General features: G+C 45.3%; 14 protein-coding genes, 1 long non-coding RNA gene and 1 other non-coding gene across 25 annotated transcripts in view; 7 read left to right on the top strand and 9 right to left on the bottom strand.

Annotated features, from left to right (window-relative positions):
• Nucleotides 1-19,706: 19,706 nt before the first annotated feature.
• On the top strand, nt 19,707-31,080 carry CWF19L1 (CWF19 like cell cycle control factor 1). Of its 2 annotated transcripts, XM_042818861.1 has the most exons (14): nt 19,707-19,740; nt 19,830-19,914; nt 20,298-20,376; nt 20,829-20,930; nt 21,655-21,869; nt 24,638-24,756; nt 25,478-25,562; nt 26,062-26,202; nt 26,283-26,394; nt 27,426-27,505; nt 28,404-28,613; nt 29,377-29,493; nt 30,668-30,765; nt 30,921-31,080. In XM_042818861.1, exons 1-14 carry the CDS (start codon nt 19,718-19,720, stop codon nt 31,063-31,065), a joined length of 1,611 nt encoding a protein of 536 aa, XP_042674795.1. In that variant the 5' UTR covers nt 19,707-19,717; the 3' UTR covers nt 31,066-31,080. The 2 variants fall into 2 exon arrangements, with proteins under 2 accessions (XP_042674795.1, XP_042674796.1); XM_042818862.1 differs by lacking the exon at nt 19,830-19,914 and having other exon boundaries at nt 19,721-19,780.
• On the top strand, nt 29,066-29,208 carry LOC122160440. Its single transcript, XR_006168823.1, has one exon. It is a non-coding gene; the product is annotated as a small nucleolar RNA SNORA12 (small nucleolar RNA).
• Nucleotides 31,081-31,131: 51 nt separating the features above from the next.
• On the top strand, nt 31,132-57,516 carry CHUK (component of inhibitor of nuclear factor kappa B kinase complex). Its single transcript, XM_042818860.1, has 21 exons — nt 31,132-31,293; nt 31,368-31,462; nt 32,149-32,263; nt 33,980-34,049; nt 36,663-36,751; nt 37,834-37,923; nt 38,145-38,269; nt 39,795-39,902; nt 41,007-41,142; nt 42,095-42,289; nt 42,592-42,694; nt 43,207-43,330; nt 44,521-44,672; nt 45,100-45,161; nt 47,689-47,798; nt 49,183-49,232; nt 49,920-50,016; nt 50,840-50,987; nt 51,547-51,683; nt 53,080-53,176; nt 57,054-57,516. Exons 1-21 carry the CDS (start codon nt 31,147-31,149, stop codon nt 57,078-57,080), a joined length of 2,277 nt encoding a protein of 758 aa, XP_042674794.1. The 5' UTR covers nt 31,132-31,146; the 3' UTR covers nt 57,081-57,516.
• Nucleotides 57,517-57,624: 108 nt separating this feature from the next.
• On the top strand, nt 57,625-74,165 carry ERLIN1 (ER lipid raft associated 1). Its single transcript, XM_042818863.1, has 12 exons — nt 57,625-57,733; nt 57,930-58,053; nt 59,233-59,314; nt 59,692-59,738; nt 65,198-65,259; nt 66,232-66,357; nt 67,500-67,573; nt 69,850-69,908; nt 70,199-70,290; nt 70,780-70,869; nt 71,147-71,226; nt 71,424-74,165. Exons 2-12 carry the CDS (start codon nt 57,941-57,943, stop codon nt 71,640-71,642), a joined length of 1,044 nt encoding a protein of 347 aa, XP_042674797.1. The 5' UTR covers nt 57,625-57,733; nt 57,930-57,940; the 3' UTR covers nt 71,643-74,165.
• Nucleotides 74,166-74,439: 274 nt separating this feature from the next.
• ADAM8 (ADAM metallopeptidase domain 8) lies at nt 74,440-86,115 on the bottom strand. The gene is made up of 23 exons (XM_042818895.1): nt 86,061-86,115; nt 85,797-85,906; nt 83,701-83,777; nt 83,502-83,580; nt 82,544-82,620; nt 82,161-82,341; nt 81,731-81,796; nt 81,572-81,640; nt 81,088-81,257; nt 80,923-81,004; nt 78,799-78,947; nt 78,370-78,547; nt 77,386-77,475; nt 77,023-77,218; nt 76,747-76,846; nt 76,476-76,659; nt 76,315-76,392; nt 76,133-76,217; nt 75,927-76,041; nt 75,674-75,839; nt 75,405-75,455; nt 75,204-75,302; nt 74,440-75,128 (listed from the first exon to the last, which is right to left on the bottom strand). Exons 1-23 carry the CDS (start codon nt 86,113-86,115, stop codon nt 75,078-75,080), a joined length of 2,508 nt encoding a protein of 835 aa, XP_042674829.1. The 3' UTR covers nt 74,440-75,077.
• A 1,174-nt stretch (nt 86,116-87,289) lies between these two features.
• Nucleotides 87,290-108,882, bottom strand: TUBGCP2 (tubulin gamma complex associated protein 2). Of its 2 annotated transcripts, none has more exons than XM_042818000.1 (18): nt 108,861-108,882; nt 108,109-108,283; nt 106,602-106,730; nt 106,101-106,277; nt 104,505-104,664; nt 102,782-102,989; nt 101,520-101,719; nt 99,622-99,811; nt 98,838-98,983; nt 98,047-98,227; nt 96,957-97,137; nt 96,185-96,357; nt 94,719-94,847; nt 93,342-93,462; nt 91,658-91,801; nt 90,995-91,123; nt 90,188-90,351; nt 87,290-87,515 (listed from the first exon to the last, which is right to left on the bottom strand). In XM_042818000.1, exons 2-18 carry the CDS (start codon nt 108,256-108,258, stop codon nt 87,410-87,412), a joined length of 2,688 nt encoding a protein of 895 aa, XP_042673934.1. In that variant the 5' UTR covers nt 108,259-108,283; nt 108,861-108,882; the 3' UTR covers nt 87,290-87,409. The 2 variants fall into 2 exon arrangements, with proteins under 2 accessions (XP_042673934.1, XP_042673935.1); XM_042818001.1 differs by lacking the exon at nt 108,861-108,882 and adding an exon at nt 108,411-108,674.
• A 45-nt stretch (nt 108,883-108,927) lies between these two features.
• ZNF511 (zinc finger protein 511) lies at nt 108,928-113,636 on the top strand. The gene is made up of 6 exons (XM_042818003.1): nt 108,928-109,071; nt 109,162-109,235; nt 109,466-109,667; nt 109,750-109,874; nt 111,608-111,787; nt 113,241-113,636. The coding sequence occupies exons 1-6, from the start codon at nt 108,928-108,930 to the stop codon at nt 113,308-113,310; spliced, it is 795 nt and encodes a 264-aa protein (XP_042673937.1). The 3' UTR covers nt 113,311-113,636.
• Nucleotides 113,637-116,706: 3,070 nt separating this feature from the next.
• ECHS1 (enoyl-CoA hydratase, short chain 1) lies at nt 116,707-118,530 on the bottom strand. The gene is made up of 8 exons (XM_042818002.1): nt 118,410-118,530; nt 117,991-118,188; nt 117,773-117,900; nt 117,600-117,699; nt 117,416-117,520; nt 117,229-117,348; nt 117,032-117,099; nt 116,707-116,956 (listed from the first exon to the last, which is right to left on the bottom strand). The coding sequence occupies exons 1-8, from the start codon at nt 118,528-118,530 to the stop codon at nt 116,891-116,893; spliced, it is 906 nt and encodes a 301-aa protein (XP_042673936.1). The 3' UTR covers nt 116,707-116,890.
• A 1,785-nt stretch (nt 118,531-120,315) lies between these two features.
• On the bottom strand, nt 120,316-122,778 carry MTG1 (mitochondrial ribosome associated GTPase 1). 4 transcript variants are annotated; one of them, XM_042818908.1, is made up of 11 exons: nt 122,551-122,778; nt 122,246-122,469; nt 121,742-121,855; nt 121,581-121,661; nt 121,453-121,509; nt 121,330-121,372; nt 121,140-121,201; nt 120,915-121,011; nt 120,754-120,835; nt 120,574-120,686; nt 120,316-120,496 (listed from the first exon to the last, which is right to left on the bottom strand). In XM_042818908.1, exons 1-11 carry the CDS (start codon nt 122,681-122,683, stop codon nt 120,399-120,401), a joined length of 1,104 nt encoding a protein of 367 aa, XP_042674842.1. In that variant the 5' UTR covers nt 122,684-122,778; the 3' UTR covers nt 120,316-120,398. The 4 variants fall into 4 exon arrangements, with proteins under 4 accessions (XP_042674842.1, XP_042674841.1, XP_042674844.1 ...); XM_042818907.1 differs by having other exon boundaries at nt 121,282-121,372; nt 122,551-122,771; XM_042818910.1 differs by having other exon boundaries at nt 121,282-121,372; nt 121,742-121,846; nt 122,405-122,469; nt 122,551-122,763.
• A 494-nt stretch (nt 122,779-123,272) lies between these two features.
• Nucleotides 123,273-125,453, bottom strand: PAOX (polyamine oxidase). Its single transcript, XM_042818324.1, has 6 exons — nt 125,303-125,453; nt 124,744-125,233; nt 124,462-124,661; nt 124,101-124,356; nt 123,852-123,964; nt 123,273-123,748 (listed from the first exon to the last, which is right to left on the bottom strand). Exons 1-6 carry the CDS (start codon nt 125,451-125,453, stop codon nt 123,300-123,302), a joined length of 1,659 nt encoding a protein of 552 aa, XP_042674258.1. The 3' UTR covers nt 123,273-123,299.
• A 378-nt stretch (nt 125,454-125,831) lies between these two features.
• Nucleotides 125,832-131,749, bottom strand: LOC122160409 (lysosomal acid lipase/cholesteryl ester hydrolase-like). The gene is made up of 9 exons (XM_042818894.1): nt 131,645-131,749; nt 130,299-130,416; nt 129,372-129,567; nt 128,374-128,483; nt 127,535-127,680; nt 127,234-127,380; nt 126,632-126,703; nt 126,259-126,324; nt 125,832-126,125 (listed from the first exon to the last, which is right to left on the bottom strand). Exons 1-9 carry the CDS (start codon nt 131,747-131,749, stop codon nt 125,832-125,834), a joined length of 1,254 nt encoding a protein of 417 aa, XP_042674828.1.
• A 6,728-nt stretch (nt 131,750-138,477) lies between these two features.
• On the bottom strand, nt 138,478-143,635 carry LOC122159960 (lipase member M-like). Its single transcript, XM_042818088.1, has 9 exons — nt 143,552-143,635; nt 142,841-143,006; nt 141,703-141,901; nt 141,090-141,199; nt 140,553-140,689; nt 140,210-140,353; nt 139,525-139,596; nt 139,056-139,121; nt 138,478-138,711 (listed from the first exon to the last, which is right to left on the bottom strand). Exons 1-9 carry the CDS (start codon nt 143,633-143,635, stop codon nt 138,478-138,480), a joined length of 1,212 nt encoding a protein of 403 aa, XP_042674022.1.
• Nucleotides 143,636-153,455: 9,820 nt separating this feature from the next.
• LOC122159961 (lipase member M-like) lies at nt 153,456-157,940 on the top strand. The gene is given in 9 exon segments (XM_042818089.1): nt 153,456-153,491; nt 153,789-153,909; nt 154,144-154,342; nt 154,474-154,583; nt 154,902-155,038; nt 155,552-155,698; nt 156,153-156,224; nt 157,465-157,530; nt 157,710-157,940. Coding segments are annotated over 9 exon segments (1,092 nt in total). The 5' UTR covers nt 153,456-153,482.
• Nucleotides 157,941-167,109: 9,169 nt separating this feature from the next.
• Nucleotides 167,110-233,084, top strand: RNLS (renalase, FAD dependent amine oxidase). Of its 3 annotated transcripts, XM_042818450.1 has the most exons (7): nt 167,110-167,221; nt 167,298-167,394; nt 167,527-167,669; nt 168,286-168,444; nt 220,221-220,394; nt 228,340-228,515; nt 232,756-233,084. In XM_042818450.1, the coding sequence occupies exons 1-7, from the start codon at nt 167,110-167,112 to the stop codon at nt 232,906-232,908; spliced, it is 1,014 nt and encodes a 337-aa protein (XP_042674384.1). In that variant the 3' UTR covers nt 232,909-233,084. The 3 variants fall into 3 exon arrangements, with proteins under 3 accessions (XP_042674384.1, XP_042674386.1, XP_042674385.1); XM_042818452.1 differs by lacking the exon at nt 220,221-220,394; XM_042818451.1 differs by lacking the exon at nt 220,221-220,394 and having other exon boundaries at nt 228,319-228,515.
• LOC122160162 lies at nt 206,350-216,797 on the bottom strand. The gene is made up of 4 exons (XR_006168740.1): nt 216,105-216,797; nt 213,716-214,748; nt 206,993-207,053; nt 206,350-206,728 (listed from the first exon to the last, which is right to left on the bottom strand). It is a non-coding gene; the product is annotated as an uncharacterized LOC122160162 (long non-coding RNA).
• Nucleotides 233,085-234,023: 939 nt separating the features above from the next.
• Nucleotides 234,024-251,815, bottom strand: part of PTEN (phosphatase and tensin homolog) — a 98,600-nt gene continuing 80,808 nt past the window's right edge. The window contains exons 8-10 of one of the 3 annotated variants that reach the window (XM_042818447.1): nt 243,960-244,072; nt 243,150-243,261; nt 242,391-242,539 (exon numbers count right to left, since the gene is read on the bottom strand). In XM_042818447.1, the coding sequence (XP_042674381.1) occupies nt 242,474-242,539; nt 243,150-243,261; nt 243,960-244,072 (291 nt within the window). In that variant the 3' untranslated portion in view covers nt 242,391-242,473. Of the gene's footprint in view, nt 234,498-242,390; nt 242,540-243,149; nt 243,262-243,959; nt 244,073-251,815 lie in introns of those variants that run through there. The other 2 variants (XM_042818448.1, XM_042818446.1) reach the window with 2 other exon arrangements.

Here is a 251,815-nt window from a genome sequence, read left to right as displayed (position 1 = left end):
ATAGACACTGTCAGGGCTAGGAGCAGAATAGCCGTCCACCACAAGGAACTCATGGCCATGGCAGCCTAGGAAAGGAATTGTAAGAGAAACTCACTGCTCTGCGAGAGTCCCAGGTAACTCAGATGCCCCTGCCGCACCCAACTCAACCTATCACTCCCTAGGGTGTCAAGACTACCTTGACATCTGCAGTGGTTAACTCCCAGTGGTTAATGACCCCGCCACAGTCTACATACACAAGAAAGCCTAGCTCCATCCTGGCTCAAAACCATAAAGTATCCTTGAATTATCTAGGGCTAATTCAAGCTAAGAAGGAGGCAGAACACTTTCTCCTGATCTTCTGGAGGGCTTCCTGTAGAATGGGGATGCTACACATATAAGCTGGTTCCCACCTTTATCAATACTCTTTCACACCCCTTGTCCACTCAAACACATACACATGCCCCAGCAAAATGTTCCACTGCCCTTAACATCTCAGCCCACCCCACAGAGACACCTCACTTCCCCAGGTCCCTTGTATCCCACCCACCTAGGACTCACCTTGCCTCTCTTTGGGTATTTGTGAGGATCTGCCGATGTCTCTCCTGAGGGTCGTCCCGCCTCGACTGCTCTCTCCCTCTGGTAATGGCTCAGGGTATCAGCTGTGACTTTTATTTAGTACAGCATGACAGGAAACTCTTAAATGAGGAGGAGTCAGGAAAACCACAGTGCAGGGAGGAAGTACACAAGAGGCTGCACGTGGGGGTTGAAGGAATGGGATAGAAATTAAGACCTTATGGGCCCTGATACTTTGGAAGGAACTCCGAGGCCCTGGTGGCCCTAACAAACCATAAGGGCCTTTGTTAGAGACAAGGTGGCATTGGGTCATGCCCCAGGACAACGCCCTGTACCCCTCCTGTCCCACGCTGCCCTGCTCTGGGCTGGCTGGCTGGCTGGGATCTAGGATTCAGATGGCCTTGCTGCAAGAAACATGCAGGTGGCCCAGCGGCATTGCTGCAGTGCACATGGATAAGCAGCTCTTCACAACCCTAAGGCTGCTGTCCATACTCAAAGCTGCAGCTATGCAGGGCACTCAGGTGTTTCACCCAGATTTCACAGGAGGAGGTGGGAGTGAGTACAAGTCCCCAGAAACTGCTGGCACTGTCCTTCTAGTCAGGTATGGTCACTGGGTGCATGTCCCCACCTGGAACATCTGTGGTGCTTCCTGATGACAGCTTTGGTATAGAAGACTGCCATTAAAAAAAAAATAGTGCACATCTGGATGAGATGGGATTGTAGAACGTGGGCCACAACATCCTGTCTGGAAGTTGAGATTCACCACTGCAGAAGGCAACACACAAATGCTCGTTCACCAGCTCTGAACATCTCCAAAAACAGGGATCCACAAGGGACGGTTCTCAGGTCTCACTGAAGGAACTGTGGACAGTGGAGAAGGCAAAGTTAGGGACCGGAACATCATACTGAGGCTCGGCACTATGCTGAGAGACTGCACCTCTCCAGCAAAGAGCAAAGATTGCCATCTTTTTAAGAAGGGCTTCTTTCCTGTGTCCAAATGAACTGCTAAACCAAGAGGAAGGAAATGTCAGCATCGCCCATCATCCCAGGCTGTCTCATGTTCTGCTTTGTAACTGCGATTTATCACTTCTGCATTTAAAAAGACATTGATGTGGTCTGGTGACTGTGCAGAAGAACTTTATCTTTGTGGTCTGCGTTAACTGCTGCTACAAGGACACAAAAACCTTTTGCTTACAGGAAGATTCCACTAGACATTAGGAAACAGACTTCGGCAGCACGGGGACTGGGCTTCACCGTATGTCTCTCTGCTCCTCTGTTTCAAGGAGGCATCAGCACTCCTGTGTGAGGACAAATATGAACTGAGGCCATTTTTAGATCGTAAAGGCAGAATGACAGAATCACAGAACGGTTGTGTTTGGGACGTCTGGAGGTCACCTGCTCCAACACCACTCCTCAAGCACAAATACCTTGTTACAACTAATTGGATAAGAGTGGTTGAGGTTTTGAAATTCCCTGGGGCCAAATTAAGGTGAAATATGATACATGATAGCTCATGTTCCAAGGCTATCAGCACCGGTCAGGCATGTTCTGTAGTGGAGAGGGGGGCTGCCAATCGAGAGGCTATTTCAAAAACTGTGGAGCTGACTAGGCAAGGAGAGAGCCACCCTGAGCCCTAGTGGATCACAGCACCTAAGCCTCACAAGAGGAGGCTACACAGAGGGGGCTGGGTAAGGGGCCAGCCACTCCAAAGCCCTGGAGAGTGTGGGCAACTAGGAGCATGGCAACCAAGACGGGCAAACGGGGAATGGAGCAGCAGTCAGAGCACGGTGTGGCACTCTGCTTGGCAGCTCACACCGACACAGGACACAGAGAAAAGGCAGAAGACACACAGCTTTCTTCTCAACTTGGAACAACAAGCTACAGTGCTCTACTGAAACAAACGCCACAGTTGGGCTCAGACAGAAAGCCAGATGGAGTGGCTTTGAACTTTCCAGGCTGACACGAGCACCATTTAGGAATTCCTGAGGAGCGGCAGATCTGCTCACACCTTTAGTTGTGAAGAATTCCTGACTCTGGAAGCCGACCAAGGATCTGAGGGAAGAGGATATGCAGATGTGCCCAAATGAAGAAACGTTTTGAGCAGTGGGCCGGTTGCAAGAGAAAATCACCAGGTGGGGAATTATCCAGCAGGCAGAGAGAGAGATTGACGCCTGGTATCATGCAGTGACACAGGCAGCCTGAATGCTCTGTCTGCAGTACCTGCAAGGGGAAGAAGCTAAGCAAGCTCCCAACCCTGAGGAGACAGAACACAGAGTAATGCAGGATGAGGGAGACAGGACCCTTGTCTCTGCTCGGAGCAGAAGGAGGATTCTCCTCCCTGTTCCTCACTCCCCCTAACCAACAGATACGAAGCACTGGGTACGGACTTTTTAGTGTATATTGGAGTGTGTAGTATATATTCACTACATAATGTGGAGTAGTGAATAAATTCTTTCTTTTCCTTTTCTCCACCGTGCAGCTTTTTTTTTTTTTGCTTTACCTAGTAAACAGTCTTCTTCTCAACTCATGAATTCTTGCACATTCACCTTCCCAATTCCCTCCCCTGTTCCACTTAGGAAGTGTTATCTAGCACCTGAGTGGTACACAGCTGCATGCCAAGGTTAAAGCACAACAGAGATGATGACACTCTGAAGTACAGAACTACGAAAGGAAAATTCTTCCTGGCAATGCAGTTTCTGTCTGTCTCGTGCCTCACCCTGGTTCTGAGAGCCCCTGATGATCGGCAACACGGAAGTTATATAGCATACACAGGTTGGCTACAGCCCAATCACAGTCATACATTTATCCATAATTGGCCCAAAGCCCCTTGAAGATAGTCCTTATTCTTAATGCATAGCAAGATTCTGTCAGTGTAGCTGTATGTTCCACCAAACATGCTTTGGGCTGTTACCAATCTTTTCCTGCTATCAGCGCAGTTCTGGTTTCTGTGGGTTAGTTACCAGTCAAGGTCGATATGATCGGCAATGCAACGGCTTCATTCCCTTCCTTCCCTACAGATCACACAGTGTGCACTGAAACAAGAGCGAAGTCCACTAAGTAGAGCTAGAGCTTTACACAAAAATGATGAACGAGCTTAAAATTCCACCTGTCTTCACAGTGGAGAGCTTGGAGCAGAGGAGCAGGGAGCAGCTTCCTTGCACAAGTTCCAGCCCAGACCCTCTGCCATCCTGCAGCGAGGTTCTTCTCTAGAGGCATGAATAAAGTCACCAGTTCTGCACAGTGAGGTTTTTGTCCCATCTTCCTTAGCTGGGATATAGGTGGTCCCTTCCACCACCTCCTCCTTAGCAGTGTTGGTGTGATTGTAGGTGAATCAGGGCTCAGATGTTTGTCCACTAGGCCTTCCTGAACCTGAGCAGGAAAACGGCTCCAGTTTAGGAGCCACCATTCAATCACATCTGTCAATGCTATCTGTGTGCTTTTCCTTAACCATCTTTGATTTTATGGGGACCTTGACTACGCCCGCAGAGAAAACTAGCATTTCCATTTTACACAGCCGTGTTGTTCTCATGAAATCCAAGGGACTCCAAGTCCTCCCTGTAATTGACTGAGTCTGCCAGAATCTTTCTGTGTGTCCTACAGGATTCCAGGGCCATTCTGCACATGCCCAGGCTTCACAGAGGAGGGAGGTCAGCCCAGCCCTGGCTGGCAGCAGCTGGTTGATGGTCTCTCCCCGGGTATCTGAACCCCAGAGGAGGGAGTAGTGTCTCCCAATTGCAGGGGATGTCAGACACACTCACAAACGCTGCTTCCTCTTCAATGGCTGCCAGCACAACACAGAAAGCATATCTGAGCTGACCTCTGCCACTTTTCTGGACAAGAATGCTCTTTCAGCTGGTGCCCTCCGTTCAAAGCCAGCAGAGATGGTACAGCATCAGCTGGGCTGAGTCAGAAGGGAAAGCAAAGAAAGATTCAAAGTGCCCACCATGCCATCAAGTCCTCCCTTGTTGCCTCCAGTACCCCGGAGCAGGGCCAGAGGCTGATACTGGCTACACAGCCTCAGCACATTTGTGCTGGGCTGGCTGATACTCAGGAAGCTGCTTCTCAGCCAGGACCAAGACCTCTTTTCTCCATGAGCAGATGGTTGATAGAGGAGACCAGGAGATCTCTGTTGGGATGAGGAGAAACACAGGACAGGATCCCTCTGTTCAGGGAAATGAGCACCGCCTTGCCCTTCTGTTGATCTCATCTTCCCGCTTGGAATTGGCAGAGGACAAAGACACACTGCATCCCTTTTGTGGCCAAAAGATATTGATGTCCTTGCAGCAGCAGTTAACACAGACCGCAGAGTTCAAGTTTGTTTCCGCAACTTGAACCACATCGCCTTTTTTTTATATGCAGAAGTACTAAACTAGCAGGATGTATCTGAACGCAGCTCAGTGCTGGGTGGCGTGCAACAGTGACATCTCCTACCTCTTTGTTTCTTGTTCGCTTGGACACAGGCAAGGAGAGCTTCTGAAGGAACAGGAAATCACTGCTTCTTGCTGGAGAGCTGCAGTCATCAGCATACTGCTGAGCCTCAACGTTGTGTCCTGATGCCCCACCTTCCCTTCCCTAAAACTGTGAGGCACCTACCCCGAAAATCACCACCAGCATTTTCATTCTGCCCATCAAAAGAAGGGCAGAACCATGGTGTCCCTCTGCACGAGGCCAGACAACATTTCCTTGTGGCCCCACAGGATTTTCTGACCTGAGAATGTGGTACACAGGCACTTCTGCACTGCTTGCTCCACAGAGGTACCTCTTCTACCCACCCCCCCCCATCAAGGTGCCCTCTGCTGTTTCAATGGAGAAGGCATCTGATCTTCTGCTGCCAGCAAGGAAGTTGTCCCACTGGCATACTGGGCCTTACATCAGATGTGACCTGTACCAAGAGTGTAGCAAATGTGCACTGTGAGGGTGAGACGTGAAAGTTGCTCTGGTGAGTCAAGCATCAGTGCAGTTTGGGGGACTTCTGTCATGACCTAAGGATTTACCTGGCCTTTGGGAACATAACGGTTGCATCAGTGGGCTTGTAGTGTTCTGTAATACACGGCCACATGGAAGCTCTGTTAACCAGAGTCCAATTTATTACAGATAGCCACAAACCACCAAAAGCAAGTATACTATGAGTAGTAAGGGGACTGTATGTACTGAGAGAGACACAAGGCTACTTCAGATACCACCATCAGCAAATTGTGAAAATACTTCTCTTTTTTTTGCTCAAAGCTTGCTTCCTGAGGTTTTTCTTGTGATAAGACTGATTGATTTGTTGAGGAGGCAAGTGATGGGTGCTAACGGCGTGACAATCGGTATCACTTTGGGAACATTTGAAAGCCCCTTCCTCCAGAGCTGCTTGCCTCCGGAAGAGTGTGCTCAGGAGTGTTTACTGGCTGAAGATCTGGCCTGTGACTAAACAGCTCCAGCTAGGTAAAATTGGGAAAACTGGGAAAATTGGGGAATGATACCATCGTGTTCTGTGAAAAACAGGATGCAGGTGGGCATCCCTGCTCCCTCTTATCTGCTGGCAAGGCCTGGAAGATGGGAACAAAGGAGTTTCTGCTGAGATCCCAGAGCCAGAAGCTGCCAGTCCAAGGAGAGCTGACTCAACCACTTTGGGTTTGAGCTGTCAGTCCAAAGACAGCTGTCTCGACCACTTTGAAACTATTGAAAAGGGGCCATCATCGTCATGGTCACTGCCATGCCTGTATTGCTGCCTGTATTGCTCACTAGTAAGAGTACACCTTCTTGAACTTTTCTTTTTCTTGCTCTTCCTTGCACCCCTTGCCATCTGCAGTTCAAGCTGGGCCTTGGCCTTCCTGACCCAGTCCCTGCACAGCCTAGCAGCATCCCTAGCAGAAAGGTTCTTGTCCCTGCCTCCACTGCATGTGCCTTACAGTGCAATATCTTGCACTTGGCCTTGTTGAAGCACATTTAGGTTCACGTGTCCACTTCTCAAGCTGGTCCACATCTGTCTGGATGGTTTCTATTCATTCTGTCATATCAGCTTCACCACTCAGATTGGTGTCATCTGCAAAACTGCTGAGGGAGCACTGAGTCCCACCATACGAGTCATTGATAGAGATAACAAGGAGTACCAGTCCCAGAATTGGCTGCTGAGGACACCACTTGTCCCTGGCCTCCACCTGGACATGGAGACATTGACCACAACCCTCTAGCTGCTGCCATCCAAACAGTCCATCCAAATGTGGGTGTCAGCCTCTGCTCAAGTGACATGATAGGACACGAGGAAATGACCTCGAGTTGTTCCAGAAGAGATTTAGTTTGAGTGTCAGGAGAACTTCTTCACAGGAAGGGTGATCAGGCACTGGAACAGGCTGTCCAGGGGAGTGCTGGATTCGCCATTCCTGGAAGTATTTATGAGGCCTGTGTCTGTGAGGCTTGGGGTTGTGGTTTAGTGGTAGACTTGTTGATATTAAGGATTGTTTTCAACCTAAAGGTCTCCATGAGTATTAAGGGAACAAACATGTTGATCCCATTGGATTATTTACTTGTTTTAACAGAGTGTGGGAAAAAAAAAAAAAAAAAAAAAAGCTACAGTTTACACTGTCCATACTAGAACTGGAGAAACACCAGAGCAGGAATCTGCAGTTTGCAGCCCTCCTTGAGATCCCTGAGCAAAGTTTGAATGACCAGATGCCTCAGACTCAAGGCAATGGTGACTTCTGATAATGGTAGTGGGTGTGCATGACAAGGCCAGAAGAAGTAGACTGGGAAACTGGAGAAGTGCTAGTGTTGAAACAAGTGTGGCTAGATATGACCTTGATAATTCTGATGAACTGTTTGCTTAGGATGAAATGAGTGAGAGTGATCACTCATCTCCCTTGAACATTCCCTGTGTCAGTCTGCAATCCTCAGACAGTTTCCATTAGCAGGAGTTCATCTCACCACAGCTGCGTGCCAGTTTGCTCTCCCATTGTGTGTTCTGATGCTTCCACAGCTGTCAGTTCCAGCACCAAACCTCCACCAAGGCCCTGGGACCCAGCCCTTGCTGGCATCTTTGTTCTCCTACTCTCTCTGCAGCTCAGTGATATTCAGTGCAGTTTCCCCTTCCAGGAAAGGGACTTTTCTACCAGCTGCAGATGCTCACATCTTCTTCCTGGAGTAGATGACTAACAACTAGGTACTATTCCCCACCTTCCTCCCTGAGGATGAGATGCCCCAGCCTGCCATGAATCTACAGAGTTGGCTGAGATCCTGTGTCCTGCTAGCACTGGAAAGGCACTGGAAAGGCACAGAGTCAAAAAGGAAGGTTTCCTGATACGTATGTGTTTGCATGTCTGCAAAGCAGTGCTGTCCACCACAGCTACTTTGTTCCATGGGAATCACTCCTCCTGCCACTGCCTGAGTCTCCCATTAGTGCCCTCCACTCGCAGCTATTATCTGTCCATACATCTTCTACTGTCCCCTGTGGTCACCTCCAAACCAATGTCTAGGTTGTGCATGGGTTTCATGAATTGGCTGAGAATCTTACTGTGATACACATTCTCCTACCTTTCTATCCCTTCTTTCTTTCCTGTTGCTTTTTTCCCTCCTTTAACAAGGAAAAATTTCACTGTAATGTCAGGCTAGCTCTGTCATGATGCAATGTCAATTTCATTCCTCATCTTCTCCAGGATGAAAAGCTTCAACTCACTTTCTCTCCTCACAGCAGCCCTCTCACAATCTTGATGCTGTTCACTGGGCTCTCTCCTGTTTGTCTACAACTATCGTCTCTCTTCTGGGGAGCCCCAAACTGGAATCACGCCTTCAAGAGTGGCCTCACCACTGCTGAGCAGGGGGAAAGAATCACTTCAAACTGCTGGCAACAACTTCTCTTAATGCAGCCCAGGTATTTGCCAGGGATAATGGGGCAAAAAAAAATTGTTGAGTACTTCAATTGGAAATGATGGCAACAGATCTTTCCTGCTGAGTGGCCCAGCCTGGCCCCAGGCATGCACCTATCCCTCAGCAACAACCAAACACTGGTGTGCAATTGACACTGTCTGAGCTGAAACCAGGGCATGGGGAGGTCACAGTGCAGTGCTAACTCAAGTTATGGGAAATAACTGTATGCATTTCAATACACTGGCTAAACACCATCCTGTGAACAGCAAAAAACATACAGCCTTGCTTTATGTTCTGATACAGGAATTTGAGAAATGGTTTCCAGATTGCTGAAAAAGTTGTCCGTTTTTTGAAACATTTGATACATCATTTTCAGTCAACACAATTACATTATCTGCAAATTTTCAAATGGAATGTTTACAGTTGCAATCAAATATTCAAATCAACAGTTTGATCACGTCTCTACACCAGTATCTATTGGTAAGACCAATCATTCTCACAGCCTCAAGCCCATGGAGCTAGAAGATAAAGACAGGGAGCAGAATCAACCTTTCATAATCCAAGGGGAAGTGGCTAGCGATCAACTACATGCCACTTGAACACACATAAATTTATGGGGTCAAGTGAGATCCATTCAAGGCAACTGAATGCGAGGGTAGAATTTCTTGCTAGCCACTTCCCCCTTTTCACAACTCTCCTGGTGAACTAGGAGGGCTTAGTTTATTGCAGCATAGCTAATGGGATGCTATCTACCAATAAGGTAAGGAGAAGGACCCGGGGAATTACAGGCTACTCAGTCTGACCTTGGTACAAGGGAAGTTCATGGAGCAGATCATCCTGAGTGTCATCACATAGCATGTCAAGATCACACCCAGTCAGCATGCCTGTCTGTGCATGGCAGCTCCTGCTTCATTAACCTGGGCTCCTTCTAGGATAATAAGGCCAGCACGGTGGAAGAGGAAAAAGCTGTGGATGTTGTTTCACCTGACTTCAGCAAAGCATTTGATACTGGTACAGGGGGGAGACTTGCTTGCTAGATGAAAGAAGGAGAGCGGCCCATGACAGGAGAGAAGTTAAATATTCTCTAACCACCTTTGTTTCATAAATATTCTGAGTGAGATGGGAGTACAAGGGCCCGTTGCTGCCGTCCTCCTTTGACTGTTCTTTCACCAAGAGGAGAATGACAGCATTTCACGGCACTGCCAAGTGGTCGGGCAAGATGCCAATGGCTGTGACAACACGGTACAAAAAGCTGCATTTGTGCAGGAACGAGGACGAGAGGTTGTGCCGAGAGCCCTTAGCATGTCTCAATTCTTTTCCCTCAGTATCCCTGACGCCAACGTGTGGAAGGATGACTGAGAGTGAGGTGGAGCAGAAGCTCCTAACAGTGGCTCAGCACCTCCTGGTCAGTCGCAGGTGGCCTGCTAGGACCACCTTGCAATTACAAGGCACTATCTGCACCTCTCTGTCCCCTGCCAAGAGAGAGGAAGCCAGGTTCTCTGGGTGCACAGCTGGAAAAACAAGCAACTAGGGAAAGGGCCACAGGCCGATGTGGCCTGGCAAGGGAATGCTGAAGCAGACCCACTTGGTGGTGGCCCACTTCCAGGCATGACTCAGCAGCCTCCCTCCCTCCTTCATCACGGCCTCCTGGTGCTCCAGCCTTTCCCAGGCGTGAAATGAGTAAATCCAGTTTGGTAAGGCACAGCCTGTGCCCTGCCCACAGAAAACACTCTGACCTTGCCCGAATAAAGGAAACAGCTGGAAGCCTTTGCAGGTCAGGAAAGCGTGTGCGTCATCACAGCCGGGGGGAACAGCAACTCGCCATGGAGCGGCCTGACCCACTCCAGCTACAGAATCACAGAATCACAGAATCACCCGGGTTGGAAGGGACCTCAAGGATCATGTAGTTCCAACCCCCCTGCCTAGCAGGGCCACCAAACATACACATTCAGATCAGGTTGCCCAGGAGCCTGCCTGCAACGCTCTTGCTCAGGGTCAGGCTCAGCCCGTCACTGCATCTTGCACTTGCTTGTGCGTTCCCTTCTACAGTGCTCCATGCACAAAGTCCTATCAAGTGGGGGCCAAGACCTTCAGGAAGGGGAGGCTCTTTGGGGAAGCAAGAAGAGTGCTAATCACAAGTGTGGCTTGGAATTTTCAGTAGGCAGATTGTTGTGATTGTTGTCATCTATAGTTCTGGGATCTGATATTCAAGTGTAGTTTTCTACTTAGCTCTTCTACATAAAGTACCTTTATTAACTAACACACTTGAACAGCTGGTGCAGTTTCTCATGGCGACTTAAGTTGCAGTCCACCCGACCCGCAGTGGCCTGACAGCCTCAGGCCCAGCACCCGACAGAGCCGGTCCCGCGCTAAGCCTGATCCATTCGTTCGCTATTCAGCACACCAATATGATGAGTGGCAAGATGCAGTTTATTGCAAGCAACACACTCTTCTTAAAGTTCTCCCTTATATCACAGTGCTACCAATCACCCTTGCTACAGTTATCTGTGCCCAATAGACGTGTGGCATGTCTTGTATTGCCATGTCTCATCATGGTTTCTCATGAGTCAAGGGGCCCCTGCAGAGCCTGATGACTTCCACAGCCCACCTTTTATGTATTCCATTAACCACACAAGGGGCCCCCACAGATCTTATTACACCTGGTGACCTCGACAGCCCCCGCTTTACGTATTTCGTTGACTACATCTCTAACTTGCGTATTTTGTAAACTACATGTGAAGGAATCCCAAATTTTCTACTGAATGTCTCTTTTCAGCATTAAGTACTTCAGCAACTACCAGTTGATTCTTCTTTGTCAGTTGTAGCCAATCCTCCCCCTGGGTACTTTGTAAGGAAATTCTTTGCTAAGAAATCATTTAATCAAGGCAAAGAAATCTTACACAGCCTGTCAACACTGAGCTTTCCAACTCCTCTTCCACAAGGTCCGAAGCTGGAAGTCTTGCAACATCAAAGGAAAGAGAAGGAGCAAGACAACTTCAGCCCACAAGACTCTATTTCTGGTGCTGAGGTTCGAGAAACTACTGGGTGTTCTTCTGTTGGGAGCAAGGTCCCTCTAGTGGAGGAACCTTTGTAATATCCTGCTGTATGACTTCCTAGGACTTCTGTCACAGACATAGGGAATGGGCTGCTGTTGGAGATGGTGCTATGCCTATGTGTGCTTCTGGCCCCAGACTCCAGGGCTGTGGATTTCTCTCCTTTGTACAAGACAGGAATTAAACAGGGAGAGCAGAAAAAGCAACTGCACATGCCCTGATCCACAGCCCAGCATGCACTGTGTGGACAGATCAGACTCCCAAGGCCTTGCCGTTGGTAGCTGTTCCATGGTGTGCAATCCTGTCCTGACATTTCTGTTTTCAAGGGTGCATGATCCAGTGAGTTGGAATCACCCTGTCTTGCTGGTCTCAGTCTCCAGAAAAGTCTTTTGTGAAATAGGCTTGGGAACATAAGTCAGCACCACATCACCATCCTGACCCGCAGAGCACCGGAATCCTGTCTGGCCTCTACACTATTTCTCCCTACTCAGGGCAACTTATGGATTGAGATGAAACTATTTACTAAGATTGAGAAAAGGGAAAGGATAATAGTTACAACAATTTAAATATATATGTGTAAATACAAATATATGTATGTGAATGTATATATAACAAGTGATGTAGAAGCAATTGCTCATCACCCCCCAACCAATGTCCAGCTATCCTCCTGAGCAGCAGAAGAGAGTGAAATGAACTCCCGCCCCCTTCAAAACTCATTCTGCAAGATATCATTTGGTATGGAACATCTCTTTGGCAAGTTTAAGTCAGCTGTCCTCATTCTGTCCCTTTTCAGCTCCTTGGACCTTTCTTTGTGAATGGCCTTGGCTCTGTAAAACACTGCTTAGCAATAATTATAAACATTGGTGCATTATCAGCATTGTTTCTCTCCTAGAACTGAAAACATTGCATCATACCAGACACTCTGAAGAAAACAGTTCCATCCCAGCTGAAACTAAGACAGGGAACCAATGCAGTAGGAGCAGCAGTAGGAGGAGCAAATGCATGAGGAGGAGGAGTAGGTGTGAGAGATTGAACAGTAAGACAAACAGGAGTAGCTGCTGCAAGCACCTCAACTTTCTAACAAATTTGCTGAGTAGATTGCTAAGCCACTGTGCTCTGCACTCACGTAATTGAATGCCATCCTCATTACAATGTCAAAGCAATATGCCAGACTATGCCTGTCTCTAATCCAGAAAACTTGACTCCTTTTCACTTTCCCAGTGAGGCAACATGATCTCTCTGGGAGTAAGAACAGTTACTCCTCAGAAGACAAATTCTCCTGGCAGGTATCTTGCCAGTTGCTGCTTGACTGTTTTATAAGATCATGACCATCTTCTGCATACTCATTTTCTACAGGTGCTGACAAGAGAGATCCACTCTCAGGGATGCTTCAGCTATGAAGGGTCTGAAGGTCACCCTGAAAAGTGCAAGTTTGTGAGCCCAGGAAAGAGTTCAGAGCATGGACCACATCTTCACCACATCTGCCCCACAAGCAGGAAACTTAGATACCCGGTATCAGCCTCCATGGAGCTGGAGAGAAATCCTCTTGTGTGGTGGGAGGGGACACCCACACTTCAAAATGAATTTCCACACAACTTCTGTGCACTGATTCACACAATTTGCTGCCATGCAGGGGGAAGCCAACAGCGTGGAGACCTATCCAGTGAGAAAAAGTCAAGCTGTTCCTTTATGAGAAGTAAATAACTCTTCTTTTTACTCTCATTCTGCTTGGTAATTGCAAACCAGATGAGAAATAAGGTCACTGAGTCTTCACAGAATGACAAGACAGGCTACTGAGTGTTTTCATGAATGTCAGGTGGAACCAAGTATGTGACAAAGAATCACAGAACTGTAGAATTATAGGGGTTGGAAGGGACCTCTGGATATCAACTAGTCCAACTTTTCCTGCTAAAGCAAGTTCCCTGGAGTAGGTTACACAGAACAGAGTCCGGATAGGTTTTGAATATCTCCATGGGAGTGCCCAAAGCTCCTCTGGGCTGCCTGTTCCAGTGCTCTGTTACATTCAAAGTAAAATTGTTTTTCTTCAGCTTTCTACAGAACTTCCTGTGTTCCTGTTTTTGCTTCTTGCCCTTTGTTCTATCACTGGGTACCATTGAAAAAAAAAAGAGTCCAGGCCCATCCATTTGACTTCTGCCCTTTAGATATTTATAAGGATTGAAAGGGCTCCAGGCTCTCTTTATACCTTCCACTGTACTCCCTCCAGCAGTTCCCTGCTTCTTAAAGTGTGGAACACAGAACTGGACAGAGTACACCAGATGTGGCCTCACCAAGGGCACACTGCTAGCTCATGGCCAACTCACTTTCCACCAAGACACCTGGGTCCTTCTCTGCAGAGCTCCTTTCCAGAAGGCCACCCCAAAACCTGTACTGATGCAGGTGGTTATTTCTCCCCAAGTGTAGAACTCTATACTAGTCATTGTGAAACCTCATCAGGTTCCTCTCTGCCCAACTCACCAGCCTGCCCAGGTCTTGTTGAGTGGCAGCACAACCTTCTGGTGTACCAGCCACTCATCCCAGCTTTGTGCCATCACCAGACTTGCTGAGGGTGCAGTCTATCCCTCTATCCAGATCATGGATCTGAGGCAATCAGCACCGGTGTTCTGCAGTGGAGTTGGCAGATCACCAAGTGAGAGGGGCTTCCAAAAACAAACAAACAAACAAACACACAAACAAACAAACAAGGAGAAGCCATAGTGTCAACAGTTTACGGGCTGGTTCAGCCCGGTTCTGTGACCAGCAGGGCCTGTGGATCTGTGGATCCGCGCCTCCGGGAAAGGGGAAAAAGGGGACCCCAAAATACTTGAAAACAACAGCAATAATCTGAGGTGGAACAAATGATTTACTAAATATAGTATTAGCAAAAAATACAACGAGAGAGAGAAAGAGTCTGTCTGGATGGTAGATAGGCCTCACCACAATGCTGAGGTGAGACATGCAGTCCAGTTGAGTGACTGAAGAAAAGCAGATGGCGAAGTGCAGATGGCGAAGCGCAGATGGCGAAGCACAGACAGCGAAGCACAGACAGTGAAGAGCAGGCGAAGAAGAGCAGGTGAAGAAGAGGAATCAGGTGACCTTGCACGGAGTTATATCTCCTTGTCGACCACAAAGCCTCCTGGGGAAATGTAGTTCTTCTCCGTTGGACGAACATGCGGCAGAAGTCATACCTCCCCCCAGTGCATTACATGATGTTATGGTGTGGAATACTGATGACCAAAAATCATAAAACCATGACACATAGTGAGCAGAGAGCTGCCTGGAGCCCCCCAGTTCTTGATAGCAGTTGATGCATCCCTGCACATACATAGACAGCCCCCAGGAGTGTGGCAACCAGAATAGGCAAACAGGGCTTGGCACAGCAGTCAGGGCATGTCACAGCAGTTTACTTGGCTGATCATGCAAGCATGGCACACAAGAAAAAATCAAGGCTTTCTTCTCATCTTTTTCTTTCACTTTCTTCTTATCTGGGAACACTAGAGTGTAGTGCTCTATTGAAACAAAGATGGCGGTTTCTCAACAGAAACAACAGTCAAGCTGACACAAAAACCCAGACATAGGGGGCTTCAAACTTTCCAGGATGACATATGCACCTAAATGGACTTCTTGAGGAGCAAAAGAGCTGCTCAGAGCTTCAGTTATGGGGAACTCCAGAATCTGTAGTCTCTCAAGGGCATGAGAGAAAAGGTTATGTCTTGGGTGCATAGGGCAGAAGGAGCCTCCCCCTTGCTCCTCAAGTCCCTCTAAACAACAGATATGAAGCTCTAGGGATGGAAAGAGAAAACGGTCTGGTTAATGGTTCAGAACAAGAAAGGGACAGCCAGATTAGGATGGTCCAGCCATGGAAGCCAAGGCATACCCAGTTCTGAAAAAAAAAAAAAAAAAAAAAAAAAAAAGAAAATTCTTAATAATTGGGGACTCCACATTGAGGGACACTAAAGCACCCATTTGTCACTCAGATAATCTCTCTAGAGAGGCTTTCTGCTTTCCAGGGGCCTGTATTTGTGAAATCAGAAAGAGGCTTACAGGTCTAATAAAGCTAGAGGACTACTGTCCGCTCCTGCTCTTTCACACTTGGTCATTAGGAGCTAGGATATCACAATTAGGATATCACAAAATATAAAAAAAAAACCCTGTATGTCTATTAGAAAGATGTTGAAGGGATTGGGAGCCAAGGCAGTGCTCTCTTCAGTCTTTCTGGTTGGAGACTGGGATCCAGGAAGAAGGACAAGAACAGAATAGTTGAACTAATGGCTGCATTGACAGGCATACTCAGGATAGTGGGTTCCATGATCTTGGATGCATCTTTGTGTGACAGGGCTTGGTGATATGAATGTAATGCAGATGACCAGGAAGGGAAAGAACATATCAGGCAGCAAGCTGGCTGGGCTTATCACCAGAGCTTTAAACTTGATTTGATGGAGGAAGGACATGTACCATTGAGTGACAGGGAACAGTCACTTTAGGAAGTAGGGGAAGCAGATTTGGGAAGAGTTCTTCCAAGAAGGTAACACAGCCAACAGCCCAGCTGAAGTGCTTCTACACCAATGCAGACAGCATGGGAAATAAGCAGGAGGAGATGGAAACTGTGGTGCTATTAGAATATTATGACCTGACTGATATCACAAAAATGTGCTGTGGTGAACCACAAAACTGGAATACTATGATTGAGGGCCACAAAATTTTTAGAAGGAATAGACCGGGAAAGAGGGGGGGGGAAGATTCCCTCTATGTTAAGAAGTAGATATATGGGGAAGAGCTGCCTCTGAGAAACAGCCATGACCAGGTTGAGAGACTGTGAGTTAAAATTAGGGATCAGAATAATAAAGGAAATTTGGTGTTTGGGCTCTACATCTGATAAAGGGAAGCCTGTTGACAAGGGGTTTTTTTTGCTTCAGCTACAAAAGGCATTGTGTTCTCAGGATCTCATCTAGGCATCTGTTGGGAAAACAGCATGCTGAGCTGAAAACAATCCAGGAGACTCCTGAAGCCTTGGAGGATAATTTCCTGGACAGATCATCAAGGGTGTTACTAGATCTGGTGCTTATTGATACAAAGGAGATCATTAAGATCATAGGCAGCCTGGGCTGTAACGACCGTTCATGATTTTGCTCACCCAGATAATCATGATCCAGGTTCATGATCTGGGTGGGTCTGGCAAAGGACCCTGAACTTCTGGAGAGTGAACTTCAGAATCTTTAAGGAATTGCTGGATGAGATCCTCTGGTAAATTGTCCTTAAGGACATGGGTAAGGAAGAGGACTGGCAGCACTTTGAAAGCACACAAGAGCTCTCCAGCCCCCAGCATAAGAAGTCAAGCAGAGGAGACAGGAAACAAGCATGGCTGAACAAGGACCTTCTTGTAAAAGTAGGAATATCTGCCTGCTGTAAGTGAAGACCAGGTTCAAGATCATCTAAAGAACCTGACAATGCACAAGTCCATAGGACCTGATGAGATCCATCCACAGGTTCTGAGAAAACTGGCAGATGAAGTTGCTAAGCTGCTATCCACTGTATTTGACAGATCATGGCAGTCTGTAGAAGTTCCTGCAGATTGGAAAAGGGGAAACATACCCCCCATTTTCAAGAAGGGAAAAAAAGAAGATCCAGGAAACTACAGGGCAGTCAGTCTCACATCTGCACCTGGCATCTGCACCTTTAGCAGATCCTACTGAAGGCTCTACTAAGGAAGATGGAAAATAAAAATGAGGTGATTGTTGGTGAACAACAGGACTCCACCAAGGGCAAATCCTGTTTGACAAACTTAGTGGCCTTTTATTATGATGGAGCTACAGCATCAGTGAATAAAGGAAGAGCAGCTGACATCATCTACCTGGACTTGTGCAAAGCATTTAACACTGTCCCACATGATGTCTTGGTAACCAGATTAGAGAAAAAATTGATTTAACGGACAGACCACTCACTGGATAAGGAATTGGCTGGATAGTCACACTCAGAGAGTAGTGGTCAATGGCTCAATGTCCAAATGGAGACCAATGATGAGAAATATTCCTTAGGAATCAGAGATGGGACCAGCAGTATTTAACATCTTTATAGGCAACATGAACTGTGGGATCAAGAGCACCCTCAGCAAGTTCGCAGATGATACCAAGTTAAGTAGTGCAGTTGACATGCTAGAGGGAAGGGATGCCATCCAGAGAGATCTGGACAGTTTGGAGAGATAGACCCATGTCAAACTCATCAAGTTCAACAAGGCCACGTGCAAGGTCCTGCACCTGTGTCTGGGCAATACTAAGCACAAATAAAGGTTGGAAGGAGAATGGCTTGGGAGCAGCAGGAGACAAGGATTTTGGGGTTGTTTGTTGACAACATCAGTGGACAGAGTGTACTTGCAGCCCAGAAAGTCAACCATATCCTGGGTTGCATCAAGAGGAGTGTGATCAGTAGGTTGGGGGAGGTAATTCTGCCCTTCTGCTTGTATGAGACCCCACGTGGAGAACTACATCCAGTTCTCGGATTCCCAGCACAAGAAGGACATTGAGCTGTTGAAGTGGGTCCAGAGGAGGGCTACAAAGATGATCAGAGGGCTGAAGCACCTCCCCTCTGAGGACAGGCTGCAGCAGTTGGGGCTTTTCAGCCTGGAGAAGATTCCTGGGAGACTTTATGGTGGCCTTCCAGTACCTGAAGGGAGCCTACAGGAAAGCTGTTCATAAGGGCATGTAGAGACAGAATGTGGGGAAATGGCTTTAAACTAGAAAAGGGTAGATTTAGGCTAGATACTAGGAAGAAATTGTTTACTGTGAGGGTGGTGAGACATTGGAACCAGTTGCTCAGAGAGGTTGTGGATACCCCCTCCCTGGAGACATTCAAGGCTTCCCTCTGTACTCAGCCCTGGTGTGGCTGCACATCAAGTATTGTGTTCAGTTTTGGGCCCCTCACTACAGGAAGGACATTGAGGCCCTGGAGTGTGCTCAGAGAAGGGCAACAAAGCTCATGAGGGGTCTGGAGCACAGGCCATATGAGGAGTTCCCAGAGGGAACTGGGATTATTCAGTCTGGAGAAGAGAAGGCTCAGGGGTGATCTTATCACTTTTTACAGTTGTGGAGGGAGGTGGTGGTGAGGAGGGGGTCAGCCTCTTCCCCCACATAACTAGCAATAGGACTAGAGGGAATGGCCTCAAGTTGCACCAAGGGAGATTCAGGTTGGATGTCAGGAAATAATACTTCTCTGAGTGGTCAGGAGCTGGAAGAGGCTGCCCATGGAGGTGGTAGAGCCACCATCCTGAAGGTATTCAAGAAACCTTTTGCTGTTTTAACGGGGGACATGGTTTAGTGAAGAAATATTGGTTGATAGGCGAATGGTTGGACTGGATGATCTTGGAGGCCTTTTCCAACCTTGGTGATTCTATGATTCATTCTATAGATGGGGCTTTGGGCCACCTGGTCTACTGGGAGGTGTCCCTTCTTATAGTAGGGGAGTTGGAACTAGATGGGACCCACTACTGACCCCTAAGGAACACCTCTAGCTACAGGCCTGAAACTAGACTGTTGCAGATAGGATACTCTTCAGACTTACACTCAAAAGAGAACTTAGTCCCCTACAAAAGTTCCTTCACTAGGCTTGAACATTTCTTCCTTTGTCAAATTCTGCCCTCAGATGGGAAAGGGTAAATGCACGCAGTTTCTTCCTGCCCCCAGGAATGGTGTCTTTGCGATGTGTAAGACGTTTTGGCTTAAATAAATGTCCAAAGACTTTCCTTACAAAGCCGCCAAGGACATCATCAGCTCTTAATAATCAGGCAGACTCTGTTGGTATTTGCTGAGGTAGTTAATGCAGCACAGGGATGTTAACAGAAAATGTGGACTTCCTTCCTACTTCGCTTTGTGTCTTTTCATGTGTTCCAGTGAGCAATATTACATCTTCTAAAAGAGCTTGGATCTGTTTGATTTAGCACTTTATTGCTAAATCACACTCTTATCTGCACCATTCCTCAACAGATCGTTTTTCCAGACACTGACTCTGAGCCTTTGAGGTTGCCCTGCCAGCCAATTGCTCACCACACCACTGTGTCTTTGTCTAGCTTTATGTTGGACATTTTGTTCAGAAGAATACTATAAAAAAGAGCACTGAAATGTTCGCTGACATCCAAAAAATTACATCAACTGGCGCTCGCTTTGCCACACTGCGGCTCTGCGCGCCGGAATTTCTATCCGGACAGCAGCGGAACGGGCCGCGGCGGAGCGCTGTGCGAGGCGCACCCGGAAGCGAAAGCCGGGCCGAGGAGTTCCGCCATGGAGGCGCTACCGCTGCGCGTGTGAGCGGGACGGGACGGGACGGGATGGGACCGAGACTAGGTGGGCTTGTGCCGTGCTGTGGCTGTCGCTAAGGCTCTGTTTCCTTCAGGCTGGCATGCGGCGACGTGGAGGGGCGGCTGGAGAGTCTCTTCGGGCGGGTCCGAGCCATCCAGAGCAAGAGCGGCCGCTTCGATGTGAGGCTGCGGCGGGGCCGGGGAGCGGGAGCGGGACCGGGGGCCGGGTCCAGCTACCCGGAGTGCAGCGCTGGGGCTGAGGGAAGGCCGCGCTCACCCCCTCTCCTACTGGGCCCTGCCTGTGGCTGCCCGCGGGGCCGAGGGGCTTGGTGTGCCCTCAGACTTCCTTCTGCTGCTCTGAGAGCCTGGGGAGCACGAACCTGTGGGGCGGGAGTGCCGCTCCTCCTTTTGTAGTGTAACGGTACCGCCGAGCGCAGAGACTTTTCTTTACCCGGTAGTTCGGGGGAGATGCGTGATGCCTCGGAGCGAAGCGTTGCACCGCGGAAGCGCTCTGCCTTGCCTTTGGTGTTTTATGTGACTCTCTCTTGGTGTGGTGGTTGCAGATGCTTTTGTGCGTCGGGGATTTCTTCAGCTCCACTTCTGATGCCGAATGGGCAGAGTATCGTTCGGGAGCTAAGAAAGGTAAGGAAGGAGCTATCATTCCCCATAGCAAATGCATTGGCATGCTAGGGGCTGTGCTGGCTGGCAGCCCACTTACCCGTGTCCTTAAAATCTTGCCTGGCTGTGCGAGCTGTCCACACAAAGCTGTCCCATTTGCTGTGAGGGCTCAGCACAAGGGAGCCTAAGCATTCTCATATAGCTGGACTGTGGGAATTGAAACTTCAAGCACGAGTCTAGTGTCACCCTAGAGACAATGTAGGCCATGGATCATTCAGGGGCATTATTTAGAGGATGCACCTTAAAGTATCTGGTGATGAGAAAAGCATTTTGCTCAAACAACAGGGGGGCCTTTTTCTGAAGGAAATTTCCTTGTTTGTGGTTATGGCTCCTTCACACGCTGAGAAGGAGGGGTGTTGGGATGGCTGTGATGTACTTCATGTTCTTTATTCCAGACTGATCATTTTCTTTTTCAGCTCCAATTCCAACCTTCATGCTTGGCGCTAATAACCAAGAGACTATGCACTGTTTTCCACATGTCACTGGTTGTGAATTAGCTGAGAACATCACTTACTTAGGTAATGTACTTGTGTGATGATGCTTTCAAGAACGTTTTGTGATCTTTGTGCTTTAACTCACCCCTCCTTTTTTTTTTTCTTGAAGTTTTAAGGTGGCATTTCTTAATCTTGCAACAAGACTGGAGTTGAACTTTTTGTTCAACTTTTTTGTTGTTGTTTTCTAACACATTGAATTTTGATACCCAAAAGAAAAAGATGTTGAAAGAGTCTTTTGACTGAGAATGTATTCCCATCCTTTGCATTTCTCTGTACAGTGGAGGTTCCCTATATGAAGCGTATTAGTGCTGTGCTGCATGGTTGTACTAGAGTAGCAAAGATAAAAAGTATGATCATCAAACGTAATGAAATGATAGCAAAACTAAAAGGAAAGGTTAATTTCTTTTTAGAATCTTGCCTAACAAAAATAGTTACAAATGAACTTGCAATTGGCTTTTTTATTTTCAGTCTTCATACCAAGCTTTTGTTATCAATTGATTGTAGGGGAGCAAGATAGCAGTGAGGAGAGAAAACTGGGGGTTGTATAAACAGCTCTACCATTAAGTAGATTTTGAGCCGTGGCACTAAAATATCTTCCTAGAATTTATGAACACAGAAAATGAGCTGCCTGTAAGAAAGATTTCAGTCAAAGTAAGGCAAGACTGCTAAATCTGGCTCTCTGCTTATGATACAAATGAGCTTACTTGCAGCTTTTAAATCTCAGGTGTGTGCTTGTGCATTCATGCAGGCCGTCGAGGTCTTTTCAGTGGTACTTCAGGACTGCAGATCGCATACCTGAGTGGCACCGAGTCTCAGGAGGAGCCAACTCCTGCCTACAGCTTTAGTTCAAAGGATGTAACAGAATTAAAATCATCATTGTTATCGACCCCAAACTTCAAGGGTGTGGATATATTGCTGACTTCCCCTTGGCCCAGAGATGTTGAGAGTTTTGCCAACAGCCCAGTAAGTCTTCTGTTTTCTGGTGGAATTAATTTCCAGGTGTATCTAACAAACAATGTCATCTCTGCTTGTTTTGCCTGTTTGCAGAAGGACCCTTCATGATTGTTTTGTTTGTTTGTTTTTAATTTACTAATGTAAGGGCTTTGTAGGATAATTTCCTGAAAGAGCTTTCTTTCCATGGACACTATTATATAGCTATTTCTATAGAAAAGCTAATGTTCAATAACTAAAGATTTTAGCACGCTGTGCTCAGACCATGAGGCTGTACATCCTGGAGATACTGTTCATTTGGAACTGTTTTTTCTCAGCAAAGTCTGTGTCCTACAGATTTGGTCCCACTGGGATGTCATCTAGTCCAACCCCCCTGCAATAAAGAGGGACGTCTTCAGATAGATCAGGGTGTTCAGCTCCCTGTCCAGCCTGCCCCAGGGACAAGGCACCCACTGCATCTCTGAGCAACCTGTTTCAGTACTTCACCATTCTTATTGTAAAAAACATTTTCCTTATATCCAGTCTAAATCACCCTTCCTTCAGCTTGAAATAATTTCTCCTTGTCTTATCACAACAATCCCTGCTTAAGAGTCTGTCCCCTTCTTTCTTACAGCCCCACTTTAGATACTGAAAGCCACTATCAGTCTTTCCAGAGCTGTTTCTTCTCCAGGCTGAACAGCCTGAGCTCTCTCAGCCTTTTCTCACAGGAGAGGTGTTCCATCCCTTGGACCATTTTTCTTGCTCTCCTCTGGATGCATTCCAACAGGTCCATGTCTGTCCTGCATTGAGGAGAAATTCTGTCCTTCAGCTGTTGTGAATGGTTTGGTTCTTTTGTCTGGATTTTGAGGATATGTTTACATTGTATCTAATTCACAGTTTTAACTGTTACTCAGCAGGAGGAACTTGCCTGTGAACTCACGTGATCTGAGACTTCCCTGGAGGAGAATGCTATGTGTGACAGATACTTTGCTTCCTCATTGTCTTTTCACTTCTGAAAAAAACACAGGATCCTATCTCTGAAAGTATTAGAAAATGTGTCTTCCTTCTCCCTCCATAAAATAACCCCGCTACCACCAACAAAACAAAACAAAACAAAACAAAAAAACAACTCCACTAGGCTATGTGGTTGGAGAAAAAAAAATGTAGGGACGTTTTCGGTTAGAGACAAATTGTGTCCAGACCTTCGCACTGGGATGCTCTGTAGTAATTCAGCATATTGTTCCACTCTTGGTTTCATTCGATTTGAATTTCTGCAATTGTGCTGTTTGGATTAATAGATAAATATATTAGTAAACATAATACTCAAATAGACATCTTGCTGAAATGCGTGCTTCAGGATCTGAAGATTTCAGTAACAAGTCTTTAAGATTTGTGTGCTAAGACATTGAAATCCCATAGCTCCAGTAACAGCAAATTTGATGAATGAACAGTAAGTTCTGCTTTTTGCCACCTGAAGTTTCTTGTGCAGTAAAAGTGGTGTGAGAAGTTAAATTGCATGAATGAGAATCAACTCCCTGGGGAAGTTCTTTTCCTGAGATGGTTCTTAGCTCTGACCATTTTCAGTGTGACTGAAACCAGCAAGACCTCAGTGAAGGTACTGCTGTTATCCTCTGCCACACCTGCTGCAAGGGCAGCAGAAAGAAGTACAGAGAGGAAAGCTGCTTTCCTGGGAGTGGGTGGATGCCTGTACAACTGCACTTCTTGTTGAGCTCCTTGAGGTTAAGCCCATTTCTCCAGACTTTCTGGGTCCCTCTGGGTGGCTGCACAGCCCTCTGGTGAGTCAGTCACTCACCCCAGTTTTTTATATCATCTGCGAATTTATTGAAGATGCACCCTACTCCATCATCCAGATCATTAAGGAAGATGTTAAAAAGAACTGGACCCAGTACTGACTCCTGGGATGCTCCCCTCATTACTGGCCTCAAATGAAAATTTGCACCATTGACTTCTGCCCTATGGGTCCTGCTGTTCAGGTAGTTTTCAACCCAGCTCACTGCACATCCAGCCCATACTTCAGCAGCTTCCCAATGAGGATCTGTTGGGGGACACCGTCAAAGGCAATACCCACAGCTCCCCACTTATTCATCAGGCTGATTGTTTCATTATAGAAGCTCCTCAGACTGATCAGGCCTGACTTCCTCTTGATGAAGCCTGATGATTTTCTGAAAATATTTTTTCCAAAAGAATCTTTACCGAAAATAGTACTTTGTAGGTAACAGACAATTTCTGAACTTCTGTTTTCCCCTGATGTTTTCTTTCCTTACAGTGCTTCTCAGTCTAAGGCTAATGAAGAACAGACAGCCCAAAAGTAGTTCTAAGCCTGCTCTTTGGTTGTGTTTTGTTTTTGATTTCTCAGGGACAGGAGAAAACATTTTGTTTCTGTGGGAAATCTTAGCATTTTCCTATTCACTTGACTCACACACTAAAGCTTCTGGCACTCTGGGAGTGTGGTTAAAATGTGCCTTAATGATTTTGACCTATATTGCTGTTTGCCAAAACTCATTCTGTGCCGCAATTGCCTCACAAGATCAATAAAGGGAAAATAGGACAAATTTGTAAAGTGAAATGACTGGATGTAAACCTTGTGTATGGAAAATGATGTAAATAAGTAGACTTGGGTTGGAGATAAGAAATCAAACCATGTTCACTTCCATGCTTCAAGGAATGGCAACAGCCATGGTCATAACTTCTACATTTCCAGCAAGCAGTTCAGTATAAGCAATTTATTTTCATTGCTGTCTGACAGAGTTTTTAAAATAAAACTTGTTTTGTATTTGTAGGGAGAAATAGATACCAAAAAATGTGGTTCCACTTTAATATCTGATCTAGCTGCAAGTCTCAAGCCAAGGTATCACTTTGCTGCACTGGAGAAGGCCTATTATGAAAGGCTTCCTTACAGGTTTGTAAGACATTGTGAAATCTCATTTATTTTGAAATAAGAGTTCAATTTTTAAAGAACACAGTGTTTTAAAGAATTTCAGTGTGATTTTATGAAGTCATCTGGTTCCTTTAAATCTTTGTTTTTCCAGTAATGAGTCGAGATTGTTTCTCAGATGTCTCTTCTGATAACAGTTCTTCCTGCCTCAGAAACTGTGCAGTCCCTGCCAACACTTACCTGAGAATGTCAAAGTGAATCTGACACCAAATCACTTTGAGTTCCATTTCGGTACTGTTCAGCCTAGTTCTGGGGGTACCTCTGAAGGTGTATTGTGGAAAAGCTCTCATACAGTGAAGAATTTGGTGTCTTCAGATATAACTTTGTATATAAAATGTGACTGATAAAATAATGTAGGTGTCAGAATAACATTCAGAGAAAATTAAGGCTGTCTTGTGAATGTGGCAAGGATTGTTACCTTTATCATAGTAAATACATTTTAAAATGGAAGTTGTTTTTCAGTCTAGTAAAATGTCCTCTCAGCTGTGTGTTCGGTGTCCTGTGAGATCTTATTTTTGTCTGTGTGGTTGTTAGATCTCACAAGTCTTTTTATTCTCAGGCCTTCTTGTTCTGGGTGAAAGCCTACATGTAAGTGATGTGGGTGTCTGAGTTCCTTTATGGAGGGCATGTTTTCCCACTATTCTTTGAGTATATGCCAATACAGTCAAGTTTTGCTTCCATACAGAAATCACACAGTGCTGCAGGAGACCCCACAACATGTGACCAGATTTATTGCTCTTGCTGAAGTTGGCAATAAAAGCAAGAAAAAGGTATTTATACTCCTGAATCTTCTCAAGTACAAATAATGTGGCAGTAAGCCCTAATTTAGCTAGTCATAGGACAGTGTGAATCATGCCAAAGTGGAGGTGTCTGTTGAGTAACGTGGCATTTGCCCATCATGTCAGAGGGGTACAGAATGCCAGATGTGTTCTTAAGCACTTCCGTTTCTCTCTACTTGGTCTAATGGTATTTAGCTGGAAGAAAGCAAAGGAAAATGGCCAGAAAGCTGCCATTCTTCCCTCTTCCTCAGCTGCTTTGGATAATTTTCTCTTCCCATGGCTTCCTTTAGGAAGGAAACAATTTACATGAGAACCTTTACAAATCACTTAAAGTAACTTTTGGGGTGACATAAGTTGCTTACTTTTTTAACCCTTATGAAAAGTTACAGAGTATTGATACAAAAGGATGTTGGTAGTTTACAGCTGATTTCTTCAGAGTTGCAATCATTGCAAAAGCTTTTTGTATTTGAGCCATCTGTTTTTCTTCCAGTATCTATATGCATTCAGCATTGTTCCCATGAGCTTGATGGACCCTGCAGAGCTAGTAAAACAGCCCCAGGATGTCACTGAAAATCCATACCGGAAGTTGCAGAAGGGGGCACAGAAGACCAAAGTACTTGGGTGTGCAGAGGTACTGCTGCAGTGTGCCGCATGCTCTGTGACTCTCTGGGATGCAGGTACAACAGGTTTTGGTTTTCATTTTCTAACCAGGAAGAAACAGCATGTCAGTTTTTCTTTGATTTGAACAAGCATCATGGGAAGAAACGTCCCTCGGATGGGAAGGATAGAGGGAGCTCCCAAACCAAGCAAGCCAAAAAACCTCGTAAGTATGTGAATGCTTTTTTTCCCAAGAACTTTACTGGAGGTATTGGTCCATTTCACTCATTTTATCTCAGGCTGTTAAGCTGTTTAGATCATCTTGAAAATGTGCTAGATGGTGTGGGAGTACAGCAGTACAGAGGAATGAACAGCCACTTGTTTCCTAGAAACCTGACAGTAAGTAGTTAAATAAAAGACAAAAGTATAGTTTAAAAACTAGGTCTGAAGGGGTTGAACTGATGCTGTTTACCTTGTTAAGCTGACTGGCCTCTAAACTTAACAACAGGCAGTTCTACAGACTAGCTTGTTCTGTAGGGCATAGTGTACCCTTGTGTACTTGGTATGATTTCCTTTTCTTGATAAGAAATTCCAGAAGACTTTAGGAGCCTCCTTACACTGTTTTGCACTGATACAAACTCCAAGCTTGCACCTTTGGTTTCCTATGGTTCTTGGCAGAGCCTTATCTCATACTGCATTTGTAAAGCTGCTTGTCTGTTCCTGTACAAAGCCTGCAGCTGTGAATGTGGTGTTTGACCCTAATAAAAGGCCTGGCTTATTGATGTCATCAGTTTATATTAAGGGTCAGATAAGGTATTGCAATCTGGGTCTGGAATCACGTTTTCAGTGTGAGAAATAGGCCAGAATTAGCATGTGTGTTTGACAGCATCTGTCCTTGTCTGTACCTTTGTGGTAGTTTCATCTCATTTTGATTTATTTTTTTTAATTCACTGGTGCATTTTCTACTAGTGAGCTGTAAGCACTATGTTCCTGGAAATAATGTTCTTCCAGTAAATAGGAGCACTCATTGATGATGTCAGTCAGCAAGTTGGTGACTTCCACCTGTTCCTCTTACTAGAACTTCCCCCAGGGCATCAGTTCTCCAGCCAGATCCTGCTTCCCAGAGCCATGCCCTTCAGCACTGCATCAGCTGGGAAGCGGAGCTGGAAAACGCAGCTCTTCCAGGTCTCGTTCCATTCATCATTCCAACCAACAAGCTTTATGCTAACACTTGTTTCTCTTTCCTATCCCATAAAGCACTGCCCACAGGGCCCTGTTGGTTCTGTCTTGCTAGCCCAGAAGTGGAGAAGCACTTGGTTGTTAGCATTGGCACACACGTAAGTAACAATAGTACATTCTTTCCTACATGCCAGCAAAATCATGGTAAGATATAGCAATATTTATTTTAAAAAGGGAGAAGAAAAAAAAAAAAAAAAGCAAACAACCTTTATTTGGAGCTGACTCAGTTTTCTTTGCATTCAACCCTACAGAGGACATAAGTAGATAGTCACAAGTCTTTTGAAAAATAAAACGTCCCTCTTTTCCTTGAGGAGATGAATTACAGAGCCGGAAGACTTTTTGGTGTGGCTGCCTTCAAGATTTGATTGTGTTACAATCTGTCAGAACTGAGTGTAAACTGGAATCTGTGCTGGCAATAGGATGCGTTGGCTGGAGTTACACCAAAAGCAGCTGGGATTACTGGTTCTGATTTTTTCACATGCAGATTAAACAGAAGATAAGACAGCTTTTACATCAAGATCTCAAAGTACTTTTTGGAGGTTAATTAAATCATTGACACCTTTGATTTGCCTCCAGTCCTTGCTCCTATATGGCGCAATCTACTTGAAGATGCTACAGTGGCAACATTATCTGGTTTTGGTTGGAAAGTAGATACACATTTTCAAAGGGATTTTCTTGTCAGTAAGAAATTCTGGCAGCAATGGTAAAGTTCACTCAGGTGTCTTCCTGAAGGCCAGGCATTCTCTGGCACTTGAAAAAAAAAGTTGTTAATAGTTGTTTTTAACCATTTTCACTTTCTTTCCCTTTCTTGTTCCTCTAGTAATTAATAAATTGCTAATTAATAGTTCCTAATAAGCGACACAGAGTAGAAAACTGTACTGTTCCTGAGGCAGAATTGCTAGGCTAGGGGATACTCAAGAGTGCAGCCAGAGAGCTCAAGTTTCCACAGTGTGTTAAGTGTTGCTGATAGTAACTATGTGTATTGTTTCACTCCAGTGCTACCTTGCCCTGGCCAAGGGTGGCTTATTACCTGATCATGTCTTGATTTTGCCTATTGGGCACTATCAGTCAGTGGTTGACTTGTCTTCAGAGGTGATGGAAGAAGTGACCAAGTATAAATCTGCCCTGAAGGAGTTTTTCAGAAGCAAGGGGAAGAGATATGTCTTATTTGAAAGGAACTATAAGAGTCAGCATCTGCAGTTACAGGTATGGTTTCAGTGTATATTAAGAGGACACAGCTGCACACTTCTCCATGACTGAACTGAAAGGGAAAGCTCACTTTCAGTTTTTCCAGAGTATGGCAGTATTCTGCCCACAAACAGGCAGAACAAAACCATAACCCAGGTTGTGTGATGGTTCTGCCACAAGCCTTAAATTCTTCATATTATAGCAGCACAGCATAGATTGTGTTGAATGGGCAAGGAAGACTTCTCCCTGCATAGATGTGATTTAAAAACTCCTCAGGGATTCCAGACAAGGTTTTATAACTGGTTTCTTACTCTGATCTGCTCCCATGGGCATACAAGCTGCAGTGCTCACCATGCAACTGTAGTAGGCTGAAAATGTAAGAGTATGTGCAGAATTCTGATCATTGTCTATCAGTATCAACCCTTTGGTTTGATTTTTTTTTTTCCTTGTGCATCAGTCAGTTAGTGGTTTATTGTGGTGGTTTCTTTGTTTGGCAGATCTGTAATTGTATCAGAGCGGCCTGAAACTACCACAGAGATCAAAAAGGAGGTAGACTGTGCTGAGAACTTTGTCAGACTCTTAGTTCTCAGCTTTTTATTCAACTCCTATAGAAGATTTCTCATAAGTTTAAATCTGTACAGGTGGGTGCTCACCCACCCTGTTTGATGATATTGCACAGAACTGAGGAGCATGCCAGCTCCAGTGATGGAATGATTGCTTTCTGCGAGTCAGTGGTTTCCCTCATCTTTACTTCTTTGGAAACATTTGTCTCTCTCTCCAGGTGATTCCTGTCCCACTGGACTATACTTCTGAAGACATTAAGGAGTGCTTTATTAAACAGGCACAGGAGCAACAGATGGAACTGTTAGAAATCCCAGAGCACTCAGATATCACGCAGGTACGAGATACTTTCACCTGTCTTCACCTCTGCCCTGTCAGGCCTGCTGTTTCCCTCTGAGGTCAATGAGGTCACTTTGTGGGGTAAGGTTAAGCTGTTTGGAAGCAGACTTAATTTGGAGCCCACATACCAGTTGTGTTCATTATGACAATGTCATAAGCTGTGTTGCTTATCTGAATATCAAGTCCTTTGCCTGCAGCATTTGTTGACTGCCCTCAGAGGGCCTTAAGTATATATCTTCTTTGCATTTGATGGAGGTCTGTGCCACTAGGTTTGTTCAGCACTTCTGTCACAATGCAGATTGCTGAGATGACCCCTGGATTCCTCTGCCTGGCTTTTCCTAGTGGTAAAACTCAAAATATAGCTATATGTTATTAATATAAGGTTTGTGCCTCATCTTTGTGCCTGACTCGAATGGCAGGGATATAAGAAATAACCCTGGTCACATCACTCTAGCCATGTGTAAGGCCTGCTAAACTCACTCCTACCAAACACCAACTCCCTTCCAGCATCACTGCGCATCAGATAGTTTTAATGTCCCCTAGGTAAGAGTTCTGTAACCTGAGAAGTGCACTTGTATTCTCTTCACATTATTTTATTCTTTTTCCTTTAAAATACCATATTAGCTCCGGCAGTTCTGATCCAGACTCTGTTATTTACTGTCCCTGTAATGCAATCTGCAGAGTTAAACCAGAAGAAATATTAAAGCAGAAGAAATGTTAAAGCAGTATACTGTCTGCTACCTTGCATTGCAAAGGCGCACACCATTCCAGCAGAAAGCAATCCATCACTTTCTCATTCTTTGGGGATTACAAGATCTACCACTGATGCTGTGATGATAGTTTGATGATAGATAGATAGATGATAGATAGATGCTGCAGCCTGGACTGGCTTGTTTTGCTGTTTCCCATCTAAAGAACTGCAGCCAGAATCTCTCTCCTTCTGAATGGCGTCCAGATGGGTAGGAGAGAAACTCTTTCAGTGTTTCATTAGTGAAAAAGTCTGATGTGAATGCAGCTAGCATTGCACAGACACAGAGTAAAGCCCTCTTCTGTGGCTTCCTGACGTAGGCAGGATGTGTGTGCATGTGTCACACATGCCTTGGGAAAACATCTAGGAGAAACCTGGCTGCCTTTGGCACCAACGGGCCTCAGCATCCCTCCTTCCTACACAGGTGGTGCAGCAAGGCACGCCGTACTTCTATGTGGAGCTGGACACAGGCGAGAAACTCTTTCATCGCATTCAGGGCAGCTTCCCGCTGCAGTTTGGCAGGTGGGTGCATCGCTTTCTGTACCCTTCCATTTCCCGTCTGCCTCTCTTCTTCCCCGCTCTTTTCCTTCCCCCTTTTTGTCCCCTCCCCCCTCCCTTCTCCCTGTTGTTCTCAGCCCAGGGCGCTGTGCCGAGCGCTGATGTCGTCTGTCCTGCAGGGCGGTGCTGGCCAGCGGTGCTCTGCTGGCGCTCCCTCAGCGCTCCGACTGGCGCAGCTGCACGGCGGCCCAGCCCGAGGAGGCGGCGCAGGCCAGCGCCTTCCGTCGCGACTTCCAGCCCTTCGACTTCGCCTTGCGGGACTGACGTCGGAGCGGCGGGCGGGCGGGCGGCACGATGACGCGGCAATAAAGGTGGAGCTAAGGGCCCGGAGCTGTGTGCGGCGCCATGGAGCGGGGCGCGGAGCGCGGGCCCCCCCCGGCCCCCAGCGGCGTGGCACTGCGGGGACAGCCGGCGGGCGGCTGCGGGCCCTGGGAGATGCGGGACCGCCTGGGCACCGGCGGCTTCGGTAACGTCTGCCTGTACCAGCACCAGGTGGGGCGGCGGCGGTCGTGGGGGGGGGCGGCGGCGGGGGAGCGGGCCCGCCGTGACGGGGCTGTGTGCCGCAGGACACGGGCGCCCGGGTGGCTATCAAGTCGTGCCGGCTGGAGCTGAGCGTCAAGAATAAGGACCGTTGGTGCCACGAGATCGACATTATGAAGAAGTGAGTGCCGGGTCTCCGGCCGGCGAGCAGACGCCGCCGCTTCCCTGTTTGTCCCTAAGCGGGTAGAGCCGCCCCTCGCCTCGCGCATACCGGAGCTGTCCCGGCGCCGCGGGGGCCCCGTCCTGCTGTGCTCCGGGGGTCCACGCGAGGCTCTGTGTGCAGCCTGCGCCGGCCGCCGGGCTCTCCTGGGTCGTCCTCGGGCGCGGCAGCGGCCCCGCGGGGCGGCGTCGTAGCGTGGATGCGCACCGCTCCGCTCACCTCCTCGCCCGCGGCGCTGGGGGCGCGCTGACAGCTGCGGCTGCCGTGGGTTGCGGGTCAGTCGCGGGAACGGTGCGTCGTGATCGAAGAGCGGGTGCTGGCGGCCTGTGCGTCTGTGCACCGTATGCTTGCACGTGCTTAAACCCCTAGGCCAAAAGGGAGGTTTCCCTGTGCACTGGAATAGAGACACAGCTGAAATAACTTCAGCCAGAGTTCGAGCCGAGAGCCTAGTGCTCTGTTAAAGTGCTGCATGTGGGCTTTGAGGTGTTCCCAAGGTGTGGGGTGTATAGGACTGGGTGCTTCTCAGCAAGGGTGTACCTGGAGAGCGTAGTTCAGACCTGAGGCATTAAACCTGGCTGGCCAGCTGACCTTTCTTCCCACTCTTCAGTAGAGTAGCCAGAGCTTTCACAAATTTTCTGTCTGTCTAGGTTGAACCATCCCAACATAGTGAGAGCCTGCGAAGTTCCTGAGGAAATGAATTTCCTTGTGAATGATGTGCCTCTTCTGGCAATGGAGTATTGCTCGGGGGGTGACCTCCGGAAGGTAACGACTGCTTAGCTTTGCGTGGCACAGCAAAACAAGGGGTGTTGGTGCTGTCCCCATAGCTGTGGCCATCTATGAAGCCATATATGTTCTGTAGAGCTTCTCTTTTTTAGTGTAGATCCAGGGAAGTAAATATACAGTGAGTACTCGAAGAGCTTATAAGCAGGGGAACTGACTTTTGGCATCATCGTAATGATGTAGCAAAGGAAAATAGCCTTAAAATAAATTTAGATAATGGAGAGAAATTCTTTACTCAGAGTGCAGTGAGGCCCTGGCACAGACTGCCCAGAGAAGCTGGGGGTGCCCAATTTCTGATGGTGCCCAAGGCCATGATGGATAGAGCCCTGGACAACTTGATCTGATGGGATGTGACGAGCCCATTGCAAGGGTTAGAACTGAATGGGCTTTAAGGTCCATTCCAACGTAAGCCTAGATGCTGGCACTCTACATGTCAGAGTTTGGAGTCTGATACGTCGTTAACTACCACGTGTCCAGCTCTCAGTGCTGGGCTGGTGCCAGTTTCACAAACTTTAGCTGGCTCTTTCCTATCAGCTGGGAACTGTTCCTCCACAAAGCTGCAGCACCTGCAAGAAAAGGAAACTGGCAGCAGCTGCACGGCTAGATAAAAACTCATGCTCCGCTCCATTGTAGCTGTACACAGGAGGCAGTCCCTTGTTTAGTGGTGGTAAAGTAAATTTCTGCCACTTAAGTTCTGCTTAGAAATCATGTCATCGGAGTGGTCAGGAAACTTTTCTTCTGTTCAGCTTTTGTTGTTTTTCTCACCAGTGCTACACAGCAAACAGACTGGAGAAATCCAAGCAGATGTTAAGTGATGTAATGCATATCTGTGAGAGCAATTAATGTATAACGGTTTAATCTTATGTTTTAGTAATGTTTAAAACAATTGGGACAATGTTAGGAGGCTGAGAGGTTGTCAATTAAAGGAAGGGGCTATATGTGGAAGTAGCATACTGCATAGGTACATAGCTGTCCACGTACCTGGTGATACTTGGGTGTTGTATTTATGCAGTAAAAGTTTTGAGAATACTTGAACGCAAATTGGAGACCTCAGCCAAGAAATTTGGGGTTATATTAGCTGTACATTCAGTGCAGTATTTGATTATTTAGCATCTAATGCATAGATGCTAGTGCAGCTTGAGAAGTACTGTACTTTATTTCACTTGATCACATGTAATGCTTTGTTCTTTAGAAAAAATGAAAAAAAAAAAAAAAAGCACTATTTCTCATTTCTTGGACATTGTGCTTTTCAGTGCTGTTAATTTGCCACTGCACATCCATGATGTTTTATAAAGCTTGGAAAAGCATCTGTGTCTGTAGGTCATGCACATGTTTTATGCTTGTGCTCTCTTGGGGCAGTTTCCACAGAAGATGAGGAACATGAGGTTCGGGGAGCCTGGGTGTCCTCACTGCTCCCAGCCCTCGGTCCTGATCTGAGTCTCTCATCTGCTTGTTTTCCAACAGCTTTCAGATTTCTGTGGTTTTATTCTAGCAGTCCAAATCTCTTCAACCTTGTCTCAGTGCAGTGATTTTTTTATTTTCTTTCTTTCCCTGCCCTCTTTTCTATCACTCTATTCAACAAGAGTTATATTCGAGCTGTGTTGTTTTCTGTGTGGTGTTGGCAAGGGATGGAAGGCTTTGTTCCTGACTATTGATTGATGCATTGTGAGTGTAAACATCATCATCTTTTTTTTGTAGCTGCTAAACAAACCAGAAAACTGCTGTGGACTTAAGGAAAGCCAAATACTTTCTCTTCTTAGTGACATTGGTATGTAGTCTATGGACTTCAGTGTCTGTTTGTTTTCTGTATATTTGTATTTACGTGTAATGGCATTTTCCTTTTTCAGCTACCTGAGAAGGGGACTAACAAAAACAGTGTGCAAAACTAAGCTGGGCTTCTATTGCAGAGCGAGGATCCTGTGTCTCTGCTGATTGCAGAGATGAGAGGCTTGCACTAATGATATGTCCATGGAAAGGGACTGAAGAAGCTATATAGTGTTCAGCTGTGGGTAACTCTGTGGTGTTAAGGGTCACAAGTTTCCTGTTCTGTTCATGGCTCAGCAGATGCCAAGCTGCACACCAGTCTGAAGGAGTGTAACTTCTACCGCTTAAAAGCAAGAAGCTGTCTGGTGTATGTCTATGTTTCTATGTGGCTTCACTCTGTAGAATGCGCTTAGTAGCAGAGAAATTCTGTTTGTTCAGGATGAGAGGATGGGACAGCCAATAAAGCAGAGTGGAGAGCAAGATGGGTAAAAGCATAGCGGAAGAGGAAGAGAACATACAAGCTAATCATGCCGTGTCTTGTCCAGCAATCTTCCGGCTAGTGATTTCTTTCAACTGAGGATTAATTAGATGAGGGATCCCTAAATAAGTGCCTAAATGTTGAAAAGCTTGTCATTTTGAAAGAGTTATTCTATGGTCCTATGTTAAAAATGCGACTAACATAGTGATGGTGTCTGTTGTCTCCTTTGCTTGCAACAAGGGTGGCTATGTCAAGATGCAGCATCCACATTTAGCCTCAGGTTCCAGGGGGAGGTGGAGATTTTGGTGGCCAAATTCTTGACTACTGAAAGGTCTGTAAGAAAAGATAGGAGAGATGCACCTTAAAGCAGCTTCTTGGCTGCTCTGGAAGAGGATAGGTAATCTGTTGGAGAGTTACGTCTGCAGATGGTCTTCCTTGCAAGCTAGCCTTCCAAGAATGCTCCTCAGCAGAGCTCCTTCATCTTTGTTTTCTCTGATAGTTAACCAGTCTCTCCTAGGAGTGGAGCCATCTTGGTATGAAAAAGTATCTTGAACACAGTGGTCTGGGCTTCTAGGCAGAAGGATTCTGATGTCCTCTTTATGAGGGAGAGGAGAGATGGTTGGCTTTCCCCTAAAGGTTTATTTTTCTGATGCGGAAAAGGACTGGTACCTTTATTAGTCAAAACAATGTTATGGTTTTTCCAGAGTCACTCCTGACTGGTGTTAGGGCTCACAAAATGGCAAGGGAACATGAAGCCAAAGAGGAAAACAACACCAAGTTGTTTTGGTGTTGTTTTCCATAGGGCTGTGCAACACAAAAGTCAGCCATCTGTACAAAGTTTACCGATCCTTAAGAAAGTATGTGGAAACAAGTGTTCTGCATAAGTTTAATGGAGAGGTACTCACATTGCTGGGGTAGCCAGCCAGTACAGTCTCCACGAAGTCTTCGTTACCAATGCCAGCCTGCCGGTGGAATGTCTGCCCTGGGATCACACCCAGCAGATTCCTGTGGTGACCAGCAAGATGTCTGCACAAACCATTAGTACCACGACTATATATATAACAGCAGGAGACAATAAAGCGCCACATATCAGAATAAGCACGGTCACTCAGAGAAAGCAAGGAGACTGAGTTACAGCTACAGGGAAGTTTCTCGCAAAGAAGTTTCTTCCAGCTACATGCAGAAGCTGGAGGCACTTTACTTGTGTTCCCAAGCTAACCTGAGCTCTTTCTCATGGGCTGATTGCCTGTTCAGGCCATGATCTGTGTTCTTTCACACAGGCTGTTTGCCAGCCTTGTGTCTGACAGCTTCACCTAAAATCAGAAGCATTTTACTGTATAAAGCATTTATATGTTGCTGGTACTGCATTCTCTCCCTATTTCAAAGTGCCATGGAGAAGTGCAAGTTGGAAACTGTTAAGTGTGTAAATGAGTAATAGACTGGTGATGGGTGCAGGTTTGTCTCTAGTGAGAGATATCACGTCTTGAAGGTTAAAAAAATCTCACACTTTGACAGTTGTTTTTTGCTGTTCTGTATGTGGCAGTGTCCTGTAGCTGAGTTGCAAAATAACCTTTTGTTTAGCAGTGAGTGGTGTTATTTGGGTGGAGTAATGATTTCCTCTCTTCCCACAGGCAGTTTTTCTCCTGTTGCTGTTAGTAGTAGCTTCACAGCTACCTCAAGGCATTTTGCCACAAGGCAAAGTCCCGCCCTTTGCCTTTTCTTGTTCCCTCCAGCCACTTCCGTGACCTTGTGAGGTTCTGAAAACCAGCCTGGCTAAAACCTGGTTGATTTTTTTTATTTTTTTATTTTTTTATTTTTATTTTTTTTATTTTTTTCCTGCTTAGCTCCCAGCTGAATCAGGGAATCAGCTCCCTTCTCTCACCTTTAAGGCAAGAGATCTGCCTTGCAGTTGTGCCACCAGGTCTGAGCTCACAGCAGCCTCCCCATTCTGAAGAGCAGAGGAACAGCTTGTTCAGTCCTGTAGCTGTATGTGCAAACCCAGCAAATATTCTAAGTCAAGTTCTTAGTGTTTCTTCTAAATGAAAACATGTTGCTTTCACAATCAAAGAAACTGGAGGTATTTTTTAGCTATGTCTTTAATAAGTGTGTTTTTTCTGTCATATCACACATGTCTTTTAGGCTCTGGTATCCAATATTTGCACAAAAACAGAATTATACACAGAGATTTAAAGCCTGAAAATATTGTTCTTCAGGATGAAGGTGGGAAGGTAAGTCACATCTCTGCAAACTGTGAGCAGCTTTACCTGAGAGAAATAAAAGAGTGACTAGCTTCTGGCACTGAACTAGACTGAAAACTTAACTCTGAATTTATGAAATGCTTGTATCTTCTTGAAGCAACAGATTCTACTTTGCTTATTCTGTAAACTTTATCATTAAAAGCAAACAATTTTTGCTTCTGTTCAAGAACTTCAAAGGAGGGCAACAAAGCTGGTGAGGGGTCTGGAACACAGGCTATATGAGGAGAGGCTGAAGGAGCTGGGAATGTTCAGCCTGGAGAAGAGGAGGCTCAGGGGAGACCTCATTGCTCTCTATAACTTCCTGAAGGGAGGTTGTAGTGAGCTGGGGGTCGGCCTCTTCTCTCGTGTCATTAGTGATAGGACCAGGGGGAATGGCTTCAAGCTACGGCAGGGGAGATTCAGGCTGGACATGAGGAAGTATTACTTTTCAGAAAGGGTGGTCAGGCACTGGAACGGACTGCCCAGGGAGGTGGTGGAGTCACCGAGCCTGGGGGTGTTCAAGGAAAGACTGGATGTTGTGTTGAGGGACATGGTTTAGTAGGAGCTATTGGGAATAGGTGAACGGTTGGACTGGGTGATCTTTTAGGTCTTTTCCAACCTTGGTGATTCTATGATTCTATGATTCTATGATTCACATGCAAACAGAGGATGAAAGATACAAAACTGTAGTTTATGGTAGCCTTACATTTGTGAGTTTGAGGGTTGTGTATACAATCAAGCTAGTTCAGAAGTACAACCAAGTGGATTGTTTAACAAAAAATGGTTTTATTTATTGTTACTCCTCAAATTCCAACATCGTAAGATAGAATACCAAGCTAAAACTGCTGAGTTGCTTTAAACAAAGTTGAGTCTAAGCTGAGGCCAGCTTATGTGGTGAAACAGCAAGCTTCAGTGCAGTGTCGTGTCTCAAACCTTCACCACAGACTTTTTCCGGAGTTCCTGTTCTGGCTTTCCCTTTCTTGGATGCATGTCACTGCATAGGTTTGGTTTGTTGTGCTGGTTTTTTTCCCTCTGAATTTGTTCTTCTGATGATCTATTTAAACTGCTTACAGATCGTTCACAAAATAATTGACCTGGGTTACGCAAAGGATTTGGATCAAGGAAGCTTGTGCACTTCATTTGTTGGAACATTGCAATATTTGGTAAGACAGCTGTGTTTTGTTTTTTATGTGTACAAGTGTTGTACACATTTTATAGCATCGTAGAAGTGTGTGAGAACCTACAGAAGTCCCTTGTCACCCTTCTGCTGGTTCCACCTCTTTCCCTCTGGAGCTGACAGCCACTCCTAAACATAGATTTGTCTCTGCGGTAGTGCTGGATTGCCTGAATTGCCTCTGAAGTGTCCTTGTATGGTTCTTTTCAGGCTCCCGAACTCTTCGAGAATAAATCCTATTCTGTCACTGTTGATTACTGGAGCTTTGGAACGATGGTGTTTGAATGCATTGCAGGATTTCGGCCTTTCCTGCACAATCTCCAGCCATTTACCTGGTAAGACATTCAACAAAAGGACTGACAGCTGTCAGTGAGAGTGAGAATCCCAATATCAAACTTACTGCTGTTGAATAATGAGGCTTCTTGGTCTGTTAAATCTTGCAGAAGCTAGTCGTACTTTCATTGCATTAATGACACCTTGATCAGTAATTTATACATATCGTCGTGGGTGCCTGTGAGCATAATAATTAATGCAAGAATTTGAAGTTTGAATCAAAAAACTTAATTATAATTCACACTGTTAAACAGGGAAGTAATGTCAGAACAGATTAATGCATGGAGAGGAGCAATACAGTCCTTTGTTCCGCTACACTGTGAGGTCACTTATTTTTTAGCAACAAATAATGCACAGCAAGACTTCCTGTTGCAGTGTAGACACATAGGACGTGCTTCCAAATAGCTTAACAAGGATGAGAACTGAAGGACATTAATAGGACTTCCACATATGTGGAAGTTTCTCCTTACTGTCTCATGGCTAGAACAAAGAGCAGAAAGGCTTATTGTTGTATTATTGATGTATTTCCATATCTTAGCTTGTGATATCAGGACCATATAAATAAAGATGGATTTTTCAAAGCATGATTCTGCGACAGAACAAGCATGAAATTTGTTTTCCTGATAGCATTAAAATAATGGGAGGGAGAGGAAGTAAATTTTAAAGTGCACTAGTTTCTCTTTAAAATCCTAACTCTTGGGATCTTATTCTTATAGTAGTTCAAATATTTGTCCCATTTTTTCCAACATTTGGAAAACTCTATTTTATAATAAAAAAGTAGTGAAAAACAAATGACAGAGAGAAACAGCTCTTCCAAGCATCTGTACTCATAAAAAGGAAGAAAGCAGTGTGGGCCATCTGCGTGCAGCTTCTGTTCAAAACTGGGGCTGATTAAGAGAGCAGACTGGCCTCCAGGTGCACGAAGTGTTTCTCTACCTCACCCCTGGCTGATGGCTGCGGCCCGGGCCATGCTTACATGGGATTTGCACTGGGAAATCCTGCTGCTGCGCAAGCAACCAAGCTCTAGGCAAGATGCAAACCAGTGCTGAAGGGAGCCAGGATGAGGGAACAGGTGGAGTTGCCAACGGTGGTTTTTCCTAGTGTTGGCTCCAGTAATACACAATATTTCTAATACTTCTATCTTACATGCTCCTCTGGCATCAAGGCAAGTGCAGTGACTTTGCCAAATGACTCCTGCAAGTTCAAACTGTCTCACAGTTGTGCAGAGGCTGATTTTATTGAGCAGGATTGCCCTGTGGTCCGCAGTTAATTGTTACCTGCTGGTCCTTTTGTTTGATGCTCTCCAGATGTCCTTGCAAGCAGATGTGAAAATGTGTCCAGAGATAGAGTTGATTGCAAGGACTCCCTTCTTCCAGTTGGAGGTAGTTGTGCTAGGTGAATTGTTTAGAAATATATTCATCCTGAAAAAAGTTTCTTTTCTAAAGCTGATACTTTTTGCTAATGCCAGGTTTGCTTGCCCCTTTACAGAAGAAATATTATCATACCCATAAAGAATTTATTTTCTAGGCATGAAAAAATCAAGAAGAAGGATCCAAAACACATATTTGCTTCTGAAGAGATGAGTGGGGAGGTTCGCTTTAGTACTCATTTGCCACAGCCTCACAGCATCTGCAGGTAAGTGTGACAATGTGATTATATATGATAATTTTTGGCTCATCTTTTAAATGGAGGGGTCCTTCTTTCTCCTAAATACTGTCTCAATCTGTAAGCAAGCTATTATTTGCTGTTACGGAATAGCTTGTAGCCGCATAGATCTTCATGGAACTTTGGGCTCTTCACTGAGAGAGATGACTTCATTAATATCTGCCTGAAAATTTGATGGTATTGAATCTCATAAACCAAGTCATAAACGATTCTAATATAATTTTAGTCATAGGAGCTTAAATTAGCTCCTTCGCGAAAGCAAAATTATCTAGTATTTGCATTGGAAAATACTGTGGCAAGAACAACCAATGCCTCAGAGATGGTCAGAGCCTGCTGAATAGAGCATACAAGAAGTTCCTGAAGCTGAAGCATCTGCTTTTGTCTTCCAGTATCTCGTGGGGTGCTACAGAAACAGCAGATCCAGACTCTTTATAGAGAGGCAGAGTGGAAGGACCAAGGGCCACAGCACAGGTGCTTAAAGGAAAATGATATTTGTAGATAGGAAAAAAAAAAAGTTTCCTGAAGCTAGTGATGCATCCCTGAGTGGGAGTGCTTCTTGCACTGTGCAGTGCCTTTCACCACGTTACTGATAATAAAGTTATGTGCTTTTGATGTGGATAAACAAGGAAGAGAGCTTTGTGGGAGGTGAAGGGCCATTTTTCAGCTATCTGTGGGGACAAGGCAAGGGGAAATAGCCATAGACTGGAGCACAGGAAGTTCTGCAGCAGTGCATAAGAACGCCTTCACGGTGAGGGTTACGGAGCCCTGGGATGGGCTGCTCAGACAGGTGGTGAGTCTCCTCTCAAGACCCATCTGGATGCCCACCTGGGCAGTCTGCTGCAGAGGTCCTGCTTTGTGGCAGGGTTGAACTCAACGATCTCTAGAGGTCCCTTCCAGCCCCTACAATTCAGTAATTATTCCAAGCAGCTCTGCACCATCATGATGGTTGTTCTGTAGACAGTTTTGCTTTTTAAGACTGTTTAAGGTTTACTAAGTGAGCTTAGTGTGTTAGAATATCTGCCTTCTCTTTCTCATGGTTCTTCTGTTTTGAAATTCATTATTATTGTTGTTTAGTTTAATTGTAGAACAGATGGAAAGTTGGTTGCAACTGATGCTGAGTTGGGATCCAGAACAGAGGGGTGGAGGTTTAGATCCTGAAACCAATTGTCCAAAGTGCTTCCTAATTATGGATCACATACTGAATTTGAAGGTGAGTGTAGTTTTAATGGGCTCAGTAGAAACATTTCAGAGAACAGGAATTGTGTTCAATACAGCAAAGCTATAATCCCAGCATCATCTAGCTTCTGGGTTTTGAGGAATCTTTTTGCTGGTGTTGGAAAGTATGTGTATATACAGCCTGTCTGGCACATATCTGAGGACAGAATATCATATGCTATATTAATCTCTAGCTTTGTAGCAGAAGAATGATCCTAAATTCCTGCCTGTCATCTTAGTAAGGACTCAGCAAGCTCAAGTGACTGTTCAGTATTTGCTAATGACTGTTAATTTTGAACTGTATTACTGATACAGTGACTTCAGGTTTGTGTACTAGTAGTAGATCAGAGGTTGTATTCACTTGGCTGTTCCCCTTCAAATTATTTATTAATTAACTGCTGAAGTGAGACTAACTGAGGCAGAAGTGCGTGGAAGCCAGAGGATAATCTGAAAGAATTCCAAAGGAATTAGAGACAGAAACACAAAACATTATGGCAATAATTGGGACTTGTCACAGTCTGCATATTGTGATGTGGTTTGAGACCTACGGTTTCCACTCAGATACAGTAAAAACAGAGAAAGCCATGAGAGCAGTGAGAAGATAGGTGGAGTTATGTCACAGTTGTTTTATATGGAGGAATTAGACTCCTCTTCTTGAAAGCAGTGCTGGCTACTTCAGAGATAACAGACTTAAGATGGCCTGTATGCTAGCTTGTTTCTATTCTTTTCGTGTGGCTTTTGAGCTGTGAGGGAGTTTGGTCTTAGTTTTCTGATATTGAGTTAAAAGTTACAGGTCTGAATTTTATGATGTGAGGCTTTACACCTGCACTTAATTATTGTAATTGCTAAAACTTTATGGTTTATGGTTACGTACACCCTTTGAGGCTATTATGTGCATTGTCTTGGATAGCCAGTGACCTGTAATTATTTTGCACTCTTTTTTACAGATAGTGCACATCCTAAATATGACCTCTGCCAAGATTGTTTCATTTCTCTTGCATCCTGAGGAAAGTCTTCATTCCCTTCAGATTCGAATTGAGTTTGAAACTGGAATAAGCACTGGAAATCAGGAACTGCTCTTGGAGACAGGAATTTGCCTGGACCCCCGGAAACCTGCTTCCCAGTGTGTTATTGATGGCGTAGTAAGAATGATTCTGTTCATTTAAAGTCTTTCCCACTCTTAAGGAATTTGAAATCTTAAGGAAGATTAATTGCTTTGATCTCATCCCACTTGAGACAATTTACTCTGTGTAGCATGATTTTCTTGGATAACATAGGTTGCTATGGTTATATTCCAACTAAATCTTTAAAGTAACTTGCTAGCAAAGGGTCCTGTGCTTCTGTGGAATCTGTCAAAGTCAATTTTTTAAGGCATCAGATATGAAGAGTTTCTGATGACAATAACGAGTTCGTTTTGTAACCAGATTTTCTCTTGTTTGTGCAGAGGGGCTGGGATAGCTATATGGTCTACTTGTTCGATAAAAGCAAAATTGTCTATGATGGACCCTTTGCTTCTCGGAGTCTGTCTGAGTGTGTAAATTATATTGGTAAGTATGCTGGAGGACACCTTGGACCTGAAAGCATTACTTCTTGTGGAAGTAGATTTGCCTTGCTAATCTCTGTGTGTATTTCGAAGGGCAGCCTCTGACTAAGAGGACCATTTAAGAACATGTAGCAGCCTAGCAAAATGTTATCTACAGTGTTATCTCCACATTTTATAGATTTAACAGCTTAGAGCATCTGTTGCTTACTCTTTTGGAACTCTTCTGTAGAGCTTTGGTAGCTTGAGCGAGTGCTTTAGATGCAGAATTAATGGATAAAACAAACCATGGGTCCTGCCTTTTCTGACGTTTCACATAGTGTTATGTCACACCTTTTATTGCCAGTAGCCAAAATGCTCAAAAAAATCAGAACAGCACATAGCAAATGAGCAGTTCTTATGTGTCTTGATCTGTTAGTTTAAGTACCTGAAGCAGGAATAGGGAATGTTGTAAGCACTAGACTCCTTTTCTAGAGTTGTTCTTCCATGTAGGTGCAATTATGTTTTTCTTGTATTCAGTACAGGATAGTAAAATCCAGCTACCAATTCCTCAGCTCCGCAAGGTATGGGCAGAAGCAGTTCACTACGTCATTGGGCTAAAAGAAGATTACAGCAGGCTTTTCCAGGGCCAGAGAGCTGCTATGTAAGTTGTTATTCTTAATTCAGAGGATTCAGTATTATGCAAACACGGAGACTGACTGGAAGCATGCAGCTCAGGGGACTCCTGATTGCTAGAAGTTTTATAGCTCTCTGATCTGCTATACTTCTACATTATGAAGTGTGTTTGGGCTGGGAACTTAAACAGCTCCATTAATTCTATTTCATACTGCCTGATGTTGATAACAATTGAAAAAACTTGAATGCAGTCATAGACTTGCAGAATAGCCAAGGTTGTCAGAGACCTCTGGAGGTCATCTGGTTCAATCCTTTCTGACACAACTTGTCCAGAACTATGTACAGATGGCTCTGGAATATCTCTGAGGATGAAGACTCTGCAGCCTTTCTGGGCAACCTGTGCCAGTCCTCATTGAAAAGTTTAAATTTAAAAAAAAAAGTGTTTCCTAGTGTTCACATGGAACCTCGGACATTTCAGTTTGGGGCCATTGCCTGTTGTCATGTCACTGAGAACCACTGAAACGAGCCTCCTTCTTTAAACTTCCTTTCAAATATTTACATACAGTGATGCCCATTCAACTTCTTCTACTTGCTCATCCTCCTATGAATGATTTTCCAGAACTTTAGTTATCTCTGTTGCCCTTACTTGAACTCCCTCCAGTATGTCCATGTCTCTCTTGCACTGGTGAGCCCAGAACTGGGCTCTGTCCTCCAGGAGTGGCTTCACCAGTGCTGACATGAGAGGATTGATCAGCTCAAGCTGCTGGCAGCACAGTACAGCCCAGGGCATTTGTTTCACAAGTGGCAGAATCAGGGAAACTGTTTGCTGTGTTTGTAGGGTTTTATCCTGTGTGGCAGCAAATGGGCAGTATTATGTGCCTCAGACAGTAAAAAAGATGACAGCATTCACCAGGGGCCACGCTACAGAAGCCTGTGTATGCTAACAGTAGTCCCCATTGCAAAGGTTGCTTAATTGACACACATGCATGAAGAAAAAAAAATAAGAAATGAGAAAGGACTTCCTCTTTTGCTTGTTGAGGACCTGCATATTCTGAGAGTGAGTTGGAGTCTGTGACCCCACTAACACTCCTTGTTGTAAACATCTCACTATTTCTTTTGTTTACCTGTCTTGCCTTCAGTGACAGCTTCTTTGGTTGCTGACCACATAAATGCACATACACTTTTCAGCTAATATGATGTTCTTCTTTCATTTGTTAGGCTGAGTCTCCTTCGGTATAATGCCAACCTAATAAAAATGAAAAACAATATGGTATCAGCCTCTCAGCAACTGAAAGCAAAGCTGGAATTCTTTCACCAGAGTATTCGCCTTGACCTGGAGAGATACAGTGATCAGATGGCTTATGGCATATGTACATATTTTTGTAATACTTTCCTGGGTGCCTTGTCTGATTTTTGTAAAGGATTGGGCTAACTGTGAACCACTGTGGGTAGGAATTACCTTAAAAGAAAATGTATGCAGGAGCTGCCATTGTGTTTCTCAGCATCTTTATGTGTTTGTTTTTTTCTGTTTTTTTTTTTTTTTTTTTTTTCTGGGGGAAGAAGATGAATTTGGCACGAGCAAAGGAGGTTAAAAAGTATAAGATGCCTCCATAACTGCAGGTGTAGTAATACATGTCAGCTGTTCCCACAACTGGGTTGTGGCTCCTGCTTAGAGATTCAACCTATAGAGATTCAACTTCTTTATCTTTAAATTCAACTGATGCATGCATAGCTTGTGTCATGCTTTCTTTTCGTCATCTGTAGCTTTTTAAACGTTAACAAATCTTTTCTCTTAAGCTTCAGAAAAGATGCTGAAAGCATGGAAAGAGATGGAAGAGAAGGCCTCTCAGTGTGCCCAGGTATGCACCAAGTTGTTTGAATCCAGTGGTTTGAGCAAAACTAATGCAAAATTCATTAGACTCAGTTTGTTTATATAGGAAAGTAGGCTGTAGAGAAATGTTTACTACCAAAAGGAGTGGTGTTGCCAAGAGTCTTCTACCTTGATTTTATTGCACACAAAAATGTACATTGCTAAAACTGAAAATGATACTAGTCAGTCACTAGGCAGTGATCTGAAAATTGCAATGCTTAACTTAAGAATACAGACAAATGCCTTGCAAATAAGCAGGCAAATTGAGTTTTGGTAAAAGAAATTAGAGTCGTTCTTAAGAAATTCAGAATGGAGCTAGAACCAGTTCTTAGTGAGAGTTGTCTTCTGCCCCAAGCGTGTAACATTGCCTGGTGTTGTTATGGCCAAAGTGTAGGACCTGGCATTTGGTTTTTTTGAACTTCATCCCCCTGGCCTAAACCCAGCTATCCAGCCTGTCCAGATTCCTCTGTAGGGCCTTCCTACCCCCAGGCAGATCAGTACTTCCTCCCAGCTTGATGTCACCTGCAAACTTACTGAGGGTGCACTCAATGCCCTCATCCAGGTCATCAATAAATATACTGAGCAGGACAGGCCCCAGTACCGACCCTTGGGAACCACCACTCATGACCAGTCACCGCCTGGATTTAACTCCATTCGCCACCACTTTGTGGACTTGACACTCCAGCCAGTTCTTTACCCAGCAAAGAGTGTACCTGTCCAAGCCACGTGATACCAGCTTTTCCAGGAGAATACTGTGGGAGACAGTGTTAAAGACTTGTCCTGTGAGAAACCCTAGCTGAATTATACCCACTACTAGAATCCTGATGTGTGTTTTTTGGGAGTATTTCAATTTTACTTCCGTTGAAAGTAATAAGGAAATAGAGACCTTGACATAGAACAACTCTGCCTGTTGTTCTGTCCAGTCCTTTACAGGGGAAAAAGTAAGCTTTTAGCTGTGAAAAACTGAGGACAGAAATAGAATGATCACAATGGTTTATTGTCAAAAGCTGCTACTTCTTTTCTCCTGGATATACTGAATAAAGCCTGGGAGGCAGAAGCCATGCAGAAGGGTCACAAAGAGAAAGCAGAGCATTTGCAGTGTATTTCTCAGAGTAGATGTCTAAAATATCTCAGAAAGTAGTCTCTATTATGTCTCATCTGCTGAAAGCTGTCAAGCTTTTCACTCACTCCTGGTCCTCAGCAGGACAGAGGAGTTAATATGATAAAAAAGCTTGCTGGTTACATTACATACAGGGAGATGGCTCACCAGTTACCATCTTCCCAGTCCTTTCAGTGGAGTGCTGGGTCTTCTCTAACGTGGTGAAGCTCTTGGTCTCTTCACACAGAGACCTCCCTTACAGCCCTGCTACCAAAACCTTGCCATATGAACCCAATACGCTTCTTGTAGGAAACAAGAAATATAAATATGGCTGCATGTAGCAGAATAATTCAAAGTTGTCAACAGCTGTTTCTAGGAAATCCAGAGTATCAACAAGTGTTTGCTTTGCAGAGCCTGAGGATTATGATCTATCTTCAACCCTTGCAGTCCAGATTGTAGTCACACCATGTACATTTATCAGAAATGGAAATTGATTTATTCTGTAATACACAGTGACTGTCCAGCAGGCAGCATAACTTTTATGAGACACAGTTACAGTCTTTATGGTGAGCCATAGTGCTCCAGATAGAGACCAGCAGCATTTTTCTTACGACCTCATTTGATCACATGGCTTCTCACTTCTTATTTTGTTCTTTACTTGCCATCCCTTTCTGGTGTCTCATCCTATTTACATACCTTCACACCAAGTACTTCCGCAGTTTCAGTAACAACTATGTTCCAGAAAACATTCCCTCTGCAGATCCTACAGACTCAGGTCAGAAAGGAAAAGATTCAGTATCCCAGAATGCTTTCTCAGGAAGGCAGTTTCTTTACCACTCACTTCTGTTGTGCTCGTTCAATATCCACAGTCCATGATTCCAAGATGGTAACTTGTGTTTTCTCAACCATGCCAGAGATTTCCAGTGTATGTTGGGCACCACTTGGCTTCTACTGGTGCTTGGAAAGATTGTTGTTCATTGCCTTATCTGACTGTGTGAGAGGCTTGATATAAGACTAGTATTTCTGTATTGCTTTGAGGAAGATGTGAAGTACTAGAGAAATGTTAGGCCAAAATGCATGTGGGAATGTAAAATGTTAGAGCACCTTTTATTCACGCTGTAAGAACAAGAAAAAACATCTCTGCTGCTGGAACATTTGTAGACCCAGAGTGTGTATGTGCAACAAGCGTTTTGAAGAGCTGTGATTAATGAAGAAGTTGATTTTTCTCATCCTTGTTGTGAATGCAAATGGTATCAGTGAGTAACCTTGGTTATTATAATAGCAGTCATATTGAAGAGTCTTTATCTCCTAAAGTCTGCAGGGAGTCAGCCTATTGTCCAAAGAAATATTCTGTAGATTTTTATCTTTATTCTTGCTGTCCTTCTTCAATTTGACTTGTAACTGCATCTCCCCATAGGCTGAAGATATTGGATATTTAGATGAACAGATCATGGCTTTGCACACAGAGATTGTGGAGCTTCAAAAGAGTCCATATGCAAGGCGCCAAGGAGAAGTCATGGAGAGCTTGTAAGTTCTTTACTTACTGTTTTTATTGTGCATTAATGGATGTCTGAGTGATGTTTTAATCTATTGTAATGGCTCTTTTGTCAGCGTTTTCAAAATGTGTTTCTCAGTTTTTTGCAAGCTGAGTGTACAGAGCAATGCTGAGATCAGTTTGATTACTCTGCTGTTAAGAGGGAAAGTCCCACCTTCTGTGGCTCTGCCTTCCTCTTGAAGATCAACTGATCACTTAGCAGCATTGTAAAGTCCAAGAATTATTAGCATTCAGTCAAAGGAGCAAGCTCACCTAGCTTACCTAACAAATCTGGAACTGCATGATGGCTGGACCTCTAGAAACATGGGGAAAACAGCTGGGACAGCCAAAACAACAATAAGATTAAATTTGTTGATAGTAAGAGCTCTTCTAACTAACTTTGAGTATTCTGAGAGGAAGCATACATTCTCCTGGCATGCTCTTTCCCCTCTGCAAAGCTAGGTCAACTAAGTTACTTTTTGTCCATGTACAGTCACTGATACAGAACAACTGTATCAGGTTGGGCCCAGGAAAGGAAGTGGTGGTGGAGAGGAACTCCCTCTTGCAGCAGTAGTCCACATTCACATCAGCTTAAACACCTGATGAAGTTGCCTTCTGAAGCATTGTTTGCAGCACTTTCACTACTGAAAGCACAAGGCTGCATCAGCATTTATCAAAGTACTTTAAGTATACCCTGAGCTGTTGCTCAGGATAGTCTAGTGCTACGAAGACAAAATTCTGTTCTTTTCTTAACAAGGAGTGGAGAACAGATTGAGTCTCCAGTTTTTCAGGCTATAGCAAAGCACACTGCTTAAGATTTGATGCATGCAGCCCAAAGACACAGGTGAGTCCTGTGTGGTGTGTCAGACTGGATGTGCACTGGATGCTAATGCTCTCTTTTTTCCCTGTGCAGCAGGAGGAAAGAGCACCTCTCACCTGTCTTAGACTGCTGCAGGACTCTCAAGACCAATAACAATGAAATATGTTAGAAATGCTCACATACATAAGGAGAAGAAGTTTGCATGATTTCTTGAAATCATACTGGGGTGATCTAGGGGCAGTTAAGAGAAGAAGTCTGGTGTGGGCCCAAGAACTAGTTAAACTGCAGCTTGTTGGAATATATGAGAGAAATAACATAAACTTAATGGAAAAGAAACACTGTCCTATTGTTTGTGCTTTTCATTTGCAGAATGTCACTAAATGGCACTAAAAGTGACCAGGCGACATAAGCAGAATGGGAGCAAGAATTTCTGAGGCAGCTGTGCAGAAGTACCTTTAGTTACAAAAACAAGGTTTTGCAGTTAAGGATACTACAGAAAGAAAACATAGCTGAGCCATGTGAAGGCATATGATTTTTTTCTTTCTTTCTTTTTGAAGGGAACAGAGAGCCATAGATCTGTACAAGCAATTAAAAACAAGACCTCCAGGTATGGAAGCAGGTTGTTCAAAGACTGCTCTGCATTTGTGCCCAGCAACTAACTTTCACTGATTTTTTTTCTCAACTCAGTTCTTGCAACCCTGAAAATACTGTTTTGGAGAAGTCAAGTCATTGTCAAGAACATACCTCAAGCCAGTTTCTTCTTGTTGCTGAGCCAGGCATTCTCCTGAATTCCTATTATACTGTTCCCCAGTCATTGGTTTGTCCTATGATTTTCACACTTGAGTATCTGCCATAAACAACTTTGTATGCCTTCTGACATTCCCTAACACTTTCTCCAGATACTACTCCTTTACTTCTCCATACTCAGGAAGAACTGCCACTCCTGTGTCATCACTCCAGCCAAACAGCAATCTTTTTTTCTCTTAATACCTCAGTTATTCTTGATGGAGCGTCGTGTTTGGGCATTATGTGTTCTGAATGTGGTACCTGGTGAGCAAGGAAGAGTTAGTTGCTTGTGCATTTGGCAACTATCTTTCCTTACTGAAGCTTTTATCTGTGGCACAAAGAGATGTTTAAGAAAAGCTGTGCCTAATGAGACATTATAGCCAACCTGTGAACTGTGTTTCAGTTTGTTTGCCCGCTCTTAAGTGACTTTCATTGTCTCTGAGCATGAATGAGGGGAAGTGAGTGGCTTCTCACTGAGCATTTTACTAATGATTAATGTTCCTTCCAGATCATGCCTACAGTGACAGCACAGACATGGTGAAGATTATTGTGCAGACAGTTCAGAGCCAAGACCGAGTTCTGAAGGAGCTCTTTGGCCATCTCAGGTAACTATTCAGAAAAATAAAGGCAACTTTCAGCATTTGTGTCTTTGGGTCAGTACCCAAATGTTCCATTCACAGATAAGCACTTCTCATAGCACTCTCATTAATATTAATAGCATATTAATAGTATTAATTCTTCTCTTTGTGTCTGTGTTGAATTTCCACTTTTTTCTTCAAAGACAGCTAATGCATATAGCTAGTAGCAAATGAGAGGAAAATACAGTAGCTTGTGCTGTTAGCAGCCAAGAGTTTACCTTAAAATTAGGCAGGTCTGCTCATGCTTAAGTTGGAATTTTAATCTTTAAAAAGAAATAGTGTAACAAGCTGAGAAAAAAACAGTGATTTGTTCATTAATTCCTCAAAAGCTCAAACAAAAAAGACATTACATAGATCTCAGTAGTCAGCAAAATGTGATCTGTCCTTATTTTCAGCTGTGGCATATGGTTAATAGATCCACAGAGAAAGTTGCCAGCTTAGGTACATCAGCATACAGAGACTCGCATAGACCAAAGAGAATTAAAATACTGTGGTTGAGTTTCTATACTGTCTGTTATCATCAGGATCAATTTTTGTACCTCAGATAAGAGCTTATATTCTCGGTATTAGTAGCAGTGTTGTCTACCTACTTTTTTTGAGTCTTAACCAGACAGAAAAATCCAGGGGTCCTTTCAGTCTTGCACATTTTGTACCTGCAGCTACCACAGTGTTGAGCTAAGAGAAAGGGGTGTTCTCACTGAATTGTCCTTGAATCTTAAGATGAGGCCACTTTGAAAAAGCTCACTGCTACACAAGCTGGAGTTAACTGTGTGTTTTGGTTTTGTTACAGCAAGCTCTTGGGCTGTAAGCAGAAGATTATTGACTTGCTTCCAAAGATTGAAGTGGCTCTAAATAATATCAGAGAAGCTGATAACTCGGTGATGCAGATGCAGGGCAAAAGACAAAGGGAGATATGGCATTTGCTGAAAATTGCTTGCGTAAGTAACTTCTGGATTTTTTGCACTTCCTTCCACTGTAAGAACCAGGGGACAGCAAACAAAGCTGTAAAGAAAGAAACTCAAAACAAAAAAGAGGTGCTTCCACACAATAGTTACTTTACTGTAGAGAAGGGAAGTTTGAGATGCTAAAAGTTCACACAGATTTAGAAGGACAGTAGACAGATTCATGGAAAAGAAGTCCAGTAAAGGAATTCTTGGTCCCAGAAAGTCCTTAAATGGCAAATTGCTGGAGGCTGGAAAGCAGTGCATGTAACATAGCATGACATGAGCTTCATTCTTATGTTCTCTGAGTGTATTGCAGGATGTATACTGGGATAGGTAAACTTGTGTCTGCTCTTTTAAACCTGTCATTATGTTAGTATTTCTGCAAAAATGAAATGGGTGCTTTCTTAAATAGCATCAGGTGTTTGAAGAATACACTTGATTTTTACACATCATTTCTAGTGGCTATACAGCCAAAACTATCTTGATTTCCATGTGCCAACGTTTAAGGTCAGCTTAGGAAACATATCACAGAAAACAAGTTTCTTCTTTCTAGACTCAGAGCTCTTCTCGTTCACTGGTAAGCTCCAGCCTGGAAGGGACAGCCTCAACTCCAGCTGCCACGTGGGTCCCCCAGGGCTCCTCAGAATATGCACCTCACCCTCTTTCATCTATGGCAACTCCTGGAGATGGGTAAGAGCAACAAGAAAAGGATGCTGCTGCAGAGAGAGGAGTCAGTATAACCACTGTGCACATACACTCTGAAACCACGTCTTCTGCTGATAGTGTCTCTAGTGCTTGGGGGCCCTGACCTATTTACATATCTTTACCACGTCCCACATGGTGGGCTTTGGATATGCTGTGAGAGAGTGTTTTAGAATACTAGACTACCTCTGAAGGCAACATTATTCAGTTCCTGACTGGTGTTTTTTAATAACTTCCTGCTGCCCATACCACAGCTCTGCCCCAGGGCTGCAGCAAAAGGCAAATTTGGAGCCAAAATGCAGTTTCTTTTCATGCCCAACCTCTGGTGCCAGATAAATCAGGCCATATTTAGTACTTCTCACAGCCTAAGGATTAAAAGTCTTAATTGAAATGGAGGTCTGAAGTTGGAGTCATGAGTAATCAATGTTCTATTTCACTCCTCCAAAACAGTTTCAGTACCTCATATGTTACTAAAACTCCAAAACCTCAGGAGTTTGGTTAGCTCTTTCTTCACAAACCTTCATGCTCCAATCCTGAGCAATTTCCATATACCACTCTCAAGCAAAGCTTGTGACCTCCATCAGTTAGCACTGTGCACTTAATTTCTTTCATATCTCAGCCTAGCTGAGACAAGAGAGTTGACAGGAGCTGAGGATTTTGATGCTTTTTTTTTCCTTTTCTCAGTTCATTAGTAGTTTTAATTCCAGTCAGCCTAACAGAAGAAGAGCACCCCTCAAAGACTGCTCAACACTCAGTGTTCAGCAGTGCAGATATTGTGGAGCAGTAGCAGGGCTTACAAGCACAAACATTTCATTTATCAATCCATTTGGCCATCTCTTTCTTTTTGGACCTGAAACATCTAATTTCTGAAGATACACATTTTCTAAGTGTGCTTTTGCTGGAAGTCAGTTTTCTGAAACCTTTAGCTTCCTCCTTTCTGTCTGCTGCTGTAGGGCATATTCTACCTTCTAGTGATACAGGTTGATCACACTTTAATGAGTGCTTTCCTGAGGTGATTTTGTGTGGCGTCAGAGATCCTCTTCGAAATCTGGCTTCACTGTACGAGGAACTGTACAGAAAGCTGCAAGATGTAAGCCTGTGATTTCAGGCCGCTTTGTACTCAGTTCATTCCCCATGTTCTCTTAAGGCTGAATTTCAGAGTGGTTTGCGTACTTCCTCTGTAGGGAAGGAGAACAAATGGAGGCTTGTGGGGTGAGGATCTGCTGGATGCTTCCTCCAGGCGTGTTTTATGCCCTAAAAGGCAGCTCTGTAATTGCAGAGAACTGTTAGTTTTTTGGTGTTTTACTTTTTTTCTTCAGTGCAGAAACTACTGATGTCAGTGTTAACTTTTTTTTATATTTGTCTTGTTATGCCTTCCCTACAGGGAAAACTTCGTTGATGTGATAGAGGAGAACCTGAATTATCTTGATCGCTTTAGCAGTATGTTGCAGGAGGCAAGAGAAGAGCAGAACAGCTTGACGGTAAGCTTGTTGGTGTGTTTCTGAGGACCTGACTGTCACAGCCACAACAGTGTCCTCTGTGAGTATGGAGTACTCCTGAACCACTCCTTAATTATTTGTGATTATGTGAATTGCTGTGGTTGGCATATGATGTCTGTTACCTCCCTGAACTCTGCTAACATGCTGGTCTTCATGGAAAGCAGCCTGCATGGAGCCCTTTTCTGGTTATGAAATTAAGCTCTCATTATAGTGAAAGCGGGGCTTTAGAGAGTCCTAAGAAGGCTTTTTGCAGAAATTGTTTTTTGAAATAGCAAGGCATGACAGAAATGTTGATGCAGACTGAAACTGTTCCCAAGTTACTGATCAAGGCTGGTAAGTTACTGCTCAAATGGGCCCAGGAGGATGAAGAGCATCACAGAACACAAGGTTTCTTGAAAAGCTGATTTTAGCTGATTTTAGGTCTGTTTCTTAGAAACGCAAATTCAGATATAATTAGGCAATCAGATTGACCTTTTTATAAAGGAGAAGAGTCAATACAGCTTCTGTCAGCTTGAGATTGCCTCAATTTATTTTGCGAACTATTGCAGTCCTGTAGAGAAGTCAGGGATCTCTGAGGAAGTGAGATCCACTGATATGCTCTGGTTTGGATTTTCAGAAGCTACTTACAGTGTCTCTTCAGGGTTGGCATCTATTCATGTGGGATAAAAAGTTAAAATTGTTTACCTGTTGTAACTGCTGAAATAAGGAACAGAGGGTTGGAGAAATGAAGGTTTGTGAAATAGAGCTCTAAAAACTTTAAAATGTCTAGAAACATTTCATAGTTTCAACAGAAACTATGCTGCTGTTTATGAATCATACTGAACAGTGAACCAAGAGTTTACTGGAGTTGCTGAGGATGAATTCAGTGAAAACTTAATAGCAAATGAAAACTCATTAGCAGAAATTGCTATTGCTAGAGGAGGAGAAAGCTCTCTGAGTGGCTTTCTATTGGTTATTCTTACCTATTTCTCTGTCATCTCCCGCATCTCATCCCATGGTGCAACATCTGACTCTGACATATTTTAACTCAGAAAGATTATTCTTTCTTGTGGAATCATGCTCTGCCAATAAATACTTGATTTAGTTACACTTGATTCCTTTCCCATTCTCCTTGTATCACGACACAGAAGATAAACAGGAAAACAGCAGAAAATGAGATTTGTCCTCTGAAAGTTACTCAGAAAAACATAAGAGAAATCAGTAAGATCTTTTTTCTCTATTTTTCCATAAGCATGGCTGGGAGCCTTTTTTTCATATGTTTGTGTTTCTGTACTGCCTGTACAATCACTAGGGCCAGTAGCAGTAGGTTGTGTACAGGCATAGCATCATTCTCAGAGCAAAAAAGACAGGTTGTGCCATGCCCGAGTGCTACAGTAAGTGTGGGGAAAGCAGTGCAATCACAGTGAGCCATGTCATGAAACGGTGAGAATTTTTCCAGCTGTGATGGAATGATTATCTGGAGAATGGAGAAGTGCTAGATAGTGAATCTTTTGTCTCCATCTCTGTGTTTTTTCCTTGCTTTCTGTATGGGAACTACTGAGTCACGGCCTGAACCTCCGATTGATCACCTGAGGCGAGCCATGAGCCAGCCAGAGGAGGATTTGAGGGATCCCCCTATTATCAGTTAGCTGTTGTCATTGAAAAATGGGGTCCCTTACGTGTTATGGGTAATATTTCCCCATATCGCATGGCGGACTATTTTCAAGGACTTGGCAAGGACGTCCTCATCACTAAAGAAAGACAACTGGCTGCCTCCATGGTGGCATGGCCACTATTGAGTGCCTTAAATCATGCAGATACAAGAAATAATACTTTAGAAACTGAAAATCAGCTTTTGAAAGACCGCATTGAAAAACTGGAGCATGAACTTGGTGTTTTAACAGGGAAGAAGCCAATTCTACATCTTCCCGTAGGCCAAATTCATAACATTTCAATAAATGATGACCAGACTCCTGAATCAACAGACTTCGTTGATCAGGAAAACAACAAATTCAGATTAGACCTTGAATATCCAATTCTGACCGATCCACTGGAAGTCCGTCCTGTCGTAACCCAGAAAACAAAAAAAGTACAGGACAGACCGGCAGGGGTGCCGCCTGATCAGTGGCCCCCTGCCCAGACTCATTTACATGTAACGGCCCGGCCATACACGGCAACAGAATGGGTGGACTTAGTACAGTGATTTCAGCAGAAGCCTAGAGAAAGTGTGCCGGCTTGGTTATTAAGGCTGTGGGATTCTGGGGCAGAAAGTGTCTTGGTGAATGGCCCAGAAATAGCCAAGTTGGCCACCATGACTGTCCATCCTGTTCCCAGACAGAGGTTATATGTGGGTCATCAATATCGTGATGAAAACCATTCCATACTAGAATGGTTAATGGCGGCCTGCCGTATGGTATGGCCGAATAAATCGGACATACCTTTACATACAGGCATGTGGTCCTCCATGGAGGACCTTCAAAATTATATCTGCGAACTGGGTGTAAGAGAGGCCATCTATGAAGACACATTTGATGGCCCTGATATGGTTAAATTTTCAGCAGGGATGAGAGATTTAATTTTACAGCAAGCTCCCTCCCATCTCTATGGCACCCTAGTCTCCATATTAAATCCCCTTGTAGCATCAGAAGCCGTAGTCCAGCAGGCTGCCCAGTTAGTTGCCGACCTGGGAGAAACAGAACGCCTGCGGACTAGGTGCAGTATTCGGTTTTTGGAAGAAGCAGAGGTCCTGCCGGTAAATAAAACCAAAATGCCGGCTACTCGAGCTCCTCGATTGGGACCCATAAGGGTATCCCAAAAACAAACGTTTAATGATTTAATTTGGGCTGGGGTCCAATTTGCTAAGATCGACCGCCAGCCCAACCATGTCCTTCTCCAGCTCTGGAGACAACTAAAGGACAATCAAAAATTTCAGAGCTACCCTAAGAAATCAAGGGTAAGGGTTATAGAGAGGGTACCAACAACAACATGGAACTTAGAAGATTTTATTGTTCCAAATAGGAAGAAAAAGCCACCTCAGGTGTCTTGGGCCACAATGCCTGAGCCATCAGAAGCAAAAGAATTGGCTGTAGCACAATTCATGGCGTGACAAGGAATGTTAGTCCCCATAGGGCCTCCAGACGGGACCAGAGGCCCTATGTAGAATTAACGATTTATTGGTCCCGAAAAAATATTCAGAGATTTATGGCGTTAGTGGACACTGGAGCAAAAACATCAATTTTCTATGGAGATCCGAGGCAATTTGATGGCAACAGAGTGATGATTGGTGGTTTTGGGGGACAGACTATTCCTGTCACCCAAGCATGGCTAAAATTAGGGGTTGGGCATCTCCCACTGATGGAACATAGAACGGACCTGCACCTCAGGACCTCATGCCTCCGGTCACATCATCGAGCACTGGCCCATAGAAGAGTATGGACATCCACTGATCATCACTCATCTTGAATTGTACCAACACACGTTGCGATAAAATTGTATAAACGTCGTGATATACCGGATCTCTGTATTAGGGAAAGCTTACCCTTTAGTTAACCTGATCATTGGTTCACGCCTTGAAGGGATGGAGAGCATGGGAACTACTGAGTCATGGCCTGAACCTCCGATTGATCACCTGAGGTGAGCCATGAGCCAGCCAGAGGAGCACAGGTGAAGGCAATTCCTAGACCTATTTAAGAGCTGGCTACCAGTGGGGAATGATCTCTTCTGGAGATTGCCTCTATTGGTGTTTTGTGGTGAGCCCAGCCTAAGGGTAAGCCTTCCTTTTTATTCTCTTTTGTTATCATTGTCCACTTCGCCTAACTCTCTTGATTATGTTGTAATTGTAACATCTTGATACCCATTGATTATACATTTTCTCTTTCAGAACTTTGACTGGAGCTGGCTGAAGTAGTCCCAGGAACTATGCTGCTTCCTGCCTGTGTGCAGATAGCTGGCTGCAGCCACGTGCCCCATCGCATCTCGGATTAGCTGTATGGATTGCCCAGGCTGTGGGGCCAGCAGCAGATATATGAAACTGGCACTAACTGTTTAACAGACTGTGGCTTCCCTGTGCCTTCAGCACAGCGAACGCTCTGTACGGCAGGGACGCGGCACACCCTGCACTGTCCTGAGGAAGCAGCACCCTTGCCCGGGGCTGGACCTTCGGTTGCAGAGGGGACACGGGCCCCGCAAGGCCCCAGCGGGCCCCACAGCGGAGAGCGAGGGGATGCCGGGGCTGGCAGCCGCGGGACCCAGCGGAGCTTTTGTATAGACGGGTGCGCGCGTGTATTTTAAGCAGATTTTATCCTTAATAAACGCCGTTCTTAGGCTGCGGCGGCCTTGCTGGAGCGGGGCAGCGGTAGCGTGACGTCATCAGAGGGCGCCGCCCGGCGCTGGGCCTCTGCCGCACGTGGGCGCGGGGCGGGAGGGGCGGGGCGTCACGGCCTTTGGGCCTAGTTTGTCGGGAAGGCGCGGCGCCTTTCGTCTCTGGGTTCTCCCGGGCCGGCCGGAGCCCGGCGGGACGGTCGTGAGCCAAGCGTAGGCCTCCCGGGGCCGGCCCGCCAGGTGAGAGCCGGTGTGGGGGTGCGCGGGTTCCGAAGCGCGGTTCTCTGTCCGAAGGAGGGATTCGCGAGGCGGGGGCGGGTCGGGCCTGTGTGGCGCTGGGCTGGGAAGCGCGAGTGCTGCGGTGCAAAGGCCGAGCGTTTCCCTCCCCTTGGGAAGGGAGCTTCCTCCCGCCCTCCCTCAGGAGTTTGTCTCACAGGTGCTGCGAGAATGACCATGGCCCAGGCCGGAGCGGTGGTGGTGGCCGCTACGGGAGTCCTTGTCTTCTTCCTGTATGCCTCCATCCACAGGGTTGAGGAGGGACACCTGGCCGTGTACTACAGGTAGCGTTCCTACTGGAAGGCCTCCGCAGGTTCTTCTGACTGATGAGATTCTCAGACCTCAGAGTACCCTGGGAGGGGATTGTTCCCTGCTGGTTTTTCCTCAGGGTTTTGCCCTGAAGTGGGTGGGGTGAGTTCTTTCTGCTTTCTTGCACCTATAAGGCACGGTTCTGTACAGAACCGTTGCAGTCCTCTGTTTTTCTGATCCCTCAGTTGCTTTTCCTACCTCTGTACAAAATGACTTATCTGCTCATAATTGGGATCTAAAAGCATGAAGCCTGTATCCTGGGCCTGCCTGCAGCCTTGTTGCTCTCACCTGGGTGCTGTTGCACTGTCCTAGGACAGGTGGGCACCTGCCTGCCCCTGCCTGGCCCAGTGGCACTGGGAGCTTGCAGCTGCCCTGGACAAACTCTGTAGAAAGAGAGAGGGTGGTTACTAGATGCTTCCTCTTCAAATTTTAATAAAGGAATGGAGAAATTCAGCCTCAGCCTTTCCAAGCTTTTTTCTGCCAGCCTTTCTGAATCTTTGGGTCACTTATGCCATTTATCCTCCTTTCTACGCTTCATTTCCCCATTTTGGCCCAATCCCTTTGTGCTGCTTTTTTCCTGTAATTATGAGTGTGTTGAACAATGTGGGCCTTTGCAGGATGCTAAGCATTGGTTGCTCAGAGCTCTCCTCTGTCTCCAACTGACAACTAGCTGTCTGACCACACAAGGGACTGCAGATCGTTGTCCTTCAAGTAGGGGGCTGTGCTGAATGCACTATGGAAATCCAAACTGTCACAGGTCACCAGCTGCTGGACTTTTCCATGACTGCTAGTCAACAGCTTAGAGGAAAAAATTCTGTGTTCTGTAGACTCTCTTCAGTGTTGCAGTGATGCAACAGAATGTTGCAGAATTTAGCTATGTCTGCTATCTCTAAAAGTTAATTTCTCAAAACTGTTAAGTCACAACAGGCAAGTGTCTTCTTTAGAGTCAGCTGTTTTATACAGAAATTGTGCTGTTAATATTCTCAAGATAGATTGCTCCTTGGCACTGTAGTGAATAAAGTTACAGGCCTGAAGTGACTCTAATGCAAGAAATATGGAGCAGGTGAATCGTGTAATTCACACTAACATAGCTGTGACTCCTGGCATTTTGATTGTGTTTTCCATTTGCTTGAATGTTTTCTCTTTCTCTCTAGGGGTGGTGCATTGTTAACTAGTCCAAGTGGACCAGGCTACCACATCATGTTGCCCTTCATCACCACGTTCAAATCTGTGCAGGTCAGTGTCTCTGGACTGCTGCCCTGTGCAAAATGTCAGCATTTGTTGGGCCTTTGGGTGCTTTGCTGCATGAGAACCTGCACAGATTCTTTTGGAGCAGGAAATGCCTCACTCTAGGATATGATCTGTTTGTGGACAGATTCCCAGGAAAGCTGCAGGAAGTAAGAGTAGGGAAATGAGCACAGATGCCATTGTCTCTCCCAGAAGGCAGTTAGGACAAAGTCCGTTTCCTACTTGCACCTACAACTGCCACGAGGGAGGCAGAGGATGCAGTTTGGTTCTTCGTGCCTCTGTTATGGTTATGATGGATTGAAAGCAGCACGGTCTGCTTGGAGAATGGTGTGCATTTCTGAGCATTGGTTATCTTTTTATTTCAGACCACTCTGCAGACTGATGAAGTGAAAAATGTGCCTTGTGGAACAAGGTATGTTTTTTTCATTGTATTTCTTCTGGTGTAGAGTAGATGTAGTAGATGTATTCTCTTGCGTAGTTTGCATTAGTTGTTCGTAGTGCTGTGATGCAGAGGCTGAAAAGTAAAAGCATAAAATTAGATCCAAGCATAAATGCATTCATTTCACTTGGAGATCAAGCAGGAGGTATAGGACCAAGTGCACTTGCTGGAATTGATGTTTGCATTTATGCTGATGACCTCCCAACTTTCCTTGTTTTCTTCCTTGCATTACTCTCAGCACCCAATAGTCTTCTTTAGTCTGCCTTCTGCTTTGCGTATTTCTAGCCGGAAGCTTCTGGTGAATATGAGTGCTGATTACAGCAGTGGGCAAAAGTAAATGGTGAAGTCCTTGCTCCTGGTGGGAGATGACTTGTTTAAACAACAGCTCAAGAAATAAGTTTCCTGGAATTACTGCAGCATTTTCTGGAATCAGCATTTCACCTGATTTAGAGAGAGAGAGACAGAGACAGAGAGAGAAAGACAGAGGATCTGTCGGAATAAAGCAGCAACCTACCAGGGGTGGCACTTGCCTGCTTCATAATTAAGTTGATTTTTACATTGTTGAAGCAAGCAAAGCGATAGCAGAAGGAGAGAAAGCTGGGTTGTGTTGCAGATCTTGTTGTGTTAATTCTTTCACAAAGTAAAGGGATCACTGAATCTGTACCATCAGGATCAGCAAGAAATGATCATTTTTGTGTTTTCACTGCAAGGTACTTGCAATGCTTCTGTTTAGGAATACAACAGAACACTATCAGCATGACTTGAACAGTGACACATAGCAACTCTTTTGAAATTCAAAGTTGAACACTGGCGACCACATTAATAAAGCAGTTAATTTTTATCTGTTTTTGGCCCTTGTTAAAATGAGTGCTTAGAATTACTCCTATAGCAAATCATGAGCATTGATTGAGCTTAAATATTAACATAAAAATCTTGTGTTACCTAGCAGGCTTTAGTCTAGATTTAAAGCCTTTTTCAGGAGTGTTTGTAAGTAATGCTGGTGTTCAGAGATGTTACTTCTAGAACAGTTTTCTGTGTTTTCTTTAATGCCTTTAAATGTATAGCATTTGGAATCAAAGTCTGAAGCTGCTCCACTTCAAAACTTTGAATTCAGATTTCTCTAATAAAATATTAGGAAAAAATGAGTAAAACAATATTTTGTAAGTAATTAATTGATTCCAATCTGAAATTTCACTGTCCAGGTTCAAAGTCTATTACAAGAGTAGGTCCTGAATGCTTAAAGTACTGTGATTGTGTACTGAACCATCAGACTGAAAAGACTGATCTTTCTCTTCTGCTTTGTTCCGATTCTCTGTATTCTCATACATTAGGAAGTTTAAAATGGCTGTGTGGGTGTCCCATCCCTAATTTCTACCCTGCATGTCCCACTCATATGTGACAGTGTCAAATTGATACATTAAATACAGATTTTAAAATGCTTTGGCACCAGTTACATGTTATTCATAAAACAGCTGTCAGCTCAAAGACTAAAACTATTTCATTACAGCAGGTTAGTACCTGCTGTACCTTTCATTAAGCCAAAATGAAAATCAGTTCTGTGATTACCTCTAGTGTTTGAGGTTTCTGACCTTCTTTGGCAAGATAATGTATGCTCAGTTCCTCGGAAAGTTCAGCGCTTTCCTCGTGGCAAGTCTGCTGATCTCTGAAAACTGATGATCAACGAGACCTCATGAAACTAGTTGTAGAAGAGCAAGGTATTCTGAAGAGCTGACTTAAGAGATTCTTCACTGGCTATTGTGTAATACAATAAGCAGATTGAAATGACTCTGTATTGATATTTCACACGAAAACTAGGAAAGTAGCTTTTTTCTTACAAAATAATTGGGAAGACTCATGCTAAATTTTGCACAGGATTTACCATGTTAAGGAAAGGTAAATAGCCAGGATGCTAAGTGTTGATATTGCCCTAGTATTAGATGTTTACTTGCAAAGTGTGGGTCTTGGGCTCCTACTGAAGATCCCTGGCAGAAGCACCAACACAGCACTAGAGGACTGCTGCTCTGGGACAGATCCCTGCAACTGGTCATGTGGAAAAGTGTACTGCACAGATCACAAATGGATGTGTTAGGTTAGTCACTGTGTCTCTAAACAGACTAAGTGTAAGAGTTTTGACACGCTCTTGTTACCCAGCCTGGTGTGGTTGTCTTTGTGGTCTAGCAATGAGCTTTGAAGGTTTGCTGCTTTTTTTTTTTTTTTTTTTTTTTTTTTTTTTTTTTTAATTGCGGTCTTTTCTATGGCAACATATTTCAGTTCTTCCCTTGTTTTCTCCTGGCCAGGCATTAGCCCAAATGCTGAAGCGTATGAGTCTTTCTAAAAAGTGCTGCTGAAATGCCTGCTGGTATATGTCTGTCTCTTCTAGCATCCCCTGTATGTTTTCATTCTGTCAGTAAAACTAGTAAAACAGTGCTGATGTGAGGACCTCAGGGTATGTTCCAGTCCTATGTATTCTAAGGTAGAGGTCAGAAATTCAAGTGTGAGAAAGGCTGTGGAAACTGCAGTGGAGAGTCTTAATCACTGGAGATCTCCCTGTGGGAGCTGTGCAGTGGGGGTCGTTCAGCATTGCATCTGTCAAGAAGGCTGCTTTTTAAAGTGGGGTTGTTTGGAGTGGTAGTGAGTTGCCAAAATGGAAGGAGCTTTGTCTCAGCTGGCATTTAAGCTGCGTCAATACCAAAGTGAAGTAGCTAGATTATCAACTCAATTCAGCCCACAGTGCTTTGCCAAAATAACTGCCCCAAAACTGTCCAGGACAGTTTTGCTTCTAGTATTCCCATCAAATTGATAGACACAAAGGATCACAGTATTAAGATGTGCAGCATTGCTCTTGAAAGAGATTGTGGTGAAAGAAAACCTTGCTCTCTGCTTTACTTCCTTGTCAGGATATCTAGATGGTACAGGATGATGTCTGGGCTTCCCTGCGCTATTGGACATATCATAAGGTGATGGGAACAAAGCAGTGGGATGAAAGCAGGTTCAGAAAATTCTGAAAAATGCTGTTGGAAGTTGCTTGGAATGAGAGAGTCATTTTATCAAGCATAGAAGGACAGAGTACAGAATGAGTGAGGTGGAGAAAAATGTACATTCCATGCCATTCATAGAAGCATCAAATGGCTTGTGTTGGAAGGGATGCTAAGGATCATCAAGTTCCAACCCCTCTGCCATGGGCAGGGCCACTAACTTCCAGGTCTAGTTACTGGATAGGTTGCCCAGAGCCCCGTTCAACCTGATCTTGAATGCCTCCAGGAACAGACCGTCCACAGCCTCTCTGGACAGCCTGTTTCAGCACCTCATCACTCTTTCTGTGAAGAATTTTCCCCTGATGTCTAATCTAATCTTCCTTCCTTGTGCTTAAAACCATTCCTCTTTGTCCTGTCACTACCTACCCAAGTAAAAAGTTGATTCCCCTCCTGTTTATAATCCCTTTGTAAATACTGAAAGGCTGAAATGAGGTCACCCCACAGCCTTCTTTTCTCCAGGCTGAACAAGTCCAGCTCACTCAGCCTGTCTTCATAGGGAAGGTCCTCCAGCCCCCTGATCATCTTTGTGGCTCTCCTCTGGACCCTTTCCAACAGCTTCACATATTTCCTGTATTAAAGGCCCCACACCTGGCCTCAGTACTCTGGATGGGACCTCATGAGGGCAGAGTAGAGAGTGACAGTCACCTCCCTGTTTCTGCTAGCTACCCATCTTGTGATGGGACCCAGGGTACCAATGGACCCCGGGTACCATTGGCATTCTGAGCTGCAAGAGCACCCTGCTGGCTCATGGTCAGTTTTTTATTCACCAGGATCCCTAGGTTCTTCTCTGCAGGGCTACTCTCAAGGAATTCTTCTCCCAGTCTGAATACATATTTGAGATTACTCTGACCCAAGTGCAAAATCTTGGTCTCTGCAATGTTGAACCTTACTAGCTTCACATGGACCCGTTTTTAGTTTGTCAGGGTCCATCTGGGTGGCATTCCTTCTTTCTAGTTTGTCAACCACATCAATCAGATTGGTGTCATCTGCAAACTTGATGAGAGTGCACTTGAGCCCATTGTTGATGAAAACGTTGAAGAGCACCAGTCCTAAGACTGGCCTCCACCTTGATGTAGTGCCATTCACCACAACCCTCTGTCTGTGGCCTTCAAACCAATTCCTTATCCACCAAATAGTCCACCCTTCAAAACCGTATCTCTGCAATTTAGAGATAAGGTTGTGGTGGGGGACTGTGTGAAAGACTTTGCACAAGTCCAGGTAGGTGACGTTGATCGCTTTCCCTCTGTTCACTGATGCCATCATTCCATCATAGAGATCCACCACGTTGGTCAGGCACAACCTTCCCTTGTTAAAACCACACTGGCTGTCTTGGATCACCTGTTCATCCCTCATGTGCCTTAACATGCCTTCCAGGAAGATCTGTTCCATTATCTTCCTAGGCACAGAGCTGAGGCTCACCGACCACCCCACTCTTTGCCAGGCCCACACTTCTTGAAATCACAAACTCAACCAGGCCTAGGCTGCCTTCAGTCTTAATGCCTTTGATGATGCATTGTGTGAGCACCAGATCCAGCAGCACTTCACCTCTGGTCGCTCTATCCAGTAGTTGAACCAGAAAGTTAGCATTCACGGACTCTGGGAATCTCCTGTATCTCTTGTAGCTCACCACATGGTTTTCCCAGCAGATATCTGGGTGGTTGAAATCTCCTATCAGGATGAGTGCCTGTGGGCATTCAGCCTTCTGCAGCTGAAGGAAGAAGGCATCATCAGCAGGCTCCCCTTGATCAAGTTAGTCCTTCATTAGTAGTCCCATCTCACTCTAACCCACAGGGTCTCAACTAGCTCCTCACCGTTTCTCAGAGGGAACTCCTCACGGAACATCCACTCTTTAACATGGCAGACAACTCCCCCACCCTTCCTACCTAGCCCATCCTTTCTAAAAAGGCAGTACCACTCTACAGTGGTATTCTATCTATGGGAGTCATCCCACCATGTTTCCATGATAGCAACTGGATTGTAGTTTTCCTATTACAGAGGCTGCCCTGCTGCTTGCAGCGGGTGTTATCTGCTGGCCTTGTTGTCTCGCCTTCGTTCTGCTGACTCCAACTTTTGATAATTGTGGTTGCATTCCTGTCTGAAGATGTTTCCCTTTTGTTGGCCGAGTAGGAGGTAACAAAGTTAACTGAAAGCTGCTTTACAGGCTTGCTAGAAAAGGCTTTTGGTTTATACAGAGAAGAACCAGTCTGTACAGAAATGGGGTTTACTGACATCTGATTGCAAAATGCTCAAAAGGTTAGAATTGTTCTGGGTAAAAATTAAATGCAAGTTTCTAACAGAAACTTTACTAAAAGAGTAAAAAGGACAACTTGGCTTTAAATGCAGACCAGTATTAGCAATTTTGGTACTAATTCGTTAACCCTCTTTTTTTGTTTCCAGTGGCGGTGTTATGATCTACATTGACCGAATAGAAGTTGTGAACAAATTGGCACCATATGCAGGTATATCCAGTTCTGTCTCAACAAGCAGCTCTGTGGCTGCCTTCACCCTCGGGCAGCTGTGTCTTGGTTTGCAACACCTTCCATTATCTGTGGCTTGTTGCCTTTATGGTTCCCAGTACTTAGATTCATGCCTGTGCCTGCAAGCCTTTGAAAGAACCACAGATTTGCTGAGAGGAAATCAAGTTCTAGGACTGCTTCTCCCCTGAAGGATTTGACATGTTAGACTGCTTGTGGCAAGTGCTCAGGCAGTCCTCTTTCTTGGAGCTGAAGGGAGGCAGACCTATGAAACTCAGTACATATGGCAGAGCCCTCAGGTGCTTGCCTACTCAGCTAATGGAAAAGTTGCAAAGGTAAGGCCCATGTAGGAGCCTCTTACATTCTTATTTCATCAGCTGCCAAACCAAAGATGTAGACGGCTTTTTTTTTTTTTTTTCCCAGTAGCACAGCTTAATGTAAAACCCTTGTGTTACTGATGCATTGTTTCTGTTGTAATCATTGTTCATGTTGTAAAGTGGATATGATGCTTTTTATTTATTTATTTATTTTAACTTTGTATGGTACCTGATCCTACACATGTAAATCCTGAACCGTTTGGTTAGGCAGATCGTAAATAAGGAGCATGCAGTATGTCTTCCTATAGTGACTGAGCTCTTTGAAGTAATGTAACGCAGCAGCACTGGTGGAGAGAGTCTCTCTACAGGTTTCTCCTTTGACATCTCCTGCTCACAGCAGGCGTGTTGCTAACAGTTGTCAGGGCAACTGGGATGGACAGAGGTCCATCCAAGTCCTGGAATGTGCCAAGAATGGAGATCACCCACCTCTGGTGCCTTGTCCTAGTGCTGCACTGCTTTCCCATTGTCACAAGCCCTCACTTCGGTAGAGGGCAGAGGCAGAAGCGCTGCAGAAAGCAGTTCATGTCAGCAGAGGATCACTGGTTGCATTGCTGTTATAATAGTTCTCTTATTTCCTCAGTGTACGATATTGTGAGAAATTACACTGCGGACTATGACAAGACCTTGATCTTCAATAAAATTCATCACGAGTTGAATCAGTTCTGCAGTGCCCATACTCTCCAGGAGGTTTACATCGAGCTGTTTGGTAAGTGGGTGACAGCTGTATGCACCCACCAAGGTCTGTGTAGTCTTCCTGTTCTGTGAAACATGTTACAGCAGTCTCCTGTGAGCAAGCAGCTTGCATATTGAAGTTGCAGTCTAGAAACCAGCTTCTTAGATATTTATATGCTGCTTCTCTTGGAACTTTACTCTCTAATGATTCAGAATTCTCATGTAGAGATTTGATTCCAGTTCTTTTCTGCTCAGGGCTGAATTCTGGACATACAGAGTGTGTTCTCTGCTGTTGTGCATGGAGTCGTGCTTGTTGCCTTCACTGTGATGGGTCTTGTTCTTCTCAATTTGTTCTGTAGCTGAATTAATTTCTTTGCTTTAAAAGTTTCTTTCTGACTGTTAGAAGCAAGGGGCTGGAAGGGAGATGCTTGCACTTCATTGCACAGCCTTAATTTCTTCACTAGGGGGTATCACCCATTCAGGAGTTAGCAAATTTGACATTCTGCTCCTTGGAGTGGGTGCGTACCTGTGTCTCCAGAGGTATAACATCATCTCGTTCCTTCTTGATTGTCAGAACAGGAGAAAATAGATTTATTATTTTGAAAGGTAAAAAGCTGTCAGACTTATAATGTTTGGAAGCAATGAATCTTTGAATGCTGTACTCAGACTTGCAAAACATAAATAGTCAGAGAGGTGTTTCTTGGTAATGCATGCAATTTAATCCCTTCATAACAGTGTATTCCAGTGGAAAGACCTTCCTGGAGCTTGGGAGTAACAAAATATGTTTTTTCAGTAGCAAGTATTGGATTCTGTAGGTCTTTCAAGAGTTAAAGCAGAGCTCACTGCAGTCAATGAGATTGACATGGCTCTGGTAGGGAAGGACAAGCTTCTGCATGTGTTTCCTTGCTGAACAGTGAGATCCATATGCCCTCGGCTCTGATGCCGTGACTTTGTCAGTAGTTGAACTTTTCCAGAGGCACTGTCATGTGCTTCTTATGGCTCTATCCTTGGGAATATTTTCCAGGGGGTATAAAAAGGAAAGCAATATACAGAATGACTTCAAAAATTCTTTTTTTCTTACACCATGGAGATGTTTCTTCAATGCTAGCTGAATTGCTGTCACACGATGTATAGGAGAAATGGTGACAAAAGCTATGTGATCTCTCTTGTCCACAGATCAGATAGATGAGAATCTGAAGTTGGCCCTGCAAAAAGATCTCAATGTCATGGCACCAGGTCTTACCATCCAGGTGGGTTTATTGTTCGATAAAAGATTTTTCTTTTTTTACCTCTAATTCATTCACCTTCCAATGGATCAATGAGATTTCTTGCTTCTGTTTTCCATGTACGGTGAAATAGTTGTGCCTTGAAAGTGAGGTTTGTCAGCTGAAAACTGCCCATGTGACAGTTACTACTTCTAAATGCTGTTTTTATGTTGAGGGAGATGTACAGGGTAGAGAAATGACCTTTTAGGCCATAGATGTGCAGGGATTGAGTGTAATCCATAAAGACCGGGAAAATGTTTTTCTTCTAACTACATTTGGCATCCCTGTATAGCTCCAGCATGCCCATGCAGTTTCTACAAGTATTGAAGAAGAAAAGAGATGTCTGGATGCATGTGGGGAGAGAAAAGCTTCCCTTTGACAGCACATGAAGTGCTACAGTAAATACTGTATTCCTCTTCATGGCTTATTTTACCGTCGCCTGCTCTGTTTTGACAAGAGTCAACCTTGCTCTTCCCAATACTCAGGTTAATTTGCATTGTACATTGCACACAAGTTTGTAGTGGATGAGCATCATTGGTCAAAATTATCTTTGTAACATAAAAGGTCTTTCTGATCTCAGGGTGGAAGAAAAGCTCACTGCTCTTTGCTAGGAAATGCTAATGACAGTGCTAAATCTGATCTGTGACATAAGCTGTTCTTTCTCAATGTACCATGCCCGATCTTTGCAGTTGGTCAAAAGATGAAGGATATTCTGCCTGCTTCAGCCCTGTCTTAGTTCACAGGACCAGCAGTTTGAAGATGCCCCATAACTTGTGAGGGAAGTGGTTCATCTCTAGTCCTTAAGAAATGGTGTGACCTTCTCTTCCTGTGTATATTGCTTCATTTCAAATCAGAGCTGTGCCCTCGTCTCTGGTAAAATTGCAGCTTCTTAGTAGCTCTTACGCTGTGTTCCCCACATTGCACCCAATATTCTGAGACAGCCTCATTAGACCCAGGATAGATGGGAACACATGTTGGCTTCACCCTGCTCCTGAGCTTTTGCCAAAGCGGCCCTGGGGTCAGGGGCTGCACTTCATTGCCAGATTAGAAGTGCCTTTATAACACCAGCTTGCCTCCAGAGCCAGTCCTTCATGATCCTTTTTTTTGCAAAGCTCTTGCTTAGCCTCTTAGTCCCAACCTGTACCAGTGCCTTAATATTTGAATATTAACCATATTGATGATACAGAGTAATGCTTTTGTGCAGTAGATACAAGCAGATTTTACCTTCAAGTAGATAAAGTCTAAGCTAGAGGAAATTTTCCAAGATCAGAGTGTTTTATCAGCCTACAGAGTAATCTTCTCCCGTGTTTGAAAACCCACACTTCTAGAGACTGATCTTTGATTTGGTGGTATTATGGAGATGGAAAGAATATATCCCTGTGCACCCTGCTGTGACTGGGAATTGCTTTGAGGTGAGCTTTCTGCATGTAGAACCTCACCAGGGACTTGGAGAGGCTTTGTTCCTGGCAGGAGCTTAGAAAACCCTTTCATTGAAGGACTGATTCTGATCTGATGTCTCATAAGTCCGCTTGTTCTTCTTGTTCAGAGGAGCAGTAGTTGTTCCAAAGTGTCCTGCTCTGATGCCAGGCTGACTCTTCTTTCCAGGCATGGCATCAGCCAATTTACTGCCATGGACTGTCTTAATCCACATCTCCCAAAATTTAGTCATCAGCCAGGTGATGCACACAGGCTGGTGATCAGCATTGCCATGCAAAGCACTCTTGGTGATCAGCAGCTGCATGCAACAGTTGTGTCCGGCTGCCACACATGCCCTGCTGCTCTCCTATGTCTTTGCTGCAGTTTCTTGTTGCCTGGTAGCTTTTGCAGGCTTTACTCCTAGAAAAGTAATTCCTGGGCTTGTAACTTTGTCTCTGTTTGTAGTTCTTACTCCTGCCTTCTCATTTATTTGGGTTGGTGAGCTTCTTTCTTGAGCATTACTTTGGAATCCATTGTCTGGTGTTGCTTAAGGAGCCATTCCACCTTTGGGCTGAATAACTAAGCTTCTAACAAAGCTGATGAACTTCTTCAGAAGTCTTCTGCAGCCCTCACTTGATCACTTTGTTTTCTTAAAAACTCAAGAGATAGGAAATACAAATGTAAAGTGACTGTTGCTCAGCTGTGTGGCACAAGAGGATTGGAAACTGCTATGTGTGGTCTTGGATTAATATGAAGATGTCTTCATGAAACTAGACATTTCTTAGCTATGCAGATTTCATCAAAATGTTTTATCTAAAATGAACACACTTTTTTTTTTTTAATAGGCTGTGCGTGTTACAAAACCTAAAATCCCTGAAGCCATCCGAAGGAATTTTGAGCTAATGTGAGTAGCAGCACCTAAAACTTACAAATTGGTTCTGAGGGTTCAGCATGAGCATAATACTGTTAGAAAACTCTTACCTTTTGCTCAGATGGTGAGAAGTGTACTCTGCTTACGCTTGTACATGAGGTACATTTCCTTCAACCCACTGGCTTAAACAGGGCTAGTTGTCTCTGCTGCAAGGGAATGCTGCTAACATCTGGTCAGCGTCTTTTCCCCCTGTCCTCTTGTGCCCTTGTTTGCAGAACTGTTTATCCAGCTCTGTTTTCATGAGATTGCTTCTTGTCCTGCAGGGAGGCTGAGAAGACTAAGCTCCTCATTGCAGCCCAGAAGCAGAAGGTAGTAGAGAAGGAGGCAGAGACAGACCGGAAGAAAGCGCTCATTGGTATGTCAGCATACTTGGGCAAGAGACAGTTTCCATTCCTGCATCTCATGGGAGACCAATTACAGGACAATGTCTTGATGAAACTGTGCCAACAGTCAGTGGGAGATGTAGAAAACAGAAGTTTTGGTGCTGCTGTGTCTTCCTCCCAAAGCTGCAGAGCAGTGTCTTTGTCCTACAGCAGGGCTGCTTTAGAGAAGGTCAAGAGTTAACATCTCTGCCAGCAAAACTGGGCTTTAAGCTAAATGCCCTTGAGTAAGAGGAATCACACCTTAAAAGGAGTATTGACTAGTTCTGCTCTAGAAGCACCAGGACTGTTTTCTTTCTTAGAGCACAAGCTGGCACAGAGCTGTGCAGGACTATAGGATCTGAGCAGAAAGGGAGGCAGCAGAAGCAAATCACTTTTATGTCTGTGACAGAGGGCTGGGGTCAGATTGCTGATTCTCAGGCCTCGCAAAGCATATGTCTGAGCTGAGCCTGTTGTGATTGCAGAGGCGGAGAAGACTGCCCAGGTGGCCAGGATTCACTATCAACAGAAGATTATGGAGAAAGAAACAGAGAAACGGATTTCTGAGATTGAAGGTAACTCTGGAGCTAGTGTGCTGTGGGGATTATCTTTCAGCTAAGAGTGGTGGCAGGTAGAGAAACCTCAGAACTAGACTCGCAGGTGTACCGCCCTACAAAAATAACAAAGGCCACAGCAGCACGAGATTACCTCTCAAGGGGGCCACAAGTGCAGGTCCCTGGCCAGTCAGGCTATGTCACAGGCACACCAAGGCCAGCTTGTCCCCACATGACAGGCTTACATGCTCACTGTGTTGTGCTCATTCACTTGCTGATGCTGCTTTTCATGTATTAGATGCTGCATTCCTAGCAAGAGAGAAGGCAAAAGCAGATGCGGAGTACTACACTGCTCAGAAGCTGGCTGACTCCAACAAGGTGAGCACTTCAAAGCTGGTCAGAAGGTAACTTACTTAATCTTTTCCACTGCACTGGAGACAAACAGGCATGTGAACAGCACTGAGAAAGCACTTAATTGAGCAGCCCACATCTCAATTCCTAAGAAGTGGCTACCTGAGTTGAAATCTTGGCAATGCAGAAACTTGTCTCTTAAGTCCCTGTTTCTTCTTTTCTAGCTGAAACTTACCCCAGAGTATCTGGAACTCATGAAATACCAGGCAATAGCTGCGAACAGCAAGTTGTATTTTGGCGACAGCATCCCCAGTGTGTTTCTGGATTCTTGTGCCTTTCAGCAAGCTGATGTGAGGACTACCCAAGAAACCAACCTTCCTCCTCAGGAAATCCAGGAGAGCCCTGCAGACAGCCACTTCAAAACAAAGGGAAATACTGGCTGACAGAGGTGGAACAGAACCCATTGTAGCTCAGCAGCTCTCCCAGTTGTGAATGGGGATGTTGCCCGATGTTTGATGGGGCAGATGCAGCCTGTGCATGGGCATCCTGCCTATAGTTGGCAGTTGGGTTGATTTTTCTTCTAGCGATGAATTGCAAGCACTCTGCCTCTCTTGTTTCTTCCCTATAAAATTGGTGCTTCCAAATGAGGGAATATCCTGTACTAACAAACTTATACTGGAATATTAAAGGACAGACACCAGGAAAGCCTTCCACAGCAGGTGCGGTTATTTAGCAAACATTATCCTTGAGGTAGGAGATGTGGCTTTTGAGTGCTGTATGGCTGCACGCTATTTCCTACTGCTCCTTGCTGAGACCAAGGAAAGAGTTTGCCTTCATCTTGCTTGATACAGCTTCATTTTGTGGACTCCATGCTTCTGTCAACGTGATCTAATTCTCTTCAAGGATTCTGTGTTGGTCAGCCTCTGATCCTCCTCTGAAAGAGATCCAGCAAGGAGTTTGGTGTGGAATAGATTATTTAAATAGGATCTGCATAGCCATAATCTTTTCCATTCTTGTAGGCAGTGAAACTAGATAATGACTCAGAGAAAGTACTCTCAGACAGGTTTCTGTAACACCCTCCTCCAAGCTAGAGCCCTGTGCTGGGTGTCCATGGCTGGCTGCAGCGTGCTTTGCCTGGATGACTGGGTCTTGCATTGCACTGTAAGCCAGAATTCAGAGTGCATTGGAAAACTTCAGCTGCTTGGGAAGAGGGAGTCCAGCACTGTGAAATCTGTTCAGACTGCAGCATCCTTCTGGGTCTTTTCACCATGGAAAGAATGCTGAATTTCCACTGCTTTGCCCTGCTGTGAAGTGAGAAGAGATGGAAGAGCAACGAGAAATGCAAGAGAGACATGCAAGACATTGTTGGGCCAGAGGGCAGGAGTCTTTGTGTTACCCTGCTCCTCAAACATTCTGTTAAGTATCACAGTGAGGCAGAGAATCAGTGCCTGATGTAGCCTGCCCAAGCCCAGTGCTGTCACGTGCTTGCTGTCCCACTTCTGTTGTTTCTTCTGCTCTGCCGCAGATCCTGTTTGATTCCTCAGCTGCAAAGCCAGGGAGACATCATGTTTCCCAGTGATGTAGCAAAGGTGAATTTGTTCCTATAATCTGCTCTTCTATTCCATATTCTGCTTTGCCCATTTTTTTCTGGGGTCTGTTTTTTGTGTTCTGTGACAATCTCAGAAGATGCTGGCAAGGACCTGAGCCAGAAAACTACGTCCCAGCTTGCATTGCTGCCGTACTGCCTGCCTCTTAACCTGCTGCAGAGCCTCGCTCTCTTCCATGTGCTTTGGATACCCAGATGTTCTTCCTGCTTCCCTGTCCCTGGCACCATCTTACCTTATGGCAAGAGGAAGAACTTGCTTCAATGTTGATTCAATCCAGAATCAACAGCTGGAACTTCACATCTGCTAATGATTTCCCAATCACTGTGTGCACATCAGTCCTATTTTTCCCTATCCTGCATGGCATGTCTGACTTGAAGGTCTGCAGTGTCTCTCCTTGAGGAAATTCAGTAACATACAGTGCCTTACACTTTCTCAGCTCCTGCCTGACTGCCTCTCCTTCAACTCTGGGAGAGAGCAGGGATGTTTTGACCGGTTCTTTCCTTCAGCTGTCTGCAGACTCCCAGTACCCAGATGGCAGCATGTTTTGTAGCTGTGGTGATTGAAATATCTCCTGGAAATATTCCTGGATTGACAGGATCCCCTTTTTCCTGTGGGAAGGGCTGTGAGGAGCCAGTGGAGCCACATCCCTGGCCTGCTAGCTTCTTGCTGTTTCTGGTTTGCAGCACTGACTTTACAGCAGAAAGGCAGCCTCTCCTTGTTGCAGCAGCAGCAGCCATTGGGGTTGACTTTTAAATACAAGATTTTTGAGATCAGAAGCATTCGATGGTGTTACAGACTCACCTACAGATCTGCCACATGCTGACATCACGCTACAGGTGGGTTATGCCAGCCTGGAGATGCCAAGGAGCAGAGGCAGCAAGGAATCCTGAGAAGCAATACTAAGACATAACAACGATCCCATGTGGGGAGAAGGGAAGCTGGTGCATAAGGTGGTGAGCCTTGGCAGCATTGTCAACTCATCTCCTGCCACTGCCCATATGGAGACTACCGCCTTGGATAAATGTCATTCTGTGGCCAGAAGTCCTGCAGCAGTGCTGTGTGCAGGAACCTCTCCTGTTCTCATCTGCTTGCTGTGCTGTTAGTCCCAGCATCCTGAGCAGGTGTGAGGAGTGTGGTACTGCCTGTCTGCAGCTGGTAGCCTTGGCTCCTAGTCAGGGCTATGAGAGCAGAGGGAACATGCGTTTGAACTTGTTTTGCTCCTTTCTCCTTGCGTGCTCTTCTGACTAAGGGGGGGTTGCTACTGGATCAGCAGCACCTTCTTGCAGGAAACAATGCATATGTTCAAGTTTACATGCACAGTGTTCTTTTGATAAAAAAAATAGAACTATTTTGATACCATTTCCTTGGTGACTTTATGTGTCTTACGGTTGGTGTTGCTGCCTCTAGTTCTGTATCTACCCATTCTGCTCTCAGTTGACTCAGTTTTACAGCACGAGCATTTCCCCCAATCACTTCCTCAGACCCACGCTTTCTCACCAAGTGGAATTGGCACTGATCCCCACATGGGATGTCGCACATTGCCCCAGTGCTCCCTCCTGCTCTCAGCTTTTATGACACAACACATTGAGCCACTGCTATCTTCAGTCTTTATTTGTATAAAGTATTTGACCTACATTAGATAAAAAGTGAGGAGGACCAGTTCCACAGCAAAGGGCTCAAAACAGTCACACAACAATCAGAAATTAACTGCTGGCTGTAGTAAAATGCTCCTGGAAAGTCATATTTCAGGAGAGCAGGAGCCTGAGTGATAATTTCAGAGTGAAGAACCAGATGAGGAGGACTGCTGCTGTGAAGCCAGGCCTAGCTTGATGCAGGGCAAGCACAGCATCCTTGTGTCACCTGTGTCGGAGCCAGGAGCCCCTTGCTGCAGCCCCAGCAGGGACAGGGTATGAGGAGCAGGCCACCTTCACTGTAGCAGGGCACAGGGCACCCAGTAAAGGCTCAGGGCTGGCCTCCAAGTTGGAGCAGGCATCAGGAGGGACTTAGGGAGTGGGGCAAAGAGGAAAGCAGAAGACATCACTTTGGGGGTTTCCTATGGGGAAGAGTGGTTTTGGTAGTGTCCCTTCAGCTGGTCCCCAAGCTTATGGCTGTCTAGGCAACCCATAAAGCTACCAAGTCCATTAAGGCACAAAAATGTCTGTAAACATGGGTGCTGTCCAGGGTGTCTGGTGAGCAATTCAAGTACTGGTGGCTCTGTGGTCCCCTGCCATCCTGCTGAAGTGCCAGGACCCACAGCTTTGCTGTCCTACATCACCTCCTGCTTGCTGGTGGTTTCAGGGCCACCTTGGGGGGGAATCCTCGCTGCAACAAGGAGGAGATGTTGGTGGGCACTGGGTACCCAGAGATGAAGTGGGAGGGGCACAAGGTGCGGCTCACCTGGGGCAGGACTGGGATGGCACATGGCTGGAATGAAAGTGCCAGGGGCTTGGCAGGTGGAGCTGGTGGCAGTGGTTCTCCTGCTGCCATATTGCAGGGCTGGTAAGGGTGGCAAGGGGTGAGAGAAGTGAGGTGGCTGCCCATGCGGCACCAGCCAGAACTCGCTCCCAGCACCAGCACCTTGGGGCAGGTGGTAGCTACCTGCTTGGTCTTCAGAGCTGGCAAAGGCTTGGTGGGTGGCTTCGGCTTCTCCTGAGGGCCGGAGAAGAAAGGCTTAAGTCCCTCATCCACATACCAGGGAGGGACCTGAGCATGTGACAGCGGCCTGGCTTTGGGGCAGAGTCCTGCACTGGGAAGCAAGACACCACTGCCCACAAGACAAGGACATCACATCCAGGGCATGAGATCTCTCAGACTGAAAGGCCGCCCCACTGGAAATCCCTCTCTGGGGCCCCACACCATGCTCCTACCTGCAGGAGAGGGCAGCTGGGCACAAGGGGCCGGGCATTGCGTGGGGCTGCCGTAGTACTGAGCAGCCTGGGGCTGCCGATGGCGCAGCGGGACAGCTGGTGTGGCCGGGTGCCTTCCTGAAAGAGCGGGTTGGTGAGGCCAGTGGCAGGTCTGCTGGAGATCCTCCTGTGGGACAAAGGGCCAACAGGCAACAGCATTGCCCTCAGCTCAGCTTGCACAGCCATGTCTTCACTCACCTATAGGGCTCCTTACCCTTTCTGGAAGTACTTCTTCCCCTTGCCTCTGAGCAGCACAATGCCTCCACCGATCAGGATACTGGACAGCACCAGCACAGCCAGCACAGCTGCCAGGACCGTGCTGCTGCCACCTGCAGAGAGCCGGTCAGCATTGGGATGGGCTTTCCTGTTCTAGGGATGCCCAGTGGGACCCTGATGCCACATCTCAGCAGAAGACACTACCTGCCGTGAGCTCCAAAACTTTGTGCTGGCAGTACGGTGGTGCCCACCCCACCTCACAGTGGCACTCCCGTTTGTGATTGCACACCTGAAGGCACAGAGGGCAGTCTGGGCATGGGAGCCATTTCCCAGCAAGGGGTCAGAAGGAGCCCTGCTAATGTTAGCCGCAATCAGGCGCAACTTACCCCGTGGCCACTGCACTTAGCTGAGCAGTTCTTGTTGCCATAGACCAGGAGGTTCTGGCAGCGCCCAGCATAGCAGACCTGTGAGTGAGCAAGGGGCTATAAGTGTGGCCCTGTGGCTGGGAGCCACCCCCACCTCCTCAATGCATCCCTTCAGGGCTCACCATCTCCTCTCCACACTTGGTGCCAGTGGGCACCAGCTGGACGCTGCCTGTCATCTCATTGGCATCATTGCTATCAAGGGCTGCTTTACACTTGAAGCGGCCAAAGGAGAGTGTGAAGAAGCCGCTACCAAGGGCGGGGCTGCTGGTGTCACTCATGCATAGCAGCGTGCCACACTTCACATCCCTGTGAGCAGAGCAGTGTCAGTCCTGCGGAACCTTGGTTGGCCCCAGGGCTAGTGATGGAAACAAGAACAGCCACCTTGCTCCTTACTTGGGGCTGCAGGGCTTCCTCCCAGACTCTGTCATGCAGTGAAGGTTGCGATCCTGCCTGCTGTTGTGCTTGAAGCATTCATCAGGAGCCACCTGAGCAGCTGCAGGAAGCACAGAGCAAGAGGGTCACACGGAGCCAGAGCTGCAGCAAGCCAATGGTAGTCCGTCCCCACACCAGGTCCTGCCTGGCCCTGGCCCCTCCCAGAGTCGCCACACCACCTCCATGGATGTGGCACAGTGCAGAGTTGCAGCACGTGGGATGAGGACATGGTGCTACCTGCGCCCCAGAGCAGGCGGCACTGCTCTGCATGCGAGGGGCAGGCCCCATTGTAGCAGTAGCCGCGGCCACCCTGGCAGGGGATGCCATTCTCCTGGAAGACGTCCTCTGGACACTCGGAGCTGAGGCCAGTGCAGTGCTCGGGAAGGTCACAGTCATTTTTGCTGGCCCGACACAGAACACCAGCAGCCTTCACCTGCATAGAAGGTGGGACTGTCATCTCCCACCTGAGATGCTGACTGTCTGCACAGCCAGCACAATGACCGAAAGCAACACTTCAATCAGAATTGCTGGGTTTGGACAGGCAGCGGTCCTCAGGCTCTCCTGGCACACCAGGAAGGCCCCAAGGACCCCACGTAGTACCTTGCAGTCTTGGCAGCAGTCGCCTCGTGCACACTCAGCCCCCTCTCTCAGCTGGCACGTGGTGGCATTGCAGCAGCGGTCAGAGCACTCCTGTGAGGCACACAGGGAGACAGGGATGGGCATGGCCCTCTCAGCCTCCCTGCCCTTCCACCAGCAGTCAAAAACCTCACTCCATCTCAGTGAGCCTGGGCCTGGTGATACATCAGCAGCCATGGGTCTGGGCCCCTGCAGGCACAGTTCTGGAGACTTAAATGAGCTCTCGCATGAAGTGATTTTGATGAAGGAACCACCCTGAAGCCTATTTCCTGCTTACTATAAGCCAAGTCTTGAGAAGATGAAGCCAAAAAGGCTTGATTTTGAGCTGACACAGCCAAGCAGGTTCCAAAGGAAGAGGAGCTGTACGGAGCCTACATTGGGGAGACCACAGAGAGCTGACAAGTCTCGGTTTTGTTTCAGCTGCAAGATCCAGAGGGAAAACCCCATTGCCACAAATCCATGCTGCAGAGGAAGAAGGCCTTCCCAAACATCCCTTGATGTCTCTCCTTCATTTCGGGGAGCTGCCATGTCAGCATATGCTGAGGACAGGGTAGCCACAACAGGCATGAAATGGTTCCAAGTCCAACCACAAGGCAAATGCACAGCATTGCTCTGGTCCAAGACATAGCAGCATCACCTCACTGCCTGTCTGGGGACCCATCAGGGACACAAACATCTTCTGTATGGATCACTGCCTTCCCCCAGTTCAGGATGTGCAGATGTGTGGGTCACATCTCCTTCTTTGGGATGTCCCAAAACTGTGCAAAATGAGGCACGCACCTACATTAACAAAAACCTTCCACAAGTTATTCTTCAGCACAAACACAAGGAGACAGGAAAGGTCAGTCAGGAAGCCTTGCAAAGCGCAGTGGCAGGAAAGAACCAAGCACCACCCTCCCCAAGTTTGAGTGATGGTGCCTCAGATCCCTCTGAGCTCCCAGACTGTACCTCTGGCCTACCACAGTCACACTCCTCTCCCCGCTCTACAAACTGGTTCCCGCACACTGGCTCCCCATACAGCTCGTCTGCTCCAGGGACATTCAGCAAGCAGCCAGTCTTGGGGTCTTCAAGGAACTGCCACATGTCCTGCTCACTGCAGGTGCTGAAGAGTCTGGGGTAAGCCAAGCTGGAGGGGCACAAAACCAGGCAGTCATGAGAAGAGCTGGATGACCAATGGACCAGACTGCAGCTGAAGAGCCCTTAGCAGATGCATATCTAAGTTCAAAGTCAGAGACAAAAATAGTGAATATTCCTTCGGACCTGACCATCCCACGAGCTTCACTTCAGCTCTCATCAACACAATGCTGGAGAATATCTGGAAATACTGTAACCCAGGGCTGCTCTTTACTCTTTTTTCACACTTTCCCCTTCACTCACCTGATCTTAGCTGCCATAACACATCCTCCACTCTCTTTGCTGACAGGACAGTGGCAGTCAGCAGTGTCTTCGTCATGAGACATTCCCAGGTTGTGCCCCATCTCATGAGCCATGGTGGACGCAGCACCGATAGGATCCATGCTGTGGTCCTATGGAAGAAGCAGCCAAACATGGTGCAGATGGCTCTTCTCTTGGGCCTCCTGAGGCTTTTTTAGATGTTTTCTGCTGGGCCTTGCTGCTGCCTGCAATTCGTCCCATGCCAAGGGAGAATCATAGAACCATACAATGGTTTGGGTCAGAAGGGACCTTACAGACCATCTGGTTCCAACCCCTGCCATGGGCAGGGTCACCTTCCACTAGACAAGGGTGCCCAAATTCTCATCTAGCCTGGCCTTGAACACCTCCAGGGATGGGGCACCCACAGCTTTACTGGACAACCTGTTCCTGCAGGACAACTGGGGGACCAGACCCAGACATCATGGGTTCATGAAAGGCAGGTCCTGCTTGACCAACCTCATCTCCTATGATTGAGTGACCCACCTGGCGGATAAGGGAAAGGTTGTTGATGTGATGTATCTGGACTTCAGCAAAGCCTTCAATTACTGTCTCCCACAGTATCTTCCTTAAGAAGCTGGTATCATGTGGCTTGGACAGATACACTCTTTGCTGGGCAAAGAACTGGATGGAAGGCTGGGCCCAGAAAGTGGTGGTGAATGGAGTTAAATCCAGACGATGACTGGTAACGATTGGTGATCCGCAGGTGTCAGTACCGGGCCTGTTCTGTTCAGTATCCTTATTGCTGATCTGAACAAGGGTACTGAGTGCACTCTCAGTAGGTCTGCAGATAAGTTGGAAGGAAGTGTTGATCTGCCTGAGGGTAGGAAGATGTAAAGGGATCTGGACAGGCTGGATCACTGGGCTGAGGCCTGCTGTATGAGCTTTATGCCAGGTGCTGGGTCCTGGGCAGAGTGACTGGTAAGCTGGGTGGAGGTGGAGATCTGGGGATGTTAGTTGACAGTCAGCTGAACATGAGCCAGCAGTATGCCTAAGTGACAAAGAAGGCCAGTGGCATCCTGACTTGCATCAGAAATCATGCAGCTATCAGGAGCAGGTGGTGATCATTCCCCTGCTCTCACCACTGGTGAGGCTGCATCTTGAGTGCTGTGTTCATTTTTTAGCCCCTCACTACAAGAAAGACATCGAGGCCCTTGAATGTGTTCAGAGAAGGGCATCTGTGAGGGGTCTGGAGCACGGGTCTTAAGGGGAGGGGCTAAGGGACTGTTTAGCCTCAAGAAGAGGAGGTCCTCATTGCCCTCTACAGCTGCCTGAAGGGAGGTTGTGGTGAGATGGGTAACTGGCAATACGACTAGAGGGAATGGCCTCAAGTTGCACCAGGAGAGGTTCAGGTTGGATGTTAGTAGAATTTCTTCTCCAAAAGAGGGCCAGATGCTGGAATGGAGATGATGGAGTCACCGTCCCTGGAGGTGTTCAAGAAACATTAAGATGTCATATTATGTGACATGTTTTAGTGGGGAAATATCAGTGGTAGATGGACATCTTCAAGGTCTTTTCCAACCTTGTTGATTCCATGATTCTATTATTTTATAATTCCAGTGCCATATTTTTATAGTGAATAATCTCTTTTTAATATCTAATCTAATGCTCCCCTCTTTTAGTTCAAAGCTATTCTCCTTGCCCTATCACTACACTCCCTGATAAAAAAGTCCCTCCCAAGCTCCCCTGTAGCTTGATTCAACTAATGAAAGGCTTCTGTGAGGTCTCCCCAAAGCCTTCTCTTCTCTAGACTGAGATAACTGAAGACAAAATCTGGCCCCACAGCCTCTGAAGACCACCAAACTCATCTTACAGGGGCATAAGTCAGTAGAGATACAGCAACTATATTCAAATACTGCTCTCCATTTGTTCCTATGGCCGATAGTTCATGCTCCACCAAAGGGATTAGGAGCACAACCAAACTGATCAAGTAGCAATTGCGAATCAAGTCTTGTGGTCATATGACAGGTGGTGGGAGAAACCTCCTGTCTACAGAGCAGCTCTTGGAGGCTCCTGATGGCTCAGATCCAGCAGATCCCTCATGGCATGCACCCAGGTGGCAGGACCCACCTGATTGACACCGCCCGAGTCCCTGGTGCACATAGCAAGCTTCTTTGCCAGCCCTACGGTCGTGTCATGGAAGTCTATACCCCTGCAGGAAGGAAACATGACCATGGGCATGCAATCCATCCACTAGTAGGGCTGCAGGGAAGGTCTACCATCCAACCTCCTTACGTGATCAGCTGGACATTGTCGTGCTGCTTCCTCTTCAGTAGGTCTGTCTCCCGCCAGCGAAGGAAGTTCTCCAGAGTCTCCTCTGCCTTGCGACTGACAGTGATTTTGTCCCTGTTGCTCCACACCTCTAAGCCAGTCAAGGCCACACGCAAGCCAAGAGGTTGATAAAGCTGCAAGGGGATACAGTCGAGAGGATCCAAGCTGCACAGCAGAGTGATGATCCCACCCTCCCTTTGGGATCTGTCACCAATCCCAGGTCACCCTAGCCACGCAACAACAGCCTTTGAACTTTGAGGGCTGAGGGTTCTCTCTGAGGGAGAGCTGACCTACTTCTAATGCCCACTTTGCATAGCCCATCAGTTGCTGGACACTCTGCTCCGTGGTTGCCCACTTCACAGTGTGAGGCTGGCTTCATTCCAGCCCTCTCCCAAAGCTTTGACCAGTGAGCACAGTCCTATATTGGCCCTGGGGACTCTGGGCTCACCTTGTCAACATGGTTGACGATTTCCTTCATGCGGTTCTGCACCCTGCGCAAGTCCTTGTACTTCCTGAACTAGGGGAAGGACACAGAGAGGTTCCCAGATCAGTTCCACCTCCCAACAGCTGCAGAAGAGAGTGGAAACCCATGTCCACCCTCTCTTACCTCCTCATTGTCCACAACCAGGACCAGCTCCACATATCGAGGCCCTCTGTGCAAGCGGGCTGATTTCTGGAAGTGAAGATGGAAGTGAGCATAGGGAAAGATTAGGGGAAAGATCCCTGTCACTGACCCTCCCATGAGATTTGTTCTAGCACTATACAAGGCCAGGAGCTCTTCTAGATCTGCTTTCTAATATTGTTTTGCCCAGGTGTTTCAGACATCTTCCAACATAACAGGAAAAGTCCCAGACTGCTACAGCTGCATGGCAGGAGAGAGGTCCTGTGAGTCCCTGCCTGGGATGAGGCTGGGTACATGCAGGTCCATGGGTCAGTGTAAGGAGAGAGGAGCATGGCCCAATTCCTCTCCCAACTTCACTGGCTATAGCACTCTCACAAACTCAGCTACAGTGAGAAAAATCAGTGCAATCCCTAACCCAGTGATAGAGCTTCAGGGGTGCAGCAATCTTGGGGTCGTGGTCATACTCCAATGCAGCCTCCAGGCAGGCAATGCGTTTCATGCGCAGGTGGGATGCTCTGTACACTGCATGCTGGCCATCCTCATGTTCATCCAGAGGTTTCAGCAGGAAGATGGTCTCATTCACCCGGAAAAAGCCACTGCCAAGAGAGAGGACAGTTGTAAGGCCAGGGTGCAGACAATCTGGCAGAAACAGGCAGATGCCATGCACCCCCCTTGCAGGAGACCCTTTCCTGTTTATCTGCTTCCCCCTGAATCCATGGAGGTCAGCACAGTGGTACCTAGGGTCAATTAGGGCTTTTTTTCACCTTTTCCTCACTCCTGTTTTGTCACAGGTCCTACCTGAGCCCACTACAGGTGCTGATGCTTGCTGCAGAGTTGGCATGCCCCTCAACATGGCCTTGGTAAAAGCAGTGGTCCTGCAACCCAGAAAAGAGGCATGTAAAACGGTGGTCTTCTACAATGGAGTGACTATGTTTTCTATGATTTCTATGACTGCAATAGCAGACAAAGGAAGAGCAACTGGTCATCTGTTCAGCTTTCTGTATGGCTTTTGGTACAATCCTCCACAACACTCCTGCCTCTAAGTTAGAGAGATAGAAGTTTAATGGAGGGATTACTTGGTGGATAAGGAATTGACTGAGTTTGGATTACATCCAAAGAGTTGCAGTCAGTGGTTGAACATCCAAATGGAGACAATGGAGGGACAAGTGGTGTCCCTCAGGGATTCACACTGGGACTGAACCAATACTATTTAATATCTTCATCGGTGACATGAACAGTGAGATTCTGAGCATACGCTCAGAACGTTTACAGATGACACCAAGCTGTGCAGTGTTGGAGGAAGGAATGCCATGCAGAGACACCTGGAGAGCCTCAAGACGTGGGCCTGTGTGAACTTCACGTTCAACCAGGCCATGTGCCATGTCCTGCACCTGGGCTGAGGTACCTGTAGCTCATCACCAGGGAGTGTAATGACAGGACAAGAGGTAACAGCTTTAAACAAACAGAAGGAAAGTTTACATTAGGCATCAGGAAGGAATTATTCATCTAGAAGGTGGTGAGATCCTGGCGCACACTGCCCAGAGAAGCTGGTTGCCCTATCCCTGGAGGTGCTCAAGGCCAGGTTGGCAACTTGGTTTAGTGGCAGATGTTCCTGCCCATAGCAGGGATGTAGAGTGGGTCCCACCTCAGCCCACTAGCCCCAACAACATAAGAAGTGCTATGCTTCCTCCACATCACTGCCAGTACCTTTCCTGCCCCAAAAACTCATTTTCCAGAAGTGACTCCAGCCCCATACCTGGACATCTGGCTTCACCGTGACCTCAGTGCTGTCAGCCAGATAATGCGTCTCAGTGTAATGCTGTCCCAGCAGCTCCCTGCAGACCCAGACAGGGATGTCAGCAGCAGCTCCAGCTTTGGAGACAGGATGTAAAGTGCTACTCCAGACCTCTCAGGTGGGGATTGTGCCAGCTCAGTGCCAGTGCAGCTGCACTCACCTGTTCTTCTTCAGGTGCAGCAGGTAGTCCCTGCCCTCAGCACGGACACTGTAGAGGACACGTTCCAGGTAGGTGCTCTGCGTGAGACAAAACAGCAGCACAAACCCTCTGTCACAAGGAACTAAGGCACAGAAGAGAGGATCCTGTTGCCCTGATCTCAATCCTGAACATGAATGACATGGGATCTACAGGCAGCCCACTGGTGAGGAGCTACAGGACAAGGAGCCACGCTTCTCCCCAGCTGCATGCAAGCTCATTCAGCAAAGATACAGGAAATCAGGCTGAAGCAAAGTACTCAGGCAATAATGCAAATCTCCAGCACATCCTGAGCTGGCGGGCAGGTCACAGCCATAGATTGGAGTCAGCAGGGCTTGCTTCCCATGGCTGACTTACAGCTGCAGCTGGCTGCACCAGAAACTGGGGTTTCAGCTCCTTTTTTGGGGCTGAGCTCAGCGCTTACTCATAGGCTGAACCACAAAGCTCTTCAACTGCATTCACCAGCAGACTTCCTTATCCCTAGCTGATCTGACTTGCCACCTCACGGTTAGAAAGCAACATGATTTGGTCTGTTGTCTGCTACTGAGAGCAAAGCTCAGCTTCCTGTGTGTCAGTTCTCCCAGTGGCACCGCAGTGCCAGCAGAAGGGACTTCAGAACATCACCCTATGGTTGTTGAGACCTTGGCATTCACTCAATCCCATGGAGATGCCACATATCCCTGGGGCTGTTCCATGCGCCCTTCTGGGATGAGACAAGCATTCCTCCTGAGTGAGGTGTTCAGCTTAGCCTCGGGCGACAGCATCTATCATTATTACCACCATCATCACCGCCACCACCCCTGGGGACTCTGCAGGAAGCAGAGGTCATGAAAGTTGTCCAAATTCTTCTCTCATAAGCAGCGTCCCTATGTGCAGTGGCCACAAAGTGGGGCTTTGCTGTTCTTGGCAGCTCCTGGGGCTCTCAGGAATCACAGAGGAACTGGGAAGGGGCCAGTGGGGCAGCGCAGCTGCAACAGCCATGGGATAGGGCAGGGGGGAAGGTCTCCTTCAGGGGGGAAGGCCTCCTTCATCATCCCCATCCTTCTCCAGACCCCTTTCACATGGGGAAGCAGGGGACCACAGCAAGGTGCAAAGCTGCCCGCCAGCACAGATGGTGTCTTAAAATAGCATCACTCATCTCGTGGACATGTTTGATCTTCTAGAGCAGGGAAAGCAGATGCTTTTGGGGAGCGGCTTTTGGAGCTGCTTTATCAATAAGGGTCTGAATCATGGAGAAACCTGCTGTAAAAAAATGAATGTCTCAGACCTCTCATTGGGTGCTGAAGGCTTCTGTTCTACAACACAAATCTTCACTTCTACCTGAATTTCACTTCTTTCAAGGCAATGAAGAATGTCTATCTTGGGTCATGGCCATCGTCATCAAAATGCCAAATCTCCAGAGTGAAACCCCATTCCCTCCCCCAGACTACAAGCTTTCTGAAAAAATAGCACTCGTTTTCTTCCATGTGGGCTGCTGAGACTCTCTGATTCTTATTTCCCATTCCCAAGGGAATGAAGAAACAACTTCAGCAAACACAGCAAGAAAATGGCTTACCGGGACGGCCAGGCTCTGCACATTCCTGCTTAATGACAGACCAGATGTCACAGGATCAGTGACCACAAGGGGTGCCCACGCCACAAAACGGCCCAAAGAAAGCGTCCAGCATCACCCTCCCTAACAGTTCTCTGCTCTCCACTCCCGTTTTGGCCAGAAACAATCCGGAAAAGATGTTACAACTTCCATGCAATACAATGCAGCAAACCCCAAAACTTCATCCAGTATGGATATGGCAAACAGGAGCCGGTTTCACATTCTGCTCTCCACTCATCGAATCTCACCGCTCTCCCTCCTTCCCTCCCCCCTCGTCCCCCCCAAGCACGCTGCAAGGCCGTGAGGGAAGCTGCACCGAGGCGGTACTGGGATGAAAATTTGAGATGCGGTGCTGCCGGGTTTGGGCTACGGCATTGCTCAGGTCTGGGCACAGGTCTGCTGGAGTGGGGGCACAGCGCTGCTGGGCGCAGCCCCACTGGTGCTATGTTTGGGGCGCAGCGCTACTCACCGGTGACACGGAGAGATCCCTCTTTGCCCGGGGCACCGGTACGCGCCACGGCACCGTCGTCTCGTACCGCTCGACGTGGGCCAGCTCCTCCCGCAGCCCCGCGCCGACTCCTGGAGAACCCGAAGGGCAGAGCTGCGGTGGGGGAGACGCGGCAGCCCCTTGCCTCCCCACTCCAGCCCTCACAGCATCCCGATCATAACAGCGGCATCCACCCGCGACGGCACCCTCCGCGGGGGAGGCTGCCGGGGGCCCCCGAGCACTCACCGCGGCCCAGCAGCAGCCCCAGCAGCAGCCCGAGGACGGCGAGCGGCGGGGCCATGGCTCTGCTCCCTCCGCTGCTCAGCTCCGCGCCGCATCCCCCGCCCGGCGTGTGACCCACCCACGGCCGCGGAACGGGGCGGAACGGGACGGGACGGGCCGCCTCCGGTGAGGAGTGCGGGGCGGAGCGGGGACAGAGGGGTCTCGGGGCGACTGAGGGAGCTGTGGGCCGCGGGGGCCATCTGGAAGGACTGAAGGGGGTCCTTGGTGCACCGAGGGGGGTCGTGGCACCGCCGGGGGTTGTCCTCGAAGTACCAGGGGGTGTCCCGGGTCGCTGTGAGGCTCTGCAGGGCATTTAGGAGGTGACCAGAAGGTGCCGGGGGGCCGGGAGAGACCTGCTTGATTCTGGGGCGATGGGGTGGGATGCACAGGGCTCAGCACTCAGGGACGTGCACGTCACCGTTGGCAGATGGCAGAGAATGCACACAGGTCCTGGCTCTCAGATTTCATCCACTGCTCCTGTTGGACCCTATGATGCGAAACCTTGGGCAGGGTCCCCTGAGGGTCCAGCTGCTGCTTCCTCCTTATCTGCAGAGATAACGCAGAGCTTTCGATGCTTTTGTTGTGTTCTAGGGCCAAAACCAGCTGGGAAAATGAGGATATTGTGAAGGCTCTAATCCGTGTAGGATCCCTTTATTGAGACCACCTGTGTTGACCTGGGGCTGTGCAGCAAGACTAGTAGAGGACACAGCCCTGCTGCAGGCACAGGAGTGCTGGGACTCAATGGAGAGTCATAGCTCAGCCCTGGGAGAGTGGAGTGGGGATCCCTGTGCTGTTCTGTCCAACCGCACCCACACCTGAAATGAGCAAATGCCCATTTGGACAGCGCAGTTCTGGGCAGCTGAAGTTGTGTCAGCATGCCTCATGCTGGGGACACCGGAGGCAGGACACAGCACCTTTTGAGATTAGAATACGTGTGTAAATGAGTAGGAACAAAAACTCCCGCGGGGCATTCAAGGAGCAATGGCCCTCAACAGGAACCCGGAGAGCTTCAAAGGGGCCACTGGAGCAGAGCAGCCATTGGGCTGAGCAGAGATCAGATGGCCCCCCTACCAGCAGCCCCCACTGGGCTTCCGCTAGGCCAGAGCATGCTCTGGTCACCTAACAACGGCACGTGCCATGTGCCAACAGGACTCTGATTTTTACTTTTTTCTTTAACTTTTATTTTACAACACATAAAAACATCATTTTACAATCTAGTCAAAAAAAAAAAAAAAAAAAGACTTCACAAAAGCCTCTCAGAAGCGCAGATCCATCACACTTATTTCAGAGGTTCCACTGCTCCTCCATCTCCTTCATGGGGTTGGCACGGCAGCACGGGGGGGTGGTGGGGCTGCCCTTTGGCTCCGCTCTGCAGACATGTGCTCCAGGCGCTCGGTGTAGAACCCATTGAAGTCCAACCTGTAGGACAAAGCACAGGAAGGAGTCAACCTGCTCGCCCTGCAGCCCCAAGCAGTTAACACGCTGCTGCAGCACAAGGCACCACCCATAGCATCAGCCTATCTCCTCTGTAACCCAGGCGGTGCCTCAGTGGCACAGAACTGCACAGAACCACCTGCCCCACTCCACTGCGGCCTTCCCCAGGCACATCTCCGCAGCGCAAAGTCATGCAACTGAGAATAGTTCTTCCAGTGCTTGAGAGGAACTTACAAGCAGGCAGGCAGTGATAGGACAAGGGGAAATTGATTTAAACTGAAAGAGGGGGAGCTTTAGATTAGGAACAAATTCTTCACCCAGAGGGCAGTGAGGCCATGGCACAGGCTAGCCGGAGAAGCTGAGATTGCCCCATCCCCAGTGGCTTTAAGGCCAAGCTGGATGGGGCCCTGTGCAGTCTGATCCAATGCTTGTCTACCCTTCCCACAGCAGGAGGAGTGGAACTATCTGATTTTTGAGGTCCTTTCCAACTTGAACCATTCTGTGATCCTATGAGAAACGTGCACCCTAGCAGCACCAAACAGCAGGGGCCAGCAGTCTGCACATCACACAGAAATTACTCTCCTCGTTTATCAAATAAGTTGTTCCAATACTTAAGGAATGGGCATAACATTTGAGTTTCATGTTGCTTAACAATCTTACAGAAATGGCAGCAAATTGTTCCTTGATGTTTTTCATGACTGGGGAAAATAGCTTCGACAGATGGAATTTATCAGCTGCTTTCTCCTGCCTGAGCAGCTTACATCCCTTTTGTCCTTTAAATGTTATGCAAAGGACACATGACACTAAGGCACGATTATTTACTGAATTTTGATTCCAACTTATGGGCTTACACAGGCAGGACTCATTTACATCCTGTTCCTTTCCAACTCTGTTTTTAGGATTAAATTATCTTCGGTAACTCCTAAGGATAGGTGCAGTCCTTCCCAAATCCCACTCAGTATTCTCATTCTGTGGCTGAAGCACACATTCACTCTTTTTTGCATTACTCTGTACGTCCCAGTGATCCTCCTCCATGCTCAGCCTTCCCGTTGCTTCCAAATTTGTGGAAGAAGGATAGCACTAGCAGCACTTAATGAGTGAAGATTTTAGGGCATTTGGATTCAAAGTCATCCACCTGACAGTTCCTGCAGAAAGGGTGATGCTGCACCCTTTCCCAGTGACTGTGGGCACTTTCTGCAGCCACCAACTCTCTGTCAGCACTGCTGATGAAGCCAAGACACCCGAGCACCCTCAGCATGCTGAAGATCTGTGGTTACAGTTCGTAAGAGAGGATCAGCATATCCCACAATCTATTCTCTCTCTATCTCAAGTATGTTATTTTAGATGCAATCGTTTTCATTCTGGTCTCTGGGTTCCTGTTGCTACAGTGTCCACAACTGGATCTGATAATTTGTGCAGACTGAATGAGAGCTGGCCATTCGCCAGGTGCTTCCGCTTCTCAAAATGCTATTGAGCAGCGCCTGGAAATGGAAGGACACATTCTGCTGTGTGTCCTGCTAACATACAGTATTTTAGATGAGGAAATGAGGACACCTGCTTTTGTAACTCAAAGTCCATCTGTGCCAAAACCCTCAGTGAAGATTTGCATGGTCCTATGCAGTCCTGACTGGGAGACATGACAGTGATAGCAGCATTAAGACACAGTACTTCCTTTTTAGCCCTTCTACAGAAGTGGGATGTGGAAGTGCCTGGGGGCAGAGGCCTCAGACCCTGCTCTGAAAGCAGCCTGATACAGTTTTAGGTCACCATCCTTAATGCAACCAGACAACGGAAGCATTCTGTCTTCTTACATCCTGCTGAATCACCATCCTTCTCTATTCATCAGAAGCAGGAAGAACTTGTGAAGAACAAGTCTGAAGCACTTGGGAGCACTGCCTGCACAGCTTCTGCATGGATCAACTCCCAGCCACAGCACCAGGGACATGGCATCAAACGGGATGCAACACCAGTCTCCATGGTGCAGCACCACAAGAGAGAGCTTCCACCATCCTATGGAACCATAAACAGTTCACAGAAGTGTGGAGAGTCAATGACAAAAGAGGTGAACCTCTGCTAAGTTAGGAATAGTGGGAGAACACCTGACACCTGAGCTATTGGCAGAAAAGGCATTGGTGTAATCTCTGACACAGCGTGTGATAAAGTGTGATGGAAGGCTGCAGGACTTCTGTGTCTTGACAGAAAGGATTGTCAGGGACTTGATACTGTTCTGCATTTCTAAGCAAGGTGAAAACCAGCTCCAGCCTGAGCTGAGCTGGGTGATGCCACCAACAGAAGGATCTCCACATGTTCCTGCTGAGACTCGAGGACTGTGGGTCACAATGCTCTTCTATGAAAAGAGCAGGCAAACAGGCCATCAGCACTATGTTGGCCATGCCCAGCACTGCCTGCAATGACATCCAAAAGCCCGATCTCCTGCTGGAACACTTCATAAAGCAGTGTGAACTGACACATGGATTAGAACAAAAAAAAATTCACAAAATTCAAAAGACTATTTTTCAAAGTATGGCCTGAAACACAAAGTGACATTTCTTGCAATTTCAGTCTTTCCTCTGATGAGGCAGACACACACTGCTATAAAACAGCAATCACTGCTTCTGGGCTGAATCTGAGCTACTGAGAGAAAACCCCTGGCTCACCTGTAGATGATGTTAAGCATGCTGTGCTCACAGTCATTGGTGCTGTAAACACTTAGCCGGTCCAACAGATCCAGCAGATGCATTGAGAAATTAGTATCAAACTTGTTGATGGTTGCTTCGAAGCCAGATGTCAGATGGAGGTTATCAGCATGCTCCGCTAAAAGCTATCAAGACAAAGGACTTGTGTTTGTCAAGGAGATGCAACAGTACCACCCCTTTTTCAAAACCTGGTCATAAATACTGCCATAAAACTTAATGGTAACTCAGGCACTGCAATAACATTTTCAAAACAGCTGCAAGATCCTCAGTGGTTAAAAACCTTGCCTTGCCCGTCTGGGAGGACACCAAAGTAGACCTCAGTAGAATAATCCTCAAATATATGCTGTTGGTTATTTTCTACTAACAGCAGAGCATAACAAGTGGCTTAGTAAGTGTGCGTCTAAACAGGGAAAAATATAGAAACACAGACAAGGCAAATATCTCATATACAGAAGGGAAGGGCTGTTGGACTCCAAGCTTACTGGCTCATCCACCTTCATGCACACAGCTGGAAATACAGCTAAGAACTGAAGAACAATTGCAGCAACTGCTGTGGGAGACAAGGTCCTCAAAGCAGACTTGAGAGTGCTATCAGTGCTCCACAGCGTCCTCAGAAATATCCCCACATTCTACAAAGATTCTGCTTTTGGGGCCAGAGGTGTGCTGGAAACCAGAAAGGTCCACCTGTAGGAGGCAGGACAGCCACTCCAATCAAGCTGCAGCCCCAGGCAACATTTACAGAGCCCATCAATGCACCCAGCGCCCCACCTTGTTAGTCAGCTTCTTCTTTGCAGTCTCTTCTGCACGCTCTTCCTCTGTAGGTGGGCCCAGCATTGTGCCATGTTCTAGGCTGAGCCGGTCCATCTCGCTATCCAACTTCATGCTCTGGGTGAACCTCTGTAAAGGGCAGAGGGTTGGGGACATGGTTAAAACCTATCTCCTTCACAACAGCAATGCATGAGGTTGATGCACCCCTCCTAGGCCTGCAGCTAGTTAATCCCCACTAAGCTAACTAAAGCTAACTGTCTGGTTTTCATTTGTTTTCAAATGGGTTCCCTGATACACTGACAAGACTTTGCCTAAGGAGATCAGTCTTCATGGCTGGTCCTCAGCTGGCTTCTGCACGAACAAAAACCTAGCCAGCCCTCCAGTTTTCATCTCAAATTCTGCTGCAAGAATGGATGAAGAGAGGCAATTAGGTCCACAGGAAACTGTTCCAACACTGGAAAAGAAGAGCGCATAGAATTTTGTGGAGGGAACAGCCACAGAAATCATGTGGAGGAAAGTTTGAGCTCATAAAGCCTGTTGTGGGTGGGAAAAGAAGCTCTTCTGACTACACTGAGAGCAAGAGAGCAATCATGTTAAGAGATCATCATGGCTGCCTTGCACACAGAGCAGCTGGCATGATAAAATGGGGGAGACTGTACATACCTGCATGCAGTTTGTGAACATGACACACACAGACATCAGTTTGGAGAAGATCTTCAGCAGCTCAGGGTTGGTCAGCATGCAGTCCTTCAGGCAGTTGTCCAAAAAGCTCGTGTGGTGGCTCAGAACATCATCAATATTAGAAGCCTGTTGGAGGACAGTACATTAATGAAAAACCGAACCAGGACACCAAAGCTTTAGACCAGCACTGCCAATGTATCTGCTCAACTCCCGTTAGGATCAAAGCCTAAAACTGTACAGAACTCAGTGGAGCCATTTGCTATGTAACACAGAGCAGCCTATGTCTCTGCTCTTGTTTTAGTTAACAGTGCCAAAGCAACCTAGGATGCCATCTTTTTTTGCTTTTTAATGCTTTCCTCTCACATAGTCATGTCCAAAGAGGTTGTATGCCTGAAACCAGCCACAGCCAGGCAATTCTAGCCAATGCTCTGGCATGTGTTCCAGGCAAACAACAAAGCTGCAGGCTAGGCCAGGCAGATGGCAAGACAGACAACATGTATTCGCAGCTTTGCTGTAGCTTTCACTTGATCTGCCAGTAATCAAGCATCATCCTTTACTTGCCTGATGAATTTCACCTGCCTAACAGTAACTCAAAAGTCCAGACCACTACTGCAGTCAGGTAAAAAGGGAAAGGAGAGATGTGTTTACCAAATCCTTGGTCTTCCAGTAACAGATTTTTTTCTCTGTTGTCTGGAACCTTCTAATCTGAATTGATTACATCACATTTCAGAAGGCATCTGAGGGCTTCTTTAACAGCCTGTTCTGGAATGTCAGCTTCTGTTCTTCTGGGGTCTTCTCATTCTTGGCTTTAAACAGGGAGGTAGGATGCTCACTGGGAATATGCTTCTCTCTGAGGTGATAAAGGCATCTCACATGCCCATCAGGAGATAAAAACTCCTACCTGGAGTTTGTGCTAGGGCAAAGAGTTATAAAGTCACAGACTTTATTTTGATCAATGAACCAGGAACACTGCGTTACACACTTAGAAAATCTCTCAGCCCAGAACACTGCATGTCCGTGAAAGGAGAGGTCAGGCGTATTTTGCCCAGATGCCCCCTTGTCAGGCATAAAAACCAGCAGGAAATGAGCTTAGCCTCTCCCAGACATCACAGGGATGAAAAAGTTCTCCAGCCTAGTGGAAATGGACCAGAAGAATAACCATCTGAAGAGGAAAAACACTTTTTACAACAAATAGTCCTTACTATGAAAAATAAAGTGAAAGGCCTCTTCCTGCCTCAAAGGCCTAATCTTTGGCAGTTCCAAGGAAGAGAAAGCATAGACGCGGCTTTTAAGAGAGCTGCTAGTCAGCCAAGGAATCAGAGGAAGATGTCTGGTCCTGCTTGTGATCTTTGCACCTCACATCCTTCTTCCTTATCCACACTTTTTTATTCTTGGTGATGTTCAGCAGAATGCTGCCCTTCCGTAACAGGATGAAGAGAGCATGGAAGTTGGGCACAGACAGGAGGGTTCGGTAGAGGAAAGGGATACATGACTGACAAAGCAGAAAGGTGATGCAGAACAGCAGCACTGTTTGTAGTGTAGTTTGTAGCAGCACAGTTCCTCCAATAAAACATTTAACAGTAACTAAAACAAGGCATCTTCTCCTTACATTAAATTTGGTAACATAAGATTGCTGTTCTAACTAGTCTCAAGCACACACACTCACCAATTTCAGGTTCTTCTCGAGAATGTGCCATGTTGGCTCCATCACTTCAAACATCATGTAATACTGGATATTTTGCACAAAATTCAGCATTCGCTGCCGCAGTGTGAAAGCACCAGCAAACCTAGGGGAGAAATCACGCCCACACAACTCTGAGCTAGCAAATGCCACAGAGAACCAACTTGCACAGCCAAGCAAAGCAGAGCTAACTATTTCTGTCCAGGCAAATTCCCTGCTGCAGTCTGAGAGTGATTACCAAGTTATTGCAGAACATCTCTGATTAACTTCCATGTATGGAAACGACTTTCCCCTCAACTGTGAGATTCAGAGCTTTGAACCTGCTGTGCACTAAACAGTTAATTTGTAATCTGATCACGTCCAACCATAAATGGACAGTATTAAATCCATTTTATCACTTTAACTAGTGAGACGTGTTTGCTAGCAGTGTGAAATATAACATGCAGAATGCTTCACGTTTCTTTCTAGCACATTCTAGCACATCTAACTCACTTGCTAAATGAATACTTGAGAACATCCTATCCATCAGTATGATCGGGAATCCCTGGATTTAAACAAATAACCTCCTATCTAGGGTATTCAATGCCATTTCACTTCAAAATTAGAATGGCAGAATTATACAGAGCTCCTTTCAAGGTCTCAGGTTGTGACATAAAAATAAGAACAGCCTTCAACAAACTGGGACAAACTGAGCAATGGGGACTCTCTCCCCTCACATTTCAGCTATGGGTACCCTGTCCACTGGTGACAGTCATGCTGTGAGCAGGGGCTTGCACTGCAGATCCCCCCAAGTCTCCTCCACAAATCCTTCTGAAGTGTCAAGAGAGCAAGAGCTCATATTGGCTGAGGTCAGTGCCGAGGTAGCTGAGGGTGTGAGAACTGAGTGCCACTGACAAGACAGAAGGTGTTTCCTTGCAGTGCCACAGGCCTGCCTTGTGCTCCAGTGAGATCATCTGAGACTGAGGGTGGCGGGCATGGAACAGGCTCTTCAGGGCAGAGGTCACAGCCCCGAGCTGCCAGTGCTCAAGGAGCATTCTCAGACATAGGAACTGGATTTTGAGTAGTCCTGTGTGAAGCCAGGAATTGGACTGAAAGATCCTTGTGAGTCCCTTCCAACTCAGCACACTGTGTTCCTACGATTCCTTTTCCAAACTTTGTGCCACCAAAGAGGAACAAGTCAAGCAGCCCGAGGATTATTGAGCAGACACTTCCTACTGCGTCCTAAAATGTTATGTTTGACCTCCCTCTGCCAGTCAGAACTTTACAACGATCTGTTCCATGTCAAAATAATCCAAATCATGTCACAATGCATCTAACTAGGAAGAAGGAAACCCAAAGCCTCAGCAGAAAAGGAAGCCATACCATTTAGCTGAATGTAGGGAGAACTGCTTGGCTGTCTTATTGCTGATCCAAACGTTGCACAACTGCCTTTCCACATGTTTGCAATAGAACATGTGTCTGAAAAGCATCTGGTATCTTGTCAGTGCTTTCCTGGAAAGAAAGGAGAAAACCATTCAGATTAAGCTTTCTTCAGATTGACAGAAAGCTGTGAAGGCTGAGGCTACTTTGAGGCAAAGAGACTTAACACAATATGCTCCTTACACCTTTAGGCACACAGATCTTCACTGAAACAATTCTAACAGATGAAAAAAAAGCATTTGTAATCATCTCAAAGAATTCCTCCTGAAGTGTCCCTCCTTCACACTTCCTGCCACCAGGTACTTCATGAGCCTTCTTCTCTGATGAGATCAACCTGCAGAAAGATCACTCACATACAAGCCGGGTCTGAAAGCTTCCAGTTACGTCACTGCTGCAGCAAGGCTGCAACGACTGCCAAAACTTTCACCAGGATTCTCCAAAAAGATTAAGAAAAACTGCAACCAAGCTACAGGCAGCATCACCCTGCCTGCAACACGCTGTCAGAAACAGATGGGATGCTTATTTATAGCCTCGGGGACTGGGTGCAGGTCTGTGCTCAGACACTTCAGCGTAGGAGTCCACAGAGCTCCAGCCAATACAGTTCATGAAGCTGTACCACTTAGCATTTTCACTTCCATAGTTACAATCAAAATTAATATATCCAATTTGAAAGAAAGAGACATAATTTCAGAGACACTGTGTCATTAAGGAAGTTCCACTGTGTCAACTGATAATTTCACAGAAGTGAAAGGATACTGCTGGCATTTAGCACCTTCCACTGTTTGCCCCATTTCCCTGGCTCACAGTCTGCCATTGCCCTGTTTCTGTGGGTCAGAAACAAGTCACCACAGAAAAACAAAGAACTCTGTTTATTCTACCTCAATTTAATGCAAAATGGCCTGCTGCAATATTCTAGCAGCAGCCAGTAGTACCCTTCTAGTTTGCAACCAGGGCTACCAGAAAGCTTTTTTGCACTTCACATCGAGAAACGTTTGATTACAAACATAGAAATTCTTAAACGAGAGTTCACTTTCAAATAAAAAATCTTCTCAGAAAGATCCTTCAAAAAGCCATGGACAAACAGAAGCTGGGGGACTGGTTACAAGAAAAAACAGAGACCAGGCTCATAAAGTATCCTTTGATCTACGTCTTTCCATCATTTAAAATCAACTTTCCATACATATCTTAGGCATGGACTGGTAGCACTGTACTGAAGAGAGAAGCCCTAGTCTACCAGACGAGCAAGTGCAAGTCAATAACCCCAAAGCATTCTCTACTTATCAACAACTTTTAGTGTCACTTTAAAGACAAACTTTGCAGCATTTAGCTGTTTGGAAATGTGTTGTAAACCTGTACAAAAGCTTCTGCCTTTTTTTTTTTTTTTTTTTTTTAGTGTATAGATACCTTACCTGTTTATAATTAGGGATAGAGGCCACTTAACAATGTAGTCAAAGGAAAATGCTTCCAGACCACTGAGAGTAAGCTCTGTGGGATCTGCACCAATAATGGCCTTTTCCTGCTTCGTTTCTATGGCCAATACTCTCAAGAGCTGCGTAATGAGATCATGGGGCATCAAGTCAATCTATAAAGAAAAGCAGGGAAACAATGAAGCCACGGGGTACTCACAACTTCCAGGTAACAACAGTTAAGTGGCAAATTATCAGAGTCACTCTCAAGTCACTGGATCAGCCAGGGAGTGATGAGGAATGGCACCATCTGGACAGTGCTGCAGCAGACAGTGTTGCTGTGCTGCTTACAAAGTCATCTCAATCTCCCCAAGCACAGTTTGTATGCTGGTTCACATTTGTAAAGGCTTTCAACTGAGCTGCAACAATCATTAGTAGTGAGAACTTATAATCAATGATTTTCTTGCACTCCAAAATGGACATCCAAGCTTGAGAACACAGCTGAGAGATACATTACTCCTTTCACCTCATCCTGATGCCACTCAAAAGCACTTTCTCTGTGCTCAGACATCAACAAGAAAATGCAGCCCCTTGCTGCATGATCAGAGCTTCCCATTGCTAATGTCAATGAAATAAACATACTTCACCCGAGAAGGCCTACAGAAATATAGCCACCAATTCTTCTTTCTTCCACTGCATTTTCCGCAGTTTCTCATAGAGAAACACGGAGATTTCCTCAATACATGGCAAGCCTTCCGCTTACACACTTTTTTACCTTTAAATCATCCTTGAAAGGATCTGTGTTGGCTGTGCTCATTCGCAAGGCCAACTCAAGCAATGCTTCTAGCCTAGTAGTTATGATGTCATCCACAGGCTTCTTAAGTTCCTCTTCTGTGAGATCCATGAAGTGAACAAAAAAGTCCCCTTGATCCATCAGGAAATAATGTTTTATAGATCTGCTCAAGAAAATGAAGATCACTGATTATGTTTCCAAAAAAACATGTTTTTTAACTTGCTTTTTAACCGACAAAAACAACCTATTTGGATTTTTTTTTTTTTAACATGTGCTGTCCTACTTCCGGTCACCTCAGTCAGAACGCTGTTGTGCAGCTGTTCTTCTGCTGCTGTAAAAATGTACCCTGAGAATAAAAGTATGCACTGCACTGCTAGGCAATGGATTACACTGCTATCCTGGACAACAACCCAACCTCCAGAGTCCAGATCCATCCGAGAGGCAGCTGCCATCTCAGAGCAAAATCATGGACTCTCTTGTCCAAGTGTCTGCACTGACTTCTGAAGCAGTTCGTGTGCTTGTGTTGACTTCTGCTATAGTATGATGCACCAACTACAATTTTCACCAGGCTTCAGGGAGAGTCAACTGCAATGGGATTGGAAATAGCTCTCAGGAAAGCTGGAAGATGAAGTTTGCATCTTGCCAGAGAATATACATAATCACTGCCACTTTTTGGAGCAAAAATGGTACTAGCATAGCCTTAAACCACTGCAGTTGCAGGCAATTTCAAGACTGAGTCAGATAAAGTCAGATTAAGCCTAGTGGCCAGTTTTGGCAAGAGGTAGTTTTGGTGGTAACCTTCCAGTAGGAAGTTGGACAAGAGACTCCTAAAGGTCCCTCCCATCCAACATTTCTACAATTTTACATTTCTTTTTTATTTTATTTCAAGAGAAAACAAATCTATCTTTTTCTTTTTCTTTCTCTTTCTCTTTTTCTTTTTCTTTTTTTTTTCAGGTCAACATTTCTAACAGAAACAGAGAGAATATCCCAGGAAAAAAATGCTAACTTTAAAACCTGACATTTGCAATCAGAACCAACCTATTTAAGACGTACTTAAGAAAATAAATCAAACCTTAGGTGAGCCACAAGCTCTTTCTCCTCCATTAGGAAATCCAGGAGAACTTTGCTAGCATAGTTATATGCTTTTTCTATTTGTTCCACATATGCTCGCTCTTTTAAAGTATAGATGACCTCTTTAGCCACAGGGCAGGTAACATCACGTCCACATTCTCGCACAACATTCAAATATTTCCCTGAAAAGAAAACAGTGATCCACGTTTGCACCAACTGTATGTGTTGCCATGAGAGAAGCCTCCATATCACTGTTACAGAATGGAATAGAAGGTATATTGTGAAATTTTATATTGAGATCAACCCGAAACTGGAAAGGATTTTGATGTCTTTCAAAAGAAGATACAGAATTTAAACTAGGCTACTAATATTATGTTTAAGAAGTGATTTAGAAATGTTTTCTGCCCCCAGTGGTGGTAAAACACCTTTACAGATAGCCAAGAAAATCTGTTGTTGCACTTCATAAATAGCTTTTGAGAAGTTTGTACTTGCAGCAGGAAGCAAGCATAACCATCAGGCAGCACACAGCCTTTAAGTGCCCAAATAAAGACACCACAAACATCTAGCTCCACCTATCTAGCTGCTACAAAATTGTACCCATATACCAGAGCAGAAAGACAGAAGCTCCTTTAACTGCTGACTCCTTCCCACATTTTCATGATTTGGAGTTGCTTTTAATCTTTCTGTTTCTTTGAGAAGTTGTACCTGGACAATCCTTTAATTTATCTTTATAAAAACAATGGCAACAATCATCTCAGACTCCTCTTAAAAAATAAATCTATCTTTACCTACCCGTGCTTAGTATTTTGTCAGCCATTTTCTGCAAGAAAGAGGGAATCTGCTGCTGAACAACAGTGTATCTTTGATCCCAATACTTGTCGTTATAGTCCTCCTGAATCTTCTCCTTCTGCAATTCGTGTTCCTCCACCATGAATTCACTGGACAGTTAAAGCAGATGTTTAGAAGCAGGAAGTGGTACAATGGGGATTACTCTTTTGACCTGTTAGTATGGTCAGTGGGAATTTGATATATCAGAAGTAAGGTCTTATGAAGATACATTTCAATCAAGAACTGAAATTAGTTTGTACTAAGACAAGTAGCATTTTGTGCTGTGTTTGTGCTAATCCACAATCAATTACAACAGAAACATAATTCTATAGGGCTCAGGAATCAAGTCTAAATGTTATTTGGCTGTCAGAGCACAGGTGAGGAAGCTGGCCTTTGCTTTCTCACCATCAGAAAGGCATTCTTTTAAGCTATTTTAACTTTATTTTCTTCCGTCTTCGCATTCTGAAAATGCAGACAACAGGAATGTTGCATAAACACAGAAAATGCTTTAAATAATTCAACCAATGCCAAGAAACTTCAAAGAGTATTGTTAGCTTGAATCATCATCATGATAGTGCACTACATTAACACAGATTCAGTGAGCTATAAGAATAGCATCCTATAAGAACAGAGCTCACGACTGTCCTGGAGAGGATGTAGATGTGAGAAGGGAACACAAAGAGGGACACGAGAGGAAGGGTATTTCTTAACTTTTTCATTTTGTTTTTATTCTGTAACTGTTCTTTACCTGTATGGGTCATTAATGATGCCTCGATATATCCACTTTTCCAGAATTTCAAAATAGGGCACACTGGCTGCCTTGGTTAGATACAGACACAGCTCCTGGGCCTGGCTGTCTCCTGTGTAGTTGAAAGTCTTATCGTGGAGTAAGCTCAGGGTTGACCCTCCCATACACTCACCCTTATCCACAGAAGTAGCTGAAATAAAAAATATAGATGTAAGACACACAAGATTCTTCATTTATATGCACAGATCAAAGAGATCAAGAAGACAGCAAAGTGCAAGTTTTTGCACTTGGGCTAGAGGAATCCCAGGCATATTTACAGACTGGAAGGAACAGTCCTTGAGAGCAGCCCTGCAGAGAAGAACCTGAGGGTCCTCATGGATGAAAAATTTAACATGAGCCAGCAGTGTGCTCTTGCAGCTCGGAAAGCAAACGGTATCCTGGATTCCATCAGAAGAGGGGTGGGTAGCAGGGACAGGGAGGTGATTATCACTCTCTACTCTGCCCTCATGAGTCCCCATCTGAAGTTGGGTGTGGGGCCCCAATACAGGAAATATGTGGAGCTGTTGGAGAGGGTCCAGAGGAGAGCTACAAAAATGATCAGGGGGCTGCAGCACCTCCCCTATGAATATAGGCTGAGGGAGCTGGGCTTGTTCAGCCTGGAAAAAAGAAGGCTGCAGGGTGACCTCACTGCAGTCTTTCAGTACCTAAAGGGAGCCTACAAACAAGAGGGGAATCAACTCTTTGAAAGGGTAGATAACAGCAGGACAAGGGGAAATGGTTTTAAGTCGAAGGAGGGGAAGATTTAGGCTGGATGTCAGGAGGAAATTCTTTACAGAGAGAGTGGTGAGGTGCTGGAACAGCTGCCCAGAGAGGTTGTGGATGCCCCGTCCATCCCTGGAGGTGTTCAAGGCCAGGTTGGATAGGGCCATAGGCAGCTTGGTCTGGTATTAAATGGGGAGGTTGGTGGCCCTGCGTGTGGAACAGGAGTTGGAGATTCGTGATCCTTGAGGTCCCTTCCAACCCGGGTCACTCTGTGAGATCTGGACTCAGGTAGACATAAGGTATCTCATAGCTTCTACATCATACATGGAGATTTTTCTCTCAAGATGCTAATGAAAAAATCCCATATCTCAATGACTTGCTTAAGAAACCTCTGCTCTCAAAATCACATCTATTCTCCACTGTAACCCTGAACTAATCATGTACACTGCTTGAAACACCTGGACTTAGGTAGATTCATAATAAAATTCACCCTTTGCATTGCAAAAAGGATATAAGGGACAGAGGAAGAGGAATACAGTAGTGTCAAGAGCTTGAGACTGAAGTAAATCTTCAAACAGATGGCTAACTGTAGTGTTCCAAAAATGTGAATATTTCAGGAAAAATAAATACCAAGATGGATCATCCATTTCCAGATTCTATATAGAACAGATATTTGTGTCCAGATAAATTTTCTGGGCTGAGTAGAGAGAAATGCAAGAGTAACCTCATGTCAGAGTTTAATTTAAGCAAAACTACTGAGGAAACAATACAAGGGAGCGAGAAAATGAAGCTATTAAAATGGTATTAATGAAAAGACTGCAAACCACTCCACTCCTGTATGAGCAGTTATGTGACAGGAGGCACTTGTGGGGGATGCGCATGCCATGTATGTTCTCAAAAGGGTTATACTGTGCCTCTTCACACAGCACTTTTATTCTGAGGTATAGTAACAACAGGCATGATTCAGAGAACCTACTGCTCTCAAAAATGGCAGAGGTCTGACAAGTACAGTCCTCCTCTTAGTCCCTCTTATTTAATACAACAAAATTGAAATGACACATACCCTGTCTGTATTGTTTATTTGTCTAGTTTTCATGCACCTGTCTAAACATAATGACTGCATTTTTTAAATTTACCAAGTGAAGAAAGAATCTCTAGGGTCCTCATTGTGGGCTGGATATAAAACCAGAGTTTCTGCAGCGAGAGAAGTCCCTGTCTCTGAAGATGTTCCAGCTGGGTAATTAGTATCATGTATTCCTTGATCAGAGTCCGCATAGCAGCAGCCAGCGCATGATTTACCTGCCCATACTCAAAGGAAGACTTCTCCTCTATAAACCTGTAAAATGCAAAATAGAATCTCATCTAGACAAGGGAATTTCCAACATTTTCAGGAATTTCAACTTCAGAACACAGCAGAAGCACAAGAGAAGATACTGCATTGGAAAACGTATTGGTTTTCAGCTAAGTTTTAGGTTTAGCATTTGCTCTCTGGCCCCTGTCTACTTCTCACCACCACACTTCTTAGTTTAGAAAGCTGTAGGAAAACATTTCCTTCTAAATTGAAGGGGATCTAGAATTACTTGCAAATCCGCTATAAAAAAAAGTGAGTGCCAGTATTTTCAAGGCAATTGCCTTTGCACAACCTTATGATTAGGACAAGAGCACAGGAGAAGGTCTCAAAAGGACACAATATCATGGAACCAAACACTGAGGAAAGCTTGCTACTAGCTTCAGGCTAGTGATTCACCTGATCAGTCTTAGCTGGCTCCGTGTATCTTATTTAGTGGACAGAGGCTTCTGAATGCAAGCCATATCACCTGGAATCAGTCAGGCAAAAAAGACTGGACAAATCACTTCCTGAAAGTGCTTCTCCCTCTTTGCTGATCTTCTGCTGATCAAATCAAATGCAGCATCCATATTACAAACTTCTGCTGTCAGTGAGGTGTACCTTACACTAAGACCTTTCAACAATTGCTTAGATAGCCACCAGAAACTAGGAAGCTGTAGGTTCTCCTGGTCAGCAGCACACACAAGGATTGTCTTAGTCCTGGATGCCCAGAAGAGAGCAAAATCAGAAAGGAGGGAGAAAATCATAGCAAAGTGGGAAAAGGCAAGCCACAGTAAGCAGACACATTTAAACTTTGCCTGTGGCAAGTCAGATGTTGGACAAAGCAAAGGCAAGGTGAAGGAAAACGTGAAGTGGTGCCACGTAGGAGAATGCCAGCTAAAACATATATAGCCAAAGCCATTTTAAATAAATTCTCTCTCTTTATTTTATACCCCTACAGGTTTAAATTTAGCTTGAAAGTCATCATATGCAAAATGACAGATTCCATATTCTGCAGCTTGATGCTTGAAGGAAAATATCCTCCTCTGGGAGGAAACAACAGCTCTGTACCTGGTGACAGCAGAGTAACTTGCTGCTACAGGAAGAATCCTGGTCACCAGCTCTTTGATGGACAAGTCCAAGTTTGGATCGACTAAAAATGCTCGGCTCTGCCTGCCAACGATAGGCTGTGCTGTGATGTATCTTCCATCCACACCAATCAAAGCATACAGCAGGTCCTCCACAATCATGGATTCTTGGGATGCTAATGGCAGAGTACCTGTTTTCAAAGAGACAGCAGAAAAGAACATAATCAGAACATGCTGCAGTACGTCCAGATCTTCCATTCATGCTCTAGCACCTGAAGCCTAAAAGGATGACATACTACCATTCAGAGAGAACAAAGGAAGATCATACAAACCTGAACCAAGATACAGAGATATAAAACTGAGTTACAGTCAACTCCACAATCTTAAACCTTGCTGTCCAGGAAAATAGAAGCCTTTGCTCATTATTTAAACCCAAAGCAAATCAAGTGGACAGAAATATGCATCCATCAACCATGGACGAGAGAACTTGCACTGTTCACTCTTCCATCCAAATGGGCTCAATTACACTGGACCTGAGTTCCAGCCTTGCCAACAATTCTCCTACCTCCCCTCCACTGAAGTACTCAGATACAAAGAATAAAACTCAAATACACAAAACAAAACGCTAGCTCAGCCAAAGCTACAAGTGAACTGCAAGCTATAGGGTCTCTGATTGGTGAAGTGAACTGGAAATCAGATACAAAGAAGTGCAAAGGACTCAAACTGAAATATAATGAAGTACATCAAAAGACTGGGGACCAGGATGGCTACAGTGTTCACCACAACTAGCCTTATCTCACAAAACCAGCTAACAATCCCTCTCCACTGTAGGACTGTATGTGCTGGCGCAGCATTAAACAGTTTTGAGAGGTGTCTGATCTTACCAGTGATTTCTGGGCACTACAGAATTTGTTAATCCCTAAGGAGGAAAAAAAAAAAAAAAAAAAAACATTTGATGTCACTGAGAATCTCTGTCATGTGGTTCAAAAGTCTGGAAAAAAAAACCCATGGACTGTACATGTAAGCATCAGACATGCTTAAAATTCCCATACAGCTACACAAACCATTTGACAACAGCGAAACACACAAGAATGAAACTACTTGTGATCTCTACTTTTCTGTGCCCCTAAGACAAGGCACAAATCCATGCCAGGAAGAAGCTACTGGATTCCTGCAGGTGTGTCTACCTTCTTGCGGAATAGAGCATGAACCTCTAGCACAACTGTTGCCTTTCTTTAATCTAATTTACAAATCACAAACTATACACAGCTCTGTCTAAAGCTATAATACAAAAGAGTGAGATCAGTCCTCTATTGCTCTGACTACGAGCAAATCAGGGAGGTTGTCACAGCCTTACTGGAGAGGAGAATGAGCTGCATGGATTGATGAATGCTCCCCGAAAGGTGCAACTGCAGATTTTTCAGCTGAGAACGCAGATGGGATGCTCCTGCAGTATATTGTGTGGAAGAAGGACTGGGAAACTCAAAGCAGATTAAATCTTATGGATTAATGATGGAGTTGGAAGCTAGCACAGGAGAAACACTTTGAAGAAAACACATCTGGTTGGGTATTGTTGGTTTTTTTTTGAACCCTGTTCATTCCACAGATTTCAAGGAGGCAAGTTTTGCTTTCATCCTAATTATGACAGAATCTGAACAGCTCGTCTGAACAAGTACAAAACATAATTTTCACTATGTATCACATACCTATAGGTACCGTTACGTCAGTGCTTAGAGCAGTGCCAATTAAGAAATCCCCAATAAGCGCAGGCCTCTCGTACACCCAGGATGGAAACACTGGAACAGGCTGACCTGAATTCTTCTTATTTTGCTTATCTCGGAGCATTTTTCGTGTAAGCTCAAGAGGCTAATGAGAAGGAAAAAAAAAAAAGAGAGAGAAAAGAATGAAGAAAGAGAGATGTTTGGAAGTACAAAAATTTTTCAATTTTAAGCAGAAATTAACTATAAGCCAATAATTTGAAAACAGAAAGTGGAATAATTGATATTTCAGTAGAACAGTGTAGGTTTTAATCATCATTTTTTTAACATCAAATTAGTTCCAGAAGGAGAAAGTAGCCATATCTCATCCAAGGAGAACTTGCGAACAGGCCAATGACCACCTCTGAAATCAGTTTCCGCACACTGCCCAAGAAGTAGGTGCACATGAAATGCCATCCAGACAATACATTGGTGGAAAATGACAGCGATTTTGCTCTGATTGCAAAGGAAATGAGCTTTTACAACACCATAAGAGTTTCCATTCCTGGCACTGGATCTCTGTCAGTAAAATAAATATGGTGAAAGACTAATATTCAGCTTGAGAGCTCTATGTGATGTACAAAAACTGCCACAAGTGCAAAAACATGGGGTTCGTGCTTATGAAAGCCATTTCTTAAGCTCCACACGTATGTGAAATGGGATCTGCACACAGTCATTTTATTTTCTTCTCATTGAAGGTCTCAGAGGTGAGAGGAATGTGGGAAGGAAACAAGTGCACATAAGCTTTGCATCTTGCTGGCTTGCGCTGCCATTTCCTTTGGCTGCAAGCAGAACTGTGCCTCAAAGGAAAAGTATGCATGGCAATCAACTTGTATTTGAACATCCCAGAAAACACCACTTCCTCTTCTCTCCTCTTTGAGCAAATCATACATAAATCCTTTTTAAAAGATCTCTTCTCCTACTGGAAATTAATCTCCCTTTCAGGATCTAAATCAACTGCTTGACTCAGATCTTCCATGAAGGATTTGGATGAGACAGGCAAAAAGCCTGATATGTACAGTATAGGAGGATCAGTGTAGCTCCATCACTGACTAACAATGCCTTTGCAGCACTTATTTCAAGAACACTAATTCCAATAGCTAAGTAGACAAAATGGTTGTCTGCTTGGGGAACAATTTTACAAGGCACTGCACTCACACATCCTGGAGAACAGAGTTTTCAGCAAGGACAGAATGACCCATAAAGGTTGCTGAGCAAGCACTGCTGCAGGCAGGAAAGGAAACATCTGCGTGGGTTAAGGAGGTGCTTTGAAACAGGAAAATGAAATCACATCACTACGCCCCAGTGAGAACTGCTGTGCCTAAACTCAACTCACCTTACCTGACTTCAATACAAAAGGCCGCTTTTATGAAGAACAGCACAATTATTTAATATAATTTGACAAACGCCATTTTGAGAGCAAATTCAGATTATCTGCATGGATAGGAATACCTGCAATTCCCCTACACAGCAAAAGTTAAGAGCACAGCTACATACGAACGGCAGGGAAAAATCTTACATGTAAGGTGAGGGAAGCGGCAGTACCTGCTGTGCGCTGGAGTTGGCTGTGACAGAGCCAAGCTGCTTGCGCAACTCCTCAAGTTCCTGCAGAGAGATCTTGGACGTAGATGAGGGAATGGAGAAATTTGTGCTGCCACCAGCTGCCACGTTTGCTGTGAGTTCCGCTCTTTCTTTGGCATTTTGTTGCAAATACTGGAGTGTCTGTATACACATAAAACAAAAGAGATTTTGTGAACGCTGGTCAGCACACACTGCAGCAAAACACGTCTGCCCATAAGAGAGGTGAGCTGCTCAGACTACAGGTATTTCTGTTCCAGTCTCATGCCTTACAGTGGTCTAAATCAACAGTGGTGTAATTCTCAACAGTACTTAAAAAATTAAGTAAATGCTAGATCTGGATGTCTTCTGTTGACTTCAATGCATTCCAATGAATATTATCATCAGATAGTGTGCATATTTAAAATCACTGTGTTGATGCTACTGCCAAGTAGTTATAACATGCTCAGTTCTAACACAGAAACAAACCTCTTTGTCTTCTGTGAGCTTTGACAGTAGGTACACCAAAGAATCTAGATGTCTGGTATTTTTAGACTTCAGCTCATCATATTTCTTTAAAAAATCTTCAGGAGTTCTAGAAAACTCTGCTATTTTTACCTGTAAAAGACCACATGAATATTTAATGTTTAAGGTACATTATTATTCCAACATTCCAGAGCAAAGCATTGTACAAGGAGGCAGAAAAGATGCAGGCTGCTGCCGCCAGCATAGTACTTCAGGGTTCAGGCTTTGACTGAACAATGCAGCATTGGCCTCACACTGGTAATTAAGATGGACTGATTTGGAAGGCAGCAACGAAAAGCAGTATTATGGCCACAGAAACACATCTGGTCATGAGGGTACCAGGCTTTAAATCCCAGACATATTCGATGATGTTCAAAGAAAAAAAAAAAAGCCAGATACTATTCAAAAAATTACAAAGGTTGGAAAAAAGCACCTAAGATCATCTAATCCAATCGTTAACCCATTGCCACCATTAATGCCCACTAAACCATGTCCCTCAGTGCCACATCCCCACATTCCTTGAACACCTTCAGGGACGGTGACTCTACCACCTCCCTGGGCAGACAGTTCCAATAACTTAGCACTCATTCTGAGAAGAAGTTTATCTTTATATCCAATCTGAACTTCCCTGGCACAACTTAAAGCCATTACCTCATCCTTTTGCTATTATCTGGGAGCAGAAGCCAACATCCACCTTCCCAGAACTTCCTTTCAGGGAGCTGTAGAGCAATAAGGTCTCCCCTGAGCCACCTCTTCTTGAGGCTAAACAATTCCATTTCCCTCAGCTGCTCCCATAAGACTTGTCCTCCAGACCCCTCACAGCTCTGTTGCCCTCCTCTGGATACACTCCAGGGCCTCAATGTCTTTCTTGTAGTGAGGGGTCCAAAACTGAACACAGCATTGAGGGTTTTTTTTTTACGATTACCTCCCTGATCCAGCTGACCAGACCGTTTCTGACACCACTGTTTCAGGATGCCACTGGCCTTCTTTGTCACTTAGCCACACTGCTGGTTCAATGTTCAGCTGACTGTCAACTAACATCCCCAGATCATTTACCTCCACTCAGCTTACCAGCCACTCTGCCCAGGCCCCAGCACCTGGCCTAAAGCTCATAGAGCAGGCCTCAGCCCAGTGATCCAGCCAGTCCAGATCCCTCTGTACATCTTTCTACCCTCAAGCAGATTGACACTTCCTCCCAACTTGGTGTCATCCGCAAACTTACTGAGAGCGAATATAATCACATTTAATCACACAGCTACTATTTTTCATTTTATTTACTTCTCCAGTAGATAACTCCTCTAATTAAAAATTGAACCAACCACGCCAGGCACAAAATAAGCTACTTTTAACACTTCCCCCAGAATGAACACACATCACAGGTACAGTGCTTGTACCAGCTCTGGCAAAGGAAGCTCAACACCCGCGGCGAGGCCCCAGGCACAGCTCCCTGCAATGCCACCCCTCTGCCCACCTTAGCGCTGTGTGCAGACACAGAGGTGGTGACATAGGGCGTGCGGTTCTTTTGCAGCAGGTCGATGTACACCTCAGCCCCCTCACCACCATGCACACGCAGCAGGCTGAGCAGCTCGTTGACATCGTGGTGGATGCGGAACTCATTCATGCTGTGAGTGAAAACCAACCTGCCGCTGCACAGGACACGGAGAAGAAAGGCAGAGAGTCAAGTTAGCGTTTTGGTTTAAGAATAACGCTTCCCAGCTGCGTTGTAAGCCCGCAGGGTGTGCTGAGACATTGGACAGGAACAAAGAAACTTGCGTAAGGGGAGCTGCAAGGAAAGTCCCTCGTCCTGCTTGCTTCTGCCCTGCTGCAGACTCGGTCTAAGGGTGGAGAGCAGCAGGGCTGCCTTCCAGGCACCACGTTAGCGGAGAGGTCTCCGAGGGCGGCGCTGACTCAAGGGGAGAGGGGCTGAAGCCCCGCAGAAGCTGCCGGGAGGGTTGTAAGGACGCCCGCCCTCTCCCAGCAGCGAGACCCGCAGGCTGGAAGGCAGGAGCCGAAGGGCTCGCACCGAGTGCCCGCCGCGGCCTGCTGTACGTATCAGAACCACGCGCTACAGACGCAACGCCGGGCCCGTTCCGAGCGGCTCCCTACAGCAGCGCTGCGGGCCCAAAGCCGACACAGAGAACGGGGCCGGGCGCCCGCTCCGCTCTCCCTCCCCCAGCCTCCCGCAGCTTCCCGCCGGCCCCGGCCCGCTCCCGTCCCTCCTACCCGCCCGGAAGTCTCCGGCGCGGCCGCTCGGAAGCGCTGCGGGCGCCTGCGCGGCCCAGCCCGGCCCATGCCGTTGTCCGTCCTCCGCCGCCGCTTGCGGGGTCACCCGCCGCTCCCCTCCGTCCCGCCGCCCGCCCGGGCCCTGCCGTGGCCGCCCTTCGCTTTCTCCCCGCGCCGCCTGCGCCTGGGCCCGCGGCACCCGCTGTTTGAGGTGAGGTGAGGCGAGGCGAGGCGAGGCGGGCGGCGTGGCGGCAGGGCTGCCCCGCGGCTGCCCCACGGCTTCCGTGTCCCCCCACTGCAGGATGGCGACGTGCAGAGGCACCTGTACCTGCGGGAGGCCCTCACGGGCCGCGCCGAGGAGGCGGAGAGGCTCAGGTGAGCCGCGTGGAGGGAGAGCTCGGCCCCCGGCGCTGCTGGGGCCGGTGGGCCGCCCCTGATATTCACAGCGACTCATACCTTCGTAGGAGCTGTGTCCAGGCGCTCCCTGAGCGCCAGCATCTTCTGTGCCGTGCCCACCGCCTTTGGGGCAGAGCCCTCTAGTAATGCTTGAACGTATGATCACTTACACGCCGAGGATGCCGTAACGTGCTGTCCTTCCCTTACAGGGTGTCTGAATTTTGCTGCCACATCTCCGGCTGCTCTCAGGTATTCGACACGCTGGAGGGCTACGAGCACCACTACAACACACTGCACCGGAGCGTCTGCTCCTTCTGCAGGAGGTCCTTCCCCTCGGGGCACCTTCTGGACATCCACATCTCTGAGTGGCACGACTCACTCTTCCAGATCATGGCTGAGAAGCAGAATATGGTGAGGGCACGGCCAGGGCCCTGCTGCCGCACAGACCGGCCGTTCACCCTTCCCAGGAGGTGTCTTCTTTCCTTTCTTTCAGTACAAGTGCTTGGTAGAAGGCTGTGCGGAGAAGTTCAAGAGCAGCAAAGACAGGAAGGATCACTTGGTCACTGTTCACTTATACCCTGCTGACTTCCGATTTGACAGACCAAAGAAAGTGAAGAGGTAACTGCACAACGGCAGCAGCACAGCTGCTTTTTCCATGCAGAAGTGACATAGTGCATCTCTGCTGTCCCACTCCTTTCTAAAGCACACAAGCTGCTATCTAAAGAGCCCAGTAGTGAAGTTTTCTGCTTCTTGTGGGAATAGATATACATGTGGGACTTCATGTGACAATGTTTTGCCTTCTCCTAGTGTGTCTTCATTCTCTCCCTCTGTACTCTTTCAAGTCCAGCACTTTTCTCTGGCAGTGTGTGTTTCCTGCTTTCTTTCCAAGTCTTTGCAATATTCCTACTCCCGAAAAGTGTGAATAGAGCATAAGGAGGCTTTGTAAACCTGTCAGATAGCTTTCTCTTCTGGCCACTCATGCACAGAATCGTGTCATAGAATCATCTGAATAGGAAGGTACCTTTAAGCGCCATCTGGTCCAACTCCTCTGCAGTGAACAGGGACACCCACAGCTCCATCAGGTGCTTAGAGCCTCATCCAGCATGGCCTTGAATGTCTCCAGTGATGGGATACCACTACCTTATCAGGCAACTTGTAACAGTGCTTCGGTACCTTTATTGTAAAAAAAACCTTTTCCTTCTATGTGATCTAAGTCTCCCCTATTTATTTTGGAACCATTGTCCCATTACAACACTGTCCCATTGTCCTATCACACAGAGCCTGCTAAAAAGTGTGCCTCCTTCTTTCTTACAGCCTCCTTTAGATACTGACAGGCCACTCTCAGGTCTCCCCTGTGCCTTCTCTTCTCCAGGCTGAACCACCTCAGCTCTCAGTTTGTCCTGATAGGGGAGGTGTTCCATGCTTTGGATCATTTGTGTGGCCCTCCTCTGGTCGCACTCCAGCAGTTCATATCTCTCCCGTTCTGCTGTTTCCAAGCACTGCTTTTGCTATAAAGTCATCATTTCAAGCGGAACAGGGCAAGGGGGCCCTTTCTCCTCTTCTGGGGAGAAAGAAAGAAAAACAACCCAATTAAGATAAGGAGAGAGAACAAATTTACTACAAATGGTAAAAGAATGTAAGATAATGAGAAATATTATTGAGTTATTAATACAATTAATAACTCAAATGGAAATGAGAAGAAGGCAATGACTGTGCTTCTTGCTGCACTGCTGGCACCCAGAAGCCCTTTCACCCCCCATTACCCGGAATTGGGGAGCATGTGGAAGCTCTTGGGAACTGTAGTACATCTCAGTGTGTCTTCCTCTTAGAAAGTCAGAACTCACCTGAGACTTGCTGAAATGTCTTGATATAGAATACTGATATAACCAGAACATAGAATACAGGCACTGATGTTTAACAGTCTTGAGTGACATTGAGGATGGGATGATGAGAAAATTCCTTGCCCAGTGAAGTGGTACAGCCCTACCACAGGTAACCAGAGGGACTGGGAGTCCCAGAGCTTGCTTGTACTAACCTGCTTGTACCATCACCTCTCCACAGCGGAGGGCTGGACTGGAGTGCTCCAGCCTCGTTTGGGAGCCCATTCATGCATTAAGCTTTATGAGTTGAAGAGTGACATGTAGGAACTAAGCTGTGTGCTGAATACTTTTGCTTATCTCTCCATCAGATTTTGCCCTGCAGCAGGTGTTTTGTGCAGCCAAATCTCGGTGCCTCTTTCATGCGGTAATTCTGCCAGGCCTGATGTGCCCTCTTTAAAATCCCTTTTGTTTCTTTTGCTCCATGCTCGCATGTCAGCTGCTGAGAAAGGATGTCACATTTTGTTTCTGCAGTGGTGCCAAGCACGTGAGCTGTCCTACAGAATATGATGGGAGCATGCTGATGGATGTCAGTGTGGAGACCTCAGAGCAGCTCCAGGCAGACCACATGGAAGTAGTGCCCAGTGAGAGCATGGAGGTCCCTCAGCCTACAGCCAGCACTTCAGAACCAGAGAAGCGTCTCTATAAATCCAGGTCTGAGCCAAATACCTGCACAGGCAACAGTTTCTGGGGCTGGGACCATATTGTCTTAATTGCATAGTGCAATACCACTCTGGGTGTTTTGTGCTGGGTACAGAAGAGGTGATATTTCTATTTATTTTTGAAAAGCACTTTTAAAATAGAAAAAAGCATGAAGAAAAAAAGAGTGAGCATTTACTGCAAAGCTTTGTCAGCACACTGTTGCTGTTGCTCTGCCAGCCCCTGGTATGTTCCCAGGGTACTGCAGAGTGATAGTGGTCTGAAGATAAGCTGTTGGAGTCCAAGCCCCCAAACACAAACGTGTGTTTCCTGCTTTGTAATATTTTGCCATCTTAGCTGATTTTCCCAGGAAACTGACTGCAGCTTCCTGTGTTCCCATGGGGTCACAGGACAAGACACAAGCAAAGCAGGTCGATGCCTTATTCTGAATCATATATTTTGCAAAGTCAGGTCAGCATTGCTGTACTTTCTGATTTTTTTACAAAAAGTTAAAAACAAATTGCCTGATGCTGGCTTCACTTACGAAGTCCTCTTCATCATGTACCATAAAACCTGCATGAGGTAGTATGTTATCAAAAAGTTGCTGAAACAGCACCTGAATCATTGTCATTTATTGATCACTTTAATGGCCTCTAAACACATTGTGTTTTTTCTTGAACTCTCCCAGTTGGCAAAGGGATGCTTGTACTTTGAGTTTGTCACACCTGAGATGCTAGCGTGGTCCATCCAACAGAAACCTGACCTCTCTATTTGTCCATGGGGTTACAGTGATACCAGGCAGTGCCAAGGTGACGTGTTAAACTTGACTGCTTTTTCAAGAGTAACAGGTTATATGCCATTAAGAAATGCTGGCTTGAATTTGATGTGACCCTCCTGGTTGCTGAAAGGCCACACTTTTCTTGCTTCTTCTCTGCAATCATACACTTTTGCAAAAATAACACTGTAACTTCCCAGCATGTTACGTTTTTCCCATTGTGAAGAGAGATGAGAGGCATCCGTCACATAAATGTGCCCCGTCAGTGGAAGACAAACAGCATTTCACCTACATTTTGAATTGGCATCTGTGATTTAGACTCTGGGAGCCTGAAACCATGGAAGATGTAAAATATCCCAGTGCTCCTGTAGGTGGTGGGGTGCTAAGCAATGGATAGGGTGTGTGTTGGAAATGGGCCGATGCAGAGAGCTTGTCCCGGCGAACTGGTGTGCGGCCAGACCTTCACACTTGCAGCTTGTATCTTGGAGAGATTAGTCAATTTTGTTTTGGTATCAAGTTCCCCAAAAGATTACTCTTTTACCTCCAACACGTTGCCTTGCATTCCTGGGCTAAGTCAGCTTTGTCTTTCAAAACATGACTGTTGCTGCTAGTTGACTGGTCACAGCAGGACTTCTGCTGATAACAGAGGGCAGAGATCTCACAAATGCATGTTAACTGGCATCTCTGTTCCAGGATCCCATCCACAATCTGCTTTGGACAGGGTGCCACCCGAGGATTTAAAGGCTCGCATAAGAAAGTGTGAATGTCAGCACAGTAGATTTGCGCAAGACAAAAAGACACCAGCAATTGTGATCGAAGCCCCCGTGTCCAAGCAAGAATGTTTGCCATTGCGTGCAAGGATCTGCTCCATAACGGGAAGGTGAAAAGGAGAAAAGAGCGGTGGTGCAGTTCGGAATATCTAGAATCTTCGGGAGGTGCTTTGCCACAGTCCCTTCGTGTCTGTGTACCACGTCTCTTTGGCAGAAATTGAGAGAAGAGCCTCGCTTGTATTTATTCTCCGTTAGACACAAAAGCTCTCCTCTCTGATTTCCCCTGAAATCAAACTGGAAATAAATTTTTCTGCCTCTCTGCTGTTGAGTTTCTGTGTCTCATCAGCTGCTGCCCGGAGATGTAGGTGGAGCCAAGCAGATGGTATGAGTCTTTGAGATTTTCCCCAAATATCTCCAAGTCAATCTGCAAGAGAGGGTGTATCCCCTTATGCCTTCTTTCCTGTTTAGCCCTGTTCTCCTGGGAGGAAAGTTCCACCAGAGGCACATGTGCCCTTTTCCTTATGTTCCTACCACAGAGTAAACCACAGAGCTCACAGCTTCCTGTCCCTATGGTCTCTTTAAACTGTGACATTCAGTAAATGGTCCACAAAGGAAAAAAAAATGGAATCACAGGCTGTTGGTATGGCATTTATCCAAGAAGCTAAGGATTTGTAATTGCTTCTTTTCCCTCCCTCCTCACCAGAAGGAATAAAGGATAAAAGAGGCTTTGAAAAATCCTTGCAAATATGAGCAGGGAGCAATTTCTACAGATTTCTTTGGGAGTTTTTAAAATGCCTCATTCTGTTTAAAAACAGCTGGTTAGTTCACCTTGCTCCTCAGCCTGCAGAGAGAGCTGCCCCAGGCTGACAGATCTGGTGACAACGGGCACTGCAGGTGCTGGGGTGGAGGGACAGAGGGCAGCAGGAAAGTGTGGCTGGAGGAAAGGCAGATGACGGACAAGATGGAGAAAAGTCCTGGCTGCAGGGCTGGGCTAGGAGGAACAGCAGATGGAAGGCAGGGATGGAGCAAGTGGGATGCAATGAGATGGGATGTCAGGCCTGTGCCATCACCAGAGCTGCATCAGAAAGACATGGAACTGTTGGAGTGGATCCAGAGCAAGCCACAAGGACAGAGGGCTGGAGCACCTCTGCTAAGGAGACGGGCCTAGAGCTGGGGTATTCAGTTGAAGAGAAAGCATGGAAGAGACCTTAGAGTGGCCTTCTAGTATCTAAAGGGGCTATAGGAATGCTGGGGAGGAGCTCTCTGTCAGGGGAGGTAGAATCACATCACAAAACTGGAGGATAACCTAAGATGGCATGGACCCCCGGGCATTATTGAATGCAACTCTGGGTTCCACACAGCACCACCCAAACCCTACGTCTGAGAGCAGCACTCCAGCACTCCCTGAGCTCCAGCACTCAGGGTTGTGCCCACTGCCCCGCACAGCTCATTCCACCCCACCGCCCTCTGCCACAGAGCCTTTCTCTCACCCCCAGCTGCCCTCCCCTGACAGCTCCATGCTGTTCCTTCGGCCAGTCACCGTCACACAGAGCAGAGCTCAGCGCTGCCCCTGCGCTCCCTGTGAGGAGCTGCAGCTGCCACAAGGCCTCCCTTCGGCTCCTCTACTCTGGGCCAGACAGACCCAGGGACCCCAGATGCTCCTCACACCTCCTACCCCCCGGATCCTTCCCCATCTCTGGAGCCCTTCTTTGCATGCTGTGAAACACTCATGTTAAGATTCATCTCCCAGGGGAAAAATGGATCAGCAAAGGAATTGCGACCTGAAAGCACCAAATCCATCCATTTTCCTTCAGAGGCAGGAGCTGAAGATAACCTCACGCTGGAGAGAAACCCTGCTGTGCACAGCACACGGGGCAGGAGAGCCACTGAGAGCAGCTGAGCAGGTGCTCAGCTACGTGATGGCGATGGCGCTGCACAGCTATTCTCCTTTCACTGTTTATTTCAGCTGGCCTAGTTTGGATTCCTAGTTTGGTGTTGAGGAATGAGTTTGCAGACCTGCAGCCCTCAGCAGCTGCTAATTCGACTGCTGCTGGTGCTCTGCAAGGTGTATGTATACATGTGCACGACGGGGCGCACCTGCATGACCCACACCACTCCCCCATGCAACCACACGACATGCGTGGCTGCACCACACCCAGGGGCAAAGTGCGGGGCAAGGGCTATGCACAGGCAGAGGCACCATGGGTCCCTGTGGTGTAGCTGTGCTGCTGGGTGCAGCTCTCCTGCTGCTAGCCCCCGAAGGCACCCAGGTGAGCCCACAGCTCTCTGTGGCCCAGGGCCGGGCACAGAGCTGGCCCTCACCTTGTCCTTCTCTGCTGCAGGTTCTTGGTGGTCTCAGACGGGATGTGGATGCGGAGCAGAATCTGGCGAAGGAGATGTAAGAGGGGCTACAGCCACACTGCCTGCACCACTGAGTGCTGCATTGTGGCTGGGATCGGGCTGGGGAAAGCAGTGGGCAAACATCAGTGGGCAGCCTGGTCTAGTGGCTGGCAACCCTGCACATAGCAGGGAGGTTGAAACTAGATGATCATTATGGTCCTTTTCAATTCAGGCTGTTTATAATTCTATGATTCTATGATTAGGCACTTTAAGGGGATGTATTATCCTTGCTGCTTTGAATTCCTAACAGTTAAGGGGCTTCCTGCTCATGCATTTCCCCTCACATCACTCAAACCCTCTAAGCTGCATGGCCCTGGTTTTGCTTCACCTTGCTTCAAAGCTGCTATTGCTTCCCTTGCAGCAATGCTGCCATCGTGCCTGTGCCACTCGTGAGATGAGCACCCAAAGAGCCCACTAATTCATGTTTTAAATCCAAATGGACCCACTCAGCCCTCAGCAGGCACTGACAACATGGGGTCAGCTTTCATGACTTGCTGCCCCACGGGCCACCTCTGCTCTCTTACAGCATCCAGGCCGCACAGGAGGCAGAGGAAGCCAAGCTTGCCAAGGACACTGCCTCACGGCCTCTGTTCCCTCCAGACCCTGCTCGGGTCCAGGTGGGGCCAGAGCAGGACCGCGACCATCTCTACCACCCTTCAGTCAAGGTTGAGGTGGAGCCTGAACTCCAGTCCTGCAGAGAGCGCCTGGTTCTATCAGCAGAAGTGGAAAATGGCCCCTCAGAGGATCATGACCACCTCTACCACAGCTGAATGAGGCTCCAGCCCTGCCCTCCCCGTGGGCCCCCAGTAAACCTCTCCTTGTTGAGCAGCCTGGTGGATGCCTGGTTTCTGACAGGAATAGGAGAGTCCAGCAGGCCAGGGGGCTCGGCCTGTCACCCCAGCCCCAGGTCAGCCCATAGGAAGGGCTCCCAGCCATCTCCAGTGCTTCTCAGTTTGGGAACTCCCAACAAAAATGTTGATGCACCGGCAGCACCAGGAAAGCCTTTTAATAGCAATAACAAGCAAAACCCTGCTGAGGATCTTGCCCAGTGTGGGCATCAGTCAGTGTCGGGTGCTGGCTCCCTCTGCGGTGCCAACAGACCCGTCCTTCATTTTGAGGCACATGGCTGGTGAAGGGCAGCAAAGGGGAACAAGTGTCTGCTGGTTCTGCAGCTCAACTGTCAGTGAAGTTGGCTTTGCGCTTCTCCACAAAGGCAGTCATCCCTTCCTTGCGATCGTCCTGGTGGCAGAGAATGGGTTGGGGTGTTCCACAGCCTCACCCTCCCTGTGCTTCCAGGGCCAGCCCTGTACTCACGGTGGCAAAAGTAGCATAGAAAAGGCGCTTCTCTGTCCTGTTGCCCTCTGTCAGTGTTGTTTCGAACGCTGGAGATGGGGACAAGGAGATGGAGAAAAGATAGGGATGAGGAGATGGGACATGATGAGAGACGAGGAGATGGGAACACCATTCAGCCCCCTAAAACCCTGAGTTCACCCCATCCCTGACCCCCATACCAGCATTGACGGACTCCTTGGCCATAGCTACCACCAGTTTGGAGTTGGTAGCGATCTTCTCAGCGCAGCCAATGGCCGCATCCAGCAGCTTCTCCGTGGGGAAGACTTTGCTGACCAGACCTGGGGACAAGCAGGGAGGTGGGGGGGGAAGTCCTCATTGTGCCCCCAGCCTCACCCACACCCCTACCTGCCGCTTTGGCCTCCGCCGCCGAGATCCGCTCCCCAGTCAGCACCATCTCCATGGCCAGCGACTTGCCCACCGCCCTGGTCAGCCTCTGCGTTCCGCCGGCGCCTGGGGGTGGGGCGGTGGGCATGGCAGCAGGCACGCGGCTGTCACCAACCCGCCCGGGACACACAGCTTCCACGCTCACCTGGGATCGTCCCCAGCAGGATCTCGGGCTGCCCAAACTGCGCCTTCTCCCCGGCATAGATGATGTCGCACATCATGGCCAGTTCGCAGCCGCCGCCCAGCTGCAAGCACAGTGAGGCTATGGTATATGGGCAGCACGGACGTGGGACACGGGGACACAGAAGGGGTACTCACAGCGAAGCCATTAACGGCGGCGATGGTGGGCTTGCGGACAGTGGCCACCCGATCCCAGCCAGCCAGGAAGCAGCCACTATAGCACTCCTGGAAGGTTTTGTTCTGCATCTCTTTAATGTCAGCACCGGCTGCAAGGGGGACCGCCTATGCTGTACCCAAAGGGCTGCGTTGGGATCCCCAGAGGAGGGGGGTGGGACCACAGGGTGTCGGGGCCGTACCCGCAAAGGCCTTTTCACTGCCGGTGATGACAATAGCTCCCACCTGCCCGTCGGCCTCGAAGGCGTCCAGCGCACGCCCCAGCTCCTCCATCAGCCCCGCACAGAGCGCGTTGAGCGCCTCGGGCCGCTGCAGCCGGATCAGCCCCACGCTGCCGCCCGCCCCGGCCTTCTGCACCTGCAGGAAGCGGAACGGGGGCCCTGCGCGGCCAGCTGACCGCGCGCCATTATGGGGCGATCTTCACCCAGGTGGGCGGTGGGCTCCGCGCTCCGTGGGGGTGGCTCCCGGTGCCCCTCGCCCGGTGCCGGTGTCCCGAGCACGGCCTAAGCCCACTGCCCGCCCCTGGCTCCAGGTGCCCTTTCTTCCCCCCACCCCGCAGCGCTCCCCTCCCAGCGCCCGCTGCCGCCGACCCTTCGCTCACCGTCGCTGTACCCCCGCCCCGCCACGAGGGGGCGGAGTGCCGCCAGGAGAGCGCGGCGCCGCGCGGCACCGGCGCAGACACCGGCACCGGGGCGGAGGAGGGCGCGCAGCGAGGCCGCCATTTCGCTGCGAGGCGCGGAGCTGCGCGGCCACGCCCCCGCCGTCCTGCAGCCTCGCTCCGCCCCGCGCCCATTGGTCGGCGCTGCCGCTGCCAGCAGCGCGCCTGTGCCATTGGCCGACGAGGGCCCCGCAGCTCCCCACGCGTGTCCGCTCTTCACGTCTCCCGAGGGCGCGCTGCGCGGCCCCGTGGCCACCGCCCGACGCCGAGAGGAGCGGAGCGGGTGGCAGCCCGGCGAGCGCGGAGGGGAGGCGCCCACGCAGGACGTGGGAGCGGAAGGCGTCGGGGATCGCTGCGCGGATGCGCGGCCCCTGCGCGGAGAGGTGCGTACGGCCGTGCGTTGGCCATGCACGGGTGCGTCGAAGCTCGACCCCATGGCTGCGGGAGGTCGTGCGGATGTGCAGCGCGTGCAGGGGGACACCGCGCGTGTGGTCGGGCACTCCGGGTGCAAGTGCACGTGCAGGGCTGGTGACAGCACAGCGGCTCACACGTGTCTGTGCAGCCCGTGTGTCAGCGCGTGTGGCAAGCATGTTGATGTGTGTGATACACACGTCATCCATGTGTCAGTGTATGTAATACATATGTTGGTGCATGCAACATATTTGTGCAATCCATGTGTTATGCAAGATATGTAATGCATGTGTTGGCATATATCGCAGACACTTGCAAACCACGTGCTTGTGCACCCCAGGTTCCAGTAACACACATTTTGGTGCAAATGACATGTGTAATCCACGTGTCATGCTATTGACATGCATGTTGTGAATGTGGCATGCATGTGTAATCCCTATGTTGGTGCATGTGGCACACACACAACACATGCACATGCAGGCTGCAACCAGGGCTGCATGCACGCACCATGCATCCCACGCATCGATGCATGTGCAAGGCATAGGGAGACTTCATGGCTGCCTGCATGCCTGTACAGCCCGTGTTGATGCGTGCGATGTCTGCAGCCCATGCACGATGTGACTGCACTCACACACCACATATGGGTGCGCTGTAAGCCAGGGTGCATGCATGATCCTGGCACGTGCAGTGTTTATAGAGCTTCAGTGGGTGCATGCACAGGACCAGGGCTGGTGCACACAGACGCATCGCGCATGCACGTAGTGAGGTGAGCACCTGCCCACAGCAGAGCCCTCCCTGTGTGCAGGTCAGCAGGATGAGGCAATGTGTGGCCTGCTGCTGGGTGCTGCTACTGCTTGCTGCCACCTTCTGCCAACCGGCCGCCGCCAAGGGCGGGCGTGGGGGCTCCCGGGGGGCTGCACGCAGCATGGCGCGGGGGGCTGCCCGCAGCCGGCACAGGGGCCTGCCACGCTATGGCGGGGCCCTGCGTGTGGCTGCGGCAGCAGCAGCTGGGGCAGCAGCTGGAGCCGCACTGCACCAGGCCCAGGCAGAGACGGAGTACCACGAAGGCAATGGGACAGCCTGGACATCGCTGGCATCAGAACAGGTGGAATGGGGCTGGGCCGTGCCATGGCTCTGTCTGCTCGCTGCCATCCTGCACCACTGATGGCATCCACTGGGACGACTGGGTTCCTAAAGCGATCCCACAGCAACGTGGAAATAAAGCTGGGTGACACCATGTGTGGCTGGACACAGCCCAAGCAAGGACCGGGTGCAGGTACGGGGATAGCTGTAACACCCTGCACCGAGGCCTCTGTGGTTTTACTTGGGGCTACAGGTGGCACCTGCACGGTCTGGGCTTCCCCAGAGGCTGTGCCTCCCCCTTCCCTTTCCCACCAGTCCCAGTGGGGAGGATGCAGCCATCACGAAGTGACCCATCTAGGAACAAAGCAGCTTTAATCACACCATGCTGCCACCTGGAGCTGGGGGAGATGTGGCATGCCCTGCTCTACTCCAGGACCCTCAGTCCAATGTCAGTCTACCCAGGCGCCCGGCACGGAAGGCCCGCAGGAACTCATAGGCAGCAGCTGAGTAGTTGAGCATCATTATGTTGACATTCCCTGCAGAATGGACAGAGAGGGTTGCCACAATCCTCAGCAGAGCCCACAGCCCACTGATCCCCAAACCCCATGCTCACCTGTGCCTGTCAGCACCTTCACCTTCTGCGTCTTGCCCAGGGTGACCGCCACGTACTTCAGCACATGCCTGATGTTGTCACTGGCCTCGGGCAGTCCATAGCGCTCCATGTATCTGCAGAGAGGATGCGGCACCCACCCACACCTCGGGGTGCCCCAGCCATGCCCTGCTCCCCACTCACCCAAACTGCTGCTGCTGGTTCAGTACGTACAGCAGGTAGTCAGCCATGATGTCCTCACCCACTAAATGGTCACGGATGGCTCCTGCCAGAGGGAAGCCCCCAGCCTTGTCAGCTTTCTCCACACAGCCTGCCCCAGGCTTCCCTGCTCCATGGCCCCATACCACACAATGCCAGCTTCATCCCCGTCTCCACATCGGCCAACTTTGGGGGCAGCACACCTGGCGTGTCTACCAGGTACATCAGGGGAGTCTCGCACACCTGCGGTCCCACCACCAAGACCACAGGCTCAGCGGGGGCTCTTAGCCAAGGCCTCGCTGCAAAGTGATGAGGCGCTTCATGGGAGAAAGTCTGCACCCTGCAGCCGCACCCACAGGGGGAGATGGTACCTGGATCCGGGTCAGCACCGCCTTGGTGACACCTGGCTCACCACCCACTGCTGTGGCTCTTCCTTTGGGGAAAAGGAGAGAGTGAGGGTGGTGCGTGATGCTGGAGCAGCAACCTCCCAATGCTATGGAAACTTGGGTGTACCCTTTTTGAGGTGCAACCTCCGCAAAGAGTTGATAAGCGATGACTTGCCTACATTGGGCACGCCGATCACCATGATGTTGTACTCGATACTCTGAAAGCAAGGAGGACACGTGCAGGTGCTGTGCTCCACCAAAGGACATACCCAGGCTGCAGCCTCCCTGCCCTACTCACCTCAGCCCGGTGGTAGCGTGGGCTGCTGCTGACTAGCTTGGCGACCAGGGGCACAATCTGTGGGAAGTGGGGAGGATGCTTTCATCGCAGCCTCAGGGCCAACTGAGGACACAGCAGCAGCACAGTACCTTCTTGACATTGCTATCCCGCTGACAATCAGTGAAGACAACATGCGAGCATCCCTGCTGCCTCAGTTGCTCCAGGACTCTCTGTGGGGACAGGAGCTCACTAGTATTGTCCTACTGAAGCCCTGCGGGGTCCCAGCCCACTCTCTGCCTCCAGCACTCACTGACTGCTGGCATGGGTCAGCCAGGTCCATCTTGTTCAGCACCAGAAGATGTGGGCGGATGCCCAGCACCTCCTGCAGCACAGGATTACGGCCTGACAGTGGGATGTGTGGCTGCTAAGGAGAACAACTGTGGTATGAGGGAAAACAGGAGAGTGGCGGGCTGGTGTGGCATGTGGGATAAAGAGGCTTGGAACTAGGTAACAGCACAGATGCAGGGCTTAAAGGGGCGCTGAAGCAACTGCGTGCTGGAGCAGATCACAGAGAAAAGAGGGGCATGGGGGCTGGTTTGGGGGATTATGGGGCTGAGAGCAAACTACCTCATGGACAGATGAATATGGGTACAGGGACCAAAAGGGAGTGAATGAATGACTATGTGCAGAGGCAGACGTAGGGGAAAACATGGTCGGGGACCGGTATGGGACCTTATGGAAAACAGGAGGCACCATTTTGGGGGTTGCGGGGCCGGTGCATCTCAGGGGGATTTCGGAACTTAGACCGTGGTACCTGGAGGGCGGTACGGCACGGAGACAGCGCGTGCTGGAGAAAGCAGGGAGCTGGGAGGCAGTCTGAATGCCGTGCGGGGGGCCGGTGCCGCTCGAGCGGCTTAGGAACTGGAAGCACTTGGCAGTAGGGCACAGCGCAGAACTCGGCGTCTAAGGATATACGAGCGTCGTGCACCTCGACGAGGCAGTCGGCACGCCGCAGGGAGGCCCGCATCTGCCGCAGTCCTGCAACACAACGCCCGCTGAGCGGAGCGGCCGGAGGCACCGACGGGAAGGGCCCCCTCCCCGCCGCTACCGGACTCTCACCTTTGGCCATGTGCCCGGGGAACCATGAGGACGCATCGCGGCTGCCGAAATCGAAGCGGGTGCGGAACCCACCCGACTCCGAGCATGGCCCCAAGGCGGCGGCGGCGCGCAGCGGTCCCACCCAGCTCCTCATGACACTTCCGGTGAGTCACTTCCGGCCGTCACTTCCGCCGTGAGAAGCGGAAGGAGGAAGCGGAGCGGCGCTGGGAGGTGAGTGCGGGGATGCGGTCGTGGCGGGGGGCGTGGCCCGACCCAGCCGTGACACAGCGCTCTTTCAGCGTCATGGCGGAGCCGCGGCCCAGCGGGGAGCCTCGGAGCTCAGCGGCGGGTCCGGGCCCAGCGCCCGCCGCGCCCACCGCGGCTCCGCAGCCTCCTTCGCAGCCTACTTCGCAGCCGCCTGCCGCCCCGCAGCCCCCCCCGGACGCCGCCCCGCAGCCAGGCCCCGCGACGGCCCCGCTGGACGACACGCGCTTCATGATCGCCGGCACCAACTGGTACTGACGGTCCGCGGAGGACGAGCGGCCGGCGGGCAATAAACCAGGCGGAACTCTGTGGGGAAGGAACCTTTATTACGATCGGCCCGCGGCCCGCGGGAGCTGGTTGAGGCGTTCGGCCTCCCGCCAACCGGACAGCAGCGCGCCGTGCGTGGTGGAATAGAAGGAGCGGTGCGTGGCCTCCCCCGCGAACAACACCTGCAGCGGCTACGGGGCGGGGGTCAGGGCCAGGGGCAGCATCAGGCCCACCCGCAGCTACACGTGCCCACAGCTTGCCTGAGGCCGTCCCTGACGCCGGCCCATTGAGTGGGTGCCTGAGGCCTTGGGGAAATGCCCCATGCCTGGAGGGCGCTGGGATGCGTTCTGCGGGCCACACCTCCCCAGTTTAAGAGATGAGGTTCCCCACCCTGTCCCACCATTCCACACCAAAGGACCCAAGTGACCCCGCACAGAGCTCTGTGCACCTCGGGCACATGCTACTGCACACCCCATTGCACACTGGAGCTGTCCCAAGTCCCACGCTATTATTACCCTCCGTGCCCTTACCCTTGGGTCAGATGCATCCTCGGGCAGTGGCTGTGCCAGTATGTCTATGTCTTCTCCAGAGCTTCCAACAGCCACGTAGCTGTAGGAGCCACGTGTGTAGGGAGTGCTGTGCCAGCAGGAGCGCAGCACGCTGCAGGGTGTGGGCAGGTGCGGGTTGCCTGTGGGCCATGGGGCACATCTCAGGCAGGGCCGGACAGAGCCCTCAGCCTGCTGGGCCTCTTCCTGCATATGGAGGTGTTGGGGAGGTGGAGGATCAGGTACCTGTCAGTGTGCGGAGGACCTGGGTCATGGTGCTGAGAACCTCAGCGTCGCTCAGTGTCTCCATGTACTCTGACTCCTTGCCGGCGATGAAGCCACAGAGGACGTGCCCAACCCTGGTGGGGAGAAGGAGCACCCGATGGGAGGTGGGGACTGAGTTGCACAGCCTGAAGCCCTACCTGCTCCAGACCGCATCGCCCTGAAAGACCCCCAAACCAGCACTGCGTAGGGCCATAGTGCCAGGCCACCTACTGCTCTGGTGGCTGCAGGACCACAAAACCAACAAGCTTCTTGAACCAGTTGGCCTTCATGTCAGTACTGGGCTCAGCAAGAGGTGATTCGTCCTCCCACACTACTTCCAGCAGCTGCTGCTCGGGCTCCCAGAAGGGCTGCTCAAATTCCAGGAAGATCTTGTTGTTGGTGCCAAAGCCTAGGCGGCGAATAGCCTCTGCCTTCCTCTGAGGCAGGGGAGGCTGGAAAAAGTCCTGATGCCGTTCCTTGAGGAAACCTACAGAGAGAAGGTGGGGTGGCTTCCTTCCACTGCAACCAGGCCACTTGCCCCAGGGGCTCAGTGGAGTGATGCAGTGGTTGGGCAGGGCCCCTCAAGCCTCACCCAGTGGGACAGTGACAATAACATGGTCAGTGAGAAAAGAGTCACCATCCTCGCACTCCACCCGGACAGGGAAGTCCCTGTCTGTGTCCCCCTCCTCATGGAAGGACCCCTGCCACTGGATAGTCCTCACTGGTTTGTTGAGCAGGACAGTGCCCTCTGGCAGGGTCTCCAGCATGCGCTCAGGCAGGCTGCTGTAGCCACTGTAGGAGAGGATAGGACCAGAGACACCTTCCTTCACTGCTACGTACCCCGGCACAGGGTGTTCCCGGTGCTCCTGCTCACCCTGGGAAGGTGCAATCCAGGCCAGGCAGCGAGGTGTACTCCCCAAAGGACCCCAAGGCCACCATGTCCATGCTGTGGGTGCCACTGATGCAGCACTCCAGCTTGAGGCAGGCACTGAGGATGGCCAGCCGCAGCTGCTTGTCATCCTTGTCCTCATCCCAGGCGGAGGCCAGCCGGGTGATCTCTGCCCGCAGGTACTGCCCCACGCTGTTGGCTGGTAGCTCCCACACGCCCGCGAGGGCCTGGGCCGAGCCCAGCAGCTCGCTGAAGAGGCTGCGGGTGCTGCTCACCAGCTCGGGGCTCAGCACCTTCCCTGAGCTACCGTAGGTGATGACAGGCAGCAGCGGGTGTCCCTTGGCCTCCACCCGCTGGTTCTCCTCCTCGGTGGCCCCGGGGCCCAGCAGGCCGTAGCCGGAAGCCAGGCGGAAGACGGGGTTCCCTTCCGAGGGCCCGTGGATCCAGTGAGCGCCCAGCTCTGCCAGCCCTGAGGCTGTGGGAGGAAGGCGGCGTCATCCCGGGGCCGCTGCCACCCCCGCGCCCCGCGCCCTCCGCTCCCTACCGAAGGGGAGGCTGCAGACGCGGCCACCAACGTGGCCTCCCGCCTCCAGCAGCCGCACGCCTCCCGCGCCCTGCAGCCGCTGCGCCGCCCCCAGCGCCGCCATCCCCGCGCCCACCACCAGCACCCGCCGCCCGCCGCCGCCGCGCTCCATGGCGTCCGCCCGCCTCCGGGGCCGCCCCGGATCTCGTGGGGCCGCGCTGCTGTTGAACCTTCACCCCAGGGCTGAGCTGCTGTTTAACCCTCGCCTTAGCACTGAGCTCTGACAATGCACAAAAAATCCCCTTCAAGTTCTTATTTGGGGTTGGGTGGAGGGTGGTGATGGGGGGGAGCACCGTGTTTTTGCACGTTTTTCAGCAGGGTGGGAACTTGCAGAGCACCACTGCACAGTGGAGAAGCCATGACCCGGCCCTGGTGAAGACAGGTTCTCCGTGCCCCACTCGAGCCCTTGGCCATGAGCAGGGCCAGAGCCCCTCCCAGCACCCCTTGATGCAGCCTAGAAAAATTTGGCTCAGCCATCCCCAGTGTACCGCTATTGGGGTCTGATCACATCCCGCTGCTTCCTTGGGGCACTGCTGAGCTGGGTCTTGCCCTGCTGGGACCCTTTCACCATAGCCACGATGCAGCTGTAGAGGCGTCCAGGGCTGTCCAGGCCCCAGATGAAGTTCCAGTGGTTCCAGTCGGTGATGTGCATGTAGGAGATGAGGCGGGTGATGCGTGGCAGCAGCAGGAGGACATCCCTCTGGTCAGCTACCCAATCCTCACCCCCTGACCACACTGCTGTGGGCACAGGCATCTTCTCCAACTGGTAGTAGGGAGGCTTCTCCTGGAGGGACGTGAGAATCATCTGGGAAACCCTACGGGCTCACCTAGCCCCACAGAACACAGGACAGGCTTGGTGTGAGCCTGGCTGCAGGTTTGGATGCAGATGTCCTGGACACCAGCACCGCAACCCCTACCTGGTGGTACACAGCTTGGTTTTTGCTGCCGTAGTCGAAAGCTTTAAACTCTCCAGATGTCTTCACCTGGGGGGAAAGGATAACCATGCAGCGCGACATGGCAGGACCACCATATGCGTTCCATACCTCAAAGACTCTCAAGGGCTGGCTCCCAGCAGAGCAGCCCAGTGCACACATCTCAGTGCAGTGAAAAAGAGCAAATAATGGGAAACAGAGCAGCTCTGCCTGTATCCTAAGCCCCTTCTGCAGGCTCTGTTTTATCCCTTTCCTCCCTCACAAGTTGCTAGCATCAACACGTGCTGGTCTCTCACACCTGGAGACACCAGGTTCAGAGACCAGCCAAGGGGTGAGGCCATCCATTCAGGGGACATACCTGGGTCCAGTGTATTATGTTTTTGACAGATGTGCTATCAGGATAGTGGGCTGTGTATACATCTAGCCGGGTCTGCAGGGAAACACACTCAAGATATCATTGCTTGCAGGTGAGTAGGAACAGGCACAATGTTTGCCAGATTGTGTTTTCCAAGAGCCTCTACTGTGTTGTGCTGCCTAGAGAGTTAGGTCAGGTTCACAAACATAATTTCAAATTAAAAATCAATTGTTCTTATACAACTCTGGAAGAAGAAACAAACTGTTAGCAACATTTAGCCTCAGTGTTCCCCATGCCCTACCAAACCTCACTTCCTCCAGGGCTAGTAGATGACAACTGGTAGGTCAGCAGTTTTAAGCTTTCCACCACCAAGAGCAGCCCTCCTCCCTGAAACCAGAAGTCTCCAATCCCCGGGAAAGGACACCAACTGTCCCTATGAGGGAAACTCCCTGCAAGGTGCTCTCCCAGAGCCCATGTTCAGCAAGTCCTCAAAGACACCCCGCCCAGCCCAGTGACCATGCACAAATCCTTGGTGGCCACTCGTGGGCCTCCAGACCTTGCTGAGTGCCTTGCTCTGAGTCTGCTGGACTGATGGACAGACGCACCATGTTGAAGTTCTTCTCATTGAAGCCACCCAGCAGGAAAAATAGGTTGGCACAGGGCTTATGCAGGAGCAGGTGCCTGCACAGGTTAGGAAGAAATCTCCACAGCTTCCTTATCCTCAGTGAGGTATCTGTCTTGCCCAATAGGATCTGGGGAAACAAATGGTGAAGGTAGCTTCTTACATTTCCCTTCCCTAGGCTATTACATCTGTGGAAATCAGCTGCTTTCTGCTGCTTCAGATGGCCTGGAAACAACGTCTGTTTTCTAGCATTCAGAGGATTAGAGTAGGGGTGAATCTCATACCTGAAGCATTTCGGGTTTTCCGTTAAGAAGGAATGACATTTTCAAGACAGGACTTCTGGCGTGCTTCATCGTTACTACAGGAGCCAGGGCAAAAAAAGTTTTGATTTTCTGAGCCAGTTCTGGCATGGATGAAAATGCTATGAATGCTGAGAAAACAGAAAAACAATCTGAGACTTGTTGGATTTTGTTCATGTGCTTAGCCCAAGGGTTTGCATGAACCTGCTGCCTATGTCTGTTAATCTGACATTAGTCTGAATTAGGAATCTGGAATTTGTGCCTCTGAACTTTCTGTTCAGTGTTAGTGCTAGCCAGAAAGAGACAACATTTTTATTCCTGTGGTTGACGAAACACTTTAATGACTAACACTAATGGGGCATTCTGCCTTTCACAAGGAGAAAAGAACGGTAGTATCACCTCCCAATGGCTACTTTCATTGTCCCTTAGGTCACCTCGTACCCATGATGGCCTAGCTGGTGGAAAAAAATCACTGTGATTGGGGTGCACAAACCTTGAACTCCATGCAAAATGCACTTGTGTTTGGTGTAGAACCCAGCTTTCCAGGCTGGAATTTGCTTTTCAGGGCCTGACTGTGGTCACCTAGCACTTTCTTACTGCTGTAGGAACATGCTGGTCCTCCCATTTCTCCTTTAGGGAGAGCACTGCTGTTGTGTTGCAAGGGACCTTTGAGATGTCTTAACATGCCTGTTTGGTCGCTCACACATGTAGGACCTCCCTGCATTTTCTGCATACAGATGGCAAAGTGAATGTTTTCGAGGTGGTCCAGGCAACATCTTCCCTGTTTTAGAGAGAAAGGTGATGCCCAACCCCTTCTAACACACCGATAGTGGCACCCTGAGAGTAGCCCACATAGTACAGCTGCTTCTGGCCAGTTTTCTGCAGGACAAAGTTGATCATTGCTGGCAGGTCATATATGGCCATTTTGTGGAAGCTGCAATACAGGACCAGAGCATGAGTTACAAGGGTATGTACAGAAGAGCTTGACATCTGCAGATAGTTTCCCAACAGGAAGTTTCCATGACCAAGGAGAGCCGTAAGGTAGGTGATGCTACACACAGTCCAAAGGCATCTCTCCTGCCATGGCCTCATCCTCCATTGAGAAGACTTAGTCCTTCCATAACCATTGCTAGCCTGGTCATCAATACAATACAGTATTTCAGTTGCAATGCATAACTGCAGATCAAGATCTGGTTCTGCAGATCAGGATGCCAGAGACAGGGAGTCCTGTTCCATATGCCTTTTAGCGTGATGTAGTGTAAGTGCAGATGCACTTCCTTAGCTATTCTACTGCAAGCATATTTATAAGTCTGGAGACAAGTGCTGGGCAGGCAGTAGCAGCTTAAAATGTCTTACTTACTTCAGACTGATTCTGAGCAGAAGGAAAACTCACTTCCCAGACTATTTCAGAGGAATCATAGAACCACTGAAATCGTTAAAGTTGGAAAATACCTCCAAGATCATCTTGGCCCCTTCACTAACCCACCCTCCTTGTCTTTGGGGACTACATCTAGAAGAGGGGGAGAGACTGCCACTTGCAGGCACCTTGCTGGGAGGACTGGTCTGGGACATCCACAGGCAGTCCTGGATTCTGCAGGGTGGAGACACATGGCATCTGCAGTGAGATACTGGCACCATGTCACTAGGCAGGTCTGCACAGGTGCTTCCAGCCTCCCTGCCTTCAGGCTCCTCTGGCAGGTCTGGGGGTGGCCATTCACAGGACTAGATGCTCTGACTTGCCTGTGTGGAGGCATCAGCCTCCGCCTAGAGGTGGGTGACACACAGGAGAGTTTGCCAGCTTTTGTAATCCACCCCAGCCTACCTGAAATCCCAGAATTCAGTCTCGTCGGGGGAAAGATGCTGGTGTCTTTGGGAACAGCGCGTTCCCCGACTGTTTCCCAGCCACACATCATAGCCAGAGTCTGCTAGTCTGCCAAGGCTGTTGTTAGCCAGATTTTCAACCCAATTGCTGCTATCACCAAGTAGCCCATGCTGAAAAAACACAACAGGTCTGGGGCCTAGATATGAAATAAACATCATGTTTTATTGAACCAGAATTCCTCTGCTATTACCAAATTCAGACTACTGTGGCCTCCTTTTAGCACTGTCAGAGCACATGCAATATTCTTTTGTATTGCCTGGAGGGAGGGTATCAAAACAGGGACATTAAGAAATCTTGGCTGTAGTTGAGTTGCGATTGTCACAGGCTGAAGAGCTGCTGACGTCTCTACCAAATCTTTCAGGCCCCATGTGCTCATCTCTATGAGCTCAGCACTGCAGACATGGACTGACTGTGACAACCACACACTCTCAGACCTCTAGGTTTGTCACTGGGGTAGTACAGACCTCAAAGACACAAATTTTCAGGGGAAAAATTAAATGAGGAGCTTTCTTAAGATATGTCTGCATCCTTTGAGCCTTTAAACTGAGTTGCTGCTTGATAACAAAAGAGGTTCCTGTGCTGTGTGCATGCTTTCCTGTGCTTGTTGCTAAGGACTTGACTGCAAATTGGAGAAGGGCCATGGATTTGGTATTTTTTGCATTAGTGATAAATACTGTCCCAGTAAGGTTCATCCCTTCACCTGGATCTTAGGTAACTGCTTGTTAGAATCATAGAACCAATGAATCACACAATATTCTTGAGCTGGAAGGGACCCAACTTGTGGCTCCATAGAGGGCCACCCAAAAATCAAGCAGCGTCTGAGATGTTACACCTGTTTGCTGGCTTCCTTGCCAAATAGAGCCATACCTATGTTCCTAGGATATTCTCTCCCATGAGGAATTCTGTTCAGTTTGACATAGTAACCATTGCGAGTCAGGATTTCATACTCCTCGCTGGGGTACATTCTGTGGCAGATCACTTGGCTCTGGGAAAAGAAAAGACAAGGTGCAAGCATGGCATAGCTGGGACAATTGGTTGACACAGAGCACATCCCTCATCATCTGGGATGCCCCTGCTGAGCCAGTATGAGAGATGTCTCCAGACTGAGTCACCATCCTCACTGTCTTCACTCTCTCTAGCCAAAAGGACTCAGAAACTTGTTGTTGGGAAAAAATCTTTTACCTGAGATGTGCTTTCAGAAACTCACCCCACTTAAATGCTTCTACTGCAGGAAAACATCAAGCAGTGAGGCTACATGTGATGAGATGTTCTGTGTGCTGGTGCTGTGGGCCTGTCTGAAGAGGAGGAGATGTGGCCTGGGGCTGGGATACAGCAGGCCTGAGCATAGCATGTGCATGTGGATTCCTCTGGAAGCGAGGGCTGAAAACAGAAGAGTTTTCTGACTCTGGCACTAGCAGCAAAACATGCTGTGCTGAGCTTCGAGCCGGCTTGCAGGGCAGAAGAGCTCACAGGCCTACCCAGCCTGCAGGGATGGCTGAAAAGGCCTCCTGTGGTTTGTCACAGGGCTCACAGGGCTTCATCGTTATCTACACTGAAAATTCAACAGACTGGGATGTTTCAGTCTGGTGAAATCAGTGCGCCTGCTCCTGGGTTGCCATGCCACTTTTTCACGTGGTTGCTGGAGGCGTTTAATTTCAGCCATTTCATGGCTCAGCTCTTGGATCCATCTCAGTCTGCTGCCTGTGGAGCTGTGCTGCTGGGTCTGCTAGGACCAGGCTCTGTGTGGAGACCTGTGTGAAACCCTCAGCGTGGTGTGCTCATGGGTCTGTGCCCAGTGAAGTACTGCTGGCACTGAGTTTTGAGCTCAATAGTGGGATTTTAAATCATGGTGGGGCTCCTGCCTTGTCAAGGGGCACAAGCGAATGCCACATATTTGAGCAAGGAGAGAGGAACCTGCAGAACTTTCTACCTCCAAGGAAGAAGTCTGATTCAATCCAAAGTGAGGCTGCTGCTGTCTCTAACTAACCTGCTTCTACTAATTGCACTTAATTTGCAGGGAGGATGAGGACTCATTTAGGGTTTGTTAATGATGGCATGGAGACGGCGTAATGCCGTGTGTCACCACAAAAACAGTACACATGGCTACTGCAGCCCTGTCCACACACCCTGCATTCCTCCGTGGCCCCCTCTCACCCAGTTAAATATCTACAAACGTTCAGATAGAAAGGAGATCCAATATTCTCCTGACTTACAACATTCATGAATGTCTCTGGATTTACACTCTTTGGATTCATCATGACATCATCTGAGTTTGCAGTTGCTTGTGTCAAAAACAGGACTGCAACCAACAACCGCATCTTGTGCCTGTGTAAAATACCATTGCCATTTGTTAACAACATTATTATGAATGTCTGGTCCTACTTGGCTCTGCTGGCTGAGCTCCTTTAGTGTCTGAGGACCACAAATGACAGGCTGCGGTGGGAAAGCAGAGGGTATTCCCAGCTCCAGCTCCCACCAGAGTCCATGCAGGATTCTCTGTGCTCCTCCACGCAGACTGGGTCAAGCAGCAGCAAGACCCATCTTTGAAATTTTAATGGTAAAAAGATTATATAACTGAAGAACTAACATGATGGAAATTGCTGTCAGGACAGATGCCACATAAAGGGAATTCATTTTAAGTAAGAGCTTGCACTATGAAGAGGTGTCTGTACTTCCGCTGTTTCCTTATCACTTATCTTTTGCACCCAGAATCCACTATTGACCCAAAGTCTCATGAACCAAAGCTTCTAGAGATTTCTAGGAAGAATATTTATTAAATAAGCACAGTTTGAAATAAGCAGAAATATTCTGACTACCTGAGAGACTCCTGCGCTGAGCAAAGATGTATTTATAATACACAGTTAATATTACATAAGATTTCTAATGCTTTGCCAAGCTCTTAGAATTCAGAGCTTAACTTCTACCTAATAGTGTGAGCCACAGATCTTCTCACCATCCATCTGGGAACATTCTTTCATTCTTCTCCCAGTGGGTCTCACACTTTGAGACATACCTGCCCTCTTAAATATTCCGGATGTTCATAGTTGCTGCCTCTATGGTAATGACAAGAAGCAAGCAACTGAGAAGAAAGCTTTTTCACCCTGAGAATAGCTCCTACATGAATCTGAATTACAGAGGAAAATACATTACCAGGCAGCGCCCACTGTTGTATGATCAGGCTGTGGTGGGAGTGATGGTGTCTCTACCATGCCAGCAATAAAAAGAGTCTGCTGTGTCAGAGTCCTTTTACATCAGCACTGTGCTGGGCTACATCATGTGTCCTCCAATTAAGGGATGCACTGGTCATATATTTGATAACTTCCTCTACTTGGTCTTATGATCATACCTTTCAAGCTTGCAATGAATTACATCTTCAAAAGCAGCCGGGCTTATGTGGCAAGGAATTTCAGCTATGGAGTTTCATCTTCAGCTCATGATATTTGCTGAAGAAAAAAAAAAGCCAAAATGTTTCATTTGGAAAGGATAATTTCCTATCTCCTAGGTACTCTTGAGAATGCTAGAAGAGCTCCTGATGCAAGCAGAGGACTCAAGACAACTGGAGCACATGGCAGTTATGTTGAGCTGTTTAGCAGCTTTGCAAGACCACAGCAGCATGCTGACCTCTTGATAGGCAGTCCAGGGTCTGGGCACGCTTTGCTGGCTGCCTGGGTGGGAAACACAGGTTGGCAGTTCCAGGTGGCCTCCACAAAACTCCTTAGGCCCAAGGGATATTGTATTTGCAACAGCCAACTCGCAAAACCTCTGCAGCGTTTTCTGGAAGAGCACCAACCTCAGCATCTTGTATATGGACTGCAAAACAGAGGAGAGTTTATGCAATGCCTGTTTGACTGAAGTGCTATGCATTGCACAGAACAATGGTGCTCTTTCTCCACCTTTAGCCCGTGATGTTGTAACCTATGCCTTTCTGTATCTGCTTGGTAGCTGTCTGAAAGACCTGCTGGCTAGCATATGCTCTGCTTGTGTACATTTTCTGGACAAGGATTAAGTTGGCTTCTGATCTTGCCTTCTGCCTCCATTAGATAGTAGCTATCCGGGGGAGTTACCAGATACTGATAGTAAATATTGCTAGAGATACAATATGAAATTTTGCACTGGTACTTATTGTATCTGTGGTAGGAAGAAGAGAAGTTGCCAACCAGGAGCAGCCTTTTACTGAGAATGAAGACCTTAGTAGTTTCTGAGATTGGCAGATCAGAGCTGGACGTTTTGACATATAGATGCAAGTGCAGAAAAGAATAGCACTGTTGTGATTCTGTTGTGCGTGTCCATTTGGCAGAACTGTGAGTCATCAGTGGTGTTAACCTACTATGTCAGGGCTTCTTGATGCATGGTAGGGTGTATAAGCAAATATTAAGTAGACTATCATGGACATCTTAAAATTAAACTGTATAATCATGCTCATGGGATGTTCGTACAGTACTGTTGTAGGAACTAATGAAAGAAAAGGCAAGACTGCTTAGAAACAGAATGACATTTTATTTGATTTCCTAAGCAAGTAAAGAATCAATCACTATATTCATATCACATACTCATTCTCATCAGGGCCAAGATATATGTGCCCAAGTGCTCTGGCCAAGGTCACCTGCATCTGACATGGAAGGCAAGGTTTGCCAGCTGTTGGGTCCTCAGTGTGCCTTCTGGGTTCCTCTTAAGTCCCAAGGTCAGCTTGTTCTTGGACAGACATCTGAAATCATTTAGGAGTTGAAAGATACTGTAGTGTGGTAATTTGCCTCTGAATCTTATTTACTTCTTATCTTTATATTAGACAACATTGCTGACGAGCATCTTTCATTTTCTTGTTTGGGATTGTAACTTGTCCTCCTCGTGGGATAAAAGGAACAGCCCATGAGATGTGCTGCATCCCCTCTGCTGCTGTCTGTTGTCAGGCGTATGTCTTCTACCAACAAGTCATCTTTTCTGTGGCACATGAGAGCACAAGCAACATGTTTCTCAGCTCTCACCAGCTTGATTGTTGTTAATCACATCCTTGGAAATCAGTGCATGCCATTCCTCTAACTCTTGCTCTCGTGCTTCTGATGTTTTCACACACATGCAAGCTGCCAGGTGGTATGCTCAGTGTGTTTGTCGTACCTTCTCAGTGTTGACGCTTGCCAAGCACAAGGGTAAGCAAACACAAGTAGGGAGATACTTGACTAGCTGACATCTGGTCCTGGCATCCTGAGCTCAGAAAAACAACATAATTCTGCTTTTTTAGCAATAAGGGAACATCAACTGTTGTGTAATCCTGGCCAGATAAACATAATTTCCTGTCAGTATCCTTGAAGAACCTTGGTCAAGCAAAAAAAAAAAACTGGTGAGGAAAATCGCATTTATCTGGTGCTACCTCTCGTTTAAAGTCCCTCCATGTGACTGCGTTGTCTCCATTATCTCTGATTACACAGTTTATAGGGGCATTACCCATGCTAGAGTTGCATAGTCAGGCTAGATGTAATAGAGAATTATTTTCACAACACCTTGCCAGAATTATTCATGCAATCATTTCACTGTCGTGAAACTGAATCAACAAATGCACACGTTTTGTAAAGCTTATTGCAAAATAATTGTGATATGGTTACCCAGGATTTCTCTCAGTTATTTTCTTCCCCTCATTCTGTGTTCTGGTGACCCCAGAAGAACCCTGAACATCTTACGCTCCTCTGGTCATTCCTAATTGTACAGTTGGCTTTAAAGCAAATTTAAAGCTAAAGTAGATTGGTCTGTTCATGAGCAGACCTGAGCACTTCAGAAAACTTAATAATTAGTAATATTACTAAAATATTATTTTTTCAAATTTGTTCTTGGACCTTTTTTGTTGATGGAAAAAGACTAACTTAGGATCAAGGCAATTCAGGAAGCAGTAAAGTCTCACAGTTACAGTCTGAGACAGATTGCAGCAGTCAGGAGTGGAGACCTGCTCAGGCTGGTGAAGAGCATTGGAGGTGGTTAAATCTGACTGTGATTTTGGCTAACCATAACTTGTCATGGGCACATACAGTTCCCATCTGCTTAAAGTACCAACACACAAAACCACAAGTCTTGGGGACCAACTGCCCAGTCCGTCTTCAAGCACTTATCTAACAGTCTTGGAAATAACATAGGAAATAACACAGAAATTGCTCATGGTTCCTACATTAAGAAAGATACGTGTCCCCAAGAGAATGAATTAAATCTTCTCAGAAGATTCACATTAAGCCTGAATCTTCTCAGAAATGCCAGTGACTGCAGATGATGTTTTTCAGGCTTGCTGTTAAGGATCAAAACAACATGAAAAGGCAGTGCACCATCTGACGTGACTTGATGAAACCTTGACTGGATTGACTGGATGACTGGATTAATCCCAGTAAAATTTAGTTTCTAAATAACACCACAGAGCAGTCAGTTGCTTAAATTAGATATCAAAACAATCCTAGGATTACTTACAAAAGTGCATCTCCATTTCAAGCCTGTGGCTCTGTAATCCTTAAGCTGGAATGGCTTCATGAAACACCTTCTGTGTGGACACAGCTGAGCACATGAGCCTGCTGCTTTTTTCACATTGATTGTGATGATGATAGAAAATTACAGGCCATAAAATATGGTGCAATTACTGTATTTTGAGTGGGATGTAACACAGTTTTAAGCCTGTCCTGCCTCTCATGCCAAACATGAACAGATCAAAAATTGTTCTGTCTGAAAACATCTGGAAGAAGGTTAAGTCAGTGGCTACGTAACCAATATCCTTCACATGTGCAGGTGTATGGCTGAGGTTTGATCACACATGGAGGATAAACAATCTCAAGACATTCACATGGGGAGCAAGGTGCCTGAATGTCCTTGTTCTTGTGAGAGAAAACTTCAGCCCCAAAACAATAGGCTTGAGATGAGCAAGGACTCAGTCCCTGCAAGACCAGCACAGCTCTCCAGAGAACCCTTCTATTGACTGAGGCAATTTGAGATGACAGAACATCATAATATTCATGTTGCAAGCACCTTGCTAATTCGCTGTTTTCTTTTCTTTCAAAATGCACCGGCTTAGCAATTGCTGAACCTTTAACAAACAAGTACCAGTTCCATCTGGAACTTTCAGACCCTGGTTTGGAAAGAATTTCACCAGAACACTCCACCATGGGAATGGACTGAAACAGTGCAATAAGAACTTTGTTTTGGATGAATACAGAATTGAAAGAAACATTGAAGAACGAACAGAATGAAAAAGAGCCGAAACACTGCAATTCTTAGGAACTTTCAGACTTAAAAATTTAGTAATGTTAAATTAAAATATAGAAGTTGCTATTCAAAAGTCTGGGTGTTAATGTGCAAGGACAGGAAACTCTTCATGTGTTTGCATGCTCATTCATTGCATGAACACAATGCATTACTGGAGGAATGCTGCTTTAAGGCAAAGCCCTGCACTAAATAACTAATTACACAGAAAGGGGTATCATTACAAAAATAAAAAGGGAGGTAGCTAATCACTTTAGTTCCCTCCAGTACCTAAAGGGGCCTACAGGAAACCTTGAGAGGGGATCTATCAGGGAGTGTAATGATGGGATAAGGGGTAACAGCTTTGAACTAAGAATGTGGAGATTTAGGTTAGATATGAGGAAGAAAAACTTTACTCAGAGGACGGTGAGGCTCTGGAACAGGCTGCCCAGAAAAGTTGTGGATGCTCCATCCCTGGAGGGTCTCAAGGCCAGCCTAGATGTGGTCCTGGGCAACCTGGTCAGGTGGGAGATATCCCTGCCTGTGGCAGGATTTGTAGCTAGGTATTCAGTAGTGTCCTTCAAGCCAAACCATTCAATGGTTCTATTAATCTATAGATCATATGTAACCTATAGCTTGATTCCTACACCCCAAGAACACCTCAGCCAGTCCTGTTTGTTCTGCGGTCAGTTCTAGCTCTAAGGATAGAAAGTGAAGATCTTCACACTTCTGATGATTTCCTTATACTCTAACAGACTCTGCTGCAGCTTGCCAAAAGCAATGTGCATCAGCAGCCCCATTCCACCCCTTCTAGATACTTGGGTGAAGGCATGCTGCTTGAACCCACAGTTTGTCTTCGGAGAGTGGCCATGTCATGCTCCTTAGCCTTTCTAAACCTCCAGACTGCCTCCTGCAACCTGCCTCGTCCCTCACCCTCATACAGCTATGCTGAAATCTCCATGTTGCTCCAGAGGTTTAAGGGAGTACAATCACACAGAGCCCAGAGGACCCTATCTTACTTTATTACTAATTTTCATACGTGTATTTGGAAAAAGGGCCTTATCCTTTGCCCTGCTTGCTCCTAGACATATTTTAAGAGCAAATTACGCAAACTGGCAAATTCACAGTTCCTCCCCTAATCAGTATCTTACTACAAAGTGTAATCCAGAAGCTGAAAACAGAGTTAGACTCATTATAGGCTTCCACTAGACTCTTCTCTCTTACACACAAGGAAGACAAAAGCATTTCCTGAAACTCAGCAAAACTGAATTTTCCACCTGAGTTTGTACCTTGGGAATAGTACTTAAAAGGATGCAAAGTGGTCTTTCTTGGTAAATCTTGAAAACCCTGTTACACATTATCAAGTTTAGGCTTACCTACATCAGCATCTACCAGCTCTTGTAATCATCACCGGCCAGATAGCTTCTAGGTACAGTGATCCCAACTGGTGAAACATCAGCATCCAGTACAGAGCAGAGCTACTGCGCTGCTGTTTGTAGCTGGGAACACCCAGAGCCCACAGCACTGGTCAAGAGCTCCACGGAAATTGCTTCTGTCTTGAAATCCATGAGCATGAAAGGCTCGGAGCCCAAGGTCCATGCCCAACTCCTTCAAGGACCTCCACCTACTTAATTAACTTAAATCCTACACAATTCTATGATCATTGGATTGGCCAATTTTCCTCACTTGCCAGACTGATATAAACCCACAAGTGCAGCACCGCAATGAGCCCTTCCCCGTTTCCCTACCCCCCTCACCCCCCTTTTTTTTTCACATAAAGAAGGTAAAGGAGAAAATGCCCAAAGGTAAAGGAGAAATCAGAATTACTGCGACTATCCCACCTCTAGGCGTTCTTCTTCATCAGTTCAAGAATTTCTTTGTATATTTGTTCATATACTTGCATACCCCAAAGGAAATCAAAGTGGACAAATTCAGGAATGTACTTTTTGTACGCCACATTGGTTATACGAGGCAGTGTTATATTTACATCTTCAGGGGCAGAAATCCAGTCCTTGCCACCAAACCATGCAGCAAGTGGTGCTTTCATATTTTCTAGCTCATAGAAGGGCGGCGTGCTCTGGAAAATGAATAACACTGCCTAAGGTCTGGGAAGTCACAGGCAGATTGAAAATTCAAAGTACTCTTGATTGCTGCTTAGGATTTCCTTTCTTTCTCAATAAATGCATGTCAGTGGAGGTCCTAACTGTGCCTCGAACTGTCACACTTCTTACCAGAGTTTTGAGAAATCAACAGTGAATGGCATTGTTCAACCCCCTAGTGTAAGAAAGGTACAATCCCATATAATCATACAAGGTAAAGCCCATAAAATTAGGTCTCAGTCACAGCAATAATTACATTTGAATTTTTGTTTTGTTTTGTTTTGGTTTCTTAAACTGACGAATGAGAATAGATTTCTCTTACCTGGTTGTAGTGAAGCATGTTGTCACTTCCATAATCATAATATTTGAATTCCCCTGTTTGATAGAGCTAGAAGAGGAAGAGAGCTATGTTAATTTTCCATACATTACACGGGACCACAAGAGAAACAAAAGCGGGTGAGGAAGGATAACTGGTAGCTTCAAACATCAGTGAGAGGCTATTTGTGATTGCTTATTCTGTTAAGAGCATGAAAGAACAGAAGCAGAACAACACTTGTGAAACTGACATAAATCAAATTTCCATCTTGCCTCAGGGTGGACAGCATGACTTGGGGAGGAGGCTTGTCTTTTGGGACACAGAAGCCACAGAAATGCACAGTTCACCTAGCTTACATCCATTACCTAGGGAAAGTAATGAAGCATTTTATCTGAGTATTGAGAAGAGATTCTTGGCAGCTTAGAGAGAAGAATGTGAGCCCTGGTTGCTCTCATTCAACAGGAAGAAATATTACCTGGCGCCAATGTAACATGTTTTTTAGGGATGTTGAATCAGGGTAGTGGGACAGGTAGACATCTATGCGGCTCTGCAAGAAACCGTTGGAGACATTTATTCTCTGTGTAGAGGGAAATCTCATGGGGAACACATCTGACCCAGTTCTGTAGCCACACAACAAGTCTATTACACAGGCTAGCTGGGGCTCTTATTTGCACAAAGTGCTTTGTCTTATCTCTGTGAAGGCACAACTCAACCCTGTGCCGTGCAAACCCACACTGCAGGCAGCAGAATGAAGCGTGCTACAGAGCTCCCTTCAGTGAGCCTAGCAACTTTCATGGGATGTCAGGTCACATTGCAAGTCTACGTGGTTTCAAATCAAAGTAAAAATCTGACTCTTGTAATCCAGATCCTGTTGCAAAGACAGTGTGCAACACATCACAGATTTCTCCTTGTTATTTCTCAAGCACTCCCTGCTTGGGAAATTGAGGAATAACATCAACACTTTCCTTGAGAAATAATAGACCAGCTCCCACCCCAACTCTGTTCTGGTGATCTGTGGTGCGAGTGGCCAGCACCACAGTCTGCTCCATATCTAAAAGCTGATGAGAACAGGACAATGTTCTTTTCATGACTGCACATCCACACTAAGCTCTAACAACAGAAAACTGGATCACTTCAGAAGTAATCTGGAGGATACGTACCACGTTTAAGCTGTTGGTAAACCCACCAGGCAAGTACAGGACCAAGGAGCAGAAGCTTTTAAAGAGTGTGTAGCTGCACAAACGTGATGTCACTTGCCTCAGGATCTCATCCTTATCAAAGACCACTGTGCGTCCTAAGATGAGCTGTGAAGTTCAAAGGCATTGGTTGTTGTGGTTTACAATGCTTCGACAGCACTTAGAGGAAAGTTTGCAGAGCCAGGACAGCACTCATGATGGAGATGATGGAAACCAGCACCCTTGCATTGTGCAGCTGACCCTGGTCAGGAAACCTAAGAACGAGGTTTTGTCTATGGAACTAGAGGAGTGCCAAGGGAGGACCCACCTTAATCAGACCCTCAGGAAGATCAAACACTCTGACCAAGGGTGACTTCATATTTGAGCTTGTGGTGATAGGAGCCAGGGCAAAAAACATCTTAATTTTGCGATCCAGCTCAGGAATGGAAGAAAATGCAATGAAACCTGTAGGAGTGAGAAAAAATTAGACCCTGCCCTGCTACTTATGCATGAGTTTTGACTTAAGAATTAGACCCTGCCCTGCTAAATAGCATGATTTTTGACTTGAGATGCCTGTGTCCATTGTAAGAACCCCTGGAGCATGCTGATATCCTGGAACATGCAGATATGAGGGCATGTTGGTGTCCCGACTGGGACCCTTCACTGCTGGTACATTTCAGCTCCCAGCTTGACTGTTGAGTCCATCTGCATCTCCCACAGCCCCTTCTTGAGGCTCTGACAGTGGTGGGATACATCAAAAGTCATTGTCACAAACAGTTTTGGATCACCAATGCTCAAAATTTTTCCATTAATGCAAATTTTTACCCACTCACATCCAACTTAAATCCAGTGCCCTTGTAAGTACCTGTGGTCGTGCCTTGAGAGTAAGCCACGTAGTATAACTGCTCCTGTCCTGTTTTCTGCAGAATATAGTTGATTGTTGCTGGAAGATCATACATGGCCATCTCATGAAAGCTGCAGTGGAGACATAAGCAAATTACTGTTGCTGATCTTGAACACTGAGGGTGACAGGCATGTGATAACTTTTGCAAAGTGGCAATCCCACCAGCATGTTTGCTGGATCTGTGCTACTACTGCTGAGTGGCAATGTTAATTTGCTATTTGTTCCCATTAAACAGTAGTAGATTTACTCTGGAAAGTATCATCTGCTCTTATCACTTGGAGGAGCCCCAGAAGCTCTTCAGACATTTTGGAGCAGTCATTCGTTTGCAGGAAAAGGCTAAAAGAGCTGTGGGTACAATTGACAGGCTGTGTTAGGGAAAGGCTATTCGGAGATCCGGCTAGGGCTGGGGCAGACACAGACTCCGATTGGATCTTGGTGATAGAGCCACTTCTCCATCTTAGGGAAACTGCAGGACCAGGATCAGAGCCTAACAGAAAGCACTGGATCCCGTCCACCTTTCCAAAAGCACTCCCAGGAAGATCTAGTGGCATTTCTGTAGCTTCAATTAAAATACCTGTAAGATGAATATTTCTCAGTGTGAAATTCAAATTCTTTGTGCTTTCGTGACCAGCTGTTCCCCCTGCTGTTTCCTATCCAGACATCATAGCCAGCATCTGCAAGGATGAAGCCCAGGCTTCTGTTGGGCAGGTTTGTAACCCAGTTACTGCCCTCCAACACCAGGCCATGCTGCAGGAGCACTGCAGGTTTGGGAGCTGAAAGGAGAAGCAAAAGATTGTTTTCTCCAACTGCTAACATAAGTCACCATTTACACTTCAGACAATTTTTTGGCACCACCCCGATGGAGAATTGACTACGGTGCACAGCACAGTCCCATCACAAGAGACATAGGTACTGGGGGGACCAAGAGAATCTCCACCCATTTCTGCTTGCCATATGGCAGATCCCAGATCCCAACTAAGAACTTTTAGACGAAGGGTCAAAAAAGCCTGAACTGCTATAGAGTAGAAGAGTGTATAGAAAAATTTAGTTTGGAAAGGACCTCTTTGCTCCAACCCCTGGTGAAAAGGGGTAACTTTTTTTTGAACTTAAGACTGCAGGTCTTATAAGACCTGCATTTCTGCCCTGGGCAGCTGAGGACCTGAATGGACATCTGGCTGCTTTTTATACTTCCTTGTCAAGTTCATATTCCAATTCTCCCATTTTCCCAGGAGAGTGACAGCCTGCCAAGACTGGGACATTACCCTCTCCACTTTGAAACAGTGGTGCAAGTGATGCAAGTTATGGCAAGAAAACCATCAAAATGGTGAGACAGCATCAGATTGGACATTGATTTATTATGGCTAATAAATGACTCGTAATTGCTCCACCAGGAATACCTTTACCCAGTACATGGGTCCATAATCCAGCTTCCTTTGTGCCTCACATCATGGATTTGGCTGGCTTTGAAAGTTTGAGGTGAGATTTCTTTCTTAATTTTCCTTATCATTCTATTCCTCTTTGCAGTAGTTCCCACAGGACCAACAAAGTTGGCATGGTTGGCATCTGCATTTCTCACTCTCTTGAAGGCCATCTCTGCAGGGATGCTTCGCTGAGGACCCAGCCAATGGTGAAGAAGCCCTGCTCCTGGCCTCCTCCAACCAAGGAATGTTTTTGGGGCCCCAGGGCCCAGCAGACCTTCTTGTGGCACTTACGGTGGCAGAACATGCTGGATCCCGGTGTTTCTGCTTCATGGGAGGCACTCGTGCTTCCTGAGTTGTCTTTGCCATGAGGAATCCTCTGTAAGGTAAGGTAATAGCCATCTTCTGTCACCACTTCATGCTCTTCATAGGGGTACCCGTGGTAGTGAACAATTTCACCCTACAGGAAGGAAATGACAACATTGGACAGGTCCTCAGGGGGTCTCCATCCCAGAGCAGAGCCACACCAAGCCATGGATGCCCTGAGGCAAAATACTGTTGTCAGCAGGGGATTGGAATAGAGACCTCCCAGTGTCCCTTCCACCCACACTGTGTAAACACCATGACTTCAGTGAAAACCTTTGGCAGCAGCAAGTTTCTCAAACTCCCTGAACAGGTCTGATAAAGAAGGGCCCACAACTGACTTTCATTTTGCAGTCAGTGCTTGTGAAGACTCAGGCAGCAACAAGAGCAAAGTTCCAAGCCTGGACCAAACCTGTTCACCTAGCTGAGCTCCTTAAAAAGTCTGCTGTAAATCTCAGTGTACATATGCAGTGTAGACAAAAGCTTTCATAAACCTCTGTCTCAAACCCTGGTAAAGGTGTACATGCAGAGACCACAGGTCTTACTTAGGCCATGACAGTAAGTAACTTGCATGCCTGAGATTTGGGCTTTTTAGGAGAACGGATGACAGCAAGAAGAGAGCAGAGGGAAGTCAAGACTTACAACGTCCATAGACACTTCAGGGCTTGCACTGGAATTTTCAGTAATACAGATTAAGTAAGTAATGGTGATGAACAGCCACATCATGGTTCTCTGCAAAATATCATCAACATGGCAAACAGACAAGACATTGATTTCACTGACATAGAAGATAGGGATGGCATTTGACAAGTGCTATACATTTGTTAGGACATTAATACAATCCCTAGACAGATAATTTTCAAGTTGAAATTCTCCAAATTGTTCTAAAAAGTTTGCTTATCTTGAGCAACCTTGAATAATGCCAGAGTCTAAACTACATCTCATTTTAACCACAAGTTCTAAGTCAGATCCTTTCATTTAGAAAAATAACTTACATGCACATTCACATCTGATTATACATCTTTACCCACTGGAGAAAATCTGGTCTTTGAGGGGACTCCTCATTTTAACTGATGTTTTGGATAGTCAGAAGAATAGATTATTTGCTAGTTGATCCAGTCAAAAGTAAATCACCCAGTTCTAAATTTCAGGACAAGAGAGGCTTCGTTTATAACATAAACTTTTTGTTAGGTGATAGTTAGAGTTGAAGGTAGGATTTTAGAGACTAGGACACACTGGATTTGCTCTGGTTTCAAAATAGAATGTTGCAGGTTTTTTAAGTCTTGGAAAAAGAGCCTTGTCAAGCACCAGCCAAACGCACGGGTGGATTGGCATTGGCATGCCCATATGTTGAATCCATCCCACCTGCAAAATATCTTCTTGGCCACGGATAGCAGTTTGCACTGCTCTCATTTCTTGTATCAAAAAGCATAGCAAGGATGGACAGAAAGAATTTCTGGGATGCAACATCACAGGCATGCTATGCAAATTCAAGAGAAGAGCCTGGCGTGGAATGACCATCCAGGGAAAACATTCCTTTTGTAAAGTTAAACCCAAAGAACACTCCTCTCAGCAGCCCCTGGTGAACCCCAAAAGGATTAGCAAAGAGAAACCCCACTCACCAGCATGTTCTTGACCCCAAGGCATCAAAACAGGGAGCATTACCTGTTGGGTCAGCTTCAGTAGGATGGATTCCTTCTTTCCTCAGGTCCACTCTTGCCAAGCTGTTATCCCCTCTGCTCTGTGCACCCAGGAGTGCCACGGGTCACTTCTCCCCTAATCCTTTCTTCCACTAGGGTGTAATTTACCTGAGGGCTGCAATCACTCTGGAATGAGAAACCCCTCTGACATAGGCTTGTGTGGGAATATTTCTGGGGTGTTGAAGAACAGGCAAGAATTGTAACAAATTGGTTATTCCCATCTGAAGCAGCACAGCATAATCCAGTGTTGCCTGTGACGTCAGTGGAGCCAGTAGGTTGCCCTCAGACCACTCTCCACCTGCATTGGCTTGTATCTGCTGTATGGAGAGGGAAGAGACTGGGATGAAGCTGCCCTCTGCTCCCACCTGTATGTTCACACTGGCTGAAGACACTCTTTGTAGAGACAGCGTGGGCTGCGGGTGGATTTTTGGCAGCACTGCCTTCCAAGATGCCTCCGCTCCTCACCAAGCTGCCCACACACCTGCACGTTGCAGCAAACTGGCTTTCAGGGAGCAGCACACTCTGGCGCTTCATCTGACTCCATTCCCTCTCCTGTTGTTGATACTTGACAGGTCTGGCCAAGCAACTCTTGCTAAAGGGCAGGCATAAGCTCTTTGGGAAGCCTAAGTATCAAGCTCACCTCGATCCTGAGCTGTAAGTACTGCTTTTCACCACAGAGGAGCTGAGGCAGAGCCAGGAGCCCTCCCAGCCTCACCACGAATAGTGAGTCAGATCCACGACTGATTGGTCTCTGTAGGGAAAGGAGGAAAAGCAGAAAAACAGGATCAAGAATGTGAGGGTGAGAAACCACGCCTCCTGCCAACCAGCAGCTGTCAAGATGAGATACAGCTCACCTTTCTTTTGGGGAGGGGCCATCAGAGAGATTCCTGGCCTGGCTACAGGCTCTTCTGGCCGAGCTATGGGCCCTCCTGACGTAGCTATGGCCTCTCCTGGTCCCTCTCACCACGTATGGAGCTGTATTAATTCCCATACTAGTTGAGCCTGATGGAAGGAGAGCAGAGGAGCTAAACCTTGTGCTCCCAGCATTTTCCAGCCCACGGCACACAGTCTGGATGCACTCTTGCTGTGGGATGGGGACTTTCCAGAGATGATCCAGTACATCTGCCAAGGCTGCTGCACTACGAGGCAGAACATTTTCCCCAACCCCTCTGTCCCGTTCCCTGCCCATATCTCACTGCCAGCACTGCAGCCCCACAAATAAATCCTGATCCCCCTAAAACACTGATAACACAGGGCTGGAAAGCCTCCAGAATGACCCCAACAAGCCAAGAATTATTGCATGGGCTCTTAGGGCATGAACGAGCCCATAAAATCAGCTACAGAGATCTCCTGAAGCGTCAGCATCAGCTTGCTCAGAGGCTTATCTGCCATCTGCTGAAATAAGACTGCATGCTGCAGCCCGTAGTGGATAGGACATCTAGGCTGTGTTTGCATATCCAGTCATCCATAGCATTGCAGAAGGGGTTTCTATCCAGCAACTGCAGCTTCAACCTGACACACTTGCTGATATTTTTATTCTTGTCTTCTCCTTTCTCCTAAACAAACAAACACACACACACACAAAAAAAAAAAATAAGAAAAAAAAAAAAAAAAAATCTTTTTTCCTTATTTTTCCTGTTGTTTGCATTTGTTACTGGATAAATGTTATATTTTTCATACCTGTCCAAAACAACAATTAAAAATAAATCCTCTACAAAATCAAGGTAAAATAAATAACTCTAAACTTAAAAGCCAAGCTCATCTCATAGATTGCAAAATATATCTTGTTTTCCTCTTACAACAATCAATGCCTACCAAAAGGAAGAGAAAGAAGGGGCTTAGTTTGAAGGCATCCACAAATCAAACAGTTGGACTGCTTCATAATCACTGGAACATATCAGATCCCTGCAGGACTGGTGTGAATTGGTGCAAATGTCTTGCACATATAGGTTTTATCTGCCCATAGTGCACGGGGACATGGCTTCTGTCTGGCTGTGAACCAGCAAAGAGCCACTGAACTAATAGGAAAAACTCCTTTACCTCATGGACACTCAGGGCTCAGCAAAAGCTGTTTCTGGCTGTCAGCTGCCTTGCTGGTAGCCACTAGGGCATAAGGAAAGTTTGAACTGGTTTGAGTTCTGAAATCGAGTTCTCAAAGATTTTAAGATGTGTACATTCTTTGAACTTCAGTTTTCCAAAGATTTTTTTTCAAAGCTTTGAAGCTGTCGTTGCCATTTAAAAGCATGCTTTGAATGCATTTTTTTTTTTTGAAAAGATATACAACCTTTGGAAAAGAAGCTAAAGCCAGCTTCTCTCTTTTGACAAAAATCAAATCACATCAAGTTGACAGCAATGTTTGCAAAGCCTTCTGCTCCTGGAGGGGCTTTCTGTAGGGCCACCAACACCAGGAGCCAGCGTAGAGGCAGGAGACTTTGAGAAGGAAGGCCACCAAGCACCCTCTCTGCTCACAGACTTGCAAGGTCCAAGAGTGCTCAAAGGCATTTTAGTTGCTCTTTCCTAAATTGCTCAGAACTACTTGCTCTTTGGCCAGCCACTATCTGGTCACATAAACGCAGAAGTCTTGGACTGAGCATTCTGGGACAGTGATGTTCTAAGGAAAAGGAATGTTCTGGACAGCAGGGGGTGCTGTGAAAGCACTTGAGAGAGAAACTCGAAAATGGTCACCCCACATCTGTAGCCCACAACAGGGCTCAGGTGAGCTCAGCAGGTGGAGGTGGTGATGAAGGCCAGGCTACAGGGCATTCGTTCCCCAGTACCACCTGTAGTTTGGCTGTGCATCTCTCAGAAAGTGGAGGAGACACAGTACTGTGGAAGCCAGAAGTAAGTCTCTTTGTAGTTCCCTTCACATGTTCTAGTTGGTAATGAAGCTCACTGCTGCTTCTTTTAGCCTATCACTATCTAACTGTATAAAAAAATTATTTTCCCTCCTGTTTATAATTTTCCTTTAAATATTGGAAGGTTGTAATGAGGTCTCACTGGAGTCTCTCTTCTCCAAGCTGAACAAACCCAGGTCTGCCAGCCTTTATTCATGGGGGAGGTGCTCCAGCCCTCTGTCCATCTTAGTGAATTTCCTCTGGACCCTGTGCTGGGGGCCCCAGACTTGGATACAGTACTCCAGACAAGGCCTCGCAGGGGTAGAGAGGGACAATCCCCTCCCTTGCTTTGCTGGCCACACTTCTGATGGCACCCAGGATACAGTTGGCTGTGTGGGCTGCAAGCACACACTGCTGGCTCATGTTAAGTTTTTCATCAGCCAGGACCCATAGGTCCTTCTCAACAGGGCTGTTTTCAATGAGTTCTTCTCCCAGTCCGTATGCATACCCAGGATTGGCTGCCCCAAGAGTAACGCTTTGCACTAGGCTTTGTTGAACCTCATTAAGTTTATATGAGCCCACCTTTCAAGTTTGCCAAATGCCCTCCTGATGGCATCTCTTCCTTCTGTCCTATCAACTTGACAGGAGTTGTGCCACTCAGCTTGATATTTGAGATATGTGAGGAGCGGCTGAGGTCCCTGAGTCTGCTTGGCCCAATGCAGAGCAGGCTGAGGGGAGGCCTAGTGGTAGCCGTTGCAGGCTCAGTGTTGTGAAAAGGAGGGGGTAAGGCTTTGAGGTGTGGCTGGATTAGTATTAGATCATCAAACCATGTTGGTGGAGTAGTGGAAACAATGTTAAGGGCTCTGGAGGCTGGAGCAGAGATCCACGGGCATCACAAGAGGACCGGTCTCAACATGGTCTTGGCTGTGCCATGGATGGAGACCAGGGAGAGAGGTGGGACAGAGGCAGCTTTCTTATGCCTGAAGGTGCCCAGCACTACTAGCTATTTGATACCAACTTTGATACCAGCTCCAGGGTTCCAAGAGATCCTTCCTAATGAGCAGCATGCCAAGGACACTTGTTCCTGTAGGTGCTTTCCAGCATCTCATCCAAGTGCTGACCTGTCTTAGCTGTCCAGCCCCTTCTTTAGTGTTACTCTTGTTGGTCTTAATACAAAAGAAGGCAGCATCCTTTGGACCTGGTGCTAGAGAATCTTATTAAAATAGATGGGTTGTAATGGACCCTCACTGGACCAGTCTCTAGTGAAAGGGATCTCCCTGCCCTACACAGGCTTCTGGAGACTTCTGAAACTTTAGAAAGAAATGTTAAGATGAGCTCTTTTGAGGCTTTATGATGAGCCAGCATGGGAATGGGGCCAAGGGCAGAAGACATGGAATTCAAGAGTGATACCATCCATGAATCAAATGTAGGTCTCAGCAGACATGGGCACCTTAGGCTGCCCTGCAGGATTTGGGGAGCTGTGAGGAATGATCACCACTTTTGAATGACCTGAGGAATGATCACCACTTTTGAATGACCTGAAACACTATCAGATATTGATGAGTGTGCAGAGCCCCACCAGACACACACAGTATTACTCAGATTGTATGCTTGAAGGAAGAAATTCCTGCAGTCTATGGAGAGAGAAGACAAAATGTAATGTTTTATCTGCACAGTCACTGACAGGTGCAGACGATCTCAGGAGAAAAGGCAAATGGGAAACCCATTCACAGGTTCACAGGTAATGCACCCGATCCCTCTACTCTGGCCTCATAGCCCTTCTCTCTTTAGTTTCATTTCTACAGACCGTTCAGAGTAAAAACAGCATCTCTGGTCCTGTCCCCCTGGATGATGTCTGGACAGAACCCTCTGTGCACAGAGATGTCCCCACCTTGCAAAGCTCCTGACACACTCATCTGTGGTGTCCCACCAAAGCTTCTGCTCAGAGGCTTGCTCATCCGTGGTCTTTTGGTCCAGTGACTTGTGGGTCGATCATGACTTGGGGAGTACCTCCTGCTGTTTTTCTGCTGTTCAGCCATCCACAGGTTAGGTGGAACAGACCCCTGTAGGTCTCCAGCTAGTCTCAAAGCAGGACAATTTTCTAGCCAGATTAGGCTACTCCTAATCTTTGCTTTGTCCTGTTCAGTTTTAAGCATTTTCAGAAATTAACATTCCAGCAATCCAGGACCTGTTCCATTGCTTAATTGCATTTACTAAGATTTTTCCCTAAAATCTAGATGTATTTCTGGGCCTTTCACCAACTGCTGATCTTATCCTGCAGGTCACTGGGCAAAAGGTGGTTCGTTATGATGACCTTTCTTGGGACAACATTTGAGAGGTATTGAGACAGGAAATACCATTCCTGTTACACTGTAGGATCATTAGAAGTCATTAGACTCTTTGCTCTCTACAGAAGCAGCTTGCCCCACATGGGAAGCTGTTGCAAAAGCTTCTTCTTCTTGATATCCAGTAACATCTCAAATATCTTATGCTCCAGCAATTGCATGCCAATGGCTTTCCATGACACTTCTTAACCTTTTACTTGTATCTACATGCTTCTTGGGTAACTCTGGTGAAGATTTTCAGTGCAAGGTAACAATGTCTTGCATAAAAGGAGCCTTGGATGATCAATTTGATAATCAAACATTATTTAACCATATGGCACTTCTCAACATTTTTTTAACTCTCCTTTCCTGCTTTGTCAGGTCCAAGTCCAAGCCTGCTTGGACTTGCTTCTTGGAAGTTTATTTGAGGGTAGGGCTCCCTTGCATTGGTATTCCTAGCTTGGTATTTTGCCAGCAGCATGTAGTCATTCTCTATGCAGGAGAGGCTGTAAATGTGGCCATATGGACTGAGTAGGAAAGCAGAGGGCAGTGAAGTCATGGGCAGAGGTGTTCGTAGGTGTCCAAGTTCCTGCAAATAATCTGTACATCTTGTGCTAAACACACTCTGCTGAATTTGCTCTATCCACCACAAGTACTGGCGATACATGCTCTAGTTTGCACAAGCCACTGTAACAGAGTTTGGAAAAAGACTACAAAACAAGCTTGCAGGTAAATAAACTCTGCAGTTCAGATTGCTCAGACTGCTGCCAGCCCCGGTCTGAGTCCTGACATTTGTGCTCCAAGAAACCACGTGTTACAAAACCAGCCCACTTCCTCCAGGACCTTGGTTGACTGTGGGGAAAAGGACCTGTAATTAAACAAAGCTCTTGCTAGTGCCACATCCTGCTATTTCACACAAGTGTTTCAATTTAGGAAAACTAGTAATAAAACAATAATTCTGCCGATGAAAACCACAGTAAGCGTGGGTTCATCCAAGCCAGAGTCATTTCACTTTGACAAAGAAATATGCTAAGAAAAGGTGGTGATACAACACCAAAAAAGTGATAAGCGCTTTTTTTTTTTTATCATGCTGCCCTTCAGATTACAGAAGAGGAGGCTGCAATCCACATGCAGAGGTAGGGAAAAAAATGCAGTTGTCAGATGTGGATATTCTGGATGACATGCTTGTTACCCAACAATTCGTTATCTCCTTTCAAGATGCATTGCTTTGCTCTTGCCCTCTTTGAGGTTCAGGACACCCTTCCTGAATTATCCTGGAGAGGAAGAGCAAGCAGCATCATTGCAGAGAGGTCAGGTTTTGTGTCCTTGATGGACAAACCTCAGCCTCTGTGTGTGCCTTTATAAGCCAAGGTAACTGGCTCACTTGGTGTCATTGTCCTTCCCAACTGCACGGACGGGCCTGGAGCAGAAGGTCAGGTTGAGCTGAATTGTGTACTTTCCTTCTAGCTCATGCTGTTACTGAAAGAAATGTTTCCAACGGAGTCAAAAGGTGTTCTTTGTTGCTCCTGCTATTCACTTCTGCTTCTAGAGACACGCATCAAGAGCTTGAGCATTTTGGTCTCTGTAGTAATTTCCTCTAGAGAGTCTGCTTTGCAGTTGTGCATCTGAGCAGTGAGGGTTTTGTGAGCATCAGCTCTGCTGCAGTGAGCTCAGGGAGTAGTGCAAACCTCATGGCTCTGGTTGGACATTTTTCTGATTCTATGTCCCTTCTGAGGTCATGTGTGTGTCTCCACGTCGATAGCTTTGGCTTTGTTGGATCCTGCTTGTGGTATGGTCTCTCCTCTAAGAAAGGCACTGCTGGACTTTTGTCAAATGTGTGGGTTGTTGGTGTTTTCTAGTAGACTCCTTTGTTTAGTGCGGGGGGATAAACACTGGCAGGACTGGGTTAATGGACCCTCAATACCTGGGGTCTGAGCTCAGAGGTGCTATAAGATGCCGCAGAACCTCCAAAGAAGATGAAATGGGATCTGATGGGAGTGCTCTGCTGGTGGAAGCAGGGGATGCCCTGCTGCAGGCTGGCTCTGGAATGCACCAAGTACCTGCGGTATTTTCCAGGAGTACTGATGAAACTTAGATGTCTTGCATGCAGGAGATGTGGACCATCATTTCATTTGGGCTGTATGTGATCTTACCCTGTATGTATTCTGAAACCCTACTGCCTATTAATGAACATGCTGAATGCTACAGTGTCTAATCTCTTTCCTTCCTCCTTTGGCACAAAGGTTTGATCTCTTGGGATAGCAGGACAAGTTACTAAACATAAATGGGTAAATGACTAAATGCCAGTGCTCTCACTGACACTTGTGGGCTTTGAGTCAGAGCTTGTTCTAGGTCTGGGCTATTGAGGTGTGCCATTGCAATATTTAAATGATGTTGACTTGGACAGCAGAGCCTTCAGTCACGTCCTCCAGGTTGTATGCAACATCTTAGTGCTTCTTCCTACCGACAGAGCCCACTGCTCAGCTGGGTGAGGGGATGGGCTGCTGCATTTTAGAGGGGACTTCTGCAAGTCTTTGGTCCAAGTACTACAAGTGGGACCATCCCCTGCGTTAGATCAGATCACCCTGTGTACAGCCAAGCCTTGAAAACCAAAATGTAGATCCCTCTTTCCTTGTTACCTTGTCCAAAGGCAGCTTGCATGTCCTACACTCTTGCATGCAGTCTGAATCCCCCGCACAAGTTCCTCATTACAGCACCTACTTCTTCTTCATCAGCCTCAGACTGGCTGGCTAAAGGCAGTGCAGGGCTTACAGCTCTTCTGGACAGGCAAGGAAATCTTTCTGACAAATGCAGAAAAGCAGGCTCTCTTGGCACAGCATCTCTGACACAGCCTTGCTGGTCTTTGGCAGTTTATGCCATCTTAATGTCAATGGCTACAAAAAAAAAAAAAATCATAATTTAAAGGTAAATAAGTTATGTTGTTGCAGTACCTCAAATTCAACGGACAAGGGGTTAGCATTGCTTCTCATTCACTGCCACATTTTACTATTTTTATAAGTAAATGCTACAGAAAGTTGAATACAAACAATTCTGTCCACCCCAACAAGGGAAAGAAACTGTTTCCTAAGAAGGGTGTGCAGCAGGAAAACGCAATTGGAATGAAAATCTGGGATAAGTTTTGCAACAGGACAATAGTGCTGAGAAGATTATTGTTATAACCTGTGGAAGGATGACTCGTCTGACATCTGCTAATTTCTATGCAGGCCAGGCTTCTCGCTCCTTATGACCTGTGCTGCTTGCTGAGGTAGCTATTTCAGTAATATGGTCTGTCTTTGACTTCCCTAGACAGGGCCTGGATTGGGAAGCACTGAAACCTGGGTTTTGGTGAGAAGCAACACCAACACACTAATGCACATTGCACAAAGCTGGGTACTAGCTAGCATTAATGGATGTGGCCCCCAGATTATGCTGACGACATTCTACATCAGCATGGCCACATTTAGGTGCAGAGACCCTAGTCAGTCATGATGGCTGTGGCGGTGGCCTCCTGCTCTCACATGCCCCCTTCATCCCCTGGGGACACTCAGGCAATGTTTGGCGGTGCCCCTAGTACTCCATCTTGTTCACACCAGACCCACTGTCCCCTAGGTGTGACAGAGAGATGTGGCTGCTGTTGGTGGCCCTGGGCCTGGCCCAGGAGCTGGCTGATGCCATCCCACGTGGAGAACTGAGCCATGAAAACCCCGAGCAGTTCATGAACATTGTAAGTGCTTCAGGAAAGAGTCCTCCCCAAGGTACCCTGTTCTCTGCCTGCGGTCAGCCTTGTTGGGGAGGGCATGAGATGTGGCCAGAAACAAGTTTTTCTGATTTTTCTGCTGGTATCTCTCACTTCATGCCTTCTGCATGAAGTTGGCTACTCTCTGGTGGTTCTCCAGAATAGATGGCTCTGCTGGTGCATGTGAAGGTGACACCAGGCCATGATGGCACATTGCGGCCATGTCAGCCTCAGCATGCTGGACAGCAGTAGGTCACCTCTTCCATTGCCCTTCTGTCCCTGCAGAGTGAGAAGATCCACTTCCAAGGGTACCCCAGTGAGGAGTACGATGTGCTGACTGAGGACGGCTATTTCCTCAGTGTGAACCGGATTCCCCATGGCAGAGGCAACTGGGGACTCAGGTGAGGTTGATTTCACCAGGCAAATAGCATAGTTATGAACCTGTTCAGAAACAAGACTATGCACAGGAGGAAAGTTGTACAAAACATACTTTCCTGGGGCAAACCCTCAGTCCTGGATCAGGGTTTCCTGACATCTCAGAGGCAGAGATCTCAAATATTCACTGAGATCCATGAGGATATTTTTTTTCCATCGAGGAAGGGATTTTCTTGTGTAAAGTATCTGATTTCTTCTCATTCAGGATCCAGGTCACCTGTGCTGATAGTGCATGGGTTCAGCTTAGATGGTGGTGACTGGGTGGACAATCTCCCTGATAGCAGCCTGGGCTTCATCCTGGCGGATGCAGGATATGATGTATGGATTGGAAACTGCCGGGGCAACAGCTGGTCCCGACGGCACCTGAACCTCTCTGTTGACCAGGAGGAGTTTTGGGACTTCAGGTGAGGAAGAGCATGAGGATTGGGCCAGGAATCAGGGCTGCTGGTGTTACCCACCCCAAATCCTTGGGAGGTTGCGAACAGCTGAAGAGTGGGAAATGGGCATCCTCTCCAGCCCCTCTTTTGCTTTCCAGCTTCCATGAGATGGCCATATATGATGTCCCAGCCATGGTGAATTTCATCCTGCAGCACACTGGGCAGGAGAAGCTTTTCTACATTGGCCATGCTCAGGGCAACTCTCTGGGTGAGTGGGAACAAGGAGCTGGATGTGCAAAGAGTTTACTATGTGTTATGCCTTATTCTAGCTTTAGATATGCTCCCCTCCCCCTTCTCTTCCAGCAGAAGTTTGTTTGTTCAGAGGAAAAGATCACCTGTTCCCACCTATCCCAGCTCTGAGCTGCTAGTCAAATCTCCTTCTGAAGGATCATTTTCTAACAAAAAAAAAAAAAAAATTCAACAAGATCCCGGGTCAGAGATATCCTCAGTCAAACTAGGCATTTTGACATATATGGCACTATTGTTGCTGCTGGGGTTATTGTTATGATCTCTTGCTGTTTTTCAGGTTTCATAGCATTTTCAAGCATGCCACACCTGGCTGAGAAAATCAGGCTGTTCTTTGCTTTGGCTCCTCTTTACACCTTTCATCATGTTAAAGGCCCTGTGTTAAAGATTGCATTTCTACCAGACGCACTGTTGAAGGTATGGTAATATTTTTTGTGCTATTCCCATGCATTTTCCCAAATAACTAATTAAATGTAAGTGATTTGGGTAAGTCACATCCTTTGTGTCGTGATAGCTCTCCAGCTGTCATTCAATGAAACTACACCTGCGCCTGGTCTTGAAGATCCCAAACAACAGGCTGTCTCTGTGTCCAGTTGAACATGCACGGGTTTTACTCTAAACCCATACTTGTTCCTGTTTTTAAACAGAGCGGAAGATGAATTGTATGAGACTGGCTATCTCAGGCAGAACTTTTGGAGCACCAAGATGATGGGCACAACAGCATGGGGTGGAAAGGACAGTGATGGCTTCATGCTGTTCTGAGGCTCGGATGTGATGCGGAGAAGCCTGCTTGTGAGGCTGAGTGGCTCAAATGTGTCCCCAGCCTTACTGAGTAGCTACCTGACAATGCTGACTGAGGTCAAGAGGATCCTGCTAAGAGAGGACGTATGTTGCAGGAGATGCAGTGACCTGTTTTTTTCACTCTTGCAGATAATATTTGGAACAAAACAACTAACCCTGGTGGGAAGGGAGGAGAGAGCCATTCTTGCTAAGACATGCAGCAACATGCTAATAGCTGAAGTCTGTGAAAATGAGATCTTCCTTATTGGTGGATACAACAAGAAGAACTTGAATGTAGTAGGTGTATCAGCTTCTTTAGTCACAGTGACACACTCCATTTCTAATTTCCCTGAGCTTTCCCTAGACAAATGGAAACAGATACTGAGATTCAAAAGCCAGGGTTTCCTCATTCCTGGAAAGCACTGCCAGGTGATTTTCTCCTATCCTGCCCTGAGTGTGTTTTACCTAAATGCTGTGGGGTAAATATTCTCTGCATGGCAGAGATAAAGATGACAGCATGAGAAAGTGGTTATCAATTATGCACCAAACAAAAACATCTTTGACTGGTCTGGTTGTATCTACATTTTAAAGTGATGGTTTATGACATATATTTAAAAGCAGCTACTCATCTCTGAATAGAGTAGAGATACTTTCACATGTAAAAATCACATAGCAGTTACAAGACAGATTTTATTATGATGATGATTTTCATCATTCTGAAATCACTTTGAAAATACTTCCTTTTCTTCAGAGTCGACTGGATGTATACCTTGCTCATTTTCCAGACTATACATCAGTAAAAACCCTTCTCCACTGGGGACAGGTAGTTACTCTGATTTTATAATTACTATAGCAAATGTCTTTTGATCTGTGAATATGGTATTTTAAAATGTTGCTTCGTTCACCCTAGAAGCAGATAAGGAAATAGTGTGTAAAGTTAACAAAAGTAATTTGATATTACTACACCAAAGAGTAGTAGATAATAGTGAAGAAGTCTGGTACAGTCCTGGGTAAGCACCCTATGGAGGTATTTTTGGGATGCTCTCTTTGCTCCAGTGTGCTTGATCCACAGTGTTTGTTACCTGAGTTCTTAAAGCACATGCAAGGTGAAGACATGATCTGAGACAGCTAGCATGGCTTTGCCAAGGGCAGATAGTACCTGACCAGTGTTGTGGACTTCTGTGATGGAGTGACAGTAGACAAAGGAAGAGCACCAGTAGACAAAGGAAGAGCACCAGTAGACAAAGGAAGAGCAAGTGATGTCATGGACCTGGATTTCTGCAACGCCTTTCATATAGTCCCACATCACATTCTTATCTATATATTGCAAAGGTATGGATTTGAAGGCTGGACTATTCAATGTAACAAAAGCTCTTTGAGTGGTCATAGCCAGAGTGTTGTGGTCAATGGCTCTATGTCCAGGTGGAAGTTTGTGAAGAGTGGTGAAGATGGGTCCATCTTAGACTGCTGCTTTTCAACATCTTCATAAATGACACAGTGGGACTGAGTGCATCCTTAATAAGTTTGATGATGACACTAAGATGAATGGTGCAGAAAAAAAGGGATGCCATTCTAAGGGACGCAAAGAAGTTTGAGCAGTGGGCCCAGAAGAGGGCTGTGAAGATGATGTGAGGACTGGAGCGCCTGTCCTACATGGAAAAGTTGAGGGAGATGAGCTTGTTGAGCCCAGAGGACAGAAAAGCTCCAGGGAGAAAGCAGCCGTCCCATACTTAAAAGGAGGGAGACTGACAGTCTGATAGCGATAGGATAAGAAGGAGGAAGTTAAAACTAAAAGAGGGCAGGTTTAGAATATATGTTAGGAGGAAAGTCTTTACTCAGAGAGTGGTGAAGCACTGGCACAGGCTGTCCAGAGAAGCTGTGGATGCCCATCTCTGGAGGTGCTGAAGGCCAGGTAGGGCAACATGGTTTAGTGGGTGGCAACCCTGCCCACAGCAGGGGGGTTGGAACTGGATGGACTTTAAGGTCCTTTCCAATCCAAACTGTTCAATGATTCTATGATTCAATTATTCCACGATTATGATTCTTAACACTTTCTGCTTCAGACTGCCAAAACTGGGGAGTTCAAGCAGTTTGACTACGGGGAGAAGAATCAGGAGAAGTACAACCAGGTAGGCAGGAGCTTGTGGATGAAGAGGATGAGGCTGGCTGTGTGGGATGAGGGTCGCATACTCCAGTGGCTGATGTGGCTAGAGTCTTCTAGGATGTTAGACACAGTACGTCACACCTATTAGTATCTATTGGCATTATTAATGTCATAGCCGATGAGTAACTACCACATTTCCCCCAGGCCACCCCGCCCTTCTACAGGATAGAAAACATGACAGTGCCAACTGCACTGTGGAGTGGTGGGCAGGACTGGGTGAACCCGCCTCCGGAGACCAGTCGCTTGCTCTTCCGTATCACCAACATCATCCACCATGAGCACTTCCCGGACTGGAACCACTTTGACCACCACTGGGGTAAGGATGCCCCACAGCACATGTACAGACAGATTGTCACTCTGATGGATAAAAATTAATGAAGAGACTACATGTTGGCCTAGGGTGAAGGAACCATTTGTTCCCACAATCTCAGTGACATGAGTTTTGGATGAGGTGTGCTGCTCTCCTCTTCCCTTTTAAAAAATATCTCCTACCACCCTATTCTGCACCAATTCAATGAGTTAAAAAAATCACTGTTTAAATTCTGTCTGCCCTCTGTGACTGGAAATTGCAATAAACTCTTGTATAACAACTTAACTGCACCTTTTGCTTGGTAGGCGCACCGTGTTTGTGCTTGCACGCCACTGCTGGGGAGGGGTGTGCAGAAGATCCTGGCAATATTTTTTTTATTTTTCTTGGCTCAAAGTATTGATTGTCTGGGGCATATTGTGGCCTGGTTGGCCCCAGGCTTCCTACCAATGCCAGAATAAGTTATCCCTTGGCTACAGGTGAGCTCCCACAGCGACCTGAAGAACCTGGGGGATGTGTAATACAAAAGAATATCCTTCCTCTTGCCAATAGAGAGTGGCCTCAGCCACAAAATCAATACTCCCTTGCCAGCTCTGATGCATTGCCAGTACACACAGCTTGATGAAAAGGCATTTTGATCTGACTTTTTACTCCAGAAATTGAGCATGTAATTTGGGGTGTGAGTTTTGGTGAAGGAGGGGTGGCACGAGGCCTCATCCAAGGACCTGGAAAGGTGAGAGTGGGATAGTGCTGACTTCAAGAGAGAAATATGCAACTTGGAAGAAAGTGGAAGGAAAGGAAAGAGGTAGCTGCAAACCATAAGTCCAAGAGATTGTGAAAGAGCAACGCTTCAGTAGAAGGGAGATTTAAGCTAGGTAATAGGAAGAAGTTCTTTACTAAGAGGATGCTGAGGCACTGGAACAAGTTGCCCAGGGAAGCTATGGTTGCCCCATCCTTGGAGGTGTTCAGCTTCAGGTTGGATGGGAACCTGTGCAGCCTGATCTAGTGGGTGACCACCCAGCCCATGGCAGTGGGGTTGAAATTAAGTAACCTTTAAGATTCCTTCCAATACAAACCTATGATTCTACAATTCTATAATTTGATGATCTGGGCTGTGTCATTTGGCTAGGTCTTTAGTAGGAGATAACTCACATAAAATAGTGTCCCACATGACCTCCTGGCAAAAATGACAAAAACTCAGCTATGCTTCATAACAATTTTTGAATTTAACATTCCTACATTGTTGTCTAAAAAAATATCTATCTTCTTAGTATCTTGGAAATCTGACTTTCTGTCTGTCTTCCTTTCACTCTCCCCACTCCTCTCCCTCCATCCATCTCTCTCTCTGTCTCTCAATATATCAGGCAGCCAGCCACTATTCCATAGATCTATTCATATATCAATCCTATCCTCCAAATGCTATGTGATGTTCTGTCATGAAGCCTACTTAAGATGGAGCTGCATTTGAACAGCACTGTGAACAAAAGGTAGGGGCTGAAAACAGAATTTCCTTTCAAAGAACCTGGGCATGACAGATTCCACAGAGATTTTGTTTGACCCTGCTCTCACTGCATACTACTGCTGCCCTGTGTTTTGTTGCAAGGCTGGGATGGGTGGCAGGCATTGTCCTCCTTGGCTGGCAGCCTCAGAGTACTATGAGGACAGTATTTGCCGTTTCAGGTTGCTTGAGGCCAGGGATCACCCAAACCCCTGGTGTTTTCAGTATGGCATTCCCAGACTGCCTACCTGTCCCTGTATTACCAGTTTGCTGCCTGAGCACCCTGTGTTAGATCCACAGGAGACAAGCTGTTCATGGCATGGGGAAAGACGGGTGTCCAGGGGACCTTAACCTTGCTCCCCACTGCAGTGCCTAACCCAAAGCAAGCCCTTAATGGACCTGGGGAAGAGACCTACTGGGGGCATGAAAGCAATATGCACAAAACCAGACAAGATGGTGGTTGAATGGGATATCAGTGTTCGCTTCTCAAAACAATCATTCACTGTGCATATCTACTTCTGAGGGATGCTGGAATAGAGGCCTCCAAAGGCAACACTTCAGCGATCCTATTATAAGGGAACTGAAAAAATAGTGGTCTAATGGCCATGGCAGACCTTTGTGGCTTATTTTGCTGAGTTGTTGGCCACAGGTGAAGAAGAGCAAACTCATCAACTCTCAGTGTGTTTTGGGTATGTGTGTGGGCATGTGCAATGAAACAGGTTCCAAGAGAGGATGCAAATTTGCCACGGATTCAGTAATAAATACTGGAGATAGAAACTTTAGAAACAGAAGCAGTACCTAAATGATGTTTAATGATCTGCCCCGTGATCAGAACAGATCTAGTTCTCATCAGCAACTCAAGGACTCAGGAGAGAATCTCAGCATGAAAATCTGATTAAAGAGCTGGATGATTACATACAGCAACTCCAGATCAAAGATTTCCAAGAAACAGACAATAGCATTTCCCCATCTCAGTTTGCTCACAAGCAAGGGCACTTAGCAGCATTGGGTGTGGCAAGCACATTCAATGCACAGCCCAATAGCATGCTAGCCCTGTCTGTTGATTAAATGTGCTAACTGATTTCCTGTAGAGTTGTGCACGAGTCTGCCTGCAAGTCTCTACACACATTAACACATGTGCATTGTGGTTCAAAGAGGAAGGTTTTAGGAGAATCATAGAATAATTGATCATCCCGGGCTGGAAAGGATCCAGAAGGATCACTGAGTCCAACTCCTGCCTCCACATTGGACCACCCAGAAATCAGACTATGTATCTGAGATTGACCAAATACTTCATGCATTCCAGTGGCTTAACTTCCAGAACTCCGAAAATGCTGAGTACCAGCAGTCCAATGATAATAAAAATGTCGTCAATACAGGTAGAATTAAGACTTGTGAGGTCTGTTTGCAACATCTGAATGTCTCATCTTTTAACCCATATAAATATACTTAAAGAACAAAGTATAGCTCTAAACTCAAACTGACATCAGGCAAGTAGCTTGTGGGACTGGGATCCTGGTCTCAAAGCATCAATTGCCAGAAGGCATTAGGTGTGTACTCAAATAATATGTTGAGAAATGCAGGTAGCATCATAGTTAAGCCATCGATAGATTGCCTGATAGAAGGTTTATAACAGTAAATTAGACATCAGTATGTAGGATTGGAAGCTTTTGCTGTCTATTTGCAACACAATGCCAAGGCTAATGAGAACTAATCACGTACACACTTGAGATTGCACCTCTGAATAATACACTTTAGGTTCTTCTTTCAAGTTAAAGGGCAGTCAGACTTGTGTTATTTCAGCAAATAATAAGAACTCAAAGAAACTTCTGTTCACCATTTTATATTTCATTTCCAATGGGAAAAACTGGAAATACAATACTGCCATGTTGCAAGGAGGCAGAGGGGAATGCAATCCCACATCTGCCTTGTTACTGCTTCTTGTTCTGAAACAGGATCACAGGAAAATCCAGGGTGGAAAGTCACCTGCTCCAACCACCTGCTGAGAGCTGGGCTGCCATGACAGAGCTAGGGGCTCAGGGACCCTTCATGCATAACTGAAGTCTTCTGGTCACCATTGGGAAGCAGGGGTGAAGAAAAAAAGCCTTTTGCAAAGCCATGTCAAACTCAAATTTGCTGAAATCTGCCCAGAAGAACAGCTTGGAGGTTTACTGCCCCCTGATCATGAAGAACCTGTTCAAATGGGGGCTGGGATTTCCATCCAAAACCTCTCAAAGTTCAGTTGATGTGCTCATGATCCATTTTGCTCATATTGCAGTTTGATCTCTTCAATTATTTAGAATGGCAAAAATAGGGCAAAGATGTATTTCTTCCCACACTAGCAGTAATTAGCCTGAAATTCTGGAGAGCAGTCAAAAACAGAGGGCAGCATTTTGCTCCCCATCCAGATAAGGAGGTCAAAATACCAGGAAATATGTTGGCCTCACAGTGGATTAGTGTGGTTACTGTGGCCTCACAAATTTATGTTGTGAGTTGCTATTTTGGGAACAGGTGAAAAGTAGGGGATTGAGAAGTTCTTATGCTATGCACCAACAGATCTGTGCTTTTGTTGGTGGTGGAGGTTGTTGTTTTTTTCCTTTGTTTTTTTTTTTTTTTTTTTTTTTACCTTTTTGCTGTTTCTGAATAAGAAAGCTATAAATTTCTGTTCATAGCTGTTAAAAAAATGAACAAAACAAAACACAGAAATGAAGCCCTTGAAACTGGAATAATCCACGGTGAATGAGCTGAAATCTGGGGACTGAAAGACAGGAAAAGATATGAGTGGAGGTGGAGAGGAAATACTACCTGTGAAATTTGTTTGTGCGCAGTGTGATTCTCTTGTCTGAACAGCAATGTGCTCATCATCCTCTGATACTAGAAGGAAACACAGTGCTGAGCCTGTCCCAATACTCATGTTTTTCTGTCTTCCCTGGCAGATCTCTGACTTCTACTCTGCATTGTCAGGAACCCACAAGGATCATCAAGTCAAACTCCTGGCTCCACATGGAACTACCTAAAATCCAGATCATATATCTGAGAGCAATGTCCAAATGGTCTTTTTCAAGCCAGATCATTCTGTGAATATTAGAGGACAACCCAGGCAGGGTTTGGGGATGTGACATGATATTCAACATGACATCAGACCACTGCTTTGCCAGAGGCATTGCAGGGTGAAAGAGGTGGCAGTCCGTGTGGGTTGGGACAAAGGCGTGTGTCCTTCTGTGGCTCAGTTAATGTCACCTTCCTCCAGAATGACTGACAAGGTGCAAGTGACAAACACTAGCACAGGCACCAAAATCGCCACCTCAAACATCAGCAAGCTCATCCAAACAACAAAACACACAACTCTCTGTTCCCAAAACCAGGTCCAAGGAGCTCTTGCCCCAGTCTCTATTTCAGTCCCATGCCCACAGATACTGTGGGAGCAATCACTGTGGTTGTCTTGACACCCATGGTGGAAACGTATGGCACGTTTCACCAGGAGGAGCTCAGTGCAGGATGGAAGTATTATGACTGTCATAATTCATAGTTTCTCTTGCAGCAGTAAGCTGAGTTAATCCCTGAAGGATCTTCTAACCATGTTGTTCTAAAATACTGTGTCCCATCTCTTCTGCTTTTGTGCAAACATGCATAAACTCCACAGTGGTGCTGCACATCAACATATGATTAGTAAATATTAGTTGTTTCTCTGCACAAAATGTTCCACCATTGCATATCCTTGAAAAAATATCAGCATATTACAGACGTCCTAGTTCCAAAACTGGGACAAGCTTTGTGTAATTTTCAAGTATTTCTATGATTTCCTTTTTTTGCTTCTGTTCCAAGGTATATTCTAGCAGGCAAGACTCATTGGGCTCAGGCTGGAGGCACTGCCTGCAGAGCTGCTGCCCTGTCAGACCCAGCTGTGTGCTGGGGAAGAATTTAGCTTTTACTTTTATTGACCTTCTGGAGGCTCCTCCTGGCCATCAGGGGTCCTATTAGTGTTCATCTAAATGGTGGCCCAGTTTTGGGGGTATTAATTGCTCCTACCCAGAAAGCTGCAAAGGACAAGTTGTTTCTGGGAAGCGGGAAAGAGGATTAAAAAAAATAAATTAATGTGTTTAAACAGGATTAATTTGAGCTAGATTTTGTGCTACTGAAAGATGCTTAAGGAATCTGTTAAAGATAGAAAATTAAACAATTGCATAAGCTGATAATCTGATCAGCTGATAAAATTTACAAATCCTTTTTTTTTTTCTTTCTTTTTTTTAGAAGAGGCAAAAGTATTTACTGAAATACTCTGGAGACAGACTGTCTTGAAGAAAGTGTATTACACCAAATGGCAATTCTATAGAAAGTTTCTGCAGCACGAGCAGAACATATTTAGAGGAAAAAAAGCATTAAATCATACATTATTTATGATAAGAAATGTGGCCTTGTGATAAAAAAGGAAACCACAGCGAATGCATCTTCACTTCATAAATAACTTTCATTAAGTTTTCACTTCTGCATGCTTACTCGGTTCTTCAGAGAAGAAAGGCTTACAACAGGACTTATAAAGAATGCAACAGATGACAAAATGCAGAGCATCATTATGTCAAGGAACAAATACAGGGCACGTTCTTGCAGGTTTCTTTTCCAAGAACTGTTCCATGAAACTTCTCACCAAAGGATGCTGTGGCTGCTGAAAGACTTCACAGAGCAAGTGTGCAAAGACTTGCAAAATTCATCATGGAATATTAAATAGTATCACAAATGGATTGGGAGGATGGAGAGATTATCATTCCTAACAATTCAGGCTGTGTTTCTCCAGGTATGCAGGAAGTCTGAAATGAAGAAACATTTTCCTGACGCTTGCAAAGAAGTGCTGCAAATGCTCCAAACCTAATGAGGTGGCTGAGGCAGATTTTAACACAATTTGTCCCCCAACTGTCAATATAAGTATATGTAGAAGATATCTTTCTTAATGACAACCAGACTTGATCTTACTTCTTTGCGAATTACTCATATTGACAATAATATTCACTCAAATGTGGGCAGAACCTTCTGCCAGCAGCTATCTGCCTGTATGATCTATTGCACAGATTATGTAATATTACAGACGATTTCTGTGGCACTCCTTGTTCTGTCCCATGTAAACACTGAATTTGAAGAAAGCTCTTTAGTCAGAAAATACGCAACTCAAAATAAATGATTCAGTCTTACTACCAAAATATCTCAGATAAACCCAAAGACGTAGGCAGTGCGTACGTTCCTTAAGCCTTTTCTTCCTTTGGATTTTGTAATCACATACCAGAATTACAGGACTGCTGGACTGTCCTTTTAATTGCTTTTCAGGATTTATGTTTCTCATTTATTCCTCTTTGGCTTCTCAGATGTCGAAAAGAAATAAACACATCCAACATGTGATTAATTACCATTTTTATTGAATTTTAAAGACACTGGAGCCATAATGCATTTCAGGAGATGTAGTGTTGCTCTGATTTCTCTCCACAGATCTGCTAGATCTCTTCGATCCGTCTTGGAAGGTTTAAAGGTCCTCTACTGGTCTTAATACAGGAGCAGTAAATTTTGTGTCCCTGCTGAAGCCACAAGCCACAAATAAGCTAAATCATGATAGGGTAGTAATTATGTTAGCACTTTCATACTTCTTACATGGTATAACAGAAGATCTACCTGAATGAAATGAAGAAGATAGTTTGACCAAAGATGGAAAGTATGGACTGCATTGTAATAAAATGAGCAGACCTCAAGAGCAATTATTGTTCATTGGAAATAAAAAAAAGAACATGCAAACGTTTTTTTTTCTAGAAAGAAAAAATATTATTTTCTCTAGAAAGGTTATTAAAAGATGCGGTGCAATCTTATATGCAACGATTTTGCCATCCAAACAGGAATAAGTCAGCTCTACTCTGTTAGAAATCCTGGTTCTGACCCTACAGCCAATCTGATCTGCTTTGATAGGTAGACAAATTTTTAGCTGCCCTGGCATTAGGCCAGAGTGGATAATCCTGCTTCAAAAGCAGGATGTTTGGCCTGAAGATCAAACACCAGTTTTGCTGTGGTTTGTGATAATGTTTTGTATAGACACTATAGAGACAGAAGAAAAATGGATCTCCTGAAACACTGCAGTTCCTGCACAGGATTAGTGCATCAACCACGGGTATTTGTCCCCTACTGTTTGTAGCATTGTACTGTTTGTTTGAACGACAGTATTTGATTCATAGTCCACTAATCCTAGTATTGCCTGGACAAGCTTGAACAGTGGGCCCACATGAATTTAATGAGGTTCAACAAGGCCAAGTGCAAAGCGTTGGGTCGGGGCAATCCCCGACAGGGAGAAGGACTCATTAAAAACAGCAGAGCAGCCCTGTGGAGAAAGACTCGGGCATCTTGGCAGGGCTCACAGCCTGGAAGGCCACCTATATCCTAGGCTCCATCAACAGGGCTGGGGTGTGGCCAGCAGGGCGAGGCAGGTGATTGTCCCTCTCTGCTCTGCCCTCGTGAGGCTCCATCTGGAGTACTGTACACAGGCCTGGGGCCCCCTGCACAAGAAAGACGCAGAGCTCTTGCAGGGGTCCAGAGGAGGGCTGTGAAGATGATGTGAGGACTGGAGCGCCTGTCCTACATGGAAAAGTTGAGGGAGATGAGCTTGTTGAGCCCAGAGGACAGAAAAGCTCCAGGGAGAAAGCAGCTGTCCCATACTTAAAAGGAGGGAGACTGACTTTCTACACAGTCTGATAGCGATAGGACAAGAAGGAAGGAGTTAAAACTAAAAGAGGGCAGGTTTAGAATATATGCTAGGAAGAAAGTCTTTACTCAGAGAGTGGTGAAGCACTGGCACAGGCTGTCCAGAGAAGCTGTGGATGCCCATCTCTGGAGGTGCTGAAGGCCAGGTAGGATGGGGCCTCGGGCAACATGGTTTAGTGGGTGGCAACCCTGCCCACAGCAGGGGGGGTTGGAACTGGATGGGCTTTAAGGTCCTTTCCAACCCAAACCGTTCAGTGATTCTGTGATTATCCAAACATTAAGGCTGCCGTCTGTACTTTACCAGGCACTGCTGGATAAACAACTGTGACCTTTCGATAATTCGACTATCACTACATTTTGACCTACCCATACCCCTCCAGATGTTTCACAGGAGACTTTCTCCTGCAGCCTGAGCTCCAATGGCATGTGGTCTGCAGAATGAGATTTGAGCTAGTCTGAGCTAGGATCCCTGGAATGAGCCTGCTTGGGATGCGGAATCCTCAGCTCCGGAAGTTTCTCCCTGCAGATGCAGTATTTTGAGGCCACTTGTACACCTAGCATTTTATGATGGGGTTAAAAAACACCCAACAAAATGGGGACGTTAGGAAATACTGCTTCTCTGAAAGAGTGGTCAGGCACTGGAATGGGCTGCCCAGGGAGGTGGTGGAGTTAGAGACCCTGAAAGTGTTTAAGGAATGCCTGGGTTTTGTGTTGAGGGACATGGTTTAGTGAGAACTACTGGTGATAGGTGGGTGGTTGGATGGGTGATCTTGAAGGTCGTTTCCAACCTTGGTGATCGATTCTCCAATTCTGTGATTCAGTGAAAATAGCACTAATATTTTACAGCAGACAGACACAAGGGACTGACCAGAAAGGACTATTAAAATAACTCTATATAAATACCCGTACTCTCACGCGCACAGGAAAGCAGCTCCGCCCAACCACACGGCGGCCAGCCGCCCTCCACAGCGCGCACGAGGCGTGGCTCAGCGCGGCCCCGCCCCGCGACGATGGCGCGGGTGCTGGTGGTGGGTGCGGGGCTGACGGGAGGTGCCTGCGCGGCGCTGCTGCGGGGGGCGACGTGGGAACGGCTCTGCGTGTGGGACAAGGCGCGCGGCGCAGGTGGGCTTGCGAGGGACTTGCCGGGCGGGGAGCGGGGAGAGAGAGCGCTGAGCGACTGTCCGCCTGTCCGCCGCAGGGGGCCGCATGAGCACGAGCCGCAGCGCGCGGGACGCCTCCTGCACTGCCGACCTGGGCGCGCAGTACGTCAGCCGGCGCGCGGAGTCGCGCGGCAGGTGAGCGGGGGCGCGCGCGGGCGGCGGCCGCGCGCCTGAGGCCGTGCCGGCCTCTCCGGGCCGGGCTAAGGGAATGAGCTGGTGGTGGGTTTCACCGGCGCGTCTGCATCCCTCTGCTTTTCTCCTGTCAAGTTTCTACGAGGAGCTCCTGTCTCGTGGCATCCTGGAGCCGCTGTCTGCGCGCATTGAGGGATTGGCGGAGAAAGAGGGCAGCTGTGACTACGTGGCGCCTCAGGGCATCTCCTCCGTTGTCAAGTATTACTTGCTGCAGTCCGGTAATGGTTAAACGCCTTTGTGTGAAATTAAGCCTTTTAATTGCTGCGTTCCCGAATGGTCTAACTGGTGACTTAAATGTGGAAGGTAGTCATTTGTTTGTTTTTATGGATCTTGGAGTTACTGAAAGGCGTAAACAGAACGGTGAGCATTGGACATTTCCCGCCCTGCAGGCGCTTTGCTGACTTCAGATGTGAAAAATGCCTATGAATAGAAGGTCTGCAGGACCTTGCCCTGTGTCCCATGCCCACTTGGTTCCATCCTGAGCAGGTTCGGCCCACTGAAGTTGCAGGAAATCAACCTGGCTGTTTCCTATCCACTTATGGAGATGAATCACGTTAGTAAGGACTCAGAGGAGTGCCAGCCCTAGAGCAGGGCTGATAGGAACTTTCCAGGTGATGAGGATCATGGAACCATAAGGGTTGGAAGGGACCCTCTGTTAAAGCAGGTTTGTAGTGTAATATCCTGACTGTTAAACCAATGCAACCTGATTTGTGAGATTTTGCGCGCAGATGGTTTGTGTGCTTGGCAGTTAGTAAGCCATCCAGTTACTAAGAGGAACTACTGTGCATTTTCTACATGGCATTCAGCTATATGTATTTAATTTTTTCAAACCAGATGCAGATGTCTGCTATGAACGCCACGTAACTCATATCTCTCTGCGAGATGGGAAGTGGGAAGTCTCCAGCAAAATGGGATCACCGGAACTGTTTGATGTAGTCATTCTCACTATGCCTGTTCCACAAATCCTTCAGCTGCAGGGTGACATTGTAAACAGTAAGTGTATACCTCAAAACTGCAGGCATTTAGCCTAAAATGGTGATCTGTGTATCTTGTGTAGCAAAAAAGCACTCAATAGGCTGAACTGTCTGTTGAATTCCATTCTGATAGGATGAATATGAAATTAATAGAAGACAGGTGATTTCAAGGCTGTATGGGCACGCAGTGTGACTAAAATTGTAAGTGCTATGAAGAGGGAAAAAGCTGGGAGCAGATCTCTTTTGTCCCAAGTCTAGAAGTTGAAAACTTGCTCCTTCCAGCTTGTTTAGTGTTTTTGGCTGCCCCCTGGGGGTTGTATTCCCTAATCATTATCAAATCTCAATTATCCTTCAGTGATTAACTAGAATAAATGTGTTTAAAGTGGACTTGATGTGTTTGCTGTGAGACTGTTCCAGGTCAAGGCATGTTCACAGAATGGCCCCAGTGAGGATTTACAGGGCAGAGTCTGGATACAGCTCTGAGTGCTGATGCTCTGTGGATGCCAGGAAGCGCGTAGCCAAGCTCTGGGAGAGCCATGTGTGAATTTATCAAGATAGCTGCTGTTCTGTACCAAGAACATACTGCATCTGGCTAATATATGCTCTTTGACTGTGCTTGCAGCATCTGAGACCAGCCTTGTGGCTTTGTTGTGAGTTGGTGTTGGTGTCACAAGGTTAGTTGCATCTTTGCTGCCAGTTCCTGAAGTAGACACTGTAAAGTCGGTGGGTTTTCAGCTCTTTGGTCTGTGGCAGCTACCCCGGTGTCCTGAAGATAAAGAGCTGACTTTGGCTCCTCGTGTCCTGCTGTGTCTTGGGTTTTAACTCATTTAAGCTCGTGTCTGTCCGTAACGTGTCTCCTCCTCACTAGCTGCAAAAGATTAGGATGGCCAAGCTGAAAGCATGCACTTGAGCAGTATGCATAGCTTGCATTAGCTGGAAAGCATTGTACAGCCTTTTTCCAAGGGAAAAACTTTCTTTCACAAAATCACAATTGTAGGAGTTGGAAGAGAACTTTGGAAATCATCTACTCCAACCCCCCTGCTAAAGCAGGTTCCCTACAGCTGGTCACACAAAAAAGAATCCAGGTGGGTTTTGAATATCTCCTGAGAAGGACACAGCCTTTGTGGGCAGCTTGTTCCAATGCTCTGTCACCACAGTTCAGAAGTTGTTTCTCATGTTTAGATGGAACTTTCTGCATACCAGTTTGTGCCCACTGTCCCTTGTTCTGTCACTTGGCACCACTGAAAACAGTTTGACCTCATCCATTGGACTCCCGTGCTTTAGATTTTAATAGGCGTTGATGAGATTCCCACTCAGTCTTCTCCAGGCTGAAAAGTCCCAAGCCTTTCCTCGTAAGGGAGGTGCTCAAGGCCCCTAATCATCTTTGTGACCTTCTGCTGGACTCTTTCCAGCAATTCCCTGTCTTTCTTGAACTGAGGAGCCCAGAACTAGACAGACTACTCCAGATACACTCCTCACCAGGCAGGGTAGAGGGAATGGATAATGTCCCTTGACCTGATGGCCACATTCTTAATGTACCCCAAGATACTGTGGCCACAAGGGCACACTGCTAAGCTTGTGGTCAACCTATTGTTCACCAGAACATGCAAATCCTTCTCAACAGAGCTTCTTTCTAGTCCCTAGCCTGTATAGATCCTAACCTCCTGTAGAACTGTGTGGATGTGTTATCCCTCCCCAGGCGACTCTGCGTTTGTTCTTGTTGAACCTCATAAGCTTCCTCTCTGCTCAGCTCTCCAGTCCATCCAGGTCTTGCTAAATAGCAGCACAGGCTTCTGTTGTGTCAGCCACTCCTCCCAGTTTTGCACCATCAGCAAACTTGTTCTGTCCCTTCATTCAGGTAATTGATGAAGATTTTAAACGAAGTGGAACCTAGTACTGACCGTTGGGGAACACTGCTAGTTACATGCCTCCAACTAGTCTACAACTGATCACGACACTTTCTGCTATGTCTGTCAGATGGTTCTCAATCCACCTCACTGTCCACTCATCTGTCCCACATTCCTTAAGCTTAGTTATGAGAAAGTTAGGGGAGACAGTGTCAAAAGCCTTACTGAAGTCAAGGTACAAAGCATCCACTGCTTTCCCCTCATCTACCTAGTTGGTTGTGACATCATAGAAAACTACCAACTTGGTTGAGCATGATTTCCCCATGCTGTATCTGTGCTGATTACTGCTGGTAACCTTTTTTTTTCCACTTGCTTGGAGATGGCATCCAGAATAAGTTGCTCCATTACCTTCCATGGTACAGAGGTGAGACTGATAGGCTTGCGATTTCCCTGCTCATCCTTCTTGTCCTTTCTGAACACTGGAGTGATTCTGGCTTTCGTCCAGTCCTCAGGCACCTTTCATTTCTCCGCGACTTTTCATAGGTGATAGAAAGTGGTTTGGCAGTCACCTCTGCCAGCTCCCTCAGTAGATGTGAGTGTATCTCATTGGGGCCCATGGATTTGCATGCGTTGAGGATGATCTCTTACCAGACCCTCCTTGAACAAGGGAAAGTCTTCCTTTCTCCAGACACTCTCTCTTACCTCCAGGGTCTGTTATGCCCGAGAGGTAATCTTAGCAGTGAAGGCTGTAGCAAAGAAGGTGTGCAGTAACTTCACCTTCTTAGTGACTTCCAGGGCACCCACCTCATTCAGTAACATTTCCCTTCCCATATTGTGAAGTGTCTCAGTTTAGAAAAGCACATGCTTTCCTTCAGTCCTGCTGAAGTTCAGGTTCCTTTGCAAAGTAGAATTGTTGCCCTGAAAACTTATTTCTGCTGCTTTTTCATTTTGTATATGATAGTAGTACCTTTACTTAATGTTTGTCTTTAAAACTATTTGAGTTGAACCAGACTAATATTAAACGATAATACAGGAAGGTAAAAACGTATGCATTTAAATTACAAACTTGGTACCCTGCATGCACTTTGGGAGACATTGTCTAGAGGAAAGTACTCTGGTGAAGGCTTCATTCTTCACTTGTAAAAGCAGCAAGTGGAAGTACTGGAGCAAATAGATTGTTCTAGTGGAATAGTTACATGTGTATTGGCATCTTGAAGAGAGTTTCCAATTTACATGACTGCGAGAAAGATTAAAGTTCTGAAATTAACTGGATTTAATACACATTTAATTCCCATGCAGTTTTGGTGGATGGGAACTGAATGAAGTACCTGTGGTATATGTGTGTAGTATGACTTTGTGGGCACTGGGGCTCTTCATTGGTTGAAACTGCATTAAAACACTTTGAAATAATGGTAGCGTAGAGGGGAAAAAAAAGAAGCTCATAAAATTTAATAGAAACCAGGGGAAGCAGAAGACTTCCAAGCATGTGCGAGCTTTGTGTTTCTGTCCCCTTTTAAAATGTTGGCATGCCCTTTTTTTTTTTTTTCTCCTGGATAATTGAATCCATTTCTGTCCAAAAAAGCAGCCAGGTCCCCTCAAGATGTAATTAAGGTGAACAGTTCATTTCACTTGCTCTTGGGTCGCTGGAACTGTCAGACATTTTTTGCAGCATCCTTTTCTTATCTTCTTAGTAACTGCAGGACTAACTTATCCAAGGGAACTCAACAAGTCTTCTATCTTCCTACCCCTTCCTCTCCCTCTCTCTGCCTTTACTTTACGAGCTTGAGTATTCACATGAGCAAGCAAAGTGGTAATTCTACCCTTGCAGAAGTTTTACCTTTTGCTGTACGAGTGTGATGGTTAACTCTCTTACATCAGTATTTCTCCTCTACTTGAGCATATTTAAGTGTTGGAGTATTGTGTTTTTAATCAGTGGTCCTGCAAATGGTCTCCTTAAACATATGTAGTATGTCTCTTTAATAAGAATGCATTTTGGACACGTGTGCTATTGGTTTCAGAGATGTGTCCTGAAAATTGGACTCCTGTATTTGCAGTTAAGTGAAAACTTCCTGGCCTGATTCACCCCTATGATTGTTATCCTTTGCTGGTAGTTCAGTCTGGCAGCAGTGAAGTTGCTGAAGAAGCATGAGCGCTATCAAAAGGGACTTCATCAGGATTGCGGTAGCTAGCTGACAGAGCAGAACAGAGATGGTATTTTCCTCTGTCCTTTCAGTGCCAGGGAGGGATACTGAATGGACCAGGAAAACTCAGCTAGTAAATATGTGGCTATGCGGCTGGTGCCATCACAGGAATTTTGGCTTTTTGAACCATGGAGCAGTTTACTTGGCACCTGTTCTTATGGCTGCAGATAGGTCCCAACTGTCTCAAAGGGGGAAACAGCTCCTAGCCCAGGAGCTGGCAGGGCTCCTTGGGAGAGCTTTAAATTAGATATCAATGGGCAAGGGGATAAAACCAGGTTTGCTGGAGATGAGCATAGGGGAAGAATGGCAGGGCTGGGAGGTGAGGCCAGCTGCTCAGCTGAAGTGCATCTACACCACTGCTTGCAGCATGGGCAATAAGCAGAACTTGGAAGCTGTTGTGTGGCAGGCAAACTATGACTTAATTGTCATTACTGAAGCACGGTAAGATCACTCCCATGACTGGAGTGCTGCAATGGATGACTACAAGCTCCTTACAAGGGATAGGGAAAGAAGGAAGGACAATGGCTTGGCTTGCTACTTTAGAGAGTGTTTCAGTGTTGTAGAGTTTGAGGCTGGGGATTATAAGGCCAAGTCTCTATGGATAAGGATTGGAAAAGGCCAGCAACTCTGACATCCTGGTGGGAGCCTGTTATAGACTACCTAACCAGCATGAAGAGACGGGCGAGACATTCTATGAACAACTGGCGGAAGTCATGCATTTGCCAGCCTTTGTTCTTATAGAGAACTTCCAGCTTCCCTGATACATGCTGGGAAAACAGTACAGTATAGAGAAAGCAGTCAAGCAAGTTGCTTGAGTGTGTGGAAGCTAACCTACTGACACAGCTGGTATGAAAGCCTACAAGGGGGGATGCCCTCTATACCTACTGTTCCCAAACAGAGGACTGACAGTAGATGTGGTTGTTAGGAGCTGTCTTGAGCAGAGCAATCACAAAATGATAGAGCTCTCAATTAGTGGTGAAGTCAGAAGGGAGGTCAGCAAAACTGCTACTTTGGGCATCTGGAGGGCAGACTTGTAACTGTTCAGTACACTGATAGAGGGTCCCGTCGAAGTCCTTTTGGAGGGCAGAGGGGTCCAGGAAGGCTGGGCACTTCCTCAAGAAAGAAATTTCAAATGAGCAGGAGCAGGATGTCCCCATGTGCTGTAAGATGAGTATGAGCCAGAAAGGAAGAAGATTGGTATGGTTCAACAGGGAGCTTTTGCTTAGACTCCAGGAGAAGAAGAGAGTCTACCTCCTATGGAAAGAGGAACAGGCAACTCGAGGAGAGCACAAGGAAGTTCCTAGGATATGCAGGAGAAAGCTAGAAAGGTTAAAGCCAGCATGAGGTCAACTTGGGCACTGTAGTGAAATACAACAAAAAACTGTTCTTACAAACACATATTAACAGTAAGAGGAAGACTAAGTTGAATCTCATCTTTCCTGGATGTGGAGGGGAATGTGTTCACATGATAAGAAAAAAGCTGAGGAGGCTCAGAGGAGACCTCATTGCACTCTACAACCTCCTGAAGGGAGGTTGTGGCGAAGAGGGATTTGGCCTCTTCTCCCAGGCAACAAGCAGGACACGGGTTAATGGCCGCAAGTTGTATCAGAGGAGGTTTAGGTTGGACATAAGAAAGAACTATTTCTCTCAGAGAGTGGTCAGGCAGTGTTCAAGAGGCGTCTGGATGACGTGCTGCGTGATATGATTTAGTGCTTGTGGTGGCAATGGTGATGAGGAGACGGTTGGACTAGATGATCTTATAGGTTGTTTCCAACCTTGTGATTCTATGATTCTGTGATTCTCAGTGCCTTCAGTACTTGTCTCTAATTGACAGACCAGTCATCCTTTGGATACACAGCCTTCCCGACCTGGAAGTCTAGGGTGAAGAGCAGAATAAATCCCCTATGATTCAGGTGGAAACAAATACTACTCCACCTGGACTCCCACTTTGCTACAAGAAGGACATTGAGGCCCTGTGGTGTCCACAGAAGGGCAGCAAAGCTGTGATAGCTGATTAGCGGAGAAGCGTGCGTCTCTACAAACCCTTTATTTATGTATACTTTTATATGTGTGTGTATATATGTATTTTGTTTTGTTTACTTCTATTGCGCTGTTTGTATTCTTGAAATTGATCCAGCATTTATCAGTTTTTAAATGAAGAGGGGCAGAGAAGAAAGTGACTTGCTACAGTCAATCTTCTTAGATTTATTCATCTTTATCTTCATTTTCAGTCTTTACTTACTCTCTCTACAGCTAGTGCTCCTAAATTGATGCATCAGTTATGTATTTAGAAATAATAAAGACAGAATTAATAACATTGCTACTGGAAGTCTTAAGCTTTGAAATATCTTGCAGTGGTAATGCCTGAATTGATGGGCTGTAAACTGATAATTGTTCTGACAGCACCCTTTGATGCTGTTATCTGATGCCACTGCGCATCTCTGATTTGCTTTAGTCAGTTTTTGTCCAGAAACTATGTGTTTCTGTCTTGTGCTTACTTGAAATTACAGTAGAATCACTGAACGAAAGCAGTCATGAGCAAAAACAAAAACACCTACATCTTCATGTTCTTGTTCTTTACAGGGCACGCAGTACCTAAAGAGTTGGTGCCTTCCTGAGCTTTAGACTGAGGCAGCAGAAAATGGTTATCTACTTGCAAGGTGTTTGGAACAACGTTAGGTGGCAGCAATCAAATGATTTTTAGGACTTTGAATTTGCGTGACTGTATTTAGTGCACTTAACTTGTATTTGGATTTTACATATTTTGGCAATAATTACTGTGGTTATGCAGAAGTTAAAAGGAAGATGAATATATGTGTTTCTGAGTTTTGTAATGTAAATTCAGTGTCAAGAAGCAATACATTTGCTTAAAAGGTGAGTCTTTGAAAGTGAGAAGACGAAATTTTACAAATATTTACCACCCAGTGCTATTTCAGACAAGGTCTTTCAGTTGTAACCTTCTAGAATCCTAGATTTTCACACAAATTCCCATGTGGTCACTAATCAATGTGGCCTTTTTTAAATTATTTTCAAATGAGACTGACAAACTTGCTTATAAGTTCTGTTTTCTTTAAGGTGATTGGCAACATGGCAATTAAAGATCACAACAATCCCAAGTAGATTCTATTTTTGCATTAGTGATGTTTTCATTAAGTTGTTTTTACTTGGAATTTAAAATTATAGTTCTGCATGTTTAATCTGCTAATAAAAAGGAATGTTGTGGCTTTTGTTTTGAGCCTGACCAAATTTTTTCATCTGTCTGAATGTCCCACATGTTTTAAATAATACAAGCTGATGAGAAGATTCAAGTAAAATAGGACTATTTACTTGGAGACTATATAATGCGAATTAGGAAAGCAAAACTTTCACAGCTTTTCATGACTCTCAAGTTCTTGCTTGAGTACTTTATGTACATGTGTATTTTTGGATAGGCTTATGATAAATTCTCAGTTTTGTAGTTCCATTTCCAAGCAGTCTTAGCAGGCCTTATCCAGACCTTGAGTTTACTCTTCTTACCTAACAAATCTACCATGTCCAATGTACACATGTACGCTGAGGGGTTAGTTACTTGTTGGACCTAGGAGCTGAGGTCACACCGTGCAAATATTTGTGCTTTCTGGAAATACAGGTAGTTATTAATTTTGCATGAGAGTGGTTGTTGGTATTAATGTGGTCTTTTCAAAACAGGTCACTCCTTTGAAATGGTTGCATCCTAGTACTGGCTGAGGTTCTTGTATTGGAAGGCTCAGTGTTGGTGAAATCAGGTAGAACACTGACGGGGGTGTGAGGCAGCAGTTGTTTGGTTTAACAGTGCTCTTACAGAGATGTGGGACATCGTTCTCTTCTACGAAACCCTCCATCCTTGCCACAGGAGAGCAGTTACAGGATGCAGCAGGACACACCATTGCTCTCCTCTGCTGTAAGTCTCTGTTATGGTGGGACAAGTGAAAAGCAGTGCACCACTGTCTGTTCAACTGCTGTTGTAACTACGTTACCTGCATTTAAAGTGCCCTTAGCTGTTACCTGCCCTCTGACTTCTGCAGCTCAGGTAATGCCTTCTATCTCAGGGAACACTTTGTTTTTTGCTTTTCTTTAAAGAAAAAAAAAAAAAAAAAAAGTCACATTGCATGTTCTTCAGTGGCTGTTTGACTTACTTAGCCTATTTTTAGATTTATCTGGATTGTTTATAATGCTTTTTTTTTTTCCTGCAGTTATTAATTGAACACAATGAAGGCCTATCAGAAGTCAGATAGGCCACCACACTGATTTGCATCACTTTTGTCTTAGAAGTATGAGGTTCAAACCTGTTGTGTGTGAGCATGAGAGGTTTGCAAAAGAGAATGAAATAGCAGATGTGTTAGATAAAGTGCTGCTTTGCATTTTATTGTTGACAGTCAACATTGCTTCTTTTCTGTCTGTTAAACAGCTGAAATTTTGATTTGACAGATCTGGAAAAAAAAGCAACAAAACAACAGGATACAATGCTAAAAGACAAAGCCTGCTGCCTTGTAATGTTAAGGGAACACTTTCTTAAGCAGTCCTGTGAGTTGTTCCACTCTACCTCCAGCAAGTCCGTTGTATCAGCGCAGCTGTCTGTGAGACCACAGCAATGCAACTTCCCCTGCCCCAAAAGGCATGGAGGTTATTTTTAGTGGGATCAGTTGCAAATCTGCAGTTCGCCATGTGGTCCGCAGACTTACTGGTGTAATGTGTGCTTCCAGCAAGGGGAGGGGAATAGCATAGGATCTGTGTAACCGTGTGAGCAAAGAAGTGCTTGTGATTCTGTGGTTTGAATTCTAAGCTTAGGTTTCCTGTCTAGTCCCAGGAGAGGTTCAGAGCACCTGCACCTTCAACTGTGAGCAGAATGTGTTGGTTTAGCTAAACTGATTTTTAAAAGTTACATCTGATATGTCAGGCAATGCTGCTTTTGTATGTTGATGTGTAAGTCAGCCTGATATACCCATCTGCAATTACTATAACCTGGCTGTACTTTTTGTCCCTACTGTGTGCTGGTTGGCAGAATGCTGCAATGCCGGTGGGTTTGATTTTGGGATGCTATTTAATGCCACTTGAGCATCTTTCATCAAACTGTAGAATGGCTTGGGCTGGAAGGGGCCTTGAAGTCCATCCAACCCATGCTGTGGGCTGGTTGCCCCTCACTACTTCAGTTTGTCCAGGGTTCCATCCAGCCTGGTGTTGAAGGTCTCCAGGGATGGGACATCTACAGTTTCTCTGGCCAGCCTGTGCCTGGGCCTCATCACCCAAATTTTATGTCATCATCTACGTGGGTTGCTCCAAAAGTAGTGCTTCCTATTTATTTCTTTGGAAACTACATTAGATACAGTAACACTGTTTGATAGAGCAAATTCTCAGCTACAAAACGCTGTTTTTTGACACAGTCATGAGCATTAGCTATGCATTTTCACCAGCAATGGACAAAAGTCAATGCTATGCTCATGTAGGGAAAAAAAAAAAGTGCCACCAGAGGTGACCGGCTGCTACGATGGCATCATTGCTGAACACACCACCCACCACCTCACTGCGCTCGCATCCACTCTATGGTCTCCTGAGACATTCAGCAAGGTTGATGAATGTCCGTGGTACCTTTTTTCTGCACTGAAGACTTAATTATGCAGCTTTTCTTCATGTTGCCATTTTGTCATGCACACGTTTTGCCTTTTTGCAAAATAGTAAAGGTGTTGGTATACACAGACTGTACTTGGAACAGAACAAATAAATGATCTAAAATTTATTTATCTGAACAATAAACACAGATACCTCTCAGTTTTTCCCAACAGCAGTCTTTGGTAATGTCCAGGGATTGCGTTTAAACAGAGAAATGTTTCCAAAGCTGCTCTTTGCTTTGAGCCTACAGGAAAAAAAAATATTATCTGCCAAAAGTATACAAACAGACTGAGCAACTCTGAAATTTCTTTATTCATGTTTCATGGAACATGCATTTAATGAGCTGATGGTTTCTGTGTTGTGAGAATCCTGACTGTGCCACTCAGAGCTTATTCTTCAGTTAAGTCTTGATAAGGAATTCATATTAGATTTTTATTTTTAAATCCAGAATGTTAAGAAAGAAGAAGGGTGGGGGCTGTTGCAGCAAAAAAAAATCAGACAGGTGTTTACATTGTCATAGAGGCTTAGAGCAATGGCCTTTTTCTTCTGTAATTCCAATCCAGAATATAACTTAGTATTTCAGCTGTATGTGTGGAATCTACCTGTGCTGTCTTAAAGCCCATGTTTACTCCTGACTGCACTTCCCTAGGATTTCCAAATCCGCCTTTCCAGGGCTTATCCTGTGACAAGACTGTATACTCAATTCTGCACTTTGGTCACAACCTCCTCCATGCAATGCTGCAGGCTTCGGGCTGAAAAGCTGTGCAACAGAAAACAATCTTAGGGCATTAGTCAACAGCTGGCTGAAGATGCAGTGTGCCCAGATAGCGAAGAAAGCCAGAGGCGTCTTGGCTTGTGTCTGAAACAGTACAGTCATCAGGACCAGGAGATGATTGTTCCCCTGTACTCAGCACTTGTGAGGTCACACCTCGGGTTCTGTGTTCAGTTTTGGGTCCCTCACTACAAGAATAACATAGAGGCCCAGCAGTTTGTCCAGAGAAGGACAGTGGATCTGTGAGGGATCTTAGGAAAAATGTTGAGGGAACTAGAATTGTTTAGACCTTATTGCTCTCCATAACTCGCTGCAAGGAGGTTGTGGCAAGGTGGAGGTTAGCCTCTTCTCCCACGTAGCAAGAAATAGGATGAGAGGGAATGGCCTCAAGTTGCACCAAGGGAGATTCAGGTTGGATACTAGGAAAAATGTCATCTTCTAAGGGGTGCTGAGGTATTGGAACAGGCTACCCAGGGAAGTGGTGTAGTCACCATCCTGGAGGCATTCAAGAAATGTGGATATATGGCACTGAGGGACATGATTTGGTGGGCAGTATTGGTGGTGACGGGTTGATGACTTGGCTAGATGATCTTAGATGTCTTTTTGAACCTTTATCATTCTGTTGTATGACTTCATTCTTTAAAATAAATTAATAAAATAAAAGCTGAGACTTTGTTCAGATTCGTGTGATTTCACCTAATTTCAAGACAGAATCTATCTTCATAACCCAGTATTTCAGAAGTTGCTATTCAGGTTTATTGTTACTTTCAGTACTTTGTGCCATGATTTGTCTCCGAAAGTTCTTAATGTCCAGGGTGTGTTTATGAAAATGAGCTCTGTCCTGAGGCTTCTAATCATGAGACCAAGTCCACTGTTCTGACCCACATGGGTTTCCAGCGAGCCAGCAGTTGGAGGCTGGTGCTCACCTGATTGTTTATAGATCTGGGACAGGGAATGGAGGTGGAAGTTTTTGAAAGTGGGCACATTTGTAAAACAGTGTGCCTAGAGGTACAATCTTGCATTTGTCATACACCTTAATGGATTGTTTAAGAAATCGAGGTATTGTTTGAACTTCATTGAAAAATCAGGTGTGAGGCTTACCAAAGTCCTTTGGGACTTATTAATTTATGATAATTTCTGTTTTTTTTAGGAACTGTTTTAGCATCTGCCATCAGTTCTTTGTTCAGGGATGTTTTGAGGAGTTGAAAACTTTATTTCACACGTGCTTGATGGAACAACTTTAAGTATTGCTTCAGTTTTTAATTAGTGTCATTTATAATGGCTGGTCTAGCTAATAGAAATATAGCAGTTGAATGCAAAAGATTCAGATGTTTCCTGATTTCCCCCCAGAATTGTTTTGGGCTTTGCTTTTTTCCCTGCTTTTATTGATGGACTACTGAAATTTCTGTCTTTATCTTTTATATGTCAAATCTGATGGCAAGAAGATTAAAAACACTACTTCATAGCTTATCAGCGGTTGTAATGTGTGTGGTTGTGAGTGTTGGGTCTCACTGATTAGGATTTGCCATTAGAGTGATCAGAGTGGGCTTGAATGTGGTTTACGTTTTGATTAGAAAGCACCTGCTGCATCATAGTTTTCCCAATCTGCTGTTGTCCAATAGATTTAGCAGGCAGTCTCACAGCCCCAGTGCTTATTTAATACAGGGAATAGATAGGCTAGGTGAGGAAAGATGATTTTATTGTTTGACTTTATAGCACTCTGTGTTACAAATTGTTAAAAATGTGAAGGCAACATTACTAATAGGGTCTAAAACAATTCTTTCACTTGATTTATTCCAAAGAACAGGAGTATGCAAGTAAGTCCTGTTGCATCAGTAGTTTCTATTTCCTGCAGTAATGCTTTAAAAACACAACTAAACTGAAATGTGGCTGATTGGTGCTCCTCTATGACAGATAAAGAGTATAATTGTATACCTGTGTACAAAGAAGGCTTTATTGATCTCTTCTCATGGTTTTGTACATCAGGAGATGTTTCTGCTTTGTTTTAAATGCAGCTCAAAGACTTGAGAAAAAGTCATTTTGCATTTCTACCTTTTGAGGAGTGACCCAAACTAATATGTATGTGTGGACTTCAGCATCAGGTAACTTCTTGAACTGAGCTGCCAATAACTTAGATATCCAGCAACTGCGTTTGTAAAATGAGTGTTTCAAATTTGGTGTCTGCCCTGCATAGAATAAGTAAGCCCTGAAGTGTAGCTGAAAAAAGTATTTCTAAAACTATGTATGGCAGTGGAGTCTCTGTTGTGACAGTGTCTGCCAAAGCAGTGGTTGGGACGGAATGGCAGTGAACGTGGCAGCTACAAGTTGAGCAGGACAGCTGCCTATGGAAATACAGGAATGCAAACTGTATTGAATATATCATGTGCAGACAGCAAGTGCACTGTTTGTCTTGCAGACTGCTAAGTGACTGGAGAACAAGAAAGCAATGTGTGTTTTTATAAAGCATAACAGAAATAGACTTTCTGTCTGTTTGTGTATCCTTTCCTCACCAGCACAGCTGGAAGTGCATTCATCAAAAATAGTCTCATCTATTTTGAATTAGGAATGCTTGCTGCAAAAATAAGCTCAAAATCAATTGTAGTGGAAATGCTGAGTCACGGCTTGACCCAGTGATTGAGCACCTGGTAGGAAGGCATGGCCAACTCAGGGGAGCTCAGGTGTATGCAGTGCAACTGAGTGACCTGAAGGGGAGGAGCCAGGATCTGCCGCTTCCCTGGTGGTGGTGCTGCTGGTTTATTGTTTGTTTTTTGTTATTTTTTTTTTTTTTTACTTCTGCGCATGTAGCTGTTTGAGCAAATCTGCTCTTGTTGCAGCCTGAGACCTTGCTGCTCTGCTCATTGTTGCACTTTCCATTGTGTTACATGATTGTGTTACGCCAGCGTTCCTATTTTATAGCTTATGTTATGCTTTGAGATAACTTAGAAGCAGGCAAGAGAATTAAATTAGAAATAACTTGTTTTTAAATAGCTGAACTGAAGTTTATGACTGACAGAATATAAAGATTAGCTGCTTCTTTAAGATACAGTTGCCTAACAAGAGCTTAATTTTCTACTCTGAAGAAGGTGTGGTTCTTCCCAAAACAAGGAAGGTTTCCTGTAATTTGAGTTTTAAATGTTTATCTGCAAAGAATTATTGGAATAATTGAATACAAACTTAAATTGAATCAAAATGTCTGGGGCCTCAGTGTACGTTCCCATACTTTCATTGCAGCTAATGGAGTTTACAAAGTAAATAGGTGCTTAAATTTCAGGGAAGATGTAAACCAAATTTTTTCTAATATTTTGTCAGTGTTTACAGGAGGCTATTTTCTCTTCACAGTACAGCATGAATTTAAACAGTATCAAGTTGAAGAGAAAATAGGAATTGTCTTCAGTGTGCAAAAATGGTGTAATTTGACATTTCTTCATCTCCATGTTATTACCACCTTATAGGTCGCTAGCATTTCCCACCTATTTTCTTAAGGCATTAATTGATACCTGTGGGTAAGTGCAGAAAGTCTGTTTACAAGAGGACAAGGGAGCACCTGTTAGGTTGGATAAGAGTAGGCTAAGTGACTAAAAAGCAGGATAAATGTTCTCTGATGCCATCAGAATATGCCTTCCAGGAAGGCATGTAGTCTTAATTCGTGTATTGCTTAAAGTCCTGTAAAAGGTAATAATTTTGGCAAGGAAATGTAGTAGTTTTTTGTTTTTGTTTTTGTTTTTTTTTTTAACTCCAACTCTTCAAGTTTTATCCTATTCATTCCTTAGATTCACATCTGATGAGAGCAGATACAGTGCTATGCTGTACAGTGGAAGAAGCGAAATACTGTTAGGTCTTTAGAAAATAAACACATGACATCCGTGTTGGTTTTTTTTGTTTTGTTTTGTTTTTTATGTTTAGGAGGTGGTAAAATGTCATACTAATCCCATGGGAAAAGATCTGACAGTTCCTTGTGGACAGCTTCAGCTCAAGGTTCATAACGGAAAATTAACTTTCACATCTTGCATGTGCTCTAAAATGGTGTGGCAGCGTAGGGCTTTGGCAGTGACCTAAGCAGGGTTTTCAGATGGCTTGCTGACCTGAATTATGTATTAATACCATTTTGACTTTGTATTTTTTAAGCCCTCGTAAATCTCCTGGCAGTGAAACTGCTGCTGATATGGTTGTATTTGCAGGCAGTGAGATACATACATACTTGGTTTCTTTTAAATGCACGTTTATTCTTTTGCTGTCCTGTTTCCTTTAGCCATAAGTGTTATTTCCCTGCTTTTCTTTTTCCTTTTTTTGCATCAGTCTGGCAGTATCTACATTTTGCTGTAAAGTCAAATGCTGAGTATTATTATTTTTTTCATGACACTTGCAAGTCTCTAAGCAGCATTTTATGAGATCAGAATTTCTACTACTTTTGGCTTTCTCAAATTTAGCTATTATTGTCAATAGTTGCCCCCCCAGTAGTTGAAAAAAAAAACACAATTTCTCAGGAAGGGCTTGTTGTGGCACAAGGAAGGGGAGAGTTATGCTTTTTAGTACAGCATTTGGCGTGATGTACTAACAACAAGGAATTTTTTTTCCTCTTCCATCTGGTATTTTTTCATCTGGTAGATTGTGGTTCACCTGTCAGTGACTTTCAAGGAATTATTTTTTTATTTTTTCTCTAGTGTTGCGTTAAAAATGCTGGTGCTCTACAGCAGAGACATACCTTTGTAACAAGTAAAAAAGAAAGACCTTGGGGAGCCAGGTTTTTAAATTTTATACTTGACTGTGTCTCTGAAGTTGTCTGTGTGGTATGCATGCTCTTATTTAAGAAAGCTGAATAAATTAGAGTGGAGAGAGGCCGTTTTCAATCAGATGCAGCTTGCTTTCCTAACATGTGCTATGCATATTTGGTTGCATGTGTAAATCATTCAGAAAGTCTGAGATGACAGGATGCGAAGTGAATGAATGTGTGATAAAAAATAGATGAAAACATGCAGCACACATGATACAACTGAAGCCACATGAAGCAACTTACAAGCTGTGGGTGAGGTGTTGCTTTTTTTTTTTTTTTTTTTTTAGCTAATACAAGTTTTGTCTTTTAGTGATTTATATTTTAGTCATATCCAAGTATCAGGCAAGGAAATTACTTTTTAAAAACTATTATTAATGGAAAAGTAATCTAACAAAAACTGCTGTTGGAACGTGGACCTGTGAGCTCTGTAGTTTGAATGTGGTTTGTATGCTCACGCTGTTTCCGCTTTGTGGAAGACTTGCCTTTTCTTCACCAGTACAGCAGCCTGTGCAAATGGAAGTGAATGTGTAGTGCACGGACAAGCACTGAGGGTTGGTTCAATTCAGACTAGATTTTGAGAGAGGATAGGTGGTCTGGTGCCTTTTCCAGTCTCTTGCTCTGCAGACCAGCACAGTTATAGATAGTAAAGAACATGGAAGCATAGCATAGCCTTTAATAAAATATCCAGTATTTACAAAATATATTTGAATTAATCTACAAAAACTCCTTCCCTTGTATAGTACCATGACTTTTATGTTTTCAGGGTCTCTGAGGCTAATTCCAAGCATCTGAGTGACCTGTCTTTTTAGGTTTTCCATATTTGGAAAACAAGTCTTCATCACTGAAGAACTGTAATACTTAGAAAGTGTTGCTTTTGTTTTGCCCTTTTATTAAGGGCAGCCTTAATAGGAGGTGGAGCACAATGAACAGTGCCGTGATGGCTGATCAGCTTTATATCTCTACACATTACCAGGGAAGGAAACAAAACTGTTCTTGGGAGAGATCATTGTGTAACTCAGAACTGGAAATGCTGAGAGGAGTTACAGCACTTCCGTTTTGGTATGTTTTAGATCACTAAAGAAGTCATGATAGAAGAAAGAAATGAGGTAGTTTAACACAGAACATGGTGAAGAAAGAAGTTTTTCCTTTGTCACACATAATTTAAAAGAACATGAGGAAGGAGAAAGAAGAACATGGCTTCAGTAAAAGAAACTGCTAGTGTTGCATGTTGGAGGTATACTTTGCAAAACCCACACGTTACAAATTTTATTGTAGAAAAATCTGAATAATTCCTAGTGGAAGCTACGCTTCTTTGCAGAAGAGCAGGTAATTCCTGAGCGATTTTTGTATGTAGAATAGTGCTGCGTTTCTACCAGAAAATTCGCTGATGAACACACTGCTTGTTTGCTTTTTTCTACTACAGGATGTTTGACTCGATAACGTTAATATTTATGGCCCGTTGGTCTGATTACATCCAAGTGATTAGTACTGTTTAAACAAATTTTTAAAAATTGATTATTTGGAAATTGATTGATGTGTATCTTCCTTTTCCAGCATTCATTGTCATTAACTGTGGCAGATATTATATAAAAAGGGAAGCATGAATATTTCAGATCTGGATGTTAGTTTTAAATCTGCTCATACTTTTTATGGTGACTATATTGCATCAATAGTGGTAGCACAGATTTTGTCACGTTCTCCTGTGGTTTTCAGATTGTTCCTTATATATTTATTTATAATACAGGTATTCACAAATTCATTAAATATATATAAATAATTGAATGCTGTCAGCTGTGAACATTTCGGTCATTTTTTTCATACAGATTTTTTCTTTTTTTCCTGTTTTAATACCACTCCATGCTTAGAAGAAGCAGGATCTTACTGTGGTCTTATTAGCTTTGTGGAATAGGGTTGTGATTTACCACCTATGTAAAGCTTGGGGCTTTCTGTGTTACATCCCCACGCAAACAAGTGAAGCTACAGTCAATTCTAGAGAGCAGATTTTGCCACTTCCTGTACAATATGGACTTTATAAATGAAGCCAAAAGGCTTTATTCTGCTGAGTCACACTCCAGAACAAGACAGCTACAGAAAAGTTAATGTAGTTTGCTTCTGGTTCCAGTGCTGACTTTGAAGTTCTCTTCTGTACTTGCTTCTCTTTTTTTTTTTTATCCTTAAAAATAAAGTTTGCTTTTTTTCAACTCGAGTTGCAGTATGACTCAACATGCATGCTCCTGCATGTGTTTTCTGAGCTCTATTACAGTTCTCCCTTTCAGTTGCAGCAGTGTTATCAACTGTCAGCAGTCTGCAGGTTTTGTGCACTTCACATAAAGCTGTTTTATGAAAAAGGGAAGTGGAAAATGATCAGCTTTCACGAGTCTGAAGTGTACTGTGCCCCAAGGTGATGAGTAACAATAAATTGTTATTTCTGATGCCTATGATTCCCTGTTTCGTGGCTTTGAAATACAGCTGACAAGTCATTGAAACATTTTTGGGGGATGCAGGTTTGCAGCCAATAGAGTATAATGGTAATAATATAATTCATGAAAAAGGCAATATGAAATAGATGCCTGAAACTGTTGTGAGCAAAGACCATTTGCATCTTTTTTCAATAATGCTAACGATTGATTGGCTTTAATGCCAGGTGATATAACAATGCTTGACTTTAATTACCGAGCATTGGAAGAGTGTCATTTTGGTTCTTGCACCAAAGAGCAGTGGGGGACTTAACATCTGCTCCATATCTTAAAAGCTGCAGAGTCCAAAACTAAGTATTAAAGAACGTAGTGTTGACTGATACTAGCAGCAGGATTGCAGGCTTATGTGAAATCTTTGTGATTGATTAAATCTCTGACCCTAACAATTGTTGGGTTGCTTGTGGGGTCTCCATCTGCTGAATGGCTTGGGAAGGGAAGAAAAGAAAGCCCGTAGAGAAATAAACCCTAGAGTTTAGTTTACATTCATATCAGTTGAGTCAATCCATTTTTTGCATGAAGAAAATCGTACTAAAAAGCTCCAAACGTGTAATTTTCAATGGTATCTTGAAGGCCTTACCAGTTTCTTCTTGAAACTTCTGATGCCACGCCTTTATTACAATCACTGCTTGTAGCTTTATAGAACCATAGAAACATTAGAACACTTAAAGGCCATCTGGTCCTGCAATGAACAGGGATGCTACAGCTACATTAGATTGCTCAGAGTCCTGTCCAGCCTGACCTTGAATATGGAGCCAGCTGTGCTCTGTTCATGCCTTTGATGCTGTTTGTGAATGAGCAGTGCTTGCACTGGGCCAGCAATGTGGGTTTGGGGACCTCAGACATAGCAGAGCAGTGTCTGGAGGTTTTGTTTCCTTGGGTTTGTCAATGGAGCGTAGTGTGATTGTATTCAAGTTTGTTCATCTTCAGGTGGTGCTAGTGGGCCAACCTGCAGCAGACAGCAGCGGAATGGTTAATCTTCTGTAGGCCCCTCTTCCTTCTCCAGGCCCTCTTAACTACAGCCAACTAAGGAGCAGTGCTACTGTAATAATATTAAATGCTTAGCTTTAGGGAACTCTGCTTACCCTGCTTTGAGGGTTTTTTCCCCCATTAACTAGTTGTTTGTTGTTACATTAATTAGTTGTTTGAATAAGAATTAGTGCTTTGAATAGAAGACATGGGTTCTTTTGGACTCCAACAGAGAGTTGAGATGCTGGGCCATGAATGAAGACATTCTACATGTAAGGGGCCGGAGGCTGAGGGGTGGACTTAGCTATGGATGCTATTGCACAGGTTATTCATGACTGTGTAACATGTACCACAATTAAACAAGCCAAGAGGATGAAACCTCTGGGTGGAAGGGTGATGTCAAAAGTACGAATATGGGGAGGTGTGGCAGTTTGATTACATCACCTTGCCATGAACTCTTGATGGTAAGCCTTATGTGCTCACCACGGTGGAGGCAGCCACTGGGTGGCTTGAAACATACACAGCGTCCCATCCTACTGCCTGAAACACCAGATTAGGTCTCAAGTCCTGTAGTGATGTGGCTCCAGAAAGAATTGAGTCTGATAATGGGACTCATTTCAAAAATTGTCTTGTAAATACTTGGCCTATAGATCATGGCATTGAGTGGATTTATCATATCTCCTATCATACACCAGCTTCTGGTAAAATTGAATGATACAGTGGGTTGTTAAAAACTATGTTGAAAGCAATGGGTGGTGAAACATTTAAACACTGGGAGAAGCATTTGGCAGAGGCTACCTGCTGGGTCTGTACTTGAGGATATATCTATTGAAATAGTCCTGCCCAATCCAGCTCCCTAAAAGCTATGGAGGGAGATAAGATCCCTGTACTACATGTAAAGAGTATGTTGGGAAAAGCAGTTTGGGTCTTTCCAGCTTCTGGAAAGGGCAAACCTCTGTGGAACTGTTTTTGCTCAGAGACCAGGGTGTGCTTGGTGCGTAATACAGAACAATGTTCAGTGTTTACCTCAAGGGAATTTAATTTTGGGGGTAGGCAGCCAGTAATTCATGTATATGTGTGTGTGCTTAATGCATGTGGATTATTGTTTGTTTCTGTACATGATATATATAAAGCATGATGTAGTGATGTGCAATAAGGGATGGAATGTCATGGTTTTATGATTTTTGTTATTGATATTCCACGTCATGACGTCGTTTAGTGCACTGGGGTTAATGAGTTAATGCTTCAGTTCCATGGATTGTTCTGTTCTGAGAACAACTACGTTTCCCAGTTCCTACTCCCAGCTTCTCAGGAGTTCCTGAGAACTCCTCCATCTCCCACTGTTCCATTTCCTTTTAGAGGGAAAGATAAAACTGCTTGCCCTTCTTGTCCCTTCATTTGCTGCTCATCACTGTGCTGTGTGCTCCCTAGCCGTCTCACCTTCAGCATTAGAGTGAAGTTTTTTATTTGGTTTTGGACACCCTCTCTCATTTGATTTATTAGCTTCAATTCCTGTTACATTGTATTAAATTGTGTTATCTTGCATTCTGTTATCATATTTAGTAAATCAGTTTTCTCCCTTAGCTTGTTGCTGCTGTTTTGTTTTTAGGCCCACCTCTATACTGTTTCCCCTTTTTCCTCCTTCTCCCACTCCTCTGCTCCATTAGTCACAGAACTGGGCTGAGCCAGCCCAAAACAATTGACAGCGTTTAACTGCAATTTTGGTATAGGTATTTGTTTTGCCCCAGGTTAATTTTAAATCTGTTTGTCATAATTGTGTGGAAGACATTTGAGTTAGAGTTGGTAGGAGACAATACAGCTTGTGTTACTCTGGATTTCTGTGTTTAGGTAGTAGTCTTGGGAAAGCTTTGTTAAATTAGGAGAAAAAGAAATTATGGAACTGCCCGTGCAAAAAAATAAATAAATAAATAAATAAATAATGTCCCAACAGAAAGGAAAAGTGGAAGTAAAATATGGAATCCCTGAACTCAGGAATAGAAGGAAGAAAGGAGAGTAGTCAGAAGAAGAAATTCTGGTTATAGAATCGATGGAAAATATTGAACATATTTTAAAAAAATAATTACACGAATATGCAGTAATGTGTGTCTTCTCAGAAACATAACAAAACAGGAGTAAGAGAATCTTGGGATAGTACATAGGAAAAACAAATCTGTTGTTAAAATAGTTCTGTCAGAAATTAATCATCACCAAATAAAGGGGAGGCTGGATCCTGTAGTGTGTTCAAGTCTTAGCAGATAACAGAGTCTCATTGACTCTTATCATAACTAGGTTTTACTGAGTGTACTGTTAAGTATATCGAGTGTTGAAGGAGGGAGGAGATTGCCTCCTTCTTTTTCAAGAAAACCAAAACATGAAGACCTGTCTTGTGAAGAAGGATATGAGCCCTGTAGAGCTACTGAGAATGAAAAGGGGAAAAATAAATCTGGCTGAAGGTGAGGAGAGGTATTGATTTTCATGGGAAAAAAGTAGCTAAATTGTAGTTCACAGTCTATGTTCTCACATGCAGATATGATTGAGGCTCTTAGTGCAATGTAAGGATTCAGCTATGTCTTGCTATAGAAAGGGCCTGAAATCTGCAGGCTATCCTAAAGAACTTGACTGGGTTTGTTACAGACATAACACTAGCAAAATTGAAACCAATTCTGAATGTTGTGTAACATCCTGCCTGTAGAAGGCACAGCTGCGTTTCAGTCAGCCAATTTGAAAGAAAAGGTAGTTGATCCCCCTGTGCTAAAACGGTGAAGCAAAGATGGTAATTGTTAAGTCTTGCAGAAGAGAAAGATAATTACTACCAACCACCAGAGTTATTTTTTGTTCCCCCAAACTGTTACTTGATTAACATAATCAAGTTACAGTTGGAGCAGTTGTTCTCAGTTAGTACTTGGCTTGCCAATTATGGCTTCTATTTCGGACTTGAAAGAGGCAGGCAAGGTTAGTGAGCTTGATAGCATGTCTATTCCTTCTCTGCGCTATCTGCTGAACTAATGGAGGGTATGGCTTCTCTCAGCAGCATGTGCCTCACTTAGATCCTTAAACAATCAAAGACACAGCAGTGCAGTTAAATTTAAGATACTTTCACTTCTAAGAAGATTTAGCACTTTTATTTCCTGACATTTTTTAAATCTTCCCTGAAAACGCATTTCAGAATAAATAAAAAGCTAATTTAGGAGACCTGACAAAATGACACGAGATGACACAGCTGCAAACTGAATTGAAAAATCCTCCAAGAAAGGACACTTACACACCGTAATTCTGAATATTCGTCAGAACCAGTCCCTTCAATGTCTTTTCATATGAAATTTCCTAATGTGTTAGATGCAGGTTTTTGTGTCAGTAAGGGAGGAACTTCTCATCAACCTTCTGTCCTCAGTCCCTCCTGGATCTCTAGTATAGACTTTCCCCACCAGATGACTAAAATATGTCCAGCAAGATGTCCGTTTTTTTCTTTCTGTTATGTGTACTACAATTGACAGACTTCTAAGCCCATGAAACTGCCTTTCTCCATTTCAGGCTGGCTTTCCTGGATACTGCTCTGTGTGGTTGGGTCTAAAGTAGAGCCGTGTGAGGACTATGCGTCCCAGTTTTCTGCATCAGAAATATCTCAGTCTTCTAGATCTTAGTTTCTCCTTCACAGTTCTCATATCAGGAGTTTTCCTTTTTCCTTCTCAAATCTTGGTTCTTCTGGATGTCTGGTGTTAACGATTCTGCAGTGGTAACAAAGTGAGGAACTTTTCTCAAAAGAAGTATATTTTCCAGTCTATCTTTCTAAGCCTTGTCCTTACCCCCTTGCATATACTGGGTTTCTGGCCAGCTAAACACATCATAGGACCAGAGAATATTTCAGTTTGAATGGAACCTTGGGAGGTCCCCCAAGGTCTTGCTTGAAGCATGGTCAGACGGTGGAGTCAGAGCAGACTGCTCAGGGTTTATCTGGCCATATCCTAAAAACTCCAGTTTCAGAGACTGCACAACCTTCCCGGGAAACCTGCTACTCTGCTTGCCTGTCCACAAGGGTGAAAAGTTTTTTTGTTGTGTTTTGTTTTTTGTTTTTAGTTCTGGTGTGAAGGCTCCCAAAGCCTTTTCATCTTGAGGCAAATTCCCTCAGCCTGTCTTCCTTGGGTAGGTGTTGCTCTTGCCCCCAACCATCTCCCTGTCATCTTTTGGGGTCCTATGATAGCTTTTACACTATCACAGAGAAAGACAAATAATAATTCCATTACTAGAAAGTTGAATCAGTTTTTGCTGCTTACAATCCACTGTTGCTGTTCAATGTCAAAAGTATAGTTTATGTTTTTGTCTCTGAACTGGGCGAACTCCTTCTAAATGGTAGCATGTATCAAAAGTACATTCTATTTCCTGTTATTAAGCAGTCCCCAGAGCCAGTGTTTTGACTTTCCCATGGTCCTTTGACTCTGTGCTAGGAACCCTTGTGTGCCTCTCTTAACCAGCAGTGCTTCTGATTTTAATACTCTGCAAGCTCCAGAAGTTCTGTTCTTTGCTTCTGTTAGCGTCTGCCTTCATCATACATGGTCAGCAGAAGCTTATGGGATTTAATGAGAATTTTAAAATACTTTGACCGCGAGAAAACTTATGTTGTTTTTCCAGCAGATGTCTGGAGCTGAAAACTTTCAGTCAAATAGGCATGGAGGCAGTTCTGAAAAACTGGGGGTTTGAGGTTTTGCTGGAGCAGTACCCGCTGCTTGGAGAAAGGGCTGTGCCAAGATGCTGCCAGTAGCACTTACCTGTCCTGAAGAGCAAACTAGAAGGGGAGGCAGAAGCATGAAGTAAAATAAAATATATATTGTATATATATTAATATGTGACACACAAGCCACACTTCCTTGTTGGTTATGTCAGTTCTTTGTATTTTTCTGTGATCTAAAAATTTCTTTCTTTGCTTTATTTTATTTATTTATTTTTTCCCTCTGTTTGGGGGAAATTGGAGCGAGTGTTCCCTTCATATGGGAACAGTTGGTATCAAAACTGGCTTCATTTCTACATTAATAAATGCTCATGTCAGAGCGGTGCAAGTACTGACTTTGGTGGTCTGGCTGACTTTCTGCAATTTACATAGTTTTTCAATGGTAATATTTTATTCTGTAGAAAAGATCTGCAAGGAAGTGTAATCAAATGGCCCCAGCGGGGGTTGGAGTGCCTTAAAAACTGCTGAATTTTACAGTGGCTGCAATAACAAATGCCTTTAGAAAATGAAGGATTTTGCTCTTCCCGTATCATGCCTGCGGTCTGTATATGAAATGAAGCGGAGCATACAGGTGTTTGCAGGCTGAGCTCTGGGTCATTTACCAGATGTTTCTGCTTAAATAGGAACTTTTGCTTGAATAGGCACTTCTGAGGGGTGCAGTACTCTCAGCTTCATGATTTTTATAGTTTGCCTGGGAAATGACGTGTAGAGCCTCCAGACCAGTTCCCTAGACCTTCAGTCACTGTTGAACAATAAAGTTCTGTTTCCATCAATACACGCAACCAGACCCAATTGTCTTATGATTCATGTATATGGGCATCAGCATTACCAGAATTCAGGAAAGGAAAATACAGGTAGGCTGATGAGCAGGACGTGCTGCTCCTTGGCCTTTGTCAGTTTGTTACATCAGTTTCATCAATGCTGCAGTACCATGAAAAACTATGGTGTTGTCCAGGGGAGTCTGAGATCTTTTTTCAAAATGTTGTCCAGTGTGACTGCACTCTTATCCTTTTGTACTTCAGTGCATGGGGGTGTTGGTGGAGTGAGAACCTTTGATACAAAGTAAGCCTGTCATGATCTAGCCTGACAGTTTCATCAGCCTATGTTGCACAGTTCCAGAAAAGTGGGTTGGATCCTGTTGCACAGAGATTATTGTGCTGTATGTTTCTGGGCTGCCAATATAGCGTGGTTTGTCTTCTGCTGTGTCTGCAGAAGTCATGCTTGTGCATAAGAGGGGATAATTTATCCTCTTGTATGAAGGCAGACTTTGCTCTTCATTCCAGCCACTTGCCAGGCTTTAGTGCCTCTCTGTGATCCCCAGTGTCATGTTTTGCTTCTGGGGGTTGCGTAACAGTCTTTTTTATATACATTAGCTCTGCTTCATAGGAAGTTCATATGATGCATTTGGCAGAAAGGTGGGTGAGGAAAAATTAGAGAAATAAGCCTGGTGGGAATACAGGGTTTGGAGCATGGCAGCATGAGCTCTGTGGGAACATGGAAGTAGAACAACATGGGAGCAGATAATAGAATCACAGAGTGGTCTGGGTTGAAAAGGACCACAGTGCTCATCTGGTTCCAACTCCCTGCTATGTGCAGGATCGCCAACCAGCAGACCAGGCTGCCCAGAGCCACATCCAGCCTGGCCTTGAATGCCTCCAGGGATGGGGCATCCACAACCTCCTTGGGCAACCTGTTCCAGTGCCTCACCATCTTCTGTGCGAAAAACTTCCCCCTAATATCTAACCTAAACCTCCCCTGTCTTAGTTTAAAACCATTCCCCCTTGTCTTATCACTATCTCCCCCTGCAAACAACAGTCGTTACCACAGAGATCACAGAGAGGAAACAAAGGCTAGATTGGGAGATATTAAAAGGCCTTTGTACTGCTCAGATGACAATAGCTTACCTAAAAAAAGGGATGGGAACTCAGCAGGGAGTGCTGGGAAAATAACAACTTTTTAGGAAAATTAAATTCAACATCTTTCACGCAAGAGGTTCCATAGCAGAGATGCTTAAACTTTTTAAAACCAGGCAATGCAGATTTGCAGTAAAGAGGCCCACCAGTCCTTCCCATTCAGCTAGGACAGAAAGGGGTACAAGCTGCTTTGCTGAAGGAATTGGTTTGCACTTTTGTTCACCTCCTAGATTCAGGCTCTGATTTCATGTACAATTCTGTACTTTATTGAGATGCTTTCTAACAAAGAAGAAAATAAATCAGTACTGCACAGGTATAGTATGCATTTTCATAATACATGGTTATGTGTAATCTCTCCTGCCCTAAATTTCGAGTTGTTTTTAGAAATGCTGGTTAATTGATAGTTCATTACCCGTGAGATGTAAACTTCAAAAACTCTCAATGCATTTTTTAAAATATATCTTCACAAATTTCCAGTGGCTGTGATCATTTGCGAGATGTCCTTTCATTACAGAGCACTTAAAACATTGTCTCACAGAACTGAAAGAATTAGCTGTAAATCAAAGGACAAAACTTGCAGGTAATAAGTTTTTCATGTGGCCTGTCTTTAAGTTAAGGTTTTAATTCTGCACAGAGAACATTCTACTAGAATTCTTATTTTGGAATAGAAACCTTCTGCTGAGTTCTAATCAGTTTTTCTCCTGTAGGAAAGCTGATAGTTCAGGCACTCCTAATTAGACCTTGTATCTCTGGTTCTATTTCTGGGAGGCAGTTGGCTAGCTAACAATAAATGGGCATCATTATTGTGCCAGCTCACCATTGCCAACGATTTGATGTCAGCAGTTTCACTTATTGAAGCTACAAATCATAAGTCATCGATTTTATTAGAATTACAAATCTGATGCAGAATTTGGAGATGTTTGCTGGATATTTTTTAACTTAGAATTCTAAGTATTTTCAGGATGATGAGGGGGTCTAATGTCCAGCTCAGCTGGCTAATGTGACAGTTTGCTTATAACACAGGAACGGGGCAGTACTGCAGCACTTGTTATATGTGAGCATGGGAGCAGACACCTCTGCTTTCTCTCTATGGCTTTAGACCTTCCTTGGGCCTTGATAAGATCTGTGCACAGTTTCAATAGAAAGCTGACTGCTAAAGTTTGCAGTTTGGACTGTTGGACACCATGGGAACACAGCATCACATTGGAGATGATTCTTGCAAAATGAAGTCTGCTGGCCATTTCAGAGAATACCTGTTTTAGCCTACTTATCAACATGCTTTTGTGTGCAGTGATCTGATCCAGCCTAGCAGACTCCTTCTGTAAACTGCATCTATGACAGCACCATGTGTGGAAAGATTTGGAGAAAGTCTGGCTGATGTGCACGAGCTACAGGGGTACTTTAGGCTTGCACAGTTTTTAAAAGAGAGTATATGATGTGTGTTTCTATGTGTCAGTGGGTATACTCACATTGTGAAGCATGTACATCAGCGCATACACAGATACACGTACATACGTGGTATCCTTTAAAATTGTAGGGTTCGTTTCACTGATGAAGTTCCCAAAGTTGACAAGCAGTGCATGTCATTTTTGAAAACTGCCTCTTATCACAGTATTGAACAGTCAAATGGAAACGTCTGGAAAGTCAGTAGTTCCTCATCAGAAGGTTGTCCCTGAAAGGTTCCCTGCAAGTCATGTTACATAGCTTCCTTTCACATTTCCTCTTATCCGGTATGTCTTATCTGTTTCAGTTTCTTCTCTGCATTGATTCCGAGGAGAACAGGAGTAAATGAAACCCATTCAGGAGGGGTTCAAGATTGCCAGAGGGACATACTGGCAGTATGTATCTAGAAGGTGACAGGGAGCTTCAAGTGGCAATGAAATTAAAGGAAATCAGGGCTCTGATTGCCCAGTAAAAGAAAATTCCTTCTGCAAAGGTGGTAGTTCATGGTTTTTTGTGTGTTGTTTTTCACACAGTCGGATTGAATAATGTTTTTTTTTCCAGTGGGTCTTTGACTCCAGCCGTCAAATGTGGTGATCTGTTTGAGTGTTCCTGTTAAGTAGATTGGATAGATACTAATTGTCTGTTTATTTCTTGCAGATCATTTTAGATCATAGAATCATAGAGTCATGCTTTGTGTTGGAAGGGACCTTTAAGATCATCTCGTTCCAGCTTCCCTGCCATAGGCGGGGACACCTCTTAATAGGCGAGGTTGCTCACAGCACCATCCAGAATGGCCTTGAATGCTTCCAGAGATGGGGCATCCACAGCCCAATCTCTAGGCAGCATTGCTGGATGTAGTCCTACCTGAAAGCCCACCCTTATTGTAGCGAGCAACACCAGTGACCTTCAGTGGGCAGCACAAGAGCTACAAGAGGGAAATATCTGGCTCAGTATGAAGGTGAGGTGGGGTCTGCTTAGGGCTTCAGTTTGACATGGGGTTTTGCTATCATTCTTTTAATGAAGTTGGTCAGACACAGCTGCAGGATAAACAGGATGTGATTATAGCAACTATAGGTACTTTTGAACAGACCATTGAAATGTTGGAGTGAATCCAGTCTGACTGGATAAACATCCTGATGATCTGAATCACTGTATTGGAAATTTGATCTTATAATAAGCTAACCACTGAATACAGGTCATCATCAGACTTCTTAATGTAGCTTTTAAATATGGGCCTGCTTAGACAAGTAAGATCTTTGAACTTCTTCACTGTTCCTTCCATCGTGTGTATACAACTCCATGTCAACTAGAAAATCGCCTGTAATCTGCATGAGCTTCCAGATGAAATGTTGCCAGCTGGCACTCTCAGTCTGATGGTGACAAAGCCACAATACAGTGATGTGATCTTAGTCCTACAGTATTCTGTTATCTCGGTATTACAGTGCTCAGCTCTAGAGAGGACATGCCTTGAGTACTGTGTTCAGTTTTGGGCTCCTTGCTACAAGGACGTGGAGGCCCTGGAAGGTGTCCAGAGAAGGGCAATGAAGCTGCGAGGGACCTGGAGCACAGGCCTTAAGGGAGCGGCTGAGGGAAATGGAATTATTTAGTCTTGACAAGAAGAGGTTCAGGGGAGACCTTACAACTCTCCACAGCTACCTGAAAAGAGGCTACAATGAGGTGGGGGTCAGCCTCTTCTCCCATGTAACTACCAGTAGGACTAGAGATCTGTAGGACTCAAGTTGCAGGAGGGAAGATTCAGGTTGGATGTTAGGAAATAATGATTCTCTGAAAGTGCGGTCAGGTGCTGAAATGGGCTGGCCGGGGAGGTGGTGGAGTCACTGTCCCTAAAGGTGTTCAGTAAACCTTTAGATGTTGTACTGAGGAACATGGTTTAGAGGGAAATATTGCTGGTAGGTGGACGGTTGGACTGGATGATTTTGGAGATCTTTTCCAACTTTGGTGTCTCTATGATTCTGTTTCTGTAATTCTATCTGTGACTGCATGTCTAAAGCTTAATTTTCAGGTGGTGATAATTCTGTTGGTTAGATGCTAAGGGCTGTTTGGGGAAGCCTGTAGTATTTCAGGTAGTGTGAATCCCTTCCCTGGCTGCTGTCAGGTCTTGTGCTATTGTAGCCTTGTTCGTTCAGGCTGAGAACTGTATTTTCTATTTGTATCTTTTAAAATAAAAAGAATTCCATAAGTACTCATGTTTGAGTTACTGGTTGATACAAATGCATTTGGACTTTTTCTTCCCTCTATCTTCCATACGGTTTACAAACCAGGGTACAGATTTATTCTTGTCTCACTACTGAAGCCCAATGCAGGCTTTTATAAATGAAATCAGATTTTAATGTAACTTGCAGTTGTTAAGAATTTTTTTAGTTACTTTTCACATTTTTTCACATATTTCACAGCAGCTGGGAAAAAGTAATCTGCTTTAGTTTGGAGCTGTGTATTCTATATAATATGGAGCAAAGGGGGTATGTGAAAGTACTTGATAAGCAGTTCCATTAAAACCAAATAAGCAGAAAGCACATACATGCACAGTGTTTTAAGCAAGCAGTGGAATTCTTGCCTTGAGATGGCAGTGAAGCTGGCAGTTTGACTTGACAGCGTTCCTGTCTGGCAGACATCATGGAGCTTTCTGATGGCTGAGACTTGTTCTGACAGACCTTTGCAGGCCTATTGGCGTGAAATGGCTGCAGGAGAGGACTGAGACTTCACTGAGCACCTGCCGGGAGTGGCTGCCACTGGCAGGAGTGCCAGAGTAAGTAAAGGGAAAAAGAGCCAATGTTACAGCTGGCTCTGTAATGCCCTGCTACACAGGCAAGCAGGGAAGGCGCATATGAGCTCAGAGGCAGAGCAGGGCCAGTGGGAACCATCCCTTGGAAATGCAGTATCCACAATTTTGTCTGCTTGAAATGAAGGCTGTCGCAGAGTTTGAGGTAGTTCCTCTGCAGGCATAGGTAATTGTGTATTTTGAAGAAGTAGCACTGAGCAACTTTATACAGTTTAGTAGTTACTTTGTTTTCTTTGAGAAATTAGTAACTTCAATTCGGTTCTGGCAACTGTATCAGTTTAAAATTTGTCTTTGTGGCCTTGTTCATTGGATACACTCGGTTCAGGTGGGATGGTACTCCCCTGTTCTGGATTTAGTAGTGAAGAGTACAAGGACTCTTCAGGCTCAGTGGCCCTGCGCATCCAAAGAAGATGGTGCTGCAGCTGGTAGTAGAGCTGAGAGTGGCAGTGCAAGGAGGGGCATAGGAGGAAACCAGCATTACGTCCTACTTGGCCCCATTTCCTTGTCACAGACATCCAGATGAAGCAATGGCCTTTGGTTTTGCATTTTGATGGCCCTTTTCCTTTGTAATTACAGAGGAAAGAGACTGTTAATCCTCCTTCCACTGAAAAATTAAGCCAGCTGTCTACATAGAAGATTTCAGTGGCTCACCTTTCAGTAGATACCCAAGAGATGTGGCTGAGATATGGGGAATGAGGCCAACAGCAAGACTGTGAAATGGAAGTTTCTCTTAAATACCCCAGAAATGTGAAATCTATGAGAAAGAGGGGCAGAAAAAGCTCTGACCCAGGGACAGCAAGTTTCCCCTGGGAAAAACACAGTTTGGTCCTTACCATGGAATCCCCCTCCAGGCCCTTTCCCAAATCCTACAGTGTGGTGACAAAAATTCCTTTCTGGATTGGACATCCAGGAAGCTGGGTGCAGCAGGGCCTGCACTGTGACAGGGTGGGCCATTTGGAGTTGCAGATAGCCACAGCTCTCTGGACTGACGACACGGCATAGTTTCATGTTGACATGCTCCCCACATACAGCACTCTTGAGGAAGTGTGGTAGTACAAATGTGACATTTGTACTTCCTTTTTGTTCCTAACGAGCAGGATTTGTTTTAAATAGGCTTTTTCTTTTTTTTTTTAGGGTGGTTAAACAGCTACATTTGCACTTCTCTGTTTTGCGGAATTATTAGTTTCTTCAAAACTGTGGAATTTCTAGTTTAACTTGAACAGGACTTGAGTCTTAAATCTGCTGCAGGAGCTGCCTAAATTTGTAGATGCATTGCAAATTAACCACAAAGCAGACAGACATGTGTTCCTCTTCTGCTAACTGAAGTGAGAAAAAATAATTATGTACAATTTAAACTACAGAAAATTAATTGTTTTCATTTTCCTTTTGTGAGACAGGTATATGTTTTGGGGAGTAATTTGCATAGTTTTGGGGTTTAGTTTCAAAGAGTAAAAGTGGAAGGAAGTCTGCAGTTTATGGGACTCTGAGATTGAATGAGTACAGAGTGGGCATTTTTGGTTACAGAGCTGCATGGGGCTTAAATCTGTTATGCAGAAAAGGACATGGGACTGTATAAACTTGTTTTGGTTTTTATTCCCGTCTGCTAAGCTGCTGTGCTTTTGGCTTGTTAAAAACGTATGTGACTTTTTGAACTTTTAAGTAGTATGCACACATGCTAGTCAAGTCTTTGCTGTAATATTGCAGTCAGATCTCATTGAGCTATTTGTTGTTTGTCTGGCTGATATGTTCTTTGTGTGTATAGTTCATTCATTTTAGTTGTAAAGGAGCTCCCATTCATAAGCTCATGAGGTACAGACACCAGTAGATTAGAAGAATGACTGCCTGTCCAGGGCACTGCAGCGCTGCCTTCCAGAAAAACTTGGAGTAATTACTCACACAGCTCTTGCGGCATGAAACTTGACTGCTTGATACTTAATAAACAGAGGTCTGCTTATCATATAAGAAGTAGGAGATTGTTCATTTCACAGCAGTACTAAGTGTTTTCATTTATATTCAGAATGAGAAGTACTTAAAAAAAAAAAAAAAAATTACAGATGAATTTCCCAAGGCTTGGAATTACATAATAAAAATTGTATTAGAAAAATGTAACCTGTGAAACACGCTGTTAAAAGGTTCCTTTGTTTTTTGTTGTTGTTTTTTGTTTTTTTTCTGGAGCCATACTAGAAAAACATGAGCAAACATTCAGGGTTTTTTGGGTCTCTTTTTGGAAATGCACTCTTCAGTCAGGTAGACGTATTATTTATTACGTAAATCTTCCCAAACTTTCAGAAGAGTTAGCCCCAAATGAAGCTTGCTGAAGTCATAAGCAGGCAAGTAGAAGAGCCACTCGGCCACCTCCACTCTGGCAATTTCGGAAGGAATTGAAAGTGATCTGGAGCAAGCTGGAGCTGGTTCAGGGCTGAATGTAGAGACCATGCTTAAATATGTCTGTTTTTCAATTTTGTCCACATTCAAACACCAGAATTTGCCAGTTGGAGATGGAGACGTGCATTAAATTATGTATGTTCTTAAATATGATGTCATTAAACCTAACACAGCAGGTATATATTTCACTCTCAGACTTCAGGGGGAGACCCATGAATGGAAAAGAAACATCCTGTGTTGGTTTGAGTGAGCAAGCTATCTTTACTCCTTCCAAACAAGTAGAATTACTGTATTTTCTCAGTAATTCTTAATGGTTTGATCCTTATTATGTGTCTCTTGCTGTGTCATCTGATGAATGCCACGAGTTAAATATAGTACACTCATTAAGCCACCCGCAAATAGTCTTTCCTCCTGTCTCATCCCAGCCAGCTTTAAGAGTGACTGGTATGTGTTTTCATTTACCATATCCCACACCGCATGACTTTCTGAGGATGGAACTGAGAACACATAGCAGTCCAGTTCCGTGATTAGAAATGAGATTATGGATTAGAAAGCCCAGAAGGACCACTATGACCACATAAAACAGTCCCCTGCAGGCCATAACGCTGTTACAATCAGGGCCAATGGGGGAAAGAAAGACCCAATCTTGGTATAAGCATCTTCAGTGTTGAATAACACAAGTGATGCTTGGTACATTAGTGGGATTTGCTCTGGTTTTTGATTTTTGGCTTTTGGGAAGAGTGAGAGTGCATTCATTCCTTCCCTCTGAATGTTTTGTTTCTCTCACCGTCACAAATGTCAGGCCTTTCTGTGAGTCTAGATTTAGCTAGCTGTTCAGACTTGTTAGACTTGTGTCTTTTGGAGTCAAAAATGCTCTATCGAATGTTTGATTCCCATATTTATGCAATTACAGCGTGCTTAACTTATTTCTTGGCCTTTTATTTATGAGCACTTTTCCTTAAAAAACGTTTTTCAATGCCATGTCTCCGTGTGTTCCTGAACAGGACTTGTTGCGTGTGCCAGTTCTGTAGTTACTACACTGAATAAACTTCAATGTTAATATATCTTTTATATGGCTGGTTTTATTGTCACAAAATTGTCCAGTATTCCCTTAAAATATTTTTGAGAAGGCCAACTACAAAAGGAAGTTAGCAGTGGGGACATTTGCTTAAGCACAGATGACAATTGCAGGAACTACAAGGGTAACCCACCTAGAAAAAAATAAAATTACCTGTGTCTAGAGATGCTATCTGTTCCAACAGTCTTCAGCATCCTGCCTCTGTCCTCCTCAGAGCAGATTGCTTGCACTACTTAAACCCGGAGGCAAAAGTTTCTTCTGCAGCTTTGCAATAGCATTAAGGCTGTGGCTGGAGTCGCTGGTGCGATGATGCAGCCTTCTTCCCACAGTTTCCCTAGAGACAGATAAGTTCTTTTGAAGTTAACATAAATGACTGGGAAAGGATCCTGTTTGCCTCTGGACAAAGAGCTGTGGGATTAGACCTAGACACATGGTGTTCATGCTGAAATGAGGGCTGGAAGAAGATGGGAGGCTGTGTGCTGGGAACATTCCTGCTTGGGATAGGCAGACTGAAGAAGTCAGTGTGCAGTGCTGTTGAAGATAAGTACATGCATGCTCTGAATCACTTTGGTAGAAAAATATTAATGTCATTTTTGTATTTATCAGCCTTTGTCTGTTTTGATCTGTTTTATCAGCATCTGATGAATTACTGTCATGAAGTGTCATTCCAGCAACCTCTGTTTTTCTGCAGAATAGGTGATTGCCTGGTTCATTTTGGGTAAAACATGGGTTCTGAAGCCACTGGTGAAATTTCCAGTGACTTTAATGAGGCTAGTATTTAATCTTAGAAATAAATATTGTAGACACTATTCTTTGTGAATGAGGCAGCAGATTTGAGCCAAAGCTATATCAAATCTCAGACCTGGAAGTCTGCTTTAAAGGTCATTTTTCATTTCATGGACAGCAGTGGTTCCTTGGTGCTGTGGGACATGTGGATGTCCGTGATTTCAAGTCACAGCTGGTTACGTGAGCTGCTATTCAGTCTTTCTTGTTTCAGTCCAGGGATGTACAAGTGATCTCACTCAAATGAATTTATTTATAGAATCACAGAATGGCCTGGCTTGAAAAGGACGACAGTGCTCATCCAGTTCCAACCCTCTGCTATGTGCAGGATTGCCAACCACCAGACCAGGCTGCCCAGAGCCACATCCAGCCTGGCCTTGAATGCCTCCAGGGATGGGGCATCCACAACCCCCATTTGAAATCAAAGCTCTTAATGCAGAAGTCAGTCAGTGCCTGATGTTCTCTGCAGAACCGTTGTTGGTAAACAGCATTGTCACGTATCCTTTATGGCCATCATGTAATTTGAGCACTGAGGTGGCTTTACTTTTTGTTTGATAGTATACAAAGTCTCTTATTAGACTGGGACCTGGAGTGCTAGATGTATTCCAGATGCAGGGACAGGGTTTTGCTCTTTACTGCCCTTCTTATAAATCACAACACAGCAAGGGTGGGCAGGGACAATGTAGTAGGCCAAGCCACTAGATATGATGGCAAAGTTAACTTCTACTTGTGGAGTATGATACACTTGTTCAACTTTGTAGCCGTAGGAAACTTAATTAAAATAACATGTTTTAATGAGACAGGTGCACTATGTGTGAGCTTAGAGAGCAGACCATCTGTTAAGATCTAGAACACAATTTTGGGAAGGAATTACTTCCAGGAAATTGGGCAGTTTTTTTCTGTATCAGGATGTTCGGGTTTTTTTTTCCCGACTTCTGGTGGGTAAAGTGAAAAAATCTCCTGTTAGCTCAGGGTCAAGGGTTCAAAGCCAGAATCAAAGGGACACTTCCTGGCAACCAGCAATGGTCTCCCTGAAAATCAGACTGTTTTCTTCAGGCCAGTGTCTGACCTGCTGAGTGCTCGTGTGCATTGCATGACTGTAGGATTCTGCATGTGACGTAGAAGTTGGAAGTTACCTGTTACTTACCCTGACCTAGGCACTTTTTCCAAACTGAAGATAGCTGGGCTGGTTGTTAGGTAGAAGGATTGATTTCTTGTAGACAGACTGAGCTGTAATTGATTTTCCCTTCAGTATGTAGTTGTTTAGAGATCCTTCTAGGACAACGAACCACACTAGTAGTTTTCCAGCAGGATGGTCTGCAATGTAGGAAGATTTTCTTGGATCTTTTATTCTTACACGTGAAGTTTGCTAATTTGGGTTGTCTATTTTTAAGTTGAAAAGGGCTGCTATTAGTTACTGTTAATATGATAATGTTTAGTTGTTTATTCTGGATGATATTTAAACATACACAAGTTGATCCAAGGAAGCAAAATAATATTCTGGGAATCCTGGTCCGCTCACACAACAGGTTTCTGCTGCCTTTGTGACAAGTTCAAGTTCTGCAGAATGAAGAGATTTGTCTAAAATAAGTAATTTTCCATCCCAGTGATGGAGAGTGAACCTTCTGAACAGTAACTTTAAGATGTAGTGGCCATTTTATTCCGCTTTCAGTGTGTTGATTTTGGACCTTTTCAGGCTTTTTCCGTTATTGGGTATGAATTAACAGTGATACAACACAGAATAAAAGGGTAGAGTGGAATGTTATCCAGGAAATGATCGGTATCATCTTTTCCAACAAAGCAGTGCTTATCGCTGCAGTTCTATGCAACCTAAATAACTTTTCTCTAAACACTTCAGCAGGGGCAGGTTTCCTGTGGCGTTGGGGGGGTTTCTGCTGTGAATTAAAGATATTTGGTCCCAGTTTTGTAGTGCTCAATCCTTTGTTTTTTTGTTTTTTTGTGTTTTTTTTTTTTTTAATGTAATTCTGCTCCACAGAAGAGTTTTTAATCTGCTGCCATAATTGTTATAATTCTTTATCTTTTCCTGACTTGAGCTTGTCTGTTACAATGGAGCTTCAAGAGTTTTTTCTTTGGCAATACGTTGGTAGAAAGCTTTGATTGTGCCAGGAAGCTAGTCAGACAGAAATAGTGTTTTTGCAGCAGTCAGGAGTGTATTTTTTCATGTGGTTACAGCAGTATATCAGGTTTTTATTCTGCAGCATATAGTGGGTTTGGTTTTGGTTTGTGTTTTTTAAATCTGGAGTTAAAGAGTCACCTTATATTCTAAGCTCCTTTGACCACATTTAAATTGATTTTAAGCTTTTTTTTAGTCAGTGGGCACAGTTATAAAGTGTGAAAAAAAAGGTCAGAAAGCAAACAGACTCAGCTCTACCCTCATTGTTGAAGCCTGACCTAGGAGCTGGGCATAGTGAAGTTTAGTGATGCTACTAACAATATAATGTTTTACACAGCAACATCAGTTCCCTAAAACCTTTCTGTGCAACCATTGGTGCCTGAGAGCTGGAAGTGATGTTGCCCTGCATGTCTCGGCGCTCCTTTGGCTGACATTCAGCCCACTTGCAGCAAATGGCTGCACTACCAGTGCTTTTTGCATGCCTGTGTGCTGAGGGCTGATGTGGGAGCAGAGGTTGGCATCCTGCTTTTGGGACTCAATGCATGCAAGCTCTGTCTTCCCCTTAGCCAAGTTGCAGGCAGTAAGTTGAATGGGCTGTTTGGCTCAGTGCTTGGGTATTTTTTGCCCTCTTTTTTTCCTCTATCTTCTATGAATTCTATTTTTCACTAGGACTCCACTGCTAAAATAGGAACTTCCTTGCCATTCCCATTCCTTAGAAATTAATCACTAACACCAGACAGTCACTCTTCTTTTAAAAGAGTCTGTTTGGTAACTGCTCTGGCCAGCTGTTTGGTAAATAATAACGGCTATTTCATCCTTATAGCCTTGTGTCTTATCAGAAATGGAGTACTGTGTTTCCTCTGTCAAACCATGTACAGAATGAAAAGCAAGAGTAATTGAGAGATACAATAGAGCATCCCTTTTCTAGCTGAGATACTAGGTCACTTGTTTTGAATGGGGAAGTCATAGTTTCGTATTATCTAATGTAAGCTGTACAGACTGATATCCAGTAGGGCAAAGGGCAGAGGGAGCAGCACTTTCTCCTTCAGATCTGCTTTCTAAAGGTGCAGAAAATTCCTTCATGTTCTTCCTCTGGGTCCCCAGTCCTTGTGAGAGTATGGTCTGCATGCTACCGGTGCATGAATCAACCCAACCTTTGGAAGAAAAGCTAACGTTCAAATGCTCGCTGTCGTGTAATTTCTTCCCAGCTACAAGGAGGAGTGGGGTAAAATAAAGTGACTAAGCACAAAACGGCTTTCAACTCACTGAAACATGCAGATTGGGGTCAGAAGGCAGTTTGCGCAGCTCCTCTTTAACTATCCCACCTCTCAGACATCTTATTCCTTTGAATCCTTCTTAAGACCAAAATTGGACGCAGCATTTCGGTATCCATCTGATAGGTGTTGTACATAATTTCCTCCTACTTGCTACTCTAGCTTCCGGTGTTTTTATACATGTCTTTATAAATAATAAGAGCTCTCTCAGTACTGCATTTCTATTTTCTTATGCATCCTTGTCTGATAAAAGATCTCTCACTTTTTTTTTTCCTGTCTTTGGGCAATAATATAATTGAATATTCCTGCATTCATTACATTTTTAGTGTATTTTACCATCGTATCTGCTGATGAGCCTGACTGATTGTGCAGGCCTATTCGTTTATTGTCTTAACATTTCTTGTTATTTTATGCAAATGTAGAATGAAGTCAAAACCTGTTTGTGATTAGTAGTAATGTTTGTGATTAGTAGTGATTCAATTACAGAATACAATCTTTTTTTTAATTTTAATTTAATTTTAATTACTTTATGAGAGAGATCTGTTCTAGCATGGCTTTGTGCTTTAGAAGAATAATCACAGCTCATATTCGTTGGGAGAAGAAAAGAATTCTCTAGACAACTCTTCTGATCATTTACAGTGGAAGTCTTCAAACAGATTTTTAAGTTTGGACAGTGTGTCCTAGAGCCTGAGGCTTGCCATGATTTTCAGAGATGGGGAGAAGACCATTTTTTTTCTCTTTAATTTATATTTTATTATCAAATGTTAAGCTATAGACAGTAGTAAATTATATGTCTCTGCTTACTAACATAAACTTTCTAAGAAACCTGCAAGCTGTGGGTAGCAACACTACTGAAATTCAGGCATTACCAATTGTAACCCTTAGTTGGTCTGCTAACCTCTGGCCAATACGATGGGCATTCAGGGTAAAACCCTGTGAGCTTGCTTCCCACTTGAGCTTTAAATACAGATCTAGCATGTAGCAATGTGTGTAGTCAAAAGCTGTCGGCATAACACATCTGGGGACGCAGATCAGTGCTTTCCGGGTACACCTGTGCTAGCAGTAGCAGCGTGGGATGCAGTGGTCCACTGTGAGCATGATATCTAGTGTTCTGCAATTACAGACAAAGAGTACTGGTTTAAGTTAAATGCAGAAACAAATAAATTGATTGTCTTTTTTCTTAAGGAATTCACAGTGACATCTGTAAACCTCATGTAGACGTACGTCTACATTTGGATGGACTCCTGTCAGTAACAGTCTCAGTAGTATCCATCAAACTGGATTTATTCCATCAGCATGTTTTTGTGTCTTTTACATCAATATCAAATATTTGTTTAAATGTTAGTAAGAAAACTTGAAGAACAGAAGGGCCTACCTCTTTGCGTGGCTGTGATCCGGACCTGAAGAAAGTGCAGGGACCCCGAAACTGGTTTCTGCTGCAAAATATTTCACAGATGAATGAGAAAGTAGAAAAAATGGTCTTATCTTAAGCAGTATCTCCAATAACCACAGCACCCAGAGTGAAGGTAACAGAATGTCGTAGAGGCTTTCAGACATACAGTACCAGCCAAGGCAACTTTAATTATTAAACCACATAATCGAAAATGAAGTACCCTGCCAATTCAGTAAAAGAACTCATCTCATTGTCTTGTCTAAATTTAGGGAGACAGAACATCCGCTATGGAAATGCACAAAAGTATCTGTTAATCTTAGTTGTGAGCCTTCACTCTGACCTACCTCTGCCTTATTTTAGTTCTCTTTCCCAATTCACATTTTTCTCGATACGTCCTTTACTTTTTTGAAAAGTGACCATCCTTAAACTTTTTACTTCATAAATCTGTTATCTCTGCCATGTTTTACATCATCTTTTCTTCCTTCCCTTTTGCCTTGTAAATACATCTTGTCCCCCTGTACGTACTGCTTGGTGCTTTAATTCTCATCTCTTTTACTTCTTTCCCTTGCGTTTCTTTATTCAAGTACAGTTTATTCCCTCCTCTCCCCTTCCTCGCCCTTTCCACCCCCTGCATTAGATTCTTACATTTGCTGTGCTGAAATATATCAGAAAGTATGTTTTCCTCTGCTCTCTCATCCTCGTAGTTATAAAAATATGCACATATGAATTCAAATATGCTTCTAAAAATAGTAAAGTGTAAAACTGTTTCAGTTTTTCAGTCTTTGCTGTATTAAAACTGGGAGGAAAGCCCCATGAAATCTATAACTAATTGAGTTGCAGGAAAAAAAATAGGAACAAAACAAAAACAAAAAAGAAATATACAGACACTGTGTATGTGATTAAAGAAAAAAAAAGTAAATGTAAACCTCACATGTAGCACATGCAGCTTGAAGTAGCATTTCATATCCTGAGACTTTTTGCCTGTGTGGTGGGGATTAGTGTGCATTCCACACTTCTGGTGGGTAATACTAAAGGCACTAGAACTTGGTGTGAGATTAAAAGAAAATGGTTTATCTGGGGAAGGTTTTAAAGAAGGCATGAGAAATGGGTTCTGAAAGATGTGGAATGGTAGTGCAGGAGATGTCTGACAAACAGATGGTTGGGAAGCCTTGGCATTTCCCATTGTCCTGTGGAATCTTCCTTTCCTGCAATTGGATGTGTGTCATCTTTCAAAGTTGCTTGAATGTTTCTGAAATGAAAACAAATGGATTGGATTTTTTTTTAACGTTTTTTACGCAGTATTGTAAATAATAAGCTTTATGTTATATACCAGTTTTCATGGCATGATTAGAAAGTGTGTAAGTGATGTTAAGTATTAAGTGACATTCTAGTATGTGATGTTCTAGTATTATGTAGCTTAATCTCAGGATACAGATTCTTGAAACTTTGTGTCTTAAATTCTGTTGAGCTAATTATTAGTGTTGACAGCTTGTAATAATAAACTTTTCCCATAGCATCTTTTGTAATAATAAAACTTGTTTTTCAGAAAAAAGATATTTTCTTCCTGAAAGCATAAACATTATGGTTTTGTTTCCTTACAGCACCTATAATAACAGTAAAGCAGGTAGACAGGTTCACTGGTTGCATTTAATAAGAATTTGGGGTGAATTAAAGGCTTCGTGGTAGCAATAGGATGTGATTAGGCAAAGCTCTGGCAATCAGAAAATTGCTAGTGCTGGGTAGCAGATGCCCTGCTCTGGGTGTTGCCTTTATACATGCTTTTTTGTGACAGGTTATGTTTAGCAGCCGTTTGTTTTCTTGGTCACAAGGTGAGAAACAAGCATCTTTGCCTTGCAGCATCTTCCTGAATCTTTCACACTTTCTGCCTTGTGCTCTACTGTCTTTCTTCTGATACCTCTTGTGTTTTCCTGGTACTTATTTTATAGATAGGCATGTTGACAAGATGAGCACAGTCCTCTCATTCCTCTCCTAGTGGAATATGAGCCCATCCTCTAAAATTATTTGTATGCCTTTGAAAACAACAACTTGAAAGCCTCATTGGGAGTTTAAACTACAGTTGAATATATTCCTATATTTAAGCTCATGATGAGAAGATTTATTCCAAGAGTAGAAAATGACAGACTATCTAAATATAGTTTAGTCTGTATTTTCTACAAAATATTTGTGTGATTTGTCATTAATTTTCTAGGAACTTGATACTGGAATTTCTCTGTACCTGTGCCTTTCCTCTGCTTCTTACCAGTAGCTTTCTGAAGGGATTGCAATCCCTTTTAATTTATAAAATACATTTAATATTATTATCAACAACTCTACCTTATACCCTTCGCTTTTACTTCTTCCTGATAATAAACTAAGAATGCTTGTATGCTTGAAAAGGAAAGCAAAAGAAGTTAGTTTTTTCTGATAGGCAAAGATTTCTAGTGGCTTCCTCAATAATTAATGCCTGAAAGCATTTTCTCCATTACTTATTTAAATTGAAATATCTTTGTTACCCATTATTGTGAAGCTGCGTTTTGATCCTGTGAGTGCGCATTACCACCGTCTGATATTGTGCTGCAGGTATTGACTTAGTTTAGCAATAGGAAGACATGGCAAGGACTGGATCTGAGCTAAGATCTTGAAGGCAAGCCTCTGATAGCTGTGCAAAGCTTGGCGTGCCATTAGGTTCATCTGCCGCAGTCAGTGAGGAGCTGCAGTGCAGCAGCCACAAGCACTGGGCAAAATTCGTGTATTTATTCCATCCGAGTCATTACACAGGGAAGTAAGACAGCATTTTTCCTTGTTGCCATGAAAAGCTTTTAATGCTGTTTTGGCAACTAGTGTCATATTCCAAGAAAATAAATCTTCTCACTTCATCGTGCAGCTCAATGCAGTGTACAGCGGGTGCATAAATAATTTGGTAAATGTTTTATGATTAAAATTATGTAAGTAATGAGCTTTTACGTTTTGGTGCCAGAGAATAAAAGAACTCTATGTAACAGTTGGTAACTTATGTAGGAAGAAACTTATGTTAAGTCCTCACTAATAATAAGAGACAGCAGGAAGATGAACCTGAATTAATTTGTAGATTAGTTTGTGAATTAATCCAGAGGAGATGTGGCAATGAGCTTAATTTATTTTTTAGTAAGTATTGCTCTGCTTATAGTATGAAAAGCGTGTTTGCAGTAGTGCTAATGAGAGTAATGTGATAGCATAGCTTATACATTCTGTGTTATTATCTGCAGATGCCTACAATGCAGCGTGCATTTGTGAAATATATGTAGATAATATGTATTATATACAGACATACAGTATATGTGTATTGCATGTATTTTATTCGTCTTTATTACATAATTTCTTGGAACTGTTTGCAGGTGTACCAAATTTCCAAATAAATCCCAAATCTCTTGGCCAATCCTTAGTACTCAGGTTCTTTTTTGGAAGGAGTCAGTATGTCTTCCTGGCTCCATACAGGTTTTTATTTCTTTTCCTTCCCCAGAAAATCTGGAAGAAGCATAGAATCATTAAGGTTAGAAAAGACCTCTAAGTTCATCTAGTCTAACTGTCCACCTACCAACCAATATTGCCCAGTAACTGTGTCCCAGGTACTACATCTAGCCTTACACCTTCAGGGATGGTGACTCCATCACTTCCCTGGCTAACCTGTTCCAGTGCCTATCCAATCTTTTGGAAAAGAAATTCTTTCTAATATCCAACCTGAACCTCCAATAGCACAACTTGAGGCCAGTGCCTTATGTCCTGTCACCACAGCCTCATTTCAGTTGGTTGTAGAGAGCTATGAGATTTCCTCCAAGCCTCTTTTTTTCCAGACTGAACAATCCCAGTTCCCTCAGCCGTTTCTCATAAGGCCTGTGCTCCAGACCCTTCACCAGATTTTTTGTCCTTCTCTGGACACACTCCAACGTCAAAATGTCCTCTTGCAGTGAGGTCCTAAAACTCAATACAATATTCAAGGTATCTCACTAGAGCTGAGTATAGGGGATGATCACCTCCCTGGTCCTGCTGACTGCACTATTTCTGATACAAGCCAGGATGCCATTGGCCTTCTTGGCTACCTGGGCTCACATTCAGCTGAATGTCAACTAACACCACCAGATCTTTTCCTCTGTGTAGCTTGCTAGCCACTTTGCCCCAAGCCTGTAATGTTGCCTGGAGTTGTTGTGGCCAAAGAGCAGGACCCAGCACTCGGTCTTGTTGAATTTCATCTTCTTGGCCTCAGCCCTGTGAACTGGCCTGTCCAGATCCCTCTGATGCCTTCCTACCATCTACACGCTTACTGAGAGTGCACTCAATCCCTTCATCCAGGTCATCAGTAAAGAAATTAATCAAGACAGGCCCAGTACTAACACCTGCGGATCACCAATCGTTACCAGTCATCATCTGGATTTAACTCCATTCACCACCACCTTCTGGGCCCAGCCTTCCATCCAGTTCTTTGCCCAGCAAAGAGTGTACCTGTCCAAACCACATGATGCCAGCTTCTTAAGGAAGATACTGTGGGAGACAGTAATTGAAGGCTTTGCTGAAGTCCAGATACATCACATCAACAACCTTTCCCTCATCTGCCAGGCGGGTCACTCGATCACAGGAGATGAGGTTGGTCAAGTAGGACCTGCCATTCATGAACCCGTGCTGTCTGGGTCTGATCCCCCAGTTGTCCTGCCGTGAGATCTCCCTCAAGATTATCTGTTCCATAACCTTCTCTGGCACCGTGGTTGGGGTGACAGGCCTGTAGTTCCCTAGTTCATCACATTGGCAAATTTCTGGTCATTTAGGACCTCTCGTGTTGACCAGGACCACTGATAGGCAGTGGAAGGCTTATTGGCAATCGCATCCACCAGATCCCTCATCACCCTTGGGTGAATCCCATCTTACCATTAGTTTATTTGTAAAAACATTTTTTGTTGTCCTTAATCACAATGGCCAAGATGAGCTAATGCTGGGCTTTAGCCTTTCCAATTTTCTCCCTTCATAGCCTAGCAATTTCCTTGTGCTCTCCCTGAGTTGCCTGTCCCTTCTTCCCCAGGGCATAAATTCATTTTCTCCCAGAATCTCAGAAAAAGTTCCTTGTTCAGCCGCACAAGTCCTCTTCTTTTCCGGCTCATCTTAGGGCACAGAAGCTTCCCAGCTAAAAGGTTTGCATCTCAAACCGTGACAGAACTGCTTTCATTCCCCGAGTGGGCGGTGATGTGATTTTAAGGAGAGCTCAGACCGTGATACTCAGTTCTTGTCTCCTCCTTCAGTTTTACTTGCTTATGAATTTCATATCCTGTTCTTTGTAACATGGGGATCATGTCTGAGGCTGCACTCATGGCCTTGTACCCTGTTACCAGCTGCCTAAAAATGTTCTGTTTCACTCCTTACAGCAACAGTTGACTCAAATGCAATGTACAGTGTTGTAGGAAATAAATGTGAATGTTTATTGTGCAAATTGATGAAGATTTTAGTTTAATAATTGTTGGATTGGTAGTCATCTTGGTTAGTGCAGCTAGGGGACATATATTGAAGCTTAGCTCTTCTCAGAATCATTAGAAACCTCATAAAAATCTGCTTTTTTTTCCTGCTTTTTTGCTTTCTGCTTAATTGTCATTCTCTAAATATGCATTTGAGTTTCCTTCACGTGCCATAAACTTTAGATAAAGTGGCTTTCTGTCAAGTCAATCAGGACTACAATGATTTGAAATAATTATTTAAGTTATCCTGACGCTGGACATGCACACAAGACCAAGCACTGCATTGCATTCAAACAGCAGTATTCAAACAGAGCCTAACAAGAAAAGGCAAACCATATAGAAGTGTTCAGTGAGTATTTAAATGCAAATAGAGGCGCAGTTATGTTTAACTGTTCTGCTGCGTGTTTTAAAATCTCAAGCAGTTTGATAAGGAAGCTGAGCTTAAAAGCCCACTCGTTCTCATAACCTCTGCTCCCTCCTACGCAAACACAGAAGCAGGAACAGTCTGCATCTTGAAATGGTCATGGTAGTGGCAGAGAGCCAGCGTCATGGCGTGGTGTCAGCTCTAACGGCCATGCAGCAGGGGACTGCCTGGGTCTTCTCTCCTTTTTTGCCATGTGACTAGACACCTTGGAGCAACAGCTTCATGCTCAGGAAATCCATGTACAAGCTCAACAAGCCTTCTTAGGAAAAACATCCTTCATGGAAGGCTTCAGGTAATATACCACTCTGAATAATTTATGTTCCAAACAGAGCAATAGCAGCAGCACTTCACCAGCTGTGAAAATAAGCGGTGTCTCCATGTACTTCAGCTCAGCTGCCTATGCTGCTATAAAATCTATTAACGTGGTACCGGGCTAAAAATATGTGTTACCGTTTAACCACAGAGTTCCTTTTAAACTTTTTTTTACTACAGATGACCACGAGCCACTTAAAGATATTTGTGTCACTGATGGCATCTAATTGATGAATTTGTGTCAGCATATCAGTAAGTCAGATACTGCAAATAAAGTCTTGACCAAGGCAATCTGAGAAAATAACAAAACCTTATGAGGATAGCATCAATTGCAAGCTTATTGAAGTGAGAAGAGTGTATGACTACAGAAATAATGTGTGGAAGAATGGAAAGCCTTTCTACTCAAGGAGCAAGTTGAGCAGCATTAGGATATCCCAGGGGTCCTTGTGATGTAAAAAGTCTTAATTCATCTGCTGCAAAACATTCAGTGCCTACCAAATTTGGAAAAGATGGCCAGGTTCCTCCTGGGTGTAGAGGCATCTTGTTATCCATCCCTGATGTTGACCTTTCAGGAGAGCAGGGAACATTTTCTTGGCAAATACTTCGAAGTGGGAATGGGTGCCGAGGCACATTTGCTGACAAAGCTTCATCCAAAATTTTTGTTGCTGAAACTCAAACAGAGGGGGATAAAGGGCAACCTTCCTCCTGTGATCCCTGAGGATGGATACTGGAGGCTGTTTCATCCCATTACACAAATCACATTAGCTGTCAGGCTGTTTCCATTTCTCATTGTCTGACCTGCTTGCTACGAATGGCTTAAGGAAGTGCAGAAAGCAGGCCTACGTGGAGCAGGGGTGACACTGAACTGGGAGTCGTCCTGGAAGGTAGTCTGGTAGTCCTGGAAGGTCGTAAAGCTGAACATAGGCTCTAAAAGCATTCCCACTAAAGCTAAAGATGTACCAAAGTTTGTCTGCACTTCCCTGTGCACTTATCCCACAAGAGCTCAGTACAAGTATCCCAGCTGAGCTCTGGAACCACGTGGGGACTTCATGGGGAGAAAAGAACACGCTGGCTTTTAGAAGTACTGAATTAGGAATAGTAAAACATTCCAAAACATTTTTTTAACTGCATCTTACATTTTACGATCTTCTTTTCCCTGTGGTTTGCCCTATTCTCAGCAGCTGTGACCTACAGCAACAGGTGCGCAAAACTTTGAACTGACCTGAATCCTTTGGCCTCCCGTTGTTCCTTTCCTATCTCTGCTTGCTCAAAAGTGCAGTTGTGAGTCCAGTCCTCACCAGAGTCCCTGCTGGTGAATGGTTCAGGTGTTTCCTTTCTTCTGCAGATTAAGGTGCACTTTTCAACCCTTCCTCTGCTTGCTGGTGAGGCTTAGTGCTGAACTCCTGTGTGGTTCAGTGCCTGTACTCCCTGCTTGCCAGCTGAAAGCTCTCCTCATGTTGGCCAAAGGGGATCTCTAGGTCCTCTCCTTCCCACAGTGTGAGTGAGGCAGCGAGGTGACAGTAAAGTCCTGGAACAGCAGATAAAAGACCCTGGCTGTATTTATGGGGTGTGAAAGATAAGTAATCCACTCTGCTGTCAGTGTCTGGAGAAACAGCAAATAAAGTATACATATCCCTTGCTTTGATGTGATGGAATCTCCAGAGGACGCTTACTTCAGTGGTGTTCCCAGTGCAGCTGTACTGAGTTTTTCAGTGGAAACTGTATGATTTTTGTGTCTTTGTGCATTGCTTCAAAAATATCACTGTGGTTGGCTTTTGTATGCTGGATAATTCTGTGTTCTGAAAGCTGTTTGGTTTGGGTTTTTTTTCCCCCCCCCCAAATGTTATTAAAATCATCTTAACCAGTTTTGTTGGAATGGGAAAAATTAATAATTATTTTATGGTTTCATACACAACATTAAAGCAACAGTCTGGTTTTCATTTAAATCAATCAAAGCATGGAAATTGAGAGTGAAGGCTCTGTTCCTGTCCTTAGATCAACTTGCCCTTTTTGAAACATAAAAAGAATGAAACATCAGCCTTAAAACCTGTAGCATTGGTCTTGCATATCATTCAGGTTTTTGGTTGTCAGTTTTGCTGGTAGATTTTGACCATGATATCACTTTATTGTCATCTCAAACAATATAATCTTCCTCTGCCTTTTAAATTTGCAAGTTTAGATTCTCATGAACTACAGGCATACTTTTTCAAAAACCTAGGCACCTCTTGTTGATCTTTCTGCCAGCATCGTCCTTCCAGGCTCCATATGTAGGTATGGGCTTAACGACTGTCTATAGAACTGTAACTTTACCTTGGTGACAGCGCTACTCTTCAGCATCCACCCCCCAACAACCCCAAACACCTTCTGCAACTTTACAGCCTGTGAAGACAGGTCTGTAAAGCAATGTCAAGTCTTAAATGAGATGCTTAGAGCCAGCTGGCTGGCAATACTGAGCTTGTGAAGGTTGTACCCACTGAAGCACTCCACACAATAAACAAGCAAATGTCACTCGGCAGGTATGATCTTACACAGACCAGAGGTGGGATATAGAGCGAGCCATGCAGCCCGAACACCGCTGCAATTTTTACCAATCTCAGATATTCTCAGAGCACGAAGTTTTCTTTGTGCTAAGCTCTGCTGGGGGAATTTGCTTCTTGGGTTGAAAGAGGTTTTGTTCATTTTCTTCCCTCCAGGAGAAATAATTGCCAGACAAAAAGTGATGGTTTAGATGGGATATTACAGCTTTATATTTATTTGCTCATTCATAGGATTTTAATTTTCTTTTGAAGCACAGCAAATATATGTAAATACATTGTGACTACTTATAATGAAAGGGGCCCAGTGGTGACAGACTCCTCAGAATTGCACTGTTCATAGTCCTTACCTGGATGAAGTGACACCAAAGGGCAGACAGCAAGGCTGTGTTCTCATGTCTTGCAGTGCTGGCTGGAGAGAGGGAAGTGTGAGAATGGGAATTTCAGGACACATCTGTCCCCACTGTCGTGTGATCTATATTTGGAAATTGGCACAGAGTGTTACTGAAGTTGGTAACATCGCTGTTTGGAGTAGGCATGGAAAGATCTCCGAGACAGCTTGTAGATGCTGACACTGAGGGCCTGTACTGTTAAATTCACAGCTTGAGAGGAGAGTGGGGAATGTTTCCCGTTAGGTGGGGTGCTCAAGGTCCCATCATGTTGGCATCCTTTTCTCTGGGGCAGTTCTCCAGCAAGCCCCATGTGTGTGCCTAATCCCCTTCTTGACACTGATGGGAGTCGCCTGGTTCCTCAACCAGGACATGCTTTGGGTCAAGTGAGAAGAAATGGCTTTGGAGAGCAGCTCTTGCATCACCATTACTGGGTCTTGGACACAAACCAATGGTAAGATGAATGGGATACTACACCATAATTTAGGTGAAGGCAGCTTTGCCAAGGGAAGTTGACCACAGGCACCAAGGGGTCTTTGACCCAATACTTATAGCACTTTCTGAAATCCATGAGGAGGAACGGATCACAGAATCACAGAGTGGCTTGGGTTGGAAGGGACCTCAAGGATCATGAATCTCCAACTTCCCTGCCACATGCAGGGCTGCTAACCTCCACATGTAATACTAGACCAGGCTGCCCAGGGCCCCGTCCATCTGAGCACCTACAGGGATGGACGGGTTATCCACAGCCTCTCTGGGCAGCTGTTCCAGCACCTCTCCACTTTTTCTGTAAAGAACTTCCCCCTGGCATCTGACCTGAATCTTCCCTCCTTCAACTTAAAACCATTTCCCCTTGTCTTGCTGTTATCTACCCTTTCGAAGATTCCCCTCCTGTTTGTAGGCTCCCTTTAGGTCCTGAAAGGCTGCAATGAGGTCACCCTGCAGCCTTCTTTTCTCCAGGCTGAATCCAGCCCAGCTCCCTCAGCCTGTCTTTGTAGGGGAGGTGCTGCAGCCCTCTGATAATCTTTGTAGCTCTCCTCTGGACCCTCTCCAACAGCTCTCTGTCTTTCATGTCCTGGGGGCTTCAGACTTGGACACAGTACTGCAGATGGGGTCTCACAAAAGCAGAGTAGAGGGGGAAAATCACCTCCCTGTCCCTGCTGGCCACTCTTTTTCTGATGGAGCCCAGGATACAGTTTGCTTTCCGAGCTGCAAGAGCACACTGCTGGCTCATGTTAAGTTTTTCGTCAGGACCCCCAGGTCCTTCTCTGCAGGGCTGCTCTCAAGGACTGCTTCTTCCAGTCTGTATGGATGCCTGGGATTCCTCCGGCCCAAGTGCAGAACTCTGCACTTTGCCGCATTGAACCTCATCAGGTTCACCTGGGCCCACCTTTCAAGCCTGTTGAGGTCCCTCTGAATGGCATCCCTTCCTTCCTTCCACTGTGTCGACCACACCACTCAGCTTGGTGTCATCAGCAAACTTTCTGAGGGTGCACTTGATTCCATCATCAGTGTCACTGATAAAGATGTTAAAGAGCACCGGTCCCAAGACAGAGCCCTGGGGAACGCCGCTCATTACCAGCCTCCACCTGAACATTAATCACCACCCTCTGACTGTGATCTTTCAACCAATTTCTTATCATCGGGTAGTCCAACTCAGCCTTCATCTGTTGAAGCCAGTTTTCCTTTTACATTTACCAAAGGAGGTAGAACAGATCCTCCTTAAAAAGATACGGGTCCAGGAGCAGGTGTCCCCACAACTTCGCAGAGGGGAAATTAAACAGGAGAGAGAAAGGAAGCTTATTAAGAGTACATTTTGCTCATCCAGTCCTGTCTCTTGTCCTTTGTCTTCCTCTTGCCACATTACTACCATCTCCAGTGCCAAACCCTTTATTTCTCCTCCTTTCCCCTCTCCAGCTGTAAAGGACCAACAAGAATCTGGTTACCCCTTATGGAATGTGACACCAGTGTTCACAAGTTGATTGTTGCTTTTATCTGCCCCTCATATTTCTCTGTCTCCAGAAGTATTTATACTAAAATAATTTAAATCTCTGGGCCTTTTAGGGGGGTGCATTTCAAGGTTTATTACAGAAGAGATTTGGGATAACATCTGACTTCCAGTGTTCTGGTGTGCTGGTGATTAGGTAAAGCTGGTGTAGATGCAGAAGCTGTGATGAAGTGGGGGAAAACAGCCAGGAACCTGAGTTAGAACAGCCCTCTGATGTCACATCTGGAAGCTGACAGCAGTTCTGGGTGGGCACAGGAATGGCGCCATTACCTACTTGTTGTCTTCTGCATGTAAAGCTTTTTAGTGTGCTCATGGTCTCTTCTGGGCTTCTCTATGGAGCAGTTTATGGAGCTCAAAGACTCCTCCTCCAGTGCATAACACAGACTATGTGTCCCCCATCCTGGATGTGTGAAGGCCCTCACAATATTTCTGCTGGGGTAAGCTTCTTTTGAGCAAATGATATAGGCTGGGCAAGACCAGGGGATATGCTGACCTCAGTCTGGAAAGCGGCCATTCCACTGTGAGGTGAATGTTCCCTTGAGTTTACCACCAGGTCCAGCGCTGAAGAATCCTCTCTGGCACTTTTCGTTCACTAGTATACATACAGTTGCTGCATGCTGAAATGGCAGCCAGAGCTCTGACATGTCTTTTATAGTATTAAATAGAATCCAGACGTGAGCAGCCTTAATGCTTGTGAGAGGTGAGCACACCAGCAGCAGTGGAAATGGATCTTTTTGCTGACCAGTAGGCTCTGAGTTCCATGGCAGTTTTTGCAAGGACTTCTCAATGTGATTGAATATGCTCTCAGCTGTGTGTCCTGCAATAAAATGTTCTGCTAGCATGGCTGAATCAGGACTCAAGAGTCCCTTGATACTGGACCAAGCAAGGAGGTTTGATTTATAGCTTGGGTACTGGACTATCACACTGGCACAGCAGGAAATATCTGTTCCCAAAGAGAGAACACATGCTGGTATAGCATGTGGTGAAGCCTTCCTGTTTTGGATGTTTTGAGGAGCAATGTTAGCCACAACAGCAAGGCCAGTCATAATTTGATGCATGCTAATGTTGTCATATGGAAGTGGCTGTGGAGTGGGCAAGGCATGCAGGCAAACCAGGCTTCATGCGTGGGGCTTGTCTATCCCAGGCTGAACTACTTTGGGCAGCATTTTGTGAAGATTGGAAAACTGAGGCAAAAAGCAGATGTTAATGGGAAGCAATTGGAAGACAGAATTAATCACAGGGAGAAGTGGATTTACAGTTGCTCTGAAATGTTCTAACCTGCCATAAAATGCCTTCAGCTGAAGTTATTGAACTTCACTACAAACTCTTTGTGGAACCTTCTCCTTTCTGAGAGTTTCTCAGGTTGTCCCCCCTCATGCTGTGCTAAAAAATATTTAGGATAAGTTCTTCTTTGCTTTCAATCACAAATGTGCTAGTAGTCTGGCTATTTCAGTACAACCCAAAAACATAGCGCTGAAGTGAAATGCCATGGTGTTTTTTATGTCTATTTGAATTGCAGTTCAGACACTGGAGGGTCTATGTGGCTATTTCTCCCAGATGTTCAAGAGTTCCTGTGTTTGTTGGGTGTTTTTTTGTTTGTTTGTTTGTTTTTGTTTTTTTGTTTTTGTTTTTTTTTTTTTAATATATGAAGTCATTTGTTGGGTTCTTTTTGCAAAGTCATGTGATCTTTCACTTTATCTGTTGGGGCAAACTGACACGTTTTATTCCTACCAAGAAATACTTGTTCACCTTCAGAGAAAATGTTTGGGAAGAGGTCAGCTGGCATCAAAGTCTCGCAATGTTATCTAGAAGATAAACAGCCCACAGATGGGGAGGGTTGCACATGAAGGACGTACTCTGCATAATGTGCCATTAAGACTTCATGAAGAGGTGTCCCAGAAAAATATTACAAAGCACTAGGGTTAGTATTAGATTCTTAGTTTTAGCAGTCTGGTTGTTTTCAGGAAGGAGTAATCAGCTTAACTACAGAATTCGTGTATTTAATGTTCTGAGAGAAAAAGGACAGTCTGAATTGTCTCGGGTTTTTTGCATTTTTTTTTCCCCCACAGTAATTAATGAAAGGCAAAAGCAGCAACTGGAATCAGCAAGCTACTCCTCCCGCTATGCTCTGGGACTTTTTTATGAAGTCGGTGCACGGATTGATGTCCCCTGGGCTGCAAAGTACATCACCGATAATCCCTGCATACGCTTCATCTCCATCGATAATAAGAAACGCAATGTAGGTCAGTGCTCCCATTATTTCTCTTAAACACAGTGACAATAGAGGGAGTAGATCATGAAAAATGCTGTTTAATTGAGTGTTGATATTCTGAACGGAGCAAGTATTTAACTCTAAGCCATGGTAGATAGCATTTAATGTCACATTTAGCCTGTAATAAAATACACAATGAAAGCGGGAAGGTCCTCAGAAAATCACCACCCAACACATGGTTTACATTACTGCATTTATGAAACCAGTGTCAGGGGATTTGAAGCATCAAAATGTTGCTATTCCAAGAAAGTGTTTGAGTTCCTTTGTTTAAACATTGATTCATAACCATGCCAATTTATCTCCCGTCATCCATTACTTTTCAACTCCTGTTCTTTCCACTAACTACACTTGGAAGTAGTAACAAGTTATATAATTGAGGCTGCCTAGTCTAATTCAGAGTTCGCTAGTTTGCTTTCATAATCATGGAAAAATCCTTCAAATGGCTGCATGTTGTACAGCTGCTCAGTAAAGCTTGGAGAACATCCCACTAGGTAGACGCTACTCATCTGTTTCTGGAAGATAGCAATGAAATAGCTATATGTTTTATTTATTAAATATATTCCATATACCAAGAGGTCTGGGAAATATATTGGCATAGAGTATCTCTAGAATAACTGCTAGCAATCAAGCAAGTTGGGAACTGAAAATACTTCCCAACTCTATTGCTTGCTCACATTGAAATGATGACTGAGTTTAGCCATGTTGGTGAAGGGAGAATGAAAATCTGCACACCTTTAGGGTGCCATAATAAGCATGGTGACACACTGCTACAGAGCAAGGAAGGATTCTCATCATATAAAAATTCAAGAGGTAGTTATTACACATCATGACATTCACTGTGCTAAAACATGTTCAGATTTAGATGTAGGAGACTCCTGTACACAGTCTGTCTTGTTCAAGCGGGATTCATCATTTCCTGCCAGCAGTCCATAAACACCAGCGATGTTACTCACACTGGGCATTGCAAACTTTGCTCTTACATCAAAACACCCTCACCAGTTTATGCTGAGAGCAATGTTGATGAACAAACTCACTGCTGTGCAAGCCCAATTTCATTATTCGTGCAAATAATTTAGTGTAGTTGTATGAATAGGCTAAATTCTTAAAAGAAAAAAAAATGGCTGACAAATAATATGCTGGTGGGCTTCTTCCTGCAAGAGCCAATAGCAAGTGCATAAGAAAGAATATTAAAAAAAAACAGATACAGAGTGATTTTCTTCCTCTGTCATTGTCTTCTTGTTGCTGACAAAGTGCAGCTGGATGTTTTCCTGCATGCAACATCTTCGCTGTTGAGTTTAAGGATGAGTTACCTGGTGGTTAATAGCACCTACTGGTGTTTCTCTCCCAGCCACCTGATTCTGGTGGAGCAGAAGACACAGCCCAGGTGAGGAACTCACCCATCCTTTCCTTTTCTGATCACTCATGTGGATTTGAAGCACCAACAATGAGAGCAATGAATATGTAACAAAAATCAAGTTATCAAATCAGCAGTTACTGTGTCTGGTAGTTCCAAAGGAAATTCATCCAAAGAGCAAGCAAAGTATTTGTTGGGGCATATTGTTAACAGCTAACTACTAGAACATCTGTGTGACACAAACCTTTCTCACTGAGATTTCCTATCATGAGAGAGATCTGTTTACACAAGTCGTTTTTTTCCAGCAACTGAAGATGATTTCTGTCCCATGAGGCCCTCCTTGTGATATATAAACAGTCAACCATATGTCTTAGCTGTACTGTCTTTCTTGGTGAACTTGCATTTTGCAGATTTGAGCTTAGGTCAAAGGTGTGTAATCAACCAGTATACAGATGTTGAATTGACAAGTATACAGAGAACCTAGGCTGGTCTTTAGAGAGCATATAGCTGAAAAGATTATCATGTTGGAAAGGGATCATCAGAAATGAATGGAAAAGCTTATCTGTGTCCTGGGCTCACAGGAAAAACTCCAGGAGGAGCAATCTCGAAAGAGAGATCCTTCCTCAGTGTCAGTCAGCCCTTAAATGAAGTCCAGGCTCCAGTCCTTCTGGTCACACAGCTGACCAGACATTCATCTTTACTCCATTCTTCAACCTTGACTGATCTTGATTCATCGGAGGAAGATGGGTGACAATGAAAGTGTCAGTGATCAGAGAGAGAAAGCAGAAATGTTCAGGCTAAAATTTATGTTAGTGTTCAGTTCCCTGGGTGAAGAAGCAGCTGAAACCTATCAGGACTGATCCTTTCCAGAGAGCCAGCATATTAATGCCTGAATGCTCCCTACTTCCACCTCCCCTCCTCTAGGCTGTATACACTCTCCTATATACATTGTATGCAGTGCATCCCTCCTTCATTGCTTCAGTCTTAAGAGGGAAATTTGCTTTTCTGCCCATCGGATGTGGCTGCAGTACTTATCAGGTGTGTGTTCTCAGCATTGTTGTAATTACACAACAGGATCAGTTTGTTGGTACGAATTAGAAATGGCAGAGAGGCGGGTCTGTCTATCATTCTCCAGAAGTATCAGCCTTTGCTCCTAGGGCTGAATGCTGCCGTAAGGACAGCTTTCCCATATGCAGTGTTGCAGTGAAGTACATCTCCATCTATAGAGGTAATATGCTCAAAAGTTACATAAGAAAGAGCCTACAAAAATGTATGTTGAATTCCCTGCGCACTGTGTATGAATATTAAATATTTGTCTGATTGGCTGCCTTAAATACTCCATCAATATTTAAAACTGGTCGGGTGGGGGGGGACAGTGGTAATCCTTCGGTATTTCAAGCCTCATTTCTGAAATACTGCAGTCTTTGCAGTTCTTTGTATTCCAGAGGATTAAAGATAGATGACGCACAAAAATCGAAGCAGTACTCTTCTTTTACGTGAGGATTGTGACGTTATATAATTTAGAGGGAAGGTTTATTTTGCAGGTTTTCAAGATCAGTGTAATTTGAGTATCTTTTTCTAATTTTAAAATAATTTTTGAAAGTGAATCCTCCCATGCTTATTTTCTAGGATTGCTGAAGTTATTCATTATTCTTTTATATATATATATATATATTTTATTTTTTTCCCCCTAGTTTTATGAGGCTCTCTGCACTGTCCAGCAGTATTTCTATGCACTTTCCTCTCAGCCCTGCTTTTAGGGTTTGTTTGACATGGAAGTGATAAAACCCTTTTCCTTCCTCTCATGTTATCCAGAATCAGAATGGGTTTTGGACAGCAAAGCACAACTCCCAGTTCAGAGTAAAACTTCCTTAGGGGTAGGGAGCAACCAAGTGTTATTTTTTTTCATTGGCATCTATTCTGACTCCAGGTTTTGCACCACTGGACAGGAATGAGAGAAATTCTTGACACAATTCCTATAGGAGCCTGTCAACACATCATGCTCCCAGAATCCTATGGATACCGTACTGACCACTTGCCAAATGAATACTAAAGGTCTCAGGCACTGATGGAATTCTCTTTGCTAAAGAAACATTCAGCTTCAGGCCTTTGTGGATTCCAGGGATCAAGCTAATTGCACCATTTAAATCTCTACAATTTTTTTTTTGGTTCAGAGACTCTGAACCCTGACCTTGGGATAGATTCTTCAACTGTACCATACAAAAGCAGCTTTTGCATTTTGCAAGAGAGAACATTTTGATGAGCAGACAGTTCACACTGGGCTTTCTCTGACAAGTGGTATGCTGTACTTTTATTGGGGTGTTCATGAGTTTTTTGGTTCTGCAAACACTTAAACTGTCTATTCCCTTCCTTCCCTAAGACTAGTGGTAAGGAGGATGTGGCCACAATGGGAGCAGAGTTTACACGTGGGCTTACCATGGTGAATTGGGTACTCTAGGCTTACCAGGGCAGAACAAGGTCTCTGTGGGAGGACTTGGCAACATGGGCTGTTCATATTGCCACTACGCTGCTGTAAAGAATGAGTGCAAGGAATGGTCATAAGTCTTTATTATCGTAATAGTGCAACCATGCTTCTAGCCCTAGCAACTTTGCTTCACCCAGGACACTGTACTTTTCCATCTTATATTCTGCATTAAATGTGTTATCCAAATGTAGAAGCCACCTTTCTGACACCAGATGTTCCTGAGTGACAAGCCAAAGTGCTGGCTCTGTTTTTCCTGGTCTTTTTCAGAGTAACTTTTATTAGCTCCGTCCTTTTTTCTGGACGATTATAATCCTAGCAGGCTTAATACTGCGTATGTTCTCTCAAGTCCTTTCACTTTGAACTTCTATAAATAGTTTGGCTCTGTCTTCAGCCCTTTAGGATATGGAAGATGCACTTAGATCCTCACTTTTTAATTCCTAGCTTCTATTTTTCAACCCTTTTCTTTTCCCCTTTTCCCTTTCCTTGGATTTAGTTTCAGACTTACTAAGAAGTTCTAGTCAGGCTGATAGTGCAGCTGGAGTTTGATCATAGAATCATAGAGTTGTTTCAGTTAGAAAAGACCTCTAAGGCCCGGCTGTTAATCCAGCACTGCCAAGCCTACCACTAAACCACGTCCCTAATCTCCACATCTACGTGTCTTTTAAAAACCTGTGGAGTTGGTGACCTCACTGCTTCCCTGAGAAGCCTGTTCCAGTACTTCACAACCCTTGTAGAGAAGAAATTTTTCCTGATATCCAACTTTAGCCTTCCCTGGCACTACTTGAGACAATTTGCTCTTGTCCTATCACTTGTTTCTTGGGTGTAGAGACCCTAATATTTTTAACTTGTCTGGGAGGGAATGGTGGAACTTCCTACTTTGAAAAAAAGAAACAAATTGTTCACATCCTTCCTACCGCTCCTTTCAGCCCTTCAGGCTGCTCAGAATAACTCAGGTAGTTAGTGATTGTGGCCAAGACATGGTGGTGGCAAAGATGTCTCTGGGAGGAAGGTTTTGTTAAATCTGGATCTCACATCAAAGCCTGGCTCTGCCCATCTACTCATCCTCATGAAATAGCAACTCCAGCATCTTCGAGGTCCCCAAAGCGGGCATGTAGCCACTGCTGTGACAACACCACTGCCACAGGCAGGATGTGGGGCTGGATGGGGAAAATATGCCAAAGATCACACAGTTCCTTTCTGTTTACATGGATGCACACTGAGTCTTGAAAATCCTCATGTTCTTCGCTTTTCATGTGCTGATGTTGATTCTGTTTGATGAAAAAGAAATTCACTCTAAAATGAAGAAAACACTGAAACAAAGAAAACCTACATTTTTAGGCCTGCATCTTCTATATGCCACCAAGGAGAGGTTGAACATAGGGCACAAGTCCGGATGCCAGCACTCCGGGGGAGGCATGACATCAGTGCAGCTTTGGTGTAGCATGGGCTGGAAGGACTAAAACACCAGGCAGAAGCATGCTGCTCCCAAGTTTCCATGGGATCCCTCAGTGACTGTGGATTGGAGGGGGTACTCTGCCAACACTGGCAGAATGGCTGCTGGCTAATGATGTATTTATAAAAGCTGCAGCCAACTCTGCTGTCTCATCTGAGCTCTGATCTACCCCTTCCACCACATCAACTGATTGGATTAATTGCTGTGCAGCTGGGATGAGAGGAGGGAGAACTGGGAGCAGATGAAAGCTTTTTGCTGCCTCCATTTGCCTTCACATCATTACCCACACTTTGCCGAGCATTCCCTGGCTTGCTGCATCTCCCATGATGCTTTGTCATCTACCATCACGGCCATAGAGTGTTCACATCTCACCACAAATAAAGGAAATGAAAATCTCATGAGAAGCCCTGCCAAGTTTTTAGTTTTTAAACTAACCATTACAGCCTGATCTAAACACACTGGGAAGAAAATACCAGGCTTGCTCTTGCTGCAGCTGAACTTGCAGTCATTCATACCTGGTGCAAGAGCTTTAAAGCACTGAGGCTGAGATACCCCCATTGCTTTCAGGGAAAAATCTATTTTAAACTCCTCCGTTAGCCAATATTTTTGTAGGAAAAAAAAAAAAGACTTGAAGCTAAATTTGATCCCTGCAGTCTGCGTATTTCAGTACTGGAAGGCTGTGACTCAGTGGTCTCTGGAAGCTCTCCAAGCTATGAGTAGCTCTAAGGAGGAATTAAAGACTTGAACTGCCTGTTCTTCTGAAACTTGCTTTGTACATGCTATGGAAGAGATGTGAGATCTGGAAGAAGCAGGCCCTGTCCAAGAATCATTGGCTACAGCAAGTCACAGCAAGCAATGAGTATTTATGGTAATAAAATGCTTAGTTGTTAATGAGCCTTTTTACCAAGTTTATGTGGAAGAATTTGCCAGATCACACGTATGAAAAAAAAAATCCGCTTCCCTACTTTGTTATCTATCCCTGGCAATACATACAGACAACAGGCTTGGAATACCTGTTTTCCACCTCAAAGTGGGAAGGACAGACTGAGTGGCGTTCCCATGAATTTTGCAGACATTTGGAAAACCTGATGTGAACAGAGGTAACGGCCTGTGCTAGTTCGTGAAACCAGTGGAGGGATGGGAAATCTCAGGAAGGTGAGACTGAAGGTTACCCTCAGGCAGCCAGTTCACCGGGGAAGAAGATGGCCTCTTTGGTTGAGTCTCTGCTTCTAGGTCTTGTTTCACTCAACTGTCTTCACACCAGATCTGCCTTACCTCCATCCGATATCCACGCTGGTTGTAGATCATGCACTTTTTTTCCACCCACATTTAGTAGAAGTTGACTGAGCCACTTAAGAAAGAGACTGAGTGTAAGGATCATCCAAGTTGAAGTGAAAACCATCATTTCATGTTTTCTGTGAGTGCGTGGACTAGGCCCTGATGTGTCTTAGTTGTGTAATCTGAAGAGATCAGCAAATAAGCAGAAAGTTTATCAGGAAATGAAGTTTAGGTTGCTTCTGAAAGGTGGAATATGTTGGCTTCTCAAAGGAGGAGCCTTATGTATCCTCAGTGACAATGAAGATGTAAAGATTTCTATCAGGTTGGTTTCTATGGTTGGAAAGCATTCAATTCCCTCTTTCTGCATGGATTATCTGGTCAGAAAATGCTCATTTTCTGCAAATGAAATATTTTTCTAGGAATTTGATAGTTCAAACAGAGGTTTAGCCTGAAAAGACTTTGCTTCTAAGGGAGGGAGTAGCAATGTCTTAGGCTGCAGCAAACATTTGCTCAAATGCAACAGCCGTGGGCACAGAAATAAAGGATGTAAGCTGCTTACCTCTGAGAGGTCTGCAAGTAGGAAGGGATCTCCAGAGAGATACCTTTGTATCCACTGCCAACCCTTCAATGAGGTCTTGGTGTGGATCCTCACTCCATCCCTTCCAGTGACTCAGGTCCATTGCATGTACCTGAGCTCCCCTGGGTTGGCCCTGCCTTCCCACCAGATGCTCAATCACTGCTTCGGGCTGTGACTGAGCATTTTCGCTACACACAGATTGCATGAAGCTTAACACTCTTCAAAACCTGTATGTAGACAACCCCATGTTGATGTCCTGGAAGTCACTAGAATAGCAAAACTCAAGTTGAGTTCACTTGTGTAGATCAAGATAATGATTTATCAAGCCAACCTGCCCTGGCTTCTGTTTCCCTTCTCCTGCACAAAAGTAAAGTATTGGTTTTATTCTAGTGTCAATTATGTAGGTAGTATTGCATGGCTAATATGCAATCAATTATAGAGTAAGCAGATGTTTTTCACTGCAAACTCTGCAAACACTATTCCTTCTTTTGTCCTTTGCCTTGGGGTTCTTCTAGGAGAAAAGTAGAGGTATTGCAATGGGAAAGCCATTACAAATATTGAAAAAAGTATTGATTTCTCTACTACACTTCTTGTAAATAACTTGTATTGTTTCTTGTGTTTCTCCCACTGGAGGAACAGGGTGGTGCTGCAGATACATATTTAATTCTAGGCTAGAGAGAGACACAATGGGCAGTATTGAGGGAATGCAAATTCCCTGAGTAATGAGTAATGAGTAATCTTTTAGAAGCATCTCTCTTCTTCATTTCAGAGTCACCTGAAATTGGACCCTCTGTTGTAGTTCATACAACGGTGGCGTTTGGAAAAGAGCATCTGGATTCACATCCTGCAGAGGTGCAGCAGCTAATTCTCAGCCACCTGGAGAATCTTGTGCCCTCCCTGCCCAAAGCAGCTAGTGTAAAGTGTCACAAGTGGAGATACTCACAGGTAACCCATGGTTGATCAAGCAGCTGGGAGAGTGTTGTTGTGGAACAGGCACAGTGGGTATCCTGAGAAAAAGGACATCATGCAGCCCGGTGGTGTTCATCCTCAGAGCCAGGAGAAGGAAGAGATATCCATGCAATACCCATAATGCCCTCCTCCAAGTGGCCACGAGCAGTGTTCATGGCTGGCTAGCTATAGCCAGATCACTTCTAGTCATGTTTTCATGTAGTAGACCTGGCTTAGTGTTAAGTTATGCAACAATCCTCATAAGAAGGAATAGGAGCAGTGCACAGGAAGGAAGTAAATCCCACATACTTTGCTGAGATTTTTTTCGTATTTAAAAATATGACTAACTCTGTCTCTTCTGCCTCTGAAAGCATGTGGCTTTATTAGCAAAACTCCTACCCTACCACAGAATAGTGAGAGTTCTTGTGTTTGGATATACTAATTGTTACTATTTGATTTGGCCTGCTTCAATTTAACAGTATGTTATGCAAAAAGTATTTTAATGTAAACTACCTAAGAGTAGTAAAATGTGTATATTTTACAGACGTCTCTTAAAAATCCAAGGAAATTGTTGGCAATTTCCTCAAGGATTGGTGTATATCTACGTGTTTACCCAAAGCCTCTTAAATTACATTGGTGAAACTGAATGTGGAAGTCAATGCAAAATATTTACTTAAGGCAGTCCCCTAAAAATTTCTCCTTTTATGAAGTCTGGAAAAGTTACTGTGGATGATGTCTGTGAAGTCTGCTTGTACCCCTTGATTAGCATCCAGCGGCGAGAATCTGGTCTCATTAGGACAAAGTTTATTTTTCTGTGAATTAGTTATTGGTAGTCTGCAAGTCACTTTCCAGTGCACAGTGTTTGTTGTCATATGAAAATGGCATTAACATATGCATTTATGTGTTAGATGCTTCATATCATGTGTTCTGTGTGTTCCTGTTCATTGGTTCAGGGGTTTTTTTTGTTAGTTATGGCATGTCTGTACAGTTGCCATTGTTAATTCACCCTTTTCTGATTCTGTCTTCTTTTCTTCTGCATTACCTTTTTCCTTCAAACTGCATGTGAGCACAAACGCTGGAGGTGTTACGGAGATTTTGGTCAAGTGCTTGGTTGATCAAGTCTGGAAAGGGCTCCCAAAACAAAGTAAGAAGTATTTCTAAACAAAATTAGATGAGGCTATGCTGGTAAAACAGTTGCTACCAGAAATCTGTCACTTCATCCACACTTACCGTGAAGAGAAACAGCATGCAGCTGAACTATGCAATTCTGCCCCTGGGATTCTTTTTTCTCTTAGCTGCAATAACTTTAACACTATGTTCAGCCACATTTCCACCAGATTGCAGGAACAATGTTTGTTCAGAAGATAATGCTGATGTTCATGACATTGAACTTTTCTCGAACACCATGCCACTGTACAACTTACAGCTCTTCCCACTATCTTCTGCCTCTCTTGCGTGCTACCTAATCTGCTGCTACCAACTAAAATCACCAGTTCCAGTGGTTGCTTGAGTTTTATGTCTGTGTCACAGGAAGAATTATCACTAATCTTTAATTCAGTGGGTGAATGTAAATATGTAATTGCGAATAAGTTAGCATAGGTCAGATCAGTTACCTCAGTAAGAGATCTCTATTGCCAGGTGTGCACCCTGTAAAATAATCACTACCGGAATTAAATATCTGGAACAGAGTTCCCCCTTTATCATAAAGCTGTCTTTACTTTCATTTATAATAACCTGTTGTCTTTGAAGCAAGGGAAACTGATAAGATTGGTGCATCTTTCCCCTGACTCTTTTAGACAGGATTTATCCTGCTTGTTAATTAAATCCGTCTGTAGTGTCCTTCACATGGCCAAACACAATCCTGGGATTAAAATGCAGACATTACAATTATCCATGGCAGATGAGGGATTAGGACTTCCAAACTTCTACTTACACTACTGATCAGTGCAGATGCAATTCTGGATCCCCTGCTTTAATTATGATAAGACACTATTAGCGTTCAGAGCCACGAGCATCCCAAACCATCCCTTGTACAGAGGCACTTTACATGTGCAAGGGATTTTGGCAAAACATAGAATCATAGAAATTGGACCACAGAAAGACTTCTTCAGGTCTCTAGTTCAGCCTTTTGCTTAAAGCATAACCATTGCCAATTCTAGATCAATTCCACCATGGGTTTTTCCTGCTGAGTATTAAAGTCTTCATGGAATCATAGAATGGCCTGAATTGAAAAGGAACACAATGACTATCTCGTTCCAACCCCCTGCTATGTGCAGGGTCACCAACCAGCAGACCAGGCTGCCCAGAGCCACATCCAGCCTGGCCTTGAATGCTTCCAGGGATGGGGCATCCACAACCTCCTTGGGCAACCTGTGAAGAGTGCATCACCCCTCTCTGTGTGAAAACTTCTTCCTAATATCCAACCTAAACCTCCCCTATCTCAGTTTAAAACCATTCCCCCTTGTCCTATCACTATCCACCCTTGTAAAAGTCACTAAGTCTTCCAAGGTTGGAGATCCGGCAGGCTGGGCTATGTAGCTGAAAGTAATTTTGGACAATACCTGTTCTAAATGCATATGACTGGGATTTTTTTTGTTAGACTTCACTACATACACCTGTGCATTGCGTCTCACTTTTTGCCTCTACATATATATATATGTGTGCATGCTTACTGCTTTTGTAGTGAGGATTATTTTTGGTAGTGCATTGATTTCTGTGGCTGCTCTATAACCGTGGGCCTTCTTCTTGCCAACGGTGAGCTACATCTGAGTCACTGGAAGAATCCCCTGGACTCGGCAAGTTGCCTTGGGTCTTGATCTTGTTCACTGGAGCTGACACTGCCACAATAGAGCTCAGTAACAGTTTACTGCACAGGAACCCAAAACGTATCTTTGGACCAAAAGCAAGGCAGAAAATCAAGGGAATATGGAAAGAAAATTACATTCTCCATATCATGCCTTATAATCTCTGTGGTTTGATCTCTGTTTATGCTCCATCGTTGTGCTGCTTTTTTTCCTCTCTCTTTGTCACTCTTGATGTTTTTTCTTCTATTTCAGCATTTCATCCTTGGGTCATATTTCGTCATTCCTTTTACCAGAACATCTCTTCCAGTGTTTCTTCTCTCATAACTACATCATCAATCTGTGCTGCATTGTCTCACTCTTCTCTTTTTCATTTTACGTGGACCTTCTTTGCCATCATGCTTACCATTGCTGCTCCTGCTACCTTATCTCTGTTCTGACATACACCAGTGCTACTCTGGAATGTACTGGCTTGGTACAATGTGGACAGTCAGTGTTTTCCTTCTCCTGCCATGCTATCCCACTCTCTGGCTCTCAGAGAAGCCAACAGAGGGGACATATACAAGGAAAAGAGGCGCAGAGCTGGTCCATGTGAATCTTTTGGTTCCTCTGGGGCTGTGCTGCTCAACTTCTGTCCATTAAGTCAGTGTGGCATCACAGTGATCCTAATTTAAGAGAATAGACAGGATAACATAAAAAGCCAATGGCTTTTCTAATCTATGTTTAGATCTTGTAAGACCATGAGATCTAGCACACGTGCTTGGCCAGATTTCCAGCATAGTGGTGTTGGTGCACAGTTCCCGTGCCTGCTCTCTTTGTGAGTCAGAGGGCAGAGGACTTGGTTTATTTGGATTAAATGTCTTTGCTCTATTAACATTTAAATGCTTTGCCTCAGCTGTAGTCTCAGATGATGAAGGAAGCAAATAAAGCCAACAACTATGGAGCACAGTAGTTGAATCCTTCAAAGTTTCTGTATTGATTTCTGTGTGTTCAAGCCATGAACTTCTTTACTGTTTGATGTTTTGTCATGTCCCATTTCAGAGTGTTTACCTCCTGAACTCCTAATTTTTTACACATTTTGTGATGGGAAGATTTTGAAACAAAAGAAACCATTTTCATGTGAAGGCTTTTGGGTTGAACTGTCCATCATGAACTATCCAGGATCAGGCTTTATTTCTGCTGAAACAGACTGAGAATAAGACTGGACAGGGCAGTAAAATTTCTGCCTTCCATATGCAGGAGAGCATTATTCTAATTACTTAACTCCTCAAGATAAATATTGTACTATTTGATGGTTAATATTAGAATCTAAAATCTGGGATGGAAAGAGCATTTCATATGAAGACATTTTTCTAGGTAGTACTGATCTTTCTGACATTGAATCCAGGTAAATAATATACTTTCTTTTGTATCTCCCTGTTTCTTTTCTTTTTCAGGTTACAAAAGCAGTGCCCAATTGTTCAGGACAAATGATTCTTCATACTCAACCTCTCCTGATTTGTGGGGGCGATGGATTTACTTGTTCCAACTTTGATGGCTGCATAGAGTCTGCCATGAGTCTTGCAGAGACTGTGAGGTCTAATTTATAACTGTTGCTGTTCACTGCTAAACATAGTCTAGATTTATGATTAATTTTTTTTATGATGGATTGAATTTTAGTTTAGTATGAAAGCCACTGGCTTCTATCTTGCAAAAAATAAAGTAATAAAGGAAGATCTAGTGGTGTTCTGTAATAATTACTGAAATGGAATTTAAATGAATTTTCCAGGGTCTGTGATGAGTGGTTACTTTGCTTGATATCTCTAGTCAAAGCCACTGAGTTCTAGCAGCTGTGCTTTCCACGTTGGATGGCTTGCTGTAAGTCTAACCATGTCTCCTGATGTGGACAAAACGCAAAGGAGGCATTCTGGATCTCTGCCACCCTGCTTTCTTACCCTGCAGCTTTCTGAAGCCCTGGTTGCGGCTGGTGGAAGAGCTCATGACAAGAGATTGATGCTGCTGCAGGAAATGATGTGCCCCCAAAATAGACTATTGGCCATGTTAGAGTGACCAGTGCCTTGTGTCTGTGTGCTGGCACAGGCCACCACATCAGGAGCAGCTTTTTCCTCCTCCCAGGCAATGGAGCAGTCACGGTAAAAGCAGCAGGTGGCTTAGCTGCTTTCTCTGGCAAATGCAGAGAAGGAGGGGAAATAATTGAAGCATATTCCATGATAGAGTGTTAATAAGAAAACTATGCTGACATTTCCCATTTGCAGTTAAATCACCACTGCTATAAAAACTGATTTAAAGTAAACAGTTTGTTTGAAAGCAGGATGAGTTCTAGTCAGCTCTATACTTTTCTTTGGCAGAACAAGTGTAGAAATGCAGCAGCAGGCCTAGGGAAGTATATAAATACAGATGTGTTCATTCCCTGAATCAACAGGGAATATGATTTGAATTCCTAAAATAATAGAAAACAAGTGTAACTGTGTCGAAAATACTACCTGTCAGGTTCAAGTACTACTAAGTACTTCTACTAAACAATGTTTCTGGGAAATCCATTTTAAAATTGCTTAGTAATTAACCAAAAAAATCATTTATACTAAGTTTGAATTTACCTTGCCCTCCTAAATCAAATGTCACAAGTTTAGCACTTCTATGTACTACAGCAATAAAAACAAAAAATACTACTTTCCACAGGCAGAATTTTAACCATGCATCCATTAAAGAACTACAATTCTGCCTCTTCCTTAAATCCTCTAATTTCACAAAAATCCTGCATTCACAGGCAACTGAACATAGTAGTTTAATGCTGCTTTTGGCTATTCCTAATGGAGTATTTTAAGTGACCAAGAATGTTAAGACTTAAATTATTTTTTAAAACATCTTCAAAATATATTTTATGGCACCAGCTGGATTCATTGATTATTTTCTACTTTTCTGAAGTAATCAAGTATAAAACTCAATGTTACTGTGTCTGCTCCAATCAGCTCTGAACGTGTAGGTTTCCATCACTGAGTGGTGAGCACATATGTGAGCAGGTCTTCTACACTTGAATTCCTTTTTCCCAAGGAGAAAGGTAGCCATTCCACATGGCCCTGGAATAAACTTGTCAAGGAGTTTAGTACTGGTTTGGTCTAGCTCAAAAGCAACTGAAGTCCAAGCTGAAGCAAAGTTTGATATTGCAGTGTTGGAAAACCTAGATGAAAAGAAGCAAAACAGAGGAACTAGTTATATTTTTCATATTTGCTTTTCAGCTTCCATCCAGGTGTCCTCCAGGAATAGGTTCTTAAAGGAGAAACATTTATTCTTTGATGCTGAACCACACACAACAGTATCCCACTGGGTGGTCAGTACCCTTAGAAGCTGCCACCATGGCAGTGGGGAGCACCATTGCTAGACCCATTTGATGGCTTATGGGACTCTATCCAACCAGTTGTTGTCTATCCAAACTCTGCCTTAGTGCACAGAGAAGGATGTGGGAATAAAGTCAGTTGTGTCCTTGCAAGGGTGAAGGGGCAGCTTGCAGGTTTACCTGTCTGCTTGGATATGCTCTTTTAGTCTTCGCTCTTTCTGTCCCTTGTTTCAAAGCCGCTTAAAGCACACTAAAATTTGCACTTCCTTTCCCTTCTTCAATTCTGAATGCTACTGAACCACTGAAAAGCCAAATGTATAACCTTCCTGAAAAGCATGTGGCATGCAGAAAACAGAAAAGGAGACATCTTTGACATAACACTAAATTGTCTCTGTAGCTGCCTCACAAATAGGGATGCTTCAGAGAGTAATGATGCCTGACGTCAGAAGCAGACCTAAGTACTGCAAATGGCAGAAAGGCAAAGCTACCTCTGACCCTAGCCATTCAGCCATCCTACAGTTTTGGTCATTGTTAGACCTCAGAATACCTGGTAATCACAGATTCAGAGATTTTAAGGCCAGAATTCTGATCAAACTTGAATCATGGTGAGTCTCAAATGCTAAGTGCTCCCATCATTCCCAATTTCATGACAGTCTATCAAAATGCCTCTTTCTTATTGTTTCTTCAGATTCAGTCAATTTAAACAATTTTTTTTTTTTTTAAGATGGAGTGTTAAGTACTCACAGACACATTCCTCTGCAGGAAATCCCCAGCATGGGGCAGCTTGGTCTCCCTGTAGCAATGTCTGATTTCCTATATACAGGGAGACAACGTGGCCAGGTTTCCCATGCAAGGTTGGTAGTGAGTGGTGGGTCGTGAGTGGTGATGTTTCAAAGAGGCCACTGCATCCTAACAGATACAGGCAGCAGACTTGTCTGGTGGATTTCCTCAGCCTTGCTCAGATAGAGGGAATTTTTGGTTAACTGGCATATCCATCAATTATGAGCCATGTCTCCCTGTTCCCAGACATGGCAATGGTTGTGTATGTTCTGCTGGATGTCACAAACCGCAGCTAATGCCCAAAGACTTCAGCTGAATTAAAGCATTTCAGCTCTCAAATGACTACATTATTGTCTTCCTCTTGAAGGAAAGATGGGGCCATAGATGTTCAAAGCATTTTAACTCACTGTTGTGTTAACTTGCACCCAGTGACTATCCCTTGGCTGAGCTCTTCATCCCTTCACTGAACCCATCAGAGCCACAAAGCTCATCTCCAAAAAGTGCTATTACAGACCTGTTTATAGAGCTCCCTTTACTCTCAGCTTTACAACCATCCTGATATTTATTGGATAAGAAACATGGCCTGGCACGCAAGGCCCAGGTGGTTTCTGCAGTATGCTGAAGATAACTTTCTGACACACGTGGTGGAGGACCCAAAAAGGAGGGGTGTGCTAATTGACCTTGCTTTTACTAACAAGGAAGGGCTTGTCAGGGATGTGAAGACTGGGGGAAGGTTGGGATGCAGTGATGATGAGATGGTGGATTTCAAGATTTTGTGTGGAAGAAACAATGCAATAAGTAGAATTGCTTCTACCCTGGACTTCAAGAGAATCAACTTTGACTTCTTCAAAGACCTGTTTGGAGGTATCGTATGGATTGGAGTGTTAGAAGGTAAGGAGGCTCATGAGAGCTGGCGCTTGAACACCACTTCTTCCAAGCTCAAGATTGGTGCATCCCTAAGAGTAAGAAATCAGGGAAAGCGGCAAGAGGCCTGTGTGGATGAACAAAGAAGTCATGGATAAACTGAAAGGAAAGAAAAAGGTCCATGAAATGTGGAAAAAGGGCCTGTCCACCTGGGAAGAATGTAGGAATGTTGCCAGGGCCTGCAGGGATCACAGAATCATAGAATGGCCTGGATTGAAAAGGACCTCAAAGTTTCAACCCCCCTGCTATGTGCAGGATTGCCAACCAGCAGACCAGGCTGCCCAGAGCCACATCCAGTCTGGCCTTGAATGCCTCCAGGGATGGGGCATCCACAACCTCCTTGGGCCATCTGTGAACAGTGCATCACCCCTCTCTGTGTGAAAACTTCTTCCTAATATCCAACCTAAACCTCCCCTATCTCAGTTTAAAACCATTCCCCCTTGTCCTGTCACTATCCACTCTCATATACAGCTGTTCCCCCTCCTGTTTATATCTTCCTTTCAAGCATTGGAAAGCCACAATGAGGTCTCCCCAGAACCTTCTTTTCTGCAAGCTAAACAAGCCCAGTTCCCTCAATCTTTCTTCATAGGAGAGGTGCTCCAGCCCTCTGATCATCTTAGTGGCCCTCCTCTGGACCCATTCCAAGACCTCTGCATTTTTCTTGTACTCCAAGCTTGGGTGTAGTGCTCCAGATGGGGCCTCACAAGAGCCGAACAATCCATCCTTGAAATCCATACTTCTCCAATTTAGAGAGAAGAATATGGTGAGGGACCACATCAAAGGCTTTGCAGAAGTCCTAACAGATGACATCCATTGCCCTTCCCCTGTCCACTGATGCCATCACTCCATCATAGAAGACCACCAGATTGGTCAGGCACAATCTGCCCTTGGTGAAACCATGCTGGCTGTCTCAAATCATCTCTTTATCTCATATGTGCCTTAACATAGCTTCTAGGAGGATCTACTCCATGATCTACCCAGACACAGAAGTGAGGCTTACCAGCCTGTAGTTCCCCAGGTCATCCTTTTGACCTTTCTTAAAAATAGTTGTAATGTTTCCCTTTTTCCAGTCACAGGGGACTTCACCAGACAGCCGTGATTTTACAAATATGGTAGAGAGTGGCTCAGCAATCACATCAACCACCTCTCAGAACCCTAGGATGGATATGTGGCCCCATGGAATTACATACATTCAGTTTCATGAGGAGGTCTTAGACTTGTTCCACTGTTATAGTGGGATGGAATCCACTCCTCTCACCCACACCTAGGGCTTCAGGGTCCTGGCAGTCATGGGGAGGAGCCTGAACATCAGTGAAGACCAAGGCAAAGCACTTACTGAGCACCTCAGCTTTTTCCATGGCAGAGGAAGCCAGATATCTGTCCTCATTTATCAGAGGGGGAATGCTCTCTTTGGCCTGCCTCCTCCTGCCTATGTACCCATAGAACCCCTTCTTGTTATTTTTCATATCCCTTGCCAATTTCAGCTCTATCTGTGCCTTGGCTTTCCTAATCTTATTTTTACATGTGCAGACAACGTCCCTATATTCTTCCCAGGCTACACAACCCTGCTTCCATTTCCTGCGCTTTTCGCTTTTTCTCTGTTTAAGCTGCAGTTCCTTGCTCAGCCATGCTGGTTGCCTGCCTCCCCTGCTCAACTTCTGCTGGGGAATGGAGAGCTCTTGTGTTCTCAGAAGGATGTCCTTAAAGAGCTGCCAGCTTTGTTCTGCTCCTATACCCTCAAGGACACTTTCCCAGGGGATCCCATCTAGCAATTCCTTGAGTAGCCAGAAGTTTGCTCTCCTGGAGCTCAGGGTCCTGACTACTTTTTCTAGGCCTGCATTCCTCCAGATCACAAATTTCATAATGGCATTTTCACTGCCTCCAGTCTGAACTTCTCTAACACTCTCCTCCACATTTGTGAGCACCAGGTCCTGTAGGACTTCACCTCGGGTCAGTCCATCAAATACCTGGACCAGAACGTTATGCTCAACAGACTCCAGAAATCTCCTGGATTGTCTGCCACCCGCTGTGCCACTATTCCAGCAGATAGGGTGTTGAAATCTCCCATCAGAACAAGAGCCTGCAAGAGCAACACTCCCTGCTGCTGAAGCAAGGAGGCCTCATCAACAGGCTCCCTCTGATCAGGTGGCCTGTAGCAGAGTCAGAGGGTGGTCATCAGTAGCGCAGAGTCTGACTGGAGGCCTGTAACTAGCAGTGTTCCCCCGGAGTCAGTGCTGGGTCCAGTCCTGCTCAGCATCTTCATCAGCAACCTGCTGATGATACAAAGCTGGGAGGAGTGGATGGCATGCTGGAAGGCTGTGCTACCATTCAACAAGATCTGTACAGACTGGAGAGCTGGGCAGGAAGGAGCCTGATGAGATTTAACAAGGGCAAGTGTAGAGTCTTGCACATGGGGAGGAATAACCACATGCAGCTCAGGGGCTGACCTGCTGGACATGAGCTCTGTGGAGAAGAACCTGGGGGTCCTGATGGACAACAGGTTGGCCATGATCCCCTTGTGGCCAAGAAGGCCAGTGGAATCCTGGGTGCATTAAAAAGACCGTGGCCAGTAGGTTGAGGGATATTATCCTCCTCCTCTACTCTGCCCTGGTGAGGCCACATTTAGACTGCTGTGTCCAGTTCTGGGCTCCCCTGTTCAAAAAAGACAGGGATCTCCTGGAAGCAGATCAGCAGAGGACCACAAAGATGATGAAGGACGTGGAGCATCTTCCATATGAGAAAAGGCTGAGTAACCTGGGTCTGTTCAGCCCGGGGAAAAGAAGACTGAGGGAGAGATCTGATAAATGTTTATAAATTTGTAAAGGGAGGAGGGAGGTGTATTGATGAGGCCAGGCTCTTCTTGGTGGTGCATAGAAATAGGACAAAGAGTAATGGCCTACACTACATGAACATAGGAAGTTCATGCTAACATGTGGAAGAACTTCCTTTACATAATGGTGATGGAGCACTGGAACAGACTGCCTAGAGAGGAGGTGGATTCTCCTTCTCTGCAGATATTCAAGACCTGTCTGGATGCCTACCTGTGCAAACTCTTGTAGAGAATCTGATTTAGCAGGAGGGTTGTATTGATGATCTCTTGAAGTCCCTTCCAACTCCTGCAGTTCTGTGATTCTGTAATCTGAAATCCAATATCCACAGTCCCAGCAAGGGCAGCTCTGCTTGTCTGATGTCCCATGGGTCCCTCAGGACAGAAGCTGGGTGCGGATAGTATCCATATGGGCTGTGGTGAGAAGAGGTAAGCCTTGTGGAAGAGCATCCTGCTGCAGGCTGAATTAGTCTTGGACTAGCTCTCAGACAAGAAGCTGGGGACGTATCCAGCAGCCCAAGCCCATAGCTTCTTCTGAAGACCTCCAGTCCTCTGCTGTGGCCAGGCACAGCCTCATCCCAATTACTTCATCCAGGCTGCCTCTGCCAGGCTGCAAGGCAAACATCTTGCCATCCTGCCTGCACAGGTCACATGGGGGCTGTTAGCTGGAGTAACTCTCAGAGCTGTAAAATAAAATACACATTGCTCTTGGAAGACATAAAGATGTTGTGTTGGATGCATTTTATAGGAATTTAGCTCATTTCTAACGAGAGCTAGGAAGAGATGATGGGTGCACAGCTCCTCAATTCGTAAACTGGATCCCTTTAATGAGGCCATAATTTTGTGCAAGCATGTAAAAATAAATTGAGGTTGATTTAGTTTAGGTGTTTTTGTTTGTTTGTTTGTTTTTTAGTTTTTAAGAGGCAGCTGCGGATGGGAGGTGCTTCCCAGCTGAAAACACACGATTGGTTTCCATGGCACTGTGACACCTCCCTACAGCCAAAGCCTGCTTTCCAGGTTTGGGGATGCTTTGCTTGGCTGCCCAGTGCTGCAAAGTGCAGCATGACCAGGAAGTTGGCGTGGGGCCAGGGGCAATGAGGGCTCTTCCCAAGCTGCTGGGAGCTGAGCCTCTGTGACGAGATTCTTGTGGGGCCATAGCTGGCTTTGGCTTAATCCAGGCTCTGGCTCGGATGTTCTGTTCATAAGCCGCTTTGTGTGGCAGAGCTGAAACCCTCAAATCTGGAGCTGCCTGCTGCCACTCTGCCCATCTCACCATGTGGCCCTGCTGTGAGACTTGCCCAGATTTTGCTGAACTCTAACATTTCTCTTGCACCTTTGGTAATGATATTCCTGAGCATCACTGTATTTGGGTATCTTGGGCATGACGTCCAGCAGGGAAAAGCCTAGTGCACTGAGCAGTTCCTGGCTTCCCTCTCCTCTTGAATGGCTCCAAACATGGGGATAGGTCTCAGCAGGGCAGGGGGGTGTGTGCAGCTGTAGGAATAGAGCCTGCTCCACACCGGTCACGAGGACACTGTGGTGAACCACAGCTCAGTTGGAAATTATCTTTTGGGCACAGGGTTCCTGCCAAACCCAATGGCACCTCCTCCTTCACCTGTGCTGGTGCTGGAAATGTCCTTTCTTTCTCAGCCCTATCGCCCTGAAGATCTCTGCACCAGGGTATCGTGCACGTCACGATTTACAACGGAGCACGCCCTGTTGCAGTGCTGAGCTTTCATTTCCCTGGTGTGTTTTGATTGTGGAAGTGATGCTTACAGCATGCGCACAGAGCCCTGGGCAGATTTGGCCGTCCTCTGCCTTTTTCAGCCCAGAAGGGGTGAAAAAGAAATGCTGGCAAGTAATGCTCAGTGAGTGCTGGGATATGGATCTCATATATATGTAGAACTGGGACAAAGGAGGAGGAGGTGAACTCAGACCACTCTTTCACTACCTTCCAAGCTCAACACCCCAAGTCCTAGCTACTGGGCAAATGATGGACATGCGTGTGGCCATTCCCCATAGTGGATAAAGGAATGTGATACGTCTTATATTCTGTCCTTTTGCTCAAAACTACCTAAAAATATATGCTTGAAGTTTTCTCATGGGACCTTTCCTCTCTCCTTACTTGCCTGCAAGTATTGCTTTTGAGTTTGGTCAGTAAGAAAATGATCCATTCCTGCATGAACTGTTCTAGAAATTTTTTTTCAGAAAATGCATAATTTCTTGCTTCTGGTTTTCTCTGGAGGTTATAAAATCCTAAGCCACCCACACAAAGTGAGTGGAAGTATTTGGTGACATGAGTGGCGCTCCTCCTGGCCTTGGCACCATGGCTGACTGTTGAAGGGGTACAGTACACAGCTCATGTCCTGATGAAAAAAGCTGATATGGGGCATCCTGCCATGCCCAGATTTTCTGTGTCCATCTGTGTGTGCAGATGAGCAAAACATACATCCCAAACCCATGGGTGTTAAAGAAATCCCTGCTTGAAGGAGACCAGAGGGGTAATTCTGGCTTGATTGCACTCACTCTTTGAATAATGAAATTAGCTTTTCTGGAGTCTCATGGAGGGCCAAGTCTAATTTTCTTGCAGAAAAATATACACCGTGCTCTTGATGCACATGCATTTATAGTGAAATTTGAGCTACACATCAGCTATAAAAAAGTAACTCTTATTCCCAGTTGAGAGTTGCTAGAACAAGAGCCAGGCTCCACCTATGCCTGAGCATATTTTTGCTAGCTGCACTTAAGTCCAAAAAGCAGAGCAGAAGTGTAGCTGTAAACCTCACTGAAAAAGCACTGACGGCCTTAACTGTGTTTGCTGGCTAAGTGAAAGCCAGGGATGAGCTCTGTGAAAGGCAAATGTGTGGCTGATCCACAGCCAAAGCTGGCAAAACTTCTTTAATCCACACAGCAGTTTCCAACCAGCCGTGGCTACAGGGAGTTTCACTGGGTGTTTCTGCTCCTTGCTTCCGGGTTGGCAAGGAGAGATGGCCTTGAGAGCCACACTTTCTGGAAGGATTTACTCTCTGTGGGTGCTGTATTTCCTAGCTGTTTCCCAAAACCCTGTTGGGAATGGGGTCTTCTCCCCATAGCTGAGCATGCTGCAGGCTGGTTATGGGAAGATCATGATAAAAGCAGAAGGAAAACTTTGGAGTCTACTACTCACGTGAATTCTTCATGTCCCTGTCAAACAGGGAACTCTGTGGGAGTGGTACCTGGCATTTTACAGGGCTGCTTGGAGCATCACAGACCCAATGGGAAGCAGGAGGTCTCTCACAATTATTTGCTGTCATTGCAGTGGCTCATCTAATCCTGCCTTGGCAGTGGTCATGTTGACAGACGGCTGTGCAGGCTGCTGAAATAAAGCCACAGAGCAGTGTCATCTCTTGGGTGACTTCCGATCTGCATTTCATCCCTTTATTGGGGGTTTTAAAAAACCAAAAGGCATTGACACCAGGGAAAGGCATAAAAAGGCATACGGATGCATTGCTCAGCCTAAGGATATGGTGGGCCAGGTAGCTGCAGAGGCTCAGGTAGGGATGGATCCAGTCTGAAGCAGTAAGAAGGAGCTGTATATTTGAGGGAGAAATTACAGTTCTAGTGGTATCTCTGTGCCCAAAGCTCCTTACCTTTATAAGCAACGAACGGCGGGACAAGTGTGTAGGAAGGAGGCTGAAATTGCAAAAGCTGAAGGTGATTTGTGTGATGCTGTCTTACTGGAGGCATTAGTTCCCAAATAGATGCATCATTTATTAGTGCAGGCAGCACTGATGGCATCTGTTAAACCATCACTGATGTTGTACATGTGGTGTCAAAGACAGGAGTCTGGCATATCAAGTTTGCACTGGGAAACCTTACCCCTAACAACTGATGAGTGAGTTTTTGGCTTGTAAATAGGTTAATCTACTCCCTTTACCTCTTCTGGGAAAATGCCTCCCCATCCATCAGCATGGGGTGAGACACACCTGCATGTCTCCCATATGGAGATAAGGGTGATCATCAGCAAGCAAGTGGAGCTCTGCGCATACCACCGTAGGGCAGTCCATACTGACAGTGCACGTAGGGATGGAGAGATGGCTGCAAAGATGAAAGTAAAAATCCTTTCAACCTACAGGTCCCACAGACATCTTGGTCACCGGTATGTGTAGAATTGACCCTTTTGTTTTGGAAGGTGTGCATTATCCTCAGCAGGTAGATAATGCACAGGAATCAAACAGCTAATAATGCTGCGTAGCTGAGGATCTCACATGCTTATCTTCAAATATTGCCAGAGAGACAGTGCTTGTTTGAAATGATTCATCTGACCTGTAGCAGCCCAGCTCAAGGGAATAATAGAAATAGGGGTATGGGGCTAGATGATCTTTTACTTTTTTTTTTTTTTTTTTTAACCCAAGCCATTCTATGACTCCATGATTGACTTGACTCTTTGATCTACTCCCAGGGAGAGATCTTATGTAGTAGAAATGCTAAGTCATGGCCTGAAATAATGATTGAGCACCTGTTAGGAAGGCAGGGAGCTTAGGTGTAACCAATGAACATGGGTGACCAGAAGGAGTGGAGCCAGGATTCACCATTTCCCAGACGTTATTGAAGGGTTGGCAGTGGGGATCCCTTGATTTTGATGGTCAGGATCTGAAGGGGTTCAGGATCTGAGCTGCTTCAGTCTAAGCAGAGCAACTAAGCAGGTCTTTCTCTTCATTGGCAAAACCTCTGAAGCTCAATGATGTGGTGAAATGAAACAAAGAAATCACAAAACAAAGAAATGTTTCCTTAACTGTTCATTAGTGCTTGGTGCTCCTTTCTGGGATCTATCCAAACAGAAATTCAACGATACACATCTGTGGCTTTCCGTCTTCCTCACTCTTTGCTCCTGGGCCCAAGGGAAAATCTGGAATGGGAAGAGCTGGTAAGATGCAAAGAAGTGACACAGCACAGAAATGGCCCTGAAGACATTAGAACCAGGCCAGCCCCCAGAGGCCTGGTGGGTGCATCATTGCAGCGGAGAGCACGTGGGCCAGCCCTGAGTCCTTCCTGTTTGTTTTAGGGGTCTCTTTCTCTTCAGGGAAGACCATAATGTACAGGTGGCTAGTTTGAGCCGGGATGGAATTATTTTCTTCAGAGTGTCAAACATCAGTGTTAATAGCTGCAGAATCACAGAATGGCCAGGGTTGGAAGGGACCTCAAGGATCATGAATCTCCAGCCACAGGCAGGGCCACCAACCTCCACATTTAATACCAGCCCAGGCTGCCCAGCGTCCCATCCAGCCTGGCCTTGAACACCTCCAGGGACAGGGCGTAAGTGACGCAGTGATGTACAGAGGCAAGGCCATGCTCAGTGAAGGACCTGGGGATCTGGGAGAGAACAGAATGAGGACAGCTGACTGAAGCTGGTCAAAGGAATATTCCATACCATGTGACATCATGTGGAAGGAGTTCTGAAGGTGATGGGAGTTCGTCTCGCTCTCTTCCACTTGGGGGGCTCATTGGGCATTTGCTGGGTGAGCAATTGCTTGTGTACTGCTTGTTATATGCATTTGTTATATGCATTTAGTCATAACTACATTCCTTTTCTCTTAGTAAATAGCTTTAGCTCAATGCACAAGTTCCACCTTTTTTTTCTTTCCCAATTCTCTTCCCAGTCCCACTGGGAAGAGGTGGGAATGAGTGAGTGACTGTGGTACTGATCCACCTGCTGGGTTTAACCACCACAGCTGAATGCAGCCTGGAGCAGCTTGTAGCCCTGGTGTTGGCTGTGCTAGTGAGTGGGGGCTAGAAAAGAGCCTTTTACCCCAGGGTGCCTCCAGGCCCAGGTTGAGCAGTGGTCTGGTAGTGGCAGGAAGACATGGACAGGTTCTGCTGGCCCATCCAGCTACCTAAGCCTGCACTGGGCTGGTTCTTAACGGGAAATAAATAGGATATTACAACTGTCTCTTCGTTACAGGCATGTTTATAGCTGTTCCAGCCTGTGGGGGAGGAACAGGTGAGCTGGCCAGTTTGCAACTTCCAAAAGATCAGAACAGGCAGCTACCGTAACTCTCCGACTGAATCAAGCATTGAGTTGCCTGCTAAGTTTGTATTCTCTGATTCAGATAACTATCTCAGACAGAGACATGCATATTATTCTTTGATAATAGCAGTCATTATTAATAAAATCAGGCTTTTTGCAAAGTCTTCAAAATTATTCATAGTAGTTGCAGGTTCTTTTGCATTTGAGGTTTCTTTGGACTAGTTATGTATTGTTAGCATTAGTCTTTCTAGTTTTAAAGCAGTGAGACTTAGAATTTCACTTCCCTGCTCTGCATACAGTCACAAAGCTGTATTTTAAGGAGGGTCCTAAGACAGATTAGCTGGGAGCAGGAGCAGGAAATTTCCCAGAGAAAAAGAAAGCTCAGTGAGAGAAATAAAGCTATCCAAAGAGGCTAAAGCCAATTAAAACCTGTGCCATTTTCTGAAATGCAAGGCAAACCTCAGATTACTGAGTTTTGCTTTTGCTGATCTTGACGCATGAAAAGGGTTGTTCCTCTTGTTTTAGACTGCTTTTCCTCTTGGTACTTTTCCTATGAATAACCCTTCCATGCATATGAGGAAAATGCCTGGTCTATCTGTGAGCTGGTTTCTAGGAAGGTGGAGGTGCTCAGGAAGAGCACATTCAAACCTACGGATCCCTCAACATCCTACTAAAGGCTTTGGGAAATGCCAGCAAATCCCTGTGTGAATGTTTAGAGATTGGTTTCCACTGAAAAATTTCTGAGCAGCACTAAAGAATAATCTGAAACCATACCATTCTAAAGCCTCTTGTTTCCATTTTGCTAATGGTGAAGTACAAGTTAGTGGAAGGAAAATGTACTAGCACTGCCTTTGCAAAGGCAGAAAATCAGAGCACTGCATCCAAGCTCTGCCCTATGGCTTGTACCTCACGGGTGTGATTTTGTTGGGTCACTTTTTGGGCTGTATTTATGTTGCCACTACCTACCTTGAATAGGGTAGTCTATCCTTCTGACGCCATAAGTGGAAACTAGCCATTGTGACTCAACAGAAAAAAAAAAAAGTAGGTTTTTTTGTTTGTTTTTGTTCGTTTTTTTGTTTTCCCTCCAGACAGGAGTTCACCATCAGGAGGAGTTTGTACTATCCTGAATGAAATCTTCCTACCAAGAGATCTGAGCAACGTGGCTTTGGGCACATTGTTTAGAGAAAGAGCACTGTGAGGCCAAAGGAAGGACTCACCTTGCTTCTTGTTGCTCTCATTTCAATCTGCTAACAGTCTGGTCCTGCTAGTCTAGAGAATGAAGGCTCCTGCAGACTGAGAATCCATGGTGATGGTGGCAGATGAGCTTCCAGTCCTCACCTATCACAAGACTTTTTTTCTCATTCCAGTGTTACAAATCTGCTTATTGTATTATTTTATTGTAAAATCTGTTTATTGTAGCAAAACTGAGAAGTATTGCAAACATTGCCATCTTGGGACATCAGAAAATTAAACAAGTTCCATGGAATGGTCTCAAACTGTAAACTGGAATGTGCTGTATGAAATAGTGTACTGCCCAAACCAGCTAGCTCAGAAATGGTGCTAACATCGTTATTTTAAGAAGCACTTTGCATTTACCTACTGAAGACACTGACTTTTGAGTCAGACTTTCTTTACAGCAACATCCAGAGACAGCTCTCTCTATAAAATTACCAGCAGGCATACAGAACTTTACAAAACAGGTTTAAAATGGGGAAAAAAGCTGGAGCCTGTAGTTCCATAAATTCTGGTATGTGACTACACATGGTAGCATAAAGCAGGTACTAGGTCTAGAGTCCTCTATGGGCTAGCTCAGTTGAGTAGATAAAACATGTTCATGGTGCCCCAGATCTTCCCAAATAATCATCAATTTCTGATCATTCAATGCTAGATGGCCTTTGGAAGTCTCTAATCCTATCTATTGCCCAAAGCAGAGATAAATCTGATTAGCAACGGGAATCAGCTTTTTGAGAAAAGCATTCGAAACAATGCAATCAAAGCATTCAAAGAAATTGCCAGCTACTTTATTGAAAATGTAACAAAGATCATCATACCTTATATTGCCCTGTTCAACTAGAAGTCATTTTACCTATCAAATTGATAGTTGCTTTTAATTTTTTTTAGTCAAGGTCCCAACTTCTGTTAACATTCAACACCTAGTCTGTCAAAGGCTATCTGACCACTAGTCTGGTAATTGCCACCAGGTTTTCTTTGTTCAGTCCTGGCCCTTAATCCTACTTGCTTCCTCACCTGTCTGCGCATACCACTGCCCACGTCTGAGACTTAAAGCCTGGAAAATTTCTCATGTAAACTGAAAGCTGGCTTTGCAGAGGGCATTTTGTCTCGAAGATATAGTGGCACTCATGCAGACACCAGTAATTTGGGCAATTATCTTGCAAACTTACATACACATGCAGTTTAGGTAAGTTCTGAAGAGTTGCAGACTTGTAAGCCTTTTCAGAATCCAGACCTTGAATTTGGTGGCTTTGTTTTTAAGATTTCATATGTAGATACTCAGAAGTGTAAATATGCACAAGAACCACCACAGGCTTCCCAGAAGCTTTACTTCCCATTCACACCTCCTAAAAGCAGTTGCTGATTCAAGGGCTTGTCTGTAAATTTGACCTGAAGGATGGTCAGGAGGAAATATGCCTGTTTCAAGTTTAGTTGCTTTTCACAGTATTTTAAGCCTATAACAACTGGGCAGATTCATGCCCATGAAACCCACCCCTGGCTGCAAGATGAGGAAAGAGCATCATTTTGCCGTGGAGAATCATCACTCCTTTGGCATCAACACTTTTGCTTAGATGGCTTTAGGTCTCTGATTTAACAGCATATAGTTCATGGTGTGTGTCTTGTGTTTTCGTTTATTCCTGGCTGAAATCAGCATTGAGTCACTTCCAAATTTGTTTACTTTGCCGTTGTCAATAGAAACGAAAGGTCAAATAATCAAAATGGAATCTGTGGATATAATTCAGTATCTGTTTGTATTTTTGCTGAGAGGTATTAATAAAAATATTTATTTGGCCAAGGAAGCTCCACGGAAAAAAACAAAGGTGTTCATGTAGTTGGGAACTGGAGAAAAATAAGCCAAGCCTCCCCTCAAAAGAAAACGCATAGCAGACTTTTTCAACCCGTTCTGAAGATTCTTGTGTCCACTTCATTGATGGAGAAGCACAGGTCAGTTGGAGGAAAGCCTGCAGGACGTGCCTGCTTTGCTGTCACCATAGTTTTCCATACAGGATCACACTAAATGAGCACCCTTTGGAGTGGCTAGCTCTAGGTATCTCAGCTATCTAGGTATGCAAGAAGAAGATGAACTAAAAGACTAAATGAATACATTTCTATGCTGCTAAAGCACAGAGTTGAACTTATAGTGTTTTACTGTTTTTCCCCACTGGATCTGTACCTCACTGGTGAGGTTCTCCTGGTGTAAGATCAGTACTTAAAGCCCACTCATCTCCTCACAGTGAAGAGCCAAGATTATAATCGAGTCATTAGTGTCTTCCATGAGCAAAAAAGTCTAAAATAAGGACCAGTGCAGAACTGGAATGAAACTTGAATCACAATGGTAAAAAAAATAGAAGAGTGGTAAGATCTCATTTTCAAGTCATCTGCTCTGAACATCTGTGGGTTTTAAGGGGATAAGCTGCAACATACTTCAATAGCATCACCCAACTTCCGATTCGTTAGTGTGTGGCTGTGAGTAATTTTGAAACCCTCACCCCTGAAGTGGAGCCAAATTGCAGCAAGTGAATCGCCCAGGAGACTGAGACCCTCTTCTGCTGGCAAAACACACTGCAAATATATTGTAAAACTGTATGCATTTCTTTGCTTATTCAGCAGTTCACTGCAAGAGGCTTTTATCTTGTCAGTGTTGCTTACTGACTCAGTTCGTGAGTTATGGGGTGTGAGATACCCTGTAGTCTTTTTTTTTTTTTTTTTTTTTTTTTTTTTTTTTTCTACAAGGAAACCTAATAGCACAAGTTCTCTGAAACAGAATGCTTTTTCATACTTCCACACAAGTTTTTTTCTGTCCTTCAGTCTCTGAACTCTGGGCTTCATCACAGAATGTTTAGCATGAATCAGGATATAAAGCAGAAATGCACAATGCCTTGGTCATTATATCCATCCTCACAGGGGATTGTCTCTTTGATTTCCTGCGTCAGAAGAACATGACAATGGCTGTATTGGCTCAAATCCACTAAACCCAGGACGCTGTCTTGAACATGGGGAAGGACATAAGAACAAGGAAAGCACCCGGGGAAATTTCAGCTGGTTGCTCTTACAGCTTCTGAGACTTGGCTCTTCAGGGACTTTGTGAAATTTGTTGTTTGGGTGACCAATCAGCAACTCCTGGGTTTTTCCTGGATGCATGAAAGCAGTTGGCATCACACATGTTGGGCTCCGGCATGACAGTGAGGTGGTCTTGAGGTGCTACAGGATCCACCACAAGGGATGGGGAGGTGCTGGTGGCCACTAGGAGGGATGGGGAGCAGTCCCTGGTCTTGGCCTGGGCAAGAAAGGATGGGAAGGCTAAATAGGGCCATACCTGTTTGTATGAGCATTGCTAAGAATTGTTCCACCACAGTAGCAGTTGGAAACCTAGTAGTGGTAAGAAGGACCAGGACACTTCCAGCAGTCTTTGTAACATTGCTTAAGTCCTGAGGAATGAGCATGGAGCTCCTGAAGTCTGCAATGGCAAGGAAAAAAATAGGGTTGCCTTTCCATAGAGGCAGTAAGCCAGAAGTTTGTCCTAGTTTGTGAGCTAAAATGCAAATACAACGAATACCCTTATTTGTGTAGGATTCCTTCTGTTCGACATCAGAGGTAGTTCAGTTTCCATTCCTCAGATGGCTACAAACATGTTAGGACCAAAATAATGGAAGCAGTACCAATCCAGGGAGGGCAGGCAGTGTTTTATATCGAGTACTTCCTTGTATCTAGTACGGGACAGCAATACATTTTGTAGTAGAGTAAAACTTGGTTTAAACCACTCCATTATTATGCTTTTTTGGAAGTATGCCTGGGAATACAGTGAACTTCAGCAAATGGAAACTGAAATCCTAGCGCTTTTTCGTTTACTAGCCACCACTTCATGATTAACAGAAGACATTTTTACAAAGAGACTTTCTGAAACCCCAAGAAAAAATAAATGCAGCATGAGAATGCTCATTCAGCTTTAGCCATGCTCAACATTTCTGTGGTCCCAGAGCTGGCTGAGGCCCCCAGAAGTTCCAGTAGGAATTCCACCCATGAGTGCCAGCCCAGCAAACACCATTCCCTGTGCAGGGCTCCATCTATTTTGCGATGTCCACCTCCCCCAGCCACAGAGTCCTGCTCCTAGCCCCACATATCCCACTGCAGGTGCTTGTACAGCTGGAGAAAAGGATTCAGCTGGGCTGAGTACACTTCTAAGGGCCATTGCAGGAATTTCTTAATTAACCTTACACCTAATGTAAATGTAAAACAGCGTGGAAGTGCCAAGGCTAACCACGGGACAGCTGGTTTGCATAAGACATTGGTTTGGTTTTTTTTCATGTAGGAACACATGGATTGCATTAGCGTTTTGGCTAATGTGGCAAGAAGAGGCTAAACATTTCTTGCTGTCACCTCTTCCTGCCAGTGCCAACGCTGATGATCTTTGCTGTGGGGCTGCTGGCTGGGATGGGGCTAGGCACAGGTTTAATTGGGCAATTTGGAAACTCATGCCTGCTGGTGCATCTCATGGACTCAGTTCTTGCACGCTCCTGCTGCAATGGGATCATCCATCTGGAAGCTGCTGGCTTCCCTGGGAATTTGGCCATGGAGATGCACTGGAAGGCAGCTGAAAAGCAGGATGCAGAAGGACCTGACTCTTCTGCAGGCTACAGGCTTCAGGACATTTCAATGAATATATTTTTTAAATACTATCACATATTCTGGTGCTTACGTCATTTATAGGTGATCTTTAAGTCAGTGATGAGAACAAATTCCTTTATAGAATGAGAGAAAAGAGAACGTGGTCTGAAACATTTTCCTAAACAAATAAAAGTTACATAAATGCAAAATAATAGAATAATAGAATATAATAATAATAAAATATTATAATATTAGAAAAGTTGGATTTTTCTGTCCAGGAATTCCTGTAGATGAGGATGAGTTGTGTGACAAGAGCTTACTGTTGCACATACCTTCCCATCAGGTCTTCAGTGGAAGAAAAACAATGCTTTGCCCACTTGCTCACCTTCTACATAGTGTATCAGTGCAATCCAACATGGCCATAGCCCATCTCAAGGTTTAAAAAATTCATGCAGGGACCAACACTAGACATAATAAACTTTCTAATTCTAAAATTTATTTGATTGATGTTTAAAAATGAAAAACAAAATGTATCCTTTCTATTTGTTACTGGATGTTTGAAGCTGCTGGCCCAATTCTCCTGCTGCGGGCAGGAAGAAAGATTCTGTGAGCAGGTGTTGCAGTACGCGCCCGTTCCGCTTTCCCGGGAGACCGCAGCTTGGCCAATTACTGAGGTGACAGCAATATGATGAGCAGCAAAATGGCGTTTATTACACGTATTAACTACCTTATATAGCCTAATTACTTCGTCTACGCCCCTAGGGGCCCACATCACACATCAATCAT

Source organism: Centrocercus urophasianus, unplaced genomic scaffold, assembly GCF_019232065.1.
Source record: "Centrocercus urophasianus isolate 14NV4802_14NV808 unplaced genomic scaffold, USGS_Curo_1.0 seq_17, whole genome shotgun sequence".
In the NCBI taxonomy this organism is placed as follows: Eukaryota; Metazoa; Chordata; class Aves; order Galliformes; family Phasianidae; genus Centrocercus; species Centrocercus urophasianus.
The sequence above is the reverse complement of the archived record's forward strand: the minus strand, read 5'-3'. Positions and strand labels throughout refer to the sequence as shown.

What these genes read in the sequence shown, in the direction of transcription:
- CWF19L1 (XM_042818861.1), top strand. Translation starts at nt 19,718, where the DNA reads ATGGAGGCGCTACCGCTGCGCGT. An exon ending in TCGTTCGGGAGCTAAGAAAG is followed by an intron (nt 20,377 to 20,828) that starts GTAAGGAAGGAG and finishes TTTCTTTTTCAG; the next exon opens with CTCCAATTCCAACCTTCATG. An exon ending in CAAGCAAGCCAAAAAACCTC is followed by an intron (nt 26,395 to 27,425) that starts GTAAGTATGTGA and finishes TATCCCATAAAG; the next exon opens with CACTGCCCACAGGGCCCTGT.
- CHUK (XM_042818860.1), top strand. Translation starts at nt 31,147, where the DNA reads ATGGAGCGGGGCGCGGAGCGCGGGCCCCCCCCGGCCCCCAGCGGCGTG. An exon ending in TTCAGGATGAAGGTGGGAAG is followed by an intron (nt 36,752 to 37,833) that starts GTAAGTCACATC and finishes AACTGCTTACAG; the next exon opens with ATCGTTCACAAAATAATTGA. An exon ending in CAGCCTCACAGCATCTGCAG is followed by an intron (nt 39,903 to 41,006) that starts GTAAGTGTGACA and finishes ATTGTTGTTTAG; the next exon opens with TTTAATTGTAGAACAGATGG.
- ERLIN1 (XM_042818863.1), top strand. Translation starts at nt 57,941, where the DNA reads ATGACCATGGCCCAGGCCGGAGCGGTGGTGGTGGCCGCTACGGGAGTC. An exon ending in CACCAGGTCTTACCATCCAG is followed by an intron (nt 67,574 to 69,849) that starts GTGGGTTTATTG and finishes TTTTTTTAATAG; the next exon opens with GCTGTGCGTGTTACAAAACC. An exon ending in CCGGAAGAAAGCGCTCATTG is followed by an intron (nt 70,291 to 70,779) that starts GTATGTCAGCAT and finishes TTGTGATTGCAG; the next exon opens with AGGCGGAGAAGACTGCCCAG.
- ADAM8 (XM_042818895.1), bottom strand. Translation starts at nt 86,115, where the DNA reads ATGGCCCCGCCGCTCGCCGTCCTCGGGCTGCTGCTGGGGCTGCTGCTG. An exon ending in AGGAAGCCCTGCAGCCCCAA is followed by an intron (nt 76,660 to 76,746) that starts GTAAGGAGCAAG and finishes CTCTGCTCACAG; the next exon opens with GGATGTGAAGTGTGGCACGC. An exon ending in CAGCTCTGAAGACCAAGCAG is followed by an intron (nt 75,303 to 75,404) that starts GTAGCTACCACC and finishes CACCCTTACCAG; the next exon opens with CCCTGCAATATGGCAGCAGG.
- TUBGCP2 (XM_042818000.1), bottom strand. Translation starts at nt 108,258, where the DNA reads ATGAATGAGTTCCGCATCCACCACGATGTCAACGAGCTGCTCAGCCTG. An exon ending in AGCTCACAGAAGACAAAGAG is followed by an intron (nt 106,278 to 106,601) that starts GTTTGTTTCTGT and finishes ATGTGTATACAG; the next exon opens with ACACTCCAGTATTTGCAACA. An exon ending in CTTTCAAGGATGATTTAAAG is followed by an intron (nt 96,358 to 96,956) that starts GTAAAAAAGTGT and finishes TTTTCTTTATAG; the next exon opens with ATTGACTTGATGCCCCATGA.
- ZNF511 (XM_042818003.1), top strand. Translation starts at nt 108,928, where the DNA reads ATGCCGTTGTCCGTCCTCCGCCGCCGCTTGCGGGGTCACCCGCCGCTC. An exon ending in AGACCAAAGAAAGTGAAGAG is followed by an intron (nt 109,875 to 111,607) that starts GTAACTGCACAA and finishes TTGTTTCTGCAG; the next exon opens with TGGTGCCAAGCACGTGAGCT. An exon ending in AAGCGTCTCTATAAATCCAG is followed by an intron (nt 111,788 to 113,240) that starts GTCTGAGCCAAA and finishes TCTCTGTTCCAG; the next exon opens with GATCCCATCCACAATCTGCT.
- ECHS1 (XM_042818002.1), bottom strand. Translation starts at nt 118,530, where the DNA reads ATGGCGGCCTCGCTGCGCGCCCTCCTCCGCCCCGGTGCCGGTGTCTGC. An exon ending in CCTGCTGGGGACGATCCCAG is followed by an intron (nt 117,521 to 117,599) that starts GTGAGCGTGGAA and finishes CCCCACCCCCAG; the next exon opens with GCGCCGGCGGAACGCAGAGG. An exon ending in GGCGGAGGCCAAAGCGGCAG is followed by an intron (nt 117,349 to 117,415) that starts GTAGGGGTGTGG and finishes GCTTGTCCCCAG; the next exon opens with GTCTGGTCAGCAAAGTCTTC.
- MTG1 (XM_042818907.1), bottom strand. Translation starts at nt 122,683, where the DNA reads ATGAGGAGCTGGGTGGGACCGCTGCGCGCCGCCGCCGCCTTGGGGCCA. An exon ending in GAGGTTGCACCTCAAAAAGG is followed by an intron (nt 121,202 to 121,281) that starts GTACACCCAAGT and finishes TTTTCCCCAAAG; the next exon opens with GAAGAGCCACAGCAGTGGGT. An exon ending in GATGAAGCTGGCATTGTGTG is followed by an intron (nt 120,836 to 120,914) that starts GTATGGGGCCAT and finishes TCCCTCTGGCAG; the next exon opens with GAGCCATCCGTGACCATTTA.
- PAOX (XM_042818324.1), bottom strand. Translation starts at nt 125,453, where the DNA reads ATGGAGCGCGGCGGCGGCGGGCGGCGGGTGCTGGTGGTGGGCGCGGGG. An exon ending in CGTCTGCAGCCTCCCCTTCG is followed by an intron (nt 125,234 to 125,302) that starts GTAGGGAGCGGA and finishes TTCCTCCCACAG; the next exon opens with CCTCAGGGCTGGCAGAGCTG. An exon ending in GGTCCTCCGCACACTGACAG is followed by an intron (nt 123,749 to 123,851) that starts GTACCTGATCCT and finishes CATGGCCCACAG; the next exon opens with GCAACCCGCACCTGCCCACA.
- LOC122160409 (XM_042818894.1), bottom strand. Translation starts at nt 131,749, where the DNA reads ATGCGGTTGTTGGTTGCAGTCCTGTTTTTGACACAAGCAACTGCAAAC. An exon ending in CTCTCAGGGTGCCACTATCG is followed by an intron (nt 127,681 to 128,373) that starts GTGTGTTAGAAG and finishes CTGTTTTCTCAG; the next exon opens with CATTCATAGCATTTTCATCC. An exon ending in ACATAATACACTGGACCCAG is followed by an intron (nt 126,325 to 126,631) that starts GTATGTCCCCTG and finishes CTTTCCCCCCAG; the next exon opens with GTGAAGACATCTGGAGAGTT.
- LOC122159960 (XM_042818088.1), bottom strand. Translation starts at nt 143,635, where the DNA reads ATGATGTGGCTGTTCATCACCATTACTTACTTAATCTGTATTACTGAA. An exon ending in GAGAAATATTCATCTTACAG is followed by an intron (nt 141,200 to 141,702) that starts GTATTTTAATTG and finishes TCTCCACTGCAG; the next exon opens with CTTTCATGAGATGGCCATGT. An exon ending in ACATGCTTCACTACAACCAG is followed by an intron (nt 138,712 to 139,055) that starts GTAAGAGAAATC and finishes TTCATTTTCCAG; the next exon opens with AGCACGCCGCCCTTCTATGA.
- RNLS (XM_042818450.1), top strand. Translation starts at nt 167,110, where the DNA reads ATGGCGCGGGTGCTGGTGGTGGGTGCGGGGCTGACGGGAGGTGCCTGC. An exon ending in GGACAAGGCGCGCGGCGCAG is followed by an intron (nt 167,222 to 167,297) that starts GTGGGCTTGCGA and finishes TGTCCGCCGCAG; the next exon opens with GGGGCCGCATGAGCACGAGC. An exon ending in GCAGGGTGACATTGTAAACA is followed by an intron (nt 168,445 to 220,220) that starts GTAAGTGTATAC and finishes TTTCCCCCACAG; the next exon opens with TAATTAATGAAAGGCAAAAG.